Genomic DNA, 288358 nt, shown 5'->3' with positions numbered 1-288358 from the left:
CAACCTTGCATCCCTGGGATGAAACCCACTTGATCATGGTACACTATCTTTTTAATATGTTTTTGTATGCGATTTGCTAAAATTTTGTTGAGAATTTTTGCGTCGATGTTCATTAAGGATATTGGTCTGAAATTTTCTTTCCTTGATGAGTCTCTGTCTGGTTTAGGTATCAGTGTGATATTGGCTTCATAGAATGAGTTTGGGAGGGTTCCCTCCTCTTCTATTTTATGGAATACTTTGAGAAGTATTGGAATGAGCTCTTCCTTAAAGGTTTTGTAGAACTCGGCTGAGAACCCATCTGGTCCCGGACTTTTCTTTGTTGGTAGGCTTTTGATGACTTCTTCTATTTCAGTACTTGAAATTGGTCTATTTAAATTGTTTATGTCCTCCTCATTCAGTTTAGGCAATTCATATGTCTCTAGAAACCTGTTGATGTCTTCGAAATTTTCTATTTTGTTGGAGTATAGATTTTCAAAATAGCTTCTAATTATGTTTTGTATTTCCATCCTGTCTGTAGTGATATTTCCTTGTTCATTCCGAATTTTAGTGATTTGGGTTTTCTCTCGTCTTCTCTTTGTTAGTGTGGCTAAAGGTTTATCAATTTTGTTTATCTTTTCGAAGAACCAACTATTTATTTTGTCAATTTTTTGTATTGTTTCTTTTGTTTCAATTTCATTGATTTCAGCTCTGAGTTTAACAATTTCCTGTCTTCTACTACTTTTGGTGCTGTTCTGTTCTTCTTTTTCTAAGGCTTTGAGCTGTAGTGTTAGGTTGTTTATTTGTTGAGTTTTACTTCTTTTATTAAATGCGCTCCATGAAATAAATTTCCCTCTAAGTACTGCTTTCATAGTGTCCCAGAGGTTTTGATATGATGTTTCTTTGTTCTCATTTACCTCTAAGAATTTTTTAATTTCCTTCCTAATATCTTCTGTTATCCATTCATCATATAATAGCATATTGTTTAATCTCCAGATGTTGGAATAGTTTCTGTGTTTTACTCTTTCATTTATTTCTAACTTCAATCCATTATGATCTGATAGAATACATGCTAGTGTCTCTATCTTCTTGTATTTGCTAACATTAGCTTTGTGGCATAATATATGGTCTATTTTAGAGAAGGATCCATGTGCTGCTGAGAAGAAAGTGTATTCACTCTTGGTTGGATGGAATATTCTATAAATGTCCGTTAAGTCTAAATTATTGATTGTGTTGTTGAGATCTATGGTTTCTTTGCTCAATTTTTGTCTGGAAGATCTGTCCAGTGGTGAGAGCGGCGTGTTAAAATCACCTAGTATTATTGTGTTGTGGTCTATTTGGTTTCTGAAATTGAGAAGGATTTGTTTGACATACATAGATGAGCCACTGTTTGGGGCATAGATGTTTATGATTGTTATATCTTGCTGATTTATGCTTCCCTTAAGCAGTATGAAATGACCTTCTTTATCCCTTCTGACTAACTTTGGCTTGAAGTCCACATTATCGGAAATGAGGATGGATACTCCAGCTTTTTTGCTGAGTCCATGTGCATGGTATGTTTTTCCCCATCCTTTCACCTTTAATCTATGGGTATCTTTTTCTATGAGGTGAGTCTCTTGCAGGCAACATATTGTTGGATCTTTCTTTTTAATCCAGTCTGCCAGTCTATGTCTTTTGATTGATGAATTCAGGCCATTAACGTTCAGGGTTATTATAGAGAAATGATTTGGTTTCCCGGTCATTTGGTTCATTTTTAAAATTTTGTTTATTTATTTGTTTGACACAACTTGTTTCCTCCTTTATTTGACAATTCCTTTAGGATAATTCCTCCCTTTGCTGATTTGCTTCTTTGTTTTTCATCTCTTCCTCATGGAATATTTTGTTGAGAATGTTCTGTAATGCTGGCTTTCTTTTTGTAAATTCTTTTAGCTTTTGTTTATCATGGAAGGATTTTATTTCATCGTCAAATTTGAAGGTAAGTTTTGCTGGGTATAAGATTCTTGGTTGGCATCCATTTTCTTTCAGGGCTTGAAAAATGTTGTTCCAGGCCCTTCTAGCTTTTAGGGTCTGGATTGAAAAATCTGCTGATATGCGTATTGGTTTCCCCCTGAATGTAATTTGGTTCTTTTCTCTCACAGCCTTTAAAATTCTGTCTTTATTTTGTATGTTAGGTATTTTCATTATAATGTGCCTTGGTGTGGGTCTGTTGTAATTTTGTGTATTTGGAGTCCTGTAAGCCTCTTGAACTTGATTTTCCATTTCATTCTTCAGATTTGGGAAATTTTCTGATATTATTTCATTGAATAGGTTGTTCATTCCTTTGGCTTGTTTCTCTAGGCCTTCCTCAATCCCAATAATTCTTAAATTTGGCCTTTTCATGATATCCCATAGTTCTTGTAGATTCTGTTCATGATTTCTTACCATCTTCTCTGTTTGTTCAGCTTTGTTTTCAAGGTTAAATATTTTGTCTTCAATGTCTGAGGTTCTGTCTTCCAGGTGTTCTATCCTATTGGATATGCTTTCTATGGAGTTCTTAATTTGGTTTATTGTTTCCTTCATGTCAAGGATTTCTGTTTGGTTGTTTTTCAATATCTCTAACTCTTTATTGAAATGATCTTTTGCTTCCTGTATTTGCTCTTTTAACTGTCGATTGGTGCGATCAATCAATGCTTGCATTTGCTCTTTCATCTCATCATTCAATGCTTGCATTTGCTCTTTCATCTCCTCGTTTGCTTCTCTGATCATTTTAATTATGTACATTCTGAACTCCTTTTCTGTCATTTCTTCTGCCATGCTGTCATTGGGTTTTATTGATGTAACATCTAGATTTGTTTGCAGCATTTTCTTTCCTTGTTTTCTCATGTTGTTCAGATATCAGTGGACCGCTGAGATATTGCAGATTTCCTCTGTTGATTTACAATGACCCTGAAGATTTCTATATATATCCCCTCTTAGCCTTCAGTAGGCTGAAGTCTTGGAGGAGGTTGATAATGCGGTGCTCCACAAGGAAGCTGCCTCTCTAGGAGTGGTGGCCTTCAGGTGGGGTATATTCCCTGCTAGTGGGCAGAGGTGCCTCCACTTGTTGACCAATGGTCATCCAAAGGGGACCTAGGCTGTGGGCTGAGGCAAGGCCTGTTTGGGCCTGAGCCTCTGGTTTTACCGTCCTTGTGGGAAACCTCACCCAGCAGGGAAGACTCACCCGGTGGGGAGGTCTCGCTGGTCAGTTTCCTCCTAGAGGTTCCCCTCAATTTACATCTACTGCCTGGGCTGGGCTGCCTTCCTCTGCAAAGTTTCCAGGGGCCCGGCCCTACCTCCTGGGCCTGGGAGCCTCACCCTTCGCAGATGAATCTCCTTAGGCTGCCCCTCCTCAGAGAATTTGCCCATAGGCCTGGAACCTTCGCTCCGCCCTAAGCCTGTCTCTGTGCGGCTCTTCCACCCAGAAGCCTCCTAGATCCTGGGACCCTGTTCTGCACCTAATCGCCTGGCTGCGTGGCCCCTCCTCTGAGCAGCCACCTGTGGCCCCGAACAATCGCTCTGAGTCCCAGAGACCCGCCACAGGCCTCTTCCTCCAGACAGCCGCCCAGTATGCCGGTGCGGTCACTAGGAGTCCAAGAAACTCACTTCGTGCCTCCTCCTCCCACCAACCACCCGTAGCCCGGGGCAATCAATCACTCCGAGTCGAAGTGACCCTGCCCGTTCCTCCTCCTTCTCCAGATAACCCCCCGGGTGTTCAGGAGCAGTCCCTCTGAGTGGCTCTGAATCCACGTGACCCGCTGCACGGGTCCTCTGGGCAACCGCCCGGAGCTCTGGTGTGGTCCCTCAAGACCAAGCGTCCCACCACGCTTCTCCTCCAGGCAGCCCCCCTGTGTTCAGGAGCTGTCACTTTAAGACCAAACAACTCACCACTCGCCTTCTCCTCTGAGCAGCCGCCTGGAGCGCTAATGCAGTCACTGCGAGTCCAAAGGACCCGCCGCGCTCCTTCTCCTCCTTCTCCTACTCCTCCGGGCAGGCCCCGGGGTTCAGAAGTGGTCAGGGTCCAAACAGCTCGCCACGCAGCCCCTTCTCTGGCAACCGCCTGTAGTTCCCGTATAGTCACCCGAATCCAAGCGGCTGCTCCTCTTCCTCCTTGTCCTCAGGGCAGGCCCCGGGGTTCAGAAGCGTCGTTCTGATTCCAAACAGCTCGCCGCGCGGCTTCTCCTCTGGCAACCGCCTGCAGCTCTGGCGCAGTCTCTCCGAATCCAAGTGGCCACGCTCCTCTCCTCCTCCTCAGGGCAGGCCCCGGTGTCCTGAGTCCACACAGTTCTCCTCGCCACTCCTCCCCCGGGCAGCCGCCGGAGCCCCAGTGGCTGCTCCGAGTCCCAGCGCTGTGCCGAGCGGCCTCCTCTATGGCGCTCCAGCGGGGGGAGGGGCGTCTCGCCGGCAGTTCTACTTCACAAAGTTTCCTGCGTTCCGGGACCCCCGTCCCATCCGGGATGCCCCCCCAGGGGGTGAGAGTCACCCGGCTACTTTGAGTTGGTCCCAAGCGTCTCAATATCTCCTCTCTTGAATCCTGAGTTCTGGAGCAACACCTAATGCAGCCACCCTCTAGGCCGCCATCTTGAAAAACCCATAATTGATCCTTTAGAATCAACCAACCTGCCAGGCATCATGATTTTTTATGTGACAGAATATTCTTTATTGTTTCCATGCTCTTCAAACATTTTTTGGGATAAGGCATGGATATCAATGAAAATTTTAATTTATATATCATATACAAACACAAATTCTCAAATGTGTTGTGGTGTTACTCTATTACGTGCATCCTACAAATATGCAAAATTATAACATTTAAAGGATGAGGTAAACAGTATAAATTACATTTATGATCTTTTCTTCTTTCCTGCTCTGAGATATACGCTCTCTACTCGGACTCCTCTGCCAAGCACACAATCACAATTAGACCCATCTTTCATAGAGCTGTGGAAATAAAAACAAAACCTGCATCAGCATTCTGGAAGGAACTATTCTGAACCTGCTTGTTCAACTTTTTGTTTTTTAGGCACAATTGGAAGAATGTTTTTAAAGTGAAAATTAATATTAGGTGGTTTTCAGAGTTCTAAATTTTAAAAGAACTTGCCCAATTGTGTGTGGGAGTGTAGTTATGCCAATAACTGGAAAGACACATAATGGGTGATATCACTCTGTGATTCATCCCATTCTGTGTGGCCACCCTCTGACTCTGGAGTCAAATGTTCCTTGAGAACCAGTGCTGTCTGGAACCTGGGAAGAATGTATCCAGTTCCAGGAGCCCTGAGTCACATACACACAAAACCAGGAGTTGGTTAGGGACATACCCAAGACCAAGACCCAAATTGGAACCTACTCACAGGAACAGCTTCACTTAGTTACTCTCTGGCAGCTCCTATACAGCCACTTCTAATCATAACTTGACTGACTTGTTCATGGTAATTTGAAATCAACCTGAGAACAGCTTGTTCAAATGAAGAATGGATAGGACATTTATTTAAATTAACATTGAGAGCCAGAGAGAAATTTGTGCATGCCTAGTATTCCCATCTCCTAATGATTTACCCAGTCCTCCTGACTGTGGCTTTTGAGAGCTTTCACCCAAAGGCCCAGTGGGAGGACAAGGCCCTTTTGGGAATACTTTTTCTGCTTGGAGATGGCTCTTGTTCAGCATCTTTCTGTTCTTCGAGGCTGTCCACTGCTCACTTGATCAGAAACAATTTTTTTCTGTTATTCCACAGGTTTTTAGTGTAACCTGGAAAATTTCAGTGTTTTCATAATTTTTCAAGGTAAATAGAGTAGGTCATTGGTGTCCATATTATATGGGCAAAGAGACAGAGTCAGAGGGTTAAATAACTTCTTATAAGTGGCAGAGCCAGGAGAACAATCATCTTCTGCCTTCTACCCAGAAGAGAGTAAAAAAAAAAAATAAATAAAGGATAACAGAGAGAGTGTGTTATATCACAGTTTCAAGCAAATTCAGATTAATTTGGGTTTATTTTTAATTTCAGCTGGTTTGTTGCAACTCCTCTATTGCTATCCTGGAATTCATTTAATTGGGGTCCCCTGAACCTACTATAAATGTCTCACATCGCAAGCCCTCCATCTCCCCACATATACTAACCCCAGTGCAATTGAACTGATGATAAGAAAATGAAGTATTCCACGCCATCTTACTCTAAGGAGCCCACCCCCTCCATTCAATAAAACCCTTGACTTCATAGTGTTGCTTTGAACTGTGTTCTTCACTATGGAGGCTGTTCAGCTTCTTGTGGAGGGACTTCGGGAACTTCACAATCCCTCTCACCACAGGGTGTCACAAACAGAAAAGTGACAGCTCAAGAGACCAGCCAGTTGAGTGAGATGTGTGAGTTAACAAACAGCTTAGATGCCCTTACGCTATCTTATCAGGCAGTTTTTCCTTGGGGAAGTGAACGATCTCTCTTGCTTCCTCACTCAGGATTTCTGTTTCTGCTTTGATTCGTATTTTGCTTTTTTTCTTTATCTACCTTTTACTCTTCTATTTCTCTCTCCCTTTATTTTCTTTCCTTCCTTCCTTCTTCCTTCCTTCCTTCCTTCCTTCCTTCCTTCCTTCCTTCCTTCCTTCCTTCCTTCCTTCCTTCCTTCCTTCCTTTTTTTGATGTTTGAGGTTCCCTCTTGTTTTCTCTTACATGTGATCTTGATTTTCTATACACACATAACTATCACTAACAAATCTAAAAGCCTTATAAATATTGAGAACATATTGAAACAGTTATTTGGAAACTTTTTGACTTACTCTGCGTGTGTGTGTGTGTGTGTGTGTGTGTGTGTGTGTGTGTGTGTGAATATAAAATTTATTTTTCCTTTGGACACCTTATCTCCTTATTCCTAATCACCAAATGTGTAACTGAAATATTCTTGTGTCTTGTTCACAGCACCTCTCCTGTATAAATGCCCTGAGGCATTTTTTTCCAAATAACTCTGCCATTTTAGATCAGATATATTTGCACAGGTAGTGTTAAAATCTTGTAAAATTGATTCCTTCCTAGGGTGGCTGCACAGGAGAAGATGACCAGCAGATGTCAGTCTCACCCAGTAGAAGGGATGATTATGAGTTCATTGTGTTTTTTTCTTGATGGCAGTTTGCTTTTTTTGAATGAATTTTTTGAAGAAGCTGAGTTAAGTTCTTATGTGTTTGAGTAAACTCCGGGGCTGGTTTAAGAGAAAGAACATCTCAATTCTGTACAACCCCACACCCAGAATTTTATATTAATCATTCTCTTATTAAAAGCACTACTGGATTGGGATATAATTTCTTTATTATCTGAGCATCATTAATAGGTGACTCAAATTTTGCTTTTACTTGCAAGGTGATTGATTCATGATAGAAAATAAAGCTCCAATAGACTGTCCCTTTGGATATGTGCAGCAGCCTCCTGGTACCTGGAATTTTGGAGTTAGTCATCATTTCTATCAATGGCACACCCTCCCACTCCATTTTAGGCTGAGGAAAAAGCTACAGAAAAATTGTTTTTCAAAGACTCACATCTGTAAGGAACAAGGTTAGAATTAGGATTAAAATCGAGAGTCAACAAATCTGGGTCTTCAGTCAACCTCAAGGATAGGCTGCTATTTGAGTCTAGAGGGACTGGTAATTCACTTGACCTTGGCAGTTTTCTAGAATGTATGCTCCATTTTCAGCGTTGCCACGTTCAGATTGAAGGGGCAAAAGCAACAGCAGGCTCTAGCAGGCTTCACAATCTGTACTTGTTCACAAATGATTATCTTCAGTACGATCCCCATAGCAACCTAGCGAAGTGTCTGCTCCTAGTTGGGTGTAAGGGTGATTATACTAGAGAAGGAAAGAAAATCCTAGGACAGCTTGATTGACGGGGGCTTGCTGTGAACATTGGCTCATGGTGCTGCTTCTCCTTAGGCAGCTACAGCAGTAGTGTTTGAGAGAGGCATATGCAGCACGTTGTTTACATAATCAACCATAAAGCACTTATCCATGTTGATCTGTGGTTGGGAACTGACTCCCAAGCCGGGAATCACTCTGGTTTATATTTTTGTTGCTCCTGAAGATTTTTGAAGATGAAGGACTCGTTGCCAGGCAATTCCTGACATTTGCCACGGGAATCACCAACTAGAGCAGGCTACAGAGTCAAAGATCAGAACCTAAGGGTAGTTTTCCCCAAAGGAAAATGCTTGCCAATCTTGGCTGATGGAACTAGGCTGAGAAACATGGGGACAAGCTCAAGGCCAGCTTCCTTATGAGTTACTTTCCCCATGATTGAAAAAATGGTTTATGAATATTAAATGACATGTTTATAAAGCAGAGAATGCAAGTACCTCTGATGGAGGCAACTAGGTAGTACCCTGGTGTAGCTGGTTAACATCAGTGTGGCAGGCATGGAGGCAGTGTGGCTGCCCATATTCTTCTCTAAAATGGGCTCTGCTGGCTAGCTGTGTGGAGTGTGGTAGGCAGCCAGCTGATAGAGCTGTCATTCATATCCTTGCATGTCTGCCTGGGTTGCAGAGAGCACCTTGCCCTACATCTATCTCCCTCTGTGCAGCAACCCAGCTCCACTGACTGTGCTAGAGAGGGGGTAATCATTTCCACACTCTTCAGAGCTCCCAGTAGGGTTGTTGGAGGCTGGTTCAGCCTGCTTCCCATTCCTTTGTTTCCTTTGCTCAATCTGTCTTTGCCCGCAACCCTTTTCAGGTGTTGTTCCCATACCCATCTCAGCATCTGCTCTTGAGAAACCCAACCTGCAACAATCAACCTCTCTCTTCCACTCAGAACACAGTGAGGAAAAAATAAATGGGTCAATTAGGAAATGCCTAAAACTATTTTCCAACGAAAATCTAACTTTTCAATAATTTTTACAAAAAAGAAAAGGATCATTTTTACAAAGTTTCAGAAAGGAAAAACATTGTATTAGTATTAGTACTATAAAATTAATTATAGCAAACTGGCTCACAATATAGCCCACTTAACTATGTTTTACAAAGGGAAGAAAAAGTTCCTGAATTATTGATTTATCAGACTCCAAAAAAATCACATTTGGAGCCAGGCATGGTGGTGCACACCTGTAATCCCAGAAGCTCAGGAGGCTGAGTTAGGAGGATTTCATCAACTCAGTGAGGTCCGTCTCTAAATAAAAAAATTTAAAAAAGGCCTGGGAATGTGGCCCAGTGGTTAAGCAACCCTAGGTTTAATCCTTGGTACAAAAACAAAACAAAACAAAAACAAACACACACACACACACACCACAAAAACTCAAAAGACCCAAAAAACACCCCCTCCCAAAATAATAAAACAAAATAAAAAACACCAAACCATAAACCAAATGAACAAACAAAAAATCATATTCTGAAGGTTTTCATGCCTAGTCCCTTGTTAAAAATTTTCCCAAATGTTTTATACATTTCTATTTGTGTTCATGGTTCCCCCAACCTTCCCTACCTAGTCTCACAGTACCAAGCATCGTTAGGGGTGGGTTAAAGTTTCCTCCCTTGAAATTTTCTGAAGGGGAATCTGCATTGAGCAGCAGGGAGGGTGTTGGGGTTCATCTCCAGCGCACCAGGCTCCACTTGGCTGCCCTGACAACTTTGTTCATAGAACACGTTGAGTCCACACTTGATCTTTTCCATGACCTCATTGGGTAATAGAATCTAATAGACTGGATCAGCACGAAGAAGAAATCTGAAGGAATATATGGTCTTGACTTGAAGGTGCTGCAGAGGTACAGAGCAGAATCAATGAGTGACCAATTCTTGGCATTGGCAAATTTATTTTTGAGTATTGAGGTGGATCACACACTATATGTAGCCTAAAAATAACAAGTATATTCAACAAATGCGATTATATGAAGTCTGAAAAGTGTATAAGTTAAAAGTTACATAGTTATAAAGTAGCAATTCAACCCAGGTCAGATTGAAAACTTTTTTTTTTTTTTAATGTGTTCTAATTAGTTATACATGACAGCAGAATGCATTCAACTCATTATGGAGCACAACTTCTCATTTCTCTGGCTATACACCATGCAGAGTCACATGGTTTGTGCAATCATACATGTACATAGGGTAATAATGTCCATGTCATTCCACCATCCTTCCCACCTCCACACCCACTCCCCTCTGCCCAATCCAAAGTTCCTCCATTCTTCCCTAGCCCCCTCTCCCACATTATGGATCAGCATCCACTTATCAGAGAAAACATTTGACCTTTGGTTTTTTTGGGATTGGCTTATTTGCCTTAGCATGATATTCTCAACTCCATCCATTTACCTATAAATGCCATAAATTCATTCTTCTTTAAGGCTGAGTAATATTCCATTGTGTATATATAGCACATTTTCTTTATCCATTCATCTATTGAAGGGTATCTATGTTGGTTACATAGTTTGGCTATTGTGAATTGAGCTGCTATAAACATTCATGTGACTTGTCACTGTAGTATGCTGATTTTAAGTCCTTTGGGTATAGTCTAAGGAGTGGGATAGCTGGGTCAAAGGTGGTTCCAGTCCAAGTTTTCTAAGGAATCTCCATACTGCTTTCCAGAGTGGTTGCAATGATCAACAGTCCCACCAGCAATGCATGAGTGTACCTTTCCCCCCACATCCTTGCCACTTATTGTTGCTTGTATTCTTGATAATTGCCATTCTGACTGGAGTGAAATGAAATCCTAGAATAGTTTTGATTTGAATTTCTCTCATTGCTAGAGATGTCGAACATTTTTTCCACATATTTGTTGGTTGATTGTACATCTTCTGTGAAGTGTCTATTCAGTTCCTTAGCCCATTTATTGATTGGGTTATTTGTTTTTGGTTGTTAAGTTTTTTGAGTTCTTTATATATTCTGAAGATTAATGCTGTATCTGAGGTGTGTGTGGTAAACATTTTCTCCATTCTGTAGGCTCTCTCTTCATGTTATTGATTGTTTTCTTTGCTGAGAAGCAGTTTTTTAGTTTGAATCCATCCAGTATATTGATTCTTAATTTTATTTCTTGCACTTTAGGACTCTAGTTAATGAAGTCAGATCCTAGGCTGACATGGTGAAGATTTGGTCCTACATTCTTCTATTAGGCACAGGATCTCTGTTCTAGTGCCTAAGTCTCTGATCCACTTTGAGTTGAGTTTTTGTGCAGGGTGAGAGATAGGGGTTTAATTTCATTTTGTTACATGTGTGTTCAATGAGATAAAATGCATTCTGCTGTCACGTATAACTATTTAGAACAAATAAAAATAATAAAATACTTGGGAATCAATCTAACAAAAGAGGTGAAAGACCTCTATAATGAAAAGTATGGAACACTAAAGAAAGACATTGAAGAAGATTTTAGACAATAGAAGGACCTTCCATGTTCTTGGATAGGCAGAATATAGTCAAAATGGTCATACTACCAAAAGGGTTATACAGATTTAATGCGATTCCAATTAAAACCCCAATGATATTCTTCATCGAAATAGAAAAAGCAATCATGAAATTCATTTGGAAAAATGAGAGACACAAAATAGCCAAAGTCATTCTTAGCAAGAAGAGTGAAGCAGGAGGCATCACAATACCAGAACTTAAACTGTACTATGGAGGAATAGTAACAAAAATGGCATGGTATTGGCACCAAAACAGATATGTAGACCTATGATACAGAATAGAAGACAAGAAACAAACCCACAAAATATAGTTACCTCATCCTAGACAAAGGAGCCAAAAACATACATGTGGAGAAAAGATAGCCTCTTTAACAAATGGTACTGAGAAAACTGGAAATCCACATGTATTAAAATGAAATTAAATCCCTATCTTTCACCTTGTACAAAACTCAACTTAAAGTGGACCAAGGACCCAGGAGTTAGACCAGAGATGCTGTGCCTAATAGATGAAAAAGTAGGTCACGTCTTCATCATGTTGACTTAGGACCTGACTTCCTTAACAAGAACTGGTTTTAATATCATACTGAGGAGTGATATCCTGGATCACACAGGGACTGGATTTTGTATGTGAATTAGGGCTAAAATAACATCTTGTTCTTATCTATATTTCAGGAAGCTTTCTTATTAGAACCATCTTTTAGATCAAAGAAAGTTATATTAAAAAAGATTGAAACATGAGTCAGTTTTTTAGTATTGCAAAGTGATGAAAAGCCAAATAGATGAATTCTGGAAAATTTAGTAAGAGGTGAAACCTTAAAACAAGTAAGAAAACATCTCTAAGGAGAATTGATCTTCATTTCTGGGATTAACCAATTTCTATAAGAATATACGGATATAGTTCTGTCACAAAAGTGCTGCTTAGGTTTTACTCAATAAGTTGGTGAAGCCTCTTTGATTGCTCCTGATATGGTTTTTAAAATTTCATCTGATAAGTGAAAAGGAAAAACAAAGTTACAAACTTCTTACAAAATAAAAATGTTCTTTTTCTCAGTGATGATTCAAAACATTAAAAATATTTTTTACGAAACCACCCACGGAATACACTCAGGATATACATTTTTAATTCTGTTTAAACCTCAAATGGATGTGATAGGCTTAAACTAAGTGTTGTCATTTAAGGTATACTTAAATTGGCAATGCAAAGGTTTCCTTAGTTGGACATTAGGTTCTCACAGCATCTCTTAAAATATATTGGCTTTAGAATTAGTGGCTCCCTTCACGCGTTGGCTGGGTTCCTTTGTTAGGTCTCTACTATAAAAATCAGAGAACATTTAGTCCCAGCCGGCCTGTTTTGAACAAATACCCTGCCTTCTCATTTCACTCTCTGACCTTTTAAAGGGTTTCCTCTTTTATTCTGCATTAATGTCCATCTCTTTTGGTCTTCCTTCTTTTGCCCTATCATTTCTGGGTTTTATTTGGGTGGATTTTGTTTTTTTTAATCTACTGGAAGGGGAAAGTTTTTTTATAGTGCTCAGTTAAAAAGTGCTGGTGGCATGTTATAGAGAGTTCTTGATTGGACTTAATCCACATTTCAACTGCCAGTATTTTACTTAAGATAAATGTTATTTTTCAGCTATATCCTCTCTAAAAGTAGACTAGGGAGAAAAAGGACAAAAATTATTTAGAGTTAGCAAATCACAGAAAAATGTTCTTACTAGATTACCTGGGGATATCCAAGGCAGTTTGGAGAAGTTTTTCTTGTCATTGTTTTTCATTTATTTATGCCTTGAGCATCAGTGCTCAGCTTTAAATTCCCATCGAGGATGTTCTCATTTTATCATAAAGCTTCAATCAAGTCTCTTAATTTTTTTCTTAGATGTATGACCCTAATGTCCAGAGCAGTCATTAAGAAAATCGTTAAGAGATTCTAGTCCTCTTGATTTGCCTTTGGAATGTGTTTGTTAGATATTTGTGAGTCTCTTCATAGCATTTAAATTTTGACAGAGAATACGCCCACAGGCACAACCCTATCCTGTGGCTCAGTTGTCAGCAACTGATGTGAGAGAAGAAGCACTGTATGAATGTGATTCTTTGGAAGAGTGATTTTTCCTGGAGAACTGGGTCCTCTGGAGTCTGAACTGAGTTCTGACTGCTTCCAAGATGCTAGTACTTTCTCTTTCCCTTCCTGTGGGTCAGTGGGAGAGCTCGTTGCATTAACTTTCATTTTGCCACCCCTGATACTCTGATTCATCTTCTAATCTAAGGGAACATTTGAAGCTCTTCCTTCTGTTCATTCTACGTGCAGTTTGTCGAGCCAACTGAGAGATCAACATTTTTAATAAGTAAATGTTTATTTTTGCCACACACTATTATTTTGTTTTATACATCCTAAAATTTACCAGTATGGAAGGCATCAAACCATTCTTGAAGTCCTATATTTTTGGACTATTTATTTAGAAGTAATTTCAAAGTCACAGAAATTATTTGAATAAGAATAAGGTAAGAACAACAGCTGACCTTTCACCAGGACTCACATATTGTTAATGCTTTACTCAATTTGTTAGACTGTGTGTGCACTCTCCCCTCTTTCTCCTTTCTCTCTTATGCACATCCATGTGTATAATGTATTTTCACATACAAATGTACAATGTCAATGCAAATTTGATATTTTGTTTGTACTTAAGTATTGAGAGTTAAGTTTCACTTATCATAGCTTTTTACTCCTAAATAGTTTGGTATTTTTTTTACTATATAGATAGTTAATGTTCTCTCTCTCTCTCTCTCTCTCTCTCTCTCTCTCTCTCTCTCTCTCTCTCTCTCTCTCTCTCTCTCGGTAGTGGGGATTGAACTCAGGGGCACTCAACCACTGAGCCACAACCCTAGCCCTATTTTGTATTTTATTTAGAGACACTTTCATCCAATTTGCATTTCAATTTTCCCTTGTATCCAAAATGATCATTACAGTTTCTTTGTCCTCCAGTACAGGATCCTGTCTAGGATCAGGTATTACACTTAATCATCATGCCTCTTTAATTTCTTAAACATTTCCATAGCCCTTTTCGATTTTTTATTACATTGACAGTTTTGAAGACATAGTCCCCCACATTTTAAAAATAGAAATGTCCTCATTTTCAATTTGTCTGATGTTTCCTCATGATTAGATTCAGGCTATGCATTCTGGGACAGAAGACTGCATCTGTGTATTGCATATTTCTCAGTTTGTTTGGAGCAAATGACGCCTGTCCATCCCTCACTGACATTGTCAGTTTTCTTCACACAAAAAATGTTATCCCATTTTTAAAAATTGAAAATAGTTATTTTCTCCTTTGCAAAATATAAGCAGTTTGGGAAGAGACAATTTAAGACCACGCAGATATCCTGCTCTTTGATCAAATTTCCTGTTAGATTTGTATCCAGTAATTCTTGCCTGAACCAATCCTTAATGTGATGCAACAATGAGGAGAACCCACATCGGCACTCCCTCCACTTGTGCCAGTCAGCATGGGACATTCTATCCTGAGAACTGTCCCTTCTCCTATGTGTCCTGGTCTGCTCAGTTGCTATAACAAAATGCCTTAGAATGGGTAATTTCAAAATAGTAGAAATGTTTTGCTCATGTTCTGGAGACTGGGAAGTCCAAGATCAAGGCATCAGCAGAGTCTGTGTCTTATGATCCCTTAGCTCATAGATGGTGCCTTCTCTGTGTCCTTTCATGGTAGAAGGGATGAATAAGCTCCCTTGGGCTCCTTTGTAAGTGCCCTAATACCATTCATTAAAGCAGAGGTCTCAGAACCCAATCACCGCTCAAGAGGCTCACCTCTTAAACCATCATCTTAGGGCGTTTCAACATATTAATTTTGGGAAACATAGACATTCAGATAATAGTAGCATGTATTATCTGCATAGACTCAAGGAGTTCTGCTTTCCTATCCCACTCCAAATGGTATAAAATTATTTCCTCGTTTATTTCAGTGCCTAGATTATCTCAGGTTTGACTTGCAGGAGTCCTTCCAAGCTGGCTCTATGCACTTGGGTCAATCATCTGTTACTAGTTTGAGCACATCCTTATCTTGTGGTCTAACAAAATGTTCTGGGCTGATTTGTAGTTACCCTTCCCAAGCTCTGCTTTTAGCCACTTCTCCAAGGTCCCCTGGTTCCTTTTAGTGAAGAATGATATTAAAGATTAAGATTCATGTACAGGCCATGCTCATTTCTCCTGGAATGGCTTTTTCTAGAACTTTTTAGTGGACAGAGCCAAGAAATGTATACATACAAATACATACATATATACAACACACTTATAAACATGTACATGTACACGTATAACACAGTACATATTTTAGGTATGTGCACATATAAACATGTCCACATATATGTGTGTACACGTACACATTTTAGACACTGTGACTCCACCCCAATACGTCCAATTCATCTTCATTGCCTTCCCCATTCCATTTTTGCCTGTGTCTTCTTTCACAGTGAAAATCCTGATTTCCAAGGACATCAACACATGTATTCTTTTACTCAACCCAGTAATACCTCTAAAATAACTTCAGAATGGCTTCATCCATATTTACTACAAAAAAAAAAAAAGCAAAACAAACATACCTACCAAGAAGTATTCAGGAGTTCCAGTGTCCAGTTCTCTCACCTTCCTACCATGCCCAATGCTGAGGGTCTATAGGGCATGAGGTCAAATCTCTGTTTAAAAGTTACTCCAATTAGGATTTTTTAAAAAGAATTTGTTTGGATTTTGTTTGGATTTTTTTATTTTTGGCCCTCCACTATAATTGTGGTGTTTATTTGGCATGAATTTGGGCTCATTTGTTTCAGTTTCTTCTTATCCTTTTAATTTACCTTCTTTTGGATAGGTGTAAAGTCCATTCAAAGAAGTGTCTCCCTTCTCTGTAGCCTTTGCACTTTCTTAACCCTCCACCCCATGGAGGTGACCAACATGATTGTTTCTGATATTTCTTCTCTGTGCAATCAATTTTGTGAAGATAAGCAAATGTATATGCTTTCTTATTTTCCCTTCTTAGTTTCTTTAACAAGGATAACAGTACTGTATACTATCTTTGGTGCTTTGATTTTCCCCTTTACAAGATCTCTTGGCCAGTATTCTGCCATCAGTTCAAAGAGTTTCCTCATTCTTTTTTACAAGGGCATAGTATCCATTGCATATTCGTTCCAGTTTATCCAACAGTCTCCTATGCCTGAGGCATTTAGATAGTTTCTAATACTTTAAAACTACAAACTAATGGCCAAGAAATAAACTTGTGCAAATATATTTTTTAATTGTTGGGGGAATATTGTTAGGACAGATTTCCAGAATTGGGATTTCTGGGCTTAAGGGTAAATCATGTGTGATTCTATTAGATGTTGCCAAATTTTCTTCCATGGAATTTGTGTCACTTTGCATCTTCAAAAGTAATGTATGAAAGTACCTGGATCCCCACACCTCCAGCAATAAATAATAAATAAATAAAAATTTATTAATAAATAATAATAATTGTGAAGCTTTTGAATTTTTCCTCAATCTGATGGGTGAGAAATACATCTCACTGTCATTTCAGTTGTGTGTATTACTATAGTGAAGCTGAAAGTGAACATCTTTTCATATGCTTAAGGTCGCTATCTTTTTGAAATTTACCTACTCATAGTTTTTGTACATGTATCTATAGAATTTTTGGTATCTTCATTATCCCCAATTTCTAAAAGCTCTTTTATTTCTAATATTAGGAATATTAGTCTTTTACCTGTGAAATATGCAATATTACATACAAATATTTTCTCCTGGTTTGTACTTCATTTTTTGATTTTGGTTATGTTTTCTTTTTTCCTTGCAATGTTTTTAAATTTGCATTGAGTTCAATTTATCAATGTTTTATTCAATTTCACCTAGACTTTTAGTCACAGAAAGTTTTCACCAACATCTAGATTATAGAAGAGTACACTTGCCTTTCTTTTGTCTGGTACTTGCATAATTTTAGTTTTTGCATCTGGAACTTGGCTGTGTCTTGAATTTACTTTTATATATGGTGTGAAGAATTGATCTAATTTTATGCTTTTCCAAATGGTCAATCCACTGTCTAGCACAATTTGTGAAAAGACCATCTTTGCTCCAGTGATTTGAGATACCACCTTTAATATATTTTAGGTTCTTTATATAGGTACACACTATTGTTATCACTTATTGCTTTCTTTATATATAACAATAAAAAGATTAAGTCTTCTACAAAGAAGAAGTTTTAAAGTTAAAATATCATCTAAAATTTTTTTATATTATTATTATTATTGGAGTGTTTGCATTAGGTGTCACAATTACAGCAGTAGAGTGGTCATATGTCTCCAGAACCAGTTCTCAAATTTTTATTGAAATGCAGATTCCTAAGCATTAAAATTCTTCTCTAAAAGCCAAAAGTAGGACTTTGATACAGTGCAACTTGTTAAGAAAGGGGTAGAGGGATACTGAATTCCTTTTTGAAAAGCATGACCTTAAAGGAAAGGAACAGCCTATGTGAGAGAAGTATCTAGTGTAGTGACATGTGTGAAAGGTAAGAATTAAATTGTTTGGAGGATGATAAAAGGAAATTCAAGGTTTTCAAGATGGCGGCCTAGAGGGTGGCTGCATTTCATGTTGCCCAGGACTCAGGATTCAAAAGAGGAGAAATTGTGAGACTTGGGACCAACTCAAATCAGCCGGGTGAGTCTCTCCCGTTGGAGAAGCCTCCCGGATGGGGTGGTAGTCCCGGAACGCAGGGAAATTTGTGAAGTAGAGCGAGACACCCCTCCCCCTGCTGGAGCAGTGAACTTGGACAACTGGAAGCATCATAGAGGAGGCTGCTCAGCACAGCACTGGGACTCGGAGCAACCACTAGGGCTCCGGGTGGCGGCCCAGAGGAGGGGCTGCGAGGAGAGCTGTTTGGACTCAGAACAACCACTCCTGAACACCAGGGACTGCCCGGAGGAGGAGGAGGAGGAGCAGCGCGGCGAGGCACTTGGACGTGGAGCAACTGCACCAGAGCTAGAGGCGGTTGCCAGAGGAGGAGCTGCTCGGTGAGCTGTTTGGACTCAGAGCAACCACTCCTGAATGCCGGGGCCTGCCCAAAGGAGGAGGAGGAGGAGCGTGGCTGCTTGGATTTGGAGTGACTATACCAGAGCTACGGGCGGTTGCCGGAGGAGGAGCTGCGTGGTGAGCTGTTTGGACTCAAAGCGACCGTTCCTGAACACCAGGGCCTGCCCGGAGAAGGAGGAGGAGGAGGAGAAGGAGCGCCGTGGGTCGCTTGGTCTCGAGTGGCTGCACCAGAGCTCCGGGCGGCTGCCCGGAGGAGGCGTGCAGTAGGTCATGTGGTCTCAGAGTGACTCAGAGCGACTCAGAGTGACCGCTCCTGAACACCCGGGGGACTACCTGGAGGAGGAGGCAGAATGGGGCAGGTCACTTGGACTCGGAGTGACTGCCCAGGGCTACGGGTGGTTGGCGGGAGGAGGAGGCACGTAGTGAGTTCCTTGGACTCCTAGTGACCACACCGGAACACCGGGCAGCTGTCTGGAGGAAGAGGTGTGCAGCGGGTCACTGGGACTTGGAGCGATTGTACGGGGCTCCAGGTGGCTGCTCAGAGGAGGGCCGCATAGCCAGGTGATTAGGTGCAGAGCAGGGTCACAGGACCTAGGAGGCTTCTTGGTGGAAGAGCCGCACAGAGATACGCTTAGGGGCAGAGCAAATGTTCCAGGACTGTGGGCAGATTCTCTGAGGAGAGGCAGCCTAAGGAGACTCGTCTGTGAAGGGTGAGGCTCCCAGGCCCAGGAGGTAGGTCCAGGACCCTGGGAACATTGCAGAGGAAGGCAGCCCAGCCCACGCGGTAGCTGTAGATTGAGGAGAACTTCTAGGAGGGGAACTGACCAGCGAGACCTCCCCACCAGGTGAGTCTTCCCTGCCGGGTGAGGTTTTCCCACAAGGATGGTAAAACCAGAGACACAGGCCCAAACAGGCCTTGCCTCAGCCCACACCCTAGTTCCCCTTTGGATGACCATTGGTCAACAAGTGGAGGCACCTCTGCCCACTAGCAGGGAATATACCCCACCTGAAGGCCACCACCCCTAGAGAGGCAGCGTCCTTGTGGAGCACCGTGCTATCAACATCCTCCAACACTTCAGCCTACTGAAGGCTAAGAGGGGATATACTAGAAATCTTCAGGGACAATATAAGTCAATAGAGGAAATCTGCAATATCTCAGTGGTCCACTGATACCTGAACAATATGAGAAAACAAGGGAAGAAAATGCCACAAACAAATCTAGATGTTACATCAATAAAACCCAATGACAGCATGGCAGAAGAAATGACAGAAAAGGAGTTCAGAATGTACATAATTAAAATGATCAGGGGAGCAAACGATGAGATGAAAGAGCAAATGCACGCACTGAATGATGAGATGAAAGAGCAAATGCAGGCATTGAATGATCGCACCAATCGACAGTTAAAAGAGCAAATACAGGAAGCAAAAGATCATTTCAATAAAGAGTTAGAGATATTGAAAAAAAACCAAACAGAAATCCTTGAAATGAAGGAAACAATAAACCAAATTAAGAACTCCATAGAAAGCATATCCAATAGGATAGAACACCTGGAAGACAGAACCTCAGACATTGAAGACAAAATATTTAACCTTGAAAACAAAGTTGAACAAACAGAGAAGATGGTAAGAAATCATGAACAGAATCTACAAGAACTATGGGATATCATGAAAAGGCCAAATTTAAGAATTATTGGGATTGAGGAAGGCTTACAGAAACAAACCAAAGGAATGAACAATCTACTCAATGAAATAATATCAGAAAATTTCCCAAACCTGAAGAATGAAATGGAAAATCAAGTTCAAGAGGCTTACAGGACTCCAAATACACAAAATTACAACAGACCCACGCCAAGGCACATTATAATGAAAATACATAACATACAAAATAAAGACAGAATTTTAAGGGCTGTGAGAAAAAAGAGCCAAATTACATTCAGGGGGAAACCAATACGGATATCAGCAGATTTTTCAATCCAGACCCTAAAAGCTAGAAGGGCCTGTAACAACATTTTTCAAGCTCTGAAAGAAAATGGATGCCAACCAAGAATCTTATACCCAGCAAAACTTACCTTCAAATTTGACGATGAAATAAAATCCTTCCATGATAAACAAAAGGTAAAAGAATTTACAAAAAGAAAGCCAGCATTACACAACATTCTCAGCAAAATATTCCATGAGGAAGAGATGAAAAACAAAGAAGCAAATCAGCAAAGGGAGGAATTATCCTAAAGGAATTGTCAAATAAAGGAGGAACCAAGTTGTCTCATCCAGTGAGTACAATGAAGACTCGGCTCTCAGATGGAGTTTTAAAGTCTTTATTTTTATGGGAGAGCTTCTGAGCCGAGTGCCTGGTTCTTCTCCATCCTCCACCGCTGCCATCTTCTTCTTCTTGCTCTTGTCGCACAGCTCTCTCTCTCTCCTTCTTTTCTCTTGTGCAGCTGCTGCTTCTCTCTTCTTCTTCTCTCCTTGCGCTGCCGCTGCCTCTCTTCTTCTTCTCTCGTCGCGCAGCTGCTGCCTGCCTGCCTCTGCCATACAAAGTACGCAGCTTTATGGGATAGAACAGCCAATCACGGGTCAGGCGTTTGGCTCGTGGAGACTTAATGGTTTGTAATGAGGACATGTACTGATCATGAGCTAAGCACAAACGTAGAGGAGATCAGTCAGCCAATAGAAAGCACTTCCTTAAAGTTGTTTTTCTTTGCGGTTGGGCTTCTTGGTGCCATCTTAGGGCGAGGCCAGCCACCACTGTGGGCCCTACAGGGCAGCGGTCTCCAGCACAAAGTCATGTCAAATAAATAAATAAATAAATAAAATTTTAAAAATGAACCAAATGACCAGGAAACCAAATCATATCTCAATAATAACCCTGAATGTTAATGGCCTGAATTCATCAATCAAAAGACATAGACTGGCAGATTGGATTAAAAAGAAAGATCCAACAATATGTTGCCTGCAAGAGACTCATCTCATAGAAAAAGATACCCATAGACTAAAGGTGAAAGGATGGGGAAAAACATACCATGCACTTGGACTCAGCATAAAAGCTGGAGTATCCATCCTCATTTCAGATAATGTGGACTTCAAGCCAAAGTTAGTCAGAAGGGATAAAGAAGGACATTTCATACTGCTTAAAGGAAGCATAAATCAGCAAGATATAACAATCATAAACATCTATGCCCCAAACAGTGGCTCATCCATGTATGTCAAACAAATCCTTCTCAATTTCAGAAACCAAATAGACCATAACACAATAATACTAGGTGATTTTAACATACCTCTCTCACCACTGGACAGATCTTCCAAACAAAAATTGAACAAAGAAACCATAGATCTCAATAACACAATCAATAATTTAGACTTAACGGACATTTATAGAATATACCATCCAACCAAGAGCGAATACACTTTCTTCTCAGCAGCACATGGATCCTTCTCTAAAATAGACCATATATTATGCCACAAAGCTAATGTTAGCAAATACAAGAAGATAGAGACACTACCATGTATTCTATCAGATCATAATGGATTGAAGTTAGAAATAAATGAAAGAGTAAAAAACAGAAACTACTCCAACACCTGGAGATTAAACAATATGCTATTATATGATGAATGGATAACAGAAGATATTAGGAAGGAAATTAAAAAATTCTTAGAGGTAAATGAGAACAAAGAAATATCATATCAAAATCTCTGGGACACTATGAAAGCAGTACTTAGAGGGAAATTTATTTCATGGAGCGCATTTAATAAAAGAAGTAAAACTCAAATAAACAACCTAACACTACAGCTCAAAGCCCTAGAAAAAGAAGAACAGACCAGAACCAAAAGTAGTAGAAGACAGGAAATAGTTAAACTCAGAGCTGAAATCAACGAAATTGAAAGAAAAGAAACAATACAAAAAATTGACAAAATAAATAGTTGGTTCTTCTAAAAAATAAACAAAATTGATAAACCTTTAGAAACACTAACAAAGAGAAGACGAGAGAAAACCCAAATCACTAAAATTCGGAATGAACAAGGAAATATCACAACAGACACGATTGAAATACAAAACATAATTAGAAGCTATTTTGAAAATCTATACTCCAACAAAATAGAAAATTTCGAAGACATCAACAGGTTTCTAGAGACACATGAATTGCGTAAACTGAATGAGGAGGACATACACAATTTAAATAGACCAATTTCAAGTAATGAAATAGAAGAGGTCATCAAAAGCCTACCAACAAAGAAAAGTCCGGGACCAGATGGGTTCTCAGCTGAGTTCTACAAAACCTTTAAAGAAGAGCTCATTCCAATACTTCTCAAAGTATTCCATGAAATAGAAGAGGAGGGAACCCTCCCAAACTCATTCTATGAAGCCAATATCACCCTGATACCTAAACCAGACAGAGACACATCGAGGAAAGAAAATTTCAGATCAATATCCTTAATGAACATCGACGCAAAAATTCTCAACAAAATTTTAGCAAATCACATACAAAGCATATTAAAAAGATAGTGCACCACGATCAAGTGGGTTTCATCTCAGGGATGCAAGGTTGGTTCAACATCAGGAAATCAATAAATGGTATTCTCCATATCAGTAGACTTAAAGTCAAGAATCACATGATTATTTCAATAGATGCAGAAAAAGCATTTGATAAAATACAGCATTGCTTCATGCTCAAAACACTAGAAAAAATAGGGATAGTGGGAACATTCCTTAGCATTATAAAGGCCATCTACGCTAAGCCCATGGCTAATATCATTCTAAATGGTGGAAAACTGAAAGCATTTCCCCTAAAAACTGGAACAAGGCAGGGATGCCCTCTTTCACCACTTCTATTCAATATTGTCCTTGAAACTCTAGCCAGAACAATTAGACAGACCAAAGAAATTAAAGGGATATGAATAGGAAAATAAGAACTCAAACTATCCCTATTTGCTGATGATATGATTATATACTTAGAGGAACCAGGAAATTCCACCAGAAAACTGTTAGAACTCATAAGTGAATTCAGTAAAGTAGCGGGATATAAGATCAATGCACATAAATCTAATGCATTTTTATACATAAGTGATGAATCTTTGGAAAGAATAATCAGAAAAACTACCCCATTCACAATAGCCTGGAAAAAAATAAAATACTTGGGAATAATTCTCACAAAAGAGGTGAAAGACCTCTACAATGAGAACTACAGTACACTAAAGAAAGAAATTAAAGAAAACCTTAGAAGATGGAAAGATCTCCCATGTTCTTGTATAGGCAGAATTAATATTGTCAAAATGGCCATACTACCTAAAGTGCTATACAGATTCAATGCAATTCCAATTAAAATCCCAATGACGTACCTTACAGAAATAGAGCAAGCAATTATGAAATTCATCTGGAAGAATAAGAAACCCAGAATAGCTAAAGCAATCCTTAGCAGGAAGAGTGAAACAGGGGGTATCGAAATACCAGATCTTCAACTCTACTACACAGCAATAGTAACAAAAATGGCATGGTATTCGTACCAAACTAGAAAAGTAGATCAATGGTATAGAATAGAGGACACGGACACAAACCCAAATAAATACAATTTTCTCATACTAGACAAAGGGGCCAAAAATATGCAATGGAGAAAAGATAGCCTCTTCAACAAATGGTGCTGGGAGAATTGGAAATCCATATGCAATAGAATGAAACTAAACCCATATCTCTCACCATGCACAAAACTAAACTCAAAATGGATTAAGGACCTCAGAATCAGACCAGAGACCCTTCATCTTATAGAAGAAAAAGTAGGTCCAGATCTTCAACATGTCGGCTTAGGACCAGACTTCCTCAACAGGACTCCCATAGCACAAGAAATAAAAGCAAGAATCAATAACTGGGATAGATTCAAACTAAAAAGCTTTCTCTCAGCAAAGGAAACTATCATCAATGCCAAGAAAGAACCTACAGAGTGGGAGAAAATCTTTGCCAATCATACTTCAGATAGAGCACTAATCTCCAGAATCTATAAAGAACTCAAAAAACTCTACACCAAGAATGCAAATAATCCAATGGACAAATGGGTAAGGAAATGAATAGACACTTCACAGAAGAAGATCTACAAGCAATCAACAAACATATGGAAAAATGTTCAACATCTCTAGTAATAAGAGAAATGCAAATCAAAACCACCCTAGGATTCCATCTCACCCCAATTAGAATGGTGATTATCAAGAATACAAGCAACAACTGGTTTGCTGAGGATGTGGGGAAAAAGGTACACTCATACATTGCTGATGGGGCTGCAAATTAGTGCAGCCACTCTGGAAAGCAGTGTGGAGATTCCTTAGAAAACTTGGAATGGAACCACCATTTGACCCAGCTATCCCACTCCTTGGCCTATACCCAAAGGACTTAAAATCAGCATACTACAGAGATACAGCCACATCAATCTTCATAGCTGCTCAATTCACCATAGCCAGATTGTGGAACCAACCTAGATGTCCTTCAATTGATGAATGGATAAAGAAACTGTGGTGTATATATATATATATACACACACATACAGTGGAATATTACTCAGCCATAAAGAATGATAAAATTATGGCATTTGCAGGCAAATGGATGAAATTGGAGAATATCATGCTAAGTGAGATAAGCCAATCTCAAAAAACCAAAGGTGGAATGATAGCGCTAATAAGTGGATGAGGACATATAATGGGGGGAGGGAGTGGTTAGTGTTAGGGTTAGAGTCAGGGTTAGGGAGGGGGGCAAGTATGGAGGAAGGAAGGACTGTGTAGAGGGAAAAGAGGGGTGGGAAGGGTGGGGGGAAGGGTAAAATAACAGAATGAATCAAACAATATTTCCCTATGTAAATATATGATTACACAAATTGTATGCCTTTACGCCATGTACAAACAGAGAAACAACATGTTTCCCATTTGTTTACAATTAAAAAAAAAGGCAAAAAAAGGAAATTCAATTATTTCATGTATTTTCACCACATACAAAATATGAAAATTATTCAAAGAGCCAAAATGAAGTTTACCACTAAGTTTGTTGGAAGTAAATCCACATTTGGTAACTCCATTGCTTTGATGTTATTCTCATTTGTTGTGCATGAGTTTTTTGCCATTCTCAGTCTTCTTAGATTATATATTGCTTAGTAGGCTAAAACTCTTGGTGATTTATTTGTATGACAAAGCCTTATGGAGCTCATAATGTAGGAATGCTGCTCTGATTTTTTGAGGTTAGAAATTAGATTAAATGAGTACATTTGCTATAGTTTAATACTGCACATTTTACGATAGAAACATCAATACTACTTCATGCAATGCTTCCTATCATCAGGAATATCAGTAATCCTGGTATCTTCTTTCAGAACTAAGGGCCTAAATTGTGCATGGGAACAACGATTGAATATTTGACTATGTCCTGTGTTAGAGCGTATAAGAAACACTTGGTTCCATATTTTTAAGCCTGATTTACTGAATTTTCTCAAGCAGTTTTGGTTACACCCATCCTTTGTCTCATAGGCATTTATGATTTTAATCTGTTATACAATTCTATATGAATAAAATTGCAGGTACACAGAACGTCCATGTGCATATTTTACTATGAGATAGTACAGCCTCAGAGTGCAGGGACTGCCTGCCCGGCATGACCCTATGGTTCCCACTCTTTGCAGTTTTAAAATGTTATGCTAACCTGGCATCATGAATGGAGATTTTTCTTTTTACTGGGAGTTCTAGTGGTAGATAGCAGCCATTTGATAGCTAAACTTGAGGAGAATTTTTGGCAAAGATTTAAATATCTGTCCTCTGGCTTTTTCTGGTTCTCATCTGTATTTCATAACATAAAATTAATGAGGATTTTATTTTGGTGAAATCTGCCTACTAAATGATGCTTGCAAATAACACATTCCTCCATTAGCATTTGGGATTTTGATTAAACCATTTTGCAAGTAATTTCACTTTAGTGGCTGTTAAATAGTTTGAAAGAAAAAATGTTTTGGCACTGAGCACTTTGAGATTCCTCTACAGTTTATCAACAAGTTATAATGTGATCTTTTGATGTAAGGGTGAACCCTTTTGATTCCAGTACTTATTACCATGTGATACATAAAATAATGCACATGCTATACATTGCTAATAAAACATTAAAGTTGGAATGACATTCTTAAAGCGTTTAACACTGTTTTGGCTTACTATCCTCTGTTGGAGATATTCTCTTAATTCCCCCATTCTACTGTTTAAAATGTTTTATTTGTACTTGCCTTTGACTACTCAGATTCCTTGGTGATTCCTAGCATTTGGCTCATCTTTTTCCCATTAGCCTCCTTCCTTTTGAAATTCCTCCATCCCATTTGTCAACCACCTCTCATTATCTCAAAGGTACCTCGGATTATCCTGACTGGCCCTTCAGCTTCAGATGAAGACCCAGAGCCAGTTCCTCAAGATCCAGGGGTTTGAGACAGAAGGTGGAGCCAGTGGTGATGTCCTTCCCTATTCTGACTCTTTGAATAAAGCTTTTCACTCACCTTACTACTCTTCTAGAAAAACATTTCAATATTTGTTCCACTTTTGTTTTGCTAATAATGTACATGAATCAACATATTAGTCTTATTACAAGTTATACTGAAGTTATTCTCAACAGAACAGAAAAAATCTAACTCTGTTTGAATTGTCTTTCATTTACAAATTCTAAACTGAAACTCGATCTATATAACTTGGAATGACTCCATATTAATAAAAATGAAGTTGTTGACATTAAAAATGTGCTGTGTTTATGTTCACTTTAAGTATATTTTATTAAAACTTCATAGTCAATGGCACTAAAGTAATCATGCAGATGTTTTGTTCATTATATAATTATATAACTTTTTTCTTATTGTTTTGTGTTCTGCATTATCAATTCTTTGTTTTGTTTACAAATGCCTTGGTTCCTGAAGTTTGCTTATTTTTCAATGAAATAAAATATTCAATCAATTTAATGAGTAACTTTGTATGTATGTACTTTTTTTGTTAAATAATAATAATAATAATAATTTATTACATGCAGTTTTTTCCTCTCAATTTTATCAATTCATACATGGTATTAGAACTTTTATTCAACTTTAGCAGAACAGATCTCTCCTCCTAGAATATACTCTTTCCTCAAGTAAATGTCACCCCTCTTTAAAGTATTTTAACTTACAATAAAAAAAGCAACAGTTCATTTTCTTCAAATAAGAAGTCTAGAAATTGTTGAGTAATAGAATTAGTTCAATGTCAAAGATGTCAGGTCTGACATCGCTGCAATTCTCTTAGCCTTTTGTTCATGGGCGAAGTTGGCTGCATTTAGTGTAGGCATTGTATCTACTTTTAACTCAGGAATAGAGGAAAAGAATTCACTTTTAGCTTATAATTTGAGAAACAGATATAAAATTGTTCTCAGGAGGATCTGTTAACTGAAAATAATATACATCTTTGTTACACTGTAATTTAGCCTACCATTGAAAAATATTGTTCAGTATGTACCACAGTGTTTCAAAAGTCAAGATTGTAAACATTAATGAAACAAACATTTTACCTTTAAGTAGCTTCTGGATGTTTTTAAAGAAATGCAAGAAAATGGACAAATAACACAGTAATGTGCAAGTCTCAACCATGTAGCTTAATGTTGAAAGAGTACAGGATTCGACTGTTGCATCTGCCAGCTAGTACCTGGAACAGAGGAGGCTTGATCTGGCTCTGGAGTTTGAGGAGAAGATGACCGATGCATGCAAGGACAGGTAGGAGGCTCTCTAGGCATGTGGCCAGCAGGCGCAGAGGCCTGGTAGGGATAGCTCGTGGTTTATTCAACAGCTACAAGGATTTCTGCACAGCTGGATCATGGGCATGAGGGATGGGAATTTAGTCAAACATTTCATTTAGCACTTTGGTTTACATACCCTTGGTAATTATGTTATAGACTTCTACTTTCTTTTTTTAGTGGTTTTTATTGGTACATTATAATTATATATAATAGTGAGATTCATTGTGACATATTTATGCATGTGCATAACATAATTTGATCAATCTCAACCTCTAATACCTCCCCTCCTCCCTCCTCCTGATTCCTTTCTTCTACTCTACTGATCTCCCTTTTCTAATTAGTACATGATAATTATACATAGAAGTGGGATTAATTGTGGTATATTCATACAGGGACATAGCATAATTTTGTTGGTTTAATTCCCAAATACCTCTTTTTCCCTCCCTTCTTCCTCCACTCTCTATCCTTTTCCTGTATGCTTCTATTTTCTTGAGATCCATTATTTATTCCTTTTTTCTCTCTAGCTTCCATACATGAAAGAAAACATTTGACCCTTGACTTTCTGAATCTGGCATATTTTACTTAGGATGAACCTTCTACTTTCATCTGCTTCTAATTCCCCAGAACTTTTTCTGGTTCAACTATCCTGTAACCCAGGGACTAATAAATGAAATAATTTTCTTATATTAACTTCTAGTATTTACTAGAATCTGTAAATACAGCTGATGTTTTAATATAACTTATAGACATGGATAGTGGGTTTTTTAAAATCCTGTATAGCATACAAAATTGAATTTACTTCGAATATTTAAAAATCAGAACATTTCACATATGAATCTAATATCTCTAGAAAAATTAGAAGATCTGGAAATACTGGGCCTTCATTCCTATATGGCAAAGATAGGTTAGAGTGAAGTTAGGTAGAAATTTTCCCTGCAATTCTTCTTCCTATTGTTTTACAGCATGCCCACATAAATAATTTAATGTTCTTGGTTGGTCCTTGAAGGCATTTATATTTTTTATCTCTAATGCAGGTCATAGAACAATAGAAACTTGTTTAACTTGTAGTTCTTAGCAAGATATTGTGACATAATTGTGTTTTTATTGACACAAGCTGACCACATTGGCAATAAGTTAATACTGGCTACCAGCTTGCTTGAGGGAACAGCAAACACTGCTGCATTATGGTTCTTCTTCCTAGTTATCTACACAATTTTTGTGCCTCAAAAATGATTGCTCCTCAATAGACATTATAATCTAAAAATATCAGAGCAAATTATAGCAAAGCAAACCTAACACTGAGTCTGGAGGCATGACATCTAGTTACTGACGAACATCCTGATGGTGTTGGCTAACTCATTTAATTCCTGTGGCCCTCAGAATCTTCTTTTAGAAAATATCCAATGTCACCAGCACTGTTGACCCATTGAGTTTATCACTGGCATTCAATTGGAACACTATGTCACAAACAATGTGGATGATTACTGAGGACCTGAAAGGGCTATTACTAGTTATTGTTAGGAGTCCTGGGATCTTGATAAAATGTCTTACCAGGAAGTAGCCAACCTTAAATCTCAGTCACATCTCTTAAATAAAAGGAATGCCAAAGCATGGGATTCCGTGTGTGTGTGTGTGTGAGGATTTTAGAGGCTGTGATTTGTAGACAGACTGGCAGTAGACAAAGATTTAGGGACTTGCATAATGTTTTCCTTGGACAGCATTTATTGAGCCCATTACTGTGTAGGTTATATTAGACTTCCGTGACAAAAATGAAAGAAAAAAGAGAAATTATTTAGATCACTCATTTCAAACTTTACAGATTCTAGAGAGACAAAGTGACTAATTTGTACCAGAGACAAAACAAGAGGCAGTGGATGCCTGAACTTCCAGTCCAAGGATTCTCTGTCACACTTGTGGTATCACTTAGGAGAGAGAGCTTTTGATGCTAACATGGGATTTAACTCAAAAGCTGATGGTTTTTCTGACTCACAAGGAACTAGAGAAGATCCTTTTCATTTGTGTCTTTTAAGATTTATTTACTTTGAAAGAAGCCTCCATATGTGGTCACTTCAGATGATTAGGGGATCAACAGGAATTGGGATATTTGACTTATTGGTGGATGAGCAGGATTACTCTGTTGCCTTAAATATTCTGAAAAGCAACAATTGCAATCACATCTTCCTCTTTTGGCTGTCGGGGTTTTAAGTCTTCAATCCTCACAGTACAAGAATGGTCTCCACCACTGAAAATGTGGCATGATTTTTCACACTGACGAGGAAATATGTTAAAGGAGAGTAAACAAGTATCAATCTGTTGCCACCCGCGGCAACAATTGCGCGGGTATTTATTGGAGGGGCCTGGAAATAACTACTTTTCCTATATTCACTAATTCATAGAGGAAGAGAGACTTTGAGAGAAAGATAGGCTTTGCTTATAGAGAAAGTTTTAGAGAAAGAGAGGCTTCTACGCTTGTCAGGGATCTATTTCTTCTTAAAGTTCTGCTGCTTCTTCTTGAAGGTGCGTCCTCATCCTGGAAACTAAAGGGTGCAACCTAGAGGTGTGTTCTTAGTTCTCTGCTCTACGATGTGCCTTCTGCCGCTGCCTACTGCTTCTTACTGCTAGCTGTTTCTTCTAGCTGCTTCTTCTCTCTGCTAGCTGCTGCTTTTTGCCTTCTGCCTACTGCCTGTTTATATTCCCTCCAGGAGGTGGAGGGCGGGGCCACGCCAGTTGAGATCAGGCGAGGAGCCAGCTGCCCTCTCACCTCAAAGGTTAAAACAAACAGGCCGGAGCAGGAGCACTTGGGAACACCTGTGCACGTGTTGTGTGCGTGGACTTAATTGAATAAGGCCAATGATAAATCACCTGAGTGTGCTTATGTTAATTAACCTCCTCACTGCCCATGTGATCAAAACAACCTCCGACTGGCTGCCAGGCGCCATCCCAGCACAGCCCACATGGCACAGTCCCCAACATTCAATCTAAGAAATTTTCTCAATATGATAAAGTTTTGATAGTGTTTCTATTACAGAGGGTCATGTGACTGCTGGAGGATTCTTGTCTCATGCACCCGAAGAATGAAGTACACAGACCACAGAAGAGGAAAATTCTGTAGAAGTTTATTAGAAGTAAGCAAGAAAAGCTCCTGCAGCATGGAAGGGGTCCCAAAGAGGGTACCATTGGTGACTTTCTGTCTAGGAATTTTTATCCTCTTTTGATGACCAACTGACCTTTCATTGGAAAGTCTCTTTCGATTGTTCTTTTCCTGATTCAGTTAAAGGTATACAATTTTAATTTATTATTCCCATAATGAAATGATTTAATGTATTTATTAACCCAAGTTTGTCCTGTACTTGTTCCTTAAGACAAAAGGATCGCTTGGGTTTAAAACAACTCTTCGGGGTTGACTAATGTTAGGGTAGTCAAGAAAATTTGGGGCAAGAATGTGTGGGCTTCTGAGCATGAGTGAGGCCTTCCTGTCAGCAGCTAAAAATAAAAAAAACAACCTTCAGCCTATTGAATTGTGTGTACTGACAAACTGATAAGTCTTGGAACTACATTCCCCAGAATTCCCTTCTTGTTGAGTTTCCTGTAGAGTTGGCGGAGAGAAGAATTTGCCGGAAATAGCAGTGGTGGAAGTACAATGCACATAGAGGTAAGTCGATGTAGAGGTGGCTGCAGAGGCCAGCTTGTTCTCACTATCCTGCACTCCATGGTCCTCTTGTCTGTTTGACTTCACACCTGCTGGCCAGCTGTGGCCACCCCAGCACCTAATGCTTGATTCCAGGTCCACAGGGAAGTAGCTGCCAGAGGGAGCAGTCCTCCTCAGATCTCCAGGAGCTCCTTTTACAACCCTGCTTTAGAAGCTGGCAGTGCTTGGCCTAGCAGGTCTCCCTGAAAGCTTTGTCTTGTCCCCCCACCTTACCCCCAAGTCACTGCTTCCTAAGAGCAATGACTCTTTTGTCTTCCAAATCCCCTTTTCTGATCATCCCTTCATGGGCTTCTCCCATGGTATGGAAGCACTAATCCCTCCAGCAAATCCCTTATTAACATAATGACTCTGTTTCTCCCACTTAACTCCAGCTGATAGACTCTGACCTCATCCATTGTCTTTCATTTTATTGTGAAGATGGTCAGGTACTGATCTAATCCTTCCCTTTCCCTCCTAATCATTGATCCTTATTATCTCCCTTGCAAAACTCCCACCTCTCAGGATTCAGAGCTCCATCTCCCTGGGTCCTGCATCCTTGGCCACTCACCTGCATACTTTGGAGTGTGAATCTCCTGCTCTGCCCAACTCTCCAACACAGCCGGTTAGGGTTTGGGGTAGAGATGATCTCGATTCACTTTCTCATTCTCCCCTTTCTAGTTGAGCGGTTGGGCATGTTATTAGGTGCAAATTCCTCACCTGTAAACGAGGAGAATAGTGATAACTACCTATGGAAGTGGTGTGAGATGTAGAAAGCAAGCCTTAGAGCATCTAGCTGTGCTGAGCACTCAGGAATGTCTCCACAGTATTGACTTGCTTCCTTTTCGTTCTGCCACCACCAGTTTCCCACTGCCAAAACAGGAGGAGAAAGGTGTGATCTTGTGGTCCAGATGTTTCACTGCCTCTACCGCCACAATCCCCAATGGGAAATATTATTGCATGAACCATGGACTGAAGCACTGAGGATTGGGATAGAGACATCTTGGCTCAAGGGCAAAGGGTTCTGTCTTTAATTGTGGTGATTGTTCCAATTAATAATGACCGTGAAGCCAACATTTAAAAAATCTGACATTGATGCTAATTACAGATATGAAGAAAGGGCAAAATGAGAAGAGAGAAATTAAGAAAATGGACTTGACTGTAGAAGTGACACTGATTATAGATGTTTATATTCCTGACTTGCTATTTACACCTAAATTAGCATGTGGCACAAAAGCAATGATGCAAATTAAATATATCAAACCACTAATTTGTTTCATTCAATTGCAGAATCCATGCTCTCCAGGGACACTTGGCCATTGATGTTGGAATGCATCTGCCTTCAACCTAGCACAAAGGTAATGCTAATGTGTAGTAACCATTTTTTATACTTCATCCCTTAAACAGTACTATGGAAGACTTTTTTTTTTTTTTTTAATTTCTATTTCTCTGATAAGAAATGAAGTCTCAGGGAAAGTCAATAAATGCCCCAAACCATAAAGATATACATTGGACAAATATACTTGTCTTTTCCAAGCTTTTACCTGGCCCTATGTGGAAAAGCTGATCTTTTGGAAGATGTTTAGTTCAACACATAAATACCTTTAATCAATGGTATAAAACTGTGGAGTAGGATGGATTTACATAGACCAGAAATTGCAGGTATAAGCCTAAATTCTTGATTGTGGCACAAGGGTGTGACTGCTTTTGTGTCCCTTGAGTAAGATTTCCTCCGATATTTTTGTGTTTTGATGTCTGCCTGCTTTTTTGAATACATAGGCTTTCTTAAAGTTCCAAAATTTTAAAATGATTCTGTGGTGTCCCTGGTATCTTCTAGTGTCTTTTTTTTTTGGTACTGGGGATTGAATGCAGGGGCATTCAACCACTGAGCCACATCCCCAGCCCTTTTTTGTATTTTATCTAGAGACAGTGTCTCACTGAATTGCTTAGTGCCTCACTAATTTGCTGAGGCTGGCTTTGAACTCACCATCCTCCTGCCTCAGCCTCCCCAACTGCTGGGATTATAGGTGTGCACCTCTGCACCCGGCCTTCTAGTGTCATTGAGGTACCTGAATGGTCTAGCCTTGTCTTTAGTATTTCACCAATACAATATTATGTTCCAAACAAACAATAGTGTGCTTGTGGACAGTGTGGTCCCTGGCCCTGGTGGACATTGAAACCTCACATCTGCCCACTCTTGAAAAGAGGAGACTAGGATTGGTTGACCCCAGCTCTGCAATTTGATCAATAGATAAATTTGTGACTCTGTCAAGGTGGTTTGGAGAGTCATCTGCAAGATGTGGAGGGGAATGAAAGTTGATCTGTCAGAATTGAAGGAAGTGACAGTGGGACAAATGAGACTTGTAAAGTCTTTGAAGTCTTAAGAGAGCTAGGTTGCATCATCCTCTCCCAGGATTTGAGTCACCCTTTCTACAGTGTGAGTTGGCAGTCATTTTATGCCCCCTGAAAACAATGTACCAATTATCCAGTGAACAGTATACCAATTAATTTACAGACATAAAGATTAACATGCAATCTACTAATGTGTTAATGAGTTCATGATTTCATAAATAGGTAGACCAATTTCCAGTTTTATCAACCTCAGTGGTTGAAATTAACATGGAAATAGCAACATTTGTTTTTATTCTTCCTACAAAGCAGCCAATTATTCTCCTCTGGGTAATGATAATTAACAAAATTCCTCTTGTATTCCTGAACAGGGCACAGCTGGTACTCAGATCATTGAAAAGACTTGACTTTATGTGGTGACATTAAACCCCCATCAGACTGGGCAAGTACATTAACTGCATACTATTGCCTGAGATTATCAATTCTAAATTATGCCACAGTGAACTTTGCAAATTGGGAGCAACATTTATATTAATAAGTTGTAGTAAGAGGAGGAGAGAGAGCAACAGACTGAGAGAAATCATAAAAGTCAACTAAGTGCAGGTGTTGTCTGTTTCTAATGTTATAGTAGAATATACAATTTTGCTATGTTTGAACAAGTTCCAAAGGAATATCTCATCCACTCATATTGTTTTTAGGAATTCTCCTTTCAGTTAATCAGGAACAGACATGTACCAAGGTTGACCTGGGTTCTGCGACTGAAAGGTGTTTGGAGTACCTATCACTCTTATTTCTTGGGATTTTATGAAGTACTGGTTTGGAACAGAGCTGGCCTGTTAGGTGTGTGTCACTGAGACAGTTCCAATGTTGTTCAGGGTAGCCCTGAGCGGGATACAGTGATGCTTCTTCAGGTGTCTACTCCCACAAAAATTGTCTTCTTTTACAGCTTTTGTGCAATAGTTAGTTCCTTTAGGGATAATGACCTTTTATCTATAGTATTTAATTTTTGAGTTTCAAACAGTGCTTGACAACTATCAGATGCGCAATCAAGGTTTTCTAGATGAATGAAGGAGGGGAACAAAGGAAGAATAACATGTTTAGTCCTGGGTGCTAAAGGAGGTTTGATGCTAATTGGCTCATGTGTGGCAATTGAACCTCTGCAGTTAAATAAAAGAAACCACGTTTGTACTTCTAGGGCATTAAGAATGCTAGTAAATGTTATTTCCATCTTCAGTTTCCACTGTGGAAATTGTTAAATACAATAATATTTTATGTTAGTGAGGGTCTGTGAAAGGAACATTTATGCAACCCTTTTGGGAACAAATTTTACAAAATCTATCAAGAACTTTGATAACATTTGTTTAATGTAATCTGGCAAAATTCAGTGTCTGGAAATCAATTTTAATTAAATAATTCAAAATACAGAAAGAATTTTCTGCACACAAAGATGCTCATTTCAGATTTATTTGAAATATAGAAAACTAGAAACAATCTAAGTTCCTGAGAGTCATAAGAATGGTTAATAAAATGTGGCACATTTGCTAATTGGTGCTTTGTTTGCTAAATGAAAATTTCACAATTTTATGGTAATCTGAAAAGTTCTTATCTTAAAGTATAAAAGTGATGACACATCATTATCACAACTAAAATGTACTAGATATATAAAAGGCTTGGAAGGAATAATTATTAAATATAAGGATAGAAGAGATTAGAAGAAACTATGAAAATATTAGCATATTTTGGTTGTTTTTTAATGCTTATTTTTATTGTCATTTTCCCAATTTTCAGTGTTCCTATTTATTTATTTATTTTCATGATATTGGGGATTGAACCCAGGGGTGATCTATCACTAAACTTTTTATTTATTGATTTTTTTTTTAATTGAGACAGGGTCTTACCAAGTTGCTCAGTCTGGTCTGGACTTTGTGATCCTCCCTACTCAGCCTCCTGAGTAACTGGGGTTACAGGCATTAAGTAGTCCCTATTAATGATGTCTACTCAACGTCTTTGCATTGAGCATATATGTCCTTGCGGTATCTCTTCCCTTCCTCACTCCCCACTGCCCACAATATATTGGATCATGATGGACACCTCACTCAAGTTAGGCAAGTTGGATTCTTTCTCCTGGCAGTTTAGAATTGATAATTAGAGAGAGCAAACCAGTTTATATGCATGCCTTGGATTGAGGGACATGCAAATTTTGGAGTGGAGATGGAGGAATCTTTCTTCCCTTGCACAAGGATAAATTTTCCTAAAAATAAGAAAAAAGCAGACATATAAAGAAAGAAAAATGTAAGAGCTCATGGGACTCCAAAGAATAACTGGTTTCCGATGACTTCCAGTTTCAGTTCCAGCTCTCATGAGGCCTGGTGAGTACTATGGGATACTCTTGTGCCTTTTAATATATTATTTCTTCTCAAGTCAATTCTGATTACTTTAATCAAGTAAATAAAACAACTGTAGAGTGTTTTGAAAAATATCTGTGATGAGCATGCGTTACTACTTTAATATTATAGGAAATATAACAATATCTTTTAAACAGTATTTTATTAAGCTTTTTAAAACAATCTTACTTTCAACTGTCTTTGCAAATTCTTCCTCATGTATTTTGGTGATATTTTATTATATGATTTTTTCTTACTGATAGTTGACCTTTTTGTCATCTTAAAAAATTCCTCACTATCCCTAATAATTCTATTTTAAAATCTATTTTCTCAGATATAAGTATACCTACTTTAGTATGTCTTTCTTGTGCTATTTGCATGATACATGTATTCATCATTTTTTAACTTTCAAAACATTTGCACATTGGAATCTAAAAGGTGACTCCTGTAGACAGTAAAGTTGGATCTTATTTATTATTTAGGCTTAAGATTTTGAGTTTTTGATAGAATCTTCTAATCAAATGACTTTTAATGTTATTATTGATATAGTAGAATTTTTCTGACATATAATTTTGTTTTCTACTTTTTTAAATTCAAGTATTTTCTCTTCATGGCTTTCTTTTGTAGTAAATATATATATTTTTTATTTTTACAGACTTCATTTTGATTCATTGTACACAAATGGGGGACAACTTTTCATTTCTATGGTTATGCACATTGTAGATTCGTACCTTTCATGTAATCGTAAATGTAAATAGGATAATGATGTCTGTCCCATTCCACCATCTTTCATACCCCTGCCCTCTTCTCCCTCTCATTTCCCTCTATGTAATCTAAAGTTCCTAAATTCTTCTCCTACCCCCCTGACCCCCCATTATGTATCATCATACACTTATCAGAGGAAACATTCGGCCTTTGGTTTTTTGGGCTTGACTTATTTCACTTAGCATGATATTCTCCATTTCCATTCATTTATCTGCAAATTATGATATTATTCTTCTTTATGATTGAATAATATTCCATTGTTATATACCACAGTTTCTTTATCCATTCATCTGTTGAAGGGCATCTAGGCTGGTTCCATAATCTAGCTATTGTGAATTGAGCTGCTATAAACATTGATGTGGCTGCATTACTGTTGTATGCTGATTTTAAGTCTTTGGGTATAAACCGAGGAGTGGGATGGCTGGGTCTATTCGAAGTTTTCTGAGGAATCTCCATACTGCTTTCCAGAGTGGCTGCACCAATTTCCAACTCCACCAACAATAAACAAGTATGCCTTTCCCCCCACATCCCCGCCAACATCTATTATTGCTTGTGTTCTTGATAATAGTAGTCATTCCAATTGCAGTAAGATGAAATCTTAGAGTTGTTTTAATTTGCATTTCTCTAATTACTAGAGATGTTGAACACTTTTTCATATATTTGTTGGTCTTCTTCTGTAAAGTGTCTGTCCAGTTCCTTGGCCCATTTATTGATTGGGTCCTATACTACAGAGCAATAGTAACAAAAACAGCATGGTATTGGCACCAAAATAGACAGGCAGACCACTGGTACAGAATTGAAGACAGAGACAAACCCACATAAATATGGTTATCTCATATTAGACAAAGGTGCCAAAAACATACAATGGAGAAAAGATAGCCTGTTCAACAAACGGTGCTGGGTAAACTGAAATCCAAATGCAGTAAAATGAAATTAAACCTCTATCTCTCACCCTGCACAAAAATCAACTCAAAGTGGATCAAGGATCTAGGAATTATACCAGAGACCTTGCACCAAAAAGAAGAAAAAGTAGACCCGAATCTTCATAATGTTGGCTTAGGACCAGACTTCCTTAACAAGACCCCCAAAGCATAAGAAATCAAAGCAAGAATCAATAAATGAGATGGATTCAAACTAAAAAGCTTTTTCTCAGCAAAGGATACAATCAATGATGTGAAAAAAGAGCCTACAGAGTGGGAGAAAATCTTTTCCACACGCCCTTTAGATAGAGCACTAATCTCCAAAATTTGTAAATATTTTCTAGCAGCATTTTAATATCTTTTTTCTGAGGATTATTATTTTTATTATTGCAGCATAACTTATCCCTACATGTCCTATTCATATTGCACTCTTTTTTCCCTTGTTACTATTACCAACACATATTGATTGTGCAAATTATTGGGATTCACTGTGATATTTCCACATGTGCAAACAGTGTGCACGGATCGTATCCACCCTTCTGCTGCACTCACCTTCCCCTTCAAAGCATTCTGGTCTGTGGAAGTCCCTTCAAGAGCTTTTTTGACACACTATTTACAACAGCTCAGAGGTAGAGGTCACTCAGGAGCACAGAATTACAGTGTTTCATCTAATCTTATTTTTCTCATGTTTAGGAAACTTGATAATTTTATTTTCCTCTATCATGTGATTATTTATTAATTTAAACAAATTAATATAACCAATTTTAATTTTAAAATGATAAAGGGAAGAACCATCCATTAGGATGGGTTGCATCCAACTGTGCTGTTGTTTATCCTCCATCCTCAACTCTTGGCCAGACTAGATAAAAATTAGGTTTGCCACTATCTGACCATTAAAATACTGATGGATAAAAGCATTAATGGCAGAGGAAATTGTTCATGATGGACTCCAATAGAAATGTGGATTACATGACAGCGTACATGGTGTACAATCCTAATGACATTACAAATTATGAATACATGAAAGAAATATGCCTTAGTGTTTACTGAGGTATATATTTGAATTGTGGCTTTACAAGATTTTCCATTTTGTACCTTCTTGTATTTTTCAAAATTTTTACATTGTACATGAATTTAGTTGGTAATAAAATAAAAATCAAGCTCATACTTTTAAAGAAAAAATACCATAGTGACCAAATGAAGAAATACGAGTCCTCTGTCCTAATTCATTCCATCAGGAATTTAAGAGTCAGGGAGAAGTAGAGCACAGGCTTCCTTGGGTGTCCTGCCTGTGGGACTCAGGCCCACTCATTGCTCTCTAGGGAGCATCTGTCAGGATGGGGTCTGTTCCTGATCAACAGCATCCAAGGCTTAGACAGGGTAGGAACTGGGAACATTTACTTGTTTAGGATCCCGGCTCTGCTCCTTTCTGTTTATGTGAACTTGGAAAGTTACTCAATGTCAGTTAGTCTCAGCTTTCTCATTTGTAAAATGATGGAGTTGTTGAGAGCCCAAAATGAGATAGCATTGTATCAATCATTTAGCAGAGACAATGTGTCATAGTAAACTGTCTTAGTGGTTTTTATTATTACTGGTAGGTGACAGACATAAATCTTCCTTATGTACTCCATAATCCTCCTTCTCTCCCTACCATTCCTCAAGCACATGGTGCATATTCTGGCTTTCATTATTTATCTTGACAGCTGATGTGTCCTTCCTTCTATATCTCTATCAATTCTGAATGTAGTTTAATCAGTGATTCTCAAACTTTATTGCTCATAGTACTCACCAGAGGACCTTTCTAAAGTGCAGATTTGAACTGTATAGGTCTGGGTTGTGCCCAAGATTTTGAATTTTTCACAAACTCCCATATGAGGTTAAATGCTGCTGTCCAAAGACCACTTTTAGTAGCAAGGACCAAGAGGACCCAGCTCAAATCCACTATCTGTGTGAAACCATACTCAATGTCCCTAGCCAAAGTGGTTCTCAAAGCACATTATTTATACTTCTAATTTAGCATTTATCACACTTAGCCTGCTTCAGTGTATCACAGTATGTGATTCTGCTTACTCCTAACTAAGCTCCTGACAGTTGACTATGTATTCAATGCTCAAAAACTGTCAGAGCCAATACAGTGATGTGTATGTTTTCCTGACCAATGATGATGAAATTATCAAAGTGGGTGAAAGAGAACAAAAGTAATATCTTGAAATAACCTTTTTAAAACACAAACATTAGGTTGACATTAGAAATTGTCAACCTGAAACTCAACTAGTGGACACCATTCAAGGCAAAAGTGATGGGAATTAGCCCAAATGGCAAATGTATGTTGTGATATTTTTTCCTTTTTAAAATTAGTTATGCATTATGGAATGCAGAGTGGCATGATATATTGGGTGGATGACAAAGTCAATCTGGGAAGATATTTTCCACAGATAAATAAATGGGTAATGATTTGTTTTTCAAATTTGAGTCCATTGGGTCATAGAAAGGGACCTCCAAATGGGCCAGAATCCAAAGTTGGACCCCCTTGCTTAAATTCTGGACATGTAGTTAGTAGTCTTTGGGGTAACATGGTATCAATTCTGTTAAAAGTAGTTAGGGAAGAAAATTTGTGGGTACTGAGGAAGGCAGGTTAGAGGTCTGCCTTTTCTGGACATTTCTTATTGGTCAAATCGCAGACAGTTGACAGGCCTGATTATGAAGTTCAGGCTTGTTATGGCCATATATTTTATAATTCTGATTTTCCTTCTCTGGAGTAATTGGCATTTCATTTCAGGAGAATTTTCCATTTTATTTTAAAAATCCACTCAATATAAACAGAAGAGAAACTCCATTTTCAGTAACCTTTTACTATTCTATCACTTATATCCTTAGGGAAGCTTAAAGAATTTTCATCAGCACACTAAAATGTGAATAGCTGGGTGTGTTGCAAACTTTTTCAACACTTGACTCCAAATCCCCATTAGTGCTAAGACATTCTTATAAAGAAGTCATTTGGGGGAATCTTAGCAACTACTGTTTTTGAGAAATGGACCCAGTAGAGATGAGGTTGATGAAGTCTTTTTTTTTTTTTAATTTAGTTTCTGTCTCTTGTGCTTGGTATCCAGTATTAGTTACAGAGTAAACAGTATTTTCCAAAGACTGACAGGGTCAGCTGCTCTGGGAATGTGGTGGTGACCTCTCTGATGGATTAGCATGGTACAGGCTGCTTCCAAGTCAGTTGAAAGGTAAGCATTCTTTCTGTGTAAGTGCAGGCTGCTTTGGAACATGGTTCCATTTCAACTGATAAAACTGAAAGTGTATCTTTGGTGCACAGTCACAAAGGGCACAGATGTGTTACTTTGGGGATAAAGTGATTTGTCATGTCAACACAACCACGATAGTAAGCTGCTGAGTTTAGGGGAGGGGTAAACTATAGTGTCGAATCTGGTTGCTTTGATTAAACAGTAAAGACAGGAAGTTTTCAATTCAGAATTCCTCTCTGAAGTCAGAAACAGACATTCTAATTCTGTCTGAGAGAGAGAGAAGAGGAAGAGGAGGGGAGGGAAGGGAGGAGGAGAGTTCGAGAGACTGAGTCAGAGATGACTAGTAGGAAGCACATCTACTGTTCAAAGGGGTTAGAAATATATCGAGTTTAAATCCAACAGCAAAAACTTGTTCAGTCAAGCACTTATGTGGATATCACCATGAACAAAAGAAAATATAATGAAGGTCTCCTGAAAATTATACATGCCAAGTATAGAATAGTTGAGAAAAAATGGAGCATGCTGGACTTGGATTCCCAACTGGTTTTAGTTAGAGCTTATCAACTCTGGAGGTATGAATTTAGTTTCAAATCCTAATCACTATTATATAGAAATTATCAAATATTGATAGTATTATGACTATTGAAACCTCACATTTTACTTTTCTATGTGCTTTAAGAATCACATCTTCAGATGTACATATTTTTAAAAAAGATGCTTTTCAATGTTCTTACAGCTCTGACTTGATTAAAATATTTGCTGATGATCCAAACATTCTGCCTCAGAAGTGATTTTATAAAGAACATGCTCCTTCCTTTACATTGACTAAAATTTTCTTTCTGTAGTCACTTAAAAAATAGGCTCAGAATAAGAATAGTGGGAAAGATAATATCAGAGGAAATAAAAACTATCATATTCCAGTGAAAAGGTTTATTTTTTACTGAAGGGTGGTAATTATAAAGGTACAATTTTGTCAAGCTGTCATTATCATAATTATCATATACTGATATTTTGAGGTTTGATTTTGTATCCTTTTGGCAGCTTCAACTTACAAAAAATGTGTATTATATAGTGATAAATTCAACTTTAAGGAATTCCTCTGTGGACATTATCTTTTCACAAGTTGTGGGCATGTACAATTCTTCCTGGACTGCAGGCCTGTAGAAGCCATAAAGGTACCTTACCAACGGTGGTGGCAGGAGGTTAAAAGCCTGCTTGCCTAACTGCTAGACAAAGAGACAAGAAGGTAAGAGTCAGAGGCATCTTCCAGAAGAATTGACAGCTGCTGCTTGAGAATTTGAAGCCACCAAAGCTGACAAGCGGACTCAGATGATGGTGCTAGATAACCAGGAAGAGCTGGAACTGTTCTCTCATTCTTTGTATTTTGTTCTTCACTGCTTCCCCCTGTTTGCCCTGTGCTGTGACCATCAAAAGAACCAGTCTTCTGGAGATGTAGGGGTAAACTGAAGTAAGAGCAACTTTAACAGATCTGAGGTTAGCTGTTTGCTTGAGTTCTCAGCACTGGGTCTGAGCTACATTTGCATTGTGTATCAAAGATGCATTTTCCTGGTTTGGTTCTTCGGACAAGTTATACACTGGCAGGTGAGCACTGTATCGTGGTTCACCTGTAAATGAGTGTGGAGGTTACATATGATTCTAGCTTGACTTACAGAAAGCATATAGGATCTATTTCCTGGATGGATGGTGTGGAGTAATAAGAAACCATGTGAAAGCACTCATGGTTTTGGAAGAGGACCTCTTTCTAAGCAAAATGATATTTATTCTATTAGCATACAATTGAGAAGACCCTGGGTTGTCTATTCAATCATGTAATGTTTTGCAAACTATCATTCTTTCAAAGAAAGTAACAGCACTTGTTTTTCATGTTTGGTAGATATTATGTCTATCTCCTGAGGTTTCAGCAGGAGAGCTTTTATTTGTGCTTTTCGGAGATGAAAATTCTTTAAATGGCAAGAGTGGGAAAATCACTATTAAAATGACCCAGTAGATGAGAAAGCAGTTTTAAAAGCTATAAACTCCGCTTTTCCCTGCATTTTGAATATGGGCACAAAATCACTAACTAAGCACATGGTGGTGATGCAAAGAAACAAAATGAGGTTATAATATCTTAAAGTGAATATCATTTATGGATGGTCATTTTTTTTTTTTTTCACTTTTGAGTGGAGTATTTTGTTTGCCTACTGCAGCATAGATTTTAATTTCCTGTTTGGAGGGACCTATTGTGCACATTATATTCTTGGACAAAATAACAAATTTACATCTGAGAAAGGAATTATGGATATTCCTGCTATTTTTTTAAAATAATGGCTTAATTGAGATGTAATTCACATATCACAAAACTCATCAATTTCAAGTTCACATAGAATTCACCTATTTAGAGTAGGTTCACAGAATCATGCAATCATGAATATCTAATTTCAGAATGTTCAATCATTCCAAAGGGAAATGCTTTGCACATTAGTAATTGCTCACATTCTGCTTCCTTCCCAACCCCTGGAAAGCACACATTATATTTCTGTTTTCATAGATTTGCACATTCTGAACATTTCTTATAAACGAATCATGTTACTGGCCTTTTGTGGCTGATTTCTGTCATTTGTTACGTTTTCAAGGTTCATCTGTGTTGTTGCAGATATCAACACTTCATTCTTTTTTATTACTGAGTAATATTTCCCTGCATGGACATACCACACCTGTTGAACCATTCAGGTGTTCCAGACATTTGTGGTGTTTCTACTTTTGGAATATGAATATTTGGGTAATGAACATTTGCACAGAAATTTTTGTGTGGCTACATTTTTGCTTTTCGCCTGTATATACCTATGATGGAATTGCTGGGTTATGTGAAAATTCCTTATATAATATGTACCACACTGTCTTCTACAGTTACTGTTCCACTTTACAGTTCTTACCACAGATAAAGTATTGGAGTTTCCATTTTTCCTCATTCTTGCCAATGTTTATTATTGTCCATTCTTTTTTGTTTGTTTGTTTAATTATTTATTAAGTTTTTTATTTTTTACAGACTGCGTTTTGATTCATTGTACACAAATGGGGTATATCATTTCGTTTCTATGGTTGTATATGATGTAGATTTATATCATTTGTGTAATCATACATGTACATAGGATAATGATGTCTCAGTCCATGATTTTTCATACCCCCCCATTTCCTTCTACATAATCTAAAGTTCCTCCATTCTTATCTCACTCCCCCACCACCCCCATTATATATTAGGGAAAACATTCCTCCTTTGGTTTTTTGGGATTGGCTTATTTCACTTAGCATGATATTCTCCAATTCTATCCATTTACTTGCAAATGCCATAATATTATTATTCTTTGTGACTGAACAATATTAATTTCAGCCATTCTAGTGGGTGTGAAGTGTCATTTCATGGTTTTGAGTTGGGTTCCCTAATTACTATAATGTTGAACATTTTAAAAGTCCTTGTTAACCATTTCTTCTTCTTTGGAGTAATATCTGTCCAAATCCTTTGCCCATTTTTTAATAGAGTTATTCATCTTTTTATGGTTGAATTTTAAGAGTCTTTTTCCCTTTCCACATTTTTATTTTATTTGTTGTATATACCTCCATACGAGTTACTTATCAGTTAAATGACTTTCAAATTTTTTTGTTAATTTTTGTGCCACATTTGTTAGGATTTTGATACTACTGCCTATTTTTTAAATAAATATCAGGTAGCCCAGGGAAATATTGGCACAAATTCTTACTGACAGCTTACTTGATGTTAGATACTACATTAAGTTGTTTGCATACTTTACCACACTTAGTTTTTGCAAAAACACTATGAGGTTGGTGTCATCCCTTTAAGGGAAAGGAAACTGAAATGTTGAGAATTAAGTAATTTGCTCATAGTAACCCAATTAGAAAGTGGCAGTTTGCAAATGAATCTAAATTCTCCCAACTTCCCCACTCCATTTATTTCTCTTTTCCTCTCATAGTTGTTTGAGTAAGACTGGTTTCTTGAACAATCAATATGGCATTCATTGATAGCATAGTTTGTGTTAGATAAATATGCCTTTAGTGCTCTGTTTCCAACCAGGAGTCTTATAAATAATAACATAGTGAATGTTTTAAGCCTCTTCCATTAGACACATTTCCCTCCTTTCTTCCTTGTTTTCTTTCCATCCTTTCCTTCCTGCTCTCTTTCCTTCATAAATACTTATTTATCTTTACTGTGTTCTAAGTGCTTATATAAAATGATGAAAAAGCACACTTAAGTGCTTGCACTCTGGCAGGTAAGACAACAAATAATTAGATGTGGGTAGAATTAAAATATAAGGTGAAATCATTTAATCCCAAAGGAGATACTGCTTTGAAGAAGGAAACAGCAGGTGAATGGATGCAGAGGAATAGGTTTGCTGTTTTAGACGGAGTCATTGGTGAAGACCTGGATGAGAAGGGAGTCACGTGCCTACCCTGGGGGACAGAATGTCAGGAAGAAAGTCCCCAAGAGGGTGCATGCCCATGGTGACTGATAAACAGGAAGGACATCAGTGTGGCTCAACCTCTTCTCTGTTTGACCAGCAAGTAGAGGAGAGCCAGCCTGTCCTTGGACATAATTTTACCTCAGAAAGTTCCTGTCCCTAAATCATATGAATATATATTTAAGCATATCTCTGAAATAGTAGAATAGGTAGTATTTGCCATACAGTGCTGGAAAAGTTTACCTACTCATTCTGTTATACCTGTGACAAAATTATGTGTTAAGAGGAGGTAAAGTATGTAGTAGCTAGAGAGGGGACTCAAGTACCACTCGGCAGCTGTGTATCGGTGACTTGTGTTTCAGTGCCACAATGGGTGTTTTAGTTTGCTAGGGCTGCCATGACAAATACCACAGACCGAGTAGTTTAGTCAACGGAATCTGATTTCTCCATTCTGGAGGATAGAAGTCCAAGGTCAAGGTGTCTGTAGGACTGGTTTCTTTCAAGGCCTTTCTCCTTGACTTGTAGAAAGCTGTCCACTTGCTGAGTCTTCACATGCTATTCCCTCTCTTCCTTTCTATTCTCCTCATTTTTTAAGAATACTAATCTTATTGAATTAGGGTCCATTTAATGACTTGGTTTACTCTTGATTACCTTTTTAAATAACCTATCTCTCGGTATGGTCATATTCTAGAGTTTTGGGGGGGATTAAGACTATGAATCTGGGGTGAAAAATTGAGCCTGTGACAGTGGGGAAAATATTTTATACCTCCTAGAATTTTAAGAATTAATTGAGATAACATAGAAAAATTTAAAACTATACTTGGGACATGGTGAGTCCCAGGAAGTGTGCCATCTGGTAGTATTATTATCCTACTAATATACAGTCACACCTAAACTGTGAGTTTTCTGAGGACAGAAAGTTTGAGAACATGTATACTTTTTGTGTGTCTGTTTTTGATTTTCTGGTGACTGAACCCAGGGCCTGTGTATGCTAGACAAGCACGCCATCACTGATCTAACCCTAGCCCTAAGGATGATATTTTAAATTGTATTTTCATTTATTATTTTTAAAAAATCTACCTGCAACTAAGATAATCTTCCTCCATTACAGGTACTCAGCAAAATACCTGAAGACGTCTCCTATACCAATATCATCCTTTCATCTCCCAAGCAGCTCCGCACCAAACTCACCATTCCTTTTCCTCTGAACTGGATCCTGGATTTCATCTTCAGGCATTCAACTAGCATGCTGAGCAAGAATTGTGTTTCCTTTTTTGTCCACATCATGACTTTCTCTCTCTCTCTTTTCCCCTAGAGAGATTTTGGAAGTTGCATTCACATGAATTTTCAACAATTGTCTCGCTTTTGAACACACCAATCTTGCATGCTAATAAACCTTTACAACTTTCATTTTCCAACTTGTTAGGGCAACAACTAACACATATAATTCCTTTTCTGGAATTCAGAGTTAAGCCAAAAGTAGAAATCCCTTTTTCCCATGAATCTAATATGAGGTTTCTGAATTCATCTGAAGAAACGCCAGGTTTCTTTCCTACCAGATGCATCCTTTCTCAAGTCCTCAACGCTTCCACAATGAGGCAGAATAAACTCCAGAGCAAGCCTGGTGTCAGAGAATCAGCTGCAATCACTTTTAAGGAGAGTCTCATAACACATTTTTAAAATGTTTTCTTAAGAAACAAAGGAAAAAACTGTTATGTAATCTGATTTAAGGTAAAAAACAGGTGTTACAAGAATGTTTAACATAGGCTGAGGGATTAATCAGGGGTTAAACCATGATTAAGATCACTCTTAGCTTATTCTGGAAGACATTTTTTTTTTTTTTTTTTTTTTTTTTTTTTGCCATTCACATGTTTGGACAAAACACAGGCAGATTTTATTACCATTAGCTGCACAATTAATTTTCTTTCAGGCATGAAACATTTCCTAAAGAACTCTAAAAACATTTGCTCCATTGGAAAAATGAATTTCATCTCCTATATCTCCTTTTCCTAGCAGAAAGGCTAGGAAAATGAAAGGAAAATACCACTTTTATTTCAAGGTATTTCTAAACATCATTTGCCAATTTTCCATGGAATGAAATTGGCAACACCCCTTGAATATATGTGTTTTGTCTTTATAGTTTTAATGTGTCATCCTTTTGATCTTTCCCTATAAGTGACTTTTTTTTCCCCAAAGTAATGCATACATGTTTGCACTACCAGGATACAAATTGGAATTTGGAAGAACTAAACTGGCTGATTACTAAACTGGCTGATTCCTATTTGCTTTATGACTATCACATTTATCCTTTTAAACCTACTCACTAAGTCTCTTCTAGAGTATTTTTATTCAGCAATTAATTAATTCTTTGAGGATGACTTTTTGCCGTGTACATCTTTCTGGATTCAGGCAACCTAACCTGTTGAATTCTCCTGTCGAAGAGTTTGCTTTTATATTTAGTGACATTTATCATTATCTAAGGCCAGCTGCCTGACTTCTCTTCAGTGCTCTGTTTATGGGGTTTGAACATCTATAAATGGAAACACTAGCTAACCAGAAATTATCGCCAGGGCTTTCTGATAGTGTCCTAGGCTCTCACAACTTGGAATGTCCAGCAATATCTAACATGTAAGCAAGTCAAATCATTTTCTAGACAGAATCTGAACCTGTTTCTCTCTCTGACTCTCTCTCTCTTCTTCTCTTTCAACATGGAATTTGAAAAGGATGAAAAACGAAGCTTATTAAACAAGAATTTAGAGGAGAAACTAACGGTAAGATTTGTGAGATTTAGCATCCATAGGTTTATAATGTAATTGATAGAATGAAGAGCAGCTGTCACTGATTGAAAAAGTTGTACTAGCCAGCCTCTATGTCCGTGTTTTGCTGATCAAAACCTTGAAATCAGTAAGTTCCATGACTTTCCTAAAAATTCTTATGTGACAAATTAGTAGAAAGTCAGAAAATTTGATTTAGTTAAATAATGTGGTTTACTTCCATTTAAAAAACTGAAATACGTTAATTTTGAGTCCTTCCTGTGATTGTCTCAGTACTAGAAAATTGCTTTATTTATTGATATGAAGCTTAACAAGTATTCCAAGTCCAATTTCTTATGAAGATACCAAGGAAAAAATATAAATGTAGAATATTTTAATGTTTATTGAAGTAAGTTTAGTGAACTTACTCTTCAGAAATTTTTTTGGTTTGTTTTTGCTACAGAAGTTGTAGAATCAACTTTACCTTGATACAAAGCAATGAACTATCCATGATTAATAGTTGCCACTCATATTTGCTAAACACCATGTATACCATACTCTTGAGTAAAATGTGCTGTCCACAGTTCAGCTAATGTATGTAGCTGGCTAATTATGTTTGTAAATTTGCTGTGGCCACAGAATTAACATTATAACAGGGTATGACTAATTGTAATAACATTGGAATAGCAAAAAGTAAAACTATATAAACTATAATAAAGCTAAATTTGTGGGAATGCACTGCTTTGTATGTCTGAAGTTGAGGTTTATGCACTATTAGTGATGTTAAAATTTGAAAAATGAAAATCCAATGGGGCTAAAAAGGCCTAACATATATTAAAATTTTATGATCTTAAAGAAGTATTTTGGATAAAACATAACCTTTTCTTAAAGGATTCAGGTCATCATTTTGAATATCAGCTTTGGACCTCTGCTCTAGGTGATTGTCCAAATATGCAATGGCCACAGACTATTTTGCTTTTTGACTATATTGAAAGGTCAAGTATTAGAGAACTAACCAGGGATTTTGAATCAGAAGGTCTGGGTGAAAATTCTTGCTGCACAACTTCTGAACAGAAGACTTTGGGATTTTATTTAACCTTTTTGAATTTCAGTTAACTCACTTGTAAGATGAGGAGCAGTAATACCTACTTTGACAGCTTTTGTGAGGATTAAAAACTTATAATTATGTGAAATCTTTAGCCTGAGATTATTTTCAAACTGTTTTTTGGCCTGACTTACTGAAAGAGCCCATATCCCAATGTTATATATAAAGAGAAGTTAAAATGCATTTCAAAGTAAAAGGAATATTCACATATGATAAGTATAAAGCCTTAATGGTCATAAAACCTTTATGAAACCGGATAGGTGTAAATAAATACATGAATAAAGAGTTGCTAGGAACTAGTGTGAAATTTGACCCTGAGATGCCTGGCAATCTTTTACAGGAAGTTTTACAAATAAACATAGTGGACATGGGATAAGTGCACAAAGGGAAAATGATCTCTTATTATTTGAAGTGATTTGATGTATTAATATTTCACTTTCTGGAAGGTCAGACCTTGTTTCTGCATACCCAATTCTACCTTGAACACAGCTATAAATCTTGAAGTGGACAAAAACCTGTACTTAGAGAAAATAGCTGCCACAAAATTCATGAACATAACTCTGTAGCAGAGGCATAAGGCTAGCCTCTGACTAACTTCCAGGAGATTGGAGAAAAATATGGCAGCAGATCAGGGGAGTGAGAACAACCAGCTTGCACCCCGCATGGTTCTTAGGGAGGGAGGGACACAGGAAAGTCCAATATCTGGGAATTGAGTGGATGACCAGGTAGAGCTCATAACTCAGACACCTTTCACATACAGGAATTCTGATGATACTGGGATGTCTAGAAAAGATTAGCTCATGTTCAGAATTTTCTATTTAAGAGATTTGGGAAATACATATCTTTGAAAATTTCTAATAAAAAATAGTTAGGCCTGTTGACTGCTTATGTGGTCAAATATCAAAACAATTCAATTTATGGAACTTTGTTTTCCTTGTTAAAACCAATGTAATAGTATATGACTGGCTAGATTTCTAAAAATAATTTATATGTATTTTTGTGGAGTTCACTATGTACTGAAAATTATTCAGCATATGTTAAAGCATGGTTTTTAAAAGGAGAGAATATTCTATCATGAAATATTTAAAGATGTGTTCATGATAATATTGTTGAGCTATAATGTACATCTTGTTTAAAATTAAAGCTTTATTTCCTATAGGGAGTTTTATCAGGAACAATATCATACAATTATACAATATTATGTTACATGTCATGCAATAAAGCAATATACTTATTGGTTTTATTTGAAAATAATTCCTGAGATATGATCAATAGCAAATAAGTAAAAACATGATAGTCTACAGAATTTAAAAATTCTTCAGTGTTTTTCTACCCCAAGAGATAGATAATAATAAAATGGGATTCTTAGCTGTGTATTTAGTTTAAATCTTAGCATACTCTGGGTGAATAAAAATCTACTTTTAAGTATTGATTTTTTTTTTTTTTAGCTGTGTTCTTTTTTATTTTTTTTTTTCACATTTTTTTTTTATTGTAAACCAATGGGATACATGTTGTTTCTCTGTTTGTACATGCGTAAAGGCATACCATTTGTGTAATCATAAATTTACATAGAATAATGTTGTTTGATTCATTCTGTTATTTTTTTCCCTTCCCCCCACCCCTCCCACCCCTCTTTTCCCTCTATACAGTCCTTCCTTCCTCCATACTTGCCCCCCTCCCTAACCCTAACTCTAACCCTAACACTAACCCTTCCCTCCCCCCCATTATGTGTCATCATCCACTTATTAGCAATATCATTCGTCCTTTGACTTTTTGAGATTGGCTTATCTCACTTAGCATGATATTCTCCAATTTCATCCATTTGCCTGCAAATGCCATAATTTTATCATTCTTTATGGCTGAGTAATATTCCATTGTATATATATATATACCACAGTTTCTTTATCCATTCATCAATTGAAGGACATCTAGGTTGGTTCCACAGTCTGGCTATTGTGAATTGAGCAGCTATGAACATTGATGTGGCTGTATCTCTGTAGTATGCTGATTTTAAGTCCTTTGGGTATAGGCCAAGGAGTGGGATAGCTGGGTCAAATGGTGGTTCCATTCCAAGTTTTCTAAGGAATCTCCACACTGCTTTCCAGAGTAGCTGCACTAATTTGCAGCCCCACCAGCAATGTATGAGTGTACCTTTCTCCCCACATCCTCGCCAACACCTGTTGTTGCTTGTATTCTTGATAATCGCCATTCTAATTGGGGTGAGATGGAATACTAGGGTGGTTTTGATTTGCATTTCTCTTATTACTAGAGATGTTGAACATTTTTCCATATGTTTGTTGATTGCTTGTTGATCTTCTTCTGTGAAGTGTCTATTCATTTCCTTAGCCCATTTGTCGACTGGATTATTTGTATTCTTGGAGTAGAGTTTTTTGAGTTCTTTATAGATTCTGGAGATTAGTGCTGTATCTGAAGTATGATTGGCAAAGATATTCTCCCACTCTGTAGGTTCTTTCTTGGCATTGCTGATAGTTTCCTTTCCTGAGAGAAAGCTTTTTAGTTTGAATCTATCCCAGTTATTGATTCTTGCTTTTATTTCTTGTGCTATGGGAGTCCTGTTGAGGAAGTCTGGTCCTAAGCCGACATGTTGAAGATCTGGACCTACTTTTTCTTCTATAAGATGAAGGGTCTCTGGTCTGATTCCGAGGTCCTTAATTCATTTTGAGTTTAGTTTTGTGCATGGTGAGAGATATGGGTTTAGTTTCATTCTGTTGCATATGGATTTCCAATTCTCCCAGCACCATTTGTTGAAGAGGCTATCTTTTCTCCATTGCATATTTTTGGCCCCTTTGTCTAGTATGAGAAAATTGTATTTATTTGGGTTTGTGTCCGTGTCCTCTATTCTATACCATTGATCTAGCTTTCTATTTTGGTACCAATACCATGCCGTTTTTGTTACTATTGCTTTGTAGTAGAGTTGAAGATCTGGTATTGCAATACCCCGTTTCACTCTTCCTGCTAAGGATTGCTTTAGCTATTCTGGGTTTCTTATTCTTCCAGATGAATTTCATGATGGCTTGCTCTATTTCTGTAAGGTACATCATTGGGATTTTAATTGGAATTGCATTGAATTTGTATAGCACTTTAGGTAGTATGGCCATTTTGACAATATTAATTCTTCCTATCCAAGAACATGGAAGATCTTTCCATCTTGTAAGGTGTTCTTTAATTTCTTTCTTTAGTGTTCTGTAGTTTTCATTGTAGAGGTCTTTCACCTCTTTTGTGAGATTGATTCCCAAGTATTTTATTTTTTTCGAGGCTATTGTGAATGGGGTAGTTTTTCTGATTATTCTTTCCAAAGATTCATCACTTATGTATAAAAATGCGTTGGATTTATGAGCTTTGATCTTGTAACCTGCTACTTTACTGAATTCACTTAGAGTTCTAAGAGTATTCTGGTGGAATTTCCGGGTTCCTCTAAATATATAATCATGTCATCAGCGAACAGGGATAGTTTGAGTTCTTCTTTTCAAATTCCTATCCCTTTAATTTCTTTGGTTTGTCTAATTGCTCTGGCTAGAGTCTCAAGAATGATGTTGAATAGAAGTGGTGAAAGAGGGCATCCCTGCCTTGTTCCAGTTTTTAGGGGGAATGCTTTCAGTTTTTCACCATTTAGAATGATATTAGCCATGGGCTTAGCATAAATGGCCTTTACAATGTTAAGGAATGTTCCCACTATCCCTGTTTTTTCTAGTGTTTTGAGCATGAAGGGGTGCTGTATTTTATCAAATGCTTTTTCTGCATCTATTGAAATAATCATGTGATTCTTAACTTTAAGTCTGTTGGTATGGTGAATTACATTTATTGATTTCCTGATGTTGAACCAACCTTGCATCCCTGGGAGTATTGATTTTTTTTTTTGGCCCCTCAATTTTTTTGATGTTTGGTGATTAACAGTAAAGACTCCTCAGTGCTTACCAATTTAAGGTGTATCTTTTATGCCTATCATTAATAATCAGAAGAAAAAAATTTAAATGTTTTTAAAAATCTATCAATGTCATATGCAATTTTTCACAAATTGGTGTTATCCAAATTTTTCAAACATAAACATAAATCATGGACTGAAGACATTTCTACCTCTTGAAAAACCAGTGATTAAGCCATGTTGTCATTGATTCTGCAAAATCAGATTACACTGAAGCTAAGTTTTGTGGTATATGAAAGGTGTGGAGGGAGGGAGCTATTTTATAACAATGTATTTTAGTTTGGTTAGTTCCACAATAATGGGTGTTGTGGCTGAATGAATTTGTTTTTCTTATATACTTCCCAATAGTGTTCCTAGGAACTCTGATTTTCCAAATGACTCCACAGAAAGTGGTTCTGCTCCATGCTCAAGAACATTCAGAAAACGTTGTGTAGGTAATGAACCATGTGGTATACTTCCTTTTGAAGACTCACATTGTATTTTAACACACTAAAGCCTCTAAGACACTCTGGAGTTTAATCTAGTGTTTCTTAAACTCACCTACCAACGTACTGCATTGTTTTAATTTGGGGAGAATTATTGGGAATTAAACCCAGGGCCTCACACATGCCAGGCAAACAAGCACTCTACCACTGTACATCCCTAGTCCCTTTTAAGTTTTATTCTGAGATAGTCTTACTAAATTGCTCAGGTTGACCTTGAACCTGAGATCTTCCTCCCTTAGTCTCCCAAGTAGCTGGGACTACACGAATATGCACTATGGCCAGCCCAACATAATGCATCTCAATATGTGGGAAATGATATCAAAAGTCTATCTTTATTTTATTTTTCTTTATTTATTTTTATTTTTGCATTACTGGGGAATGGTGGTGAATATTCTGGGGAACTAGAATTTAAGAAATTATGTATAAGCATATGGATTAATAATTTGTTTAATTTATGAGTTGCATTTTCATGAAAATTATACATACAGCAATAAATTCAAGCTAGGTTCCATTTGTTTCTAATATGAAGTAACTTTTGAAATAGTTTTTAAAACAAGTTGCATTTAGTATGTTTAAATAAATAAGAAATACTAAGGCAAAAATCCTGATTACTCCCCATGTTATTAAATACATCAACAAGGAATTTCACTTACATTTATCTTTAATTGAAATTTCATAATGAAAAGAAACTATTCATGTACTAATGTAGCAAAAATTGTCCTGTCCTGGGTCATTCTGACATAATAATGGTTTCTTTCTCTAAGAGATGATAGGAACAAACAGATCCCATGCATAAATCTAATAATTTCTACTTCGTTAATGCGATATGTCTCAAGAGAAAATTTCATTGTCCCAAGCATGATTGTTCAATAGTCTCACAAAAATACAACAAGAAAAGCATGTGCTTCAAATCATTTTATGATAAAACTTAGTAGAAGAAGATCAAGACAGTGGTTAAACTCTGAATGTTTACATATATTGCTTCCTTGAGCAAAAGTAACTCTCTAAGAAAGGAAATATGTCATCTGACGATTAAGATTCTAATAGGGTGTATATGATTTAAAAGGTTGAAAACTTATATTTAAAATAGTTTAACTTTTGCTTTTTACATTTAAAATATTTTGAGTTCTCCTGGATTTGAAGATGAAAGACTTGGCTGCTGCAATGTAAATTTACTTATGTCAACAAAAATGAAACTATTTATCAATTCCAGAAAATTGGGTTCATCCTGCTTATCTTTCAGTGTCATGTAAAGAAAATAATGGTGGGTAAAATGTGCAAATACAATGAACTATATGTTTAAAATTTCTGTGATAATTTATTAAAATGTAACTCCTTAATAAAGTTAAATTCATATCTCCATTAATACAAATAAAATTAATTAATTTCTCAGAAGAAATCTATTAACAAACAAAAAAGCACAGAATTGGTGCTTTGTCTATAATTCCTGATGTCATCTGTTGATAATTCAGAATTTGGGGGGACCATCTTAGAGATACACAAAGTGACTTCTGGGTAGAAATGTCCTCATTAAAAAAACCAACAAAAAATGACTTTCAAATCATGTACATTTCTGAATACCTATTTCAAACATGAGAAGGTTTTAAGGACTGCAGTAAAAACACAAATGATAAAGTTCAATTCCTTAAGGTGATTATCATATTTTTATTATTTTTAAGTAGATTACAAAATAATGGTAAGTTTTAGGAGCTTGGAAATATTCTAAGTGCAAAACACAAACATCCCAATTCCTCACATAGTCTTGTAGTAGCAAGTCTATACTTATTGGAATGTCTTAATGGTGAAAATATTTGTAAAGCACTTTACACAGTAATGTATTTCATTCTGTCATAATACCTACTTATTTGTTTTTCTTTTTGTGTCTAAATAGATTAATTGGTAACAGACTCACCAGTCCCTAAAACAGCTGGAAAAAAAAAAAAAAAGTTTATACTGCTAGTATTTCTGATGGGTTACTCAGATGTTATTTTCAATATGTCTTGAATGTTGTTCCTGATCTGTACAACATTCCTCACAAGGTAACTTTGTATAATAAAACAAGTGATAAATTTAAATTTAGCTTCTATAAGTGGTCAATCTGAAGGTAAGGTACTGGGTTTATATGCTGGGTCTATGTAGCATTATTGATAGCCCTAGATTATTAGTAAGCTAATTTTGGTGATGATCAAATTGAAGGAAAGATGAAAACAAACAAATAATAACATTTCCTTATCTTTGGCATTGGGTCTTTTGTTTTGGAAAACAACTTTCATTTCTCTGCTACTCATAGTAAACCAATGACTTTTGCTATGTTCTGGACTTGACTGACATAGTTGCCTTGTGTGAACATTCTGTCTGAGAATTTTGATGGTAGAGGATGTGAATTAATTTATCCCCAAACCCTAGCTTCCCTGTGCTACTGGCCCATGTTGGTTTTTTTTTTTTTTTCCTTCTGTGACACCACCATAGGGAATGGCACATTCCTGCATGTTTAAGAAGGTGACTGTTAACATTCCAATATGTTTGTGTTGCCTACTCTGTGTTCCACACTTCTACTTGGCACTTCTCCCAGGGTGGCCTGTCCTCAAGATGATTATTATATTTTTATTATTTTCCAAGCTCCTAAAACTTATCAATAGATTCAATATATTTTGAATTTATTATCTGTTTTTCTCCAAAGAGTGCAGGAACTCTAATAAGTTGATGTTCAAAACACTCCATGAAAATAATTATTTTTGAAAAACAGATGGGCAGTAATGAACCAAATTTCTTAGTAAGTTCCTCAATACGTATCCTTCAACTGGAAGGCAAATGGAGAGATTTCAAAGTTTCAAAATGAGGATTCTCTGAATTTCTGAACTCAGTGTCACTTCTGAATTTTTAATAATGAGATTGCTAATTTTACTTATCTTTACTTATTAATTTATTCTTATTTATTCTTATTTCTCAGGGAAATAGGAACTCTCTGAGAAGCCCATAAAGGGATTTTAGAATTGATCCCTTTGCATCAGATATTGGAGAGTTCTCTAATTAAGATGATGTTATCCAAAAACTGAGACATCCCTCATCCCTCATGAGCAATAAGAAATTTCTGGTTTTACTCCAGCTGGAGATATACAGTTGCAATCAATTTGGCAGACTGAAGTAAAAAAACAAACAAACAAACAAACAAAAAAAAACAAAACTATCGAGTTGCTCTTATGTCTCTTTTGCACAAGAAATAATTTCACTCTAACCTCTTCCAGCCTCCTCTCCATAGAGCCAGTAACAAATTAATTTTTAAAAATTCTTGCAGAATCTATAGCATTAAATTAAAAAAAAAGGAGAAGGGAAGTATGTCAAGATGATTGTGGATCATGTACCTAATTTTCAAATAAAGTGAAAATAGGAAAGTGATGAGTGAAGGTAGGTGAGTGTGTGCAGGTGTTCTGAGTTCTGTCCTGACTTATCTTTGAAAGTTCAAATGAAGAACCTGTTGTCTTTGGGCTGCATGTATGTTGATGGGTGATGAGGACTTAGAAGTGCCAGCTAGGTCAGTGAAAAATGTTGGATTTGAGTCCTGGAGACCAGTGTTAGAGAAAGTTTACTTGTGTAGCCTTTGGCAGATCACTTAGACTGGTTTCCTTATCCACCTAGTGAAGGGTTAGGTTGGATTTTCAAAGAATGCTATGCTCTCCAGTATTTTGTAAGTATATGAAAAGTGTCCTCTGGCTATAGATGTATTAAATTCTTTTCATACCAAATGATGCCTGTTTATACAAACATTAGGAACCTTAAAATATTTTATATTTTTATATCTTCACTGCCCAAAAGTAAAACAGATATCATTGTTAAATGAAACCTTTCTCTTAGCACATATAGGAAGTTCACAGTTTAGTATTCATGGTTGAATTGCATATTTGTTTGCTTTCAATGAGAAATAACAAAGATTCAGGACTTAGATCCTGAGTGAAGATTGTGTGGTAAATGAAGAAGGACCTTTTAAGTGCCTTGATATTAGTATAAAAATATCAAAATAAGACATTCTATTTTCTCATAATGTTACATAAAATAAAGCAGATGCAGTGTTTTCATCAGGAATAAAATTCAGAATATATAAGATCTGTGTTTTAACTGTCATTTCTAAAATGACTTGTCTTGTCTTCATTCCCTTTTGTAGCTCTTACCACCCCCTGCAACGCACCTGACACAGATCTCTTAGTCCCTTTGTGACTTTAATTTTAGCCCCTCTGCATTGCCGAAGGTCGAGGAAAAAGTGGATGCATAGGAATGGCAAAACCCTAGCTACCATTTTCGTTTTGTTTCGTCTTCTTAAAAAAAGAAAAAGAAAAAGAAAAAGGGCTGTAACTCTTAGAACCCAGGAAGTGGAGCTGGGAATTGAGAAGTGAAACTGATAAGGATCCAGATTTCTACTTTATGGTTCAAATCAAGTTCTTGAAGCCATCCAGCCCTTTGAAAATCCCTGCTAATTAAAGCTGTGTCTGCTGATAATGTAAGTCTGAGATGCAGTGTCTGAATGGATCTTTTGATACAGCTCTGTGTGATGGTGAATAACAGAAGGGAGATGGATGTATTGCAGGCTTTAACGGAGCCGTGCTTTCATAGTGACATTTATAACACACTGTACTTGTGGTGACATATTTTTTAGGTTCTCATTGTGGGGACTGAAATTACCTATCTAGTTGTTCAGTCCCAAGTATGGCTCCCCTAAGGGAGTGATAGAATGTCGCATTAGTGATGGAAATGCATTAGAGTCATTTTTGCTACATGACCTTCATAAGAATAAGGTGATTTTGAGAAAAAATACAGAGGATATTTTGTGGTTTAATTGCTGCCTTTCACCATTATTTGTAACCTAAACATCTCTCAAGTGTCCTTTATCAATTTTCTTCTCTATTAATGGGCATCTCATCTGTGAAGCCTCTAGGGAAGATGTCATCCCCAACTTGTTCTCCAAAATAGACCTTGTACCCTTGTAGATGTCTGAATGTGGCAATTCAGAGACCACCTCATGATTTTAAATACAAACTTGATAACATTCATCTTAGACATGAACGCCTGTAGAATTGCTTTCTCAAACCTGCTGTAATTTCTCTGGGGATGTCATGTCATGGTGGGAGGCAGGAGGAAGAAAATGTCAGCTTGAATGAATGAGCTTATCACCTAGAGGGGGCTGTTCTTTTATATTGTAGGAAGGAAACAAGGGAAATGCAAACTCTTCTCATTCCTATTTTGGTTTTCTAGTTGAGCTCAGCTTTCAGGAATTCCTGCATGTTCTGTTGTACTTCTGCTTCTTTTGCTCCATGTTTGCATTCATTCATCACCTGGCCAGGAGTCCTCTGCAAGCAGTGTGTGCATTCCTTGAAGGCTGCTGATCTTTGCATGAGGTGGGGAAGAAGATAAACTAGCTGGTCTTACACCTTCAGAGAATTCCCTACTTCTCATTCCTACTTCATAGTGAAGACTTTATGGAATTGCCTTCCTTGATTCTGGCACCATCCAGGGTTTGGAAAGGCATTTTTTCAGGGTCCTTTCCTGATAGCTTGGCTTCATCTGGCAATGCATCTCCAATTCCTTTTCATCTTCCAGATATTTACAGTGCACTGTTTCATAAAGATTCCCCTCCCTTGCCAGACCTCTTATTGCTATAAGTGTATTTTTTTAAATTCCTTTAGTCTCACTCTAAAAGGGGCAAGAGGAGGATATGGGAGAAAGTTCCATCAGCATCTTGAATCAGAAGCCTCTTTATTTATGTTTAAAGCTTTCATTCAATGATTTGATTGTGTTGAAAAAATTTTTTCAGTGGGCGATGACTGTTGTGGAATATCCTTCTTCTTCATTAGAGAGGCTATGCTCCCCCATACTGGTATGTTGAAACTTAAATGCCAGTGTGATAGTAATAAGGGCTGAGGCATTTTAGAGGTGATTAGGTTGTAAGGATAGAGTCCTAGTGGATGGGATTTGGAACCCTTAGAAAGCGTTTGAGGGAGTAGATTTTTTGTTTGCTCTTCTGCTGTGCGTGGACACAGCAATCATCCATTCCATGTGAGAATGCCTAGAAGTCACTGTGTATGATATGTGGATCTTCACCAGACATCAAACTTGGCAGTGCCTTGATTTAGACTCCTAGCTACTAGAACTGTGAGAAAATAAATTTCTGTTCTTATAAAATACCCAGTCTCAGATATTTTGTTATAGTAGCACAAATGGACCTTGGAAAAAGAGAAATGGCACCCCGTTAAACCATTGTATATGCCATGTTACATGGCATGCCAAAAATATTTTGCTCATGTAACTAAAATTATGCCATCTATAGAGGTTTGAAAATTGCAGCTTATATGGCAGTTATATCATAGTGATGACTTTTTTTTTCACTGTAGTAATTTTGGTGATTCCAATGCAAGGGTTTTGGGATCAGGATTCAACTCTAGACTTAATATGCCCAACACAAATGAGCTGCAGTTCTTTTCATTTATAAAATGAGATAGGGCTTGCTTCACAGGGCCATCACACAGATTAAAACTGAAGAATATTTGAAAGCTTCCCCTACTAAATGTTAGCCATTAGAGAAATGAGAATCACAGTGACAAACAGATTACTTTTCATGTATAGAGAAACCCTGGGCCTATAACTGGGGATTGTTCTCTTCAGACAGAATCACCTGTGATTTCATAGTCAGAGCAGAGACTATGCTTACATTCCCACTAGGAACTGTGCTGTCATTAAGACATAATTAAGCTTTAATTATATTTCTGTCCTGTAAAGAGTGACAATGTTCCAAACATAAGAGTGCTTAAAATAAGTTGCCTATTCCTAATGACATTAGAGACCATTTTCAGTGGAGAATAATCATATGGATGCAAATACTATATAAGGAAGAATAAATGGATAAATTGTGAGATGCAAATAATTAAGACCATACCTAATGTGTAGTTCATTAAATTAATTTTAAAAGCACTGAAGCTGAGAGACTTATCAAGTACGATATTTGTAGGAGGGGAAGAATATAGATATGCAGGAGCAGAGTAAGGGAAGCATTTTAGTATATGTGTGCATAGAATGTTCAAAAGAAGAACATAAATACAGTGAAGAGCACTGTCTGATTCAAAGACATTTTAAACCCAGAAACTATCTATTCTGTTGAGAGTATCCTAATTTATGTCTCTTACCTTCATCTGGCATTTTCCTTCCTTGTACAAAAGATATTTTCCAAGCAAAGCAACATTTCTAATATTTTTTATTTAAGAAATTTTCTATAAAATATATAGTCTCATATACCAAGGACTGCAATGATTTAAATTGGTACAACTTTTCTGGGGCATAATATGTATTGAGACCCATCTATTAAACTCCATATCTCCTGGTCAGGTAATTTTACTCTATTGATCCACTGAAACAAAGAAATATAAACATATTTAGTTCAATGTTGCTTATTGCAATACTATTTATAAAATAAAATTAATGTACATAGTAGAAAAATTACTTACCTATGATGACATAGTATAAGGAAATTTAAAGGCATTGGAGTAGTGGACAATATATTCCTATTTTCCTACAAAGTACCAATGATATGCAAAGTCCTTTTATAATCTTCCACGTTGGCAGGATATTAACATGTAAATCAGTAAAGTATCTGTGTAGTGCAACTCGATTTACTAAACCACAGAATCTAAATAACCTTGATAAAGGCAATAATATCATGGAATGAATTTTGTTTTTCAGTTTTACTAAAATTTCAAATAACTCAGAATTTTTTTTTTTTTTTCGGTGTTGATCTCACATTTTTAGGATCATACTGACAGGATGAGATTGTGTCAGAGGGGAATGAGGGGAATGCAAGGCCTCTGATACTGGGTACTTTATTCTTCATCTGACAGCAGGTTGATGGAAACTTATAGTGCTTTCATTATTCTGCCCATAAGGTCCTGGCCACCAGCAGAGTGCCAGCTTGTCAGGGCCAGGAACTTTATATTTTTGGCACCTTATAAGCCTGATATATGGGAAGGAGTACTTTTGAAATCCTGTCTGAACTGCATAGATAAGGCTTCATTTATTTATTTATTTTTGTGGTACTGAATATTTAATTCAGCCCCTCACACATGCTAGGCAAGTGCTCTACCAAGTGCTACACCCCCAGTTCAGACAGGACTTTTATGTGTCTGAGTGTGTGTGCACACACGTGTGTACTGTACCTTTTCCAATTTGAAAAGTGGCAGGGATCCTAAACAAGACCTAAATTGAATTCCCCTTAGAATTGAGACGTATCTACAGAATTGGTTGTTTTCAAGGGACACCAAGATCAGACTCTAGGGAAGAGACTCATCCTAAGGGAAGAGACAGATGGGATACTTCAGGTTTTTGTTCATGGAGAATAATAGACCCTAAGTATGGCAGGCTACCTCCTTCCCTGATTGACCTCCAACTCAACCTCTTCACTCATGATTGTGAGTAAAAATTGTTTCTATAAAATCTTCACAGGATATGAAGGACACTAAATGTTAGCATGGTTGGTGTGGGAAGCTTGGCAGACATGCCAGTGTTCTGACACAACCCTGGACACTCTGGTATGGCCACTGGTAGGCACCTGTGGCACTGGTGGCAGAATTGTAGATTTTGATTAGCAATAACATCACCAGATTGTGTCGGTGAGCTAGAGTGTAATAGGAAAATGGCAGCCTCCACCTGTTAGCCAGTGTGCTAGACACAGAGCAACAGAAGAGGTACACAGCGGGTAAAAGTATAAACACAGATATTATTTTAGATAATATTTTCGATGGCTACTTATTTTTGCCCCAAGAACAAAGCACTATAATCCAACAGTACGTTGTATTTATTAATCCCTTTTGAGAATTAAATAATACAAAAAATGGCTTTTAGTATTAAATAGTTTCAGATGCGTGGAAATTCTTTACCACTGGCAGTTATGGTAATTGAGATGCTTGTGAAATCAGTAAAGTCTAAGTTATCCTTCAAGAGGCCATACTTATTTTGGAGTTCTCAGAGATAGCTTTTACAATGAAAGCTGTAACATGTGGGTGAGGTGAGCAGAGTACTTCAGGATATCTGGAATTTTTATGCATTTGTTATTTATTTATTTAATAATACTTGGAAATTAAAAGGAATGATGCCCCCTTTTTTGGTCCCCTTGGTATTTAAAGTCTCAAAGTTTTAGATTGAAATCTTTCAATAATTGCAGGAAGGAATGAGCTTATCGTTCTAAAGGCATCAGACATACTATCATTTTTCTTATTGCTCTGTTTTTATTGGTGTGTTTACCACTAAAAATAGAGTAACTATTGATGTTTTACTAGTCTATAGATATTTTAGGACATCATCCTTACAAGTGATTTTTAATTCAATTTTTCAGTTCAATTTTAACTGAATTAATGTAGTATCAGAATTGAAAAACAAAGCCTTATTGATTGATAATGTACGATAACCTCAGTAATTTTTCCCAGATGATAATGATATTGATAAGAGACAAAGCATATCCATGTTTCCAGAAGCACACGAAACACTTCACTTGCCATCTTCGTCACAACTCTCAGAGGGAGATAATATTCCCATTTTACAGTTGAAGAAACTAAGTCAGGTCAGTTTCCAGGACCCACAGCAAGTCCTGGAGGAGAGTGGCCTTGGGGAGACTGAGTCCAGATTCACTCTTCCAACTAGCACCTATATTCCTCCTCTCATAACAGACTTAGGACTTCATCCCCGCCCCCCACTGCCATTGCCCCTGCGAGGGTTTCCTGTTTGCCTCAGAGCAAACATGTACTTTGTGTTTGCTCTGATGTATAATAACTAAATTGTCAATCCTAACATTTACCTTGAGTGGCCTTTATTATTCTTTGTTCTTGAAACATTAGACTAATATTTAAACATCATAAAATAAAATAAAATACTACCACTACAGACTCTTAAGTGATAGTACTTTCCCCTAAATCCAGTTATCAGTTAAAACAATTTCCTCTAAATAAGGAAATATATTTGGATAAGATTTTGAAATTTCACTAGAAATACAGATAGGTGGTAACTTTTACATCACCTGTAATGAATTGTCTTTAGCAAGATTGGAGTGAATGTTTTCTAAATAGAGGATTTTTGATAATTTACAAGTCTGAACTTTATTGGAACTTGCATTGAAATTATTTATGACCAATCATTTTGATTTCCTCTATTTTACCATTGGTATTCCTTTATAAGTATCAGAGTTCTTCATATGATAAGCAGATTTATTGTTTTTATTTAACCAGGTAACTTATTATCCAATAGGAACACCTTTGGATGTGAAAGGGGAGACTATTTATAAATGCTGTAGGATAGCTGGCATAAACCAGGACAGACCAGGAGAAGCTGGAGCACAAGGCACCCAGTATTTAATATACTTATAGATGGAAACCAGGAGTCAATGATTCCAGGGATCCTGGTTTCCAGACTCTAGAAACTTAAAAGAATTTTCTGACAGATGAATGACTTTTGTTCCTGTTTTTAGCAAAAGGGATGGAGAATACCAGAAAGGCAATTTTGGTCCACTTTCTAATATTCTTTTTTAAGAGCATAAACTTATCTTTCCTCTGAGTTTGTGTATGTGTGTCTTGGTCAGTTTTGGCTGCCATAACATAATACCGTAGGGTGGGAGGCATATGAATAACAGACGTGTATTTCTCCTAATGCTGGAGGTGGGTAGTCTGAGATAGGGTACCAGCATGGGTCAGGGTTCTGTGAGGTGGAAGGACCCTCTTCTGGGTTACAGACTGCCAACTTCTCATTGTGAGAGAATTCTTTGGGGTTCCTTTTGTAAGGGCACTGATTGTGATCATGTGGGCTCCCCCACCATGACCTAACCTCCTCCTAAATGCCTTACCTCCTAATGCCATCACATTGGGGGTTAGGATTTTAATATAAGAGTTTTGGGGATACACATTCAGTCCATAACCTTATGTTGTTTTTTTTCTGATGGAAAGAATTACTTCAAAGCTATAAGGTCAATAGTATAACCAGTGCCCTTGACCATGAGGAGAGAAGGGAAACATCTTCCTAAATACTGGTTTATTTTGTTTGTTAAGAGAGAATATAGGGAAAGAAAGATAAGGGCCATGGGTGAGTAGCTGATGTTTTATCAGCTTCCCCATGGACAGAACATTGTATTATTTTGTTGAAGTATTATGTTCAAAGTATTTTTTTTTTTTCCCTCAACTGTCAAATTTTATCACAAGGTTACTAGGGAACATCAATGTTCTTATCCTTGGCCTTCCATTGTGGTTGTTCACTGAGTGGCAGTGTGCTATTGTGAGAAGAACAAAGAAGACTTGGAGCCAGCTTACTTACAGCTAAGGCAAATTGCTTAACCTCCCTGCATCTCAATTTCCTTACCACCAAAAGAAAAATACTGAACCAGTTTTAATTAAGGCAGTCTTATAACCCCCTGGAAGGGTGGAACTTACATTCTAGAAAGTTCTGACTCGTGTGACTTCAGGTCTAGACTTCATATTTTATCTATAAAAAGTGACAGATTTAAGATAATTCTGATTTTTTTTTTAAATCAGGGGGCATAATTCTTGTACTGGGTATATTTAAGTATCTTTGAAAACATATATCTGCATATAGTAATTTAACCATATTAAAGAGGCCCCAAATTTGAATTTTATAACAAAGGACAGTACTGACTAAATATTGAGCAAAGATTTAAAAAAAATTTTAAAGGAATAATTTGTTAATTAAAAAAATTTCCAGTTACTTTCTCAAATATTTGAGCTGGCTTAGCACTGCATACCTGGAGATGAAAGTATTACGTAGTGGTGAATCACACTGGCTTGAGAGTTGTGTTGTGTGCAATTCCTGGCTCTGAACATTCCCCAACCATGTAACTAGGGTGTTTATTTGATTCTCTGCATATTAGAATCCTTGTCTATGAAATGAACATAATTATAGTACCTATAGCAAAGGAATATTGTGAGAAATAAAATATTTAAACATCTTCACAGTTTATTTCTCTGCAACTTTAGTCAGCCAGCAAAGTTTAAATGGAAAAATATTGGGCTAATTGAATACTGAGCTTCTCTTTATAGGGTGATCTAAATTGTTGTTATAAATAGATGAAATATATTGAATTAGCTTAGTGAAAATTCATCTTTTCTCTCAAACAGTAGCTCTGGAAGAGGGCAGGAGGGAAGTGGGGTCTTGAATATTTTTACTCAGTAACTTTGAAGCAAAAATCAATACTTTGTTATTGGTGTGTTGGGAATAGGGGAGAAACATATATGACTTCTTGGGAATTCAGGAAAAATACCAGGACTTAAAAAGTGTTGCTTTAATGTTACCATTAGAGAGGCAAAGAATATAGGAGAGTAATATTCATTACTCTTGTCCTTGGTTGAGATGAGAGTATGAATAATCGATGAATTTGGAAGGTCAGAGAAGGATCAGTAATAAGTTGCATTTTTTCCCCACGTCAGATGCTCTTTTGGTCTTTGATAATTCTGTGTGTGCTGTGTAAAGCATTAGTGATAATACCCGCAACGTTTCTGTGATCCTAAGAAACCAGGGGCATGACATATAACTAATTTCACATGCAGAGATTCCAGATTTGGTATCTGGAGTCTTACCAATAATCATCCATGGCCTGGATTAACTCTTTAACCCAGAATGATTAAGTGGCTCTGTATAGGGGATTTCTTCTCAAAGAATATTTGCAGGACAGCAAAACAGAGTGAATGCTTTGAAGTCTCTCTCTATCTGGTGGTGTGTGTGTGTGTGTGTGTGTGTGTGAGAGAGAGAGAGAGAGAGAGAGAGAGAGAGAGAGAGAGAGAGAGAGAGAGAGAGAGAGAGAGAGAGATAACTAAACATGATGAAAGAGACCTTGATAAGTACCCTCCTGTAATAATGGTTTTGGATAAAGCATTGTCATTGTGATGTGGAGATGTCTATCAAAAGGGGAGAGATAAGCCTGGTGTGGAGATACATGTCTTTAGTCTCAGTTACTTGTGGGACTGAGGTAGGAGAATCACTTGAGCACAAGAGTTTGAGACCAGCCCACAGCATAGCAAAACCCACTCTCAACAAAAAAAACCAAACATAACAAAACAAACAACAAACAAAAACTTTAAGAAGTATTGATAAATTTCCAAACATTTATCAGGTGTTTAAAGAAAGCACAGGTCATGGCCTAGGATTACATTGTGGTAGCGGAAAGATTGCCCTAAAAAAGAGAAAGCTGGTCTTCACAGGCGGGGTTTGTGGGTAATGGTCCAAATAAAGTCATCAGTGGTGAATAGTAAAACATCGTGTTGGATTCAGAGGCTAAGATCAAATCCCTTTTCTGATACATTTGAACTGTGGAGATGTTTTTGACAACTGCTATTCAGAGAACCTCAGTTTTGTTATTGTATTGTAACCTCAATATTGTTATTAATATCTACTAACAATATTTTTGTGACTTAATATGAGAGTAAATAATGAAACCAAGGAGATGAATGCACAAGGGATTCAATCACTTCACTCTCCAGTGTCCTAGAGATCTACCAAGGGGCTCTAGCAACTCATCAGAGGACGTCAGACCTCTCATTGGAGTCTAGGTTAAATGGATGCTATCAGTTTCATGGTAGGAGTTTCTCTTCTTTATATTCAGAAGACCTGAAACTCCTGGAACAGAGATCATTTAAGACTAGGAAAGCAGGTCTCAGAAGCACCTCATTTATTCACAGTGTTGTCTAGAAGACTGAATGCCAAAAAATTATTTGTGGATTAGTGTGTTTCTGGTCAAGGTTTTACTCATTCTAGAGTAAATAAGCAAAATAAGAATAATGTAAAATTTTTCATATAAGCATTTATGTTCATTTAATTTATTTAAGGATTATCTTTTTTGAGATTCTACCCTTCCTCAATTATTTGACTTTAAGGTTTTCTATATGTTTATGAAATTATGATGATTCTTTAAAAAAGCAATTATTGATCCATGAAGTCAAAAAGTCTAAAACCTATTGTTTTTGACATTTTGCTCTCTACTTTCAATTGGCCTTAAAAGGTCTGCTGAATTGTTTGTGGGTGTCTTTACCAAATGGACATGTATTTGCATGTATTATATCTCATTTTCTTTTGTTTCTTTTAGAATCTTAATCTACTTACCCAGCAAATAAGTCAGTTTTTATTATATACAAAAAGTCAAATTAAAATTTTTTTCTGTTTTATCATTCTTGTCACCTGTGTAAGTCCATTTATTTTTCACATAAGAAAATCAGATTTAAAACTAACAAAGATTTTTGACACATACCCAACAACAGACCACAGATGAGTTATATGTGTTAATAGAAATAGAGTTTACTGTGAGGAAACTTTGCTGTGGTTGGAGTAGAAGACACACAATTACCTTAAAAATCTATAAAACCAATTTAAATAACTTTTTAAGATTGATATCTTTCAGATCTTATCTTTGGTAAAAGTTTCATTCAATGGTATCAAGAAGACTGCATAAAATCTTTGGAAATTGGTATTTCCAGTAATTTTAGATTAATGTGTGTAAAATGTTTAAATGGGTTAAGTTTGATTTTCATCTTGGTTTCCTGGGTAATTTGTTAGAGAAAGTGGAACTGTGTGATGACATTTTATGAACTTTAAATCATTCTCTTCTGAAAATCATGCTGGGAGCTGCCATTTAAAAACAAACAAACACAAGTAAAATGACTCAAGAGGAATAAATGTGTTGGATTTAAAGTGGTTGAATGTTATTGAAGTGTATTAATGGCCAACACTGGTCTCAAAGCCAGAGCTCACCTGTCTTTCAAAATGAAAGACACCATGCACCTTTGGCATGGGGCAAATGTAGGCAACTGTATCTCTCAGGTTTAATGATTTAATGAAATGAATGTTGGTAAATAAGATACAAATTAGAAAATTCTCTTTGACATGGTGCTGCACTGTGAATTTAGTTTCAGGTGAGGGGATGTGTAGTAGCATCATGAGGGACATTTTAAGGTATTTGGTTACTCACTGACCTAAGCAAGCAAGATAAGAAAATTAAAGATGCTGTAGTTTAATTCTGCTATAAAATCATAAAATCTTAAATCCATAAAATGGTATTGAAAAGAATAGGGGCAGCTGGGTGCAGTGGCACAAGCCTATAGTCCCAGCTACTCAGAGGCAGAGGTGGGAGGATAGCTTGGGCCCATGAATTCTAGATGAGCATGGATAATGTAGTGAGACTTCTATTTCAAAAGAAAAAAGGAAAGAGAAGGAAAAGAAAGAAAAGGGATAATGTAACAGATGCAGCAAGCATCAACTGTGTCCATCTCTTTGTAGTGAGTTGCATGCAGAACTGCTGAGCCATGCTAAAATGTCAGCCATCTTTAAATGAACACTATGTGATAAAGCAGAGGTCTTCATTGCAGGTAGCCCAGTATTTGAAAATATAAAAGTGCCTTTCAACAGACAATGACTACAACTATGCAAACCTAATTCATTTGTTCTGAAAGAGAAATTGAGACCACAGGCATGTTTTAGCAAGTTACCTTTTTGTATTGAAAAATAATAGAATCATAACAATTTAGTACTGCTTTTTATTATTCTTGAGAAATTAATGTGTGTAAGTCTACTCAATTTTATTCACAGGAATTCACTATTTAAACAATATCTTTTGAGCACCTACCATGAATCAGGCATTGTTCTAGATACTGAGGGTACAGGAGTGGGCATGACTAACAAGAAGGAAGCCTTCATAAAACCATCATTAAAGTAGTGAGTGGGGAGAGACTGATGACAATCCATTCAATAAATTAATAAACAAGTAATTTCAGGTAGCAGAAAATAAAATACAACGAAAGAGGTGAGTGTAAGTGGTGACTACCAAGAGTTCAAGAAAGCCTTTTAGGATCCGATGTTTGGTGAGGTTTTTTTTTTTTTTTTCCAGAAAAAGAGATGTGTTGGGCTTTCAGCATGTTACTTTTGTATGTTTCTAATTTTACAACTGAGGAGACAAATTGTGCAAGGTTGACATGCCCAAAGCAATGCAGTGAGCAACTGGCACATTCTTTCCTTGAAGGCACGTTTGATTCAGAGTCTTATGTTTTTTAGCTCCTAAGTTACAGTGCTTTGGGAGTTGGGCCATTGACGACAGCCCTACTTGATCTGGACAAATAAATAATCAAATACACTTTAATTCTATGACCGGATGCCCCACTTGGGTTCCCACCATGGAGAACCATAGCTCCTAACTCAAATTCCAGACCCCAGTTGTTCACACCCAGAGCCTCCAGGAGAGGGAAGTCCTGTTAAGAAATATTCACTTCTCTCCAGTTCACGTAGAAATCAAAAGCAATTGCTTTTTTGAGAATGCTCTATGAATAGAATCATATAGTAAATAACCTTTTTGATAGTGGCTTCTTTCACTTAGCATAATGGCTTTGAGGGATTTGAGATTCAACTGAGTTGTTGCAACTCAATAGATCAATACTTTGTTCCTTTACTGGAGTATTCCATTGTATGGGTGATCAACAGTTTCTTTAATCATTCATTCACTGAAAAATATTCAGTTTTTCATTCAGTCAAGACTGGGACATTTGACTGTTAAGAATAGAGCTATTATAAATACTAATGTACAGGTTTTGGTATGAGTGTAAGTCTTCATTTCTCTAGGGTAGATAGCTAGGGGAGAACTTCTGGGGTCATATAAATGTATTATTCATTTTATAAAAAACTTCCAAACTGTCCAGAGTGGGCAAATTTTTAAAGTTTTCCACCAGTAATGTGAGAATTCCAGTTGCATGGCATTCCTATACACACTTGATGTTTTCATTATTTTTTATTATTGCCATTCTAATTAGCATGTATCATCTTGGTTTGAGGTTGCATTCCTGATAGCTAATGATGCATTTAACTCAACGACTTTCTCAACTATCTGAGAAAAGGTCTACTTACCTTACTAGGCTGTACTCACATCTGTTTTCTTAATGAAGAATGGATGGTACTCTCCCTATGTGTGATGAAGATTTTATGGACTAAGTTTCCCTCATTCCCGGAGGTGTTTCTTGATTTTCTAGGCAGAACAGCTAGAAAAGTATTGTAGCCATTCCTATCTGTCCTTGTTAGTGTTGCTCCCTCTTCTTTCTCCTCCTCTTTCTCTTCCTCCTCTTCTTCTTCTGTTTCAATAAATACGTTTACAGATTTATGGCTGAGCTTTCCACTTGTTTCCCTAGCAACAGATTTTTAGATCCTGAACAAATTATTATTTTTTAAAAAGTCATGACTCTATGACAACAGAAGGTATTAAATTGAAGAGTATAATAACTAAAATTATCACCAGGAAGCCACAGTCTAGTTAAGGATAAAATGGGAAATTATATAAAAAATTTACAAGACATCTGCAAACTGATGTTTTGTGACAGAAACTAAACATGCTGAGGACAGAGTTTCATTAAAGTTTTAGAGTGAAAAAGCAGCAGATCTGGAGTCACATGATTGTCAACATTGGGAACAATTTACCTAATTACTCTTTCCTTTTGGCCACACATTTTGTAGATTAGGAGTAAATTACCTCCTTTTTAATTTGACAGGATCACTGCTGACGTCATTATGGTGATGAATATATACCATGCGAGTGTATTGAAATCAGGAGGGGTAGGAATCTCTCCATCACTACCACCATCAGCAGCCCTTAGTAATAACATTTCTCCTGACTCAGGGGCTAGGAAGGTGATCACGAATGGGAAAGGAGACATGAAAAATAAATGGGTGTAAGGTGACACCTGAGAGGACTTAGATCTGGTTTTGTGTGTTCAATATAAACTGAAAAAAGTCTCCAGACACTCAAAAGTTTTCTACAATTGTGCTCTGAGATTTTAGTGTAGCCCTTCATCAACTCCCCCTTTTTACATCCTGAAGGCTTCCTTAGACCCAAGGCTGCTGCCTTTGAGGTAGTCTTAAGTCAGAGAAGTAGAAACAAATACACACAGAGACGTTGATATAACCTAATGAGATCTTCTCCAGATTGAAACTTTTTAGAAAATGCTCTCATGGTCTTAAAAAGTGAATGTGAATGTGAAATTTGTGTTTTATTCCTTGGTATTTGTATTTGTTTTAAAGTAAAAAGTGGCATTTTAATTTAATAAGAACACTTACCTCTTCTCCCTGGAGTTAGTTAAGATGTAATGAACTAAAATGATTAGTCTTGAAAAACTGAACTGAAATGAAGAAGCTTAACACACCTTGTCATTTAAAAAATGTCTCTTCTTGGTGTTTAAGTTTATTCTAAGTGGTTTTATTCATGCCTACCCCAACTCTTTCCAAGGAAAGCTGCTCCACCCACAGTCTCATGATTTTCTTGTTTTCTGTCAAATATGTTCTCCACCCACCAAGGCAGAGAAACTGGCCCACTCAGAACTAGCTCAGTGATCTGTGTCTGGTACAAAGATGGGTTTACACCCTTGTAAAGTTAGGAATATGATTGATAAATGTTAATGATGGGAGTTATCATCTACAAAGAAGCAGGGAAAGCAGAACTTAAATAGTAGAAACCTACAGTCTTAAGTAAGGAAAACTCAAGTTTGGGACTGCAACAGTTTGAGAAATGAATGAGACTGGAGAGAAACTGGAAGCCCAAGGCAGCACAGTGTTTCTATGTAATAGTCCATTTTTTTATTGTTCTAACAAACAGTGTGAGCCTGGGTATTTTATGAAGAAAAGACTTCTTTTTTTTTTTTAGATCTCAGTTTTAGAAGCAGGAAGTCCAAGATCAGGTGGCTCCATTGGTTCAGCCTCTGGTAAGATCCCCCAGGGTTGTGTCATATCATGGTAGGTGGCATCATGGTGGGAGTGTGTCAAAAAGGGAGAGATGATATGGTGAGATAAGAAGTCAGAGACTGGGGAGGGGCCAGTCATGCTCTTTTGTAATAGCTTGATATCACAATTACTTCCTCCATGAGACCAGCAAGACTCCCTTACAAGGATAATGCCCCTACAAACCTAATTACCTTCTACTAAGCCCTGTCCTCTTTTCTTTGTTTATTTATTTTTTGTCTGTGGGGGCACATTGAAGATGGAATCCAGTGCATAAGCATACACTCTACCACTAAGCTAAACCCCCAGCTTCCAGTCTTACCTCTTAAAAGTTCCACCACCTCTAAAAATGTCTACACTGGGGACCAAGCTTCTAACATGTAAGTCTTTGAAAGATAAGCCACATCCAGACCACAGCACTATGTCAACACAAAAGTGTGAGGTGAAGGTTTCCTGGATTGGGGCATTTACCGTAGAACCAAGATGATTCAGAACTATGGGAAGTTGTGTGTTTTGGTACTTCATCTTATAGAGTCACCAAAAAGATGATAACTTCAGTGTTTCTTTCTTTGAAACTGAAGTCAAAACTAAACTTCTGCTGTGGCCTCATCCTCAGGATAGAAATAGGATTAAGTGTGCATGAAGGATTTTATTGATGGGATTAAAATGTTGTAAAGTCGATTTAAGGTGATGGTTGTGTCACTCACTAAAGTTAGGAAAAATCATTGAATTGTATACTTGAAATGGGTAAATATTAGGTCATGTAAAATAGATGTCAACAAAGATTTTTTTCTTTTAAAGTCAAACTTCTTAGACTTTTTTTAAAAAAAGCACTTATATTATCATTCTGTTCCTAGTGCAGATTAGCAATGCATAGCAAATGCAGTAAACGTCCTGGTTATTTCAGATTTTTTTGTACTTAAATTTGACAAATGTGCCAATTACCTTTGTCTCCGATCCCTGGTTCAAGAATTAAGAGCCACAATCAATTTTAAAAGCTGCCACAGTTCTTTAGAGTGAATGAAAACAGAATGTCAAGAAGCTGCCCTCCACTGACTTGCCTTGAGTGGCTGTCTCTAAAGCATGATAGAGTGAATGCTATGTCTGATGTGAATCCACATCTTTTCCCCTTGTCTGATTGCTCAGTCTTAAATGCAGTACCCTATTTCAGGATTTCTCCAAACTGTTTAAAGAACGCACCTGAGGGTTGTGTGTATGCGTATGGTTTACAAAGATCATTTAGGAAATATTTCCAGCAAATAGGCCCATGCTCATCATTGCTGGAGCACGTATGTAGGTTAACTACTCGTTGCTTCTGCCAAGTTTTTGATGTTCGGAAGAGATCTATTCTATTAATGGCATTGCTTTATTCTAAAGACCTTGAGTTTCATTCTAAAACCATTACTTAATTTAGTGAAATTAGTGCCACATGAGTTGGAGAGTAACAGCAAGGACTGACCAATGGAAAGAGGTCAGGGATCCAAGAATTCCTGCTTGAAAAGTTTCTCTATAAGTTTTTCTCTATGATGAGGTTCGGCTTGCTTCCAATCTGCAATAGGTAAGAGCGGAGTAAAATTTCATATTGAAGTTATGTAACAGGGAATAGTTCATGGGATTACACATGATATTTGACAGGTAGGGAATTTTAGATTTCTATTTAAACATAGCTCTTTTAAATTTGGCTTCAAATTGTCAAATAATCCTTCCCTAATTAGAAATTCATGAGGGATGGTGGTCCAATGTACAAGATCAAATTTTGAGAACTTTAAACTTCTCCAAGAATATGCTAGGGGCAAAAATATGAAATTGATTTCCCTGTGAATCATCATGACCTACTTTATCACGCAGGTAGAGTTGCCATGGATGTTGAGAGAATAACAGTGTATTTGGCAGAAACTTCTAATTTTGCCTTTCTTTAAGGTCAGTTGTTTTTGGTGGCAGGCTCTCTCTATGCAAGATTATTAAGTGGGGAAGCTGGCATTTTTATCTTTCCGTTATTTGACTAGCCCAGTCACTGGTGGCTGTAGTTCACTTAGTGCCAGGTTTTTCAGAAACTTGTATCTTCTCTTTACCAAGAGTTCATCAAAATATACTTTCCACAAATGTCAAATAACCTAATTTATATTAACTTTAAATGTTGACCAATAAAGATGATCCTTGAAGGCATGGGTATTACTTTTGAAGGTTGACTATCATTTTTAATGTTAAGAAAATGTCTTTTAAAAAAACTTCTGTAATTGAATACATTTTTATGAACAGGATATAGAAAACAAAGTTAAACAAAGGAAACAAATTCCCGTACTATTTTCTGTCTGGGAATACCTGCAAATCTTGGTATATATTATTTGTGAACAAAATGGAACCATCTTTTATGCACATTTCAAACTGTTCATTTTCTCTTGATATAGTGATATTTTTATAACCTTTTACATGCTGATAAGCCATACTTAATATTTCCATGGTTTTGTATTATATGATTGCCTTCTAAATGATTTAAACAATCCACTATTATTTGATGGTAATATTTTTGTTCTTATTTCATTATTATAAGTTGTCAGAACTAAAACTCTGGTCAATTTCTTCAAATACAATAGTGACCACAGGGGGAATAAACTTTGATAATGATATCTCATTCCCATGAGCCAGGGACCTAGAAATTTCTTGTTCCTTAAAATTACATCTAGTTATTGAGACATTTTCTCTGCTTGTTCCTGAGGATAGTCTTATTTGTCAGCACTTGAAAATTAACTCACACTGAACTCATTTTGCACTCAGTGTGGAAGTGCTTTTTATTAACTTGTAAACAATAATTAAATTACTAGATCCAAATAACTAATATTTGGAAACACAGTAATCAAATAGAGTTTAAAGCATTTGAAATTAGATGTACAGCCTTTCACATGAAAGTTGTTCATGACAGACACGATTCTTGAATGGTTTCTCTGAATCTGTGATTGAAACCAATCGGTAGTTGAATGAGAAACTGCTTAAGATAGGTACTGGGGAACTGAGCAAAAGAAATGGCCAGTGAATAGAAAGGATAAGGGTGTTTCAGAGGCAAAATTTATGGGTTTTGACACATCACTGGCTACTAGGAGAGAGAGAAATGGATGATATGAACCTGGAGGTAGGAGGATGGTTCTGCCATTCATCAGGGAGGAGCAAGTTGTGTGGATATTGGATGCATTCCATGGCAGGTGTTTAGCTTGAGTTTCTGCCAGTTTAACCACATGGAGATATTAGAGTGAAAAATTGGAGCTAAAAATTAAGTGTGTATAATTAATAGTTTTAAAGAACAATTCCCCTATAGAGAAAGAATATTTAAATTTGAATGCTGAAGTGAAAAACAGGCTGGCAGAGAGTGAGTGGGCAGGATGATGGAGGAGAATGCATGGTCAGGTGGAGCCCAGGAAGAAACTTTGGAGATTGATGAGGATTGAGACCAGCTGACCCATTGACTTGGCGTCAGTGTTGAACTTCCACTAAGCAGTTCCCAATGAATGTGGGTATACAGCCAGGAAATAATGAAAATTAATACCAACAACAAGAAGAAAATGAAACGTGTGAAGAATTTACTATGTGATAGTTATAGTTCTAAAGGCATCGGTCACATCAGATAATTCAATCCTCAAGGCAATGTTGTGAAGTACAGGTATTCATTGCCTCCTATCTTTTCTTTCATGGCACAGGAAAGTGAGCCCAGGGGACTCTATCACTGGGCTATATCCCTGGCTCTTTTTATTTTTTGAGATAGGGTCTCTCTAAATTGCCCAAGCTGGCCTTTAATGCGGAATCCTCTTGTCTCAGCCTGCCAAGTAGCTGGGATTCCAGGTGTGCCACTTTGCCTGGCTTGCTTCCTTTTTAAGTCAACTTTTTCACTGCTGTTGACCAAAGACCTGACAAGAATAATTTGAGAGGAGAAAAAGTTTATTTGGGGTCTCTCATGGTTTCAGAGTTCTCAGTCCATAGATGGCTAACTCTGTTGCTCGGGAATCAAGGTTAGGCAGAACATCAGGGTGGTAGGGTGTAGCAGCGAAAAGTATCTGGGAACATGGCACAAGGAAGCAGAGCGAGAGAGTTCTTGCTGTGGACAAAATATAACCCCCAAAAGCATGGCCCCACTGACCCACCTCCTCCAGCCGTACTGTGTCCCTGCTTACATTTAATCCTTGATAGGTTCAGGTTTTATAACCCAGTCATTTCACTTCTACATTTTCTTGCATTGACTCACACATGATCTCTTTGGGGGCCACCTCATATCAAAATCATAGCACTTTCCTTTTGACAAAGTTGCAAAGATGAAGTATTTTTCCTAAGGTTATGCGGTGTGCCACATGGAGGACCTAAACCCAGGATTATGCTCTTGATTTCTCTATTAACTATCTTAATTAGCTATATGGTCTCCAACTTATTATATTCTAAATTTTGGTGAGAGAGTGGAGACTGTAAATGGGACCACTCTTTGAGGAAGTTGAGCTGTATATTGAAGAAAACCATGACAGAGTCCTGCAGGAGGAAGGGAGGTGGTAATGTAGGACAGGTAATTCTACAGGTAGGCTTGCAAGAGGAGCCATTCCCAGAACCTGAGGTATGTGGTGACCTCTCTCAGTAGCTGGCTGAAGTACAATAGAAACTAAAGTCATTTTTGCTGAAAAGATCAGGTTCTACTTTGAGGTTAGGGTTCTGAAAAGCCTGTCAGCATCAATACCAAAGGGACATAGATGAGAATGAATTGAGAAGTAAAATGCTCAAACCAGCAAGAATTATGGACAATTGTCCTGCATCCAGGTGATGATAGGTAAGAGACTGGGAAGAGGCCTTGCTTGGGGTGAATGTGGATTATGAGAGAACTTAGCCTAGTAAGAGGTGGCAAAGAACAATGACTGGAAAGGGTATCAGTGACTGGGGGTGCCTGCCCTGTTTGGGTTTCCAGTGTGCATGTTCTCACTGTGTAAGAGCCACTGGCTCCTATCCACTCTACCAAAAAAGTGTTCAAGGGAAAGGAGGTCATGAAGGAAGGGCAGACTGTAGTTACTGAGGAGGAGGTAGGAGGGATGATCAAGGCACACACTGAATACATTCCTCCTCAGAGAAGACTGTTTCCACAAGGCACAGAAGAAGGCTCCATACTGAGCCTCAGGTGGCATTACTGCGCGTGAAGTATTTGTGGGTGGGGTGTTGGGAACAGACTGATGACACCCTCAGTGGTGGGGAGATAGCAGGATGGGAAGGAGTCTTGTATTGACTGAGTCTTAGGCCGTGTTCTCTCTTACTGAAATTTCTAAAAAGAGTTAAATTTTTGTTATATGAAATATGTTCATCAAGAGTCAGTTCTTAGTACAGAGAAAGTCAGAGAGTGTGAGGAAGGGTGGGAAATGGAAATTCTGATATTGCTATGGATCATCTGGGTAGTGTAAGATTTTCCTTAAAAATCTGTATAATAAATTGCATTTTTTTCCCTTATAAAAAGAGAATAAGACATAAATGCCACAAGTATGGATACCCATATTCTTAATGCCAAGTCAAAATTCTCAACCTTTGCTGTGGGTCTGAGTCCTCTAGGGATTTTTGGGAAATCCCTAGAATCCACAGAAAATCAACAGAAAGTTAGTGTCTGAGCATGGTCCCTTGTACTAATATTCCAACAGGATTCCTCAGGTGCTCCTGACCCTCAGTCGAGGCTGAAGGCACCTACTTTACATGAGGAACAGAAGGCCAGGAGCATAGAGAACAGCCCTTTTCTACATGTGAACCTACCTGCACTGCTTGATGCTGGGTCAATGGTCTGGGGTCGTTAATAATACTTGGTGTCACTATTGCTGATTCATTATTACACTGGAGAAATCGATATTCATGCAGAGTTAGTGCTGATGGTGTTTGTTTTAGTCTACCCTCCATCTCCTGCAAAAGTAAGCTCTCGGCAAAGGGAAGTAGAGGGGGAACTCCCTATTTGCTTGTGGAGGTAGAGGACCAGGCATGAGGAAGTTATAGACCCAGCATGTGGAACAGCCTCTGACCCTCCAGAATGGGTTTGACTGTGCTCTGCTGGGTGACACCCCCACTTCCAATCCTTTGTACCTTTAATGCATTATTTAAAGCTGTATAAATCAAACTCACCATACGATTAATGATCTAATGTAAAGGATTTGTGGTTTCAGTGAAGCAATCATTAAATAGTTTTGGAGTCTCCTTGTGAGGGAATGTTCAAAGGAATATTAAATTGTGTAGTGGATAGAGAGTTTTTCACATTGGAGCTCTTGCTTCAGGAAAAGAGAGCCTTCATTCATTGATTCATTGATTTTCTTTTTTGAGTAAACTTCTGAAGGCCAGTGTCTAGTTTAAATTCACTTTTCTTCAAGTCAAGAATTAAGCCTTATACATAAATAATTATGTATTTATACATATATATTTTATTTATACATATATACTTTTATTCTACAAGAGTAATACACATTTTCTTCTTTTAACATATTTAAAAAATTTTTTTCATACATATATATAGGGTAATAATGTCTGTCTCATTCTACAGTCCTTCCCATCCCCAAGGTTTCCAGAGAAAACCTTTGACCTTTGGTTTTTTGGGATTGACTTGTTTCACTTAGCATGATATTCTCTGGTTCCATCCATTTACCTGCAAATGCCATAATTTCATTCTTCTTTAAGGCTGACTAATATTCCATTGTGTATGTGTATCACATTTTCTTTATCCATTCATCTGTTGAAGGGCATGTAGGTTGGTACCATAGTTTAGCTATTGTGAATTGAGCTGCTATAAATATTGATGTGGCTGTGTTACTGTAGTATGCTGATCTTAAAGTCCTTTGGGTGTAAACCAAGGAGTAGGATAGCTGGGTCAAATGGTTGTTCCATTCCATGTTTTCTTAGGAATCTCCATACTGCTTTCCATGGAGGTTGCACCAATCTGCAGTTCCATTATCAATGGATGAGTGTACCTGTTTCCCCACATCCTCGTCAACATTTATTGTTACTTGTATTCTTGATAATTGCCATTCTGACTGGAGTGAGATGAAATCTTAAGAGTAGTTTAGATTTGCATTTCTCTAATTGCAAGAGATGATGAACATTTCTTCTGTGGAGTTTCAAAACATAAATGAGCACGGGGAAAAATAAAAACACTTGCAAATTTTTTTTTTTTTTGGGTGCTGGGGATTGAACCCAGGGCCTTGTGCTTGCAAGGCAAGCACTCTACCAACTGAGCTATCTCCCCAGCCCACAGAATTTTTTAACTTGCAATCTAGGCATAATCACTGTTAATATCTTTGAGTATAATGTTGCTTTATAAACACACATACCCACACACACACATAAAATTAATTATGTATATAATGTTTAAGACCCCCCCCCCACTTAACAGCATATTTGAACATTATTGTTTTCAAGAAATACTCTTCTACAATCAAATTTGTCTGGATAACATTTCATAGCTTCGATATTATAATTTATTTGAGAATCTGCTGCTAGGCATTTAGATTGTTTATAATTTGGGATATTTTTGCATGTTTTCACTTTTGATTTTTCCTAATACAAAGAATGCTCAATTGAATATCTTTATAGTCAAAATTTTTAATGCTGAAGCATGGAGCAGTGGAAGAGAAAACTATTTAGCCCCAATTGGTTGCAACAGGAAAAAAAAGTGCATCTTTTTTGTATGTTAGCATGCTGTCTGGGCATTATTGTACAGTTCACCTAGACTGAGATTTTGAGAATTCTGAAAGCATGTTGGAGACAGTAAGACTTTCTCCTGATAGTATCACCTGACACTGTTTTCATATAGGAGTCTTACATGAACTCTTAGGGATCCATGACCTCTGTGTTTACAACACCTGGAATGCCATTGTTTCACCACATGCCCAGCTCAGGCTTTTGAAATCCAGCCCTTCATTAAAACTAGCTCCAAGGTCACTTTTTCAAGAACGTCTCCCCTAGCCAGTCAGGGAGAATTTGTCTCTACCTCCTATGTCCCTGCTCTACTGCCCTCTCTCTCTCATGCTTAGCCTCCTGTGGGACCTTGTGCAGTCTACCTCTTGTACGTATGTGCAGAACTGTGCCTATAGTAAATACATGTTAGTCATCTTTGTTTTATAATACATTATAACACACTACTTGGTTACTTGAGTTTAATTCACATTCTTTGAATTGAATTGCTTAATAATTTAAACTGAAATAAACCATTACAAATATTGAGCTGCTTTCTTTTTGATTATAGGGAATGGATAGTAATACAAAAACAATAACAATAACAACAAAAGGTCCTAAATTGCTGTTATTACCTTAATCTTATTTGAAAAATGTACAAAATCCCAACATATAACAAATCTCCAAACTCAACTGAAAAGCAGGCTGTTCAGTTTTAGCTTTCCTGTGCTGGAACTTCTAATGTCTAATCTAGTCCTTAATTAAATTTTGCAGTATCTGTGCTATAGATAACTTTTAGGGTGCATATAACATGCTGGAGGAAAAAAAAATGGGGGTTTGGATCCCAGATATGCAAATAAAGAGCAATTTTATTGTCAAAAAACTCTATCTTCCCTGTGTCTCACTTTCTCTAGAAAATGAGGGACTAGGAATAGAAGACCTTTATGTTGTTATTAATCACAGTAGCATGTCATTTTAAAATCACAATTGTTGAGCTATATGTATTGCTAAAATTTAGAATACTTAGTATGGACTGGTTTTATGCCAAGCATTTTACGTTTTTTCATTTGCTTGTAACAGAAATACAATTCAAATAGCTTTTAATAAAAAGGCACATTGGTTCATATACCTGGGAAGCCCCAGGGTCTAAGAACTCAAGATGCAACTGAATCCTGGAGCTGTAATGGCATAATCAGCAGTGCTGTCTTTGTCCTGTCTTGGGAGGAGAGGTGTCTCCCAAGAAAGGTCTGAGGAGTTCCCAGAGAGAGGGGGAACTTGACTCAGGGGAAGCAGAGTTCTTGGCATATGTGATGGAAAAGAATTTCAGCTCATGCTAGTCAAAGGCATTGACAGAGGTTTATTAAAGAAAACAGATACACCGGCAAGGCAGAACTGGGAGAGGAGCAATCTCAAGAGAGATACCATTGGGATAAAGCAAGGGATACACATTCGAGGGAGAATGTTAGCTGTCTCCAGAGGTGGAGACAGCAACCCACTGGTGTGGGTGTTAATACTCATGCAGGGAAGGTGCTAGGGGCTGGGCTAGAGGTGGAGCTACAGAATGTTATTTCCTTTGTTTGTGCATTGCCCTGGTGTTGGAGGGCATGGGTGAAGGGTGCAGGCCAAGGCATGTTGCTCCGGAGTTGGAATTATTCTTTGATGCTTTCTGCACTTCAGTAGTTCATGAGTGTTTCCTGCCTTTATGGAGATGTTTTATGGGCACATCCATTGAGACTAGTATCTCTCTCTTTATTCTTAAATTCCGGTCTCTGTCCCATTACTGTTCTTCATTTCTCTCCATGTCCTGGCTTCTCTGTGTTGGCCTCACTCTTAGGGTGGTTCGTGGATATAACGTAAAAGATAGATAGTGATGGATGCATGCTAGAGAATTGTGGTTGAAGTCTCCAACTCGCCTTGTTTAGACACAGGCATAAGCCTTTGCCCAGTTATGGAGAATCACAAATGATGGGAGATGTATCCTCATAGGCTGAGATGAGTGTTTAACCAGGTGGTCATGGGATAAATGTAATGAATAGGACCAGGACCAAAAAAGTGGAGGAGAAGGTGAGGGAACAACATCAGGAAAGCATATTAAGTTCCTATCAAAATCATGGTTTATCGGATGCAGAAGGAAACCAAAAACTCATCTATCTGTTATTTAGCTATCCACTGAGAACTTCTGGGTTCTTGCCACAAGTCAGCCAGGTTTAGGTTATGTTTACCAAAATTAATTTTAGAGAATTAATTAGAATTTTTGTTGTTAACCTAAGTTCTAAAAGGCACAGATACCTATTTTTCTTTGACACAAACTAATTGGAACAGTAAATAATTACATAAATGTGGATAAGCACTGACAGAAATGTTAGTATGATATGCTAGCAATCCTTGAATTGTAATCATTGTCTTACTACACATTCAAGTGTTCATCTCTTGCTATTTCTTTAGAAAGAAACTTCAGGAGAGTGATGGTCTAAGATAGAAATATAAAAAAGGATTGTAACAAATTATAATTATATAGTCTAGAAGAATAGGATAAATTAGAGTACAAAACCAAGTCTTTATTTTTTTTTTAATATGTATATATTTTAATTGTACAGTCTGACTTTCACTTCACAGAAAAGGGGATGGGGGATGGGGACTCATGGTCATATGCTGGTCTTCTTTGACTGGACAGACATTGTGAGCACAGGTTTGTGCATGGGGTTTTTGGTTTGGATTGAGGGTAAATGAATTGTGTAGGGTGGTAATTGCAGAGCATTGATAGCTGACAGTGGGGTAGGTGCTCTTGTCAGTGCCCTGTACCCATCATCTGTCACAAAACAGAGTCGTGGCATTTGATTCATTTTATAATGAAAGGTTCTATGCCTGAGAACAGCAATGACATATCATGGTCACAGATCTAAAAACTGGCAGCAGCAGGGTTTGAACTTAGCTCTGCTGGTTCTGATGCACACAATTTAATCCCTGTGAATCTATATAGTGGATTGAACCAGGTAGAATCCACTAGATATTCCTCTTTGTGTTTCAAAACAGTAAAATATAATTATTTCATAAGGTAAAAAGATATGCACAGCACCAGAATTTTTGAACACTATTAAGAGATGATCCTTATATTTTTTTACCTTTAAAACCTCACGTGAATCTGACAGAGTGGTGCATGCCTGTAACCCTAGAAACTGGGGAGACTGAGGCAGGAGGATAGCAAGTTTGAGGCTAGCCTCAGCAACTTAGTGAGATCCTGTGTCAAAATAAAAATTAAGAAGGGTTGGGGTGTAACTGTGGCAGTAGTGGGTTCAACCCCCAGTACTGAAAAAGAAAAAGAAAACCTCTGAGAACAATGAGCACTCATGATGTCTCTTCATTGATGGTTTAGAGGAATCATCTTTCTTTTCTCCTAATTCTCTTTCTAGGCAACTGCAGTATCAGATTTGAATTAATACTCCTATTTACTATAAGCAGGGACTTGTGCAGGATTTCATTATGAAATTCAAGTGACATGTTATTAATTGTTTTGATATACCATAGCAGGTAGTTGTGAAATTAACAATGGAAAAAAGTAATGCCAAATTGCAAAATGCCATCAGAATGACTACTTTTGTGATCATGGAAGTCACCAAATTTAATTCAGTCTAATCATTGAATATGCCTCATCATGTTATTGGGAATATTAAATTAGAAAAATGCATGGAAAGGGCTTTGCACAGCACTTAGCTGTGTGCGTTTTCCTATTATTTTCTTTGTATTCCCAAATTTTTAAGTGTGCATTTGTGGATTATATCCACTTGGATATTCTGAGACATGGGGATGGTATAAGTGTCCTAGTGAGTAATAAAATGAACAATACAGGAATAGTTTGAAATGAAGAATATACAAACACTCCTGGGCTGTTTAAATCTTGGCTCTTCTGTTTAAGCCTGCCGTGATGTTTACGACCAAAGCTCAATTCAGGATTTAAGTTTTCTGTAATGGAACCCATCCAGCTTTGTTATCAGAGCTGCCTGGAAGAAGCTTACCCATGTGCTACTTGCTGATGCCCAGGAATGTTGCCTATCTACAAGTTCGCTCTTTTTCACAAAAAGTCTAAAGTGGTGGAAGTTCTTAGAAGCCTAGAAACCCATTAAAAGGCCCTCTCTCTTTCCTTGCTGAAAGGCTCCTTCTTTATCAGCGCTCTCACAAGAATGTACATCCCACAGTGAGTCACACAGTAAGTTTAGCGCTTCCCGGCAAGTGACTTAGAGTCAAGTTCTGCAGCTATTCTTAGCTGCTCCACACCCTGTAAAGGATAGAAGATATGGGATGAATTTGCAAATGACACATTGTACTGATGACAAACAGGGCAGACTGTGTCAGATTGAGTTTCGGAGTCTCTGTTGTCAGGAGCTGGGTAAGGGGGAGGACAAAAAGAAATGGTTCTGCTTGAGATTTCAGTACCACAGCAGATGTAGTATCATGTCATGGAATGCACACTGAAAGCAGATATATATTTCCTTGCAATTCACTAGATTTACACATGGATTTCATCCATATTCAGGGTTAGAGTAAAAATATCACAGCAGTAACTCTCTACTTTTCATTTGTAATGTCTCATTGTGATCCTGAATACTCTAGCAGCATTGCTCTTGAATGGTAATTTGAACTTTGTTTCATTATGTACATCAATAAGGTAATGTTTCTCCTCATAGTGAGGCTAGTAAAATCAGCATGTTGATATACTGCACCTTTCCTCTAATGACATAATTGTGGTCAACTTTTCCTAGCCATTTTCTCAAGGCTGATGTCTCCTAAGGCAAAAGGAATATTTATAAATTTGCTACTATGCTTATCAAATTGTGTTATCACTATCTTTTAATATGCCTCTTTCTTGAGCATATTTTTCCTTCTATGTGTACTAGAACATGACATAGTCCCAGGCACATAGCAGGGATTAGGTATTAATATGAATGTGTAAATATATAAATATATGTATGTATGTGTGTATATTATATATAATGGGATTATATCATATATTTTGTAATTTGACTTTCAATTTCCCAAAAAGTTATAGTGGAAATTTTACTTATATACAATTAAACACAAAGATGCACATTTTTAAAGTATTTAACTTACAAAAGTATCTTATTCATTTCTTTAATTTATGGAATTATCTTATTTAGTCTGGCATATATAATTTAGAATTATTAGAAAGATATTACATTGTAATGGGATTTTATTTAATTTATAACATGGAATCAAGTAATCACTTATTATCTGTTACTTCCCTGGCTGTATGTTATACAGGAATAAATACGATTTCTGAAAACATATATATTGTGTTCAAGGGGAATCAGCATTATGAAGACTATTAGATAGGGAGGTATTAGAGGGAAAATTAAAGCAGGGTGATTAGGGGCTGTTTGAAAAGGTGACATTTGAAAAATGACCTGGAAGAGGGTCTCCTCCTGAGCTCCTTGAGGGTAGAGGTTGTAAGAAAACCATGCAGGACACAGGAAATCACATAAGGGAGTTTATTAAGCAAACAGAGTGTCTCCCTGCAGGGTAAGAGAGAAAATGAGAGGAAAAGAAAGAAAGAGAAAGGGCGCGTGCAAGAAAGAGTGTGAAAAGCGAGGAGGACAGGGAAAGCAAGCGAGTAGGAGAGAGAAAGCATGAGAAAAGATGGCGGGGTAGCTACTCTTAAGCAGTTGAATTCCAACGGGCTAACAGGAGACCAATAACGGAGAAGGATACTTGCAAGCTGACTGATGAACCCACAGCTAGCTAGGATGTTCACAGACTGACAGTAGTTGGGAGGTAGGGAAATGACTGCAAGGGAAAGGGTGGGGAGAGCAGCTTTGTACGTTATAGAGGTCATGCTGTTTTGCTAACCCTTATGTGACAGTCCCTGCCCTCATGGAGCTTAGACCCTAAGGTCTAATGTCATCTAGGTTAACTCCAAGTTCTGAGACCTAGTGATTTTTTTAATTTTACATATTCATATATATTAATATTTTAAACTTCTCTCCAATAACCATATGCCATTTTTGTAATAAGAAAAATTAACAACATATATATATTTGGCAAGCACTTCACCACTGAGCTATACCCCAGCTCCATGGCTTATACTAAGGTTTATACTAAACATTTTAGATTTAGTTCTTTTGTTAGACTCATCCTACTGTGAACACATACCACATGTGCTAGCAAACTACCCCTTAGCTTTATTCATGTGAACTGCTGTTTGAACTAAGACTCATCTATCACGCATGTAGGCGAAACTTCTTTTGGCCTAAGCGCTGAACTTTGCATTTGCATCTTTAAACTTTGGCTCTGAGTTGACTAAGTTTGGAAAATTGCAAGATTTCACTGAAAAACTGAAATAGGACACACTGTACAGCAGCTTGAACATGAAAGGTCAAGCAGACCTTTGGGAGCAATTCATAGAGACTTACACTCATCTCTTCTGTCTTCCCTCCCCCATTGTTGGGAAGCCATTACTTTCTCCCTTTGCTGGAGGTCATTGTGATCCCTGCATCTTTGATAGATAGCTCTGGAGAATACTTGCAGAAGGAAACAGTGGGAGACTCAGGAGAAAGAGACCTCTTTTTGCATCTCTGAGGAAGCTTTTATATTTTCGTGTAGCATGATTTTTGTTCATTCTGTGAGACTAAAAAAGCCCTAATCTTCTATATGTAAAAAATGCTAAAATTCATCTATGGAAGATTACCAGCAAGAATGCATCTATTTCTACAGTTATCTCCACTGATAGACAATTCCTAGCTCTTTTTAGTGAAACATTTTTCTTCGAGTGAAGAAAAAAGTTTAAAAATTACTTTCAATTGAGGGAGGAAGAACGGAAATAATTTTCTTAGCAGTTTATAATATTAGTTTTATTCACCCCTGGTATTTGCATGGAAGTTGATATATTCCAAAGCATTTTTACATTTCTCCTGTGATTTTCACAATGCTCTAAGGTAGCAGAGTTATTTTTGTATATGCTTTATAAATGAGAAAATGAAGACACAGAAAAGGCAAGAAAATTGCCTAAAAGCATAGGGCTAACATTTATTGAGTGCTTACTTGTGGCAGAAGTGGTTGTAAGTGCTTTACACTTATCTACTCATTTACAACTTAAAAGTCCCCATGATTTTGATGTTATTTCTATTCCCACTTTTTAGAGCAGGATATTCACAGCTAGTTAGTGCCAGAGATGGCACTTATCTCCACAAACCCCTGGTCTTCACCAGCACACTTAAAGCACTATTATATTTGGCCACTCCACTAGGTAGCTGGGAGACTGAGACTGTATTCGTGGAATCAGCCCTGGAAGATTTCTAAGTTCAGTAGATGCAACCATGATATAAGACAAACTAGAGTGAAGATTTTCATTCCTATTGCAGCAAACTCACACAGAATATACTCCTAGCAATTCTATTATATTCTTTTGTCCGTAATGGATAATAAGTTAATAAAATACCTGCAAATTTGCATTCAGGAGGACAGTAGTTACTTTCTTGGTAGCAGGTTATGCATTCTTAGGAAATAGAGTATAGACATTCTTAAACTTTTCTCCTGCAAGAATCTCATTTTAATATCCTTGATCAATACTAACCCATTTCTGCTTGTCATGGCCAGTAATGGCAATTCCACTAATTTTTTGAGGCATTTTATTCTACTTAAGGATTAATCGATGTTGGGAATTTCTTTTATTTTCTCTCTTAAATATTAGAGTGAAATCTCTTTTTTGAATGTAGTAAAATAATTTGCTTTAAGGATTTCAGGATAGAGCATAAATTCTCAGCACTTAAATAGAGCTCCAGTTTTATCAAGGGATTGCAAGAGACCTTTACAAACTGTTCAGGACAGGGAGGTAAAAATAGAGACTAAATGTTCAACAAATTTATTAATAGTATTTAGCAGGAGAAGAAAATCCAGCCTGTAATAATACACTGTGTTAACTTGTATGGTTTCTTCCACTTTTACCTCTGAAACTTTCATTTCAAGTTTAGGTTACAGTAGTCAGATTCTACAGTAGTTAGACTAAACACATACTTTTGAATGACAGGCTTAGAACAAAAAATAATTTACACTGTTTATAGAGGGTGTGTGTGTGTGTGTGTGTGTGTGTGTGTGTGTGTGTATGTTAAAGGAAACAAAGAGAAAAATGTCGGGAAATGAATTGAGCAAATTAATTGAAAAACCTTATACTTACAATTGTGTCTTTCACATGTTAGAATTTCAAGATCAAAATCTAGTTTGATAATTATTGTTATGGTTTGGACGTGAGGTGTGTACACCAAAAGCTCACATATGAAACAATAGTAGGAAGGTTCAGAGGAGAAATGATTGGGTTGTGAGAGCCTTAATCCAATCAGTGAATTAATCCCAGATGGGACTAATTGAATGGTAGGGTGTGGCTGGAGAAGGTGGGAATTGGGGCATGGCTTTGGGTATATATTTTGTATCTGGAGAGTGGAGGCTCTCTCTCTCTGCTTCCTGATGATGTTTCTCTCTGCCACATTTTTCTGCCATGATTTTCAGCCTCATCTTGAACCCTGAAGAATGGAACTGGCCTTCTATGGACTAGGACCTCTGAAATTGTGAGCCCTCAAATAAACCTTTCCTTCTCTATAATTGTGCTGGTCAGATCATTTAGTCACAGCAGCAAAAAGCTGACTAAAACAATTATTAAACAGTTTTCAGGTGCCAAGTTTGTGCTTGGTGCTGGAGATAAAGTGGTAAGATCAGATATAATCTCTGCTTCCTGGTATTAGGTGTGGTTGTGGGTGTTCCCTGCCATGGTCGGTGACAGGCCTGCTGTAGGCAGGGTTCCTCTTGATGAGCCCAGCACCATGTACAGGTTCCCTCTGCCTAGAGGAAGGAGACTTGTCAACCAGCACTGGTGTGCTGTTTGGGCTTCTAGCCAAATTCCTGCTTTTAGAGGTTACATTCCAATGAAAAGGCAGTCTTTAAATAAAGGACGATGTGATGAGTTTCACAAAAGCGAAGTATAAGTCACAAGACCACTTAATTTAGGTTGAAAGGCCAGAGGAAGCTTCCTTGAGAAGGTGACATTAACATGAGCACTAAAGAATATGACTAGGAACTGAAGTCACATTGTTCTTCGGGAAGAACAAGCTCAGGTCTCCATGCCTCATACAAAACAGTTGTCAGTGAAACTGGACCCTCAAACAAATATTGACTGTTTGCTCAAAAACTATTTGTAATTCATAGTTAGCTGGAGAGATAAAAGGTGGGAATTCAAGAAAGTTATATGTATATTGACCTACCTTCTTCTTCCACTGCTGTGAATTGAAGCTTTAAGCTGAGTAGTTGAAACTGGATAGTTTTTTTTTTTAATTAGTGAATTACAATTATATATAATAATGGAATTCATCATTGCATATTTATACATGCACACAAGATAGCAATATAATTTGGTCAATTTTGTTTCCCATTACCTCCCTTGTTACTCCTCTCTTCCCTTTACTCTTCTATCCCCTGGTCTCCTTCCTCTATCCTACTTGTCTACCTGGATAGCTTTAACAACAACAACAAAGCAGCAACAACAACAAAGTGTTACAAGTCTATGAGGGCAGAACTACTATAATATCTGTCTTAGTCCATTTTCTGCTATAACAATATTACAGACTGGATAAATTATAAACCATAAAAGTTTTTTTGGCTGACAGTTCTGAAAGAGGATGGGGAATCCATGATTAAAGGGCTGTATCTGGTGAGCACCTTGTGCTGTGTGCATGTGCAAGACACAGAGAGGAGGCTGAATTTATGACAAACCCATGCCCTGGATTACTAACCTACTTTCACAGCATTAGTCCATTCATGAGGGCAGAATCACCTCTTAAAGTCCCACCTCTTAATACTGTTACAGTGGTAATTAAATGTCAACAAGAGTTTTGTAGGGGACATAGCACTACCATTTAGAAACTGAGGTATTGGGTTGGGAAGATAGTTTCTTGGCAGAGAGGAAAGGAGAGATTCTAATCGGTGTCTTCAGAAACCTTTCTCTTTGGACCTTGCTTGCTTTCTTCCTATGTTCCTTTCAACCCATGTGTGCTGGTTCTACGTTTTTGATAAAGTAAAAGTTTATGTTTAAGGCCTCAGATGAACTCCATCTTTTAACCACAGTCTTTTACTGGGGAACGTTGATGCTTGAGCGAGATGGTTACCTTGATTTGTCTTTGTGCCCGTGGCACATGGCTGTCTGAGAACTGCTTGTAGTGGAGGTGACTGTCAAACCCAGGTATTCCCATGTGCTTTGTCATAATCCCATTACAAAGCTGCTGCTAGTTACAGTTATGCTTTCTCTTTATTCTCAGAATTGAGAGGGGACAGATAATATATGAGAAGGGAAAATACTTGAATCAATAGGATATGAATTAAAATTTTATGACTTTGAGAGAGAAAATAAAAGCAGTGGAATATTTTAAATCAGAATAACTTTGTTATCTATTAGATTTTTAAATGGAGAAATCAATCTATTGGGAAAATTTAGTTTTGTTTTTGTCAATGGTTGTTTTCTTCCTACTTCTCAAAATATTTTGAAATTTGATTGGAAATGAGATCTTTTCCATTCATAATGGGTGTATATTAATTTTCTCCCAAATTTAGTTGAACTAAAATAGAATGTTGTTTAAATAAAGACATTGTACATTTAATGCTCCTGTATAGTGCTACTACACTCACTTTATAAATATAGAAAGAGTGTTGGGAGAGTGGAAATGACATATTAAATTACTATGTGTCTGGAGAAATCTTATACAGCTTCAAGTATTCTCCTTGAAATGCCTAGATGCCTTCAGAGCTGCTGAAAGCTATAGTTATCTACTCTAGTTCTTAAGGATGACAATATTATGTCTAAAATATATGGCATTCTTGCCAAAATTCTCAAGTGCTTCACACTTGAATGACATTTTCCTGATCACAGTTATTTTAGTAACTCTTTCTTCTTAACAAGTTCAACTGAGATGTAAGAATTCTTTGTAGAGAAGTTATTTACCTGTGCCATAATTTGGGCTCTCACTGTTAAAACCAATATTCCTAAATGTCTTCAAGGGACCAGTTCAGAGAAAACAGGAAGCACACCTCAGCTGGGTCAGAATGTTTGTTGTCTACTGCTCAGTGATTGGGGGGTCAAAGTTGTACAAGTGGCTCCCATTGTGCACTTGAACCTGAACCACAGTTTCATTTACTATCATTTATTATGCTTCCTATCATTTTAGTGAATCATATATCAATAATATTTTTATTATATCTTTAGACGAAAGTGAAAATCTATGAAATGGAGGTGGGAAACAATTTTCCATCAAGGACAATGAGTCAGTCACAGGTTATAGGAATGAATAATAGTTATAATTTCTTAGTTTAGGAATGAAATGACTGAAAAAATGACAACAAAATTATTTAAATAAGGAAAATAAGTTAGCAGGAAAGGAGTTAGAAAAGAACAGAAAGGAGGAAGATCAATTGAAGTATGAAGCTAAAATACAGCACACAGAGAAAAATTAGATACATACATTTGAAAAGACCGATTCTTTCTTTGGCACAATGCCTTAGGGAGAAAATCAGAGAGACAAACAGGGAAGATGGATCTAGGGACTTGATTAAAGGACACCATGGCGGTTTCAACTTTGACTTTTTTTTTTTTTTTTTTGACTAAAGAAATGAAAATTTTCACGTGTCTAGCCATAGTTGAAGCAGATAATGGTGAAACATTCACAAAAGCTCCAAAGGGGTTGAGATGTCTGGGAGGAGTGTCTGGGACACTGGAAGCAGTTGCCAACGCTTTGTTTCTTCCAATAATCAGAGCAATTTTCCTGGCTTGCTTTTGCTTTGCAAATATTTCACCATATAGAAATAAGAAGGAAAGACATGCCAAAAAAAAATGGAGATGGCTAACTTAACAGAATGACTTATCTTCAGGACCAGGACCAGATAAGCTGCAGACGGAACTGAGTCAGGAAAAAGTTCAGTTCTAGACTGTGCTAGTCAGCTGTGTAGTACTGACTCAGTTTCTCAAAGTATAAGCTTGTTTCCTGATCCAGTAATTGAGTGAAACCTTGACTTGTGGATTGCTTTGAGGATCAAGTGTTGTTTTTTTCCTAACTGTAAAATGGACAAGATAAGCAAGTGATCACTGGCCCTCTCATTTCATTCTGCCAGAGCTTTATGTGAGGCACCAGGCTCCAACCTTTGAAAAATGTATATAATTCTAGAGGTAAAACATACAAATTGATTTTAAATAGCACCAAATAAATGGAGGCTATTTTGTGTATTTAAAACTGTGCTATGTCAGGATACAGGAGTGACTGAATTACTCATGCCCAGGAAGTTTACACTGAAGAATTAGTGTAAAAAATGAATGCAAAGTGTGTTATAATAATATTAACAATGCAGAAAGAAGTGATCAGAGTGTTAACAAGGCTAAAGAGGGATATCTTCAAAGGGGTGAGAAGATAAAGCCAAGGTTAGTTCAGAAGTCCCAGTTGGGTTATTGCTCCAGGATTGCCTAAGGATTCATGTCAATCCCATTTTTTCCCTCAAGTTAGTTATATATTTTTTTCCAAACCACTGCCTTTTAAAAATCTTTGCTTTGAAATGTACTTATTTTCACTCCACATTTTAATCGTTTCACTTTAGGAGATTTCTGAAATCTTTTCCGGTTGACCTGATTTTACATTAGAAACCTTGGTGATCAGAAAGGTAATTGCAGACAGAGACGTAAATTCCAGTCCTTCCCTATTTGAGTGACAGAGCCAAAGAACCAAAGCGAAGAACCATTTATTTTCAATATTAGAGCTCAGTAGGGTTTTTTGTGGTGCTCCTTACTTCTGTTTCTCTCCAACAAGTTGTTCTTCCTGACTCTTTCTTTTTCTATTCAGGATACTCTCAAACCAAGGACAGTGGTCACTTTGCCCCCTTTTCTACCTCTCACTTCTCTTGACAAAACTTTCTTTTAATGTTGTCTGAAGTTCAGTTCATCTACGTTCCACAACTAGTATCTCAGGATGTTTTAAAGGCCTTTTAGCATGTGTCTGCCTTCCACCATGAGTAGTGGCTCTCAATCAACCACCTGCCAGTCACCCTTAAAATAAACCAGGCTATTTCTTTATTTTAAAACTTTTTAGGGTCCCCTCCATGATCAAGTCATGACTCTTCCAGATGTTAAGATCATCTACAGTAAAGGCTAGTCTCCAATTACTCACTCTTCTAAACTCTGGTGTAATTTGATTGACTCACCAGAAAGTGGGATCCTTTCACTTCCTGTTCCCAGAAGTGTTGAGGGATGAAGGGCAAAGAGAGGTGAAGGATGGGAAGTTCCAAGGTGATATTTACTCACCACTCAACAGAATTCTGCTCTAAGACTGCTAATTGTGACTCAACCTTAATATCTGTTTTGCAACTTTTTAAAATGAGAAGCAAGGAAATTATCCACGGTCCTTGGAAAGCAAATGGAGATAAGGAAAAAAACCCTGTTTAAGATTGGTTTCTTATGTATGTTTTGAAGAGGGATTGGGTCATGTACCTACTATATAGTAGGAGCTCAAATTATGTTTGTTGGATGAATAAAACAGTGTGCAAGGCTAGAAATAAGCGTCTCAAATAGTGAGAGATTCTGCTTTCCCCCAGATCTCTCAGTTCCCCCATATATAGTAATTAAAGCTTGTTTCAAGTTTTATTTCCCAGGGCAGATATTTGTGCTTAGAAGAATATATTGTATGCTTTTGAAATTCTATGCCAAAATGTCATTGGTATGACCAGTTAGTTAAAAAGGACCTTTATGACTTTAAATAATTTGTTTTATTAAGAACTTCCAATTCATACTCCACTGGAAGCAAGTTTACTCTGCTTGAGCAATTGTTCTCATTTGGACTTCCTTGCTTGAAGTTATAGTATTGATAAGTTTTGATTTTCCAGCTGCTAAAAAGTGTTGGCTTTAGTTTAGAAGTAATTAAGGGATTTGTAGATAATCTTGATAAAAAAGAATAGAAAATCATAAAAACAAGAAATAGAAATAATGGTGGACTATGACTAATTTTGATTCATTCATCTGTTTTGTGTATTTACCTCCAATCAATCCCCAGGGTCAAGAGTTAAGAATATGGCACACATTTATTTATAGTCTATGACATGTGGTTTGACTTGGGAAAGGAGCATTAGAAGTTTGAAGACCTTCAAACTTCATAATATCATCAACTGATCACTGAGGGCTGAAACATAGCAGCTTGGAGGTTTTCTCCCATCCCATTTGCTCCCTAGTACCATCAATGCCCAATATATTATTATATTTATTGCTCAGCATAGTGAGGAAGACAGTGTGATCAAGAATATTGAAACTCATTAATGAGAATGAGGGGGGTATGAAAAATGGTGGAATGAGGCCGACATCATTACCCTATGTACTTGTATGACTACATGAATGGTATGAATCTACATTGTGTACGACTATAGAAATGAATGATGTACCCCATTTGTGTACAATGAATCAAAATGCAGTTTGTAAAAAATAAAAGATAAATAAAAAAATAATAATTAAAAAAAAGAATATTGACATTCCAAGTCTCTTCTTACAAAGCCTTTCAGCTTTTTTAAACTATAAGTTAAGTAAGTCAAGGTAGGTTTGTAGCCTTTTAAAAAAAATCTGTGGAAATAGAGATTTAAACACCTGAGACTGAGACCAGAATGTCAATGTACACTAATTCAAGTGGCTCACCTTTCACAATTGACAACTTTTGAAGCAGTAGGAAGTTCAGCTATATACATATGGTGTTCCATGGTTACTTTTGAGTTCAGGTTTGGGAGAACCTGAAATTAGCAAGCAGCTGCCTAATGGGGAGTGGTTTCCTTACATATGTATATTCAATGTTTCTAAGACTCATGATTTTTTTAATTTTTAAAATTTGTTCTTTTTGTATATACATGAAAGTAGAGTGTATTTTGACATGTTATACTTACATGGAGCACAACTAATTCTAATTTGATTCCTATTCTTGTGTTTATACATGATGTGGCGTTTCACTGGTGGTGTATTCATACATGTACATAAGGAAGTTATGTCTGATTCATTCTACTGTCTTTCTTATTTCCATCCCTCCCTCCCTTTCCTTCATTCCCCTTTGTCTAATCCAATGAACTTATTGTGTGTTAGCATCTGCATATCAGAGAACATTCAGCTTTTGGTTTCGTGGAATTGGCTTATTTCACTTAGTGTAATAGCCTCCAGATCCATCCATTCACTGACAAAAGTCATAAAATCATTCTTTTTTACAACTGAGTAATATTTCATTGTGTATATATGCCATATTTTCTTTATTCATATGGTTGTTTAAGGGCATCTAAGTTGGTTCCATAGTTTAGCTGTTGTGAGTTGAACTGCTATAAACATTGATGTGGCTGTGTCACTGTAGTATGCTGATCCTTTGGCTATAAAACAAGGATTGGGATAACTTAGAACCAAGTTTTCTAAGGATTCCAGGTTTTCTAAGTATTCTCCATACTGCTTTCCAGAGTGTTTGCACCAATTTGCAGCCCCACCAGTAATGTATGAGTGTACCTTTTTCCCTACATCCTCATCAACATTTATTGTCCTTGTATTTTTGATAATTTGCCCTTCTGACTGGAGTGAGATGCAATCTCAGTGTAGTTTAACCTGCATTTCTCTAATTGCTAGAGATGTTGAACATTTTTTCGTGTATTTGTCAACCATTGTATTTCTTCTGTGAAGTGCATGTTCAGTTCCTTTGTCCATTTATTGATTGGGTTATTTGTTATTTTGGTGTTTTTTGATTTTTTTATGTATCCTGGAGATTAATGCTCTATCTGATGTATGTGTGGCAAATATTGTCTGTCTCCCATTCTGTAGGCTCTCTTGTTACTTTTTTGATTGTTTCCTTTGCTGTGAAGATGCTTTTTAATTTGATACCATCCCATTTATTGATTTTTAATTTTTACTTCTTGAACTTTAGGAATCTTGTTGAGGAAGTTGGTTCCTAAGCCAACATGATGGAAAGTTGGGCCTTTTTCTTCTAGTAGGTTCAGGGTCTGTAGTCTAATGCCTAGGTCCTTAATCCACTTTGAGTTGAGTTTTGTGCAGGGTGAGAGAGAGGGGTTAAATTTAATTCTAAAACATATGAATTTCCAGTTTTTCCAGCATCATTTGTTGGAGAGGCTATCTTTCTCCAATGTATGTTTATGGAAGCTTTGTCTGGTATGAGATAACTATATTTATGTGGGTCATGAATATTTTTTTATTTTTCTTTTGTTTAAGCATGAAATTTCCCTTTTATAATCTGGCTTAAGAATAACCAATTAACATACAACAGTGACCACAGAAAACACAAACTGATTTCCTTTCAAGTCATAATTTTATAATTCATCCAGTTTTTTCTCATTCCTATTTCTACTGGAACTGAGTTGTAAAATCTTGAGCAATAAGCTTATTTGTCCCTTGGTTCCCTAAATGAAGAATAAATAATTATTCCTAATCATATGATTGTTGTGCAGCTAAAATAAATTGGTCCATGCTAAACAGCCATAATGGTGTTTAATAAATATTTGTTATGTGTTTGCTGTTGTTATTAAGACTAAATTATAAAGGATCATCATTTCTAATTACATTGAAGCCACCTGTATGTAGTTTAAAAAAATCAGGAATAGGGTTCTTCTACTCTTCAAAAAAGGATTTAGAAGCATATTGAATGATACTACCAAATATATAAAGTATTTTGCACCAAGACGAATGCCCACAAAATCATTTCTTCACAGGGAAAAGCAATCACAAAAGTCTTAACTGCAAAGGGAGTTTGAAAAAAAATTAGAAGGAAGAATATATCAGTGAGACTCATGATTTATTCTCAGTAAGATGAGCTATCCAAACTCTCCCTGGGGCATCAGTCTAGGCCACAGTGACTCACTTAGTCAATGTAAATTTTCATTCACCCTTCTTGGTCCTGTCAAACTTTTTAAAAGATTTATTAGTTTTTACTAATTTAATCATCTTTTTAGTTGTAGTAAATGTGTTTCTGGCTCTGAAAACTTCAATGGCAGCCTTTAAAAAAAACCCTTCCAGTTTTTATGCATATGAAATAATGTGTAGTTGTGAACAAAATGTATACATGATCTTATGTTTTACTTTGTCTATTCAACATCATTCTGTATATCTTTTTTATATTTTTTAGCCATAGAATCCTGCGTCAAATTGTTACATAAATCTTCTTTAACAATTTCCTTAGTATTGACTCTTTGGGGTTTTTTGTTGTTGCTGTTTGTGTTATTTTTTAACGTTATAGATGTCTCTGCTCATTTCTAAATTTCTAAAAATTATCTAGAATGAGTTCCAAAGTTTGGATTATCAAGTAAGGCCTAAACATTTCTGAATTCAAGATAAACATGAGCATGTATGTGCATACATATAGCCTGATGTACTTCTAAAAACAATATGCAAATTCCTATTTCTTTCAGAATTTAATGCATATGGTATAATTGACATGTAAACCCCCATCATTCTAATTCTTGAGGTTTTTAGGACATAAATAATTTGATTAAAGTAACTGAAATTGGCATATGAATGGCTAATAGACTTTCCCTCCCTCATTTTAGAATAAATTCTAAACAATATGTGTATGCATACATATTATTAATATTTGGATCTTAAACATTCTCCAAAGGCTTGTTCACCAGCCTGTAGCCCACTTGGGAGGAGATGGAAACTCTAAGTACTGGGAAGGAAGTTAGGTCATTAGGGTGTGTTCTTCAAGGGGATGTTGGGACTCTGGTCTCTGCACCCCCCTCCACTTCAGCAACCATGTGGGGAACAGGCCTTCCACCCCCACATGATCTGCCATGATGTACTATGCCACCACAGGCCCAAAGAGATAGGACCTAACAACCATGGACTGAAACTCTTGAAATCATGAACCAAAACACACCTTTCTTCTTTTTATGTCGATAATCTCATGTATTTTATCATGGTGATGTGCATAATACACGTAAGCACAAACATCTAAGTATTTGCAACAAGTGAATTTTCTTTAGTGTTTAGATCACACCATGTGAAGAGTTTAGATAATTATTTATTGAAGGAAGGCAACAGATGTATTTTCTATCAACAAGAAATAGATTGCTTTTGCTTATAACTTGTTAATTTTGTAAAAACTCTTCAATGAGTCAGGTGTTGTGGAAGCTATGGAGATGCCTAAACCATAGGCATATCCTTCAATGACTTCACAGTTAAATAAGGGAGATACCATCTAACCACAAATCAACGTAACATTGACTACAAAGTGAGGTTTCATTAAAAAATGTGGGAGTTGTATGGAGAAAGAAGTTATTCTAATGAAGTTGTGGTTTGTCTTAATCTAAATTCAACATGGGTACTATATAGAGGGGAAAAATTCCATTTTCATTTCCATATTAAGCCCATGAGACTTAGTTTCAAACCCAATGACGTATTTCTGTTTTAATCAGTGGCATTAATACATGAGAATATTTGGGAAACTTAAATTCCAACATTCTTGTGGAAAGCAAACACATTGTAATTTACTAAACATATTTATTTTCAAGGCATAATCTATTCTGGGGAACAAGGAGATTGAGATTAATGGGAGAACCAACATGAATTTAAAAATTCATGAGTTGGCATTTGATCTTTAGCATGACACTTAAGATTAATTCAGTATATTGTATGTATTTGTAGCTGAATTAATCATATTATTGAAATTGATAAAAAGAAGAAAGAAATTGCCTTTGATATATAATTTAATAGTTGCCATTAATTAAATGTCCTACAAATTTAAGAAAATACAGTTATCTTACAAATAAAACTTTAATTCTTTCTTTTAAAATGGTTCCTCATTAGCTGTCAACAGCTTCTGCAGAATCCTTAAAGTAGTAGATTTTTTTTTAAATGGATATACAACTTTCACTTTCACTTTTTTAGAATCATCAGCTCATTCCAATTTTCTTTTTTTAGATTTATATTTTATCACTTTCTTCAAGTCAAGGCTAAATTGTACTACTCTCTTCTAAACAGCAATCAGCATGTTGAGCTTCTTTGAGGTTGAAGGGCTTGTCTCCTGAAGCAAAATCTTTATTTTAATATTCAAGACACAAAGGCGGGAAAGTTAAAAGCTGTCCTGTGCATTTCTTGTACCTTGCAGGCAAAACCTGAGGAAATCCAGGATGCCATAAAACCACAGGTATCTACACCGCAGTAATCAGGATAGGGTGTAAAGTGACAGAAATCAAAATATATAGTCTAGACAAAACCTGTATTTACTAACTCACATCCAAGCCAAGTCTGAAAATCCAGATCTCAGCTGAAACAAAAGCACATGCCCTCAAGGACATATGAAGTCAGGATTTATATTGGCCAGGTTATTTCCTGGGCACCTATCTCTTGCTCTTTCTTGACAGTAGCTTCTTTTTTCCCACTGAAGATTAGGGTTGCCATGTGACTGAAACTGACCACCAGGAACTCCTGAACATCTTGCTATCCAAGGAGGATGGGTTTCAACAGTCCACTCCCCAATTTGGAAAAAAAAGCAAAGTTCTCATTGCTTCATTTTTGGTTAGATATTAATATGGGAAAGAGTTTATAGAAATAATGGAGTACTTTTCATCAGACAGAGTCTTAAACACTTCAAAGGTATTTTTCTTTTCTTTCATTTTTCTTTCTTTTTAACCTTTTAAAACCTTGTTTCTCACAACAAATATAGGAAATGGGAGTTATTTTTATTTGATATATGATATAATTGAAGCTTAAAAAGGTAATTTGCTCTGGTTTACCAGTTAATAAATCTCAGAGCCAGGATTTGGACCCAGGATCTGATTTTGGATCTATCTTTTACCAGATTGCTCTCTGTTCTCCACTGAATATCTCTGTGGTTGACTTTGGTCCAGGTGAGCTCCTTCTAGAGCAAGACCAGGAAAAGAGGCAGTGAAGGGATATGCCAACCACCAGAGTAGCCAAGGTGGAAGTGGCAGGGTGGCAGGGAAATATCCTGGAAGAGGGGACAGTGTTATAGATGTCCTCTGAGTTGATACCAACACCCACCGTCATCCTGTGGTCTTCTACCCCAGCTAGCACAGTGATTGCCCTGATGCAGGAACTCACGTGGTAAGTCACTTTGTGTTCAATGGCATTCCAAGTGTCCTAAGAGTCCTCGTTGTGTACCCAGATCTGCAAACTGAGGTCAAAACTTCACTTAAGATGTATTTTTAAAAACATTTTATTTATTTGCTTATTAGAATTAGAAAATATATTTGTTTTCAAAAATGTTACCCTTTCTTTCTTAACTAAGTAGGTTAATATTTATCACTAGAGGTTTATAGGTAACAGAACACAGGCATTCACATACACGTGTTCAGCTGGTGATGTTATGCTTCACGACGAAGATAATGCTTTTTATTTCAAAATTAAAGTACTGAAAAACTTAACAAAATATGTCTTCCAGGAAAAAAAAAAAAAACCAAAAAACAAAAGAAGACTCAAATCAGTTGTATTTTTATTTCTAGTATAACAGACTGAACCACAAGGCAGACTTAAGCTATGTCATATTTTTTTTTTATACCATAAAGTTTTGTCATGAGAAAAAAAAGAAAAAGAAAACCTGGTAAGATGTGGAGTGCTTAAGCTCAGGAGTGATTCCTTTCAGCTTAGTTATCAATCTATTTTGTCACATTATGTCCATTTTTGTAGTTCCTCATTTTGATACAAATTTCCTTTTTCTTACTTTTGAGGGTAAAGTATACCAAGCAATTGTTTGCTCTCTTCAGTGTAAAACTTTGAAGGATGGGCCATTCCTGATGCCTATACATGCCTGCTTTATTATTTATTGGGACAGGTACCCACTTATCTGTAAGTCCATCTCTGCCACACTCATTTTTGTGGTTTCTCCTTCAGTTTTCTCAATAACTGAGTTTCATGCTAGCACAGCTTGATGTAATCAGATTTTTCATTTCTTTTTTCCCCCCACCCCCTGTATAGTGATATCTTGGATAACGGTAAGTTTTCCAAACTAGACTGCTTTAAACATAGATTCTCTGCCAGTCACTGGGGCACACACCTATAATCCCAGTGTTTTGGGAGGTTGAGGCAGGAGGATCCTAAGTTAAAGCCAGCCTCAGAAACTTAGCAAGGCACTCAGCAACTTAGTGAGACCCTATCTCAACATAAAAACTAAAAAGGACCGGAGATGTGGTTCAGTGTTTAGGGGCCCAGGTTCAATCCCCATGTACCGAAAACAACAATAACAACAACAACAACAAAAATCCAAACAGAAAAAAGCATAACATAAATTCTCTGCCCAAGTTTTGGCCACAGAGATATACTAGAAGCATCCAGCTATTGATTCACAACCTGACAGCTTATGTAAAGTGCTTCTAGAACCATTTTGCTATTTTTATTTCTGGAAAAGATGACACATGTCAAATTTACTACAGGCAAAATTTGCCTTTTAACTTTCAGGAACCCTTTCCACATCTATAATGATATCCTGTGATCTTTTGCTACCCTGGTCAAAGAGAAAATAAATTAAAAAATGAACTCAGAGACCAGCACAGGGCGCCAGGGACTTCCCCAAGCAGCCCAGCCCTCTCTGGCGGGAAGCACCTCTCTAGGCTAGCTTCTCGGGCAGACCGCCCAGTGAAAGCCTCTCGACACAGAGCCAGCCACAAGTCCCCAAGCCAGCAGAGACCTCTGACCCGCAAGCAGCTTCTGGGACCAGGACTGGGCAGCCAGAGACCTCTCCAGGCAGCCTTGTCCCCCTCCAGCTGCAGGCTTTTTCCACGGGGCGATCCAAGATGGCGGACTAGAGGGTGACTGCATCTCCAGTCACTCCAGAACCCAGGATTCAAGAAAGGGAGGTATTGAGAGACTCGGACTAAAATAGAACCACGGGGTGAGTCTCCCCCACCCAGTGAAGTTCAGCTGGGCGGCAGGCCCGGATTCGAGTGGCTTATTAGAGTGGGACAGGCAGATAGTGTCTCCCCCAGGCAGCTCTGTGCACTCTGGCGGTGGGCTCCTCCCACAGGGACAGATTCTCCAGCCTCGCAGAGCAGGCCCCCCCAGTGAGAGCCTTTCTGCACAGAAGCAGCATGGCCAGCTCCGGCCCGCCCCGCTGCCAGCTCCTGCCTGCCCGCAGTTTGCTTCAGAGACCAGCACAGGGCGCCAGGGAGTTCCTCAAGCAGCCCAGCCCCCTCCGGCAGGAAGCACCTCTCTAGGCTAGCTTCTTGGGGCAGGCCGCCCAGTGAGAGCCTCTCGGCGCAGAGCCAGCCACAAGTCCTCAAGCCATTGGAGACCTCCGACCTGCAAGCAGCCCCTGGGACCAGAGCTGGGCAGCAAGAGACCTTTCCAGGTCTCTCTCCCTGGAACCAGTAGCAGGCTAGGGGCAGCGTTCTTCGGAAGCACTACATTACCAAGTTAATCCAAGACTTCAGGCTACTGAAGGCTGGTAGGTGATACACTGGAAATCTACAGGGACACTATAAGCCAATAGAGGAAATCTACAATATAACAGAGTCCCACTGACATCTGACCAATATGAGAAAACAACAGAAGAAAATGTCCAAAACAAACCTAGATACTATATCAATAAAACCCAGTGACAGCACAGCAGAAGAAATGTCAGAAAGGGAGTTCAGAATGTACATAATTAAAACAATCAGGGAAGCAAACGAGGAGATGAAAGAACAAATGCAGGCATTAAATGAACGCACCAATCAACAGTTAAAAGAGCAAATAAGAGAAGCAAAAGAGCATTTCAATAAAGAGTTAGAGATACTGAAAAAAAAAAAAAAACAAACAGAAATCCTTGAAATGAAGGAAACAATAAACCAAGTTAAAAACTCCATAGAAAGCATAACCAATAGGATAGATCACCTGGAAGACAGAACCTCAGATATTGAAGATAAAATATTTAATCTTGAAAACAAGGTTGATCAAACAGAAAAGATGGTAAGAAATCAAGAACAGAATCTACAAGAATTATGGGATATCATGAAGAGGCTAAATTTAAGAATTTTTGGGATTGAGGATGGCTTAGAGAAACAAACCAAAGGAATGAACAATCTATTCAATGAAATAATATCAGAAAATTTCCCAAATCTGAAGAATGAAATGAAAATCCAAGTACAAGAGGCTTATAGGACTCCAAATATACAAAATTACAACAGACCTACACCAGGGCACATTATTATGAAAATACCTAACATACAAAATAAAGACAGAATTTTAAAGGCTGCGAGAGAAAAGACTCAGATTACATTCAGGGGGAAACCAATAAGAATATCAGCAGATTTTTCAATCCAGACCCTAAAAGCTAGAAGGGCCTGGAACAACATTTACCAAGGCCTGAAAGAAAATGGATGCCAACGAAGAATTTTATACCCAGCAAAACTTACTTTCAGATTTGACAATGAGATAAGATCCTTCCATAATAAACAAAAGCTAAAGGAATTTACAAAAAGAAAGCCAGCATTACAGAACATTCTCAGCAAAATATTCCATGAGGAAGAGATGAAAAACAATGATGTAAATCAGCAACAGGAGGAACTAGCCTAAAGGAATAGCCAAATAAAGGAGAAACCAAATCATGTCAAAAAACAAAAATGACTCCAATGACTAGGAATACAAATCATATCACAATAATAACCGTGAATTTTAATGGCCTGAACTCATCAATCAAAAGACATAGACTGGCAGATTGGATTAAAAAGAAAAATCCAACAATATGCTGCCTGCAAGAGACTCATCTCATAGAAAGAGATACCCATAGACTAAAAGTGAAAGGATGGGGAAAAACATACCATGCACATGGACTCAGCAAAAAAGCCGGAGTATCCATCCTCATTTCAGATAATGTGGACTTCACCTCATTTCAGATAATGTGGGCTTCAAGCCAAAACTGGTCAGAAGGGATAAAGAAGGACATTACATACTGCTTAAAGGAAGCATAAATCAGCAAGACATAACAATCATAAATATCTATGCCCCGAACATTGGCTCATCCATGTACGTCAAACAAATCCTTCTCAATTCCAGAAATCAAATAGACCACAACACAATAATACTAGGTGATTTTAACACACCTTTCTCACTGCTGGATAGATCGTCCAAACAAAAATTGAATAAAGAAACCATAGATCTCAATAACACAATCAACAATTTAGACTTAACCGACTTATATAGAATATACCAGACAACAGAGAACAAATACACTTTCTTCTCAGCAGCACATGGATCCTTCTCTAAAATAGACCATGTTTTATGCCACAAAGCTACTGTTAGCAAATACAAGAAGATAGAGATACTACCTTGTACTCTATCAGATCATAATGGACTGAAATTAGAAATAAATGACAGAATAAAAAACAGAAACTTCTCCAATACTTGGAGATTAAATAATACACTATTATACGATGAATGGATAACAGAAGACATCAGGAAGGAAATTAAAAGATTCTTAGAAGTAAATGAGAACAAAGACACATCATATCAAAATCTCTGGGACACTATGAAAGCAGTACTTAAAGGAAGATTTATTTCATGGGTGCATTCAAAAAAAGAAGTAGAAATCAACAAATAAACGACTTAACATTACAGCTCAAAGCCCTAGAAAAAGAACACCAAAAGTAGTAGAAGTAGTAGAAGAGAGGAAATAGTTAAATACTTAAGTAGTTAAATAGTTAAATAGTTAAGAGAGGAAATAGTTAAAATAGGAAATAGTTAAAATCAGAGCCAAAATCAACGAAATTGAAACAAAAGAAACAATCGGAAAAATTAACAAAATAAATAGTTGGTTCTTTGAAAAAATAAACAAAATTGATAAACCCTTAGCCACACTAACAAAGAGAAAGAGGGAGAAAACTCAAATTACTAAAATTCGGAATGAACAAGGAAATATCACAGCAGACACAAGTGAAATACAAAACATACTTAGAATCTATTTTGAAAATCTATACTCCAACAAAACAGAAAACCTCAAAGACATCAACAAGTTTCTAGAGACATATGAATTACCTAAACTGAACGAGGAGGACATACACAACTTAAATAAATCAATTTCAAGCAATGAAATAGAAGAGGTCATCAAAAGCCTACCAACAAAGAAAAGTCTGGGAGCAGATGGGTTCTCAGCCGAGTTCTATAAAACCTTTAAAGAAGAGCTCATTCCAATACTTCTCAAAGTATTCCATAAAATAGAAGAGGAGGGAACCCTCCCAAACTCATTCTATGAAGCCAATATCACCCTGATACCTAAACCAGACAGAGACACATCGAGGAAAGAAAATTTCAGACCAATATCCTTAATGAACATCAACGCAAAATTCTCAACAAAATTTTAGCAAATCACATACAAAAATATATTAAAAAGATAGTGCACCATGATCAATTGGGTTTTATCCCAGGGATGCAAGCTTGGTTCAACACCTGGAAATCAATAAATGTCATTCACCATATCAACAGACTAAAAGTTAAGAATCACATGATTATTTCAATAGATGCAGAAAAAGCATTCGATAAAATACAGCATCCCTTCATGCTCAAAACACTAGAAAAAATTGGGGTAGTGGGATCATTCATTAACATTGTAAAGGCCATCTACACTAAGCTCATGGCCAATATCATTCTACATGGTGAAAAACTGAAAGCATTCTCCCTAAAAACTGGAACAAGGCAGGGATGCCCTCTTTCAAACTTCTATTCAACATTGTTCTTGAGACTCTAGCCAGAGCAATTAGACAAACCAAAGAAATTAAAGGGATACGAATTGGAAAAGAGGAACTCAAACTATCCCTGTTCGCTTATGACATGAGTATATATTTAGAGGAACCTGGGAATTCCACCAGAAAACTCTTAGAACTCATAAGTGAATTCAGTAAAGTAGCAGGTTACAAGATTAATGCTCATAAATCCAATGCATTCTTATACGCAAGTGATGAATCTTCAGAAAGAGAAATTAGGAAAACTACCCCATTCACAATAGCATCAAAAAAAAAATAAAATACTTGGGAATCAATCTCACAAAAGAGATGAAAGACCTCTACAATGAGAACTACAGAACACTAAAGAAAGAAATAAAACCTTAGAAGATGGAAAGAGCTCCCATGTTCATGGATAGGAAGAATTAATATTGTCAAAATGGCCATACTACCAAAAGTGCTCTATAGATTCAATGCAATTCCAATTAAAATCCCAATGATGTACCATACAGAAATAGAGCAAGCAATTATGAAATTCATCTGGAAGAATAAGAAACCCAGAATAGCTAAAGGAATCCTCAGTAGAAAGAGCGAAGCAGGGGGTATCCCAATACCAGATCTTCAACTCTATTACAAAGCAGTAGTAACAAAAATGGCATGGTATTGGTACCAAAATAGACAGGTAGATCAATGGTACAGAATAGAGGACACGGACACAAACCCAAATAAATACAATTTTCTCATACTAGACAAAGGTGCCAAAAATATGCAATGGAGAAAAGATAGCCTCTTCAACAAATGGTGCTGGGAAAACTGGAAAACCATATGCAACAGAATGAAATTAAACTCCTATCTCACCCTGCACAAAACTAAACTCAAAATGGATCAAGGACCTTGGAATCAGACCAGAGACCCTGCATCTTATAGAAGAAAAAGTAGGTCCAAACCTTCAACTTGTTGGCTTAGGATCAGACTTCCTTAACAGGACTCCCATAGCACAAGAAATAAAAGCAAGAATCAACCACTGGGATAGATTCAAACTAAAAAGCTTTCTCTCAGCAAAGGAAACTATCAGTAATGTGAAGAGAGAGCCTACAGAGTGGGAGACTATCTTTGGTACTCATAACTTCAGATAGAGCGCTAATATCCCGAATCTATAAAGAACTCAAAAGACTCTACACCAAGAATACAAATAATCCAATCAACAAATGGGCTAAGGAAATGAACAGACACTTCACAGAAGAAGATGTATAAGCAATCAACGGATATATGAAAAAATGTTCAACATCTCTAGTAATAAGAGAAATGCAAATCAAAACTACCCTAAGCTTTCATCTCACCCCAATTAGAATGGCAATTATCAAGAACATAAGCAACAATAGGTGTTGGAGAGGATGTGGGGAAAAAGGTACACTCATACATTGTTGGTGGGGTTGCAAACTAGTGCAGCCTCTCTGGAAAGCAGTATGGAGATTCCTCAGAAAGCTTGGAATGGAACCACCATTTGACCCAGCTATCCCACTCCTTAGCCTATACCCAAAGGACTTAAAATCAGCATACTACAGAGATACAGCCACATCAATGTTCATAGCTGCTCAATTCACTATAGCCAGATTGTGGAACCAACCTAGATACCCTTCAGTTGATGAATGGATAAAGAAACTGTGGCATATATATACAATGGAATATTATTCCGCCATGAAGAATGATAAAATTATGGCATCTGCAGGCAAATGGATGATATTGGAGGATATCATGCTAAGTGAGATAAACCAATCTCAAAAAACTAAAGGATGAATGATCTCGCTGATAAGCGGATGAGGACATATAAGGGGGAGGTAGGAGGGGTTAGCGTTAGGGTTAGGGTTAGGTTTAGGGTTAGGGATAAGGAGGGTGGTAAGAATGGAGGAAGGAAGGACTGTATAGAGGGAAAAGAGTGGTGGGAGGGGTGGGGGAAAGGGAAAAAAATAACCGAATGAATCAAACAACATTGCCCTATGTAAATTTATGATTTTTAATTAAAATAAAAGAAAAAAAAAGGAAAAAAAAATGAAGTCAGTATATAAGGCAGGGATGACTACCCTTTTATGAGCCATGTATTTTGAGCAGTTTGAGGAGCCTGTGACCTTCTTCTTAGTATATTATTTTTTCATGCATAATATAAAATCTATTTAATAAAGAAAATCTCTTATGTTGAAATATAGGTATTAGTAGTTTTATAAAGCATGATATAGACATATAAGCTTCTTAAATTCCTGTGTAATCATTAACAAGATTCAGAGATAGTCTAATGACTATTATAATTTCAAATTAGTGATGAGAACAAGAGATATTTTGCTGAATTTGCAACACTATAATATGATATCAAGTGTCTAGGATTTTTATAGTTTAGATGTGGAATGTCTCCCCAAAGCCATTGTGCTAGAGGCTTAGTGCCCATCTTGGCACTGCTGGGAGGTGGTGAAAATTTGAGGTGGGGCTTCATGGGAGGTCTTCAAATCATTGGGGCTGTGCTCTTGAAGGGCTTAATGGGTCCTAATCCTTTCCTCTTCCTTCCTCATTTTCGTTTCCCAGCAATGAGTTGAGGGCTCTTCTTTGCTACACACAGTGTAGCAGATGATGTACTGCCTTTCACAGGCCCAAAAGCAACAGGGCCACTTGATTATGAACTAAAACTTCCAAAACTGTGAGCCAAAACAAACCTTTTTTTCTCAAGTTTGTCATCACAGGTATTTGTTACAGTAAAAGGAAGTTGACTAACAGGTGCTCATTCTACTCTGGTTGATTTATCATACTTTTGATTAAGGGCATGTTCAATTTGGGTTAGAGATTAGTAAAAACAAAATATAATGTTTTCTCTTTCCTGGTCCTCTTGAATTCGATCCAGGGACCCATTTGATAGATCTAAGTTAAACACTTTGAATAGAGTTGAGAACTATTGCTGTAAAGTATAGGTGACAATGTATTACTTTTTCCTAGATGTTTACATTTTTAAAAACACTTTAAGGCAGAGAGAGACTTATAAAAATGATACATTTTAGTAATGAAATTCCAAGCACTGTATGGTCTTTTATGAGAATGTATCTGCTTTGCAATAATAATGGCATATATTTTAATGAGTATGATGAGCTTGTATATGCATAAATGTTGTCACTCCTAATGTTTTGACCTTTGTTGGCTATAATTATATTTGCACACTTTTATTAGTTCCTGAAACTAATAGTTCAGTCAAACTACATCTCTTTTGAGTTCATAAATCATTGTCAGTAGCTAATTTTATATTTAGAAAGAGTCAAAAATCTTGATGAGTTAACTTGTTTTGACCATAAAAGGAAAAAAAGTGTTACTCTAAAACAATAGAAGCTGTTTTTAAGTGTACATTAATTTTTAAGAGAGAAATTGTAAACATATTTGAGGACAAGTGGCACATTAAATAAACATGCAGACTTCTCATGGTAACTTATTTGTTTTTTTGTGATTGGGATTAAACCCAGGGTCTCTCACCTGTTAGGCAAGCACTCTATCACTGACCTTCATCCCTAGCCCCAAGGAAATTTCTTTGAGGGCAACAATATTCACATGAATATAAGTTTTCTTACTTCATGAACCATAGCTTGTAATTTGCAGGTGGAAGGAACTTGCCACTGAATTTCAAGTCCCAGGATGTAGGCATCTTTCCTCTTTTGGAATAAGGCTGGTTTGGGCTTCTTCGGATTCTGGTGCAACCAGAATGTAGCATGCACTGCTTATGGTCATGTCCGTTGATGTTAGCATAGTGTCCTGGCAGTTCGTGGGATTCTGCTGCTCAGAGCACACTGGTTTACACTGAGATGCTGCTGCGAGACCCTTAGGCAGAATGGAAACAAAGTTTTGCCTGAATCTGTGTGCAAAGTCATCTTGCTCTCCTCCCCTCTGTGAATGGTTTTTGTCAGTATATTTATTGAGTGATTGATGATCAAAAGTTCTTCACATTTCATTCCTCCCTGCTCACAAATGCCTGAGTAACAACAGCCTATTGATGCATTTAGATGCTTCTCGAGCATTCCTTTCTTCCTTCTGGTTTGGAAGCTGATGCTTACTTTGTCAGCCCCTGGTGAAGTCCTAGAGATTTTTGCCATGCCTCCCCAATGTTACCTCACATCATCAGAGGTTCAACAGTGACAATCATTACTGACTTTTTTCCTCTTGCCAGAGGAAGCCTAGTCTCAAACCCTCTCCTGTCACCTTGTCCAACTTCCAAATTCATCCTCTATCAATTGGGGTCAACCTGCAAATGAAGGTAGGAAGGTGGGGATGGGTTACTTGTAGTATCTGTTTGAAGTAACCAGTTGACACTTGCTATTCTACCAGTCCCATGTTATTAGCCTTCAGGTTTCCATAATTACTTGTGTGGCAGAATGTTCCATTGGAATATCTCTTAAATAGCACTTTTAATATGATAGGTCTAATTTCGTAAGGAATTGGCTTTATGGATTTGATTGAGAATTTTAGTGTATTAATTAGAATATTTTTATGGGAAACAAGAATTAGGAAACTTTTAGTTTCTCCAAGTTGAAAATGTAATTCACTTTCCCTTTGATTCGTTCTAAATGCATACAGTTCAACAAATTCTTATAAACCAGGTCGCTGAATTTATGAATCCTAGAACAGATTTTAGGATTTTCAAATTTTCTAAAGGCCTATTAAAACAGACTATTGGCCACCCCATTCCCAGTTAGTAAGTCTGGGGTAGAGTCTGAGAATTTGCATTTCTAATAGTAACTGAAATTACTGTCAATCTCTGAAAATTTTAAAAGAATTTGAACCTCACATTTCCCAAAACGGTTTCAAATTCTTCTAACAAATATACAAATAAGTGGAGATGCATTTGCTCTGTTATATTTACTTGTTTTCAGGATTGTAATTGTCACTGGAGGAGGTCCAATAAGTTACTGGAGAAAGGGGACCTCAACCCAGGATGAATATGGTTCTTGAGAGTTGTCACAGAAAGAAACTTAAGGACACATCAGAGTTACAAATGAGGATTCATTTAGGAAAGCAGAGACACAGTCAAAGGAGAATATGGGCTATCTGGAGAAGAGACACACTTTTGGGATAAAGCAAGAGTGTACATTGAAGGGAGCCTGCAGGGCATCTTGAGAATAAGAGACATTTTTAAGGTTCTCAAACTCTTTTTAAAAGGAAACTTCATGAAGGGCAGGCATGGGAAGGTATATGGGAATGACATCAGTATGGTGATCACAAGATGGTGTATGATGGTTTGGCAATTCTCAAGATCCTTAGGTTGATGTCTCCTCCATTATCTGATCAATAAATAACATTGGGAAAGTACCCTCTATTATAGGTTTCTTAAACCTCTCTTTGCTTAGCCTATTTGCTATAGGCTAATTCCAGTGCCCATAGTAATTTTTATAAGTGAGTGAGTTTATGGTTACTAAGACTGAGTGAAGATTTTTTGTAGATTTCCCAGAAATTTGGGAGTGACAAGCCTGGGAGAGAGAACTAGTTTTGGGAGGAAAGATATGCAGAACTTTAGCATAAGGCTTTCAGATTAAGTCTACCTCTTTCCTTGTCCTTCCTTTTGTCTCCTTTTTACCCATCTTCTAATTTCTTCAATACTAACTGACAATCAGATATTAATTTCACAATTTATAATAAAAGACTTCTACAAACTGGGGATGAATAAATTGGTGTTATGAATTCACATTTTTAATCTGTACTTAACTGAGCTTACTTTTTGTGAATAATTTTTCTTTTTAGTTATTTCTTTTGCTTTTCAGTCATCTTGTGAAATACATTTTAACCATTTTAAAAGCTAAATTTGTTATTTTTTTAAATCTGAAGTTGGTAAGTTTTTCTTTCTTTCTTTCTCTTTTTCTGAAGCACTATTGATAAATGGCTCCCAGTACTTTCCGATTGTAATAAGTGGAAAATGTAATAGATTTTATTGTACTGCCCATGCTCAGCTCTGGAACCTACCTATACTTTGCAGATGTGTGAATTGAATTGGAATGGGAGAATTCTGATGCTAATCACTCAATTCTCCAGACTTTTCTTGGGAGGTGAGTGAGCATAAGATTGCTTTTCCTTTCCTGAGGAAATATGAACATGTTATTTTTTAAAAATTTCTGTTGGCTCCATTCTCAGTTTAAAAAACAAGTACATTTAATTAAAGTGCAGGTAACTTAATTCAGTTGTTCTCCTGAAATATTAAGGATTTTAATATTTGGGGTTGGAAAGGTTTCTACATAAATGAAAATAGTAAGGATTTTTTTTTGTTTTTTACAAATTATTGGAGTGTTTTCCTATTTCAGTGTACATACTGGAAATGTTTGCATAATGTGAGGTATTCACACAACTGGGTAAGCCGTGTGGAATCAAAGAACAATACCAAACCTTAGGGACATGGGTCTTGAGTTCAAGGCCCAACTGTGTCCTCTGGTAGCTCTGCTACCTTGGGCAAGTATTCACTTTCTATTTGTAAAGAAGGGAAAATAATATACAGCCTAAAGGCTTGTGAGGGATTCAAAACACTCATGCAAAACAAACACTTGGTCACAGAAAGCAGTCAATAAATGAAAGTTCTTATTATAGACAAAATTTATTATTGATACCAAATTTTCTAACTTCTTCACTTGCAAAAGTACAGCTATTATATTTGTTTGAGAGAAAAAAAAAAAGAGAGAGTGAGATAGAGAATTCCTAAGTCCCTGAATGATAATCAGGAAATGCCTGTGTGCTTTTTTACTGAATTTTTAGTCAAGGTGACTTATGCTAATTCCTCCTTGCTTTTGTTTTCTGTGCTGAGATGGATTTGTGATTGGTTTGTTAAATTTTAGTAACCACATCAAAACTTTTACCAACTTGATCAAATTCTTCAAAGCAACTTTTAAGTATTAAGTGGAATTGCTATTATGAGTCTGGTAAATGTTGAAAATCTCTATCACATTTGCTTAGCACATACCATTTGCTCAATGAATATTAGTGGTTACATTAGTAACTCTAGTATGACATCACATGTACTTTTAGACTGCAAATGTTTTTTAAAGGTGAATGTATTATTTTTCTGACCACCACAGGTATGAATCTCTCCAGAATGCAAGTTAAGATATCACATCAGAGAGATCTCACAAAGAACTGATAACTCTTTTATTCCATACAGCTTCGTGGTATACCAGATCATAAGGGTAGTTTTCCCAATGACTAAGAGCCCAGCACCAAAGATTCTGCCTCCAAGGAACTTCTCCAGTCTGCCACGTAATACCCCTGAAGTCAGTTCACAAAGCCAGCCCAAGACTTGGTTTTGTAACTCAAGTTTCAATCTACTTGAAAAAGAAGTTTTGAACTATTTATTTTCTTTTTATGGTCGACAAATGGTGCAAAGGGCATTAAAAAGTTGAACTAGATACTGATTAAGACTGTTCTTCAATTTTAAGGTGAATTATTTCACAGGTTTTTAGCCTATTAAAGCCTATTTTTCTGTATTAGAACAATATATTTCTGATCTCTCTAGAGAAATATTTACTGTCTGCATTCACCATCCCTCTCCCCCAGTGAGTTTGTAATCATTGAATATAAAAAGATGTGGGTTTAGGTGAGGAAACCTAAGGTTCCTCACCATAATCTCCATTAATCTTCTCAAAACAACTTCAAAGGAGTATGAATTTAGTTGCAGATCTTGTGCAGACTGTGCAGATATTGGCAATGTGCAGCCATTGTATAAACCCAATTCAAGCCACATCTATATTCTAGCCTATCTAAGCAGAGAGCACTTGATGCCTTCACTGATCCTCCTTCTATATCTACAGTGGGGAAGAGTGGATATTAATGTGAAAGGTTACTGGACCATGTTTCTGGAGCAAAGTGGGTAAGGAGCACTGCAAGTAGGGGTTAATTAACAGAAATGCAATGTGACACACATATTTTCTGAAATTAGTCATGTCTGTAACCAATGTTTGTATGATTTCCTGTTGGAAATGGACAGCAATCCAATAGACGTCTTCTGGGTGGCTTTCCTCAGGCTACAAAGAATGAATTTTGCCGTGTCCTGGAGGCACCACCAAGATGGAAGCCTGAATACAATTCCATCTAAATAGCCTTTGGTGAAATGTGCATCTTCTATATTCTTAAAGTGAGAGTATACCAAGTGATCAGCAGGACTAGTTGGTACTCTTTCTGGGCTTGGTCTAGGTCAGTGTGCTCTAGTGATGTGTGTGATATTTTCCAAAGGCTAGAACTTTAAATGATGTTTAGTGAAAAATAAATAAAAAGAGAGAAGGAAAAAATCAAATTGGATCATTAACTTGATTCTTACAGCAACTAGATAAATATTTCCTAACTCTTCCACTGAGAATGTCTTTTGCATTAGAATACATAAGATTTACTCTACTTGATGCTTTGCCAGACTTTTTATTGGCAGGGGTAGAGGTGCTAGGTATTGAACCCAGGGCCTCCAACTTGCTAGGCAAGCACTCTACCATTGAGCTACATCTGCAGCCCCTTCACCAGAGGTTTTTTTACTGACAGTGCTTCAGGATTTATTTCTCACTGCTATACAAACCCTAAATGATCAAGGCTGCCATCCTTGTTAATCCTAAATATATTCAAACTAGCCCCAGTGGAGTGATCAACATACATTACTCTCAGTACATGACTACTTAGATCAGAGGTTGAAAAATATTTTATCTATAGGACCATATAGTCAATATTTTAGTCTTTGTTGGCTATAATTACTCATATCTGCTTTTGTAGCAAAAGATGATATATATATATATATATATATATATATATATATGAAAGTATACTACTGTGTTCACAAAAAATTCTGCTTTCTAAAATAGGCAATGGTCCAGAATTGGTCTGTGGATCTTAGTTGCAAGATCCCTAATTTAGACCACAACTAACAAATCTATATAAAGCAGATTACCTTATAAGCTTCAATATTCAAATGATTATCAGGTGTGATCTTGCTTGGAAAGCATTCCAAACTCACCTTTTTTCCCTTAAAAAATTAGAAATGGCAGAGACTTTTGAAACCACACCCTCTATAGCAGTCAGAAACTGAGTATCTTATTAACATGGGGAAAAAACAAATGCCATGTGTCATCTTGTACTGGGACAAATAGCTGGATAAACTTACAGACTGATGTTGACATACCATTTATTAAGTTTACAAGCAAGTAACATTTAAGAAGCAGATGACAAAAAGAAAATCAGGGATCATGTTTTCTGTCATATGTGGAAGCTAGAGAGGAAAAAATAAGGGGAGAAAGGCATTTCACGAAAATAAGAGAGACCAGTAGGGTAGAGAAAGATGGAAGGAGGCTAAGAGAAAAAGGAAAGGTACTGGGGAATGAAAGTGATCAAATTATGTTATGTTCATGTTTGAATGTGTCACAATGAATCCCACTACTATGTATAATTATAATGCACCAATAAAAAATTAAAAATAAAAAAGAAGCAGATGATAATGCTCAATCAAGAGGACTTATCTTCAAAATACATGGTTCTGAATGTAGGTTTCTCACCAGACATATAGTTGAGTTATTTAAACTATCATTGAGGATTATGAACCTTTTCTTTTCCATTGAAGAGAAAAATGCTTTGCATGCAGGTCAAAATCAACAGTTTTCTATATCTGGAATCCACTTTGCTGTGGTCCAGGCTGTTCTCATTTTCACTCTGCAATTTAGCAGAGAAATGAAATAATGACCTGAATAGTTTATATGCCCACAAGACTTACTGTCATTTTGGCAGGAATGTTTCAACTGGCCCCATTTACCTCTCCTGACAGGCAGAGGGCTCTTTGTGGTATCAAAACTGCTGTCTTTGAGACATATAGTGCTTCTTACTGTCACTGATTAGGTTAACAGTATTTGAAAATGGATTTATAATTTGTTTTCTCTATTTTTGACCTAAAATTGGTGCTCATAAAATACCACACAAGTAGTAAGCAGTCTAAGTACTTCTCTAGCACTTGTTACTCTCTGAGCAAAAGACACAGAAAACGCACTGTCAGATTTAGCAAATAAAAACGGAGAAGGTCCAGTTCAATTTGAATTTCAGGTAAAGAACAAGTAATTTTTCAGATTATTAAGTATGACATATTTGGGACATACTTATACTGAAATATTTATTCCCAACATTTGATGGGACATAATTATATAAAAACTTATTTGATCTTTATCTGAAATTCAAATTTAATTAGGCATCCTAACATACTGAAGCATGATGTAGTACGTGGCGTTTTCACCAGATTCAATTTCTTATATAGGTACTACTAAAGTTTAAAAATGCAAATGCTTCTGGTAGACATTCTTCACTGGAGAATCCATAGAAAGTAAGTGCCTACTCATATATCATGTTGCTAGCTGGGTGAGATGTGGGTTAAGCTGGCACAGTACCTCTTTTTTTTTTTTTTTTTTTGGTAGTACTAGGGATTGAACCCAGGTTCACTCTATCCCCAGCCCTTTGTTAGTTTTTATTTTGAGACAGAGTCTCATTAAATTGCCCAGACTGGCCTCAGACTTGCAATCTTCCTGCCTCAGGCTCCCACCTGGGATTACAGGTGAGGATTGCCCACACCAGGCTTGCAAACAAAGCATCTCTTTTTTATGAGACTATTATAATTATACATAGTATTTGGATTCATTTTAATAAAAATAATACATTCTAGGGATTTGATTTCAATTCCTATTCTCCCCTTTCTCTTCCTTCTCCCTGTCCCTATTCTCTCTCCTTTCCTCTATTGATCTTCATTTCACTCATTTATGTTTGATTGGTGTTTTCTACATTACATACAGGTGAAATTCTTTATGGTACATTTATATATGTATATAACCTGATGTTGTTAAATTTCTTCCAAATTTTACCCCTTTCCCTTCTTTACCCCTTTCCCTTCTGATAAGGTATATCAGTATAAGGTATACCTTCTTTATGATATCCTATCCCCTTCCCTTCCACCTTCTATGGAAAGTAGTGTGGAGACCTTATAAAAATAGGAATGGAACTACTTTATGATCCAGGTATCTTACTCCTCAGTATTTATCCAAAAGGATTAAAATCACTACAATATAGTGATATAGCCACTCCAATGTTTAGAGTGCAATTCACAGTAGCCAAATTATGAAATCAACCCAGACCCCGTCAATAGATGAATGGATCAAGAAAATGTGATATATATATACACAATGGAGTTTTACTCAGCCATAAAGAAAAAAAAAAATAAAGTAGGGGCATTTGCTGGAAAATGAATGGAAATGGAGAAAACCATGCTAAGTGAAGTAAGCCAGACTCAGAAAATAAGAGCCAAATGTTTTCTCTCACATTTGGAAGCCAGAGCAAAATAAGGCAAGGCATCTCTTCAATGCAAGTATAGGAAGATACTTTCACTATTAGACATTTTTTTTCTTCATGATGGGCAGGAGAAGTTTAAAGTGATGTTTGTGTTTAATGATATATTTGAGTTTTTGTTGTATTCTAAGCGTTATATAATTTGAATATATTTAAAAAAACAAAATAAAGAAAGATACTAATACTAATCCATACCCTCTTTATCTAGTGAAAACCACTGTAAGCATATTGGGTTTATTGGTCCAGCTTTATACATATACACCTATATAACAAATAGAGGGGATCTGATGTCTTAGATAATTGAAAGCATTTCACCTCTGAAATATCATCTTTACTTTTACTATCCAAATAGGTGGCTTGATGCCTTTCCCCCCTCATGACAGGAAGTCCAGTGCTCCCAGAATGTTTAAGAAGATTTGCCAAAAGCAAAAATAACCTCAGTGAAGCATAAACTCTTTCTCCCACCAAATGAATCCTCAACCATCCCTCTAGTTATCCCACTTTAATCTCATATTAATAATTTCCCTCTAACTACATTCCTCCAGATACCCTTAATAGGAAACCGTCTTATGGAGTTGACTTCTGCTGAAGGTCAGGACATTAGTAAAGGTGATTGCAGCATAGTGCTAAAGGAAAGTAACTGCATATTGAGGACAAGACATCCTGTTCTTAAGAGGTTTTCTGGTGTTACCAGCACAGGAGATTTTTCACCTGGAATCTGACCATCTGCCAGGAGCCCAATATGCCTTTCCTAAAATTTCTTCTATTTGGTCCCTCTTCCCGTTTTAGAGCCCTGGCTCTCCTTTCCCCTGCTTGAATTTGCTTCCCTCACCTTCTCTAGACACTAAGCCTGAAATTCACAAGGGCAGACTGCTTGTTTCACTCCACCCACTGACTGAACCTTCCAGGGGTCTCAGCTCTCCACATTCCCAAGAAAATCACAGGAACTCAAACCTTTCCCCATCACAGAAGATGAGATTGCAACTGATCAGACATCTCAATAATTTTAACTATAGTAAGTTCCTTGAATGTGTACATTCTTATTTTTATGGTAATTTCATTTAGCATTCAATGACAATGAGCTGTCAGATTTAAAAAATCATAAGTGGTCATATCTTACAGAGACAGAGTTTTATATTTATATATAAATATACATGCAAGACAAAAATCATATTGAGAAATTTGTATATATGTATATAATTTTATACATGGTATAATTTATATGTATGTACAGTTTTATACATATTTAGACAATTATATATTATATATGTAAGTGTGTGTATACATATATGTGTGTCTGTGTGTTTGTGTATACATGACAGCTACACAAAGACACAAATCTTTGAAAGTACGATTTTTAAACTTGAATCAGATGAATTCTCAGGCAAGACTTTCTCCCTTCCCTCCCACCAGTCACCCCTGTGGCATAAAGAACATTTATTCTTTTTCCTTCATGCTTCCCCCCCCCCTTCTTTTCCAGACCTTATAGAATTTTTAAAAAATGAACTATATCTCATTTCTAGGATTCATGATTTTGTGTTTCTGTCTAAAGTGCCCTTCAAGACCCAAGTCACAGCTTTTTATTGTATTTTGTTTTATTTTTCAGAACAGTTTCCTTACCTCCCCATTCCCTCAGCACTGATGTATTACTCTTTACTATCCTTATTTAATCACTTGTCTCCTCAGGAACTTTCTGCAAATTGTAGATTATATCATATTCATCTCTCTCATTTTGCTCATCCCAGTGCCTGGAATACTATAGGTGCTCAATAAATATTTGCCAACCTCATTGACAAGTCATTGCAGAGAGGAATCAATGGACTAATAAAATCTCTCCCCAGCTCTCTCTTGCCTAGTCACTATGTGATCAAGCACTGCTAATTGCCATAGAAAATATTTTTCCCCTTAAAGAGAGTTGCTGTCAAGTAGTTTCATTTTGAGCAGCCAATCCTGGTAGTGGTGGTGGTGGTGGTGGTGATGGGGTTTGCTACCTTCATAATCTCCAAACAAGCCCAGATCTCCACAGTGGTGGTAGTAAGGGAGCCTTTGCTTTGTGCAGACTACGCAGGGTATTTGATATTAGCAATTATACTCTATCAAGTTTCAGTTGCAAGCAAATGAGCAGAAAAGCAGTGGGACCTAAAAGTCAGTGTTTGAGTCCGCATATTTTTATCAGGAATTCTAAGATATTTTGATTTCTTTCCAGCAGATTTAAAATATTTATAATGTTTGATCATTTTATTTATTTAAATTTTAGTGTTATTTGTTTTAAAACAGAACCAATTGCTTCTTTACCTGTGTTTCTGTAGCATTTTTATTTATTAGTATTTGTTATGGTTTGGATGTGAAGTGTCCCCCAAAAGCTCACATGTGAGATAATGCAAGAAGGTTTGGAGGAGAGATGATTGGGTGATAGTATTAACCTTATCAGTGAACCAATCTCTGATGGGATTAACTGAGTGGTAACTAGAGGCAGATGGGTTGTGGCTGGAGGAAGTGGTTCATTGGGGGCATGGCTATGGGATATATATATTTTTATCTGGTGAGTAGAATCTTTCTCTCTGCTTCCTGATCATCATCTGAGCTGCTTCCCTCTGCCACACTGTTCTGTCATGATGTTCTGCCTCACCTTGAGCCCTAAGGAATGGAGTCTGCTGCCTATGGATTGAGACCTTTGAAACTGTGAGCCCCCAAATAAACTTTTCTTCCTCTATGATAGTGCTGGTTGAGTATTTTAGTTGCAGCAGTGAAAAAGCTGACTGAAACAGTATTTAAAAATATTTCAGATACATGACCAGGAAATTTATTAATTGAAATTTCCCTCTTGCTTTACTTTAACTTATCCAGAGTTCACTATGCCAGATTTAGTTTGTATAATTCTCATGAGTATTTTACATTAATGTTATATATAAAAGCACCTATAAAATTATATATGGTTGTTTTTACATTTTTTGAAACATTATACATATGATATCAGAATGGTTATTATTTTGAAATACTATGTTTCAGAAATGTAGGTATAGTGATTCATATAATTCTGTATAATTCTTTGCTTTGCACATATCTCATTAATGTATTACATATAGTTATCTGTTCTGTTGATTGGCATTTAGATTTCTTTCTTTCTTTCTTTCTTTCTTTCTTTCTTTCTTTCTTTCTTTCTTTTTTTCTTTCTTTCTTTTTCTTCTCCTCTCTTCTTTCTTCTTTTCTCTCTTTCTTTTCTTCTTTCTTTTCTTTCTTTCTTTCCTTTCGTACTGGGGATTGAACGTAGGGGTGTTTTACAACTGAGTTATATCCCCAGCCCTTCATGGTTATTCCCTTGAGACAGATTCTTGCCAAATTGCTAACACTGGCCCCAACTTGTGATTCTCTTGTCTCAGTCTCCTGAGTTTTTAAGATTAAAGGTGTATACCAATGTTCCTGGCATCATATTACTTTTTGTTTTCCTCTAATGCAAAGCATTAATGAAATATTCACGCACATGATTTGGCCCAGATGCAGACATTTATTTAGACTAGATACCTAAGACTGAGATTGCTGGATTATAGGGAGCATTCATGTTCACCTATTCTGTGATATTACCAAACAACTTTCTAAAGAGGATTTACCAATTTATCTTTCCTGTGATTATTGTTCCATGTTCTTGCCAGCATACATTGTTGACAATAGGTGGTTAGGAAATAATATTTTACTATGGTTTTAATTCAAATTTTCCTTTGCCCTAGTAAGATGTAATATTTTTCATCCTTTTTCCCCCATTCATATTTATTTTTCTATGATTTTCCCTCTCATAATATTTTATTTTTAATAAGTAAATTGTAGAGCTCCTAAATAGTTTTCTTTTTTTAAAAAAAAAATGTTCTAATTAGTTATACGTGATAGTAGAATGCATTTTTACACAAATGGAGCACAAGTTCTCACTCCTCTGGCTGTACACAGTGCAGAGTTACACCAGTAGTGTAATCATATATGTACGTAGGGTAATAATGTCCATCTCATTCCACCATCATTACCACCCTCACACACCCTCCCTTCCCCTCACTCCCTTCTGCCCAATCTAAAGTTCCTTCATTTTTCCCTATCCCCCACCCCCGACTATGAATCAGCACCCACTTATTAGAGAAAACATTTGGTCTTTGGTTTTTTGGGATTGGTTTACTTCTCTTAGCATGATATTCTCTAACTCCACTGATTTACCTGAAAATGGCATAATTTCATTCTTTTTTAAGGTGGGTTGATATTCCATTGTGCATATGTATCACATTTTCATTATCCATTCATCTGTTGAAGGGAAACTAGGTTACTTCCATAGTTTAGATATTGTGAATTGAGCTGCTATAAACATTGATGTGGCCGTGTTACTGCAGTGTGCTGATTTTAAGTCCTTTAGATATAAATCAAGGAGGGGGATAGCTGGGTCTAATGGTGGTTCCATTCCATGTTTTCTAAGGACTCTCCATACTGCTTTCCAGAGTGGTTGCAATGATCAGCAGTCCCGCCAGCAATGTATGAGTGAACCTTTTCCTCGACATCCTCACCAACACTTATTATTGCTTGCATTCTTGATAATTGCCTTTCATACTAGAGTGAGATGAAATCTTAAAGCAGTTTTGATTTGCATTTCTCTAATTGCTAAAGATGATGAACATTTTTCATATGTTTGTTGATTGATTGTATATCTTCTGTGAAGTGTCTGCTCAGTTCCTTAGCCCATTTATTAATTGGGTTATTTGTTTTTTGGGTGTTAAGTTTTTTGAGTTCTTTCTATATCCTGGAGATTAGTGCTCTGTTTGAGGTTCATGTGGCAAAGATTTTCTCCCATTCTGTAGGCTCTCTCTTCACATTGTTGATTGTTTCCATTGCTGAGAAGATGCTTTTTAATTTGATACTATCCCAATTATTGATTCTTGATTTTACTTCTTGTACTTTAGGAGTCTTGTTAAGGAAGTCAGTTCCTAAGCTGACATGATGAAGAGTTGGGCCTACTTTTTCTTCTATTAGGTGTAGGGTCTCTGTTCTAGTGCCTAAGTCTTGGATCCACTTTGAGTTGATTTATGTGCAGGGTGAGATATGGAGGTTTCATTTCATTGTGCTACATACGTATTTCCAGTTTTCCCAGCACCCTTGGTTGAAGAGGCTATCTTTTCTTCAATGAATGGTTTTGGTACCTTTGTCTAGTATGGGATAACTGTATTTATGTGGGTTTGTCTCTGTGTCTTCTATTCTGTACCATTGGTCTGCATGTCTATTTTGGTGCCAATAACATGCCATTTTTGTTACTGTTGCTCTGTAGTATAGTTTAAGGCCTGGTATCATCATGCCTCCTGCTTCACTCTTCTTGCTTAGAATGTCTTTGGCTGTTCTGGGTTTCTTATTTTTCCAAATGAATTTCATGATCGCTTTATCTTTTTATTTATTTATTTATATTTATTTATTTATTTTATTCACTGTACACAAATGAGGTATAACTTTTCATTTCTCTGGTTGTACACAAGATAGAGTCACACTGTTTGTGTAATCATTACTTGTACATAGAGTAATGATGTTTGTCTCATTTCATTATCTTTCCTTCCCCCAGCCCTCCCCATCTCTCATTTCCCTCTACAAAACCCAGTGTTCCTCCATTCTTCCCTTACCTTCTCCTGCCTGTTTTATATCACCATCTATTTATCAGAGAAAACATTCAGTCTTTGGTGTTTTGGGATTGACGTATTTCACTTAGCATGATATTCTCCAACTTCATCCATTTACCTGCAAATGTCATAATTTCATTCTTCTTTATGACTGAGTAATATTGTGTGTATATACCATAGTTTCTTTATCCATTCATCTGTTGAAGGGCATCAGTTTGGTTCCACAATCTAGCTATTGTGAATTGAGCTGCTATAAACATTGATGTGGCTACATCATTGTAGTATGCTGATTTTAAGTCCTTTGGGTATATAGGCCAAGAAGTGGGATAGCTGGATCAAATGGTGGTTCCATTCCAAGTTTTCTAAGGAATCTCCATACTGCTTTCCAATGTGGCTGCACCAATTTGCAATCCCAACAGCAATGTATGAGTGTACCTTTTCCCCCACATCCTCACCAACACCTGTTGTTGCTTGTATTCTTGATTATAGCCATTCTAATTGGAATGAGATGGAATCTTAGGGTAGTTTTGATTTGCATTTCTCTTATTACTAGAGATGTTGAACATTTTTTCTTATATCTGTTGATCACTTGTATATCTCCTGTGAAGTGTCTGCTCAGTTCCTTAACCCATTTGTTGATTGGGTTATTTTTATTCTTGGTGTAAAGATTTTGAGTTCTTTATAAATTCTGGGGATTAGTTATCTATCTGAAGTGTGTGTGGCCCAAGTCTTCATCATGTTGGCTTAGGACCAGACTTCCTTAACAAGACTCCCAAAGCACAAGAAATAAAAGCAGGAATGAATAAATAGAATGAATTCAAAATAAAAACCTTTCTCTCAGTAAAAGAAACAATCAACAATGTGAAGAGAGAGCCTACAAAGTGGGAGAAAATCTTTATCATGATTGCTTTTTCTAGTTAAATGAGGAATGTCATTGGGATTTTTTAAAAAAATATTTATTTTCTTATATATTTATTTATATTTTTACAGACTGCATTTTGATTCATTGTACACAAATGGGTTACATCATTTCGTTTCTCTGGTTGTACATTATGTAGATTCATACCATTCCTGTAATCATATAGGTACACAGGGTAATGATGTCTGTCTCAATCCACCATTTTTCATACCCCCCTCATTTCCCTCTAAAGTTCCTCCATTTTTCTCTCACCCCCACCCTTCCCACCCTCATTATATATCATCATCCACTTATCAAGGAAAACATTCAGCCTTTGGTTTTTTGGGATTGGCTTATTTTACTTAGTATGATATTCTCCAATTCCATCCATTTATCTGAAAATGTCATAATATTTTTCTTTATGGCTGAATAATACTCCACAATTTCTTTATCCATTCATCTGTTGAAGGGAATCTAGGTTGGTTCTACAATCTAGCTATTGTGTGAGTTGAGCTGCTGTAAACATTGATGTAGCTGCATCACTGTAGTATGCTAATTTTAAGTCCTTTAGGTATAAGCAAGGGATACAATCAATAATGTGAAAAGAGAGTCTACAGAATGGGAGAAAATCTTTTCCACATGCACTTCAGGTAGAACACTTATCTCCAAAATTTATAAAGAACTTACAAAACTCTATACCAAAAATACAAAGAACCCAATCAATAAATGGGCCAAGGAACTGGACACTTTATAGAAGAAGACATACAGGTGATTAATACATATATGAAAAAGTGTTCAACATCTCTAGTAATTAGAGAAATACAAATTAAAACAACTCTAAGATTTCATCTTACTCCTATTAGAATGGCTATTATCAAGAACACTAATAATAAGAGATGTTGGCGTGGATATGGGGAAAAAGGTATGCTTTTACATTGCTGGTGGAGTTGCAAATTGGTGCAGCCACTATGGAAAGTAATGTGAAGAATCCTCAGAAAACTTGGAATGGACCCACCTTTTGACGCTGTCATTGGAATTTTAATAGGAATCACATTAAATCTGTGTAATATATTTGTTAGTATGGCAATTTTGACAATATTAATTCTGCCTATCCAAAAGCTTGAGAAATCTTTCCATTGTCTAAGGTCTTCAATTTCTTTCTGTAGTGTTCTGTAGTTTTCATCGTAGAGATCTTTCACCTCTTTTGTTAGGTTGAGTCCCAAGTATCTTATTTTATTTTACTTTTTTGTGACTATTGTGAATGAGATAGTTTTCCTATATTTTTCTTGCAGTGGATTCATCACTGATATGTAGAAATGTATTTGATTTATTGGTATTGATTTTGTATCCTACTTTACTAAATTCATTTATTAGTTCTAGAAGATTTCTGATGGAATTTTTTTGTGATCTTCTAAATATAAAATTATGTCATAGGCAAATAGTGATAGTTTGAGTTTTTTTCCTATTCATTCCCTTTAATTTCTTTTGTCTGTCTAATTGCTTTGGCTAGAGTTTCACATCTCAAAGCCCTAGAAAAAGAACAAATCAACACCCAAAGCAGTAGAAGATAGGAAATCATTAAAATCACTGCTGAAAGTAATGAAATTGAAATGAAATAATTCAAAAAATTGACAAAATGAAAAGTTGGTTCTTTGAAAAATAAAATTGATAAACCCTTAGCAACACTAATGAAGAAAAAGAGAAACTCAAATTACTAAAAATTTGTGATGAAAAAGAAAATATCGACAGACACTAATGAAATACAGAAGATAATTAGAAACTATTTTGAAAATTTATACACCAATAAAATAGAAAATCTCAAAAACATTGACAAATTTCTAGAGACATATGACCTACCCAAACTGAATCAGGAGGACATACCATGATTTAAACAGGTCAGTAACAAGTAACAAAATAGAAAATGTCATCAAAATCCCATCACAAGAAAAGCCCAGGACCAGATGGATTCTCAGCTGAGTTCCTCAAGACCTTCAGAGAGCTGGGGATATAGGTCAGTTGGCAGAGTGCTTGCCTTGCAAGCAGTAAGGCCCTGGGTTCAATCCCCGGTACCGCCAACAAACAAACAAACAAACAAACAAACAAACAAAAAACAAATCTTCAAAGAAGAATTAACACCAATACTCCTCAAAGTATTCCATGAAATAAAAAAGATGGGAATCCTTCCAAACTCATTCATGAAGCTAGTACCACCCTGATACCAAAACGAGACAAATATATATCAAAGAGAGAAAACTTCATACCAATATCCCTGATGAACATAGACACAAAAATTCTCAATAAAATTCTGGCAAATCACATACCAAAACATATTAAAAAGAGTGTACCACGATCAAGTGGGGTTCATCCCAGGGATGTGAGGTTGGTTCACAATATGAAAATCAACAAATGCAATTCATCACATCAATAGACTTAAAGACAAGAATCATGTGATCATTTCAATAGATGCAGAAAAAGCATTTGACAAAATAAAGCGTCTCTTCATGTTCAAAACACTAGAAAAACTAGGGATACTAGGAACATACCTCAACATTGTAAAAGCTATCCATGCTAAGCAAGGCCAACACCATTCTAAATGGAGAAAAATTGAAAGCCTTCCCTCTAAACTCTGGAACAAGACAGGGATGCCCTCTTTCACCACTTCTATTGAACATAGTCCTTGAGACTCTAGCCAGAGAAATCAGACAGATAAAAGAAATTAAATATACTTCTGATTTGCAAATCTTTTTTTATTTGTGGCAAATATCTTCACCCATGCATTAATGAAGCATGTTTTCATATAACTCTGGGAACATAGATAATACATTATGTAGTATTCTTGTTTGTCCATCTTTTTCTCATAAGGTTACAAAAGAGGACAAAAACAAACTTCATTTTTATTTCCTCAGTTCCTGGAACATAGATGACATCCAGCAAAATTGCTATATGAACTTGAATGTTATTTAATTTAACATAGAAACTATTGTAAAATTTGAGATTTCTACTTCAAATTTTCAACATAAAGGCATTTCTTTATTTCTTAGTCATATAATAAATGTATATCATATTATGTTATACATATACACATAGTCATATGCATATACACAAACACATACACATGAATATGCACACACTCAGATATCACTAAAAAGAATGACACTTTTGCTGCCAGGTCTGATTAGGCTCTTTCATTAACTTTTAAAATAGAGTTTCCCTCAATTTCCAGGCAGAATTTCTCTTAGAATACGGCAAAGGTCAAGATAGGTTAATATATTCTGATGAGATTGAATTAACAGATGTATTACTATTTCCAGTTAAGAGTTGGGGAAGTAGGGAGGGTGGAGGAGATCATGTGTACAGTGCTTTGTCATCTTTGCAGTTCATCAATATCAGCAGCTGACATGGGCAAGTATTTGTCAATGAGTTCTGTTGGTTGACACTGACCTTGTTGTTACAACCTTGCTTTCTTGACATCTGCTAGTTTGACTTGTACCATTGAGCAGCTGGTACCTTGACTTGAATATACCAAGTTCTGTGGCATCATTAGTTCTTTGAAATTGTCACAATGTCATGTCTTTTACATCAACAGTAACTGTGTACTGTCTTTGTGTATCTTCATTTCATAGTAATTAGGTTTTAGGTGATGTGACTGTTCATAATGGCAGCAGATAGAAGCTAAATTAGCTATCAACTAATGCATGCTCAAGTTTGGAATTGCTCCAGGAAAAGTTGATTTTACTATAACTTTATATAATGAGAAATAATTTCAGTAAATTATGGGTAGGAGTAAGCATTATGAATTTGAAAAATTATTTTGCATTTGAACTGTAACTGTTTTTAAGAGTAAATTTGAGATTATATATTTAAAATTAAATTTTTGGTAGGACATAATTGGATATGTAAAATATATCATGATTTAAATGATTTGATCTTGAAATAGGTTTAAAAATAGAAATTCTGACTTCTTAACATATTCATAGTTATGTATTGTGAATATAAAATACAGAAGCCAGTTCCTATTTGTCCTTGCCTGAACTTTTTTCTGTCTCTTTCTCTCCACCTCTTCCTTCTCCCTTTCCTAACCCAGCATCCAAGTATTCTTATACTCCTCTGATAAAGTTTAGGATGCTATTTATGAAGTTTCATCATCTGTTTGTTTATAGTAGTGTCCCTTAAAACTAAGAATTATTTACAGTAGTAACTGAAGATGACAATGTTGTTCATGGTGCTGTACAAAATTGTATTTAGGGCGTGTCAAGTTGATGATGATGGAATAATAAATGGGTACTGAATGTTCCTGCGGCTTTTATGCAAGGCATTGCTCTTGCAATCAGGGTCACATTACCTAGAGGTAAGCAAAATAAGACAGGGAGAGGAGGATTTATCTAATCCAGCATTCCACAGTGATTTGATTATTTTTCAGTGCCTTCAAGCAAGTGGAGCTGGGTACATGTGCAATGTCTGGGAACATTTTTCCTATTTAGATTAATAAGAGGAGAAAAGTACTCTCTTCTTTGCAAATTCAAATCTTTCTTTCCTTTTTGAATTCCTCACATAGGGGAGATTAATATATTTTCAATATTTTTTTAGCTTGTTTCCCCAGGGTAGCACAGCTTTATCTGTTCCTGATATACTCTGGTTATTTTAAGGAACTTTTAAAATCTCAGAGTCAAGGGAACAGTTGAATAGTGAATAAAAGCTCTCAAGATTTAGCCATTGTGAATTTCTGTAAAATTTTCTGTCTAAAAGTCATGAATGCAAAGACTTGAAGTTTCTTTGAGAGGAAATTTCAAAGAGTCACTCTATAAATGTGTTCAGATTTTGTAGCAAACACCTCTTAGGAGACCCAATAGCATGGAGAGATCTGATTTCACATTCACTGCATTAATTTTGCAGGTAGTTTATCACTAAGAATTGCATCCACGAGACACATTTTTTTATATTTAGCAAATCATGGTCTCCAAATACAAGTTCCTCAAATGGATAACTGAGGCACATGGCCAGGCAAATGACAGTTGCATACCTCTGTCTTACTCCTAGTACCAGCTCAGGGGCACTTCTGAGAGGCGCTATCTCTGAGAAGTATTGCATGGTGATGGTTAAGATCAAGTGCTATGGAGTCAGAGAGACCTCCTGTCTAGTTTTGAGCACTGGATCTGTTCTCTGCTTGAGGTTACTTAACCATTTTTTAGCATTAAAATTTCCACTCCTTAAATAGGGTTGATATTGTATCTTTCATAGAATTTCCTTGAAGACTATTTAATATTTTGCACTCATTAAGCACTGGATACATATTATCTATGAACTTCCTATTTATGATTTTGTGATTATCAACATCATCTTTGCTGGTCATGTCAAAATTCTATGGGGGCTATTTGGAGAGAGCAGTTTTCTCCTTTACAGCCAAAGTGTATGTAAACAAAAAGAATCAATGAGATTAAAGGGTCAAAGCCCAGCCCAGGGAGTCTTAACCGCTTTGTAAGTACAGCTGCAGTGTTCTGTGAGAAGCCTTTAACTTGCCAAGTGCAGCTCCATTCCTTTGAAAAGGTCATTGCAAGAGAAACTGCCTACCCGCGGTTGTCCTCATACAAGCATCTATTCATGCTTGTTTTCTTATTTGTTTCCTTATTCATGCTTCCAGAGTTCTAGCTTCCTCTCAAGGCCTTCATTTTTTCCCCTGGAGCAGTTTCATCAGCTTATGGAGGTTCAGCTTTTTTATGTTGCTGACTCCAAGTCTACAACTTCAGTTCTCACTTCTGAATTCTAAAGGAAAAAAAAAAAAAAAAAAATGTAAGGTTTTATTCCAGAAACTGCATTCCTTCTGAAATGTGCCATGCAACTTGAACTTTCACAGTTGAAATTATGCGTCCTAAGCCCTAGGAAAATCTATGGCCTATTTTCTCTGAGCACTCTGCTGTTCTTCAGCCTTCATTTCCTCACAGATTCTATTTGCTGGTTGGCTCATATGTATTCTATCTGTATTCTCTTTGGTTAGGGATTAGAATTTAATCCAAGGCTTTCAAATGCTCCCCATCTCTTGATAACTTCCACATTTTTATCTTCAGATCTTATATTTGGGCTCTAGACTACTAAGTCCAACTTCATACAGAACATCTTCACTTGGATATCTTAAAGACCTCTCCCACCTGACATGTCCAGAATGGAGCTCATGAACTTTTCCTCCGTACCCCACCCACTTACATGTAACTTTTAGTGTTAAGTGTACTTGAATTCTTGGAATCTACATGGAACCCTGGCTCATTTTAGGGAGTACAGCTTATAGGAATCAAGACTTGGGTGCTCGAGGTGCTCCTTGCTTCTGGAGAGAGAGAAAGCCCAGTAGTTTCCCCTCCTGTGGCTTTGCCCCAGGATTAACCATACCAGCCTCTGTTTCTCAAATTTTCCAGATAGTCTCTCACCTTTGGGTCGTGGTTATGGTTATTCCCTCTAGGTGGAGTATTCTTATCTAGATTATCTGCATGATTTATTTCCTCACTCCCCTAAAGCCTCTTTTTTTTTTTTTTTTTGTATTGGATATTGAACTCAGGGGCTCTTGATCACTGAGCCACATCCCCAGCTCTTTTTGTATTTTATTTAGAGATAGAGTCTCACTGATTTGCTTAGTTCCTTGCTTTTGCTGAGGCTGGCTTTGAACTCGTGATCTTCCTGTCTCAGACTTCCGAGCCTCTGGGATTATAGGCATGTGCCACTGTACCCAACTCTAAAGCCTCTTCTTAAAAGTCACCTTCCGGGGGTCCTTCTCTGACCAAGCTATTTAAATTTATTGCACTTCACTTCTACCTTCTGGCACTCCCCGTTCATATCTTTCACACTTTTTTTTTTTCAGCACCATCACTTCTAATATACCACTTATTTATTTTACTTATTGCCTGTCTTCTCTTTTAGAATAGAGGCTTCATGAGACAGGGGTGTTGTGGGTTTAGTTCAGTGTTGAATCACCAAGATCTAGAATAATGCCTAGCACCTAGCTACTGCTCAGCCTATATTTGCTGAACAAACAATGAGTGAATGAACACTGTCTTTGGAAGGTCCATACTAATATGTCAAAGCCAAAAATACATCCCTCAGCTGTGGCTCATCTGCAGCTCTGAGGGAGGAAGGTGAGGATATGTTATGAGATCTGCCCTAGGTACCTGAGCTGCTGAGAGGGTGAAGTTTCAAATTTATAGAAAATAGCTTTGGGATTTAGCTTGCTTATCTGTTAATAAGAATGAGTCTATTTTATTGAGTCAGTGACTAAATCCAGGTGGGTGGTTTATAGAGTAAAAGTATTTTTTAAAAGAGAAAGTTATTTGATTTAAAAAAGATTATAAGGAAATCACAAAGAGAAGATAAAGGCAAAGAGGAATGAATCTAATCAAAGGGGCCAAGAAATTTCAGATAACTTAGGATGTCCTTGAAAGCTCCTGATGGCTATTCCTTAGTGTTCCATTCTTCCCAAGGGACAACTGCCCTCAGAAGTGCATGAAGCAAGGAAGGAAGAGAACCCAAGCTCTGTCCACTCTGGGTACATTTGTTGTGAGAACATTACTTTGTCTAAATAAAACAGATTTGGACTTGGTGATGCTGCCATTTTTAAATTAAGAAAAATTTTAAAAAAGAAGATATTTTCAGATAATTATGTGAAAAAAAAAATACTCTTTTGCATGCCTCTAGTGGGTGAGATCCTTGCCCTTCACCAGAAAACCTGTCTGCCAGCCTCCAAGTGGACTTTCTGCAGAACTTGAGGCTCTAACTGGGGAATGTGTCCAAAGGGAGCATGCTTAGGAGGACTGAATCTCCTTCTTATGCAACTCAACTTACTGGGTAAGCAGCTCTCTTCAGGAGTCTCCATAAAGGGCCATGGTTGCCATTTTCACTTTAGCTTTTTGTTCCAAAGAGAAAATGTATACATTCTTTTTCCAATGCAGTTTTCATGTTTCACATATTTAGTTTAAGCAAGGTGATTTTAGAATTGAGGTAGAATAATTTGTCTTTTCTGAAGAAAATCCAAGGGAAAGAAAGAAATTTCTGCTAGATCTTTGCAGCACCAGACATCCTGAATTTGTCAAAAGTCATATGATGGAGGTTCATAGAAGGAAGAGGTGAGACTCTAATGTAAGTGGAATCCAAGGGACAGGCAAGGCACACATATTGGTCTCACAAAATTATTGATTTGTCTTACCCTTCTTTGTGTTTCCTGGCTTCTCCCCTCCAAAACTCGTATTCAAATTAATTGTTGTGGTAAAAGTGTTGTGAGGTGGAACCTTTAAGAAGTGATTAGGGGCCTGGGTGATAGAGTGCTTGCCTTGTATAGGTGAGGCACTGGGTTTGATACTCAGCACCACATAAGAATAAATAAATAAAAGATTGGGAAGGAAGAAGTAAACTTTAAAAAAAAAAAAAAAAAGAAGTGATCAGGTCATGAGGTCTTGCCCTTATGAATGGACTGGTGCATTTTTGTGGGAGTGGATTAGTGACTGTAGGAATGGACTTCTGATTAAAGGAAGAGTTTGTCTTTTATTATTTCTGTCTTGAACTTGGTCCCTTGCCCTATTGTCATGCTATGATACAAGTGGGCCCTTGCTAAATGCAATCCCTCCATCTTGGACTTCCCGGTCTCCAGAACCATGAACCAAGAAAGCTTTAATGTTAATGGTAGTCTGGTATAGCAGCAGAAAAAGGACAGAGATATTAAGGTTATGTGGCAACTGAGACAGTCTTGATGCTAGAATTGAAAGAGGTCCCACTCTTCTTCTTCTAGCCCATTATTTTAATGACAGGGTCATCAAAGAATGCTAAAGTGCAACTATCTCTCAAAGGTTAGGGCATTCTGGTTTTTCATCTTTGGACATTGTTTGCCAGTTCCTATTCAGTTTGAAAAACAATATGTAAGCATAAATATCAGCCACTGCCCTTGAATAGCTCAAGTTGCAAGTATTGTATTGGTCTCACAATAGGTGAGCACATTTCAGTAGTTGTGCCAGGTAATCCATTCAGGTCAGGAAATATTTATATTAATCTGATTATTTTTATTTCCACCATTTTTATTTCTCCTTAGGTGTATGTTTTACATTATACGTTCATGCAGAAGTACATGTGCATGATAATAAAGAAACAAATATTAATATAGAGGAAATATATGCTCAAATTATTTTATTGAGGAGTATGTACTCCAGAAACTTTGGAGTCTGTGATCCCAGTATGACCTTTGACTCCTACCTCAACTTAAACATTCCTCATGGGCTCTAAGGTTTCATCTTTTAGTAAGCATTTAATAAACACATAAAGTGCTTCCCGTATCCTCAACATGGTAGAGGATATTGACCTATTGGAAGTGATGTTCCTCATCTTTTTTAATGAGTATGTTCATTCTTCTATTATGAACGATACCTCAATAAGTTAAAAATATTTTTGCTGTGCTGGGGATCAAGCCCAGGGCTCATGCATACTAAGCAATTTTTAAAATTTAGAGTCCCTTTCCACCAACTAAATATTTTTTTAAGCTAATAGCAAAGAACCTTCACTATTTCTAGTGAAACCAGGACACTGCTGGTGGGTGTGTGTGGAGGGTTGCAGAATAACAAATTTAGACTTAAAATTATGGTGGATTTTAAAGAAGAAAATTTGAGTTCCTATATCTAAAGTATGGCATAAACATCTTTTCAAAGAAAACTTTTTCTGTTTGGGTTTCAGTTGCATTAAAAATTGACTCAGGATTTAAAAGACAAGAATTTACAGAGATTCTCTACTTATATATAGAGAGATGTCAAGTTAATGATTAAAAATAAAGGTACCATGAAAATAATAACATTTTAGTAAGGCTAAAATACTTATTTTCAGGATATAAGCACCACTGGGAATTGCCTTAGCTAAGTTTGAATTTTGGGTCATCTGGTATTTTGTATTACCCGATTAGTTTTGTATTCTAAGGCCACAGGATAGATAATTTTACTTCCAGGATTCAAAGCCACACTTTTTCCTTTAATGGTGTACAGAATGTGTTGACTGCATATTTATGTTTACAGTAATGCCAGGCTAGCTGAAGGGCCTGGTTTTAGGACAGTCCTCTTTCTGATGGAGAGCTCAAAGAACTAGCTCTAACTCTGTTGCTGTCTTTATTTCAGAAAGCTTATCTTGACACTGAGTCTTTCAGGAATAAGAATTGGAATCCATTTCAAAAGCAAAATAAAACAAAATAGAACAAAACACTATGTTCCATAACACCAAATAAAGAATTTGCTAAAGCTTGAATTAGGCCCAAATATTGAGTTTATTTTTTTAAACTAAAATCTGTACTGAACATACTCCAGTATGTTTTTAAAATATCTAGTTTGAATTGCTGCCAAACTTGAACACATTCAAAACTGTGGTACTATAAGGAAACTAGGCCATCAATATATTCTTTGAATGAAATTGAATTTGCTCCAGGGCTTTTGTCTTGCTCACAGCAGTAGGGTCTTCATGATGCCCACCACTACAACCCATTTTCTCATTAATCTTTGCTGACAGTAACGTCCCCTTTTTGAACAACCTTGTCCCTCAATAGGAAGCATCATTCTTAGAGAAATTAAAAGGAGTTGCATGACCTATCAGTTTTAATTTATTTTCTCATTATTTCTTTCTTCTGCTGTTGCATATTAAAAGTGCTTCTGCATATGAAGAAACAAACAGTATTTCTCATACTTTTCCTCTCTACCGTCAGAGGAAATCTGATCCTTGCCATCTTTAAATTTCCCCTTCAACTTTTCCATTGGTGATAATCTCACACCATGACTCTTAAAACAAAAAAATACTCAGAAAGCTGTATAAAGTACATCAACTATTTTATAAAAATGCCTCAGATATAAAGTTCTGCACAATAATTAATTTAAAGATACTGATTCTCTGGTAGTCACCTAGGCTTAAAAATTACTCAATGCCTCAGGAAGACATACTTACCTCCATAACTGGTTGGCATATTTGTCAGCTTTTTTCTGTGTTTTCTACTTTAATATATTTTATTTTTGCTTTCTTATCAGGACAACTTCTTTTGGTTATTAGGATATTAATTTCTTTAACTCCAAGACTATTATTTTGGCCCTCTATCACAGCAACTGGTTGGTATGAGAACTGGCCTTCATAACGTGAAGAGTACTGTTTCTGTTCATGGCCTCTCTCTATGTTAAGTACAGGATGTGTGTGTGCAGAGAGAGATGGTCACACACCACCCCTTCTTGACAGTGGATTTGGACATGCCTGACTTTAAAGTTCTCAAGCAAGCTTAAAGTTCCAAATCATGTACTCATGGAGTGATCTGTAATTTTGCCAAACATGAATTTGAATCTCACTTATTAGGGGTTAATGCAGGAGAGCAAGTCACTTTGCTAATGATTAAGCCAGCTGTGCAAAACGAACCACAGCATTATTCAAATCATTTTTTTCCCACACTTTTGCAGAGGAAATATGAGAGTGGGGTTTTTCAACCTCAGTACATTTGGAGCCAGATAGATTTTTGTAATTGGGGACTATTCTGTTTAGTATAGAATGTTTAGAAACATCCCTGTCCTCTACCTACTAGATAACTCTCCCCCTTTTTTTGACAACCTAAAATGTCCCCATACATTGCCAATGTACCCTGGGAGACAAAATCAACCTGAGATTGAAAACCACTTCTGTAGAGGAAACCCCCAGTTCATGAGTAAAAGTTGAGTCACTGTAATAGTACCTTTATTTCCTATAGATATATTGTTATACATTAATTTTTTTCCTGAGAACACATTCTATCCATAAAATTACAAAGCTGATTTTAAAGTTTTTATTTTTTAGAGGCAATTATTAAATATGAAAAACTAAGTAGTATAAAATGTACATTACTTTTAAGGAAGAAATCATAGCTGAGGATCCTTAAAATCTGCTCAGTGAAATTTGAATTGCATACTACTTTCTTTTCTTGTTGATATCAGTGCACATGATATAGGCATTCTTCTTCAACATAGTCTGAGAGAAATTACTTAGCAATTGAATATGGGATGAAGTGGTGAGTGGGAAAATTTTTTTTCAAGGAGACTGACCTGGAGAGTATTTGGATTAACCTTGCATGTAAGAAAGGAGAAAAGAGGAATTTCGAGAACTCATGGAAGAAAAATCAATGATTTCCAGATAAATGATAATATCCCTGCTAGTGAAATCTAATCATCCCCCACCTACAGTGACCTGAACCTTAGTGTCTGGGAACAGCGTGGTGAGCTCATTCGCTGCTCTAAGGATCAACTCTTGTGATGCTCCTAAGTCCCAGGCTCCCAGTCTTAGATCTCTTTTAATCATATTTGCACCTGTTGTTTGAGAACTTGTAAACATTCAGCACATTAAAAAATTCCTATTTGCTGTCTCACTTTTTTGTTTAACTAATTTTATGATTTCTATTTTTAATTCTTCAGTTTTCAGAGTTCTTTCTGTATTCATCATGATTGGTACCAAACTGAGATCGTGTTTCTGAATACTAATCCATGAAGATAGTTTTCAGAAGGGAAATTGCAGCTAAGTGAAGCACTGATAATTTGTCAACCTGGATACTTTTTACAACATGCCTTGACTGGGATCTGGAATTAAATACTCCAGAGGAAAGATTAAAAATAAAATGGGTTTCAGTTTCAGAAAGTGCATTCTTGAAATGTCTTTCCTGTCCTTTTCATCCAATTTATCACACACACACTGGCACCATCATTTCTGCAAATGAGGCAGGGTTTCCTCTAGGGCTTCCAGATTGAAATGGAACCCAAAGGACTCAGTTCTTTTGGCTGGATTTTTCTACATACTGGTGGGATTGCAATTTCAATGCACATCATAATTACTGGCCTAGCAATAGCAAATACTGTATCCTTCAAATGGGAATAAGAACTGGAAAGTTTTGACCATTTTATATATCTGGGTAGAATTCTGAATCATTTCAAAATGGTTCCATATTTAACAGACTGAATATTCTATTTGATCTTATTGTTTTATCTATAGGTAGGCAAGTAGTACCACAAGAGTCAGGTAGGTTTTGCAGAACCTACTGTTTGATAGTATTTTCCAAATCAAAATATATTTGGATATAGGTGTTATTACATATACTATATCAAAAGTGTCATTGCTATTAATATACTATTATAATAGTATTATAGTACTGTAGTAATGATATAAACAGCCATATAATTGAATTCATAGAATAATCATAATTATCTTTTATACAGTTTCACAACAATTACAAGACTTTCGATGCTGAGATTTGTAAGATTTGAAGTTCTATTGACTTTCCATCACTTCTGTGTGTAATTTGAGTGATATTATTGCAGTGAGGATGAGCTATAGAGTTACTGAATCTTAAGAGCTACATAGAACTCTCAGATCATCTGGTCCAGTGACTTTCAAATGTGTGAACCACAAATAGAGTGTGTATGTATGTGTTCCCATGTAAACCTGAAATAGTCTCTGAAATGGTTAGTCAGATATTTTTATTAAGTTTGATTCTGTTCCAGTCTGCTCTTCTCTTTTCTAATTCAATTTTGTGAAAAAGAAAACACTAGTAGTCATGACTCCTGGTCGAAATTCACCCATCTCGGCCAGCAGCTGTGTTTTCTAGATGGGGATCTGGGGGCCTGGCAACTTGAAGTGACTTATCTAAGGTCAAAAGAGCACATTAGCAGCTGAAACAAGTACTCTTTTAAAAACAGATGGAACTTCAAATTCAAGTCATTTGGCATTTAGTGCTTACAAAATGATTTATTTATTTAGTCCTGAAAAGACTTCCAAACTACTCTGATTGAAGTTGGGAGGTGAGCCTGGCTTAGTACCACTGTGTCTGTGCTGAGGACTATATTGGAACGCAGGCTTGCTGGTCTGTTTGCACATTTTCTATGCTGCCTTTACCTTTCAAAGACAGGCTTAATGGTTGTGAGGGACACAGTATGGTTTGCAGAATACTTACTATTTGACCCTTCCCCAAAATCTGATAAAACACTTACAATTTCTGGAACATGGTAAATATCAAAAGACAAGCAGCTATTTTTATTATATAGTAGTCATGATGATTAAGATGGAAAGTTATAATGATAATGTTGGTAATGATAATAACAAATAATAATGCATTATGATGGTATTGATGATGACACCAATAATAATAATAATAATGAAATAGCAATTAATAAATTATTTCTTTGATTACCAGCTTTGAATTCTTTAATCCTACTGTAGAAAACACATCGTATATTGCCCAGAGGTCTAAAACGTATGGCTTTTTCTCACCCCAGGAAATTCACTCTCAAGAAAGGATTCAAAACTTGCTATAAAATCAGTGTAGGAAGCTTCCAGTGTTTAGGTAAAGAGCAGGTATGGGGGTGTCTTGAGAGGATACTCAGGCCTTCTCTTTGTCCATTTCTGGATATGTGGGCTATGATCTATTTATAATTATTTTTTTCAATCTAGACAGCTCTCTCAACAATATCTGTGGAGGAATCACAAAGGACCTCTGTATTTTCCAGAGATCTTATCTTTGGTGTTTCTCAGAGGCCTTTACCTGTGTGGGCCTGGCAGAGAGTCCTGTTGTTTTCCTGGATCCCACTAGTGCCCTGGGAAATATGTTTACTTCATCTCTGGTTTTTTTTTTTTTTTTTTTCCTTAATATTTACAAAGCTCAGAAGAAGGAATAATTTCGGGTTATAGTACGAAGGTTTTCTATTAATCAGATAATTTTCTATGTCTATGCCCTAAAAGAGTATCCCCCATTCCTGCCACCCATACACCCCAAATGTGTCTCAAAGTAAATTAGACTCACTCAGAAACTTAACATCTGTTTCTTCTCTCAGTTATAAATTCACAAATAGGATCTGTTTCTCCTTTTAAAGCAGTTTCCCTAGCAACTAAACCACCCTTACACGATCAGAGCCATTTGTCACTTTTGAAGTTTGACTTTCTGACAAGGCCTCTAGCTCAGGGAGATGAAGAAAACAACATCTAAACACAAACATTTCCAAATACTCAAGTGGAGGATTACAAATGGAAATTACATTTAGATGACTTTTCTGTAGATAGTGTGTCAGGCCCATCACCGCCACCCTCCTCAACCAACCAGCAAAGATAACCATCTCTTCAAGTAGCTATCTTTGTAGCAGAGAACAGATGGGAGTGATTCTTAAAGTGGTTAAATTACCATAAGATATATTCTGGGAAGCAGCGGGTAGATAGAGATGTAGGAAGATTTGCAAAAGGCAGAGGCACAAAGCAAACTCACCCTGGGATTACTTGATCTTGTTTTTTTCTAGATTAAAAAAAACACATGGGTCACAACTCAGATACATCATGGGGACATCCTATGTGGATCTTTGAAGAGTTGGGGCAGGATATAAAGGACATAGTTTATCAGATGAGAAGAGGATTGAGTTAGTTAAAAATCAGAGATAGCTCTATGCAGATCTGAGCCTTTTGTGGTGGGCAGAAGTGAAGGGTGAGAAAGGAAGACAGGAAGAGAAAGCAGACAAAGCAAATAGTGAGACTGTGAGGAAACTGCCCTGGCCATAAAGCAGCCTACGTGTTAAGGGAGAGTTAGAAATTAAATAGTTGTTAAGGTTAGAGAGAAAATCATAAGATGTGGATTTAGCACTCTCTCACATTAAATAAGTTCAGAGGTTGTCAGTCCTGATATTGTTTGGGGTCAATTCCTGTCAATTCATTTATAATTTTGTCATTTCTAGTGTGAATCCCTTATCACCAGGACCTGATATGACTATTAAAGATCCTTCTGTCACATCCACATTCCAGTGAGCAGGATCCAGAGGATGAGATAAAGAAAATCATGTTATGTGCATATATAAATATACCATGGGAAATTTTACCTTTATGCATGATTAAAAAGAACCAATCAGATATAATTAAATGAGTGAAAGGAAGTCCAGTGGAGTAGAGGAAGGAGAATGGGGGAGGAGAAGGAGGGGAGGAGGGAAAAGGTAATAAGAACAGGGATCATAAACTGAAATAGAATTCCACACATGTGAATAAATTTGTCGGGATAAACAATGATATACTCTTTGTATAACTGTAAAACTCTAATTTTTTAAAAAATGGCATGCCACATCACTTTTAAGGAGATTTACTTCTAATCATATCTCACTTCTAATCATAACTCCCTACTAGTTAGGGAGGTTGCAGAATATAACCCTCAAATGAAGTGGAAACATACCCAGCTTAAAACTGTTTTTTTCTTTTTAACTACAATTGAATTATATTATCTATTTTTCAGATGATGGAAGCAGGTGAAACAAAATAATACAATATTAAAATGTGGCATCCTGTAAAAGAAGGTGGCAATAAAATTATTCTACATATTAGAGAGAAGAAGAATTATATGTGTATGAAATGGTAAAAGATTTTGCACATATGCCACTGGTGGTTGATGTTAATAATCACCTAACAGATATGGAGTGTTTTCTATGTACCAGGCACTTTGTCAAATATTTACAGCTGTCGTTTTATTCAGTGGAGCTTATTGGGTAGATTTTATAGATGATCTATTACTGATGAGGATTTTGAGAAATGAAGGAAATGTGTGAATGAAGAGCCTGGCCTCAAATTCACGTCTGAGAGGCCTCCCACTGGTACCTTGGTGGTACCTTAGAGCCAACTGGTGAAGCATCCTAGAGAAGTCAGTCTCTGGGGCAGAAGGGAGTGGACATGGAGGTGGAGGTGGACTCTGAGCACTAGCCAGCTCTCATGAGTGTTGAAACTGGGGAGGAAAGGGTTTGAGCAGGCAGTCAGCAAGGAGAGAAGGTGGCAAGGGAAAGAGGACTGTGCCAAGCGCTAGTTGGGTTGTAGTTGGGTTCTTTCTCTTGGAGGAGGAGGGAAAACAATGGAGTAGCCAGGGCAGGGAGGTGATAGAAAGGACCAGGAAAAGACTCATGAAGATGCAAGGGGCCAAAAATATCCATAACACAGTCCCCCTGCAAAAACAAAAACAAAAACAAAAACAAAAACCCACAAAACAACAGCAAAAAATATAAACAAACAAAAAATGAAAAAAAAAAAAAAGTCAATTACTTGAGCAGTAAGAGGTCCTGCACTGACTCTGAGGGTGGACAGTGGAATAAATGTAGGAATGGACGGGGAAGGCAGAGACAGTGGATGAAATACTGAACATATGATTGAAAATCCGACTGCTAGTTACGACTGACAAGAGCAGTTAATATGTTCTGAATGTTTGTTAAGTGCCAGGTGCTGTTCTAAGGGCTTCTGTGTACCAACACATAGAACCGTACCCCATCCCATAGCTACTCTTGTTATCCCTATCTTACAGATGAGAACACCGAGGCAGCAAGAGGCTAGGTAATCTGTCTGGGGTCACAAGCAGATAAGTGACAAGATTGTGCTTCAATCTCAAGCAGTCTGACTGCTGAACTCTTGCTTAGTAGTCTGGAAAAGCTTAAGTTTTGTTGGGTAGTTTGGTTTGGTCTCTGTTTTTTATTTTGGTGCTGGGGATCAAAGTCAAGGCTTCTTCACTCATGCTAAGCATATGTTCTACTACGGAGCTACACCGCCAGCCAAAGGTTATTTTTAAAAAAGTAATGAATTGGAAAAAGTCCACATATTTTTTTTTTCAAATTATAATCTGAGGTACATTTTCATAGGAAATGTTAAGTGTATTTATTGATTTTTCTATTCTTTTCTTAAAAAATTTGTTTTGAAGTGTGGCTAGTGTTTTTGTATTTTTCCATATTGTTTTATAAAGGAAATAAAATTATTATTTAAAAAAATAATGTATATGAAATTTGAAATTCTAAAAGAAAATTATTGCATTTTTACTAGTAAGGTTATTGAGAGAACTGAAATGATACATTATGGAGCTTGGTAAATATCCTGGGAAAGAAAGAGAGCATTCTGTTTTGGTGGCAAAACATTTTAACAACTCTACACTAAAACAATGATTTTTTTGTGTCTTGAATTCCTTTGTGCCTACAGACTGCTCAATTGAATGTCATTAGAACCTCTAGAACTTATTTTCACATAGCTTGAAGGCTGACCCATCTCCTACACAGTCATGTTGATTTGAAAAGAAAAAAAAAATACATGTATATATAGCTGTGTGACACAGTCGGGCAGCATATTGGAATCTGAGGATTACAGGTTGCCAGTTTTCTCTGCATTCCTAGCCCTTCTCAGGTAACCAGATTTATTAGTACCAATGTGTGCTTTCAGAGGACTGATTAGTGATTCTTAGACTGTTTTCACCAGGAACTTTGCAGATTGGAATAAAATAGTACTGTTATGTTGAAAAACAAAGACTTCCTGAAAAGTTTGTTCAGAATTTGGTGGTTGCTAGAATTGGAAGATTTGAAAGAAATAGGTTTGCTTTCCATGTAGACTTATCAATTAACAAAATCATAAGTGAGAATAGAGTTTGATTAAATAGAGATATAAAGGCGTATATATTAAGACAAGAAAATAAAAATTGATCAGGAAACAAAGAAACTATAGATTTTAAAGAAATACTTTAGAGTATTCAGTAGTAATGTTTAATGAAATTTTAAAATGATGATTATGTAACCACCATGTATTAGTTTTAAATATGTATTTACTGTTAAATATTTATTTGCTTTGGGAAACTCAGGATTATACTATATGGCTACAACAACAATAACTAACCATTTTTTAGAGCTTACTTTACTGCAAGGTGGGCATCATTCTGGGAACATCTCATGTGGAAATGTATTAAATTCTCACAGAACTCCTATGAGTTAACTAATCTAGTTTCTTTATGGAATCGAAGGAGCTACTCTTTCTTGTTATTTTATTTATTTATTTTTTTGCACCAGGGCTTGAACACAGGAGCACTTAACCACTAAGCCACATCCCCAGTCCTTTTTCTATTTTATTTTGAGACAGAGCCTCGCTAAGTTGGTGAGGCTGACTTTGAACTCATGATCCTCCTGCCTCAGTCTCTGGAGTCACTGTGTTGTAAATTTTTAATAATATGTTTTAATCTGTGGGAAAATTGGAAAAGTATGTAAAGTACTTTTATTTTAGGTTAGAGAGTTGCTCTTCCAGTTTCTTTTTATTGCTATACAAAATATCTTTAAATAAGCTGTTATTTTAATAACTTAAAAGTTATTGCATATTACATTTTTATTTCATTACATACTATGAGAAGAAAGTAATTTTTCCCTCATGTTATCTTCTATAATGTTTCTTACTATCTTACCTTTGGAATAGTGTCTATTTCTGACCTAGGAAGCTTTCCATTGCCTAATGTGACTTAGTCAAAGAAGTGCTATGGAGGGTCACCTTACAGTTTTGGCTACTGATTTGCCACCAGCTAGGATGGGTCCTGGGGAGAAATGATTTACCCTTTATTTTCTATTTCTCTACCTTGGACCTAAAGCAACTTGGTTTCTTACCACTTAGTTTTTCAAGAGTAGGCATACACTGTTCATTCACTTATTGAAGTAAATAGACATAGAGCATCTACTCAATATCAAGCAATAGGAAAGCAGTGACGATCCAAAAAGCATCTTCATGTCTTCATGGAAGACTACCTGATGTTGGTGCTCAGGACACCCCCACCCCCAGTGTCAAAGTGTAGCCATCAACCAATTTGAAACATACTGTTTCAAAAAATAAAATAAAAAGACTATCCCAAAATAACTTCATTTACCTGCCAGTGTTTACATTTAATCAATCTTTCACAAACATAGGTATCTTCATTCAAAACAGCCCTTCAGCCTGAGTGGTGATCCATTCCAGAGGACATGGATCTATTAACTTGCTGATTGCTGTGTAACCCCTAATGAGTCAAGTTTTCAGCTATTATGGACAAGAGTGACAGGGCTTATAAAAGGTCTTTTGGATAATGGTAGCCAAGGGTTATGATTATTAAAATCTGCCTGTTTTAATTTGGAGTAAAAACATTAAGGAGAAAAAAAGGAGGAATCATATAAGTAACTATTGTGATACTTATATCAAGTATATATTTTTTTAAATCTTATACATTTTTTTCTAAAAAGAAAGAAAGAAGATAGTATTTATTGGGTGCATACTTACTATATGCAAGGCTATATGCCAGGGTCTTATGTGTCATGTCATTTAATTTTCAAATCTACCTGATGAGGCTTGGATGCCTTTATTATGACCATTTTATAAATTAAGTTCATGGCATTTAATTAACTCACAAGCGTCATCAGTTAATAATATAATGATTTATGATTTGAATCAGATTCTGACCCTGAATGCCATAATTTCCATTGGTAGAATTAATAAGTTGATAGTATCAAACATCAACTTAGAGCTCACACATTACTTCAGATATTTTTGAAGATACATATTTCTTACTAACTACTGTAGTAACCTCACAGTCATTTAACAATATTTTCCTATGCATGTTGGACTACCCATATTGAAAGGTGTGTAGCTTTGGCACTTACATCAGAGACAATGTAATTGTATATTTTGGTTTTATCTCATTTGCATTTTAAAGTTTTGTTCCAAAATAACCCTGCATTGCTTTCATAGCTAGAACTGACATAGAGACAGAATAATAGCTCTAGAAAGTAGAAAAGTGAGTGCATAAAACTATATTTTGAATACTGAAATCTTGAGAAAAGTGTTCATCAAAGCTTAAGTCTCCTGGGTAGCAACCATATTAGAAACAAAATCCTTCTTGGCTACCTCATTGTAATATATCCAGTTCCACCATCTTTCTTATCACATTGCTATAAATGAGTAAGTCTAAGATAAGGCTGGCAGAAGCTAGGAGCAAATAAGAGGCAACACAAACCTGGGTTCTAGCCAAACTGACCTAAATTCAAACCTAATTGCATCATGTGCTGGTTCAGCAAGTTATTTAATCTTCCTGAGACTCATTTTTCTTCCTTGTCTAATAGACATATAACTCTCTTGCTGGCATGTGAGAAATACAAAAGATGATATATTAAGTATCAAGAGCAGTGTCACATAAAACTTATTAAATGGCATTTATATGTACTATGTATAGGATAAAATCTGTTTTCCAGATAAGTAGATAAAGTGTTTGAAGTGGCCAGAGTAGAGACAGTGGCTGCCAGGGGCAGAGGCATGATCTAGACCAGAGACACTTTTCCTATCTTTCTTCATGCACCAAGACTTCACACAACCCTTTGAAGCTGGTTCATTTCATACATTCCTAAAACATCCAAAGCTCTGGTTTTTGGTGTGGGTTGCTGTTTTTATGCCCTGTATATTCACAGTGAAAAACTGTAGACTCTCATTTCACTGTAGATCCTGACATTGAATTTTCAAAAAAATTTGGTCTTTATATATAGTACTTGGGTTCATCCTGACAAACTCAGACATACATGGAGATTGATTTCAGTTCATGATTGCCTTTCTCCCTATCATCCTCCCCTGTTCCCCTATCACTAAACAGCTTGAAACAGACATCCCTCTTGTCCTCTGTAAATGCCCCCAACATCTAGTGTAAATGTGTGCAATCATTCATTTATTTAATACATATGTATTAACGGACCCCAAGTATGCAACAGGCACTATACTGGGGGTACAGAAGAGCATAAAACAGAAATTTCCTGTCACTCTGGTGCTTATATTTCAATTGGGGAGCTAAAGAATTTGTTATCTAGTCATATAATATTAGGATAGCCAATACTATGTGGAAGCATAAGGTGCTGAGTCAGCATACACAGGAGGCCGAACCTAACCTGTGGAGTCAGGGAAGCCTTCCTGAGGTTTTATAAAGCATTGCTGTGTGTCTGAAACTTGTTACCTTCATGATTCAAACCAAACTGTTCACCTCAGAATCTGAATGTCTTAGAGCTCAGGGAAGTGAAGAGGGATTGACTAGGGAGAAGGTTGTGGGAAAGCATTCCAAGCAGAGAAAGTTGAATGTCAATCATCAACTTGCCCCACTTTTTAAAAGATAGCACAATAAGTCCCTCATACCTCCCCATCTGTAACTGGCACTCAATTTCCATAATGAGAAGGGGCAAATAACTGGTATTGAACATGTTTATGTATCAGACTTCTCATATAGCATATTTTATCATGCAGTTTCAACTTCACAACAGTACTGAGTTATTCATTATTGCACATAAGTGGTTGATTATTTCTTGGTTTGCTCAGTATAATCTCATTTCATGCCTGTTATCCCAGGATGATTACTAATAGTGCCCACCTTTCACGCTCAAGAGTATCCCAGCTTGTTATGATAAATTCTGTGGTCATTAATAAGTGAAGCTCAGAGAGACTAAGAATCAGCTTTACGCACAGGGCTCATGAGCACAGAAAGTCATAGTGTGTCAACCCATAGTATTGAATCTGAAGCCCACGTAGTCCACTACACTGTGAGTGGTTTTGGACTCCACTCTTATATTGCTCTATTATTCTTTCCATTAAGACTGAATAGCCAAAGACAAAATTGGCTCCCTAACATCTGTCTCCACTAATTTTGCTGAATGAATGAAAAGCAATAATGAATTAGCATCAAGAACAAAATGTGTGTTAAGTAGTGTTCTGTTCTTGATAAGCTTGTCTTTGCACTTCTATTTAGCCTGTTCCTTCAGGTGTGATTGCTTCTGAAAGTTGATATGTGACTCAAATGACAAACATTGGTGATCTTTGTTCTTTTCTATGACATGCTACTCCGTGAGCTGTGGAGATTATTGACTCATCTTGGTCACCAGAGCCTGAATATAAAGAGCTTAGAGCTATTTTTTTCTGTTCACCATAATTGGGATTGAACACAGGGAGCTCTACCATTGAGCTACATCTCCATCCCTTTTCATTTTTAATTTTGGGTCGCATTAAATTGCCTAGACTGTCTTCAAACCTGCAATCCTACTGCTTGAGCCTCACGAGTTGCTGGGATTAGAGGTGTAAGCCACTAAGGCTAGCTAGAGTTTCTTAAAATAATCAATTAAACTTTTTAATGTTTGAGCCATTTTAGCAACTCTTTTTAATACAGTTTTTGTCATGATTAAACTGGTAATATGGATACAATATTTTTTGTGGAGTACAATGAAAACTTTTTGCAAGCATTCTTCACATGGTACTATATCAGGAATATGAAATAGGATGCTATTGCTTCCTCTTTTATTTTAAATTAAAAAAATCAGATTATACCAAAGTCATATTGAAAATAGATATTGTATCGTCGATTCTTTTCTAGAATGATGGTGCTACCTCAAAAGATTCTGGCTTCATTCTATTCACTTAAAAATAAGATTTCATGAATTATATTGTGTGTCAGAATTTGTTTCCCTTATGATGCATATAGAAATGATTCACTATGGAATCTCTGAGCATTTCCATTAAATGACATGCTTTATTTCAGACCATTTTCCACATACCTTATTTGTCTCTCTTTGAATATATTTCAAGATCATCCAATCAATTCATCATTCATGTATTCAATTCATATTTCTGTGTGCTGACTGTGGTGTGCAAACTACTGCTGGCACAACTGGTTTTATAGTTGAAATAGATGCCACCTCTCTTCACCTTGTTTAAAATGCAGAGAAAATTTGCTGATCTACATCTATCTCACTGTGCACTCCTAACCCAAAACACGTATAGAATTTAATTTAGTTATGTTGTAGAATGTCTCTCTTTGCAACTATCTTCTTTTCCTGCATTCATTAAATATCATGGCAGAAAGAAGACTTTATGGACTGTCTAGTTCAGCAGTTCACACCGTGAGTGGGACAATGGGGTACCATCGTGCAAGCAATGGCTTCTGTTGCTAAATAAATGTAGGAAACTATGGGCTAAGCAAAGCTTAAAAAGTCTCTTTCCTGTGACACTCCTCTAAACATAGGATTTGGAATGTACCAATTCCTACATCAATTTGACCAAGAAAAATTTTCTCACTATTCCTCTAGCAAGACTGGTTTTCTAAGGAGAGCACACTGAATTATAGTGGCCTAGAACCCATTTAATAAACAAATTGCCCTGAGAAATCAAGACTCACTGAAACATCATAGATATTTGGTGGAAAATCTAAAACCAAGACCTATTTTGTCTGCTTCTAACATCCTGTGGTGCTGTCTCTTTCTAGATGCATTTGCATGTAAGAGTGATAGGGTGGGAGCTGATTGCAATCACTTCTTATCGGTTACTTAACCCCTATGCCTTTGGTTCTTAATAAGGATTTGTGGAATATAGTTGTACTGTTCTAGTTGAACTGAGAAATTTGAGATTAGGATGGTTCTGTTTTCTTCTGGATCGTCAATTCAAAGTTTATTCTTTTCATTGGAAGAAAATAAGTTTAAGAAATGTCCACAAATAAAGAAATCACTATTAGTCAAGAAATTAATTGGACAATTATTTATTGAGTGCCTATACATGCCACAAATTATTCTAAGTGGTACAAAAATAGTAGTAACAAAAACCAAATCCTTGACTTCATGAAGCTTAAAATCAGTGAAGGAAATCAGATCATGAATAGATATCTGAGGTCAGTAAGTGCTCTGGAGAAAATATGTGCTAAGAGGTAGAGAGAGGGTTGGCAAGGACATGGGATTGGGGTTGTAACTTAAATAGAGTGGTAAGGGATACTTTATGGTCATCATGACATTTGAGCAGAGACATGAGGAAATGAAGAAATAAGCCAGAGAAGAACATGCCAGCAAGTGGGATTAGCATGTTCTAGGAATGCATAAAGGTCATTGTGGCTGGAAGTGAGGAATTTGGGGGAGAGTGGTAGGAATCAGATCATGTTGGACTGTAGGTCATTATAAAGACTCTGGCTAGTGGAATGAATCTGACATACTTTCCTATGTACATATGTGAATACACCACAGTGAATCTCACCGTTGCGTACAAGATGGGGTCCTAACTAGAATAAATATATTCCACACTTGTATAATTGTATCAAAATGGATTCTACTGTCATGCATAACTAAAAAGAAGAGACAAACAAAAAAGACTTTGGCTGATACTCTGGGTGACAAGGGAAGACACTGAAAGGTTTCGCATAGAGAAGTGACATGTCCTGACTTATGTTTTAAAAGGTTCTATCTTGTGTTCCTGTGGAAGATGTGATATTGCTGATCTGAGATGGAGATTGATAGGCAGGGTGCTTATTAGGGAGTGCTCTTAGGAGCAATACCTATAAGAGATGGGAAGGAGGCAAGATTCAGCAGAGGGAGAAATGGGACTAGCATGTCATCTCAAAGTCCACTGGCCTCATGTGGAACTCTGACCTGGTATTGCCCTTCAGAGTGACTCCAAACTGGAATGAAGGCGCCAGACTTTTCACAGGTGCCTCAGAGAAGGGGAGTGGCTTTTGAGAACCAGTCTGGTTCAGTTGAGAGGAACTCCTGGACATGGCTGGCAGCTGAGCAGTTCAGCCTCCCCAGCAGCTGGGGAGTTAGTCTTTCAGCCAGCAGAGGAAGATAGGGATGGTTTGTCAGAGCATCCACTGTAGGAGGAAGTGCGGAAGCAGGGAGACCACTTAGGGTTTCAGGAGGGAGATAATGATAGGTCCTGGTATTAGGATGTTAGTAGCAAGATACATTCATTTTGATTTATTTGGATTCATTTTGAAGGGAGAGTCAACAGGATGTACTGATATATTGATAGGGGGCTTTAAGAGAATTCAATAAAAATTATATAATAAATATAAACCTATGATTTCTGCCCAAACAACTAGGAATAGTACCTATTTTCAGATAGAAATAGACACTGTGTGCTGAAGTGGGGATGATTTGGGGGGTTATGGAAAAGTTTCAGGAGAAATGCAAATAATTCAGATTTAGACAAGAAGATTTTCAGATGTCTATGAGAAAACCAACTCAAGATGTTAGCTGTATAAGTACCTTATCTAGGGAAACCATCTAGGCTGAGAAATAAATTTGGAACTTATTGGCTTCTCAAAGCTATTTAGAGCCAAGGAACTGGATGGGATTACAACAGGAAGTGATTGCTGGGCTGTTTCAAAGCTTAGGATCTAGGGCTACAAAGCATACAGAACTGTTCAGCAGGTAGGCAGAGGACCAAGAGGAAATGGTGTGCCAGAAGCCAAGCTCAGAAAGTGATTCCACAAGGACAGAGTGAATGACATCTGTGTGGGTAAATGTTTCTTATCGATAGCTATGTTCCTCTTTCAAATTCTACCATATGTAGGGTTTGATCATGTCTTCCAAATATCTAATCATGTCCATTTCTTTTATTTGATTATGTGAAATACTTATGTGTAAGATTAATTAGGAGTTTCTGATTTACTTTAACTGAGAAAGGTTAGGAATGTTGCTTTTAATAAGGTGGTTATTCCCCAAGGAGAATAGAAACTACAAGCAGTAATAACTGAGGCGGAAGTAGTCCAGATGTGCAACCAAGATGAAGCCAAACTAATGCGATGATGGAATCTCACTCACTTTTGATGAGATGTCGGGATTCACTTTAAATATTATGTACTCAGATCTGAGTCTGTGAATTGAGATAAGTCTGATTGGGACCCCTAGAGTCATCCATTACCCAGGAGTCAGGGATCCAAACTCTTGGTGATTCCCATCTCCCAAGGGAAAAAGAGAAAACCACCCAAGGCTGAAAGAGAATGTGTCTTAATGCTACTCACCAGAAGTAGCACCAGGAGTGCTGAAGCTAAGAATGAAATGTCCCTGGGACAGCCTGAGACCCCCTTCCCCACAAGGCTCCCATCCCCTTTTACCCTACTCTCACTTCACTTGCCCCTGGTGTCACTGGTGACAGTGTCTCCTTTGTGAGACAACAAGCCATGCTGTAGGATACTGCCTAACATTCAACAGATGTATGTGCAAGTAAATAAATGAGAATTCTGTTCCTTTCTGTTATCAGACACGGGTCCTTAGAGTAGACAAATGGCTGTATGAATAGCCTTGGAGTCTGGATCTCTTCTATCACATGCTTCTTGATAATCTTATTATTATTATTATTATTATTTAGGTTTAAACTTTTTTTTTTACTTTTACTTTTTATTTTTATTTTTTTATTTTTTATTGTAAACAAATGGGATACATGTTGTTTCTCTATTTGTACATGGAGTCAAGGCATACCATTTATGTAATCATAAATTTACATGGAGTAATGTTGTTTGATTCATTCTGTTATTTTTTTTCCCTTCCCCCCCACCCCTCCCACCCCTCTTTTCCCTCTATACAGTCCTTCCTTCCTCCATTCTTACCACCCTCCTTATCCCAAACCCTAAACCAAACCCAAACCCTAACCCTAACGCTAACCCCTCCTACCCCCGATTATATGTCCTCGTCCGCTTATCAGCTAGATCATTCATCCTTTACTTTTTGAGAGTGGCTTATCTCACTTAGCATGATATTCTCTAATTTCATCCATTTGCCTGCAAATGCCATAATTTTATCATTCTTCATGGCGCAGTAATATTCCATTGTATGTATATGCCACAGTTTCTTTATCCATTCATCAACTGAAGGGCATCTAGGTTGGTTCCACAATCTGGCTATGATGAATTGAGCAGCAATGAACATTGATGTGGCTTTATCTCTGTAGTATGCTGATTTTAAGTCATTTGGATATAGGCCAAGGAGTGGGATAGCTGGGTCAAATGGTGGTTCCATTCCAAGCTTTCTGAGAAATATCCATACTGCTTTCCAGAGTGGTTGCACTAATTTGCAACCCCACCAGCAATGTATAAGTGTACCTTTTTCCCCACATCCTCGCCAACACCTGTTGTTGCTTGTGTTCTTGATAATCGCCACTCTAACTGGGGTGAGATGGAATCTTAGGGTAGTTTTGATTTTCATTTCTCTTATTACTAGAGATGTTGAACATTTTTTCATATATCTGTTGATTGCTTGTACATCTTCTTCTGTGAAGTGTCTGTTCATTTCCTTAGCCCATTTGTTGATTGGATTATTTGTATTCTTGGTGTACAGTTTTTTGAGTTCTTTATAGAGTCTGGAAATTAGTGCTCTATGTGAAGTATGAGTAGCAAAGATAGTCTCCCACTCTGTAGGCTCTCTCTTCACATTACTGATAGTTTCCTTTGCTGAGAGAAAGCTTTTTAGTTTGAATCTATCCCAGTTGTTCATTCTTGCTTTTATTTCTTGTGCTATGGGAGTCCTGTTAAGGAAGTCTGATCCTAAGCCAACAAATTGAAGATTTGGACCTAGTTTTTCTTCTATAAGATGCAGGGTCTCTGGTCTGATTCCGAGGTCCTTGATCCATTTTGAGTTGAGTTTTGTGCAGGGTGAGAGATAGGGGTTTAATTTCATTCTGTTGTATATGGTTTTCCAGTTTTCCCAGCACCATTTGTTGAAGAGGCTATCTTTTCTCCATTGCATATTTTTGGCACCTTTGTCTAGTATGAGAAAATTGTATTTATTTGGGTTTGTGTCCATGTCCTCTATTCTGTACCATTGATCTACCTGTCTATTTTGGTACCAATACCATGCCGTTTTTGTTACTATTGCTTTGTAATAGACTTGAAGATCTGGTATTGGGATACCCCCTGCTTCGCTCTTTCTACTGAGGATTCCTTTAGCTATTCTGGGTTTCTTATTCTTCCAGATGAATTTCATAATTGCTTGCTCTATTTCTGTAAGGTACATCATTGGGATTTTAATTGAAATTGCATTGAATCTGTATAGCACTTTAGGTAGTATGGCCATTTTGACAATATTAATTCTGCCTATCCAAGAACATGGGAGTTCTTTCCATCTTCTAAGGTTTTATTTAATTTCATTCTTTAGTGTTCTGTAGTTCTCATTGTAGAGGTCTTTTACCTCTTTTGTGAGATTGATTCCCAAGTATTTTTTTTTTTTTGATGCTATTGTGAATGAGGTAGTTTTCCTAATTTCTCTTTCTAAAGATTCATCACTTATGTATAAAAATGCATTGGATTTATGAGCATTGATCTTGTAACCTGCTACTTTACTGAATTCACTTATGAGTTCTAAGAGTTTTCTGATGGAATTCCCAGGTTCCTCTAAATATATAATCATGTCATAAGCGAACAGCGATAGTTTGAGTTCTTCTTTTCCAATTCGTATCCCTTTAAATTTCTTTGGTTTGTCTAATTGCTCTGGCTAGAGTCTCAAGGATGATGTTGAATAGAAGTTTTGAAAGAGGGCATCCCTGCCTTGTTCCAGTTTTTAGGGGGAATGCTTTCAGTTTTTCACCATTTAGAATGATATTGGCCATGGGCTTAGCGTAGATGGCCTTTACAATGTTAAGGAATGTTCCCACTACCCCAATTTTTTCTAGTGTTTTGAGCATGAAGGGATACTGTATTTTATTGAATGCTTTTTCTGCATCTATCAAAATAATCATGTGATTCTTAACTTTACGTCTATTGATATGGTGAATGACATTTATTGATTTCCGGATGTTGAACCAACCTTGCATCTCTGGGATAAAACCCACTTGATCGTGGTGCACTATCTTTTTAATATATTTTTGTATGCGATTTGCTAAAATTTTGTTGAAAATTTTTGCGTCAATGTTCATTAAGGATATTGGTCTGAAATTTTCTTTCCTCGATGTGTCTCTGTCTGGTTTAGGTATCAGGGTGATAGTGGCTTCATAGAATGAGTTTGGGAGGGTTCCCTCCTTTTCTATTTCATGGAATACTTTGAGAAGTATTGGAATGAGCTCTCCTTTAAAGATTTTGTAGAACTCAGCTGAGAACCCATCTGGTCCCAGATTTTTCTTTGTTGGTAGGCTTTTGATGACCTCTTCTATTTCATTGCTTGAAATTGATTTATTTAAGTTGTGTATGTCCTCCTTGTTCAGTTTAGGTAATTCATATGTCTCTAGGAACTTGTTGATATCTTTGAGGTTTTCTGTTTTGTTGGAGTATAGATTTTCAAATTACCTTCTAATTATGTTTTGTATTTCACTCGTGTCTGTTGTGATATTTCCTTGTTCATTCTGAATTTTAGTAATTTGAGTTTTCTCCCTCTTTCTCTTTGTTAGTGTGGCTAAGGGTTTATCAATTTTGTTTATTTTCTCAAAGAACCAACTATTATTTTGTTAATTTTTCCGATTGTTTCTTTTGTTTCAATTTCGTTGATTTCGGCTCTGGTTTTAACTATTTCCTCTCTTCTACTACTTGTTTTGTTGGTCTACTCTTCTTTTTCTAGGGCTTTGAGCTGTAGCGTTAAGTCGTTGATTTGTTGATTTCTACTTCTTTTGTTGAATGTGCCCCATGAAATAAATCTTTCTCTAAGTACTGCTTTCATAGTGTTCTAGAGATTTTGTCTTTTTTCTCATTTACTTCTAAGAATTTTTTTATTTCCTTCCTGATGTCTTCTGTTATCCATTCATCATATAATAGTGTATTATTTAATCTCCAGTTATTGGAGAAGTTTCTGTTTTTTATTCTGTTATTTATTTCTAATTTCAATCCATTATGATCTGATAGAGTACAAGGTAGTATCTCTATCTTCTTGTATTTGCTATCAGTAGCTTTGTGGCATAAAACATGGTCCATTTTAGATAAGGATCCTTGTGCTGCTGAGAAGAAAGTGTATTTGTTCTTTGTTGGATGGTATATTCTATATATGTCCGTTAAGTCTAAATTGTTGATTGTGTTATTGAGATCTATGGTTTCTTTATTCAATTTCTGTTTGGAAGGTAAGTTTTGCTGGGTATAAGATTCTTGGTTGGCATCAGTCTTCTTTCAGGGCTTGGTAAATGTTGTTCTAGTCCCTTCTAGCTTTTAGGGTCTGTATTAAAAAATTTTCTGATATTCTTATTGGTTTCCCCCTGAATGTACTTTGATTCTTTTCTCTTGTGGCCTTTAAAATTCTGTCTTTATTTTTTGTGTTAGGTATTTTCATAATAATGTGTCTTGGTGTAGGTCTGTTGTAATTTTGTATATTTGGAGTCCTATAAGCCTCTTGTAGTTGGTTTTCCATTTCATTCTTCAGATTTGGGAAATTTTCTGATATCATTTCATTGAATAGATTGTTCATTCCTTTGGTTTGTTTCTCTAAGCCTTCCTCAATCCCAATAATTCTTAAGTTTGGCCTTTTCATGATATCCCATAATTCTTGTATATTCTGTTCATGTTTTCTTACCATCTTCTCTGTTTGTTCAACTTTGTTTTCAAGGTTAAATATTTTGTCTTCAATATCTGAAGTTCTGTCTTCCAGGTGTTCTATACTATTGGTTATGCTTTCTATGGAGTTTTTAACTTGGTTTATTGTTTCCTTCATTTCAAGGATTTCTGTTTGGTTTTTTTTCAGTATCTCTGAATGTTTATTGAAATGATCTCTTGCTTCCCGTATTTGCTCTTTTAACTGTTGATTGGTGCGATCATTTAATGCCTGCATTTGCTCTTTCCTCTCCTCCTTCAATGCCTGCATTTCCTCTTTCATCTCCTCGTTTGCTTCCCTAATTGTTTTAATTATGTACATTCTGAACTCCCTTTCTGACATTTCTTCTGCTGTGCTGTCATTGGGTTTTATTCATATGGTATCTAGGTTTGTTTGGGACATTTTCTTCCCTTGTTTTCTCATATTGGTCAGATATCAGTGGGACTCTGAGATATTGCAGATTTCCTCTATTGGCTTATAGTGTCCCTGTAGATTTCCAGTGTATCACCTCCCAGCCTTCAGTAGCCAGAAGTCTGGGAGGAACTTGATAATGCAGTGCTTCCGAAGAAAACTGCCCCTAGCCAGCTACTGGTTCCAGGGCTTGGAGCTGGCTCTGTGTGGAAAGGCTCTCACTGGGCGGTCTGCTCCGAGAGGCTAGCCTTGAAAGGCGCCTCCCGCAGGAGGGAGCAGGGCTGCTTGGAGAAGTCCCTGGCTGCCCTGTCCTGGTCCCTGAAGCTGCCTGCGGGCCGGAGCTCGCCTCTGGCTCTGGGACTTGGAGCTGGTTCTGTGCAGAAAGGCTCTCACTGGGTGGCCTGCTCTGAGAAGCTGGCCGTGTGGGAGGAGCCCACTGCCAGAGTTGACAATCTTATTATGATGTTGTCTATTTTTCCCTCAAATTTGTTTCCCTTGTCAGGAAGAGAGATTATTTGTTCTATATTATGTATTTTGAAAGCAATATCTTAAGAGCTTTTTGACTTGAAAGTCTTACAGTAATATTGTTTAGTAAGAAGGGAGAAGGATGCCTACTTCCACCATCAATAATGCCAGACTTTCAAAGGAATTTTGGATTGTATTTGTTTGTTGCAAACTTCAACACATTTTATTTTATCTTGGAAGAGTATTCACCAGAGTAGTGAGAGAGAGACCATTATGATACTGGGTTTATAAAATTCTTGGGGTCTTGAAGATACCCTTGTTGACATCTTTGCATATAACAGTGTTTGTGATTGGCACAGAGACACTACCCTCCTCCCTGCCCCAAGTAAATTATATTCCCTTCATCATCCAAGACCAGGGTTGGTTTCACCAGGTGCCAACACTTTTTACTCAAATGAAAATGGTCCTAAAGAAATTACCCTATATATACATGCTCTCTGAGACTCTATGTAGTTACCAACCAGAGGGCTACACCACGCTGAATGAGGTGTGACCATTATGTTTTTATTTTAAGTAAAAATTAGAACTTCTATAATTATAATAGTCTATAACACCAAAAAATATTAGTTGTGTTTTGAAATGAAAGAAAAAGTTGTCAGAAAGATTGTGAAAAGTAGAAAAAATATTGAAATAAAGAAGTAATTTAATTGGTTCTCATGTGGTAAAGGGATTCAAGGAAGAAATTGAGCAGGGCAGAAAGAAAGACCTGAAGTATTTCTTCTTCTCAATTTGGTTGTGCTAGCTTGGCTAAACATTGCTATATGTTCATGGGAGAAAATGAGAGAAAGAAAACAACAGAGGGGGAAGAGCAGACATACGAGGGAGAAAAGCATCTTTGTTGTTTGAGTCCACTTAAACAGAACCTGTTTTAGTCAACTGTTTTGGCACTATGACTAAAAGACTTGACCAGCACAACTGCAGAGAAGGAAAAGTTTATTTGAGGGCTCATGGTTTCAGAGGTCTTAATCCATAGAAGGCTGTCTCCATTTCTTGGGGCTTGAAGTGAGGCAGGACATCATGGTGGAAGAGTGTGGCAGAGGGAAGAAGTGTGGCTGGAGAAAGTGGGAATTGGGGAGTTGCTTTGGAGTATTTATTTAATATCTGGCAAATGGAGTCAGTATCTGCTTCCTGTTCATCATGTGAGCCACTTCCCTCTACCACACTCTTCCACTGTGATTTTCTGCCCCGCCTTGAACCCTGAGGAATGAAGCTGGCCTTCTGTGGACTAAGACCTCTGTAACTGTGAGCCCTCAAATAAACTTTTCCTCCTCTAGTTGGGTCTTTTATTCACAGGCGAAAAAACTGACTAAAAAAGAACCCTTGAAAAAGAACTACAGCCTCTCCTCAGGACTTCATGATAAGCATGGTTTCTGTGACTTATGTTATTTTACCTATCTGTCTATCTTAGATATCTATCACCTAACTCCATCCCTATTCCTCACTGAGTAAACATCTTAATTCAAGATCTTTGATGATTGGGATCTAGCCTACTCTTCTAGTCTTATTTGTCTTTATTCTCATTCATATTATATTTCAAATTGGAAAACAACAGTACTAAGCAAAGTAACATGTGAAATATTGATCTGATGGGCTTTTCATGCTGGATCTAACTGCAATCCTCACAAGAACCCTGTGAAATAAGTACTTTTCTTATCCACATTTTATAGATGAGGACTGAGCCTTTGAGAGGTTCATAACTTGTCTGAGCTCCCACAGTCAGTGAATGATCTGACCCCAGGCTCCTGTTCTTTACAACTACACCTGCTACTTAGTGCTCTTGCTATCCCGATAGATACTTTCACCGCAGCTTTTTTTTCTCTGCTTGAATGGAGGAAGTGCTATTCCATCCTGCCTTCATCTGTCACCATTTCCCTCATCCTTTTAAGTGCTACCCAAGTGCCACCTTCTCCAGTTATCCCACTCCAGGTGGCTGCTATCTCTTTGCCCTCTGAGATTCCTCCAAATGTCACAAACCAGCTGTAGGGCATCACTTGGGAATTCGTCAAAAACAGCATCTGAGGCACCACCCCCAGTTTCTTCAATTAGAATTTACACTAGTAAGTTCCCAGTTGGGCTCCTAGGTCAGTTTATGCGTGCAATGAAGTTTGAGAACTGTACCATGGGCATTTGTCCCCCACCAATTTATATCTCTGTTATTTGTATTCCTGTTCTTTTTTGATAGGGGAAGTACTAGGATTGAACCCAGGAGCACTCAACCACTGAGCCACATCCCCAGCCCTATTTTGCATTTTATTTAAAGACAGAGTCTCACTGAGTTGCTTAGTGCCTTGCTTTTGCTGAGGGTGTCTTTGAAATCGTGACCCTCCTGACTCATCCTCCCTAGCTGCTGGGATTACAGGTGTACACCACTATGCAAAATCTGTATACTTGTTCTTAATTCTCAATAGGATTATAAGGTTTCTGAGAACAGGAGGACATTATTTATCTTTTGGACATCCATAAATGTACATGACTTAGAAGAAGACACATAGTTTGTTTAGTGATATAACACAGCACTTATATTCAGAAACTTAGGTCATTCGTAGGTCAAGAAGTACTATGTTATTTGGAAGTTTTTCTCATTTGTTAATATAGTTGCTTGAAAATTATTTTATTCAAAAACGTTTGCATAAATCCAGGCCTTTGATAATGGTGAAAATGTTAAAAGAGGCACAGTCTAGCTCTCTAAAGTGTGATCTTCATTCCTCCCAAAGCCTTTGGTCTATACCTAGTCCTTTTGACATCACATTTTTCGCTGTCAAAGCACAATATAGATAGAACAGATTAGGAGAAAAAAATCAATACTTAGAAAATAGAACTACTAAAACCTGATGACTACAATAAATTTCACGTGTGGAATTCTGAGATTTGTTTATCTGCAGTCAAGATACTCACTGTCTTCCAGGAACTTTGGAATGAAATTTTGTTTTGACAACTATTTGATTCCAAGGTTTATTTTAGAGCTAATTTTGTTAACAGTAAAACTTCAGTTACTACAGATGCTCTGTATCATTGCTTGCACTTTATACACCAAGGGCTGATAATTGAAGTTATTGATTCTTTGAAATATCACTGTGCTTTCTAGTTCCTTATTTAGACACAGTGTTTGCACCTATCTGTTCCTCCAAATGTTCTCTGTGAGTCTGACCCAGTGATCACTGAGATTGGCAGGTGTAGAGCCCTTCAGTCAGCTTCTCATTGCCGCACAATCTGGCTTCTCTCTTTCTTCACAGAATGTATAATTGGAAACATGCATGACAAGAAAAGAGGGCAAACACATATAGGTGGTAATTTTTTTCCCCTTCTACTGATCCCATTTCAGCAGTCAGTATGACCTCTCATGAAGTTCCAAATCTAAAGAATGGTCAAAGCATAAATCTAGTCTTTGGATCAGAAAAAAAATTATTCAATTCAGGGAGGATTCTGCTTTACCTCTTTTTAGAATTCCCTTTTTTTCTATGTGAGTGTGTGTTGTTTTAGTAACAGGCTTCCTTCCCACCTCAGTCATTGGTTTGCTCACTCCCTTATGTGATGAATCAATGCTTCCAGAACAGGGGCTTCTGAGTGACTGCGGGAACAATTACTTCCAAATGAACTCGTGCATCTTAGCAGGGAGCATTCAGACCACACCCCAGGTAAAAGGAAGTCTTTGCTTAATGCTTTTAATAACTTTTAAAAGCAGCGCGCTGTGATCCTGGTGTTTGCTGCAAGAGGGTGTGAGGGAGAGCTACCCCGGTGGAGATAGATTTGTCTGTGTGTCAAAATGAAATGCTATCTATAGTTAAAGGATGAACTGATGAAGGTAAAACTGCTCATTGGGCAAAGAAAATCGTCAGGACTGCTTTGGGCATCGTGTTAATGCTAACATACCTTGTAATGCCTCTTCTCAGTAAGGGGCTAGTGGCCATGTCTGAGTGCAGGTGACAATATCGGAAGGATGAGAACTTTCAGGGAAATTTGAGAACGGAGGCATTATAGCCCGAGACCAAGCAAAGGAGCAGTTATCCTGCATGATGGCATTGGTGAAAACAATTTTTCAAATTATAAGGCTGTCTGGTGAGAAGGTGTCAGTCTTAGAGACAGTGAGCTTTTCAAAGCATATTTAGGAAAATATTTTAATCCTTTCAGTACTTGTTTCTGATGCTAAAATAGTTTCCCCATGATAGGAACTAAGATGATTAAACAGCATTGGCAACTGAAAGTGTTAATTGCCAATTAACAAGTGCAGTGCTATTAACTTGCATCTGTTTCTGCTTTGTGAGGAAAATGATTTTTCATCACCATAGCAATTCATTTTGGGGCTCCATTGGAATTTGGCCACACAGTATGCAGTAAATAGCAAATATATATATATTTTTCTTTCCTAAACAAGCGATTCAACAGTCTACTGGCTAACATGTGATTCTTCATCTGATTATTGCATAGCATGGTTAATGTACTTTCAAATATTTTTCCATTTGAAATTACTTACAAGTGAATATTTGATTTTTGTTAAGATGACGGGGTGCCAGGTAAAGGTCCTGGAAAGAACCCCATGCTAATTTTGTACTGTTAGCTTTAAAGTAATAACAAATGATTGCACTTTTTGTGATTATTCTTCTAAGGCTATATGTGCGAATGAGAATTTATCCCTGATCTTTTAATTCGGGAAGATAAAAAAATCTTTAGTTCTATTATATTTTCTATTTTTATGTTTTCTGAAATGACATCATATATTGGTTCAACTAAAGTAGAAAATCATTTTTCTATACTGGCCCAGAAATTATACATAGGACATGGTTGTTTCTGTATGAAAATATAACAATAAGGTACAAGGAAATAATTTTGCTTCCATTCAGTTGCCTTCATCCTCAGCATGTGGTTATGTTTAGAAATTTCTTTGAAGGTATTGTGATAAAAGCACACCTTATTCTTCGAAGCATCAGTTTCCATTCGTATTTCATTCCTATCTTATTCACTCAAATTATAGTCATCAACCTTTAAAAAGTGTACAGTTTGTGATGTATCAATTGTGGTACTCTATTTGTATTTTAAATTCTATGATTATGTAAGCCATTTGGAGAGGTAAATTTTCATCATTGTATATGTTTTAGAAGGTCAAGCTCCTTTTTATGATGGTCATATGTATTTTATAGCCATGGACAGCTCATACGAAAGCCTTTCATATATTGTTATTTAAGTTTCATTTGGATAAATTTAAGACAGACACATGGTCATCATGTGGGATGATGAGGTCTACCTGCAAAACCTCAGAACAAGGTCACGATTTCACCTCCTCTTCCCAAAGGTTTACTTTTATTTCATGCTCAAATGAAATTCTAGGATGGGTTATTTGAGTTAACCTTGGTGATTTACTTACCCAAACCACTCTCCATTCCATCAGGATATTGATAAGATTAGTCATGTGAAGAAATCTTCCCAGAAAATACCATCTAACAAGTATTGTGAATTGCTGATCAGTCTAGGGGGCTCCCTATGCCTCAAGAGGGATCTAATGTTCCTTCTTACCAAGGAAAGCAGTGATTTACTGCTTTTTGATGAGAAGCTGCCATGTGGGAATTGAGATACAACAATAACAATAAAGGCAGAAAAGGCAGAAAAGAATGTTGAAAAATGAAAGTTGGTTCAGAAGGGTTTCTCTGTGTGTCTTATACACTTTGAGGAATATGCATTGTTTCTACAAGGCAAAGGTGTTCTAGTTAGCAGAAAGTTATACCATATAACCAGTGGTCCAGAGTTATTTCACTTGGCCTTTCTAGAACTTGGGAGAAAACTACTAGAAGGATATTCAGTTCTCCTTGCTTGATTTCATGCTCCTGAGGAATATCTCTAATGAATAATCTAGTGTCCATGTATCCTGATTTGGGGACACTTCTGACCCACGTGTCATACTTACTCAAGATTGTGCTGCTGTGCCGTCAGTCTGTCAGTGTATCTCCAACCCACTCTTGCTGTCACCCAGTGCAGCTTTTCTTTGCACAAAGATGGCCTTGTCAAAATTCTTGCCTCACAGTTCCTTGGCCTTCAAAAAGCTCAGTGCCCTTCCTCCCCCATAGTCTTCTCAGGACTGAAACTTAGGCCCTATAATCATCCAGAATCACCATTCCTCTAAGTATTAAATCCTCATCTACCATGTTATAACCCCAGAGCATTCTCTCAAACAGTCACCACACTATCAGGTCTACTTTCTGGGTCAGAGTTCTCTAGTTCTTTGAACTTGGGGTCCTCCTTCCTTATTGATTCAAACTGAACTCCACAGTTGATAATTTTCTCAACTCACATCAATATCCTTAATTTCTTTACACTCACAAAGCCCTTCTGTTGAAACCACCTCCTAATATCAACTCTATAAATGCCATGATTTACTTTCTTTGTTCCTTCCACAGGCAGTTCAGCCTCCCTCCAGAGACTATCCAACAGCTAAGCAACTCACTACAGATTCCTGGATTTAATTTGGGCTGGGTATTCAGTGAAGTCTGTCAATCCCTTTGTTTTGGGGAAGGTCTCTTTCCCACTGCTGGCTGTGATGCTGCAGGCCTTTCATCATCCTTAAAATGTGCATGCCATCTTTACTAGTTCTTTCTCATCTGCTGGAGCATGTAATGGTAGAGTCTATGAGGCTAAACCATGAACATCATTTCCCTCTTGTAATTTATACCCTTGCTGGCCTCATCTAGTCTCCTGATTTTCAATACCATCTATAGTTAATAACACTAATGATTTTACCTCCAGCACGGTATTTCCTCTAAATTTCACTTTCCTACCTACATTTCCAACTTAAATGAATATTGGGAATATCAAATTTGATCTTGATCATAATTCTCAAACAAGTTTTGATGGATAATGTCTCATTTCCTGCAGTTATTCAGGTAAAACATTTTATATTCATCTTTTGTCCATCTCTTATGTGCCACTTCCAACTCTGTTTTTCCTTTAAATTATGGCTAGACTCAAACACTTTTTACCACTATCATTGCAAAATCCAAGTATAAGCCGCCATTTTGTCTCCCATGGGTTATGTCAATAGTCTTATGGCAAGTTTTCATGGCACATATGAAAATACTCTATTTTATTATATATTTTGTGTATGTATTTGTTTACTGGCTGCCTTCCTCTATGAGAAAGTAAACTCCATGAGGTTGGAGATTTTTGTTCAACTATAACTGGAAAAGTGCTCAGCATTTAGTAGACATTTAATAAAACTTTGTGGAATAAACAAAAGTGAATAGGTGGTCATGTGTTCAAATGAAAGTTAACTTGAGTGAGAGAATAGTAGCAAGACTGAAGTCCATGGAAAAGGGCGGAGATTCATATAGATCAGCAGGTGTGGTACTCGATCTTTGAGTGAGAATGGGGAAGATATTAGGGGTTTGAGGAAAGGGGAAAAGGTGTGAAAGAGCTTTCTAGGCCAGTGGAAGAGTGAATGGGCTACAAAAGTGTAGTATGATTGTGGAACAGCATTGAGGAGGCTGTTTGAGACTCCGTTATAAATCTGAAGTGAGATCAGTAAGGATAATTATATGCTTTTCCCTTAGCCATGTGTATCTCCTGACAAGAAATAGAGTAGGTAGGAGCTTTAATTTAGTAAGGATTATGATTTAATGGGATGATGTTGTAAGAGAGGGTATTTGAGGGTACCTGAGGGATTAATTGTGGTCAATTGGTCAATGTACTTTTTTTTTTTTTGAGACTGGTTAGAAAGATATTGTAGGAAAACATGATGTTGGAAAGATCAAGTAGATGTTGGAGTACTAGAGGGAGTGGTTTGGAAAAATAGGAAGTATGGTTGGAGAACAACATAACTGACATTATGAAGGATATGCAGCTATTGATCTAGGCTAGAGACATGAGAAGCAAGGAAGAATAAAGGTCAAAGAAACACAAATTAGAAAATTGCCCTTTGGAACATTATATTGAGGATTTTAAAAAGCCTAGTTTTGGAGAGAGTGGCATTGAACCAGGAAAGAAGGGCAGATGACTACTACTGGGTGATGTATGGATGGAACAGACTGATGACATGATGTTCAAAGCTAGAAGTGTTTAGGTAAGAGAGAGGAAGAATAGTCTGGAAGGGGAAAAAAAAAGGAACAAGGAGGATATTTATCCTCCATCTAGGTAGGCCCAGTGGTACAGAAGTGTGAGAAAAAGCACTACTGTGAGAGCTTCATGGGAGATAGACCTTCAGAGAGAACCATATTTTTGTTAGAATGAGAAGGTAAAGGAAATATAGGGAACTTAAGGACATGGAGGGTTTTATAATGACTGACAGAAATACCAGAAAGTGCACAGTAAGGTAGTTTCAAGAGTTGGAGCAGAGTGCAAGTTGGGAACAAAATCAGGGATGGGCAAAGCACTTAGGAAGTGAGGGATGACCCAGAGCCCTGGGCTTCTCATGGGCGCTGACCTGAAACAGTTTAAAGGGCCTGCCCATACGGACATACAGTCTGAGGGGTCCAAGGCATGTATCTTCTGATGAAGGCATGGAGGTGACATAGGAGAGTGCTGTTCTGACTATGTGGGACTGACTTTATCATGAAAATTAGTTATATCAAAACTGATTCCCATCCACCTTCCTCTCTTCCTATTTCCCCCACCACACTACATTCATGAGCTTTTATACAAAAAAAGTTCACTTTCTCTTGTTTCAAAGGAGATCCTGTTCTTTGGTTTGTTTCCTTAGCTTCTTTTCCTGCTTCCTTCTGGATCTTGCTCCCCTTTCCTTCTCTGCTAGTCTTTCCTTCAGTCTATGGATACATTCAAACTTACTCCACAATAGACCTACAGAAGCACCTCATTGACTTGTTTCCCTCTCTAACTAGGCAGTCTCTGTCTTTACTTCACATTCAAATTGGGAAAAAAAAAAAAAAAAAAAAAAAAAAGTCTACGTTGTCATTTCCTTTGATTCCCTTCCCATTTAGTCCTTAGTTTATGACTTTTGGCTTTTTGTCTTTGTCTCTAGATTTGTGATTTTACACCAGATTCATCTATGTAAACATCTATTATGACTATGTCACTTCTCAATCAATCTTGCTTTAATGGTTCACTCATTAGCTTTTCCCAGCCTGGGATACCCTTAGCTTCCTTTCCCTGAGGCTTACTTCTCAGGTATTGTCTTTCATGACTTCCTATGTTGGGCAGGAACCCTTCATCACTGCTTCCTTAGTATTCAGGGCCTACCTTTTAATTTATTTTTTTTTAATGAGTAGTGTGCCGTTTTATAGTCAGCCTTGTATCCCCTGCTCCTGAGGGCCTGCCATACAGCCAAACTTAATAAAATTATTTTTAATAAATTAAGAATAAGTGGAAAAGAAAGTGTATCCTTCAGAGAAGATGCTGCGGATAGGTAAACTTTCAATAAATCCATACTTTAACATTCTTGAAAGTGATAAAAGTTGGAATTTTCTTGCATGCTTTTTGATCATGAGTCAATCAATTGAACCTGCTAACCTAGGATTAAGGGGATAAAAGTCAATTTTCAAACTGACCCAATACTGTATTTGTGATGCCCTTACTGAGATAGAGATGCCCTGTAAAGTTCCAGCCGATCAGCTTGCCACCTGCTATGTAATTGCCATCCTTGGCAAGAGGATCTTCCTGGGGTTGATTGCTTTCTTTGGCGAATGGGTCTTATAAAAGAGGTTCTGATATACTATGAGTATTTTATGCTTTTTTAACAGCCATACACATGGTTACAGGACAATAGGAAATTTATCAAAATAAATGAGATAAATATGGTATATAGAAAATAGAGTCAAGATAAAACTTTGACAAGGCTGAAAGTCTAATTTATTACATATCTCATAGGTCTCTTCTGGTGATTCTGAAGCTAAACCTCTGATCTTCACGTTTGTCCCCACTGTCAGAAGACTACCAACCCACATTCAGTTGGCTGACACTTCTAAATTCCTTGTTAAAATTCCAGAGGAACCAAGTGATAAGAGTCCAGAAACTGTAAATAGGGTAGGATTATTTTTATTCTTTTTTTTTTAGAAAAACAATTATGTTACATTGTCCATAAGATTGTCTTGAAAATCAATGTTTATTTCTTCTGCTTCAAGTTAGATAACTGAAATCTAAGGTTGACTAAAAATTTAATTATGAGGTCTGGGGTGTAGCTCAGTGGTAGAGTACTTGTTTAGCATGTGCAAGGTCCTGGTTTTTTTCCCCAGCACTGAAAATGGTGTATGTGTATATTATCTATAATACATATATTATATATTTTATATATATAAAATTATATACTAGGAGCCTAAATGTTACCAATCCCATGTTATCTCTAATGCATTATTCTCAACTCTCTTGAGTTGGTATCCTATTGTTTACTATTCTCAGGAACAAATTCCTCATCCTGGCATCTTCTCCCAAATGCATCTTAAGATAGTAAAAAAATAATTTTAAGTGTTTAAATTTATCATGAAAGAAAATGCAAGACAAACCAGTGAGATACTATTATTTAACACATAATAAATTAGCAAGATAAAAATGAGTAACACCTGATGTTGAGGCAGTTGTAGAAATATTGACATGATTGTACTTTGCTGCTAGTTTGGCAAATCTATAAAATTTGGTTGGAAATCTTTATGCACAGTCATAATACTATTCATCACCTTTCCATAATCTACTTTTGGAAATGTATCTGAAGGAAATAGTACAAAAGAAGAAAAGTGCCATGCAATAAAATGATTAGGAAAAAGTAAAACAGCCTAATATATAATAATCAGGGAAACATTAAGAATATGCTGGTGTATGAACTTGACAGCTTGATAATTTTTGTGATTATATAATTCAATAGAAAATGTTAATTAACCTTATAATATTAGGTGATAAAGTAGGCTATGCAATTTTATTTCCTCAAATTTACCTTGATTGTAACTGTCTAAAATAAGTACTAGGGAAGAAATTTTTTAAAATATTAAAATATCAAAATGATTTGTGCTAGAATGATAATGGTTTGGATAATCTTTTTCTCTTTAAAGTGTATTTTAATATTGTCTTATTTACTCTAATAAAATGAGATTATGAAAATTTTGTGTTTTTCTTGAGTCAAGTGGAAGAGGATAAAATAATAAGATTTGTCTGGTATCTATGAAAACATATTATCTATAAAGTAGTAATTTGCCAATGATCCTGAAGTTTTCAATGCTACTATTTTATTTCAAAGAGTATTCTGTAAGGCACTTGTGGGAAGCTTTGCTGGAATAGTTCTCAACTACATATAATATTTTCATTGAATCCTTTGTGAACAGTGTGACTGTAGGTATATGAACTGATCTTAACTGCAAAACTCCGAAACTTTGCAAATATTCATCAGCCAATTGCAATGATATATATGCAATCACATCATTAAAAATGCAAGATTTTTCCCCAATTTTTCAAGCCATTCAACATTAGATATTCAATATTAGAATAGGCTTAAGTAACCTCTCATTCACTTGCATATTTAATGGTTCTTCATTGAACATATACTTTGTCCTTGGTTCTTGTATTCCATGTGAATAAAGACAGCTCACCATGGTTAATTTGTTATTTGGAAGGGATAAAATGAGGACAGAAGAGACAAACAGAAGAATATAACAAAATATTAGGTTGTGCTAAATGCTTTAGAAAAAAATGTAGTTAGAGTAAGGGAACAGAGAAAGCTGGACAGAGAAATCCTAATCAGAGGTAGTTTCTGTTTATCTTGAATATATCAACAATAGCATTTGAATATTGTGGAATGGGTGTATAAAATTAACTTGCCCTATTTGTGTCTAATCCGTGGTTTTCCTTTACATGTGTTGTGCTTCACATGCACAACATATACACATTATCACTTGTTAAACTGCCCACTGTAGTTGAAATTGTTATTTAGTGGTTCAATATTTATTTTGAAATAACTTTAGCCTTATAGAAAAGTTGCAGAGAAAATAAAAAGAGTAATTATGAAATAGTTATGAAAACAAGAAAGTTGATGTGGATCTTTTAAGCACAGTCTTGGTGTGCATGGCTGAAGCAATGTGGCTTGATAAAGCCATATTAATTCTGGTCTTGGAATGCTTCTGTGTATTAAAAGAATATCCAATTGGAAGAGATAGAGAATTACAATTCTAAAATAAAATAACATAGTGAAAAATACTTTGTACTAAAAATGTCCATGCATTTTTTGTATCCTATTCATGAGCTCTTCCCAATTAGCTTGGATTGTTTTGTGTAACTATCTCTGCATTTTGTTCCAATTTTACTTTTCCTTTCAGATTTTGAGAGGGTGTTATATTATTGTAGACACTTTCAGTGGAATTTTTTCCCCTCCTTTCTGGGATTATGAAGGGTATACAGGTTATTTGACCATTAAACTAAGCCTTTGTTAACCCCCATTTGTTTTGTGAATATCTTTTTAGACAACATTGCTTGCTCTCTTTCTCTATATCAAAATCGTACTATGATTTTCTAGAAGGAGTTAGGTTCATTAGTTGATTTTGATTATGGGTCCTAATTAGTTTGGGCTTGGACCATGAAAAACAGGTGGGCTAGTAAATTAAACCATTAACTTCAATCCAATCTCGCTCAAGTCAGCTTGATTTTAAAATACATTTTTAAAGACTTTTGATAAGCAAGTAAAACCATGCAGTGCATGTTAACAAAGAAGAGGCATTTTTCAAGCCATTGTCAATGTTTTTATCTCTGTTTTACAGTCTAATTCCAATGACTACCTGACCTTTAATCCTGAGAGCCAAGAAGAGAGAAACCAAGGGACATTGACTTATCCATCAGAGACCAGTGGAAAGAACATACAAGGAAGCATACTTAAAACAAACCAACCTCAAGGCATGCAGCAAAGTGACCTCTTCAAAGCAGAATATGTCTTTATTGTGGACTCTGATGGGGAAGATGAAGTTACAAGCAGAAAAAGCGAGCAAGGCCCCCCAGGGGGCATGGGCAATACAGCGGCCCGGCCCAAGTCTCTGGCAATCTCCTCCAGTCTGGTCTCTGACGTGGTGCGTCCCAAAATAAGGGGCACTGATGTCAAGGCCTCATCACATCCTGAAATTTCTCATGGGATGACTTCTCAGCAAAAGCTTGGACAGGTAGGTTTTGTCTTCTTGCCCTAAGTAAAAGAAAATTGTTTACATGTCTTTTGTCCAGGGCTGTCTGCAAAAGCCTTCCAGTTTAAGGTATTTGAAACTTTCAAAGAGAGCTGTATTAAAACCCACAAATCTCAAGATCATAAATCACCACAGTATAAGCATTGATAAGATGATGAGATAAAAATGGTATACAATTATACTGTGAATTGGCTGAAAGAATTTGTAACACAAAGTGGATTTGGGAGACTATCACCTTGAATAAAATTCTTGGTGAAAGCTGTGTTGATGGGTGTCAAAAGAGAACACTTGGTGAAATTGGTTGCATTAATAAGTGCATTTTGAACATTAGAAAGATCTAGTGAGGATACATTCAATGACTATTAGAGTTGGACATATTGCTTTTAAACTAATAAAAGAGTAGTGAAAGACTAACCCAGGAAATAAGTGTACCTGAGGACAATAATTTCCCCCATGTGTCTTAAAGAAAATATCTTGTGGTTCTGGAAGCCACCAGGATGGAACTGTCCTCATTGGCATGTATGTGTGTGTGGTGTGTGTGTGGGGGGTATTCCACTCCAAAACTTACAGAAAGACTGGAAACTTCTTTAAGGTGGACACCCTCTACTGGAGGAGGACATCCATGTCTGTGGCAGTAATAGAGAAAGGGGCAGGTAGAAGAAATTTTAAAAGAAAAAAAAAAATAGGAAGATTCAACCATCCACAGATAATTTGGTATATAAAATAGAAGGTGACTTTGTCAAGGTTTAGTTAGAAGGTGGGGATGCAGAGGCTGACTTTGGAGAGTAGGTAGTGGAAGCAGATCCCTGACTCCTGACAAGGGAGCATGAGCTGGTACTGAGATGCCCTCTTGAGGATCTACTAAACCAGCACTTTGCAAGTCTCCCAAAGTAGTTTTGTATGACTTTTTTCCCCCCACTTTATTAGTGAATTGGTCTGTTTGTGCTACATTGTGGAATATTCTTTCCTCCCAAAACCATCTAAATTTTGTCCTTGGCTGCTTGAGACTGTGGTCAGCTCAAGTTGGACCTTCTCTTAGACATTCCCTGTGAGGAGCTATTGCTATTCCTTCTCCATCTTTATGATTTTATTTATTGTTTTATAGCTTTTTCTAAAAAATCTCCATCATAATTCCTGTTCATTTTGTTGTAATAATTGATTTTATTTCTTACTAGACTGGAAACTATTTGAAGTCAAGGAATGTCTCTTACTCATTTCTGTATCCATAGTACTTAGTGTAGTGCTTTGCACATAAATGGGCTTCAATAAGGTATATGAAAAGGATATTTAACCATTTACATTCTGCTCATCTCTGATGTCCTTGCTCAGATATCAATCCTTAACAAAGTTGCTTGGGTTCCCTCAGTGAGAGACCACTCCCTCAGGGTAATTTTGATGACATTTTTATGTACCAATTTTATATTTATCACATTCCAGAATGTATTATAACTATTTAATTATATATATTATTTTCCCTAACACATTGTAAAGACTTTTAAATGTAAAGTTCATGTTTATTTCATTTTTATTAAACATATTCTGCCCTGTAATGCATAGTATGTCTTGAACATAGTGATAAAAATATTGTGGATTGATATGTCTCAAAGACATTCTTTGGGATGGCATATTTAAGCAAAAGTACCTTATGTTAAAAAAAAAAAACCACTAAATAATTTACAAGTGTAAGTGAAACATGAAAATGCCTTATAAAGTAAGTAGTTGAATCAAAATCCTCTTAAATTCAGAAATAGGAGACTTAAGTGTTCATAGAGAAGCCTAAGGATTGTCTTATCTATGGATAGTATTAGAGTTGAAAGAGAGGTGAATATACATAGAACAGACGGAGCACTTAGTCTAAAGGAGCTGTGATAAAGCTTAGTATCAAAACAGTGACAGTAGGAACAAGAAGAAAACCATAAGGGGGTGGAACTAGTTGGACTTGTTCATTGACAGTAAATGGAAAAAAATTAATCATGAATGAAGCTTATAACCAAGTACTTTGAATGAATGCTGACACTATTCATAGAGAAAAGAATAAAGGGTCTCGAAGCGGGGCAGGAGGAGATTGGACGTCTGATGCTGACCCTGAGCAGCTTTGGTGTCATGATACCTAGAAAGCAGCTGCAAATGTGAATCTGGAACACAGGAGAGAGGTGGGAGATGGCAACTTTAGGTATTCAAGTAGAAGTGATGGGAGTGGAGATAGCAACTCAGGAAAAGAATGTAGAAAAGATGATGGCGGATGCAAGTTAGGAAGTCGCAAAATTTAAAAGACTTGTGAAAATAAGAACAGCCAATGAAAAAGATGTAGAAGGAATCAAAGAAATTAGAGGAATTTCATGCAAGAAAAGGTAAAGGGACCAGGTCCGGTGATGTGTACCTGTAGTCTCAGTTGATACTCAGGATGCTCGCCTGAGCCCAGGAATTCCAGGTCAGTCTGGGCAACACAGCAAATATTTATTCAAAAATAAAAAAAATTGATTTCCACAAAAAGAAGAGTCTATAGTGAAAATATAAAACAAGCTCACGAAACAAGTAGCCCCCTCAAGCACATTAAATCTGGAAATTAGAATGTCATTTGATGACCTTAGATGGGAACAGTGTGAGTGTGGTAATAAGGACAGAAATCATATTGAGACATGAGTGGAAGGTGAGGACGAGGAGGTTTGTGGTATGAGAGAGGGTGTAATAGAGGAAAACAACAGCGGTTCAGGAAATTTAGTTGCTATGCTGGTTTGAGCAACTTACTTGAAATCATGAATCTTAGTTTCCCCTTTTGTGAAGTGTTGATATCAACCTTCTTTGAGATGGAGATCATATATGCAAATAAATAAATAAGAATTTTTTAATATAAAATTCAGGGAAACTTGGATATCAGCATATATATTTATTAAATATGGTTTCATGTTACATAACAATGATGGATGGCATATATGATAGTGGTTCCATTAAAATTAACCTAGTATCTGGCTGGGGATACAGCTCAGTTGGTAGAGTGCTTGCCTTGCGTGTACAAGGCCCCGGGTTCAATCCCCAGCACCACACACACACACACACACACACACACACACAAAATATATAATATATATATTATATTATAAAAATATAGTATGCTATAAAAATATAGTATATTAAAATTATATTTAAATATATATGTTTATATATATTTATATATATATCATCAAAAAATTAGCCTAGTGTCATTGTAGCTATCTTAGTTTGCATAAGTACTCTCTATAATGTTTGCACAATGACTTAATCACCCAATGGTGCACTTTTAAGAATTCCTGTCATTAAGTGACATATAACTGTACTTTGACTTCATGGATCCACAGAAAAGAAATAACAACATAGTATTTGTATAAGGCATTAGACATAGAAACCTTCCTGGTATTCCCTAGGCCTCAATTTATAATAGAATATCCAATTCATACCAGCACACTATATTACAGTAGCCTTTATGTGTCTCTCTCACCTAGATTTGTAAACCTCCCAATGATAAAAGTCCTTTTATCATCTCTGGTCTCTGTCATTTAACACAATGCCTGAAACACTGTGGGTGCTTAGAAAATATCTCACGAATGATTGAATAAATTATCCTCCTTTTCACATGATCCTGTGATATAAGACACAGATTTTAGGATATGAACTTTCTTAGTAATTTCACAGCTGAGAGAAAACTATAACAGAGCAGGGAAGGTAGACTAGGACTCTTCTCTCAGTTAGTGATGTGGCTTATTTTGTTCACTAAAACAAATCATCCACTGCTTTTAACCTCAGGGATTCAGAGGGCGAAGACCTTGAAAGAAGTGGTATTCAGCTTCCCTTTGGGATTCTGCTAACTGCAGAAAGAAGTGACTTGGAATGCCATAAGTACTTCCTGAAACATGGCATGTTTATATTAAAGTGCCAGGAAATGATGTGCATATGTTCAGCTGGAAGATTTTGACTGCATGTGGAGCAGAGCCACTAGAGCCTGACAGCAAAACAAACAAACAAACATCAACAACAAAGAAGTTTGACCTTACACAAATAGATGCAAGGTAATTCAAGTAGTTACAGATTTGAGGTAGACCCTCTTGATCATCAAATTGCTCTGAGCAGTAGGAGGGCATAAAGATTTAGAGGCCTCATTCTTTCAATTGAGAGAAAATTCTCTGATCCAGTGCTTTGATTTATTCCAACAACTTTCCTCTAGTGATCTTCCCTCTACCATCGCTCCATTTCCCTTCTTGCTTAGGATGAGTATTCCTTCTTTTTGTCCTTTTTGTCTCCTTCCATGGTGAATGATTCTGGACACACTTAGAAGAATTTTTCTAACTCAATGGGAGGTCCCAGGCTCTGTTCTGATGCTGACAGAACTCCTGGCATTTCTGAATAATGAATAATGTCTTCTTGTTCCCTCTGGGTGGATTAACTCTTACCATTAGCCAAGTGCAAAGGAAGTACTTATGTAAAAAATCAAGTTGCTTTGAGAATTTCAGCAGAAAGGTGAATTCCAGCAGCTTTTAAGAGGAGGCCCTCCTCACTTGCTGATGTCAGAACTTGAGCATGAATCAGATGTCATAGGCACTGTTCTCGCCATCCTCACTGACCAGAGTCCAGAGCAGAATAAAAGGATAAAAGGGACAGTTGCAGTGTTGTATGAGCTGAGACTTGAAGTGTGAACACAAGATTTCTTGGAGAGAGAAATGGAAAGAATCAACCCATGGAGAAATCAGAAAAGATAAGGAATCCAAGTGCCTGCTTTTTTTTTTTTTTTTTTTTTTAAGAAGTTATTGTACACCTTGGTGATAACAGTTTCTATGTAGAGAATGTGAGGGGATTAAGAAGTCAGTGGGAAGTTCATTTGTTTTCTATTGCATAACAGATCACCCACAAATTTAGTGTCTTGAAAAATATTAAAAATATGATCTATTTCTTCTAGTTTCTATAGATCAAGAAATGAACCAGGTTCTTTGCTCAGGTGAAATCAAGGTGTCAGGTTGCATTCTCTCTGGAGTCTCAATCAAGGAAGGATCTACCTCTAAGCTATTTTATGGGGTCTGCAGAATTTATTTCCATGAAGCTGTAGAATTCAGGCAGCTGGCTTCCTAAATTGAGCAACAGAAAAGAGGAATCTGCTTCATTGTTTCTAACCCTTTAATCTCCTTTTGAAGAGCTCACTTGATTAGGTCACACCCACACAAGATTATCTCCCTTTTAATTAACTTACAGTCATCTGTTTAGGGTCCTTAATTACATCTGAAAAATCCCTTCACCAGTGTCAGATTCTATTAGTTAAGAATCAAGTCAGTTTTCTCTCAGGCTCAAGAGGAGGGAATTACACAAGGCTGAAACTCTTAGAGGGGTCATTTTAGGGTACGCTGGCCACAAGAATTAAAGAAATCAATACGGTGATTATATTGTACAGATGTGACCAAGAAGAGCCTGTAACTATGGAAACACACATTTTGGTGTATATGTGTGTGCACTCATTTTGATCAGTTTAATTTTTGCTACTTAACACACCAGGTGAAAATTTAGCATTTTAAAACTAGACCATTTATTTAGCTCAAAAATCTGCAGGTCAAAGATTTGGGCAGTATTCAATTTGGTGATTCCATGGGTGTGCATAAAGCTTGACTGATCTTTGCCTTGGGTTCACCCATGTGTCTGCCATTGGCTTCTGGGTTGGTTGATGGCTGGTGAACTGTCTGGTGGTTGTTTATTTGTCTGCTGAGATGTGGTCTCACATTGTCTAATAGAGTAGCCCAGGCTCATTTATATCATGATGATGTTCTGTATCCAGCAAGCCAGTTAACCCAATGTACAAGTACGTTTCAAGGCATTGTTTCTTGTATTGCATCTGCTAGTGTTCTCCTGACCCAGATTAAGGGGTAAGGCAAAGGACTTTGCTTTTATTATGTAAAGAATAGAATATTGTAGGCATTTTTACTGTCTACCACAATGATCTTTATTATATTTTTAAAAGAGAAAATATTTCTGCTTTAGATTTATGTCAGGATGAGAGAGTTAGTGAATATATACAAAGGTGAGCACCTAGGACATGGGGGATAACTCATAAAATGAGATCCCTAAGAAGATCAGAAATGCTGTGTTTCAAAGTACAAAGGGAGAATATACCTTTTAAAAAGTGAGAGGTCACTATTTCTTCTTAATGAAGAATGGAGAATGAAAGTGAATCTAGAAAATCTGGTTTCTGGGTAATCTCAATTTTCCTTGGAAAGAAGAAATATAGATCTGCTAAGTCAAAGGGGGAAGTGGTGAGTTAAAGTTTGTGGAGACTATTAGTACCTTGGAAGAGCAGGACAGGAGAGGAAACCAAGTTCCGAACAGGAGAAAAGGAAAAGAAATTCCAACAAAAAAGATGAGAGACAAGGGACTCAGGTTGGACTGTAGCCTTTGAGTTTGTGAGGAAACCTTTCGGTTATGCCTCACCTACCCCATGTGTGAATGGAGGAAGGTGACCCTCTACACAGGTACAGAAAAGCCCCACCTATTTTCAGCTGTGTCCTTACACAGAACACAGTTTGTAAGTCATGTGCAGTGATCCAGTTGATTAACAGGATGCTACCAATTTTTTCTCAGAGCAGCTTTAAGTAGAACATGTCCAGGAACATAATGAGAGTTAGTGGGATTGATTTAAGAGTGAGGATTTGCCAAGTGGATTGGCAAGAGGTCCAGATGGCTAGAAGGTTGGTAATACTGGCCAAAAGATTGCGTCTGAACCAAGTACTGCTGAAACCTAAAATGAAAAACAGTAGGAAGTTAGGAGATGAGATTAAATAGCAAAAAACAGCTCTTTCATAAAGAAAAAATATTTAGTTCCTGGTGGAAAAGCATCAACAAAGCCTTGAGCATAGGTGAACATTGATTAGATTTCAAAAGTTCAATCTGGTGCTGAGTTAAATGGGGAAGAACTACAGGTAGAAATGGCAGAAAACGTTATTTAATTTGCTTAGGTAAGAAAGCTGAGAATCTCCCTATAGAATTTTGTGTATTCCAGAGAGTAGAGGACAGATCAATAGGTAGGTCAACCTACCTTAACATAATGGTTAGGAAAAATGGGGAATCTAGGATTTCTTTGTACAGACTCAGGAGGAAGAGTACAGCTATACAGGCACACATTGGGAGCTGTCCAAACCTTGGGACCCTATTCACAGCATCAGATAGCAGATCTAATCATCTCAGTTTTTATTCAGGTACTTTGGAATCTCAAAGATACATTAAAAGTGAATATATATAAAAGCAGTTAATTTTTGATTTAGTAAAATTATAAGGCAGCTTTACAATTATTGGTTACTCAAATAACTTAGGGTTTCTATGATACAAGATTCCAGGGTTGAATTATGATTGAGTTCATTTACACAATGAGAGCAGCACATTGCAAGCATCTTGTCACTGAGGCTATTGAGATTGTATTTTGGAGTTCAAGACAGTCTTTCTAGAAGAGAGTCTTGAGAATGACTTTGGGGTACGTATGAGGTGAATGGGCTCAAGGAACTACTAAAGAATGCTGCGGCAGTCATAGGTGGCTCTATAGTGGTGTTTAAGCAAAGGACTCAACAAAGTTGGGGTAAAAACCAAATGGCAAAGGAGGCAGAGAATAGTCTTGAGGAAGTAATTACAGCATCAGTAACAAACCTGGACAATAGAAGAAAGGGATGGAAATAATTTGTAGATGTTAATTAAGAAGAATATCATCACTGGCAGGAGATATCAGGGAAGAGGTAAAGTGAAGGATGATTCTGAATCATTGAGAATTTGACATATGCCCTTTCCTTCCTTCTATATGATATTGTTCATTCATGTGTGGACCCTTTATTTAAAAGACAAACTTATTAATGAGAGGAAGCCAAGGAAATGAATATTTTCCATTAAAAATGAAACCTCACCCCTAGAAATTTTATAAACCAATGGTGTCACATTTTATATTTGTATAAATTAGAATACATCATTGTGTATTTACAGGCTAGAAATGAATGTATAGTAACTAATTATGAATAAAATATAATGAAATTACATATAGATTAATACAAAATAATAAATATTAGGCTTTTCAGTGTCTCAGAAATTATTCAATAATCAATTATCTTAAAGTATGGTAAATTTCTGAGTAACATGTTAAATATAGTATCGCTTAGTATAGTGGAAAGATTGGTAATTAAAAGTTTAGGAAGTTGGAGGGAACAGCTTTTTCTCTGAATGAGTCCTTCAAAATTATGAACCTAAGATCCTACGTAGTGACATTTTGGCAGATAATCAGGATGAGTAATGAGTTCTCTGGAAACAACATGACTGAAAGGGTTGGGAGTTTTGTGGTTGTTGGTATTAAATTACAAATTTTTTTACCAAACTGTAACTCTAGGCATGCCTCAATGTGCAAAGACAACTGCAGAGACTGGGAAAGGCTCCATTCTTGTGAGGAGAGATCAATAATGGAAACAATTGGACAAAACCTTTCACTCACCATTAAAATAGACAAACAAACAAATAGGCCTTGGATATACTGCTAATTCTAAGAAGATAACTTCTTAAACATTAAATACTAATTCAAGCACAAGTAATTATGTAACTCAAAATAAAATGTTATTCTTGTAGTGACACAAGCATTACTCTGATATTTGGATATAAATGTAGTTCCTAATCACATGAATCAGTCACATAAACACTGGCAAAACAGAGTTGTTTCTAAGTAAAACTTGTGCATATGAATTGTTCCTTTTTCTTTCTCAATTTGGTGGAATTCTGCTTGATTTTCAATTATCAGTGATTTTCTGACATTCTGGGTTATGTCATTTTAATAAAATTTTTATTTGGAAAAATACTGTGTTGCAAATATGCATATTGATTTACACATAAAAGAAAGGAATATCTTGAGTATATGTACTCAAAATAAAAAGTTTGTGATGAAGAGATGTTTTAATTTGTCAGTTTTCAGTGGTTTTAGAGCTCAAAACTATATGTTATAAAAATCTTTGCATTCATTTTGATGGAAACTTTCTTAAAATGTTCTAAAGCAAAATCAAGAAATATCTTTTACTCTATAAATGAAAAGTTTGCTGTTTAATGGTTATATTCATATACATTTTCTTCCTATGTACTCAATGCAATTAGTATTTGAATAACTGATATTCTCCAAATTCTTTATTAGACATGCATATTTATCTTTTATGGAGTGACAGAATTGAATTTATTTTGAAGAGAAGTCTCTGTTTACAAGATTTTTGAGTTATTTATGATTTCAGTACTTGCCTTAATGTATTAGATGACTTTTAAAATAGCACAAGAATATATACAACTGGTTATTTTGCACATTCTCTCTAGCTTCTGTTAGAAAAGCATGAATTGTTTTTTTATTGCATCTTTATTTGATGTGGAATTGGTGGGTTGTTTGTTTCAGATGAATTATAAGTACTCTGGCTTCTTTTGATATCAAAGAGAGCCTCTTCCTTCCAGCACAGTCCAAATCATTTGTTAAATGTTCATTAAATGTTACTGTTAAGTGTTCATTCTGGCAAGTAATTAGGGAGAATAATCTAAAGCTCCCTTTCTATTCTGGACATTGCATTGACTCTTTCAATTTATCATTCTGTGTTGGTGCTGGGCGCTTTGTCATTTGAATTCTGGGCACATTTTCTAGGTTCATGACATGTAAGAGTAAGTTGTCTAAGTGTCTAGAATTTTAAACAGTTTAAGTATGCTAATTGTTTAGAATTGTAGTCATTATTCTCACAGTATGGTTTATATGCATCCAATGGTAGAAAATCTATTTTATTTTCTAAAGTGAAATTTGAAATTTTATATGGATGATGACTTATATCTTTCCAAATCACACAATTCCAGATTAAGATAAATATTTTAGATAGGGTCAATGAATTATTTTCCAAATGGAAATATATCAAAAATTTTATATTGGTTTCAAACCCGGGAATCAGTGATGTGTAGAATACAAATCTTCATAGCTTATTATATCTTATTTTAAATTCAAAGCAGTACCTCATTAGCAAAACACAATTTCCTTCATTTTCATGGAGGCTTAAGGCGTCTCTTTTGTGTAAACTAGTGGAAAGACTGTTTGCTTAGTGACACAGTAACAAGAATATTTTGATAGTTTCATAAATAATGTCCTATTTCAATCTGTCTGTTTTTCTCCTCTAGTTAACTTCTTCTCCCACTACCTCTGAGCAGCTTGCCTGTAAACCACCTGCTTTCTCCTTTGTTTCTCCAACTAATCAGAAAACACCACCTGTCCCAGCTAACCTCGACGGATCCTCTGTCCTAGAGGAGTTCCACACTAGGAGGCTGGATGTCAGTGGGGCCCTGGTAGAAGAAACGGCTACGTATTTTCAAACTACCGCTCACTCTTCACCCTTTTCTGCATCGCAAGGCGCCTCCTGGACATTGCCGTTTCCCCACTCCACTCAACTGCCAGGTTCTAATCTATCCAGTCCAAGTGCAGCAGATCAAAACCCTGGACTGGCACCTGAAGCTCTGAAGAAGACAACGCCTTTAACCTCGCATGTCCTTAGCCCCAAAGAAAGCCTGAAAACCACTTCTCCTTCACCTTCCTCCAGTGCTTCTCTGAAGTCGAATTCAGCCTCGTACCTACCAGTCCGCATTGTCATGCATTCACTCTCTCCAAGTCCGAAACCACTTACCTCCTCTTTCCACGGCTCTTCTTCCACTGTTTGTAGCCAAATGTCATCTAGTGGAAATCTTTCAAAGACAGGGGTAAAATCCCCAGTGCCCTCCCGGCTTTCCCTTCTCACTGCTATCCTCAAGTCCAACCCTTCTCACCAAAGACCTGTGTCCCCTGCATCCTGCCCCACCTTCTCTCTCAACTCCCTGGCCTCTTCCACTCTCGCCCTTGACCAAAAGGTAAAGCAAACCCCACTGACACCTAAAAAGTCTCTCTCAAGTTGCTCCCTGAGGGCCCAGTCTCCAGAGCAAGCAGAACACCTGGTTTCTGAGCTGGCCCAGCAGTCCTTCCGCCCTTTCTTCACTAAGTCTACTCCCACCTTTCAGGTGTCCTCCCTCTCTCCTACTACACCTGTCAATAGCGGCCTCCTTTCTATGAATGTAGAGAAAACACCATCTCCCACATCTTTGAAGAGTGGTACAATGCTCTCTCTGCTACAAACTAATGCATCTAGTTTTGCAGATCTTCCTCCTGTCCCACCAAGCTCTTCTTTTTCTTCTTCAAAGAGCAAACAGGATGGGGATCTCAGAGGCTCAGAGAAGCCCAGAAATATTTGCTCAAACCCTTCTACATTAGACTCCTCTGCATTATCTTCTGTATCTCCTCCTATTAATCATAGCACCATGCCCTCCTCTTCAGAGAAATGTTTCCATCCATCCCCTGCCCTTTCAAACCTGATAGACAGATCCAAAAGAGCATCATATAAACCATCAGGTCAGGGGCTGAATCCCTCAGCTCTTCCTGCACCCGCTATCTCCAGTGCTAGCTGTGCCTCTCTTCCCAACTTGGGGTCCTCCTCACTCCCTCCTGCTGCTCTTCCCACCCCGGCATTCCAGCTCAGTCCCTCAGCACTGCACCCAAATTGTGGCAGTGGTTCATTGCCTTCAAGAATCAGGAAATCTGAAAGCACAAAATCCAACCACATGTCACCTGTTTCAACCACATCACTTCCCACCTCTCTAACAAGAACCAAGGAGCTGATTTCACCTTGTGCATTGTCCTTGCCAACAGGCCCTGAAAACAAGAAACCCAAGGTATTTTTTGCATGGTGCATGCTAATTTTGAAATATGGATTTTCAGGGGAAGATCAATAATTATGACATTTATTCTGCTCCTATGAGGAAGTGGAGAAAGAATGTGGGGAGGTCCTAGAGTTTGGTGTATTTGAATGTAGAGATGAATTATGGTCTGTCTACAATTATATATTTCTGTGAAACCCTTTGATCTGACCTCCTCTTAAGGTAACTTCTTTTATGTATGACTCCAAGGGCATTTTTAATTTTGGCATAATGTGAATTATAGCATTGGTCCCAATGACAGAATAAAAAGCAGCTAGTTGAGATTTTGGATATGATACATTTCTTATTACATAATAATGGGGACCCTATTATCCATCAAAATATCCTGTAATGACAGTACAGTTGACAGAATTAATCTACAGGGGAATAATATCACAGATACGATAACATGGCTAAGCCAGTTCAAAACTTTTCATTCCTCTTGCCCACATTAATTTATAGTTATTAACTTTCTTTTCCTCCTACAATGTTGATTTTCTATTGCTTCTAATACAGCAAGTTAAATCAATATAGAGAAGCTATATACATGTAGGGCTATATTTGATTTGATTTACTATAAACACTACTTCTTAATTATGAATTTTAAAAAGAATGAATAAACTAGGTATAAAGAAATAGAATTAAGGGAAGAGATATGTTGGTTTTTAAATGCTCTGAAGCTGTCCATTGAAAAAGAATGTGAAAAAAGCACTTATTTTAATATGAGAGAGGAACATCTCAAGGAGTGAGGCCATGCTTCAGTTCTCCCGGTGGAAGCCAGTTTACTCTAGGGCATGCCAGCTTCTTGACTATTCTCAAAGAACTAAGAATGCAGGTCATATAAAAGCAGAATTTGATAGTTGTTATGTAAATAAAATAAAATTATGAAATTATGAAATTTTTAGATCAGCACATTGAAATAATGCAGTTTTAGAACTTTGAAGTATCATGGAGAGTGTATTTAATTTTGTCACTAGTCAGATGATTAAAGTAAGGTTGGAGAAATAAAGCAATGCATATGATCTTGTTATGGATGTTGCAATAAAATTCAACTTAAAAATCATGTTAAACACCTACTATATGTCTACCATTTTACACATGATTTTTAAAGGGAAGGAAGAGATAATTATTAAACAATTAAATTTCATTCAGCAGAAAAAAATACATATGCACAATGTAGAGCTATTAATTCTACAATAAAACTAGAAAGTAAGTACAGATATTTCTGCCTGATCTGGTTCTAAGACACCCAGGGATAACCCAAATATGCAGATGCTCAAGTCTCAAATTAAATGACCTGGAATTTGCATGTAACTTAAAAACATCTTCCCATAGACTTTAATCATCTCTGGATTACTTATAATACCTAGTAAAAGGTAAAGACTATGCAAATGACCGTCACACTGTATTTTAAATGGAATAATGACAAGAAAAAGTCTATACATGTTCAGTACAGACATAATGTTTTCCAAATGCATTTAATATTTTGGTTGAATCTTTGGATGCAGAACCCATGGATACAGAGGGCCAGTTGTATGCAACAAAATTAACATTTTGTAATTTAGATTATAAATAAGGTAATTGTTGACTGAGTTTGATAAAACAGGAATATTATTACAGGATATGGTTAGTGGGGGAAGTATTATAAATGTCAGTCTTGTTGGAAATGTTTAGGATTTAGCTTAATGAAGAGGAAAGGAACTGGCATTTTAGAAATGGAAAACAACCTGACCAAATATACAGAAAATAATCCCAGAAGACTGTATGTGGAGACAAGATTTGAATAGTAATAGATTTGAATAATGGTAATGATAATTACAGCTACAGTTATTGAATGCTTTCTGTGAGTCAAGAACTATCTAATAGATAAAATAATTAAAATTAATTGAAATGCATAACTTTTTGCCTATTTTATAACCATAGGAGATTGGTAATGTTTTTAATCCCTATTTGTATACACCAAGAAATGAAGTTCAGTGAATAACTTGTTCAGGTCAAATATCTGATACAGAGCTGACATTTATATTAATTTAAGTCTGCTAATTCTTGAGTACCTATTCTTTATTGCTATGATTTATTGCTACAAAAAGTAACTCATATTAATTATCGTTATCCTACTTTATAATTCTCATGAAGAAAAAAATCATTATTGTGGAATAGTGACCAGAATTCACAATTTGTATAATATTAAAATGTATTTTAGAGACTAAGTCCTTGTATGTTAAACTTTTACCTCAAATGAATTGGATAAAATTAACTTTTTCTATGATTCTAAATTTAAAATTACTATTTATTTGAGGTATAATGACCTTCTTAATGACTTTTCAATACATATGCATGATTATGAAATTCATGGCAGTATATTAAAAATCCTGGCCATCTAATCATTATTATTTTCTGAATTTATTGAAAATCATTTTTTAAGCCTTGCTGCCATATAAATTATTCATTACCTTTGTGAAAAGTGATTTTTACTCATAAGCCTCTTCAGAGTGTTTCTGTTTGTGGTTCACTGTGCTTTGTTCCTGTTTTGTCCTGTTTTGAACACAGAAGATGCTGAATCCAGAAAGGCTTTTGATAAATTAAAGGCCCGTGTGTTCAAGACCTATTTTTCCCCTAACTCCCTTGCTACTCCCAACATGGAAGAATTTTCATCACTAGGTTTTTCTTTCTGTTTTATTTTCTTTATTTCCAAGTTAAGAAAATTTAAGCTTATAGAAATATATGCTAAAGTTGAACATGAAAATAAGAATGAGTACTATCTATCACCAGTAAAAAAAAATCTATTTCTTTGAATAGAAAAGTTTCTTATCATGTGTTAATTTATAATTGCAAAAATAGTTGCTCTCTGAGGCAGACTGTTCCCTTTCACCTTTATTTCCTACTTGATTCTTGACTATATTCTCTCCCTAGATTAAAATCAGAAAATCAGTCTATATTTTTTTGTTACGAACTATTATTTTCAAGAATTATACCTTAAGTTTGAAAATCATTAAAATTGAAGCTGGAAGAGAGAAATCATATCCTAGTTTCTTTTGACATTTGACTTTTGTTTAAATTGGTATGATTATTTTATAGAATGATAGGAAGAAAGAGACAAAAGCTTTGTGATATCAAAGAATTTCTATGCTTTCATAAGTTGTTTCTTGACTTGCTCCTTCCAGGGTGGTGCTAATCCAAGCACAGGGCTCTTTTTGAAGTCAAAGAGCTTCAGATTTAGATCAGCTTCACTCATGCCCAGATCCCTAAAGGATATGTGTCCTAGAATACAGATGGCTGTCAAATTAAAACAGAAATGCTTGAAAGATATTAGTTCAAAGTCTGAGCCCTACTGTCCTTTGATATTAAAATAAAATGGAACAGCCAGAGTATGCTGAGCTAAATTCAGAAAAAGAGCATGTTTGATGTTTTTTTTTTCATTGATAGATCTTATAGTTTGAATGTTTGCATTAATATGAAACAATTGTTATGTTAATTTCAGATGTAGTTTTTTTTTTGGAGCTTGAACCCAGGGTTGTTTTACCACAGAGCTACATCTCTAGTCCTATTTATTTTTATTTTTTATTCTGAGACAGTGTCTTGCTAAGCTACTGAAGTTGTCCTGGAACTTGTGACTCTCCTTGGTCTTCTGAGTTGCTTGGGTTAAAGGTGGGCACCACTGTGCCCAGACATTGGATACTGTTTTAAAATACTATTTTGTTCTAGAGTCATGGCCCTGTGCAGGATAGTCATCTACCTGAATGTTGCTCAGGCCTCAGGCTACTATTTGATCAATATTTATATTGTCTGAGACCTTTTTTTCCCCTTGGGAAAGACTGGTTATCATAAAATTCACCCACAGGATTGTGTTTGGGTTCCAAATATATTTTGCCTTAATTTATACAATAATTTAAATTTTTCTCCTAGTAAGTCATCATGGTATTTCATATAGAAATTGGAGTGACCATTACATCCGAATCTCACTGAAAGAGGTTTGTAAAAGGTCTGAAGATCTCTTCTAATTATGAGGGCCTCCAGTGGTGGGCCTGGCCTTGAAACTATTTGGAAGTGTAGCTTGTTTAGGGAAACTGCTGGGAGCTTTGGATAGTTCATGAGTCTTCATAGCTGGCATTATGTTTATTATATTCTCATTCATTTATCAATTTCTAATTACGTCACACTGATGACTTAGTGGCAGTGGTATGTAACCCTCTCCGTTTCTTCAGAACTGCCTAGCATTTGGGAAATGAGCAATTTGACATGTATCTATGTGACTCAAAATAATCAGTCTGGGTTCAAACGAATCATTCATTCAATAAATAGGTAATAAATACTCAATATACATCTTTCAGAGCTGTAAGGATATCACCACGAACAAAACATGCAAAAATGCCTGCTCAAAGAAAGTCTATATTCCATGATGGAGGAGAAACAATGAATAATAACTTTCCAAATAATAAGTCAACCATCTCTGAGAAAGCACCATCCAAATAGGTGATGCTCCTTAAGAGAGCAGAGCAAGAAGGGGCAGAGGCAGGGGCCAGTGTGGGATTGCAAAGTGAGTGACAGCACTTGGAGGTTGTGAGAAGAAGGCCTAACAGGGAACCAGAGGTCTTGTAGGCCACTCTTCAGTCTCTGATTTTTACTTTGAGGAAAACAGAAAGCTACTGGAGAGTTTTGAATAGACAAGTGACACAATCCTGGCTGTCATGTTAAGAGTAGACTGTAAGAGGATGAGAGGGGAAGTAGAGAGACTTTGGTTATTGTGAACAGCTAGGCAAGAGATGATGGTGTCTTGGGATGTGGTGATTGCAAATATTTAGCAATCATCGGACCCACTGTATGAAATGATAAAACAGCAGCTAGACTTATTTACCTTCTTGTTTCCTTTTTCTCTTTTATCTCACTGTCTTTTATTTCACCCCCTTGTCAAAGGTCTTAGTGCTTTTCTGAGGACTCCTGACTTTCCACAATTCTTCCACATCTGCTGTCTGTGTCACTTGACTTAATACTAACCAGTTCATGTCCTATTCCCTTGGCCTCTCTCCAGCTAGCATCTCTAAGTTGATCTTAGTAATAATTCACACTCAAGTGTCAATGATTTTCAAGTTTTCCTTTTTCCCAGAATAGGGAGTATTTGAATTTTAATTGGGGGACTGTACAATTTAACTCAATTAACAATTTAACTCTTTGAAAAGAGACTTTTCAAAGGAAAAACAAGCTAACAAACATACAAACAAAAAAACCAAAACAGAACAAGGATCCAAGTCCATGAATTCAAACATTCACATCATGAAGAATGATTTCAGAATCATAATGTTAGAAATGCTCTCAGTGCATGCTTGCAGTGGAGAAGAGGTTATCTAATCAGCCAGGTATGTCTAGAGCTGGATCAATAAGTGAACTAAAATTTGTGTCTTTTAATATCCTCTGAATCTTTCTGTAATCTTCCATTAAATATTTCAAGTCAACAAATTCTTGCCCAACATTTTTCCTCTGCCAGGTTTGTTGAAGATAAAAAGAGAAAAAATATAAAATCTCCCCTCTAATAGACTTTACATTTATTTTATTTTTAAACCAAAGAGGGAAACTAATAAAATTGGTTAGCCATCGAATGCTGAAGAAGAAATATGTTCCAAATTAGAATAAAGAACTTCATGTTTGGGTTTAACAATATTGTTGAGAGAACTCAGAGGAAAGATAGTGGGTCCAAAAAGTATCTTTTATAGCAATAAGCAAGATTTTCAGACTGAAAAGGAAGGGATGTATGTGTTCTTAGAGGACTGGTGCATGTCATAGAGTCAATAAATATTTTGTTGAATGAATCCATTGGTTGAACTGCGCATATCCAAATAGATTTTCATGATGGATTAACTCTACCAAATTGGAAAAACCCACGAGTAAGAACTCCCTATCATTAGTATGTGACTTGAATGAAGATAAAAATGACACACCTAGGAACTGTTCATTAAATAACATAAAAATCATTATCTTTACAGTTTACAATGAGAAACCAAATGTAATAAGATGAATTTGGATAGAGATCATACCCAAGTCTTGTACTTGCCTCTGCTTTTCCTAATGAATCTTTAATTATAGGATTTCTATAAAATTAAAAGAGGCCATGCATATAATTTGCTTAATAATAAACAACAGCTCCTGTTGCCCATGAAGAGGTGACATTGAATTTTCAATCCTTATTTAAATACCTTGTTGTCTGGAGACCACAACATTTTGGGGTCCATGTGGAAACTGAGGGTGCAAAGGGACCTGAGATAGCCTCCAGCAATTGCTCTTCTTTGTAGGAGGTGGGAGTGCAGGACTCAGAAGAGTAGAGAGCCCACCAGAAGGTCATGAAACTTTTCATGAGGGAGAGGAGCAATATGAAAGAGAAAATAGAACATACATAAACATTCAGAGTTTATTCCACAGAAAAAGAAGCATGTAGCTTCTGAGATCTTTGCATGCTTTACTGAAGGTGTGTTTGTACATGTGTGATTGTGTATGCGTGTGTGTCTTTATGTAAGTGCATGTGAATTTGGGAATCTGTGCACATATGAAAGAAAATTGCATTTATTTGTGTGTGTGAGTGTATGTAAGTGAGCATGTGTGTGGGTGAATGTGATTATCAGGATAAGGCGATTTTCTGTGTCAAACTAGTGAGCACCCAGGAATCAGATGGTTAAATTCTTTCCATTATATCCAATAGAGTAGACAGAAAATTTAGAAAGTGAACAGAGAGCATGTGTTCTGTTTCTAGTTGAACACTGACATCTTCCTCTAGGTTTGGCACTTTCTTTCTACTTTAGCTTCTTCCTAGGACAGTGAATGTGTCATCCTCTTAGCTTCATCCCACCAGTTTAATGAAGGTTACTTTAATTACGCTCATAAACTCAAGGTTTAATTTTGTTGGACTGCCCTATCTTCTTCATTAGACCCTTTGGTTTCCTTTCCAAGGATCTGAGACAGCCTAGTGCTCTGTGCCAATTTCCTGGTTGGCTCTGAGCCACTAGCTGCCTAAAGCAAGGACATTTGAAGAGATAGGAGCCTTGAACTTAATCAACTTGAGACCCAGAGTAACATCAAATTTGAGCTTTTGATTATTCTTTTTATCCTGCTTCCTACAACTAACTTATGCTTACCTTTCTTCTTTGAATAGTCCAAAAAACTGACCTGCATCACACTGTTTTATTTAAAACTTAGGAAGTTTTATTATTTATTTTATCAACATAATAGTATTAGAAAGTGCAAGAGATGATGATGAGGCAGAAAAAAATGAGCTTAAGATCAGGGGCTTGTACTCATTTTTCCTTTATGAAGTTATTAGGTTATTAATTTTATTAAAATTATTGACTGCCTTGCTTGTTAAAAAACTGTTGTTCAATTTTATGTATTATGATCTTTGTTTTTATTAATGATACAAAAATGTATCAAGAGCTCAATTAAATTTATTGCCATACTATTTGTTAATTATGGCATTATAAAAAAAAAATATTCCTTTGAGGATTAGGTAAAAAAACCTTACTCGTTTATAGTAAAGTACTCCTATGAGGGCATGAAGCTAATGAGAAATTTATATGTAACTTTGTGGATATGGATGTTTTTAAGTTGTGAAACTGTGTAGCATTTAATTGCCTCTGATCTCTAGGCTGATATTTTACTGTAGTATTTCTTTACTTCTTATTCTAATAAAATATTAACATGTGAGCTAATTTTTTTTTGTCAGAAGCAAGTTGTTCAAGTATAATGACTCTTTTCTTCATTTGATAACATATCATTTAACTTGGTATATCTGTCTAAAATTGTCATATTCTTCCCTTTTTCATCTCCACTCTTGCTTTCTGGTTACCCATTCTAGCAATACAAGACCAAGTCAAGTTACAAGGCTTTTGCAGCAATTCCTACAAACACATTACTTTTGGAACAGAAGGTCAGTGTTGGCTCAAAAACAGACTGAATTTTATATTGCTAATGTCAGTTTTATTATGTTTTCTAAAATTTATGCTGGAAAGATTTATATTTTAAAGTTCTACATTTACTAAAAATAAAACTCCTCTTAGTTTAGGATGATGTGATGAAAGCATCTTGGTTAATATAATTGGAGGCATTACTGACTTATCATTAAAAGCTCAATATAAGCTTAGAGATGTCTAGTCCACTGTCAAGCTGATTTGGGAAGCTTGATTCAGACTTGGATAGATATCTGTCTTTTGGAATTTAAAATTACTGTTATATTCAAGAACTTCTATTTCACTAATATTTATCAAAAGAATCAAGGTGAAATGGGGTATGTGGCAACTGGCTACCTTGGTCATTGACTAGTCATGACTTGGTGATTAATGTTGGCTTCCACCACTATATAATGTGGATTCTTAAATACTACAGTTGAGAATCCATATATCCCATCATGAGCTAACTTCTTCATTCATTTTAACTAGTCACTGATCCTACCTCCATGAATATGAGGGAGGATTGAGATCACTATAATGACCCAGCTGCTTTCATTATGGCTCTAGGGTATCTTTGCTTTCCTATTGAGACTATAAAATTACAAGATGTTACTTCAGTAGGTAAATTAATTTAAAGCATCTGGTTTAATAAGCCCACCACATTTGTCTAAATGAAAGTCAAATGAAGTGTTCATATCAGAATCAAAGTGAAATCGGTTACCATGTTTGTCAAATTATATATTTCATATATTGTTTTAATGACAATTTAGTCTATTTATCTCTTAATATGTTAGGCACATTTTTTTTTTTTGCCTGTGTAATTATAGTGTTTCAAGTACTGTTGCTATCATTTTTCAAAATGTTAGTTTGTCAAATAGGTAGTATTTTGATCTCTGGTTTATGAATCAATGTTTTTGTTCTATTAGCATGGTCTACAGAATGAAACCTTTATATGAGATCTTATCTAATAGTAGGAACTGTTAGTGGGAAATGCTGATAGCATATAGGTGAACATCAACTGGACAGCATTTCTTATAGTATATCTCTGGTTATAATTTCCAAGTATTTGCAGATGGTCTGGAATCTATGTTCTATATGCCTAAAATGCCTTGTCCTGAAAAGTCAGTAGTCTTCAGAGTCATCTGCAGGCTTTGCTCTAGATTTCCTGAATATTTACCTTCCATAGCTTGTTAAAAGATGAAATGGTACTAAACCTCAGGAGTATGTAGAAGTGACACTTCCCCAGTTGCCCCTTGACTCACTGTCTAGGGCCATCATGGTGAGTCATGGGACCACAGTTTCTCTGCTGGTTTCAGATGGAGATCTCCAGTCTCTGGTCACCAGTGTCTGCCTTCACAGATATGGGACAATCATTCATAGCAATGGGGCAAAGAGGAGATTAGAAGTCTACATCCTGGTGTCCTCTCTACATACCCCTGCCCTAGCTGAATCTCATTCTCTTACAGTAGTGCTACCAAGTTAATTTTCTATTGAGAAAAGTGGCAGCTAATACTTCCTGAAAGTCTGTGAGATAAGACTGGATGCAGAATCTCTGTCTTCCAGCTTTTTCTCTTTTGATTAACTGGATTAACCTGTTTGTCATTACAAATGAAGAATCATTCGTTTAATTTCTAGTTTCCTCACAAACCCATTTCATAAATATGTATGGTGGTGTTGATGTATATTCAACCCATGCAAGTTTATTTGAGACAGGTTTTGTTTTTAATTTTAAATAAAATATAAAACTGTAGAAAGTTACTATTTTTTTATTTTGGTGCAAATAGATGTAAATATCACAATATCTAATTTAGCACAATGCTATTTTAATGAGGAATAGATTATTGTATGAACTCTAGGGTAGGTAATTGTCTTTTGGCCAAGGTAAATTGTTTTATAATAATAAATATTTAAATTACTCACAGGTCACAAGGTATAATATGAATTTTTTTCTTCTTTAGATCTTTTGTATAAATTTATACATTTTCTACTGTCTTTTCAATGTTATGTATTCTTCAATTAGAAATTTTACTTTGTAAAAATTTTAAAATAACAGACATCCAAAGATTTTATGAGTTTATTTCCTTTTCAATAACACTTCTTTAATGATATTTTGTTGCTCCTTTCAGTGTTGTAATGTTTTAAAAATAAAGCTTGCAATTTAGTCTTCTTTATGCATCTGTTTACACAATAGAATTCATCCTGTGTCATTGAAATCAAAACGATTTATTTCTGAATTGAGTGGGAAAATTAGGACTGTAATCTTCAGAAATTTTTCTATTTTGGAAAGAATCAACATTTTGGAATATTTTCAATCACAGAAGCTTTATTGAGGTCCCTTTGATATTGCACAGAACTCAATTAAGGGGCAGGAAGATGCAGTCTCATTTATAATACTTGGTCCACTCTGTGGAATGCCTTGAAGACAGAGCTTGCATGTATAATTCAAGTCTTAAATATTTCAACAATTAATTCTCTCCTCAGCTGGGTTATGACCATAGTGACTATCTTGTGCAGCATTTTGTTCTAGAGCATATTGTATAATTAACGAGAAACTGGAATTACTTTTTGAAAATAATACTATTCCTATAAGCAAGATTTTCTGTAAATTAAAATACACACATTTCTTGAATGAGACTTTAAGCTATCATCAAATTATTAGCTTGGTTTCAACTCTAATCACTTCTGGATAAAGCCCATTATTTTCAAAAGAGTACATTTTGTTGGCAGGGCACATGAGTTTTCTGGTAGTTCTGTAATTTATTGTCTGCATCAAAACTTAAATTTATGGCTTATTCCATATTCTATCATTTCCCCCTGTGAACATTTGTGAAGGAAGCATTTTTAGCTTAAGTCCTAACTAAGGCTTTATAGAAAGAGATAAACATAAGGCATCCTATTTTAATGTGTTGGCTTCAGAGTCTTTGGCTTAAATTTCCTCCAATAATCATCTAGGACAGACATGAAGATGAAATACAAGTGACTATAAAGTAAACTTGTATTTGTGATTCTCCACAGACTCTACTACAACATGTTGAACAGTAGACCGAGTACTGTGGACAAAATAACTTTGATAGACATTATTTTTGGTCTCAATGCCTGCCCTGTCATCTGTTTTGGTGAATATTGAAAGGGTTCATATTGTCTAATTTTTCTTCTTATGAATTTGAAAGCAACAAGCAAAAAATTAAAATTAAGCCATGGGAACCATCTAATATTTTATGTAAATGGATTATTTTTATTGTGAGATTATTTTAAGGAAAGAACACATGAAAGAAGGACTATTTACATGATGTTCAGAACAATGCATTTTATTGTCATATAAGTGATTAATATTTTTCCAAGAAAGAATAATTATTTTTTTCTTGACAGGAGCTTGAATTTTCTATTTCCTTCATTACACGTATTCATCAGGATAAAATTGGGACTAGGGTGAAGTACAATTTTCCTAATAAATGCCATTACCTTCTGCCCTTTTCAAGATAAATTTAATTTCCATGCTTGTGTGTCTTCAACAGAAGAATTTAGAACACACAATTTTACAGGTATCAAATAAAATCATAGGTTTAGTTATTTAAATAGAGTTACAGGATAAATTCTGTAATTTGATGATAAGATAAATAGTTATTATTAAGACCATAGAGATGACCATTGTATAATACTAGAAAGGCAAAAATTTGGGGTATCATGTCAGTTGTTAAATCAATTTATTCTAAGCTGACTATTGAATTTTTAAAAACATGATTTTCTAAACTCCAATCTGAGTAAACATATGTTCTTGGGTGAGAGTATTTAAAGATCTCTTCCTATCTCAAAAATTTAACGAAATCTGGTTGTTAATTTAGCAATGACCTATACCAGAAAGGCATCACTTAATATAGATTAGTATGGGAGGCCAGTGTGATCCCAATTTCTTTGGCAATGAACACATCTCCAGATTTCAAACCTATCCTTAATTGATTATCCTCAGGTGGTTGTCTGCATGCACCTTCTATATCACATTTAATTATTCATACTTATTGGTTTCTTTCTCCCATCATGAACATTTTGAGTAAATATAGTAGTTTCTTTTTAAAAATGTTCAGTGAATGTATAAATTTATTTTGGGACTGTGTAGGTTTCTTAAATTTCCAATTTTATCCCATAGAATCTTAAGGCAAATTTTCACTCATAGGACTATAAAGGGGCCTAGTATATGATATTTGAAACACTACTACTACCACTACTGCTACTAAAGAGTATTTAGGATAGAGTATGCCTAATCAATTCTATATGCCACTAAAAAACTATAAAAGGCCTTTTGTTAGAAGAGAAGCAAGTTGATTTTCGACTTGATGCATCTGGGCAATTAGATGGTACATTGCAATGGCTGCCTATGGAGTACTCCAGTGATCAGGCACCAAACTACATGCTTTACCTTCTTTACAACTCTGTGAAGGGTTAGTTTATTGCTGAACCTCAAATGAAATCTGATCTTCCAGTGTTACCCTGCTCTCTATGCAGTGGTGACATCAGATTGCTAAATTGAAATATTGAGTAAGAGATGATGATTTTGGAACCCTGTCTACAACATTTTTTTCATTACTTGATGAAATGTATTTAAATCCTCCCTGAATTAGAATGACAAAAGTATTTTCTTTTTATGAGGAACAATTAGAGGGACTTGAAAATAATTTGGCTATGAAAATATTTGAAAGAACTAGGGATTACAAATCAGCCCAATTCCTAAAGCTACTGAAAGAGATAGGGCCAGTTACAGTGAAGGAGATCTTTCCTGGAAATAAAGAACACCTTTCTGGTATCCTTAATTAAATGAACAAAAAGTATGACTACTCCTGTTATTGAGCATTGATGTAATGGGTCTGAAACCTATTGTAATAGTTTGCAAAACAAAACAAAACAACCCCCCCCCCAAAAAAAAAAAAACTCAAAAAAACAAAAACCCCTCTCTCTGTGTGGAAGGAGGAACAGGCATTTAATCCTCTTTCAAAACTCATGGAACTAAAATACTGAGTAACTAAAATACTCAGTAAAAATACTTGAGTTCCTTGGTTCTTGAAAAATTTAAACTAATCACAAGAAAATAATCTATTGGTAAATAGTCTTAGATTTTTAAGGAAACTAATTTTATATATCTGCAAGTTTATTTGGCTCAGAGTGTACTTTCTCCACATTATTGAAGACCTGAATTCCCCAACTAGATAATCAAAGATTTATTTTTCTGAGAAGATCTGCAATCCTACAAATGGTTTTGTATTCCTGAAGCAAGTCTTCTGTAGTTCTCAGGTGATTTAGTCCACCAAATGGTTGGTCAGATTAAGAAATTATGAGGGCATTTAGGCTTAACATAAATCATTTTTAAGGGTTCATTTGATCCTTACTAAAATCAAGTAACTCATCTACAAAAGTTTTGAAATTCAATTCAATAGATGGTTGAGGCATAACAAAAAGTTTACAAGTCCTTTTAGATCATTCTTCCTTTGGAGGCAGTTTGCTGTCTAATTTCATTTCTAGTATGATCAATTCATTCCATCTTTAGATTTTTAGAACTTAATCCCATTTCCTTGGGGAGCAGTTTAGACTGATTCAATGCACTTGACTGAAAAGTAAAGTTCTATCAGATGTGCTACTTTCAGTGGGGAACACCTATTACAGTTTATTGGCATATTTTCTCATAAGGATGAAAATATGATCTGCAATGCTTTTTCATAGCATTTGGCTCTTAATTGTAATGCAGTGCTATGTTCAGAAACTTTTCTGCTGAAAGTCAGATCACTAGTTCTCTTTTTAAAATGTAGGCTCCAAAGTTGGCTGTTCTGTGTAAACTATAAATATTTCTAGTAAGAATATATCTGAAAATTTACATTAGTTAAGAATCTTTAAAAAAGATTCAAACAATATCCCATTTTTGCCTCAATTGCTATAGTGCAATTTGATGAAAAAATGTTTTGAATAACAATATTTTACTGGAGAATATTTTGAGAGACTGACTCACAATGAATAAATTTAAAGAAACCTCAATACAACCCTGCAGGCTAACTTATAAAACAAACAAAACAAGCATATTTATAAATCTATGGTCAGGCTTATTAACAGAGATTTAGAATATTTTATTTTCATAAATTTTTGGATTACAGAAAAAAAGCTATTTTTTATAGCTGTTGGGAGTGAATCAAGATGATATATTTGACATATAACTCCTAAACAATTAAAATATCAGGTCTAGTAAATTTCAAGCCTATCTAACTGAAAATAAACCCCTCCACATACTAAATAGTTTTAGTACAGTCTGACTGTTGCCCCCATTTCAGGTTTTGGCATTTCTGCTTAACACCAGTTATCTTGGCTTAGTTTTCCTGGGGATATAAGCAGATAATTTTGATATTCTTTGAGTGAAATTTAATATTCCCAATAGCCCAACAAAAGTTGTGTTTACCTGCAGAAATTAAAAAAAAAAAAAAAACTTTTTTCATTGCAGATGGACAGAATACCTTTATTTTATTTATTTATTTAATGTGGTTTTGAGGATCAAACCCAGTGCCTCATGTGTGCTAGGCAAGTGCACTACCACTGACCCACAACCCCAGCATAATTTTCCAGGATAACTAAAATAACAACCTCGTTTGGTTTTGGCTGGGAAAAAAGAAATCATTTCATTGTACCAATACTTATCACATGCTAAGATCTTTGATAAGAAACAAATTTAATTGTAATATGGAAAAATAAATTATTTATTAGTTAAAATACAGAGTTTAAACTACTTTTCTAAATCATTTTACTCTGGAGTACTAAAATCATATTTCTATGATACATTCACTCATTTAAATTCATTCATTCCTGAGTTTACTCTTCAGTCCATCCTGGAGATCCTTCCTCAGCCCCTATCATGTTCTCTAATCCTGCTGCTACAAAGATAATACCATAATAGAACAAATGGTCCAGTATAGTAGAGTTACAGTTTCGGAAGAAATTACCATACAGTATGCTTTAGTATATGGTACCCAATCAGGGAATGGCTGACTTTGGTCGGTGGGCCAGAAAGACATTATAAAGGAGTCTGATTTGGGTCTTCAAGATGAAAAGATGATGAACACAAAAAATTGAAAAATAAGTTCTACATTAAAAAGGAAAGCAAAGAAAAAGATGAATAGGAGTTTTCTAAGTGAATTGAGATCTAGGGGAGAGTTGACAACAGGTAGTACAAAAGATCACTGCCAGTTCAAAAAACTCAAGTGGTTCTTTATGGTTCAAGAGCAGCCTGCAATTGAAAAGTGGATGGAAGGCATTGTTGGAAAGGCGAGGAAGGGACACAACAAACTTCTGTCCCAAAGAGTTTGTTCTTAATCTTGATTTTAGTTTCTAGCATTTTTCTTCCTCATAGTTAATACTATAGTAAAGGTCATGCATTGTATAAGGCCTAAATTAAGGGCCCATGCTGTCTCAGTGACTGTTTGGTGAAATTAGGAGAGCCTTGCATGGTCTAACTACAACTTCCCTTCCCACTCAGCTTCTTTGGATGAGGTCCATGGGCTGCATACCTCCTTATCTGAGAGCCAGGTGCAGTTCTTTCTTATGCCTCAGAAACAGCTTTTAGTCTCTGTGGAATTTTTCAAACAAGTCAGTCCTTCAGTGGGGATACCTAACTCTCTTGATACTACGAAGCCTCTCTCCACAGGCCCTGGTTGTTCACTCTGTTCCTTAGTGCAATCCTTGTGTGGCCTGAATGCTATTTGGTGTCCTCCTCGCCTGGGTTGCGGATACCTGTGACAAATATACACCCTATATAAACCATTGTGACTCCATCTGTTCCATATGAGTCATGTATTTGTTTGTACTGATAACACTAGGGAAGGAACCTCTTCCTTACCTGCAGGGAGAATAGGGACTGATGCACACCTCCTATCAGGGAAATATTAAGCCCTCTGAACCCAGCTAGGTGATATTATAAAAGTTTCCATTCCCTATCAACCATACCCATGATTAATCATAATTTTAGCGGAAAAAGGAAAATGCATAAGACTTTTTTTTTTGGTAAAAATATTTCTAATAAGTTAGCATAACAAAGCTTCTAAATTTTTGTTATGTAATAAGGAGAAGTGGATTTTGGGAACAAGAGTTTTCAGACAATATTTTCTTTTATGAGCTATTAAAATAAAGAGATGGTAAGAGCTTATGCTTTAGATATCATTTTTATGAATTCTTAAGAGTATATCCTATGCTCAAGTGATGATTCTAGCATCTGACGTGGGGCCTGTAAGTGAAGGGTAATAGGTGTAGATCTGTTATTTTCCTGGATTGTTAAAAGGAGGAAAATAGATTCTGATGAGCAATGTTCCACAGTTCCAAGGCCTGGTGTGACATGTTTCGTTGAGCATATGACTAAACCAAGATGACATTGAAGAAATGAGAAATGGGAGGCAAATGTAAATAAGAAGACAGTGCAGAATGGTATTCTAAAAAATAGTATAAAACATTATAATAGAGAACTGGTTCTTTTGTTTATAAATTTACCAGAACATATATATTCAAATCATCATTTTTTCCTTGAAAATAACTGCCTCAAAGGACCAGTCACTTATTTTAATTAGTCTGTAATTGCTTATCATATTTTTGCTGACTTCTTTAGTAGCTGCCTTGGAAACTCATGGCACATATTTCTGAATGACCTTAGGGACGATAGATTGTTGAAATTCGAAAGTGAATTCAAACTAGATAACTTGAAAATCTTCCTGTGGTAAAACACTTAGAACGGATGATCAAAATTTTGATGATCAAAATTCTGAAACAAGGTAGAATATGTGAAATTACCACCTTTATAATTCATTTTCAAACACTAACAATTTAGTGTGTCCAATTCAACATAAAGCTGAGCACACAAAAAAGTATGGGAAATTCTAAGGGCCAAATACCAAACCAGACTGAAATTTAGAATTTTCATTGGATGCTGATGTTTTGGTTGTTCTGAAGGTATTTAACTCACTGATTATAAGAATTTGCATTTATTGTTAACTAGGCATGGGGAGAGAAAGACTTGGAGCTGAGCAAGACAGAGAACTGAAATTGCATCATTATAAAGCCAGGATTTGTGAAGGGTTGTTTTCTCAAGTACAAGATGGACAAAAACAAAAACATTTACAAAAGAAAAGACAAGCACATTTTCTTATATTAATCTGGGTTCTGGGTAGGAAAAAATTAACCTTTAACCACAACCCTACTCTCTGAAGCAGGTTTTAAATTTGAATCCACAGAACTCACAACACTGTTTGGAAACTCTGCCCAAATCTGCGGATGATTTTTGGATAATTAATATATGTGCCCATGAAGTCCAGCAAAGCATAAAATGATGGAATAGAGATTTTAGTTGCTGCCTACCATCAACAATTAATTTGATTGGAATCAAATTAATTCCATGTTAAAACTAATTAAAAAAATTCTTCATGAGACTATAACAGAATCTGGAGTCTTTATATCATTCAGTTTCTAATCCATAATATCTAGACAGTCAAAAAAAAAAAAAAAAAAAAAAAAAAACAAAGCCACCAATACTCAAGGGAGGATGTAATGTATAATCAAACTCAAGTTGTTCCAGATGTTTTAATTAGCTGTCAAAGATAGTAAAGATGTTATTGAAAATGTGCTCAAGAATATAAAGTAAAACATGATCATAATGAATTAACATGTAGGAATTCTCAACACAAAAACTGAAACTATAAATCAGAATCAAATGAAAATGCTAGGATTAAAAAACAAAACATTGAAAATAAAAAATTCACTAGATTGGCTTAAGAGAAAATTGGAGATACAGAAGAATCAATAAAATTGAAGATAGACTAATAGAAATTACCTGATTTGAAAAATGGGAGAGACAAATATTGAAGAATTGAATAGAGATGTAGTAATGTGTGGAATATATCAACATATGAACAAAGTCTCAGAAGGAGGATAGGGAGAGAAAATGGAGTGAAAAAAAAATACTTGAGGAACTAATGGCAAAAATTTTCCAGATTTGGTGTAAGACAAAAAATGTATACTTTCAAACATCTCAGATAGTCCAGAGAAGTTTTAATACAGTGAAACCATGCATAGAAACAGGACAAACTGGTAAAATTCAAATATAAAGAGAAAGTCAACAAACTACAGACAGAGCAAAAGAAATATAATGATGACTAACTTGTCAGAAAATAATGGAGGCCAGAACATGCTGGAATAAGACTTTTGAAAAGTTGAGAGAGAAAGAAAACTTAACATTCTACATTCCTTCAAGAATGAAGCAAGATATGGATATTTATAGCTACAAGAAAACTAAGAGAATTCCTTGATAGCAGACTTGCACCCCCCACCCCCCAAAATAAAGCTAAATCAAGATTTTGAAGATTAAGGGAAATAATGGCAAATAGAATCTGAGAACTTCAGTAAGGAATGCAGAGCACAGGGAGTGTTAGATATGTGGCTAACTCTGAAATGTGATTCTATTCAAATTTCTTTGAAATACACATAACTATTAAAAACAAGTTCACAAGATAGTAATGTTTATAGCACACTTAAATGTAATTTTCCTAGCAATTAGAGCACAGAAATAAGAGGATGAACTGAACTGTAATTGCAAACTTCTTATTTATTGTGTGATGTGTTCTGAGATTTTGTATTGCTTGAGTTATACCTCGGTATGAATGGAAAAAGTTTAAGGCTAATCCCCCCCACCCAGAAAAAAAAATAACATAGCCTACAGTGCCTGTATATTTGGAGTATGCAACACCAGCTCCCACAATAGACAAAACCTGACATTTTAGTGACTTGTGACTTGATATAATTGATGTTTGCTACCTTCCCACATTATAGTTTGTTGTTGCTCAGTTTGGCTTTTCTCCACAGTCTCCCTCTAATAGTGACTCAATAATGTTGTCTGCTTTCATCTTGCATCTCAGTTATCTGTAGAATAAGGGGTGGGGAGAGAGAGACACAGAGAGAGAGAGAGAGAGAGAGAGAGAGAGAGAGAGAGAGAGAGAGAGAGAGAGAGAGAGAGAGGAAAAAGTCATATCCATTTCTAACTGCCTTGCACTAGAGGTTACCCATCATTTTTATTGCATTCAGTAAAAATCAACCATAAATCCATACCTAATTTCTTGAGGTCAAGAAGATGTACAGCTATGTTCAAGAAAATAAAAGAAAGTGATGAATACTTGGCATTATCTCTGCCACATGCCCAAATGAGTGAGTAGAAAAAATGAACAAAGAAAAGAACTTTAATTAACTAAAGTGAAAAAATTAAATAAAAAGGTAAATAGAAAAAGGAAGACAAAAACAAAACAAGCAACTTCCTTTCTTTATGGTAGCACTTTATATTAGAGAGATTAATTTCACAGGAGAAATTGGATGACTATGGAAAGTACTTTCATATTAGAGAATAGCTCATCAAATGATTGATTTTTTTTTTTACTTAAAAAAATTAAGATATACAGGGTTTTCTTTACTTTTCTACTACATTGGTATTTGACTAGAAACCTCACATGAGAAATATTTCATTTATCACTAGGCACTAGATGAACCAGTCAAGACTGAAAGTGTCTCCAAGGACAGCACATTAGACCTACCTGTGGAGGTAATGAATTCAGATTACCCTGCTTGTGGTATGCAGCCCTGGAACTCATTGCTAACCCAGTACCTGGTTTCAATTTTTCCAGTTTTGTTACCCTGCACAGCTCAGACAGAAAACTGAAGAGCTCTGTGCTACCATTGATAAGGTCTTGCAGGATTCCTTGTCTATGGTAATGCTGTAGAATAGAATGTGCTATTCAAACATTTGCTTGGCTTCTCTTCATTTCCCTCTACTTTAGTATGGTGCCTCACAGGCCTGTCCTTTTCTTTTCTTTCTTTCTTCTTTCTCTTTCTTCCAGCATTCTTCTGATTCTCCTTCAAGGTCCCCACAGACATTGTTGGGTTCTGAAACAATCAAAGTATGTATATATTTACTATAATTTACTGATTCATAAGATTTACTAGGTCAGTGATTTTTAAACCAAGTCAAGGTCCAACAGTTGACAGTTGGGAAATTGGTAGTTAGTAATCCAGTATATAACAATGCCACCAGCATTTTAAAAATAGTACAATGTCAGGTTCTATTCCAAGTACTGTAGCTATGGTTGACATTTGTTTCTGTTTGCTTACATGTTCACATGTTTATAAATTTGCAAAGTAAGTCTATTTCTAACTTGGGTCAAGTTCAAATTAGTTGGTAAGCATAATGGAGTATGTTATATGTTATATGTTGGTATTTTATAGAACCGGATGTAGAATCTGTGACTTATCTCAACCGATAGTGTCATTATTAATGTAATTACAGCTACTTAGAATTGTTAAGTGGGAAATGAAGTAGGCTAAAATAGTATTATTCTAATAACTTCAACAAAGTTATATTTCTGGATTTTTTTCATTTTATTGACCAAATTTATTTCATTGTTCTTTGGCTAAAAGGGACAGAACACCAGATATTTTAGATTACTAAAGTACTACTAAGTTATTTGTGGTTGTAATTGAATCTATAAGTGTTTCCTTCTTAAAATGTAGTAATTTTCATTTGTTAGAATGAAATATTACATTTCTCCAAATTATTTTTCAAATGCTTAGTATAACTTTACTCATCCAAATTTCAAAATGCATATGGCTTTTCCTTTATTGATAATAATTATGATTGTTTTCTTTTTTGTCCTTATTTTTGGTCTTGAAATTAATATAAGTACTTTCTACATGTATTTTCAAAAAATGGATGTATTCCTGAAATAGGTTTTAAACATGTAGAATTGCTCATAACTATAAGAATTATCCTAATTTTTGACTGGAACATTATTGACAAATATCCATTATTAATAAAAGAACAGTAACTGATTGTTGTCAATATCAATAAACTATATTTTTTAACAGAGAGAACCCACACTTTCTGTATTTGCAATCTATTTCATGTATATTCATTGAATCTTTTAATTCAAAATTTTGTTGCACCAAACATTTTGTTAACATGTTTTATAACATTGTTATAAAAATAATCGTTACTTTAAAACAAATTTTTTAAATTTAATTTTTGAACATTAAAATATGTATTATATTAAATATAGTAATTAGATTTAAGATGTTATGTGTAAATAATAATATATTTTATTGGTTTGTTTAATAAATATCTAATGCTCATTATAAAAAAAAATGGTATTTTAAGCCACTAGATTTCAGGCGATTTTCAGTAAATAATGTTTTGAACTTTTTATTTGACACATTATATTTATACATATTTTTGATGTACAAGGTAATGTTTTGATTTATGTATCAAGGTAATGTTTTGATTTAGTGATCAACTCAGTAAGTACCATGTCTATCACCTTAAGCTTTTATTAATTCTCTATGATGAGAGCATTCAAATTCCTGCTTTCTAATTACTTTCAGGTATAGATAAAGCATTTTATTGATTATATTCACCCTGCTCTGCCATAGAACACCAGAACTTATTCCTCTTGTCGAGCAGTTCTATGGTACCAGTTGATCGACCCCTCCCCTTCATAATCCAGTTTAGTCAACAACCCTGTTCTTCTCTCAACTTCTCCGAGATCAACTTTTTTAGATTCTATTTACAACTGAGATCATGTGATATTTGTGCTTCTGTGCTTGACTTATTTCACTTTTCTCCAGTTCTATTCATGTTTTACAAATGACAGGATTTCAGGTCTTTTAACAGCTAAATAGTATTCCATTGTGTATATTCACAACATTTTCTTTATACATTTATCTGCTAATAGACATTTATGTTGATTCTATATTCTGGATATTGTGAATAGTGCTGCAATAAACCTGGGAGTATAGGTCTTTCTGACATGTTAATTTAATTTCTTCTGTTATATAGCCAGAAATGGGGTTTCCTGGATCATATAAAGGTTCTATTTTAAATTTGAAAGTTTTAGAATAAAAGAAAGGAAATTAAAAAAAAAAATTTAAAAAGTTCTATTTTAGTTATTTGAGAAACCTCTATAGTATATTCCATAATGGTTATATTAATTTATGTTCCCTGTTGGCAGGATTCCTCTTTCCCCACATAACTCATTAACACTTTATTATTATTATTATTTTCTTGTCTTTTTGATAGTAGCCATTCTGGTAAGAGGTACTATCTCATTGTGGTTTTGTTTTGGATACAAAGGATTGAACCCAGGAGTGTTAACCACTAAGCAGCATCCTCAGCCTCTTTATTTTTGAGACAGTTGCTTAGGGCCTCACTAAGATGCTGAGGCTGGCTTTGAACTTGTAATCCTCCTGCCTAAGCCTCCAGAGCCAGTGGGATTACAGGTGTGTACCATCATACCAGGCTCATTTTGGTTCTGATCTACATTTCTGTAAGGATTAGTGATATTGAGTATTTTTTTCATTTGTTTGTTGATCATTTGTGTGCTTTCTTTTGAGAAATGTTTATTAAGGTCTTTAACCCATTTTAAAAATTGAATTATTTGTTTTTTTGCTATTGAGTTAAGTTTCTTATATATTCTGATTATTAACCCTTTGTCAGATGTGTAGTTTGCAAATAATTTTTCCCATTCTGTAGACTGTCTCTTTGCTCTGTTGATTACTTCTTTGCTTTAACAAATATTTATCAAGTGCCTACTGTGGGTCCAGGACTGTGAGGCACTGGGAAGAGACCGACAAGCCAGGCAGAGAAACCTAAGGAGAATACTTGATTGTAGAAACTGAGAAGTAAAATTCAAGTTGAGATCCAAACATGGGCAGAAACCAGTGATAGAAAGACAAGGGATGATTGCTTTCAGGCAGAAGAATAGGCATGTGTAAATTTCTTGAAGCAGGAAAGAACTTGGTTGTGAAAAAATGAAGAAAAAAATCCAGTGCATTTGCAGAGTAGAGAGCCAGGAATAAACAGTATAAAATGAGGTTGAGAAGATAGATTCAGGATAGTACCTTAGGTCTTGGCATGAAATTTGGATTCCATGGAAAACAGAAAGACAAAAACATGCTGGGGAATAATGTGGAGCTGTTGAGAGTAATCACTCTGGCTTCTGTGGGGAGGTATTGCTGTCAGGGATTGCCCTCTGTGCTCGTGGCCTGGAGAGGTGGTTCAGGCAGCCAGAGAAGCACATGGGTTTGAGACTTGCTGTGAAATTGGATGTGAGTAGTGAAGGAGAGAAGAGTCATGAATGAGCCACACACAAGTCTCTGCCTTGAGGATCGCCAACAGTGGAGGAGGCCCAGTGGGGTGGAGGGTAGAGGGCTGCATTAGTTTTGGACAGATTTGTTTGAGTGTCAGAAAGCCTACACTTGTGAGTCTGTAGTTAATGTTAGAGATCTGGAGATCACAAGATAAATGTTGTGAGTGCCCTCGACAGAGCTCCAAGCAACAAAACATCACAGGTTGGTGGTAGAGGAGTCAGTGAAAAAGAATGAAAAAGTTGTTATGGTAAGAGGAACCGAGCTTGTGATGTGTTGTCATGGAAGCTATATGTGAAGTGTTTTAAGAGAACCTCCTGTTGATGCTGTTAGAGGGAGATGCTGTTAGATGAGATAAGCATGTGTGTTACTAGAGTTGTGCATTTCAAACCTGTAGTGCGGGTGCTTATGTGTAGGTGTTTATTCTCATCTCTGACATTTTTTATGACTGTTATTAGTATATGTTTTCATTTTGAACCTAAGGCTTTTCTCTTGAGCATAAAAATAGTTATATTTAACATTTTAAACTTATCCTTTTCTCGATGTTATTTTTTTTTCTATACTTCCATTTTTAATCTTTTAAAACTCCTTTGTCTAATTTTCTGCAGGAAAATGTACTTCTATATTCCATTAGTTTTATATTCAATCTGATATTCTATTTATTTGGGACCTTAAGCCATTTAGAATTATTGCAGTACTTACTATATTAGGGCTAATTGCTGCAATTTTTATTTCAGTTTTTCTATTAAAAATGGTTCTTCCCTTTGGTTTTTTTTTTCTTTCTGCTTTCATTTTTATATTTTGACTCTTACTGATGGAGATTTTGAAATTTTTTGTTACTTTTTTTGTAGTTACATATATATTGCTAAATACAATAACTGTTATTTTCCTATCAATTTTCAAATTTATAAATATCTTTTCAACATTATGCAAATACTATAGCACTTTTCATTTTCTACTTGTTCTTAATCACACTAAACAAACATATAGTTTATTAGTATTTTAAATTTGTTGATATTTATATGTTTATACTTTTTCTTGATCTCTTCTTTATTTAGGTCTTTCATTCTCATTCATAGCTTTCTGCTTTTTTTTTTTAATTGGCATCTTGCTGAAATTTTTATTTTTATTAAATAGGACAGGTCTTTTGGTGCATGTTCGTGTTCTCTCTGCACAAGAGTATCTTTATTTTGCCCTTCCTTTAAATTATAGTTTTACTGAACATAAAATTGTAGGCTCTCTCCAGTTAATATTTTTCTTCCTAGATTCTCTTTTTTGAACAACATACTTATGAATTATTTTGTCAGCATGATATTTGTTCTTCTGCAACAGTGACCATTTACTAAGTGACTCTGTGAGCTTTTAGAATTTTATCTCTACATGTAGAGAGAATATGTCTAGCATAGAATTTTATCTTCTGCTTCTTGATTAGAACTGTCTATAGTCTTTCACCTAAAGTCTTTAATTTTCTCTTCCCCTTAAATTCTGGAAAGTTATTTTGTCATTATTTTTCCAAATGTTTCTTTCTCCTTGGGAAATCTTAATACTGATTTTGTCACTTTTGATTCTGTATTCTGACTCTTCACTTTTATGTTTTTTCTTCTATTTATTGTTTTCTGATTTCCTCAAGAGGATTTCTTAAGCTCATATTCCATTTCAAGAATTGGTTCAGTATCTATTCTTTTTTCAATCCTTATATTAAATTCTTTGTTGTAGTTTATGTAGTTTTTTTCTTTTACAGTCAGGTTTATTGAGGGATAATTTGATCACAACAAAATTCACCATTTTCTCATACAGTCCTATGAGTTTTGATAAAATTGTATATGTGACCACCACCACCACATTCAAGATAGAAAATATTTCTATCATCCTGAAAAGTTCCTTTGCATTCCTGCGTTAGCCCTCTTTGCACCCTAAATATTGAGTACCCACTCGTCTTTTTTGTTTTCCCCATATTTCTGCCTTTTCAAGTATAAGGTACACATGTATGCCTACATATAAGGTATTTGACTTTCATATGCATTATGTATCAGTAGTTCACTTCTTTTTATTGTGAAGTGGTATTACACAATATGGATGTGCCATCTTTATCTCCTCACCAGTTGATTGCATAATATCTTATTTGGACATCTTATTACTAGAGCTGCTAAGAATATTCATAAGCAAGACTTTGTATGCACATATATTTTCATTTCTCTTGAGTAAATACTTAGGAGCAGAATAGCTGAGCAATTGTTTTCCTTTGCAGTATTTACTTTGTTCAAATATCTTATTATTTTTCCATGGAAATTCAAATTTCTCTTGGCTCATCAGCTAACTTGAATGTATGCATGCATGTCTAGTGCCTGGAGTGGCATACACTAGAGCCCAGGTCCTAGGATTTGCCAATTCTGGTAAGGTGTGTACACTTTTGAAGAGTAGGAGAAGCATGTGCCTCAGCATGAAGGTGCTCCCTAATATCTGCCATTTCTCACTACAGCTTCCTCCCCACACTGGTAACCACGACCTTCACCTCTGCTGCCCTGCACCTGTAGGTATAACAATGTCTTCCAATAGTTGAAACTTATTATCACTAGGGTTCAGGGGAGGCACTCAGCAGAACCTGGCCTGTTGTCCCAACCAGGCTGAAGGACCACTGTGATATTATCTTCACAATGACTTCTTTTATCTATTTTGTTTGTACTCTTTTTACTTCATCCCTTTGCTGCCCTTACCTCTGATGTTGCAAAGTATTATGAGAAAGCAGAGACAGAATTTCTAAAAATAATCAAAAACCAAAAACAAGAGAACAAAATTAAAAAATATTTACAAGTTCGTATGTTTGTTTTGGTACTTTCTTTTTTTTGTACTGAGGATTGGTACACAGGGTGCTTGACCACTGAGCACAACCCCTGCCCTTTTAAAAAAATTTACTTTTTTTAGTTGTTGATGAACCTTTATTTATTTATTTACATGCGATGCTGAGAATTGAACCCAATACCTCACATATGCTAGGTAAGCGCTCTACCATTGAGCTACAACCACAGCACTCCCCAGTCCTTTTTTCCCCCTTTCCCCCACCCTACTACCCCTCTTCTCCCTCTATACAGTCCTTCCTTCCTCCATTCTTGCCCCCCTCCCTAACCCTAACCCTAAACCTAACCCTAACCCTAACACTAACCCCTCCCACCCTTCCATTATATGTCATCATCCACTTATCAGCGAGATCATTCCTCCTTTGGTTTTTTGAGATTGGCTTATCTCACTTAGCATGATAAGCCCTTTTAATTTTTTATTTTGAGACAGGGTCTTGCTAAGTTACTTAGGGTCTTGCTAAATTGCTGAGTCTGGCTTTGATCCTCCTGCCTGAGCCTCCCAAATTCCTGGGATTACAGGCATGCACCACCACACCTAGCTCAGAAGCATTGAATTTTTAAAGGGAAAAAGAAATTGAGTCAGTAGTGGGATCAAGGAAGAATGTTTTTGTTTGCCCTTTGAAGTACTATCAAATATCTACTCTAGTGGGGTAGGGACTCCTGATTAAGAAGAATAAAGGGAAATCTGAAGGACAAAGTTCCTAAGAACTAGAGTCTAATTGGAATAAGTATCTGTGATGGCCTGAATTTTTGTGCTCTGCCTCCTCCTCAAATTCACAAGTTGAAGTAATCACCAATGTGATGGTATTAGAAAGTAAGACTTTTAAAAGGTGATTAAGGACAAAGTCTTCTTAAGTGGGATTATAAAAGAGACCTGAAAGAGACCTCTTACTCCTTCCACCAAGTAAGGAAATAGTAAAAAGTGCCATCTACAAATTTGAAAGTTTGACCTTGTTGATTCCAATCTTCAATTCCTTTATCTTGGGATTTTACAGCCTCCAGAACTGTGAGAAATAAATTCTGTTGTATATAAACCACCCAGTTGGTGGCATTTTGCTATAATGGCCCAAATGGACTAATGTCTTTTTTTTTTAATATGAAGGTGGAAATGTCACCACAGGACAGAAAATACAGGACCTAACAGACACAAGTAAAAGAATGTTTATAGGTTGATGGTGTGAAAATGAAGTTTCATAACAGATATCTTAAGTTATTTCATGATTAACACCTTTCAATGAAGAAAATTTAAGATCATAACTGAGATTATGAAGGCAAGGTATGATCTGGAGGAGTCTGAAAAAATTGAAAAAATTATGTATTATTGATTTCAATTTTCTTCTCTTTCTTTTCTTTCAAGCTGCCCCAAACATCTTTTTGAAGTTTCCTAGCAGCCCACCCACTGCTGTAGATAGTCTGGATCTGCACACTCAGTCTGGATCAATACCTTTTCTTTGCTATGTTTTCCTGTAGTCCTCTTAGAGTTCCATGCTACCTCAGTTTTTTTTTTTTTTTTTTTTTTGTTGTTGTTGTTTTGTTTTGTTTTGTTTTTATTTCACTTTTCATTATTGTTTCATTATATACCCTTTTTCTTGGCTTGTTTCCAATTCTGGTCCAGATGGTGTCTTATCTCCTTGATGCAGCGCTCTCGTGACATGTCTCTCTCTCTCTCTCTCTCTCTCTCTTTTTTTTTTTTTTTTGCTGTCCACTAAGGTCTTTATCATTTATTCCTTAGACATCCAAGTCTGCTCCTTTCAGGTAAGCAGGCCATTTGACTCCCATCTCACTTGAACCTCAGCAGTGAGCTAACACAGGATACCACATGACTCAGGTGTTCTCAAAAAGTGGATATCCAACTGTGAGTTCCTGAGGTCAGACATTCCTGGTTAATGGCTAAGACTTGGCCTGGTTCTCATACTAGTCATGGATGGCTTCCCACATTGGAGTATCTAGGCATCTGTCCTTGAACTTCTCATTTCTATCTGTGTTTACTCTTTTGGTATACTCATCCAGTTTCATGTTTTATAATGAGGTGTATGCTGACAATTATCAAATGTGTATCTTTAGCCCAGAATTCTCTTCCAAACTTTATTTCTATTTAGATTTATAATAAATGTCTCAAACTCAGTATGTATAAAAATGAAATCTAGATTTCAGATTTTCTCCTACAAAAATGATTCCATATGCTACCTTCCCAATCTCATTAAAAGAATATCAAGCTTTCATTTGTTCAAAGCCAGAAACATTGCATCAAGTTTTATTCCTCTTGTTCTTTCATATTCTGCTTCTTTATATTACAAATCCTATGTTACAACTTCAAAATATATGTAGAACATGATTATTTTATACCTTCTGCATTACTAAGCCTGATGCTTTGCTAGAGAACACAGTATCCTTGTATCCTTTCCTCACTATACTGCATTCTTTTTTCTTTTTTCCTGTGTTAGGGATTGAACCCAGGGCCTTGGACATGTTATACATCCTTGGACCAAATACATCCCAAGCCCTTTCTGAGACAAGGTCTCACTAAGTTGCCCAGGCTGACCTTGAACTTGTGATCATCCTGCCTCAGCTTCCTGAGTCCCCAGGATTAAGGCCTATCACTACTCTCCATTCTTAATACATAAAACAGAGAGCTCCCTCTAAATTATTTGTCTGATTATGACCCTACCCTCCTGCTATAGTTTGGATGTGAGGTGCCCAAAAAGCTCACTTGTGAGACAATGCAAGAAGGGTCAGAGGAGAAATAATTGGGTTGTGAAAGTCTTAACCCAATCAGTGAATTAATCTCCTGTGGGGATTAACTGAGTGGTAACTGAAGTGTTAGGGTGTGACTGGAGGAGGTGGGAATTCCTCCAGTAAAGTTGTTCTGGACAGATCCTTTCATCACCGTGGTGAAAAATCTAATGAAAACACCTCCTCTATTTAAAACTAGCAATGCTTACATATTCCCTCAGAACATAAGACAAAGTTCTTACAGGTCCCAGAAGGACCTTATTATTAGGCCTCTCAATAGTTCCATGTTCTCCTTTCACTCTCTCTTTACTCCCTTTGCCTTAGCCCTGGTAGCATTCTTGCTGTGCCTTGCATGTGCCAAACATGCTATTACTGTCTTACCAGTACATTTAGTACGTTTTCAAACCAGTCTATTACATTTTACAGTTACCAGTTTGCTATAAAACTTTGAAAGATAAACTTTTATCCTCAAAAACGTGTTAGGTATTGTGGTTGTCAGCTTTCCATCACTATGACCCAAACATCCAATGAATTACTTGGAGGAGGAAAAGTGTACTTCAGCTCACAGTTTCAGAGGTTGAGTCTATGGCTGACTGACACCATTGCTCTGGGCCCAAGATAAGGCAGGGCATCATAGCAGAAGGGCATGGCTGAGATAAACTACTGAACTCATGGCAGCCGGGAAACAGACAAGGGGTGCCATAAGGAAGATGAACCCTCCTAGGGCACTCTCCCAATGACCTGCCTCTAAACACCAGCTACCTGCCCATAGTTACCACCCAGTCAACTCATTGAAACTATGATGGACTGTTTAGGTTACAGCCCTCAAAATCCAATCAGTTACCTGTGAACATTCCAGCAATAACACAGGAGATTTGGGGGGACACCTTATATCCAAACCATATTATTACACACTTGGCTCCCAAAAGATCATGTCCATCCCACAATGCTAAATGCATTTAGTCCATCTTCAAGAGTCCCATAGTCATAACAATTCCAATACTGCCTAAAATTGAAGTCTAAAAAGTCTCCTCTGAGACTCAAGGCAAACATTTGGCTCTGAACTCCTGTAAAAATAAAAAAACTAGTTACATATATTCAATACACAGTGGCACAAAGGAAACATTCCTATTCCAAAAGGGAAGAATCACAGCATAGAAAGAAGAGACGAAGTCAAAACAAGTCTGAAACCCAGGCAGGAAAACAGGTCCCATAACTTCATATACAGCATCTAGGACACATGGTAGCAAGATGTGTTCTCCAAAGGGCCTGGGCAGTCCTTACCTTGTGGCCTTGATGGTAGCAGTAATAAAGGAAATAAGATCTTTCCAGAGTCTACATTGTGTTCTCAACTCTTGTTTTTGCATGAGAGGATATCAAGAAAAATGCTTGACTTAGTAAAAGTATATAAATTGATTAGAAGAGAGAAGATAGAGAGTGTGTACTCTCAGAGAGGAGAGTGACAACTCACGTTTTGATGTCCCAGCTTTTATTGGGATAGGAGCAAGATTATTAGAAGGCCCCACCCAAGCATCACCTCTTACCTCTGAATCAACAGACTGTATTAGCTAACAACCTAAGGAAAACTCTTGGACATCTTGGCCTGGCTGACCTGGCCAGATCCTAATTGGAATTGGTTTTATAGAATTTAAGGTCAATGGGCTCCAGTCTTCACCATTCTGTTTTCCAAGGTTTGGGAATCTCTGGTCTGTGTTATTTGTGTAGGGTCTTGCAGAAGATGTCTTAGCAATTGGGCCCTTCTGAGAAAATATCTTTCCCCGTCCTTGAATTTATCTATCTTTCTCTGACTGTCAGGGAATAATTTATGAAGCTGAAATCATGCAAGGGGCCTGAAATAGCTATCCTGACAGACCTTGTGGTACCATTGAGGCAGTTCTGATTTTCTCTGTACTAAGTATTAAATTCCTGACTGACTGCTCATGTCTAACTGCTGCCTCACCGCAGTGCTCACAGCCTCTCTCTTAGTCTGGCTCTCTCTCTGCAGCCAGTGGCTTTTCTAGGTAGACAGTCTATGTTACTAGTATCTCTTAATTCTTGAGGTCTCCATTCCAGCTTCAGCTTTACTTTCACAACTTCACATGCCACTCTCTCAGGGGTATTTTGTAGGGACTCTAAACCTGCTATACCTTGCCTAGCTTCCCAGATCTTGCTTTGAAAGTTCAGTGGAAGCCTCCATGAACTCTTAACTCTAGCATCCTTTATTCCTCCAGAACCAGCACCATGTGAATGATGCCAAAGTTTGCTACCAGCTTACACAGTAATTGGGTCCCCTGGAAACACACCTGCAGTGGCCTTCAAGTGCCTAAGTGGCTGAGCGAAGTGAAATAGATTCTTAGGCCCCCCTTTGCAAGAAGAATATCTCAAGAATCTTTCCCCAAAAGATATCTCCTTTCTACATCCTTGAGTCTATAATTGATGTGGTCTTGAACATTTCAGAGGTACCATCAAGACATCTTTCCTAGTGTCTCTGAGCAAAGTACTTAGCATCTCTCTAGTTACCATAATCTTTTTTACAATCGCACATTTCTTGGTCCCAGTTTTACACACACTTTTTTGGCCAAACTACATTTTTTAAATCCTTTAGCTCTGGTTTCCATTCCCAATTCTCATAGTAAAACTGGTTAAAAGCCGTCAGCAAAATCCATGTCACTACCTGAATGTGGTGCTGCCTTGAAATTTCCTTTTTTAGATTAATTCATCTATCACCTTTAAATCTGGCCTCAAAATGGGCAGAATGTAAACGAGTTTCTTGCCAGAAGGTATCACTAATGGCCTCTAGTCCAATTTGTAATTGACTCCTTATTTCCCTCTGAAGTCTTATGAGCATAGCTTTTACTGTCTGCATTCTTATTGGCATTCTACATTCTAGTATTCTGAGCTCCCCAGAATTACCCATTAAGTTATGCTTACACATTTTAAGCTTCTACAGCCTGTTTCTCCAAACTTTTCCAAACTCTTCCCGCAAACCAGTTCCAATGACTTCTCAAGTACATGGTCAGGTTAATCACAGTAATACTTCTTGGTACCACTTCTTGGTACCAGTTTCTGCATTAGCTTTTTTTTTTTTTTTTTTTTTTTTTAAACAATATGAATACCCAAGAACAACTTGAAGGAGGAAAAATTTACTTTGACTCACAGTTTCGGAGGTCAAGTCCATGGTTGGCCAACTCCACTGCTCCGAGTTTAAGGTGAGGCAGAACATCATGGCAGAAGGGCATGGCAGACGAAAACTACTGAACTCATGATGGCCAGGAAACAAAGAAAGAGAAAGGGACCCTAGGGAAGAGGCACCATTCAGAACATGCCTCCTCACCTCTTCTATCCTTACTCCACCTGCCTATAGTTACCAGTCAGTCAGTCCTTTCAAACTAGGATGGAATGACTGGGTTACAACTCTCACTATCCAATCATTTCACCTTTTAATATTCCTGCATTAACATAAGAGCTTTTGGAAAATACCTCATATCAAAACCATAATGGGCATGGTTGTTCTTCAGTCTGGTTCTGAGAAAACAAATTTTTGGATTCTCTATTAGTTTTGTTTTTGTTTATTACTACTAAGTCTTGTATATATTTTCTTGCCTCTTGGTGTTCTGGATGTGCTATTTTAAAATTTATTCCTAGAAATGATTTGAGACTTTGGATGGTATTATCTTCCTATAAAGTCTTTGCTTGACTTTTACCAGATACTGGGAACACTAGCAATGAATGATTACCTTAATTTCATGTTTTGAGATCATATTTTATAGACAATCTTACAGATAATTTGATATTGGCTGTAGATCATGTGAAATTTTCTGGATAAGTCCTACTCTTGACAATCTCTTCTTGGCAGATTCTGATCTTTGAATTTTATCTTCCTGTACTTCTCAGATTTCAAAAGTTTGGATAAGCTTCTCAAGCAACTTTTGCAAACACCTTCAGGGCAATAGGGGGTCTTGAACGCTAGCTTTTTTTCTCTTCAGTTATCCTCTTTTTTTCTTTTTTAAAATCTTGCCTACTAATTGCTTAATCCTCTTCTTTAACTCATTGATATCTTTGACATTTTTCCATATTTTGTTCAGTTTTTAAAAAGTTGTCCCTTTTGGAAAAAGTGCTTAGAATTGTCTATCCACCCTTCTGAGAAGTGGAAATCCACTATGAAACTTTGCACTTGTTTCCTCTTATTAGAGTACTGTTAATCTGGATATCCACAGAGTCAATTCCCTCACCTCTTTTCACTCTGTGTGATTATCCTGCATAAAATTGTAATACCCCCACTCTTGTTACTTTCTTAAATTCTTGGTAGTTTAGAAAAATACAAGGTGTTTGAAAGAAGCAAAGAAAATTTCCCCTGGAGGAATATATTATCTTGTTTCAAATTATTTCTACTGTTTTTCATTCATCACCATCTAACATATAATTTATTTATTTATCATTTTACTGTTTACTTTTGCTTCTGCCTTCTGCTAGAATATAAGTTCCTTAAGGGCAGAATAACTTCGTCTCTTTTGTTCATTAATAATTCCCAAGGGTTTATAGCAGTGTCTGTCACATAGTAGGTATGCAATAAATATCTGTTGAATAGATGAATTAATTGAGTAGCCATCTAATTTCAGAAAGTGGACCTATGAAAGAAAAATTGGAGGTTTACCAGGCAGTATGGAATGCACATTTGAAGTTGATAACCATTGTTTTAAAATGAGATCAATTAGTATGATTGAGTTTCCTCAGAGATGTTTTGCTTCTTATGTATAATAGAGAAAAATGGATTCTGAAATCCAGCTAGTTTTATTGTTGTTGTTATGCAAGTGAATTTGTCACAAGAAGAGAGGGATGCAAAAAAAAAAAAAAGGGGGGGGGATTTCAACATGAGAAAATGAAATATATGCAAACCATTTAGGAAATAAAACCAGAATAAGGCTGTTGAGGTTCAGTGATTTGAAAGTTTCAATGAAACAGATGCAGTATCGGGGCATTGGAGGTACCAGACAAATGAAGATGGAGTTCTGAGATGGGCTCATCTGCAATTGCATTCCGTACCATTGGTGGAGGTATGGTCCAGCAATGATTTTGAAAGTGGCTGATTGCAGTGGAATAAGTAAGGTTATCTTTGCATTTGAGCAGCTCAGAGATTTGAGAGACTAGAGATTTCTATGCAAAGTTTGAAAGAGGAAAATTATGAAAGAAACATGATGAAGTAATTATTATGGCTCATGAACTAACATCATCAATAAATAAGGGGAAATCAATAGCAAGCAAATAGATAATAGCAATAAGAATGATTGCTATAGTTCAATGTAGTCCAATATAATTCAATGAAATAATTTTTAAAGGTAAAGGAAATTTAGTATAGGAAAGAGGGAGTAATGGTTAGAAAATCTTAATGGAAAATAAAGGGGAATAATTATCTAGGAATAATGGATCTTTTATTATTTACTCATTATTCAGAAGTAAAATTATTTTTGTTTTCATACAGACTTCTACAACTCTTCCAAAAGCAGCTGGTAGAGAAACCAAATATGTAAGTACCTTTATAACTATACATAGTGCTTTTTAAATGGTTACAGTATATGTTTTGGCAGGAACTCAACTACACAGTCATTTAAGTTCAACTAGTTGGTTTTTCCCTAAGTGGAAAGGGGTAGGATGGTCTGACTAACCCAGGTATGGAAATTGGTTATGTCAGGGACAAAACATCAGATAATTTACTTCTTAAATAAAGACTAGTTTGATTAATTTAGCTAAATAAAACAGAACTGTAACACCTGCTTTCTGTCTTTTTAATTATCAAAGCTTCAGTGACATTTTAATTTTTGTAATAGCTTGTTGTGTTTGTAGAAAATGGTGACTTCATATGCTTGAAGCATCAAGATTTGTCCATTTCCATGAAATTTTCAATTTAATATTCTGATTAGTTTTCTTGCATTTAAATTATGATCTAAATCAATTTCTGTGTATGACCAGATAGTTATGATAGACTGATAGTAGCTATGTACATATGAACTACACACTTAGTTCAAATGACTCTGGCAAGCAGGCTGTGAGTGTTTTGGGTACAGGCCCCCAGGAGCACCCACTGTCCTTGTCCTTCACTCACCAGACAGCTACATATTCATCATGGACCCACTCGTGTGTCTGAACAAGCACATTCTAGTACAAACATGATTGTTTCCCAAGCAAGTGCTGAGTGTTCAGCCTAAAACAAAATAGTAAGCTGTTCCTTTAAATTATACGTTATTTTCCTAATGCATAGTTTTTATCATCCTCCTCCTCAAGAGTAAATAGTTATTAAATGTGTGTTCTGTGCCATGCCATCATTACAGTTTATACATTTGTGCCTTCATTTAAATCTCCCAAAGGCAAATAATGAACTCAGTGAAATTATTAAATATTTTCACATTCAGAAAATTATGTTTACAGGATGTGGGCAGGAACACTGCTCAGAGCATTTCCTGGAAGCTCTCACCATGTCGTTTCATCATTATTGGGAGCCCTTCGGAGTAATTCTTACAAGGAGTGGAGACATTTAGTAGGCTAGACCCAAGTCTAAATCACAGATAACTGCCTGATCCAGGGAGATGGCTTATTTTACACTGCATCTGAAGAGTACATACCTGCTGGGGCTACATGTGCCACTGACTTTGTAAAGATTCATAGGTTAGGTTCAAAAGCAAGGATCGTAGTTTACCGACTCCTGTACCACAGAGGAGGTTGAACCAAAGGAAGAATTAAAGTAGAAACAAGGAAAAATGTCTGTCACACTTGAGAATATCCTCAGCAAATTAGCACTGACCATTCCAAAGCCTTCTTTTTTAAAAATATTTTTTTAGATGTTGATGGACCTTTATTTTATTCATTTATTTATGTGTGGTGCTGAGAATTGAACCCAATGCCTCACACATGCCAGGCAAGTGCTCTACCACTGAGCCACACCCCCACCTGCAAAGCCTTAGTTCTTGAGGCTCATAAAAAGATTCATATATTCATATATAATACATGGATCATTACCAGTAAAAATGGTAGTTGTTATTTTTCTGGCTCCATTATTCAATTTTCCATTTTTGTTCACTGATGCAACAAATATGTTTATTGAGCATCTGCCATTCACCAGTCACTGAGGAGTCACTGGGGTGAAAGGGGCAAACATAATAACAAGGTCCCAATTCTGAAGCATGTTTTCCAGATGGTATGCAATGAAAATAGTAAACTGAACAAGGTACTTTCCTGGTAGAAAGAGAGGAGAACTCTCCAATTGATGTTAAAACAAACGTTCAAAGTTGTTAGTTTTCAATGTATTGGTATGTTTATAGGATTTACAATTTTTCTAGAACTATCTTAATGGTTTAATTAAATAGCAATAAATTGTATAATGGTTCCTCCTTATGGACCTTGGGTAGAAGGATGCTTTCTCTCAAAGCAAGAAAGAAAAACAGAAAGGAAGGAAGAAAAGTAGAAAAAAAGTCAATGCAAAACAATGTTACTTTGTTTCTTTTTTGAACATTTTGTGATATTTCACAGTGTATGTTTTAAGATAAGCCAAGGTCACTAATCCATCAATTCAGATGAAACCCATGCTTTTCTTCAATTCATGATGTGCTTAAATGATGATTTTAAAATAATTTAATTGATAGTCTCCTAAGTGTAATAGAAATAAAATTAGGCTAACAAAACGTGAATAGGTAGTAATTGTTAGGGTACTTGCAGTAGATTAATTTATCATCAACATTTTGCTGGATTCTTTTCAGTGGGTGCTAAATTAATAAATGTTTTGAACTTTTATCTTGCAAATAAATCTCAGTTGTCTCATTTAAACCACACTCTGGTCATGTAAGGTGGTATTATTATAGAATTTCCATTTTACAGAGGGAGAAAACAAGCCTCAGAAGTTACAGAACAGGCAAAATCTAACCGAGGTCTGCTCCATGACAAAATCTTTGCCTTCGATGTTGTTGAGCTTACAGAAGCTGGAAATAGTTTAGGCTTTTAAGAACTTTACCCATTAGTATTATTATTCTAAGTCTAAATTACATCTTAATGCCTAATAACCATTAGTCTAATCTTGGAATGAATACTATTTGGTCATATTAACAATTAAAATGATATTACCTTCATGTATTCAAACTTTTAAATCACTTGCTTATATGTTTGTCAACTCATAATTTATCAGATAATATATGACTATTTCTCATGACACTCAATTTTAAGTAAGTTTATTTGCCCCTATGTAAAGGAAATTATTTTTTGTTAAAATTTATATTTAATTTTATTTTTACTCTCAGTTTTAAAAGGGAATCCCTTTTGGAAGGGATTCTTTTTCTTTGTTTATCCTGGTCATTATTTTTATTCACTGCTACCAGTATAAATTCATTTCATTCAGATAATTCAAAACCATAGTATGCTGTCTTAATAAAGAGCAACCTCAAAAAAGAAAACAAATAGTACTATTTATCAAAATACTGTTGGTTGGAATCACATTCTATTGATAACAACTTATTCCATAAACTCTCTACATTTCATGAATTTCTTTTAAGTGCCAGGGAAATAAATGAAACAGACTTATTGAATATTAGATAGTATACAGGTAAGATCTCATTTTAATGAGCTTGAGGGACAGAAAATGTCATTACAATGAAAGTATATTACTTCCAAAATATCACAATATATTGAAAAATGTGTCAAACTTTATTAAGAATATTTCCCACTATATCTACAGGTATTCAACAAAGGTCATCTTCTCCAATTTAGCCAGCTCACATGCTCCTCTTGTTGCTATGCTTGAAAATGTTGCTATGCTGAAGTGTTTCAGAGGCAATGTGCACTAATGCAGTCATAGATCTTAGATGACTTAAATTCAACTCCATTAGATCTGTTTTCGTAGAATGAGGACAGAGGTTTGATGAGTTACAGGAAGAGCTGTGTACAATTTAAGCAAGAAATTCCAGTCTATGAACCAGTCTCAGTTATTTATGTTTTCATTGCTCAGAAATTTTTCTGAAGTGTTAATGTGTATAAGAGGACTTGCCAGGGGAGTGGAAGAAAATCATCTGGGGTCTGCTAATTGAGGAGGAAGAGCAGAGTTTGCATGAGAAAACAAGGTCTCATCTCCTTTTCATTGTGGTTTTAGACTATCAAAAACGAGTTGCAAGGAAAAGCAACTCAAGAAAATGGTCAAGGAGCTTGGTTGAACTTTATGTGCATCTGACATTATGGGGGATGAAGATGGTTTCACCAAAGCTAGCTTGGTACAGGTGGAGGCTGTGTGTAATAATATATTTTTTAGTGAATTTCAAATCCTTAATGCATTCCTTATTCCTTAACTTTTGTTTCTTATATAACCTTACTCTGTATTTTCTTTGAAGTTAGAAATTTGATTTTCATAATTTTGACTGCTCTTTTAGTAATTCTTAATAAATTGTTTTTCTATTTATTTTTTATTGGCAATAACTATATATTTATGGGGTACAATGTGATGTTTGCTCTATGTATATATTATACAAAGATTCAATCATGCTAACTAGCAAACCTATCTCCTCATCAATTTATCACTTTTCATGATAATAATGTTTAAAATATATATTAGTGATTTTGAAGTGTTATTATTTATTGTGGTCACAATGCAGTGTAATAATTCACTGAACTTTTTCCTTGAGCCTAACTGAAACTCTGTACATCTTCCTTTTTTCTCAAGCACAACATCTTCCTTTCTTTCCCCTTCTGCCCATCACCTCTCCTGTCCCAGCTTCTGTTAACCACCTCCCTTGCCTAGTACACCTTATTACTTAAGGTCATGAAGAAAAATGTTAAACAATAACCAAATGTAAAGACAGAAGATGCTTCAAGTTATGACATTCAGATTGACAGCAGCAACAGATCTGAGCTAAAGTGTCTTCAAAAGGTTGAAAAATACCATTGCTAGAATTCTGTGTTCCGTTGAGTTCTCATGCAAGAATAAGATAAAATAAAAACGTTTTCGGACAAAATGCAAGACAGTAAAATCTGAGAAAAACTACCAAAGAATTTATTTCATTAAGAAGGAAACTAGGGGATAGGAGAAATGGGAGTTAGCAATCAATGAATATCAAGTTTCAGTTGAGCATCTGAAAAAAGTTCTTGTAATTTACTATGCAACAGTGTACCTATAGTCAATAATATTGTATTCTTAAAATTTTATTACAAAGATAGGTCTTAAGTTAAATGTTCTTATTAAAATAGAATATTTTTTAAAGAAGGAAATTAAATTCAGGTGAAAAGAGTAAAATAAAGGAATTAATGATGAAGAAATAATATTTATCTGCTCTTTAAATAGTTTAAAACCAAATCATGAAACTTTAAGTTTCCTTTTTATAAAAAGATAATTTAAGGAAAAACAGTGTTTAAAACATTTGTATAAATGTCAACAATGTTCATATGTTTAAGCAAAATATAGCAAGCAAAAAATGAAATACTTGAAGAATTTTTGTTGACATTTAATAGTACTTACATCAAGAAAGAAAAGCAGAATATCAAATACCTTATTTACTCTTGTGTGAATTGAATAAAATGTATTGAAAAAATATTTAAGAATAAATAAATTCAAAATATTTAACAGAGAGATATATTATTTTACTAAATTATGCCCTGTTTGTTTTGCAGGCAAATCTCTCATCACCGTCCTCTACAGTATCTGAGAGTCAACTGGTATGAATCTTCTTATAAAGTCATAGACCTACTTCTAAAAATTTTGATTTCTCAAGACAAGTATATCTGAGAGAAAGTGAACTGAGAATAAATTTACTACATATGTTTGTTCACTTACTTGTCTATTAAAATTTTTCTGATGCTTTAGTAAAGCTCCATGGTGATTTTTTGGTCAGGTGACAAACATGCACACAGCCATACATGGACCTACTTGCCAGTGATTTACATTCAAGTTTTAGTGTTAGAAGGAATTGGGTTGGAAGAAAAACACTCTTGGAATTTAGGGAAGAAAGTTCACTTCTTGATGAGGGAAATCCATGAAGGACTTGAGGAGAAGCTCACAATTGATAGCATAGGTGTCTTTTGGGTTTGTGGAAATGAGAAAGGAGATTTCACACAAGAGGATTAGCATGTGAATACTCTAGAATAGTGTTGGGAGCAACAGAAATATAATATGATTTGATAAGTGTAAACCACATAGGTAATTTAAACTTTTCTAGTGGTTGCATTAAAAAATAAAAATAAAAAGACAACATTAATTTCAATTACATATTTTATTTATTGAGAGATAAATTTTTGATGGGAGGAGTCTTCCTTTGAAATCTGTGTATTTTACATATATAATGAATGTCCACTAGTCCCATTTCAAGGCCTCCACAGTGGCTGCATCAGGCAGCACAGATCTAAACTCTAGAATCTATTATTTATTATAAAAAATTAGATTGAAGAGGAGAATGACCATTTTTTAGTGTTTTCCTTTTCTTATTCTTACAGTGATGAGCAAATTGAAACTATGAAATAAGTTCCCTAGATATTATTGGTTAAAAATTATATTTTCAAATTTTTTATTGTCTAAAATATATATGTTCTTGAACAATAGATACCCTTCAATAAAATGAATGAAGAGTTCTCATAAAGCAGTTTAATACTGACTTTTTCCCCTTTTAAAACAATTCTTTTGGTGTTCTGCCAAAAATGCAATATTTTTTATGTGTAATATCCAGAAATCATAAAAAGTCTAGACTAATTCTGAAAATAGCATGTGTATGTGCAATCTTAGTGTCTTTGTGGGGTAGAGGGAAACAGTTAGCTATACTTGAAAGAATGATACATTGGTGTCAGAAAACTCAGCTGATGCTACCTGCTCTGACCCTAACTACTGGGCCGACAGTGGTTAAGTCACAGAAATCAGAGTCTGGGTTTCAATTTCCTAAGTGAACACTGAGAGCATTCACTTATGTCCTTTCCAGCCCCTCCAGGACTGTGATGAGAATCTATGGTTACTAACATGGGGAAATGAAGGAGTTGCTATGGCAACAAGCACTGCAATAGCATAATGAAGTTGAATAGTTCCCACTTTAGTATGGAAATATTGCTAATTTTTAAAATAATGACATTTGTTGCCCTAGAGTAATGTATGGGAATCAAAAACATTTTGGACATTTTCATGTGAAATTCTATTCAACACAGTATAATACAGACTTACAAGTTGATTGGTGAAATAAATGTGTGTGTATTAATATATGTAAGTTCTTGGCTTAATATTTTAAGAAACTACTTCAAAGGAGCAAATATGTATATATTTTATATATGCATATGTATACATATGTGTGTATACATAATGATTTTTTAAATTGAGACATCGTAAAAGCAACTCATGTGAATGAAATACAAACTACTTTTTGTTTTTCTAATAAAATAATCCTGCATTTATGTTCTCTGGGAGGTGGGGCAGGGATAAAAAGTTTTTGCTTTGACTGGCTTTAATGATGATTTATTTGCATTTACTTTAAACATTTCTCTAAGGAGTTCTAGGCATTTCTTAACCAAGTTTTAAATTAAGTTTTAATCTCAAAATACCCATGAGATATAGGTAAGTTTGTGAAGGAATTACTATTACCCAATCTTATCACACAAAAATTCACATCTCTTGGATTGATATAATTATTCAATTTCAATCACTTTGATTTTTATATTATGACATAAAACCTGTATTCACACCTTTTTTGGGAATAAGATAAATCAGAGTGGAAATCATTGAATACGATATTGTAATTTACTCTTAAGTAGTATAATTTATGAGCTATAATGTTTTTCATTTTACACGAATGAGTTTTTAATATCTACCATCATGAATGATGTTCGGGATTAAGTTCAAGATAACATAAGTAAAAAAAGATGTCTGAAAAATAAAATTATGGTATACATATATGTGTATTCATTTATATTTATATATGACTGTATTTATAACACACAAATAATATGACAGGCAACTTTGTTAGCTATACATATCTTTTCTATATGTATGTATAGTATGTATATATAGCACATAAGACAAAATTATTAGAAATGTATGATATAGTTACATAAATAAACAATAATTTTGTATAAAACAAGCAATTAATATAAGAATTATTTGGTTTCTATTTTAGGGTAGAAGCACAGTAAATTGGCTGGAATGAGAGTATATGAAATCAACATCATAGCATAAGCTTAATACGTATCTCAAAATTTTTTTTGTGTGTGTGGTGCTGGGGATTTGAACCCAGGGTCTTGTGCTTGTAAGGCAAACACTCTACCAACTGAGTAGTATATCCCCAGCCCCATCAAATTATTTTTGAGATTTGACTTTTTAAAAATACAGTATATCATTTATTTCATGAATTTTTATTTTTCAACTTGGCTTACCTGTTTGCTTGCTTTCATTGCAACTGTGTTAATTCAACATTGGAAGGAAATAGTATCAGGACCCTAACTCTTAAAATATTTTCAATGTGAGTGTGGGGAAGAGCACTTGCCTATCATGTGTGAGGCATGAGTGCAATCTCCCATATGGAAAAAAAAAAAAAATCAGTGTTTGCTCTGGCAACCAAATGATTTAGTATCAGACTCTGGAGACAATTTTAGGGACCATTATGAAACTGGTTCACCAATCTTAATTGTTCTTTTCTTAAACATCAATGCAATAGATCACGACTGGAAAGAAAATTCCCACCTACTATATAGAGATTAAAATTACTACTGTATCAACCTGGATGGGTTATTGTGAGTCTCATACTTCATAGTATGTGAGGTTATCAAAATAGTCCTGTAAACAAGGAGGGCGATATTGCATCCCAAATCTCTGAATTATGAAGAGGTAATATAAGCAGTCATTTGACAAGAAAGAAATGGGGGCTTGCAGAATTTGAACAGATCATCCAGGGTCACAGTGTTAGTGCTCATGCTTGTTCTGTGTGGCTTTCAAAGAGGAATCAATGTTGTTGATTTTAAATAATTCGAGGAGAATAATAAAATACTGATGAAGAAGTTGGAAAACTGGGTCTTTGTGGAAGTATTACTTTTACTGAGCACCTCATGTGTCTAGCTCTGCTGAGTGTTTTTGTATTGCATGAAATATATGATTACTTAATGAAGAGGAAAAGACTGAGGTCTGGCATCTGTGGATAGTCTTTGTTCTAGTATGTTAAAAAGAGTAAGACAAAAGGGAAGATCTAGGCTATAGATAAAGCTTTGCTAATTCCCAAACAGAATCATCAAAGTATTAAGAAAGGTGGTGAGTTCTCTTTTCTCTGCCCAAGAAAACAAGTTAGGCTTGACAAGATGGGTAAGTTCTGGTCTTCCTTAGCACCCGTGGAGCCCAGTTTAGATGGTATTTGGTTTTTGCTTTTGATATTTCGTGCCATTATGAAGTTCATTATTGTGCTGGATAGAAACCTGAATTTAGAGAGTAAACAACAGTAGATTTGAAAAAAAATAAGCTACATGGCTCTATACAGGTAAAAGCAAAATGCAACTTACTGGAACATTATAAACAAGAGTGCTTAAACTCGCAGGGACTTTGTCCCTGGTTCTGAATGCCAGCTGATGTGTCCTGCTGTACTGCAGTATGAGTCATCCTTCTGAGGGCCCTTAAAGTCTCTGTTGTTTAGAAAATTCCACCCTGAAAGCTTTTGTGTAGAGCTGATGTCTTCTTCAAGCTCAAAGGCAGTTTCTCCTTGACCACTTTTTCCCTGACATAACATACTTGAGAGCAACCGCATTTCTCATGTATGCCTCCTCAGGTTTGAGTCATGCCATTGTCTTTTCTTTAACCGCGGAAATATTTCAATTAGGCCAGTCTGTTTTGTGTATATTCCACAAAATGTTTCTTGAGCTTGTAATTATTGAAATTCTATGTACGTTTATTTTTATACAACCACTTTAGTAGTTACAGAACTTTTTTGGAAGAAAGAAACACACCAAGTAGGCAATTTCCTCTAGATTATTTACAGTCAATATTTCATATTTAAAAATGTAATGTATGTGTGTATACATATATATATGCACACATAAATGTTTTGCTCTTTAAATTTCTTTTATGATTTTATTTCTTTATAAAGCTTTGTCATGTATTTTATTTTATTGGATTCTCATAATCACATTGTGTGTTATTATGGCAAAAATTATTTTCATTTTTCTAAAGCAAAACTGAAGTTCAGATGTTTACAGTACTATGTCAATAGTCCCATGAAATAATGGATAGTGTGAAAGCCTTATTTTTTTCAATCTTGGGAACTTTACCCTATACCATAGAATTTTGAGATTTGACGTATTTGTTTGAATGAATAAAAAGCTTAAGTATTTGCTTCAAGCATATACTATTATTAATTTAAAAATAATTTAGAGCCAATAAGTATTTGTTAATTAAATGAGTCAGTGAAATAATTCAGATCATGCTTTTGTCTACAGCCTTGTGTGGTAGACTGCTTTTGAGTTTATAAAAGCTTTTTGCCTCAGAAATTCTAAAGAAAAAAATGACATTGGAGGGTGAAGACAAGACAGAAGCAAAGGGATAAAAGAAACAACTGGGGCACTTTCACAAACTCCTTGGATCCATAAAATGAATACAATTTCTATCCATGCTCATAGAATTTGCTGGATGCAGTTGTGTCACTTCCTTACTATTTGGCTACACATCTTATATTTCCAAAGGAAAACTGAGATAAAAAAAAAAAAAAATCTTGAGTGCTGGCCCTATTTTTTATCTCTTTTTACCCCATCATATCACCTTAGACCTTACCACTGTAGTCATAGACAATTAAGAAACATCAGTCCATTAGTTGAAATTACTAATTTAAGAAAGATGTTGCTCTAAGACGCTATTATTTTAAAATATTGATAGTGAATTTATTAGGTCAGTGCTGGCAGTCAGTCTTCTACTTTGGTCTCCAGTCAGAGGCAGCACCAATTTACCATAATAGAATTATGATTGTAAGTTTCCAAGAATGAGAAAAATATCAACTTTTATAGTTCCCTTAGCAATGTTTAATGTAAGTGTGCACATGATGGATTACGAACTCAAGTGAATAGAAGGCTTACGCTAGCGTCCTTCAGCCCATTAAGCCTGCCCCTGAGCCCCAGGAACTGCACAGACTCTAGCTCTTGGGCTTTTCCTCCCATCTAACAATAGAGTCAGATGAGATCTCTTCAGCCCCACCCCACTCCTCACTCTTGAATTCTCCACAAAAATGACATCATTGTCTTATGGGGCTAAGAGTTTTGTTGCTTATCACCTGTGAACAAAAAGAGGATGACAGAATTTTCTTTTCTTAAATGGGGAAGATTAAAATATTATGAAGTCTGGCCTTTGTCTCTCAGAGATGATAACTTCAGTCTCCCACTCTTATCTCTGAAGGGGAACACACCAACCCACTTCCCTTCTTCTGGTCCTTACTTGTGAAGTGTCATGAGGATCTTCTATATTACCAAGACCTTCTTCCTGGGTTGTACTCTAATCAGAAGGTCATAAATCCGGGAAAGATGATGGGAGACTCCAAGTAGTCAGTCTGCACCTCTTACAGCCTCCTTATTAGATAAGAACCAGCATGCTAGGCTTCTGCCTGTGAATTAAATTTTTATTCTGCAAATATTTATTAAGATCTACTAGGTGCCAAGCATGATTCTAGGTTTTGAGGCTGTAGAGGGAATAAAACTAAGATCTCTGACCTGACAGAGCTTACATTCTACTGGGAAAGGCAAGACAATGAGTACAAAAACATCTGCCAGCTGGTGGCACATGCTCTAGGAAAAAAACAGTCATGTGAAGAGAAGAGGTGGTGGGGATTGCTGTTTTATATGCCTCATTAGTAAAGACCTGCTCAATAAGGCAGACAGAGACTAAAGAGGAGAGAAAAGGAGACCTGGAAATGAATAAAAAAGTTTCAGGCACAGGGAGGAACAAGCACAAAGTCCAGGAGAAGGGAATATCACAGTGTGTGAGCTAGAATGAAGGATGACAGGAAGCTGGTAGGACCTAAGGTTGGAAATGGAGGGGCTGGTTGAGGACAGGAACAATCAGGTCATGTAGCACCTTGTAGGTGTTGTAAGGGTTTTGGACTTCACTCTGAGTGACAAGCAGAAGCCTGGGGGAGTTTGAGAATTAAGGTTACATTATTTGACCTGAAATTAAGTACATCACTTAGGAGTTGAATGAAATGATGTGACCCAGACTATAGTCATTCTGTGATTTATTCAACTAGGTTGAAAGGCCTCTGAGAACAAGAGTTGAATTTTATTCATCTCAGTAGATACTATAGTTTATGACACAGACTACGTTTCAATTGGCAAAATGACTCTGGAGAGCATCTGACAGAGGTGTGCTTCAGAGTTACAAAACAATTCCTTTGTCTTGCAGGCACTTCAAAAAAATGTTTATACCCAGTGTGAATCAGTTCTCAGTAAGTTCATCACAAAAAATTGGTATCTTTCATTTGGAGAATCCTATTGTCCTTTCTGTGCCCTATTTACTATGAGAGTAGATTCTTTAAAAAACAATCCTCTTAGACTAGAAAGAAAATTATGGATCACTTTTCCTGACATGATTTAAAAAACATGTCATGAATCTAGCTCTTCTATGAATGCTAACCAGATGAAAATGAAAGATGGGACTTTTGGGGCTAGTTAAGTTGTAATAATATTGGGCAATGACAATCTTATAGTAACTCACTTTTATAGACTCTTCTAACTTGACCAATCCAATTTCCTTTGCATCTATATGGATACAAATTTAGCAAATTAGATTTGCCAAAATCCAAGTAGCACTTCAAGAGAACTTCTACTAGAAGTTCAAAAATAATAGGTAACTACAAGCAAAAACACAGTGTAGATTAGAAATTAATAAAGGATAGTTTATTCTAAAGCTTTCCCTTCCATCTGGAGGCAGAAGACCAAAAAAAAAAAAAAAAAAAGATGTCTTTGTGATGGTAATCCAAGAAAAATCCATATCTAGGCAAACAGCTCATTTTAATGGGATAAATTCCAGTATAGTGTGTTTTAATTTTTAATGTGCACATGAATCAGGGATTCACTCAAATGCAGATTCTTATTCAGTAGGTCTAATATGAGGCTTGAGATTTGGCACTGCTGACCTACACATCCCATTTTGAGTGGAGAGATAGTAGCAGACAATTCCTTACTTGGAAAGAATCATTAGTTTACTTCGTTTTGCAATTTAGGTTTTAGCAAATATACATTACAAGACCATTTGACATTGAGGAACAAGGTATTAGGAAGAACAGAAAGGAAGCTAATATTCCAAAAAAAGCCTTATGTGTGCCAGCAAATTGAACCAGATTTTTTTGTAGTCCTATTTCATAAACTTTCTAAAATGTGCTTTGAGACTATTATAGATTAAAATATGTAGAAATGAACCATATGCAATAATTCTATATGGTAGGATCCCTGAATAAAATGTGTCACTACCCATTATTAGAGGATAATCATGGAGTTGAATGATAACCCTTTAGCAGAGGTCTAGACATGTTAAATGGCTTTCTTAAAGTCATACAGTCTACTAAGTGCATTTGAAAAACTGACATCTAGGTCTTTGATACTCTCCTCCTACCAATATCATGCTATTTCTTGGGAGTAGATTTTTATCAAATTCAGGGAGACGTCAGTGCAAATTTGATGTCTTGGCCACATATTAACATTTTTTACAAGGTGGAGTAGGGTGTGTGTGTGTATGCGTAAAAGGAGGTGGGTGGATGAATGCATGTATGAATATGTATAGTCGTCAAGACTTAAAAACTTCGGGTCCTGAAGTGCTCTATAAATATTTAGAAAGGCTGCTAAAAAGGATATGGCAGTTGGCAGTGAAACTAAGCAGAAGCAATGAATTTAAAAATGAAATGTATAAAATACTAGGACTTTGCTGTTGATTGAACAGCAGAAGTTTTAGGGAGATGGCTATCTAAAAATAAGTCAAGTTCCTATCTCTGCTGTTCTCCCTCTCTCCTCCTTTGGAATAATTAAAATCAAAAGTTTGACAATCAAACTAGACCTTGTTTTAAACCTCGACTTCACATAAACTTAAGACTTCGACATGTGACTTACTGTCTTTAACCTCTCACACAGTTGGTAAGAATTGATTGTCTTTAACCTCTCACAGAGTTTATAAGGATTGATGAGATAATCCATCTAAAATATTGAGTATAGTTCTTGATCCCATGTAGACAGGTTGGAGAATCTGGGTTCATGGAAGAATGATGGTATATTACTGGCTGAAATGGGTCCTCAGGGGGTTTTAAGCTGGTTTTGAAGCATGTGGAACAAGAGCAAGGTACAGAGGTTTCCATGAGCATGATTTGCTGTGTACTATGCTTCCTGGAATATGCATGTTTTGATTTCTAATTTGACCTACACTAAGAGAGAAAGAGAGAGTTGAGTTTGGTTTTCATGGTTAAAGGTCATGAAAAGGGAAGCATAAACAATATCAAAGGTAATCTATGTCTGATATTCTTTTGTCTTGAGTTGGTTTCCATGACCGTAAGATACTGACTACTGCACCAATGAGTTAAGGTGCAGAAGCAAAACAAGACTAAGAAAAGAGAAAATAATAGAACTTAATAATCAGGGGAACTGTATGAAGACCAACGTAAGATGAGGAAGACTCACAGACTTCAGATAGATCAAATGTGGGGCATGGATTCCAAGAAAAGAGCTTGTGGAAAATCTGGTAGTGGAAATAGGTATTTGCCTAGTAGTTAGACAATCATCAAATCTGGGAAACTCATAGGAACAAAGGAGCATGAAAGCTGAGAAACAAATATAAAATATCCATAACAGGTTCTGATATGGAATATACTTGATATCTAATCAATCCCAATAGTCTCTTTTCTGATCTCATCCCAGAGGGTGTTGACCACAAGTGAGATGATCTGAGCGAAAGGCTCCCAGCCAATATAAATCAAAATATCTGTCTGCTAGCAAGATAGGGACCAGGCAGACATGATGTTTCTCTGACAGGAAGATCCTTTGGCCATGTCAAGGGGTGCTGCTGGCCAGATTTCTTCTCTCTGCACACTGATACTTACCTGAACAACTAGTGTTTTATGTTGGTTTTAGCTCCTTGCAGGCCCTGGGTATAAGAATCATATTGATTTTCAGTATTGATTTCACAAAGGGATAGAAGAGAAGGAGAAGTTGCAGGAGTAGGAGTGGAAGGAAGGAGAAATTAATTAGAAAGTAAAATGAAAAAGGGAGGCGGGAAGTCTGTACAGCTTAGGATCATGGCTCAGACTATATAGTAGGCATCTCCTTCTTACAGATACTTATTTAAATTAGTTATGGCCTGGGCTTTGTTTTTGTGCTGCATTTATTGGAGGAATATTGCTCTCATACATATACTCAACTGTGTGAGTTCATGAATCATTGCATGTTACTTGCTCATTTTTACCCCTTAAGAGAAATCAAAGTTTTTAAAGTAGCAGATATTCCTCAGTCTAGGAAGAAAGACATTTTTCTCAATCTGTATTTCCCCCATCGACATATATCTGAAGACAACTGGGAAAATACCAATTGGAAAAGGTATTGCTGAGCAACATTTATTCAAGAATGACAATGTATTGGGTGATTTATAGAGTAGAGAGATAGATATAGCCCCTTAAGGCTTAACTTGTGAACATCAGAATTGACTGAGAAGAGCTAATTTACTATTTCCCAAAAAAGTGTCTCAACTTTTTATTGAATTCTTGTTTGGGATGCTTTTGGAAACTTATCATTTTGTGACATTTTACAGTATAACAAGGTTTTAGAGTTTGTGAAACATCATTTTGAAATTGCCCCAAACCAGAGCTCTCTTATTTTTTGTCAAATCAACATTGGGAACAGATTATGAATCTTGAGTGATTGACAGAAGCTGAAGCTCTTCTGATTTACAAGTTATAGAAAAACACTTTACCTATAAACAATGAGGATTCTAGTGTACAAGTAAAGGAAAGTTGTAGGGAAACTCAGTATAGGAAATCCAGCTGCATCCTGGGAATGTTTGGGGATTCAGTTCTGGGAGGCCTCAAGGGCCTCTCTGAGCTGCTTCTCCTTGTGCTTTACTCTAATCTTGATTTCAGTAGATCCACATTTTAAGCTGAAGTGAGACTTTTCACAGTTCCCACACTGACATTATAATTTCTATCTCCCAGTGATACAGGGGGTTTTAATTCCTGTATCACATTTTTGGGAGGGAGAATCTATTTGCTAGTCACCCCATGTTTTCATACATGGTTTCTGAAGACCTTGCTCTGTGCATTGGGACACATGGGAAATAGTTTCTGGAAAAAGAAAATTGTTATAGAATTTGTGGATCTTCCAAGGTCACGTATCCTGTCATGCCTGGAATGAAACCTGGAAGAGAAGGATCTCAATAAATATTTATCAAATGAAATGTTGGTTGAACAAATGTACTGCCAAGGAAAGAATAACATGTTTGGCTTGATAAATGAAGAAAATTTGCATTTTGAATGTCATGAGAAACTTACTGGGTGTGTGTATGTAGTGTGTGTGTGTGTGTGTGTGTGTGTGTGTGTGTGTGTGTGTGTGTGTGTTTAGTGCTGGGGATCATACCCAGGACCTCCTACACACTGGACAAATACTGTAGAAGTACTGTAGTGCTGAGCTACAACCCCAGTCTGAGAATAGATCTCTACAATTTGAATGCTATCATAATCAAGCAACTAATTAATTATAATTAGTTAATAATCATGATTAACTTCCAACTAAAGTTACATTAGTTAAAACCTTTTGCTTTCCATATTTGTAAAGTCATTTTTTAAATTAAAAAAATATATATATATATTTGTAACTTTAACAGTGTTTATTTTTCTATTTTTTTAAAAAATTGTCATTCATGAAGACTAAGCCTGGAGTAATACGCCCAGTACCCGTAAAATCCAAAATATTACTGAAAAAAGAAGAGGAAGTCTATGAACCCAACCCTTTCAGTAAATACCTGGAAGATAACAGTGACCTTTTTTCTGAGCAGGTGAGCATACACTTGAGAAAATGTTTGATATTTTGATAAATGATTACATAAAGCATAAATGCCTCTATATCATACTATGTGCAAGATATGTGCATTTAATTAGAGTATTCTTGGTAATAAAAAAGATAATTTTTGAAAAATAAATAGGAATTTTTCTGTAATTCGAGGATATTTTGAAGCATCTCCATTTTTTTTTTCTGTGAAAATTTCTACATAGTGCTGGTATTGTTTGTGAGACCAAAACATTAATATCTGTGAAAACATCAAATCACTGGTTGGATGGGTCATACAGGTGGTGTATTCTTATTTCTAACATATTCCTTCCTTCTGAAGAGAGAAATGCAGTATTTTACATTTGATATATTACAGTAGACAAATGTTCTATTGTTGCATGGTAGAAATGATGCAGTCCCCTATACTGTGTGGAATTAGTTATGGGATGGGGACTTCAGTCATTTTAATGCTTTAATGTCATTTTGTTTGTGTACAAAAATTTTATATTATATTATCATTATATATGTTGTATGTTGGAGAAGAAATAATGAAAAGTTGTCGCTGGGGGCTTTATAAGATATTATGGAAAATATAATAATGCACATATGTGCAATATAAAATTTCATAAATGATATCAAAGAGACTTTACATCATTGTCTTATTAAAATGCAAGAAAAAAGTCATAGGCTCCACCTATTATATCATAAGCATTATTAAATGGATAAACAATGTAAGATGCCCAGAAAAGTTTCTGGACACAATCATGACATGTAAGAATGTCACATTTTAAATTTGTAACAAAATAGATTTATAAAGGAATATAAACTCTAATTTAAAAATAATGACTAACGGTGTTCTTCAAAAACATAAATTACTGCCAGATTTGTGAAATCTAAGGAAGATATTACCTGCTGCATTATTAGCTCTATCACCCTGGGCAAATTGTTTTATTTTTCTGAGCCTCAGTGTCTTAATGTTTAAAAGAAGTGCTCGGATCAGGTACTTTTGAGGATCATTTAAATTCTAAAATTTGGATTATGTTAAATCTATGATTCACCCTGATTGGACCTGAAATTCTATGTAGTCTTGGAGAAGTTCATTATAAATATTTTTTCATGATTCACCATAGGTTTTATTTTTGCAATGGAGATAATGCTGGATGCAGCAGTGGGTGCCTGTAGTCTCAGCAACCTGGTAGTCTGCAGTGGGATGATCACTCGAGTGCAGGAGTTTGAGATCAACCTGTCTCAATAAATAAATAAATAAATAAATAAATAAATAAAATAAAGAAAAGAAAAAAAAAGAAAGGAAAGGAAATATAAAAGAATTTTCCATTTATGTACTTTGTGACACTACTATGATTTTGATGTCTGAATATTTTAGAAGGCACTAATATCATTAAAATGACAATCAGGGCAATTAACTTCTATTCTGTGAAAAAACTATGATTCTCAAATAAATAGAGAAATATTATTTGTATATAAATTATCTTCATAACTTTTACACATAACAGAAATGGAAATTCCTTTTAGGAAAGCATATTTCATCATCAATAAAAATATTTATAAAAAAATCTATTGTTTGCTTGACACTAATATTTTGGAAGCTTAATGCAAAAATTTAGTATGAGATCCTTATAAAAACTTATAAAAGCAATCTAGCACTTATATGAAAAACAAATTGCCAGCAATTCAGTTTCATTTATTATCCATGTAGCTTACATTCCTCAAAATATGATCTAATGTCATAAAATAATGATTTCATTCCTTTGTATAATTTAAATTTTTCTATTTTATTTCAGTCTTCCTGAAGAATATCAAGTTAATCTAACTATAATTTATTCCCATTTACTATCTTCTGAAATGATGAGTTCCATTTTCAAGAGCACGAAATTCTTGTCCCTAGAAAGAATTGCCATTTCTTTTCATTGCTTTTCCTGATTCTATAACAAGTTTAATGCTCTGTTTATGTTGCATCATAAAGCTATTATTTTCAGATAATTTGTTGAAAATGTCACCTCTTTTGCAAATATGAAGAGGCCACAGATGAAATCTTATTTATATTTTCTTTGAACCAATTTATTTTTGTTTGAATTCCTACTTGAGTGGAAATATTGAAAGTAACATGAGACTACAGATTGTAAAAATTGAAATAAGTCTAGCATACTACTTAAGACTTAATTAGAAGAGTCCCCTGATCTTATTTATTGACCTTGTATGAGAGAGAAATGTATGATTGATCCTGGGGCAATAGGAAATTGCATATTAACTATCAACTGGCTTCTTTATATTGAGCTCCAGCTACCATCTCATTGTGCCCAGAACCTATGATTGAAGGAGATACTAAAATGTAGATACTTGGGTCTACTTAAAAAATAAATTGAGTAATAACAAGTTATCATCTCAGCATAGCTACTTCATTAGAACTTCAATAGAAGGAAGTGTACTCAAATTCAGCTGTAGTCACTACTGTGTTCTGCTGCCACAGAATAAATTGAATGGTTCCAAACTTGGTTGATCTCACCCACCCATGTAATAGAAAATTCTTTTGCCAGACATTTGGGCCAAATTGAAGCAGCTCACATTCACTAATCTGCCTTGTACTGGGGACAGTTCCACATGACAGGAGATGTTGGATGGGATTGTTAAGTCAATAAATTTTCCCTAGCAGATTCACTGCCATAAAATATGATTTCAAAACTCTCTGCTACAAAATGTCAGATGCTAAAGATGATGAGACCAGACAGAGATGTATTTATTGCAGCTCAGAAAGGTACAGCTGGGCAGCCTTTTGAACTGATTATGAACTGAAAATTTGCCTGGAAACAGCCTCTCAGTACTAAAAGCAAAGTTTGAAACCAAATGCATAACCAAGTAATTGAGACTTATTATTTAACAACTTTTACATCAAAATGGCATAAGCCAGAAAACTTCCTTCTGTATTAGGTGGATTTTTTAAAAGGTACTCTCATGAATGAAGATTATGCTTTTCTGAAATTATCTTCAAGTTCATTACTGCATCAATTTATGGTCCTTCCGAGTTACTACAAAACGTCTTTACACCTACCCTAAACAGATGAGATTTAAATGATGATGATGTGCTTTGAATCATGTTTCTATTGATTATTGAAGGCAGAGTTTGAAAACAGTTAATAAAATCAGCTGGACAAATAGGCATCAGAGGATATAGTTTCAGAAAATCAATTCACTGATGGGAATGAAGATTCTTGAGAGTCAAATGATTTTTAGTTTTCCATTTGTGAGTGTGTAAAATATATTGATTGCTTTCTGATAATTTAATGTATCTAAGTAGATAAAGGTGATTTCTTCACTGAAGATTTTCAATTCAATATGAAAAGCAGTGGCTAATTTCAGTTATATAAAGAATTATGTAAAATGGTCTCTCTCTATAAATTAGCAACTCACCCATATTAGTGATGCAATTATTTTCTTAAAGCTCTAGAGAACTACATAAGGAAGGTTTGGGGTAGAATTAAATGGAGAATCTTATTTTTCCCAGAAATATTTTCCTCCTTTTTTTTTAATAAGAAAAATATTTCCCAGCACGTATGTCTCTTCCTATTCATTTTCTAATCAGTTTCAGTGAGGTAGTAGACATATTTTTGTATTAAATGACCATTTAGAGAATTTTCTTCACACCACTCTCAGAGAACATAAAAGGATAATTAGAAGGAATTGTATTCCTTGTAGTTTTTCCATTTGTTCTTTTCTTCTGATTTTTCTTAGACATTCAACTTACCTCTCTTCTCTACCTAATTCTCTGTTTGACACTCAGTCTTGATTTTTATGTGAACGCTTTTCATCTAATGATTCATCAAGTTATAGCTGTGACCTTCAACTTCCCATCCTGTTACCTATGTTTTAATATTGTTTACTCTGAATGACACCAACTTTGTCACAAACTACCTCTTTTTCAATGTTTTTTTTTCAATCAAGATGGTTCATCCTCTTTGATCATACCTTATCTTTTATCATTGATAAACCTTTACTAAGGAATATTTTCAGATAAAAGGTTTAAATGAGCTTTGTGGTTTAGAAATAATTAATTAACTTGCTGGATTGTTTTAAGAAGAGAGAAACTAGGACCCAGTGAGGTGGTGCATTCCCGTAATCCCAGCACCTTGGGAGGCTGAGGCAGGAGGATAGTGAGTTCCAAGCCGGTCTTAACAATTTAGCAAGCCCCGAAGCAACTCAGTGAGACCCTGTCTTTAAATAAAATACAAAATGGGGTTCAGGATGTGGCTCAGTGGTTAGGTGCCCCTGTGTTCGATCCCTGGTACCACAAAAAAGAAAAAAAAAAAAAAAAAAAAAAAACAATAAAGAAAGAAAAAGGGAGAAATTAAATTTCTTTTGGAAAGTTTAAGACTAGAGATTTGACTTCTCTAAGTTTTACTATGCTATTTTGTTCATTCAAAAAACGTAGTCCTTGTGAGTTTTCCTACTTTTTTCCTTCCTTCCTTCTTTCCCTCTCTCTCCCTTCCTTTCCTTATATGTGTGAGGTAGTAGACAATTTATCCTGAACAAGTTATATAATATATATAATAGATAATTTATCAATAACACATTAAATAATTTGTTTATTTGTATATTTTTAAAAAATTTTCCTCTTGAAGCAATATTTACTTTTTCTTACAGGATATAACTAGATAAGCTTACTTCTTTATACTTAAAATTTCATCTTTTCTTTCTCTTTTGATGTTAACTTTCCCTTGAACTTGTATACACATCAAAATTGGAAGGTCATAACTAAAGTATTGCACTCTTCCATTGTAGTTGTCCACAATAAGGGAGATCTTTTTTCCTTCCCATCTTCACCTGACTTATGTAGGGGTAAAAGTCTCAGAAGATTTTACTTGCTTTTAAAAAAAGCAAACACACAAAGACCTATTTGCAATTTTTATCATAATGATATCCAAAGAATTAGTTGCTTAACAGATAGTTGGTGGACATGTAGCAACATATCACCTAAAAGTTTGTCAATCCACATGGAAATAATGACAATTTGAAAGTTTCATGCCAGGTGTTTCCTTCTGGGCTTCATAAACTCCAGATGTACCTGCACATCTTTATTTGACCTTGCCATATTTAGGACCTCTCATGTAGAGTAAACTCTAGTTTTGAAATAAGGCCTTGTTAAAATAGAATTAATAAAGGTTGCATTAGCTTTATACTAAAAATATTAAACAGAATTTCAAGAGAGGACAACTCTGTAAAAATAATTTACAGTAATATCCAAAATAAATATTATTGAAAGATTAGAAAAAGAATTTTATTTATTGGTAAGAAAAAAGATGCATTCTATATTTTGCTTCATAGGAGTCTCTGTTTCAAAACTCTGTTGAACTTCAAGTCAAGTTCAGATGGGCAATGGCCGCGTGCCTCTGGAGTGGCTTTGTCTATCAGTATATAAGATGTTTTTGGTGAAACTAATGCTTCCCTTTCACTGTGTGTAACAACCCCCTTCTTCCCTCTACACAGTCTCAGTTTCACAATTTCCTTAATTGTTAGCAAGTATACTTAGGTGACACAATCAGCAAAAGGTCTGTGATTTTCTTTTCTCTACTGTACATTTTCTTTGACACATGAGAAAAAGAATCATGACAATTCAAAAAGGAGGACATAATAAAATTTGGAGGTATTTTTGAATATGAGCTCTAAACTTTATGTGTTTGAAACATATTTTATAATCTCTAAACATTAGAGAGATTGTTACATATTTTAAAATGTCTTTGAGATTAGACAGAGTAATGGAAAGTAAAGGTCATGACAAGACATGTGAGTATGAGGATGTTAGCTATATGAAGAGAGGTAGGGATTTTCTCCTCCTTTTTGTGATATAAGATACATAAAGCAGATACTTTAGGCAGGGAAAATAGCAATTCTGAATAAGAAGAGCCATAAAAAGAATGCATAGAAGTGGGGAACTTTTAAAGCTGATAAATAAACTTTTTGAATACTGTTTAAAAATATGAAAGGCAGCTTGAGAAGTCTAGCCTATGGGGAGTAGAAATTAAGTTAGGGAAGCAGGTAATTTGAAGTAAACATATATATATATATATATATATATATATATATATATATATATATAAAGAAAACAGCATTAAAAAAGAAAGAAATGTATTTTTCTCTGTTTCAAAACTGCATGGAAACTGAGGTTTGGATTAAGTTTCTAAGTTCAAAGTTGGCAATTCTTTAGAGATGGGAGAAACTGGTTGACTTTTAGAGTTTTCAAAAATAGTAATCTAATCTCCAAATATGGGAATCCTAAGTGGAATTTAATCTGTTTTACTTCAGGCATCCAGATATCAACTTGTCTTATGGATCTTGAGATCTTTATTATCATTTTTACCTTATTTTTCCTTGCAAATAGAAAACTCTATTTGATAAGAAAATTAATAAATTATCAAGAAGTAGATTGTCAGTTACCTTTATCTAGTAAAGTCTAGGTAAATAGACTTAGCATATTTTATCTGCTCAAATAAAAGCAAATGCATATGACATTTATCACATTGGGTTTGTTCAGGAAAGCAAAAGTGTGCTTCATCTTTGGAGGCTTAGGTCTCCACGAAAGGCACGTGGTTTAAGACTGGTCCATTGTGGATGCTGAAGTCAGGCTATTTTTATCTTCCCATTTCAGAAACTATGTCCAGACAAACCCTAAAAACCTTCTTCATTTTGATGTGTAATACAACCACAGGGAAACTAGGGAAGCTCAGTTTTGCTGCAAGAACTCTGAAGTGTCTTCTGATCATGTCTGTGAGGTTTCGTTGCTTTGTGTAAAACCTAAACTTCACTGGTGAAACGAAGGGATTGGGCTAGACTATTGGTTCTCAACTGAGGATGATTTTGACTTGGACATTACTGGATGTCACAAAATAGAAGGAACAGTGCTACTGGTGTCTAGTATATAGAAGTTAGAGATGCTGCTAAATATCCCACAGTGCACATGATGGGTGCTCACAACCAAGAATTGTCGGTCTGGAAATAGCAATGGTATTGGTATTGAATCCTGGACAAGAGCATATCTTGGCTCCACTACTATGACTAAGAAAGCTCAGTACTTTATCCTTGTTGGGGAATTTTCAGTTTGCTGATTGGGTGCCTTCATTTTGCTTCCTAAGAACTTTTCCCTATTTGATTTATACAAAAGAGGTAAACCTCCTTATATGGAATTGCCCACATTCCAAATATTGTTCCATGTGGCCTCTTTTTATAATGATAGCCCTATTTGATAAAGGACATACATTTTCATTGATTCTGAATATATTTGTAAAATTATGGCTTCACTTCCTTTTGTAGACATTTTTACCTCCTTTTGTATTTCCTCAGTTACTGGGTTTTGGGATGATCAACTTAGAAAAATTAAAAATTTAGACAATCTGTATAACTCTTAAAATGCATGTTTTTGTATGAAGTCATTCCTGATACTGGACCATATTGTCTTCACCTGCAAAATGAGGGTGTTGCATGAGGTGGTACTAAAGTAAAGGTGCCCTCCTTTCCTGAAATTCTGTTGATGTCTTTAATCATGTTTTTAAATATTATTAGAGCTCTCCTGTATATTTTTCATTTTTCGATGATTCAAATAAGGTGGGAAGTAAGTAGTACTTAGGTCATAGGTTTATAGATGAAAAATCTTCATCTATTGTTAAGTCAATAATGACAAAACCCATCCACACATGGTTTATGGCGTGTGTGTATGCATGTGTGTGTGTGTGTGTGTGTGTGTGTGTGTGTGTACACAGCTTCAGCCCCTGATTTGAATTAACCATTTAGGTAGGAAATCTTTTCCTATTTTGAATTTTTCTTTCTTTAAATATCAATTCCTATTCACTCCCTTTGGTATTGAGAAATCATCAGTATCATTTATTGTCATGATTTCCCCTTGACCAGCTATAATTTTGTTTTTCTTTGCCTTCCAATAAAAATGCTAGGGGAAGAGATAATTTCTTTCCAAATTTGTGTGTGTGTGTGTGTGTGTGTGTGTGTGTGTGTGTGTGTGCACGTGCATGTAAAGGACTGATAAATATATACATAAGCATGTATATTTGTAGCAGTCTTTTTAAGAGTTCTGGTATTTGCTACTCAAGGTACTTCTTTTTCTTTTTATGTTGGCAAACTTTCCAAATATTTCTGGTGCAAATATCTTGAATAGGCAGGCTAAGTAGGCAACCCAAAATTTAAATGAAGAGACTTTTCACAATGAAAGCAAAGATGCCTTTGTGAATCTTTCCTGTTTTAGATTTACTGTCTCTGCATTCTTTTTGTACAGAAAACACTGTACTTTGATTCACTTATTTCATAATCACAAAAAACTCTGGGATAATCCTTGCAATAAACTTTGGACTTTTTGCTTTTTAAAACCTCTCTCTGGAAAGTGATGTGGGACTATGTGACAAGCTCAGTATATAAACTAAAATTTTGCTGCAGAACATCAACCATATCATTTAATTTCCTTGTTAAGATACTAATAGATTTGAAAGAACAAAACTCTAGTATATTAAAAACTGCAAAATCATCTAAAAAGTGTAATACTCTATTAACAAAGACAATATAAATTCTGCATTTAATATGCCTAAATACATAAATGTTGTAACATGAAATATATTGTAATGCTGAAAAATAGTTTGTGCATAATAGGTTTAGAATTTTAAAATAGTAAATTCAAAGATTAGGTAGATGCTTTTAGAATCAATAAGGTAGGAGTTTGTGAAATTTGTGTTTAGAGTGTCTCAGCTTCAAAATGTTTATCACAATAATAAAACCACAGTTTATTCCTGGTTGTCCTAGCCAAGACCAGGCAGTTCCTGAAGTGCTGAATGACACAGGAGTTGAGAAGAACACAAGTTAATCTTTCCATGTGCTTTTACAAAGAACGTCCTATCTCCTTGCTCTAAGTCAGTGATCTGCAGGAACTGGTCAAATAACAAATTGTTAAGCAACTTATCCTACTTATCCACTTAGAATTTGTCTACCATTTCTGTGATATGGAAGAGTTCTAATGCTCAAAAAATCTTTAACATTTAAAAAATCCAGTCAGTTTTTAAAATGTTTTACTCTCAATATTTGTCAGAGCACTGTCCCTCTTTTTTTTTTTTTTTTAAGGTATTTTTCTTAGACACATGAAACAGATTTTCTAGTCTATGATTTCCATAGGAGACTAGGTACAGGGTTGTTTATGAATCCTACCATTCCTTCTAATTTGACTTGGGGATACAGTTTATAGATCTTCCCTACCTCTGATTACCCAAATTTATCAGGGATTATTTTAACTGTCAGGAGCTCCACCTGGGACCCAGTCCAGTTGTGCTACTGGGGTATGGAGACCTTTCTCAGTTACAAACTGGGGCTTCTGATCTCTTTATTTTTCCTCTGCCTTTTCCACCCTCCTCTCCCCTGTCTCCTGTCCTCATCCACGTACTTCACACAGTCTCATTCTAACCAACTACGTACTCTTTCAGAATTTTAATGTTCAAGGTCCTACATTTTTGAAAGCCACAAGTTTTCCTTCTCAAAGTATTACTCTGTTGTAGGTTAGCTAAATCTACTTTAAACCTCAAAATCCAAAAAAAAAAAAAAAGTTATATTCCTCTTTGCCATTCTGCTCTAACCTATCCTGGGACCTTAACATGAAATTAATCCTTAGCTGCTTTGGTTGGTGGAAGCAACACTGAGCACTGGACTGAGGGGAAGAAAGAATTGGGCATTACTCTTCCCTGGTATTTATTTTCTGTCGTGCCACCATGGCTCATGATGGATGGTGCTGCTAACGTGTCTCCACCCTCACTCTATACCCCTCTACCCTTAATATTCAACCTTTGGACATTTGTGCCAGCCCCTGAAATAGGCCCAAGTGATTCCCCAAGCAATGAAGCAGACAACATCTCTGCTCCAATGGAGCTGGGAGTCTACTGAGTTCTGAAAATTCTAAACCTTGATCTGTGTCTCTTTCCTTCAGCCATTACTTAACCCTTTGCACCTTCTATACTTCCTCAATCAAAGCAATGCACTTTACTTTCAGACTGTACTCTCTGTGGCCTCCTACTGGAAAGAGAGGTGGTACACTTGCTTGGTTTTTGTTTCTCTGGTCCATTATGGAAACTTATCTTGGGTGCTACTTACTGCAGCCTTTTACTTTTCTGCTTCCTGAAAAAAGTGAGAAACATGATAGAATTCAGTGGAAAGAATATGGACTCGTGATTTGGGAAAAATCTGTCTCCTCACTGAACTTCAGTTTCATCTTACAAAACTTGGGTTACTAATCACCAGTTCTAATAGCCATTCTAATATACATTTATGATTTTTTAAGAGTAATGTAAGTTGGTTTAATAATTTTCCTGTTTTGTCAGCTTTATTGAAGTACAGTTGACAAAATTATATATGTGTGTGTGCAATGTGATGATTTTATATAACCATGCTTTGAATAATGATCACCACAACAAAATTAATCGACACATCTATCACTAAACACAGTTACTTTGTGTGTATGTGTGTGGAGAGGGAAGTGTGAGAGTGAGATCTACTCTCTTCTCAAGTTTCAAGTACATATTACAGTGTTGTTAACTTGAGTTACCAAGCTGCATATTACATATCCAGGAATCTAGTATCTTTAAAAGAATTCGTTATTGTTCTAGTTAGTTGTACACGACAGAAGGCATTTATACATTTTGATAGATCTTTTAACTGAAAGATTGTGTCCTTTGATGACCATCTTCCCCCAAATACTAGTCCCTGCACACCATCCTGCTCTCTGTTCCTGTGAGTTTGGTTTTTTTAGATTCCATGTGTAACTGAGATCATGCAGTATTTATCCTTCTGCGACTAGTTTGTTTCACTTCAAATAATGTCCTCTGGGTTCACCCCTGTTGTTGAGAATGACAGTATTTTTTTAAGGCTGAATAATATTCCATTGCCTACATACCACATTTTCTTTATGCCTTCATCCATTGATGGGCACTTAGGCTGTCTTGGCTGTTGTTGAATAGGGCTATGATGATTACAGAAATAGCCACTATGAAAGGGCATTGGACACTTTGAAAGGAAAACAATTTAAAATGTTTACTGTTATTTTCTTTAAAATCACCATAATTTTGGAAGAAAGGAGTTGATTCCCAGCTAAAGGGTCACCAATATTCTCCTCCATTTCTTTCCCTTCTATGGAAAATCGCAGAAGCTCCTTTTCCATGTTACATTCTGACTTATTCAGTTTAAATTGCTTTTTTCCCCTAAATATATCCTTGTGGGTAATGTAAGACAGGAATTAAACTTTATGTATAGAAAAATGTAAAACTCAGCACTTAGCACTTTCAATCTCTATTGCTCATGTGTTTGTGACATACTTTCTCTTTCTTTTCTCGAGTTCCTCTTTCAAATATTTTCACATGATCCATGCCATCTGCTCTGTGAAACTTGCTGTCAGACAACCATGTACTCTACACACTACATTATTCAAAGTCTATCTTGAAAATTATGTTGTATAGAGAGTTCAAAATAGCTAAGCATATGCTAACTTTTTCCTGCTTCACAAGCTTAATATTTTTTTAGTTCAAATCAGAATTCAAAATAGATAAGTGATGCTTTAAATATGTCTGTTTTAAAAATACATATGGATTCCTCAAAATCAGGATTTATAAACAAGAATTTGTCATATGTTCAAAATGAAGACAACTAACTTATTGCATTGATCTTAGTGTCATGTAGATAATTAGAATCTATTATTTCTTAGTAATTTGTTTTTTCTTCTGGTGGCATCTGTAAAATATTGATTTATCTTTGAATAAAGGAGTCATTTGTTATGAATACTTTTATAACTATTCTTCATTTCATGGACAGGGTGTTGCTTTAAGTTAAAACTGCAGCTGAATTGCTATGATTCTGATTTTAAATTGTTTTCAGTCCCAGGCAGCACAAGAAAGTTGACAGTAAGTGCTAAAATAAAATAAGCGTTGCTTTACCAAAAAAGTGGGAAGATGAATGTTAGGATGGAGTTAAAGTCTCCGGTAGTTTCACGGAGTAGTGCTCTGAGTCTGTAAAGGCACCATGTCCTCAGTCATATGCATAAACGTACATGGTGGGAAGAGGGGACAGCATGAGCAATGAGAAAGAGGATTTTCATCCTTTACACACCAGGAAAAGAGGTGACTTAAAAATGCTAGGATGGAACAAAAGAATCTCAAATATGCAGACGTTAATGAGAAGAATCCAAAGTGACTTAAAATGCCCTTCAGTGTTGCTTTTGGAAGGAGCGTTTTAAGTTCAACAGTTTGACTTTACAGTGAAGTAGAAAGGGGCCTTTTTCTAGAGTGGCAAATGTATCAGATATGGCTGTAACATTAATTTTCTGATGTCTCTGTCAATTAAGCAGAGCTAAATTAATTTATTCACTGCATATTTTTCTGCTAATTTTTCTCTAATGAACAAAGATATTATTTGCTTCTTAAGTTCTTGTCTTCTTGAAGTTTTACAGGATAGGTATTATATATAGTCAACTAAAATAATTCGTTTTTGAAAATCAAACTCTTAAGTAAAGCTTAAAATTTTGGAAAATTTTGTTGTAAATATTTTTATGTTGAAGAAGATAATTCTCAAGAGAATGAAAAGTGGTTTATAACTATTTATCAGACATAGTTCAGTTTTCTATCTGATAGAACATGTATAAGACTACTTTATGATCCCTGTCCATCCCTCAAAAAGTAAAAAAACATTAAGTATTCATATATTAAATGTGAAAGCAGTGTAGAATGATAAGCCTTTTCAGAAATCATGTAGAATAGCAATTCCTAGTCAGGCAAAGGTGGCACATACCTGCAAACCCAGAGACTCATAAGGCTGAGGCAGGAAGACTGCAAATTCAAGGCCAGTCTTGGCAACTTAATGAGACCCTCTCTCAAAATAAAAATTAAAAAGGCTTGGAAGTACAGCTCAGCAGTAGAGTGCCACTAGGTTAAATCCTCAGTACCCTTACTCAAAAAAGTAATTCCCAAAATATATGTGCTAAGTTCAAGATAATTTATTAGAAGGTGGGGTACAGATCTAATATGATAGACATTTTATTAATGTATTTTTAAAGAAATATTAAAACAGGGGTCACAAACTATGACATGCGGGTAAAATCTTGTCTCCCAGTGTTTTTATAAATATTTATTGGAACACACACATACCCATTGATTTCTGTATTGTCTAAGGCTGCTTTTACACTATCAAAGGAGGATTAGTAATTGCGACAGATGCATTTTTCAAAGCCTATAATATTTATTAGTTTGTTCTTCACGGAAAAACTTTGCCAACCCCTCACCTAAAGCAATAACAAAAGAATTTAAACTTTGTCCATTGATATGGGTTTTTATGGGTGTCCTTTGCAACTCTGAGGCCAGAAAAATTGAAACTTACGTGTATTCATACTAAGATTTCCTGGGAGTGTCAGAACCCTCCATTTTGCTGCAATGAATGGGGAGCCCTTGGAGAGCTGTTTCTTAAGCCTGTTGTGCCTTATTGCAATGCAATTGTACTGTCCAGTTAGCTAGATAAGTTGTTCTTCATTTTAACTATTTTTAACCAAAATCACATAGGCAAACAACTGTAAAAAGGAGAACAAAACTCCTGAAAAACAATCTAGATTGAATAGACCACTACTGATGTAAACACAACCAAGAAAGAGCAGATATGACACAACGCTTATGTAGATAAGTTAATCAGTCATAAATATAAATTGGAAACACTGCAAATCTACTTGAATTTAGCATGAAGTAGGCCAGTTTCTTGAAAATTATTAAAATTGCTTTTATATCTATCTTCATTGTGACTATTTCTAGTCCTGAGTGTATAATTGTGCTTGAACTTTAGTTAATTCATTATAGGGTGATATCATAATTAGTAAGCCATTTACAATGCAAGGCTTTCATGGACATGAAGATACTGTACAATCCTTAGTGTTGTTTAAAGACAGAGTATTCAACATTATGATGTGGAAAGTATCGCCGAGGTAAATGATAAAATTCTCTTCTCAGGAATCTTAATTGAGAATAGTAGTAAAAGTCTAATTTAATTGGGGATACATGTGTTCTCCCTGTCATAGTAAATATAACATATATATAAGGACAACAAATGATGAACAAAAATGTATTCCTTTGGTATGAAATGCTACTAGAAAATGTATAGAAAACACCTCTGAAAATTTGAAATAATCAGTACTGAGGAATTATGGTATTGGGGGGTTTTATTATATGGTTAAATCAAAGTATTAGATTTTAAAATGTTCTCAGTTTATAGCATTCCTGCCTTACATATAAAGTATACAAAAGTTGAGATTTTTAAGCTTTAAGGGAAAAAGAGAAATTTATTCTCTAAAGTAAGTAACTTCTTTAGCAAAAGCACTGTTTTATTGGAAACAGTGGAGGTATAATAGCAATGGAATTAAAAACCAGCTTGTGATATGAGGTTGCAGGTACATTGATATCCATAGGTAAACTATGATGACCAAGAAGATGTGGGTGCGTGCGTGCGCGCGCGCGCACACACACGCACACTCAAAATAGTCTGTACAATAATGAGATGGAGAAGGACCAGGAAAATCTTTTGGATCATTCTCCAGTTATCTTATGGCAAAGCACTTTGTAAAGAGGCCAAATTCAAGATGCACTATGAATATTTGTTTTTACTAATGAGGTTCTTGGTTTGAATACGGTACTTCAAAATTGGCAATTAATTACCATTTATCATTCTGAAATCATTTGAAGGCAAAAGAAGAAACAAAAACATAAATTCCTGTTAAACCACAATTAAGTAACAAGAAAAACTCCAAACCATAGGAAACGTGTGAAGACTGCTAAAAGCAGTGAAGAGAGTGAGAAACTATGTGGTTAGGAGGAAATGGAGTCAGAATATAATAACTGCAGATTCAGCAGTCTTCTCTGAGGATCAGGATGCACCTTAACATGCAAACCTCAAATCCCGGGTCTTCTCATGGGTGTGCGTGTTGGCAACAGAAATTCCCTGTCCTGATTTTCTTTTGAGAAGCAGAGGAGTTGAAGTTGTCTGTACATTGAATTACAGAAAATCATATTTGTCAGGTGCTTTCTTCCCATGGCAGCCTGGACACAGAAACATTACTGTGTAGTGTACCATATGGCACAGCTTTATTACTGGGAAGAAGAGAAGGCTAAACCAACCCACACCCCAAACACTGGGGCACAAAGATAATCCCAGGCAGTGGGCCCTTCTCCATGTGAACCAGTTGTAAAAATTTCTTATGCAGGAAAGATATATTTACTATGGAGATAAATGAGGTAAGAGAGAAAAAAAATAAAGGGATAAAGTTTCACAATCTCCTAGTCTATAGACTTTAAAAACAATGTGCTGAGCATAGTTGAAATGATGAAATATTTCAGATACCACAGTGAAAAAGAGAGAAGTCATAACCTTCATAATGGGTAAAAATCCTTTACGTAAAGGAAGTGAGACTCTATTGAAATGTTAAAGGATACAATTTATAAGAAAAATACAATCACTAGAGTATCTAAAGATCAGAATATAATATTAAGATTCATATAGAAAATGAAAGAGACAGTATTAAAATAAATGAAAATATGTTACTGGTGAAATACTTTATTAATTCATTTTTCAGTTTATAATAGATCAGACAGAAAAAAACAGGTAAAGATGGATTATCTACAGTAAATCTATTAGATATATATTTGGACTCTGTATCCCACAACCAAAGAAAAGCACAAAACTAAAAACTACTCTTTTAATATCTGTTGGATCCTCATAAAAATTGATTGCATATTTGAACAAAAAGGGAACTCCACTAATTTTCAAAGTAGATATGGTATACACAAATTTATCTTACCACAAAATTTATAAATTAATAACAAACTAAAAAAACAAAATTGTTCCTCTCATCTGTAAGTGGAAATTTTTGCTTTTCAATGAAAAAGGAGGAAATTCAAGACAAAAATTCCCTTTTCTTCTCCTTTCCCCCCAACTTTATTGAGATATAATTAAGTTGTGTATATTTAAGGTGTACAACTTGATGTTTTGCTCTGTATGTATTATAAAATGATCACAATCAAACTAACATATTCATTACCTCACATACCTAATATTATAATGATGATTATTATTTTGTGATACCAGCATTTAGAATCCACACTATCAATTCATAGTATACAGGACATTTTTTGTTAATTATGGCAATATTTCTATTCATTGGATATCCAGAACTTATTTATCTTGAGTAACCAAAACTATATAAACTTTGACCAACATTGCCCATCCTCCCAATTCTTGGGGCAGTGGCAACTACTTTTCTAGTCTCTACTTCTACAAATTTGACTGTTTTATTTTAATTTTACTATTCTAAAACCCACATATAAGTGAGATCACACATTATCTGGCTTTCCATGTTTGACTTTTTTCCTTCCAGTTTCTTCCATGTTGGTACAAATGGCAGGATTTCCTTTCTTTGGTAAGGCAGCATGATTTTCCATTGTAGTTTTACTACTTTTTTTAATATGTTGATCCATCACTGGACATTTAACTTGTTTCCATATCTTGTTGTTTGTGAATAATTATGTAGAGAACATGAGAGTGCAAGTATCGCAAGATACTGATTTAATTATATCGAAAAGGGGGATTGCTGGATCATATGGTAGTAATATTTTCAATTTTTCAGGGAATTTCTTTACTGCTTTCTGTAGCGAGTGTTGCAATTACATTCCCAGAAACAGTGTACAAAGGTTTCCTTTCCTTCATAAACTCATCAATATTTTTACCTTATGTGTTTTTATCTACATTTTTTATTTTGTTAATTTGTTTCTAACCGATAAAAAATGTAATAATTGAACATTTTATTGCACTATGTGATGTTTTGTACATGTACAGATTGTATAATGTTAAAATCAGGTAAGCATATTTATTTCCTCAAATGTTTATGATTTCTTTTTTTTATGAAAATTTTCACAATCGTTTCTTCTAGCTTTTTGAAAAGTACAGTATATCATTGTTATCTATAGTCATCCTGCTGTGCAATAGCACACCAGAACTTTTTTGCCCCTAATTAACTATACCTAGTAGTCATTGATCAATCTTTCACCATTCCTTCCTCCTCCCTACTCTCCTCAGCTTCTGATAACCATGGTTCTTTTCTCCACTTCTACAAGATCAATGTTAATATTGTAGGAGTGAGATTATGCAGCACTGTCTTTCTGTACCTGTATTATTTCATTTAACACAATGATCTCTGACCCAATTGATGTTGTCACAAATGAAAAGATTTTATTCTTTTTTAAGGCTGAATAGTTTCCATTGTGTACATGTACCACATTTTCTTTACCCATTCATTGATTGATGGACACTTAAGTCGTTTACATTTCTTGGCTGTTGTGAATAGTGTTGCAATAATATGGTAGTGCAAGTGACTCTTCGACATACTGATTTCACTTCCTTTGCATATGTACCCAGTGGTAGGATTGCTGGAACATTGTTTTAGTTCTAATTTTATGAGGAACTTATTTCATTTTCCATAATGGTTACACTAATTTATATTCCTACCAACAGTATACAAGGGTTCTCATTTCTCCACCTCCTTTCCAATACTTGTAATCTTTGATGTTTTTGACAATATTCATTCTAATGGATGTGAGGTGATATTGCATTGTGGTTTTGCTTGCATTTCCCTGACAATCCAGTAATGCTGAACTTTTTTTCATGTCCCCATTCACCTTTGCACCTACTCATTAACCATAACTTCTTTTGAGAAATGTCAACTTAGGTTCCATTATGGTTTGGATATATGGTGCCAAAAGCTCTTGTGTTAATACAGGAATTGTTCTGTCTCACCTTGGGCTCAGAACAGTGCAGTCAGTCCACTGTGAGCTAAATCTCTGAAACCATGGGCCAAAATAAACTTTTCCTCCTCTGTTTTGTTCTTGTGAGGTATTTTGGCCACAGGAATGCAAAACTGCCTAACACAAATCCCTTGCTTATTTTTAAATCAGAATATGTTTGTGGGGGGGGTATTATTATTCTTATATTGACTTGTTTAAGTTTTATATATACTTTGGATATTAGCCCTTATTGGGTATATAGTATACGGATACTTTCTCCTATTCCATAGATTGCCTTTATTATTTTTTTTCATGCATAAAATTTTAGTTTTTGTTGCCTATGTTTTAGGTGTCATATGCAAAAAACTATTCCCCAAGCCAATGTTAAAATAATTTTTACTTTTTCTGTTTTATTCCCTAGAAGTTTTACAGTTTCAGGCTTTACGTTTAAGTCTTTTATCCATCTTGAGTTGATTTCTTGCATATGGTGTGAGATAGGGTCTAGTTCTATCCTTCTGATGTGGATATCCAGGTTTCCCAACACCATTTATTAAGAAGTCTATTATTTCTCCCTTGTATGGTGTCAAAAATCAGTTTACTGATCATAAAGAATGGATTTATTTTTGCACTGTTTACTCTGTTCCATTTGTTTACATGTCTATTTTTATGCCAGTACCTTACCATTTTGACCTTACCATAGGTTTGTAATACATTCTGAAATCAGGAAGTATGTTGTTCCTTCACTACCCTGAAGAAAGCTATTTGGAATATTGTCTTTGGGTTCATAGGACTAAAAATACTTTTTAATAATGCTGTTTTCGCTTATTTATATCTTCTGATTTTCTATAATGATTATATCTTAATTTGTATAATATTAAAACCAACTTCTTAAAATAATGAAAAAGAGACCCAACTTGCAAAAAATAAGATTTTTATCTGAGGGAAAAAGGTAATATGATCATTGTCCTTATAATTATTATATTTTAGAATATATGTTATAGATAAAATAGTCCTTGGAAGAAAATTTATAGCTTAATGAGTAAATATGGAGGAAACCAAGAAAAAGAAGCTTAGGATATTGGAAACAGGAACACAAGGGCAAAGCAGAGAAAATACCCAGGGTAGTGCTAAAGAGAATGGCAAGATAACAACCTGAAGCAAAGCCCAGGAGATGGCTAGTACAGAGGAGAAGAGGGCGCTTACGTGACATAGATATCAAGAATCTTTTCTCCTTTATCCTGCATTGTTCATCTGGCAGTAGTCACATGAGGTTGGCCCAGGTTCTTCCTTCTCCTTGGCCAGTCCTGGTACTGATAAAATTCTGCTCTCTCCATCTGCCCGGCTGCCTGGGTAAGCTGGGGACACCACGTGATCCTATTAAGTGTTCAAGTTCGACTTCCTCCCATGAGTTGGATACTAGCACAGAGAACTCACAAGTATAAAACACAGAGCTGCACACCCTAGGAAGACATTTTCCTCCTGGCTGCACAGAACTAGACCCTACTGGAGTCCCCATGTGGTGTACCCTTGTTTCCCATGAGTCACTGCAAGCTTGTCCCTTGACATCCTGAGAATGAGTTTTTGAGTCCACCCAGAAAAACAAAACCTAACAATAAACCAGAGAGAGTTCAGTCACATTTTCTCCTAAGCATTTTCAACTACCAAGAGCAATTCACCCTTTTCTTGTACAGCTAGTTTTGTGCTTGCTATTCAGTTTTCATGTTAATCACTTTTCACACTGATTAAGATGTGTAATGAGTTCTTAATAAAACTAAAATATTTGAGAAATAAGACAAAACAGAATATATTTCAATATGAGAAGAATGAGAAGTATTAGTTAATGAAAATAGACAAAAGAAAGAAATGAAAACTGTATTAAGTGACAGAGGAGATAAGCTTATCAGTGTTAGGTGATTTGATTTTAAGAGATACACCTGGAATTTCTAAGGGAATCAACTGAATGACAATAAAAATTAGTAGGATAACTCAATAATGTATATTGGTAGGAAATAATGTGTTTTGCATACTAATAAATATTCCAAAATTGCTAAATGAAAAAAAAACATATGCAATACAGAATATTGTATAAAGGATGCTATCTTTTTTATAGTAAGTGTATGCTTGTTGTGATATGTGAAATTAGAATATATATTTGTGTCTTTGTTAAAGAAATACTTGAAGAACAAATGAAAAACTAGTAGAAATAAAACACAGTCACCCTTTCAAGGTACACAAGGTTAAAACTCATCATTCTGCAAGTTTAATATTTTTAATGTACTTAAAAATTTCCAAATAGTTTTAAAAGTAAATTTTAACCCATTATTTGAAAATATTTAAAAAAATAGGACATCTTCTTGTATAGCAACACACCAAGCATACATTTTTGAAAAAATGAATTCAGGATACACCAGAAAAGTATATACATGTATATGCACATATATATAGTGACTTTTTGCAACTTTTCTTTATAGGCTAAAGACTTCTCATTCTTGTGATTTCCTTGCTCAGCCACATCATTCATAGTCTCATTTAATAGCTCTTACTTTCTACAAGTTTTTTGGGTTCAACCCCTTTCCATGTTAAAGACCCACCTGAGGTAAGGGCTGCTACCTCTCTCTGCAGTTGAACTCATCTATTTGCTGTACTGCTAGGTTCTCTCCAAGAGGACACTGGAATAGAAGTTCTCCTTCCTTCCTCCCAGATTCACTTTTCCCCCATCCGTTTACTCTGCTAAATTCAACTTGATAACTAATTTTTCTGTGAACTAATCCTAGAACTAATCCATCCAGTAGGATGGAGATCCCCCTGCTCAGTTGTTAATATCCTCTGTAATGCTCTATCCTTTCTTCTCCAATTTCTCCCAGAGCAAGTCAGAAGCATCCTTGAATTAGTTTCCACTGCTATTATTTCTTCAAATAACCCCAGCCAGCCTCTTTGGATAGGCTCTTTCCTTTCTTACACATTTTGCTTTCAATACTTCCATAAATAGCAATTTTGCAACCTTCAGGAGACACTGTGCAGGCCCTTGTTTTGCTCTGTGAAGAAGCTGGAGATGAGGACTAGAAGGGAATTATTGAGAGAGACAAATGGTACACTCCAAAGCAGGAGTATTGTGAGTTTTCTTCATACTAGTGATTCTAGAGTAGACCTAAAAGTGTGCTTGACTTTCGTCCACTAACATACTCCTTATGCCTTTCTTCTTCCCAGGATGTGACAGTGCCTCACAAGCCTGTTTCGCTCCATCCTTTATATCAGACTAAACTCTATCCTCCTGCTAAGTCCCTGCTGCAGCCTCAGACCCTCCCACATGCTGACTGTCTTACCCCAGGACCCTTCAGTCATTTGTCCTCCTTCTCACTGAGTGACGAACAGGAGAATTCTCATACTCTCCTTAGTCACAACGCCTATAATAAGGTGAGAATTCTCTGCCCAAACGGGGATTATGCTGTGCTGTGAACCTTCACTATGCCTAACTATTAAAACTTAAATAAAGGAAGAAGCTTATAGATTAAGAATATTTAAAGATTTAACATTTAAGTGTGTTAAGAATACCAAATATTTGTATTAAAGAACATTGTTTATTAGCAGATAATAATTGAACTTGAGAAATAATAAAAAAAATTACTTTTCTTTTTAAAGTCATTTCCTGATTTGTGTTTCTCATTTTCATGTTCTAACACCAATGTGAAGTTGCCAAGAAATGTTCTGAAACTTTACAATATGCCATTACTAATTTATGTTGTAGTTTTAGTTCAAAAACTTCTTTAAATTACAGTAACTTGATGAGGAGGCACTTATAATTGCATTCAATTGGCAAAGAAATACTTAGAATTTCAGCAGGTATCTGCAAAATAATATTAACATTGCATTTTTAAATATGCCTAGCTGTCTCATTAGTGCAGAGTGATGAGATATGTAAAAAGTATGAAGTAGTCAGTACCTGGAAAAAATATATATACATGTATATACACACATATGCATATATATACATTTGTATTATGTGTTCTATTAGAAGTCAGGTCAATACTATAGGGGGCTTATGTATAATCTAGCTTTTTGTCTTGAGTGCTATATTGTAAGGGCAATGTAGTTAGTACAGATTCTCATACCCTGAAAATTTCCTAAAAAATAATTTATGGATTAAACTGGACCTTCAAATAAATTTTCTTATATAATTCAAAATCTTGTTAAGCATTTATCTTCCAAATTCTTTATAACTAATGAAATACATCACTATAGTTGAAAATCAATCAAGGCCATCTTCCAGGAAACAGGTGAACAATACTCCTTGGGCCCTGAGATTTGTTTTTTAGAAATAATGTTCATAAACTCAGTCTAAACACAATCATCTAAAAAGTCAACACTATCATATAAGGAGGAGTGAGCTATTTATATTTTATGCCATCTGTGAAAGCTGAGTGATCAGTCCTGATTAGACGAGGTCTAAAACATCCATTGTCTGCCAACAAAGTTCAAGATGACATTTTTATGACTTTTGGTTGTTTTTACCCTTGATCTTGAAAAAAAAAAAAACTATCAGAGGAGGAAGAATGATATTTAAAAATTATTTGATACTATTTGAAATTCTCTGTGATTTATTCCTGTCAATATCCATGAAATCCATTTAGGTATTGAAGTTAATAATTCTTATAATAATGTAACCTGTTTCCTAGACATTGTCATCTATGATAGGGTTATGATTGTATTTTGTAGACATAAATTACAGGAACTAGCCTATTCTTTTGATTTTTAATTGTGTTTTATGGAACTGTTTAACAAAGAAAGACTCAGCATTTCATTCGTATTTTAGTCTTTGCTTGTTCAGATTGTGAAGAGCAATACATAAAAGTCATGTGAATCCAGCCATGGTGGCTAATACCTATAAATCCTGACTGCTTGGGAGGCTGAAGTGCAAGGATCCTTGAGCCCATGAGTTGGAAACCAGCCTGGGCAAAATAGTGAGATTCTGCCTAAAACAAAGAAACAAACAGAAAATAAAGAAAAAAAGAAGAAGAAGAAAAAAAAAAAGTAAAAGCCAAACCATGTGAGTTTGGACAACCACTTTCAGTTCACATAATAGTTTTTGTCTTTCAGAGCCTGAGATTAATTGATAGGGAATAAGGAAGCATTCATAACCCAAATAATATTATTAATAAAATCACCATCATGGTAATCATCATCTGTAGTAAGACAATATTTTCTAGTGGAAGACTCAATTGCTTAGTGTTGTATATCTACTGCACCTATTAAAATACATGAATCATCCAGTTGGATATGTAGGTTTACCAATCTCGTGTTGTTGACATTGAGCCAATACCATACTAATTTATCAAGAATTCTTTTTACTTGAAGTTGCTTCTTGTCTGGAATTGTAAAATGTAATCTACCACCCAAATTAACTTTTCTCCAACACCCTACCATTACTCCCTTACAACTTTACCCACTGGGCTCATCTCCAAACTCAGATCTTCCACCCTTCCCTCTGAAGGACCACACTGATTTTGACCTGTCAGTCTTTAGGGTCCCTCATCAGCAGGAGCTACAGAAGGTATCCCATAGGTGGGATCCTTGTGTTGAGTCTGCAATGTATTCTTCTAAATTCCAGGAAGTCCTCATGTACTAAGTCCTCACCCATGCTCTTCCTTCCTTTCTTAGTTGCCAGATGGAACTCTCTTCTATGATGTCACACCTCACACAATGGTCTCAGGTGCTTTCATTTTCATTCTGGCATAAACCAGTATATCTATCTTCCTTTCTTTCCTCCAGTCTCATGAAGAAAGTCATTAATTTACTTCCTCTATAATCATTAAAAGTGATATAGCCCAGTGGGTAAGACCATAATGCTTCTAGTCACTTAATCCAAATTCATTCTTGACCCCATGCCTTCCAGATGATGATACTGGGCATGTCACTTGGCTTCCGCATGCCTCCATTTAGTCATCTTTAAAACAGATTATAACAGTACCCAACATTTCAGAGCATTGTAGAAAAAATGGTGTAATATATACATAAACTATGCAGAACAGTGCCTGAAACAAGACAAGATAGGTTAGATCTTCTTATTTCTAAGCCTTCTGGAATTATTCCTATTGCTGTCTTGAATTTTCATTTGTTTTTTCTCCATAGGATGCTTTCCCTTAGTGTGCAGAAACATCAAACATAAAAATGAAACAAAAGGATCTCTTCGCCCTTTGCCTTGATGATGCTGTAAATCTAGAATTTTCATAATTTTATGTGTCTCAAAATGGTCAATAATAATAATTTTTTCCTTCTCTATAAGCTAACTCTTTAACCCATTCTTGAAAGTAGTCCTTTACCTCCACCACTCCACTGACATTGCTCCAACAAGATTAATCTTGTCAGGAAATTCTGCTTCAGGTCCTCGGTCCTCTATCTCTTTTATCCCTGTCTAGTAGTTCATGCAGTTGATCATTTGCTCTTGAATATTGTCCTGACTCTACTCCTGGGATAGATTACATTCCAACTTCCTGATAGCACCTTCTTTGTTTTCTGTTCTTCTACTTCTTATTTCTAATTGCCTCACTTCAGATATTCGCCAGTTACAGGCCTCAGTAATTATCTGAATACTGATAAGTCTCAAATCCACATTTCCAATTTTGCTTCTCCACCGAGATCCAGTTTCTCATCTTTAGCTGCTTGCTTATCACTTCCCTGGATGTCATGTTGTCACCTCACATTCATTTTACCTGAAACTAGTTCTGCATTGGCTTCCCTACTTCTGTCATTAATATCATATTTCTAAATTTCCAAGCTCAAAACTAGATTTGTCTATTATGATTCATGCTTTTCTGCTTTGTCCTCACAGCTAGTCATTCACCAAGTCAAATGCTTTCCTCTTATGCCATGCTTCTCATATTATCTCACACTCTTCTTTATTATTATTCATCTTACTTTAAACTGATCTACTTATTTTCCTCCAGGCATGCCTTGAGCATGTTCAACTCCTCATTCTATCCATATAAAAAACACTTTCCTACTTTCCCCCTTATTGCTTTTCTCTCTCTATCTCTTTCTTTCCTTTTAATATGGGATTTGCTAAATTGTCAAGGCTGGTCTTGAACTTGTGATCCTCCTGCTTCAGTCTTCTGAGGAGCTGGGATTACAGATATATGCCACAGCACCTAGTCTTTTTTCCTTAATGGTGCAAACCATTGTTGTACTTTATGACCTAGTTAAATTATCCCTCCTTTTCAGTGAAGTTTCAGTATCGACATTGAAAGTGGTCTTTTTGTTTTCCACCTTTCAAATACTGTAATACTTGCCAGTGACAAGGCATCTCATGCATTTTATAGGTCATCCTGTAATTTGCTTATTTGTTGCGCATGTTTTGGTGTTCATCTAGGATGTGATACATTTAATAAGGTATTCCCACCTTTTAGACATGGCAATAAATATGTTAATGGCAAATGAATACTAAAATGACAAGGTGCTTTTGGAGCACCTTGATATGAAAGCATAGGTGGGGTCGGGATGTGAAGGCAGGAGGTATCTGAACTGCCTCTGCTATTTATGGACTCTGGTGTCTTCCGGGGAATTCTCATTTGTGTCTGGTGTCTGACCACCAGTTGGATAATACCTGGCTGCATCTTTCTTTCTTCACCTGCATAACATGCCTACATGGGCTATTTCTGTGTCCCTCAGCATTCATAGGAACACATTGTCATTGTATGCTGGAAACAAGTAAACTCTTTGCAGCTATCTCACAACCATCATTTTAGAAGACCTACATATTCTCCTCTCTGTTCCTACTCCCTTTGCCAGAGGGACTCTCCAAAAGGGTCCATATTTATGAGTTCATCTACTACTTAAAATTCATTTATAACCCTGCATCAATACCTTCTGCACTGAATTTGTTCTTCTCGTCATATATGGACATGCACAGAACAGGGAAAAATTTGAGTCACCTATGTACATGTTCCCAGCTGAGGTTAAACAGGGCAATGCTCTGCTTTCTTGTCTCAGCTATTACACTGTAAACAGTAATGCTTTGTGTGATCTACCTAGTACTATTTTTGTTTGTGTGTATTTGCTTACTAATTTTGTTATTTAAAATGAAATTGAAATCGGGGGTTGAAGTGCTGTCTAGAGTTCCTTCAAGCCAAGAGGAGCATGTCAGGTGAGGCTTTTAATTTTTAGGCATGAATTACAGTACCATAGGCTGTGAGTTGTCAATAAAACTGACATTAAAAAACTGTTTTAAAACAGAACCATACATAAAACAAGTTTTATTGATGGGTTGATAAAAATATGAATACTGAGAATAAATTGTATTTTTGTTTGGGCTTCTCTTTATCAAACGAAGAATAGAATTCACCTACATAGTGGTTTCCTTTGGAGGTAGTTCCAAGACAAGACAAGGAGAGGAATCTCATAAAGGGTGTGTTAGCAAGCAAACCACTACTGGGAACTGGAGCTTGATCTTAGGTGGGGGAATTTGAAAAGCCAATGGAGGACACAGTTCAGAACCTTGCTTTCAGAAAAGAGAGGAGGGAAATTCTGATAGTCACTAGTTCAGGGTTGTTCCCTTGTTCCTGGGAGGCAGGCAGCATAAATCTCCAGAAAATGCCCTAAGGCAAGAAAAGCAGAGGCAGGTAGTTTGAAGTTCAGGGACTGGATGGAGATAAACAGATCCAAGATGATATAACTGAATCAATTATTTATATGTGTGTGTGTGTGTGTGTGTTTATATATATACAAATATACATATGTATATTTTCTAATCTCATGTTTATGATTTAAATTTGAAATCCTGGCTCCTGCAAATCAAAATTTTGGCTATCGAAATGTAAGGGTATTTTCTTCATTTTTGGTATGTCAGGCATTGGGCTATGCATACTGCTGAAATGATGAAGAGCACAAAAGAACAATGCATCTGAATGTGTGGGGTTACAATCTTAAAATTGTTTCTCATTTCTAGTCATTTTTCAAATGTTCCCTCTGTCTTGCAATGCATTTAAATTTTTTTATTTTCAAAGATAGTAAAGTATCAGGTGCAATACATGTATTTATGTCTAGATTAAGGCCCTCAGAGTCTTTCCTGTTAGAAAATTCAGTTATTTTAGAAAGATGACTCTTGATAGGTACCATTAATATGTTGTATCAGGCATCTCTACTGCCTTCTTGGCCCTCAGGTGAGAAAAGTTATATGCACATAAAGTAAATAGTTTATCCCTCTCCATAACATTGATACTTTCCTCCATCTATCCTCTAACTCATTTCTCCTGTCTTCTATTCATAATCTTGGAGGTATAGCTGTCTTCTTAAATCAACCCCAAATTCCAATTCTTCTGGCCTGCTTTAAATATTCCAACTTAATTATTCTGTCCTATGCACTGTTTCCTCTTTTCTCATCCTAACTACACACCCCTCTTATTTTTTTTTTTTTTTTTTTTTTTTTTTTTTTTTTTTTTTTTTTTAAGCTCAACTACAGGCCCTGTAGACAGGAAGTTACCTGGAGTCATCTCTTCCTATTTTCTCCCTTGAGTTCCTACTCTGCCAATTTGCATCAGCTACAAGCAAGAAAACACATGACCAGTCTATGTATAGAACCCAGAGGTGTGGGGACTAAGCCTTCACAGTCAGGGTGACTTTTCTGATCTGTTGGCAGGAGGAAGGCTAGGATTTCCGAAGCAGGAAGCCTCTATTTACTGTGAAAGCTTGAGAGGTTTTACAAGCAAGAATAGGATCTTTATAGACAGAGAGACAGCTTTGAAGCCCCAGGAGAAAATTCACAGGCATCCTTAAAGACATCTTCTCTTCAGTTAAAAAAAAAGTTTATTTTGATACCTAGTTTGTGATCATGCAGCCATTTTATTTTACATTCAGTTGTTTAAAAATGCATTATTATTGAGCCTTGTTTGTCACAATACACCATTTCATTTTGAGTCTGCTCATGTCCCATGAAAGAGAAGAATAAGGATAGTGGAGTTCTGTGCAGATATATTATCCCATATGTCCCCCTGCTGTTAAATCCTATAGTACATTTTTAATGCAAGGGATAGCTTTCAATTTGAATACTTCAATGCTTTTCTTTGGAATGGGCTCTAGAAAAATCCCTCCTACTAAAACTTTCACTTCAGGGCCAGAGAGAGTTGTTCAAACCATCTCTGTTCTCCTCACCCAGAACCCCTCAGGACACTGACCATGCCCACTGCCACTTGCTAGACCTCCAAGCTGCTATCATTGCTGAGGTCAGGACAAGACCTTGATGTCTCTTGTATAGACAGGAAAATGCCTATTTTTACGTGAATGATTATATATCTCCGTCGGTCTGAAGTATTTTAAAAATATATACTAATATGTGTTTTCTTTTTTTTTAAAGGAATTTTATTTTTAAAAAGTTTTTTGAAACAACATGTCTACCACTATAATAAAGTATTTCAGTCAATAATTGTTTTAAAAATGATTTGACTTTAAATATTTTTAGTGTCCATTTTCATTTTCAAAAGTGTCATGATTTTATTAGTAACTCTATAAGTCACTTAACTTATAGTGAAATGCAAGTTGAAATTCATCTGCAGGGTCTTTGTAATAAGTCATCATTTGCTGAATTTCTTTTGTTGGATTTAATGTTTTATGCTTGTATTTGAAAAGATAATTCAAACTCTTGCTTTTAGGCTCCTTCCTTATAAAATGGCAACAAAACAAAACCCAGAACAAAGCAAAAACAAAACAAGGGTGGGGGGGAATCCCCTCTATTCTAGAATTTTTGCAAGTAAAACTTGTGGTCTAACTTAAGTACTCAATTTTATACATCTTCAGCATCTGTTTTTATTAGTAGATTTTGGTGCTGGATTGCAGAAAAATCTACCAACATAACTTGTAGGACATTACTCTCATTTTAAGTGCCTTTTCCTTTTTATTACAACATATAATGCTTTCTGATTTATTCACATATGTATTCCCTTTTATTTCCATTTCTCACCCTTCTTTCTGTCCCCAGGGAACTATTCCAAAGCACTTGATGTGTATTTTTTTTTTTTTCTTGCTTTTGTTTGTGAACTTTCTTTCAAAAGTTGCCTTGATATTTTGTATGCATATAACTTAATTTACATAAATGCTTTGTCACATACTTCATTCTTTTTTCAGTGGGTTTCTGTCTCTACTACAGTTGTAGAGCTTTGGATTTATTTAAAAAATTCTGACTCTAGGACCCAAACTGGCCCAACTGCGTTAGAATTATCTGGGAACTTTAGATAAATGCAAATTCCTGACCCCACTTAAAATTTCTAAATTCAGAATGTCAGTGGACTGGGTGACTACAAAGTTTTTTACTTCATAGAAAATTCTATGCTTTCCTTTGAAAAAAAACTTTCCCTTTTTTGCTTTTAAATTCTGTAATGATTCACTAAGGAAATGAACTTTATTATGAAAAATAACTTGAAAAGGAAATTATTTATATTTACAGGTTGATAAGTGCTTGGTTATAATTGACCTTTTTTTTTTTTTTTCCTCTCATAAAACCCCCAGTAAGGGAGGGGTGGACAAAGATGGGCAACAGTTATTAGCTATAGATCAATAGGAGAAATAAGTTCTGGTGTTCTTTTGCACAGTAGGGCAGTTATAGAAAAGGATAATGTAAATTTATCAAATGTACAAAAAGATACTGTACATTTCAAAAAAGTCTAGAAGAAAGGATTTTGAATCCTTTTCCACAAATAAATGATAAATATTTGAGGAGGTAGACATGTTTACCCTGATTTGAACTTTCCACAATGTACACATGCATTGAAACCTCACAGTACGTCACAAATATGTAGAATTTTTATGTCAATTTAAAAAAATTAAATGCTAAAAAAATTAAAACAAACCAGTAAATAAGAGGAAACATAACTGTTAAATAGTGTACTCATTAGCTTAAGTAACAGATTTTTATTAGAGTTTTTTTTTAATTAAGTAAGTTATAAAATGTTGGGTTGAGTTCATAATTGATTTTGTCCACACGTGTGTTTAACATTTACAATTGGACCTAAGTGTTTAGACTTCCATTACCTGTGGACTTATTGAATCAAAGGCATACATATTTTATTTTCCTGTGCACTTCTTCAATTACTAAGTCATTTCTATGAAAAAAATTACCACAGCTTCCCCCTTGTATTTTCAAATGATTTATTCTTTAAGAAATTAAAGTGCTTTTTTCATAAAAATATTTTAAGTTACAACAATCCTTCATATTAGAATTATGTTTTTGCTAGGACAGATGAAGCATTTTACTTGAAATGTATTTTATCTTCATAACAATGGAATATTTACCATCAGTTTCTATGACCCTTTTCTCTGAGCAGTTCTTGAAATTATAGATTACGAATAAAGAGGAAAAAATGAATAGAGAGCAAATACAACTTGTTTGCAGTGAAAAAAATGGAAGAATGAGTAAAATGCAGGGTTTTTTTTCTGTCCAATTCCATCCAGTATTTGTTTTTGCTACCTAAAGGACCACTGCACCACTTATCATAAGCCATGGGTGAGTCATCTATTAGAATAGAGAGGGAACCTACTTAGCAAAATGTAGTATGAATGAGAAGTACACAGTTCAGTGAATAGGGAAGGGAAACAAACCAGTAGCAATGGACAGACAGGCACCTCCCTTTGCTTTCATCATGTGGTATTAGGAGGTGGCACTCCTACTTCCTACTCCAGTGTCTCTGTGAGGTTTTGTGATAGTAAGGTGCTTTGTGAGCAAGGTAAAAGGTCAGAAGGCAGGACATGGTCTTTCATGTCCCAGATGGGTAGGTGGGAAAGGCCCCTTCCCAAGACTTTAGCCTGCTTCCAGGTCATAGGCATCTCCTTTCCTGACACTCTAAATATTTTACCCTGTAAATGTTGATTTCCCTTATTCAATTTCTTTGTCTTCGTCTTTTCCTCAAACTTACTGGTTTTAAAATTTAATACGTTTGTAAAGATTGCACTGTTAACATTATTGAGAACATTGTAACTGGTATTATCATTACATTGCTATTCAGAGAATTGATGCCCTGAACCTATAGAAATTCCAAGAAATGAATTAAAATATTAATATTATAGACATTACTGAGTATGTTTTCTTTTTTTAGTAGCTCTTCTAAATGGAGAATTTTGTTTTCCTCTGAGATTTCTCCTGATACTTTATCAATGATCAATTAACCAAAATAAGACAATTATGATTTATCTAGAGAAGGAAAAAGTCTAGTTACTCCAGCCTTCACCTACTGATTCAAAGGCTGAGGGGGCTCTGAAATAACAATTTGTTTTTCTAATGTAAGCTGTACATGTTTAGATTCAGAGATGTCAAACATTTTTGTAAGTATACTTCAAGAATAAAACAAAGCCAGGCATGGTAGCACATACCTCTAATCCCAGTTACGTGGGAGGCTGAGGCAGGAGGATCACAAGTTCAAGGCCAGCCTGGGCAACTTGTGAGATCCTGTCTCACAAAGAAGCGAAACAACAAAACAAAAATAATATACTGAGGCATCCACTTTACAAAGAAGGTCATCCTAAAATTGGGAGACAAACCTCTTTCTACCTACTTCTTTAATAATGTCTGATGGGCTCTAACTGTAGATACAATTACAAATCATTCTATATGAAAGGGCCAAGGTAATTTATTTGAGATCATCATAAAGATAAACTATCTTGCTCTCAATTATAAAACATTTATGATAATTTTTGGAAGTAATGGGAATTGGATAACTATTAGGATATGTTAGGAGAGGAAACCTTTGAGGTGGGTGGAATAGGAAAGAAAAACTTTATCCAACTCAAAATGGGTTTTTAATGTTTTGAGATTTTCTTTAGGAAACCAAAGTACAAGCAAGAACTATTTGCTGATGCAAAGTTGTTTTCACAATATGAATTTGTTTAGTGTGTTCATTAGGAACGTTCTGTACAAATGGCTAAATGCAAATTAATTGGACTTTAACATTAAACAATGAATATGAGTAGGTTTTTAAGAGAAGCAATTCTGCAAAATGGAATATCAATCCTATTTAGTTAGAGTCTCCACCAGAGGGCTAAAAGAGCATTTCAACACAATATATTTCTCAATAGCTGCCTTAATGGCAGGTTGGCATTTGAAACTGGACATGTTTCATGTTATCTAACTACCAGTCATCATTCTTAAAATGTACTTAATGTAATCACAAAACAGTTGACTTAATTTTGTTCCAGGAAACTGAGAACAATCAATTTCTTATTCATATGTCTCTTTTGCCTGTTTTTGTCTGGCAATGAACACATAGTATCTAAATGAAGGATTTCATTGTGACTTTTTTTTTTTTTTTTTTTGCTGTGCTGGGGATTGAACCCCAGGCCCTGTACTTGCAAAGCAAGCACTTCACCAACTAAACTATCTCCCCAGCCCGCTCATTGTGACATTTTTAATAAAATCATTTTAAAAAATTAAGAGTTTGCTAGTTGGAAAGAGATGTGTGACTGGAGACAGGAAGGATGGCATTTTTGGTGAGGCAGTCTACTTTGAGAAAGATGATTTTTAAAGCTCTTATGCAGGTCCCTTGAAATTTATTAATTTTACGTATATGTTATAGGCATAGGGCAAACTCCTGCCATCAGCCGGCACTTTGTTTAGATGTAGGCACCACAGACAAGTGGACTCCTTGCACTTCATAGCCCACAGCTGCCACTGTCCATTCAGCCTTCATCCCCAGGTTCTTGAGGAGCAGAGCTTGGGACAGTAGTTCAGGTGTTTTTGTTTTACTGAGGGGGTCTTTTTAGAAAAGCATCCTGTGACAGAGGGAGTAATCCTAATTGGAAAGGACAAAGAATGGACAAATGCAGTTTCAGGTTAAGGCCAGCCTTGGCCTGATTCACAGCCAGAGAGGTCTCTGCATAAATTGCAAAGTTATCTACACCTGTGGCAAAGAAACTGCCCTTGAATGCTTGATACCAGTCATCGGCTGTGGCAGTAGTGTGGGAGGGCAGGACACCCTCTCAGCAGAGAGGAAGCCTGGGAGAAGGCATCTGTGATCACTGAAATAGAATAAAAATTATGATGGAGATATTTTATCTTTTCAAATTCAGTCTATGTATATTTTGTTAGTACAGTGGCCTAATGTTATCCAAATGCTATTACTTAGTATTTTTATGTGTTTCATATTAGCCTGTACCATATGAAATTGCCACTGTTTAGTTCTTGACCTACAAAATCTTCAGTTTCATCATTTGGTGTAGCTTAACCTAATAGTTTATTTCAGTGCTTAAATTCGTTTTGTTATACTTTTACTTACCACATGCAAACCAAAGCCATGTATACCATGCTGTCCTGGCAGAACCAAGGAGAATCTTCTTTTGAAATTCCAGGGTCAAGTTTTCCTCTGTTGCTATATCTTGCTTAACATGACCCTGTTTTACTCCTTTCACTAAAATATGAACATAAAATTCTTTTAGATTGTTCAATTAGTTGAAGTTTACCCACATGGTACTGATGAAAGCACAACTCATACATATTATCTACAGTCATCAAATAATGATGGCCATACACTCTATGTGTTCTATGAATCAAATGTAAGTCTTTTTTGGGGGGTAAGAAAGATCTCTGTGGGTCTAGGCCTTTAGGTTAGATAGAGCTATTTATTTAGCTCCAGTTGAACATTAGACCCTTTCTTAGCCACATGAAAGCATTCAAGTGAAGTGTAAGTCTGCTCTATAGACTTAAAGTATTAATCAAACATTGGAACATACAATATTTGGAGGCTATATTTTTAAGAATAAATGTTCACAGTAGTCATATCTTTTGGTTAATTCACTTTTTTTTAATCAGTATATAATGTCTTTTTATCCTTTATAATTTTTCCCTTGAATTCCTATTTTTAAGATAGTGAGATTTCTTTTTATTTTGATGCATATTCAGGTTTTATTTTAATGCATATTAGAAAGATAAATCATTTTCCTCCTTTGACTTTCAGTTACCTATGACTTGTTTTTATGTCTCTTCTTGGCCATTCTTTTCTGAGATTGGTGGTTTTTTTTTTTTTTTTCTTTCTGATATTGACCTTTTAAAAATTGCTTTGGTGCTGGGGATTGAACCCAAGGCCTCATGTATGCTAAACACATGCTCTACCACTAAGCTATGCCCCCAGACCCTGAATTTGTTTTTTTTTTTTTTTTTTTTTTGTCTTGAGAAATTTCTCTTAATTCATAAGAGTATCTCAATATATGGCCTTAATTCTGTCATGTGTTGTTGTTGTTGTTTTGTTTTGTTTTGGTACTGGGAATTGAACCCAGAGGCACATTCCCAGATATTTTTTGTTTTTTATCTATAGGTAGGTTCTCACTAGCTACTTATGACCTTGCTAAGTTGCTGAGCTTGGCTTTGAACTTATGATCCTCCTGCCTCAGCCTCCAGAGCTTCTTTGGATTACTGGTGTGTGCCACCACACTTGGCTGTCATGTGCTTTTACATGCTTCATAACTTTTATTTATCTTTTATTTCCAGTTTTCCATTAGAGAGAATTCACTGGTTTAAAATGTTATTCATCCTATTCTGTTGTTGATTGCCCTTTATTTAAGGTTCATGCTCATGTTTATAAGTTTTAAAATCTGTATTTTCTCTTAATAAGACACTTTAAGTCTCTTTGGTCCTTTCCATTACCTCTCATCATGTTTAGACTGTCTAATTCTAGATATTTATTTCTGGCATGTTACATGGTCACAGATACTTTCTTTATTTTCCATGGTATTTCATTTTGTTTTGTTTTGTTTGATGGCAACAGCACACTTGAAATGTTTCACTATCCTTCCTTCCTATAGTTCTTGGAGAATAATCCTATATTTCTTCTCTTCTTATTCAAGTCCTTGATGCAAGAAAGTTTTTAAAGCAGGCCTTCATTTGGCAAATGTTCTGAGGTTTTGCATTCCTCAAATACATTTTATGCTCTCACATTTGAATGAAAAAATTCTATGTGATATTTTAGACAAATATGATAGTATTATAAACATTTTTATCCTACTTTACAAAAGGTCTCACTCTTTGGAAATGTTGAAACCTGTTGGCAGTGCAGAGTATTTTTTCCATGGGCTTCTCAGAACTACCATGGCTGTTAGTTCATGGCTGTAAAAAGAACATAACTGGAAGACCTCCTTAAGGGAGGACTTAGTCTCCCTCATATCATTCAGGAAGGGCCACAGTCTAAGACCAAGTTAGAGTGCCCGGAAGAATGATTCAGTGGGCAAGGTTTAGAGGCAGAGGGAAAACACGGAGTGCGCTGGTAGTTTAAATGTGTCTGAAGCACATGGTGAAAGTGTTAGGAAGAGTTTACCAATCTTTGAAACAGTTTGAAGCAACGCATGGAGAGATGTGGACTGGCAGGCATCACGGAGGAGGGTGCTCTGGAGGTTATGGTCTGCTCCCATGCCCTTTACCATCCACACCCTTTCCCTCCTCAGCCACTATTGCCCTACCCCACACTTCCCTAGTGATACTGCTGAGGGTTAGGGTTAACAGAGAACAGAGTGGGGTTCAGTATGCAGTCTTTGGGCGGGCGATGGGACATGGCTTCAACATGTCATAGTCATACCTATTCCTCCTCTTAAATACTCTTCCAAATCCTTACTCTGGATCAATTAACAGCTGTTAACACAGTGCTGGTTTATAGTGTGCATTTGGGAGGTAACTCACTGCCAGTGAAAAAGAGCTGGGATGGGAATAAGGCAGAGGCAAGAACGGAAAAATATTTATGAACTTGAGACTCTTAGTATAGAAACATTTACTTTCTCATCATAGGTCACACTGAAATGCAATACAAATACCCCTTGTCTTCCAAAGAAGATAAAGAATAGAAAGAGAAAGAAAACTATTTATTATCCTTTGGGAAGAAATAAAGCTTTGGTTTATGATTGTACTACACCAATATGATATTAGAAACAATTGAACATGATGTTTTGTCTGCAGTAGTAAGCAACTAATTGTGCCCTTAACGGATTGACCAAGAGAACAACTAATATGCTTCCTTGTCAATTTCAATTACAATTTCTGCTACTTATTTTGAGCCCTAAAATCGTATTGGAATATAGATTTTGCTCCATTTTCATTACAATCTGGGAGCCATCCACTGAAAAAAAAGAAGTGAGCGGTGTAGTTGATCCCCCAGGGAAGTGGTTTTCTCACTAAAAAAGAAACAACTCTAGATGAAAAATATGAGTCAAGAAAAGGATATGGTATTTGTTTTTAAACAGGTGGAACATATAGCAGACAGAACAAAATTCCATTATGATGTTTTTTAGAATGTGGTCTTTGGAAAGCAATCCTAATATGTCCTAAATCTCTTGCCTCCTAGCCTAGAAAAGAAAAGGCTAAGAATAAAAATAGAATAATTTGGGAGTTTTCAGTCATATCTCAGGAACTCCATTACAAAAATCACAGCAGAAAATGTACTTATTTCTCACTGGTGTTCTAAGAGTTTAGACCCAATATAATATAATAATAAAATAATAATCAGCACTCAACAATGAGTGTTCTGTCGGCTTATAAAACAAAGAACATGTATACTGACATACTAATTAACATGTATTTTCAATGAGCATATGGTAATACTCAGGGAATACACAAAGGAATGCTGTGAAACTTAACAATGTTTATAAAATTTCAAAGAATAAGTGGCAGAACTGAGGACTGATATTAAGGGCCCCAGGTTATATTATCTAGGGAATTTAACTTGCTGTCCCCATGGGCACAACTTCTACCTCAGTTGTGGCACGGAGCAGGAAACCAAAAAGAGATAATTTTAGTTCTGAGCATCATTTATCAACAAATAGTTTTTTGCTTAAGGATTACAGAACCAATGAATTAGTGAACTAGAAGAGGAACTGGAACACACCTACCTGGGACCAGATATTAAAGATGAGAAAACTGAGGCCCAGGTACAAAGTGATTTTTTTCCAGGTCACACAGGGAGTGTGAGTGGGATAGACATTGTTTTAGTCTGCTTTTTAGCCATGATGACCAAAAGACAAGACTAATTTTAGAGAAGGAAAAGTATATTTGGGGGCTCACCATTTAAGAAGTCTCAGCTCATAAGGAGTTGGTTCCATTTCTGGGGCTCAAGGTGACAGAAAATCATAGTGGAGGGAAGAGCCTCAGGATATGAAGATCACCAAGAAGAGAAAGAGAGAGAAAGAGAGAGAGAGAGAGAGAGAGAGAGAGAGAGAGAGAGAGAGAGAGAGAGAGAGAGAGCTGCCCTCACAACAGACAAAATATATACCCCAAAGGCAGGACCCCCCCCCCCCCATGACCTACCTCCTCCAGCCATATTCTTCCTGCTTTCAGTTACCACTCAGTTAATCCTTATCAGGGGATTAATTCACTGATTGGGTAATGGCTCTCGTAACCCAATCAGACATATTTGTAAATCTTTGGTTATCACCAAAAATAGATTCTGTATTTTTAAATATAAAAATGAATATTCACATTTTTCTGTATTACATTTTAAAAATATTTGGGCTCGTGAAGATTAAATCTTTAAGACATATAGCCAATTTTCTATTATATAGGAGTGGAATGTTTTTGCCTATCACAGAAGCCAGCTTTTCCCTCATAGCAGATAGTAGGAACTGGCCTCATTAAAGAAAGACTCAGCCCATATTTTGTCCAAAGGCATAGAATCATGAGCAATAAAATAAATCAACTAGTGTTTGGTTTACAACAACTAGGATATGATGAACCTTATCAACAAGCAGCTTGCAATCTTTTGGGGAAATGAAAAAAAAAAAACTGATAACAGTGTTCTTTCCTTTAATAAGCATTTTCAAGAGCTCGCTCCTTTGAATTCAAAGCGAAGTTGATGTGTGTAGATACTTGCACAGTAATTCTCTGACTTTCTCTACTTCATTTTGCCCATCCACTCTGAATTTTTTCCCTATTTTCCAATTGCCCTTATTATAATATCTTCTTAGCGATTGATTAACTCTGTATGAACTTGTCATATCCCTTATTCCTCTTAGGTAACTTATCTTTTCAATTTGATCATCTTGGAAAAAATTTCCTTCATCCTTCCCTTCCATATTGGCTCAGATTTATCTCTAACGAATACCTGTAACACTCGGTTCTTTTATTTCCTAAAAAAATATTTTGTTTGTTTTTATATGTTCCTGATTATACAATTAGTATCTGTCCCGCTAGATTGTAGTCTCCAAGGGCAAGGACATGGTCACTGGTCACTGGTATGCTCTGACATCTAGAAAAGTACCTGGCACATGAGCAGGTACATGATAAACAGATCTGTGGTAGAATTTTAACTACACAACTTTTTTAAAGCAAAAGAATTATGAGGATCAAACAGAACTCACTTTGGGGAGTTAAATGGCTTCCAGTTTGCAAAGTCTCGTATAAATGAGGATATGTTTTGGATGCTATAAAAAACTCCTAATTCTTCACTAATTCAGAATTCTTTAATTTTGAGTCAGAAAAATTTGTATCTGTTCTCTAACCATTTCATTCATTCTACCTTTCTTTCAATAATTTATTTTTCTATACTCACACAGTGTCTCCTTTGTGCTTTATGAGCCTCATGCCAGGTACATAAAACCTAAAGATGAATGACACATGATTCAGAACTTCCAGTGTCTGATGGTCTCATCATGACATTATACTTATGAATCAGACAGCATTTTATGTAGGCTTTGCTACAGTAATTTTTTATGTGTACATTTGAGAGATATTCTTAAGAAGGTCACACTTTATCTTGAGTAGTTGGCATTTCTAAGTAGAGAGACAGAGGTAGAAGGTATAGCTTACTTTGACAAATGGTGTGAAGGAGGTTTACAAGTTGTGGCTGAACACAAAAGCAATCCCAAAGAGGTAAATTATGGACAGAATGTGTTCCCTGAATTTTAAAGGTTAAAACTTCCTGCAATCCTTCCTCAACTTTAGAATTTATGGCAGTCAGGAAAACTTGCTTCATCTTCAGATGGAAAGTATCTCACAAATGGTAGAGCCTTGAATTCCATTTCTCATGTACACTGAAGACTTGACTGATTCAAACACATCTCCTCTTCCTCCTCCCCTTCTTCTCAGTCCATCCTTTCTCACCCTGCCCCACCTCCTTTCTTTATTCTTTGTTGTATTCTTGTTTCTCCTATGGTATGAGGGGATTTTGCTTCTTTTTCTCAGCTACAGAAGACCATATTACCACTAGAGAAGCAGTAGCATATGTGAGAAAGTCAACCACTTCACAGAATTTTCTGTGAGTTTGTTGGCAGCTGTGTTCAAGAGTGTAACACAAATCAACTGAACTTTTTATTTGAATACCACTTGTTGATTATCCAGCAGTGAGGAGTGAGCAAAGGTCTAGTTAATCTGTTACACGATATCTAGGACTGAGTTTTCCACCCAGGATGAAAGTATAATTTTCTTCTCATTTTCCTTGAGCTTTTCATTTCATTCATCTTTCTACATTGAATAATGCCCTGATGATAAAATTAGTGGCTTTTCAGTTATGTTTTTATTTTTTCCTTGAGGAAAATAAATATTCATTCTCCAGAACACTTACCACCAAGTATACATGTTTGCCCTGTCCTTCAGCACCATGGACTCTTTTGATAATAAGCCATTTATCTATGTAAAATTTATTTTAATGTTAAATTGTTTTGTTCTGACCTTGGCAGGGTTTTCACACCATGTTTTATTTTCCTTCCCACTTGACATCTCTATTCCTCATGCATTAAAAAATGTCTGCATTCAACATTATTTCTTTCCAACATTTCCCAACTTTTTTGCCCTAATCAGTTTTTATGTTTGCTGCTTTTTCACTCATCTTAGAGAGTAGGAGGGCAAGAGTCATCCAGAAAAACTTGATTCTGTTCTAGTTCCTTGGGCAATATTTTCACTTAAATGTTCTTTTCTTCCCCTTTCTTCCTCACTTCCTACATCCTTCTTTCTCCCTTTCTTCCTACCCTTGTTCTCTCAGTCACAGATTACTTAAAAATCTTTTAATCCGTCATCAATATTTTGCACATAAGTCACAGCACCATTTAAAAAAAAAATAAAAGTCTGATCACATGTGCCCCTTTCTTGCTTATAATACTTCAATGATTTCTCATTGTCAGAGAGAATAAAGATCTGGACCTCCTCTGACCTTGTATCCTGTCTCCTGTGAGACCTTTCAAAGCTGCACCAACCATTCCTGACTGCTTCTGATCTATAAATGGGACACCCTTGACTTAACCACCTGGCTTTCTCTTTTCCAATGGGCTTCACTCCCTCTTGTCTCTCTCCCTTTTTCTATCATCTTCAAAAGATCTCTCTCTCTCTCTCTCAATCTCTCTCTCCCTCCCTCCCTCCCTCCCTCCCTCCTCTCAGTACTGGAGATTGAACTCAGAACTTCCCACATGTTATGCAAGCCCTGCACCACTAAGCTCATCCTCAGTCCTTTTTATTTTTTATTTTGAGACAGGGTCTCAGTAAGTTGCTCATGCAGGCCACAAATCTTCCTGCCTAAGTCTTCTGAGTTCACAGGGAGACTTTTACTATTTCACATTCCCTTCTAGAATAGTCTCTGGAAACTCTCACCCCATATTCCATTCACAGCTCTCCCACTTTCTAGTTCTGGACCTAACTAAATTATTTTTTCTTTTGGTGCTTTGGTTTCCTCATCTGTGAATCAAGGTTATTCTTGTCCTCATCTCCTCAGGTTGTTGTGAAAACTAAATGAACAAATAAAAATAAGTTACCCTGTGAGTACATAATGAATAATGATTAAACCCATAAAAACCTCTAGATGTTAATATTAAATTTCAGTCAACTTACGGATAATTAAAAGGCAAACCTACTATGCTTATAAATAAAATAAAGCATTCTGAAACCAAATATAGATAATGTGGAGCTTAATAATTATTGAAGATCAATCATTTTCTGTTCTCTTTTGATTCTTAGAATAATAAGCACATAGTCGTGTGTGTGTGTGTGTGTGTGTGTGTGTGTGTGTGTGTGTGTGTGATTAAACCCAGGACACTCTACCACTCAACTACTGTGCTGTATCCTCAGTCCTTTTTAAAATGTATTTGAGACAGGGTCTTATAATGTTGCCCAGGCTGGCCTCCAACTTGCATCCTCCTGACTTGGCCTCCTAAGTTGCTGGAATTACAGGTGTGCACCACAATATTAGTTTTTGAATGCAAGATTACAATGCAATGGACTTAAATTAATGAACACCTATAAAGGAAAGTGAATATAAAAGTAAACATCATATAATGACTCAGCTGCTTTTCTAATCTCAGGTAAAAATATTTTGGGGTATATTACCAACACTTAAAGCTTTCAGGATGATTCTATTTTCCTATATTGGGAGATTAGAATGAAAGTTTGACATTGTACAAACTCCCATGATTCATGTAAATACTGTACTGCTTAGTCTAGCTATATTAAAGTCTCTGCTGTGTCTAGGACCAATTACTTGGGTTTGAGGTTTGAAGTAGTACAGAGGGTCAGATCCTTAGCCATGCTTAGGATCTCTAGGGGAATGATAAATGGGAGCACACAGGTGCCTTCAGTCTCTTCCTGGAGTGCTGTTTACATCTCTAGTTGACTCTGCTTCTATTTAAAGCAGTGGTTGTGGGTAGCTAGAAGAAATCTTGATGCTGATACACAAAAGGATTTCATAGTTGGGAACACAGTGTAAAGCCTGGAATTTAGCAAAGCTGTAACTTTAAATAAAAGCAGCTTCCATTCCTGAAAGTGTCTTGGAACAGAGGGAAGTCTGAGGAAATGTCAGGCAGGGACTTCTTGGCCTTCCCCGCAGCCAGGCAGGGCTGGAGTTCTCCTGGGACAAAGTCTAATTATTGACCTCCTTGAAATTGCTCTTGAGGATTTGGAGCTCGTCACTGTCCCATTTATTTATTGCCCAAAGTAGAATTCTGTTGAAAGTGAAAGGGGTCCTGTCATTTCCATATCCCTGATTTTCCCAGGGGAATAGCAGAAATTAGGAATGCTAGCAAACAGGTCTTGTGGTCACCTTAAAGTTAGAGCAAGGAAAGATGGTGAATAACCAAAAAGCAGTAATTGTATTTCATTAAAAATTGTTGCTATGTCCCCCTCTTTGTCTCAGCCTGTCTCTTTCTTGCATATGGCTGGCTTTCTTCTCTTAATAGGTTTAAGTGTAGGTGTTGTGCTCAGTAGACCCATGCAATAATAAAAAATTTCATATAAGAAAAAACCTCCCTTCTGTTAAAGTGTCACTAAGTTGTAAATTACATGATAATAATAACACCATAGTGAGATTGCAATGTTTATGAAGTCTTTATTGAAATTATTAAAATTCACAATAATGTACATTTTATATTCCAAATAAGTATATTCTATTTAAAGATTCATCTACATTAATTGTGGGTTTGAACATGATTTGTTGTTTAAGCTTTTGAACTTTTTTTATAAGAGGCCGATGTGGGAGTGTTGAAACATAGGTTTCACTTAGTTTCCTTTATGTGAAGTCTGTAGTGTGTTTTGACAATTCATTCATTTGATGAATGGTTAATGACAGTCTATGGTATATCCTAAGCCCTGTTAAGAGTTTATGTGTGACATAAATAAGATGTGCACTTAGGTTCAAAATATACACCATCTGATAACATATACTCCATGCTTTTTTTAAAATGACCTTTAAATCTTAATAATTACACTTGGTAGAATGTACTATTATCTGTAATAATATATTTATACCATTACCTATCTATTTAAATGAAATTTAAATATTTATTTCTCCTTACTCCTACTCCTGATCACATCCTGGTCATCTTTTCTGTGAAGCTGAGTCATCCAATGGTGGCTATTCCTGAACATGAAACTCTTGATTCCAAAGAGGTAAATGTAAGACACAATTGGAGATCAAGTTATGCATTTCTGTGTGATCTGGACTGTAGAAATAAGACACTTTTGTTTATTTTTTTAAATACTAGAAAAGAGTCATTTTTTTCTCAAAGAAAATTATAATTCCCTAGTCCACTATGTTGTTTGGACGAATATACTCATTTAATAAGTATATTCTTGCTCTGTATATCACCTTGACCACACACCAGTTTCCTGGCCCCAGTGTCTGTCTTTGTGATTTTCTCTTTGGGTCCATCACTCGGGTCTTCTCTCTCTAGAGGGCCAGGGAGTGTCCCATAAAACTGTGGTGTTTTTGGGGGCAGGGTCGCAGTATTGGTGATGTCTCCATTTCAGTTCATGGGAGGGTGAGGGTTTCAATAAGCACCCCCAACCTCCATTGGGAGAATTGGTACACAGCACATCGCACATAGGCAACATGCAGTTGACTCAATCACATTCTCTAGGTTTAATGCCAGTGTTTGTTCACTTTCCTGTTTGGAACTGACAAACAGGAATAAATTAAAACTCCCTCCTTTTATTTTTACAAATGCTGTACTATACAAAGAAAACAATTTTGTAAAAATACTCTCTGTACGTTTAATTTTGTGTTCAAGAGAAAGGATAATTGAACAGTGTTTTCTTCCACATCCTTTTAGATAAAATGGAAAATGTGAAACCAAAACAAGGTGAACTTTAAAGGACTTCTCTTTAAGAAGGGAGTGAATTCACACATTCATTTTAGGTGCATTCACAAGTGAACTATGCCTAATATTGCAGTTTCCAAATTTAGGAAAAATAAGCATAAAACAAAAAAGAAGTGGAAATAGTGAAATTCCAAATAAAACTTAAATTTGCATTTCTAAGACATATTTTCCACAATTTAGGGTATATTATGCACTTTTCACAAACTGACTTCCTTATTCATAAATATTTTAAATCTTCTATCATACAAGACCAGTGTGGTTTTCTGCTGATACATTGGTAAAATGCAAAGGAGTGCTTTAATAGGTATGCATTAATACTTGACCACATCTCTGACTGTTTTTAAGATATCCTAAAGGCAGGATTATAGGCTTTTTGAGTGTGGAATGTAGCAGACTTTTAACACACAGACACATTACTGTTCCATAAAAGTGTAGCAATTCACCTCACCAGATGTGTATTATATCTGTCTCTGTGTATTATTATTATTATTATTATTATTGGTACTGGGATTGAACCAAAGGGTGCTTAACCACTGAGCCACATCTCCAGTCCTTTTTATTTGTATTTTGAAACAGGGTCTCACTAAGTTAGGGCCTCCCTAAGTTGCTGAGACTAGCTTTGAACTTGTGATCCTCCTGCTTCAGCCTCCTGAACCTCTGTGATTACAGGTGTGTGCCACTGTGCCAGGCTTGTCTCCGTATATTCTTACCATTACTGAAAGTTAATATAATTGCAAGGTTATTGAGAACTTACTATATGTTTGAAATAGTGTTATGCAGTTTATCTTAATCTTCATAAATCTTATTATTCCAAGTTTACAAATGAGGAAACTGAGGCTGAGGGAAACCCCTCTATTGCCTATATGTAATCAAATAGCTAGGAAGTGTTTACACAATCAGGAATTAAATCAAGATCTGACTGGAGCTTGGACTCTTAAGCACTCTGCTGTACATTATCCAGTATCTAAATTAAAGATCTTAATTTAGAAGATCTTTATCTAAATTTCTCTATCTTTATCTAAAAGTCTATCTATACTATCAAGGTCTTTCTAAGTTTTAACATCATATTTACAAATATTTACCAACTTAAAAAGGAAGCTATTTTTCATATTAATTGGCATTTTGAAAATTCTGTATTTTTGCCTTTTTTCTATTTTTCTTTTGCATTATGTTATAAATTTACCTACGAGTATATTAATATTTTTATTGAGTAGTATATCCCTTTACATGTTAAAGATATTGCCTATGTCAAATGTGATAGCCCTTCCAGTGTATAATGGTGGCAAATTATATAAAAGTGAAAAATTGGACAAACTTATATGTCCAAAAAAAAAGGAGACTGGTGGAATAAATTTTGCATTTTTCAGATGAATATAAAAAATCAAATGTCTTTATTTCAAACACAATAATTTTAGAGCAAGTTCATTAGAACATATCTAGGGTAAATTTTCTATAAAATAAGAGAAAATCTGTTGATATTTGAATAACAAAAGTATTCCATTCAGATTATAATCTGAGAACTTTTGGATGTTAGGTAATGTGAAAGACTTTGTGTTGCCAAAGAGAACAGAGTACATGCAGTATTTGAATTCTTTTTTCCCGTCAATTATTACAACCCTGTAGATGAAGCTTATAATTTAGCTAGTTGATAAGATTGCCAAAGAATGATCCTGAATCAGGTTTGGATTATATGAAAAATGCCACAAAGGAAGCTGAAGTTTACTCTTTGTTAGAGACAAAAATTATTAGAGTTAAAAGATATGTAAATCATGAAGCAAACACCCCTTTTATGCTTCCAATGTGCTATGCTATTTCTTAGTAATATTGGCATATTTTGTAGTGATTTAACAGCTTTCTTCAAGTCCTTATGATATACAGTTAGGTTGTAATATCAGTACGTAGATTTACTTGTAAAACAAAACAAGAAAAAAAAAGGCTAGTTCTATAAAGCAATTCTGCTCCTATCACCTATGGTCTAGAAGAGTAACCAACTGGTCCAGTTAGCAATGCAAATAAAGAATTATGGAAGAGGGCTTGACTGGATCTTGGAATTTCCCCCTTGATTTTTCTTTCATTTCCAAAAGACAGTAGTTACTTCTTGAATCCAATCATGTTATTTGTAGATAACCAGCTTTTAAAATTGTCAGTAATTTATTTAAATATATATAGATCTCAGATTTATTTGACTCACTCATTGCTTTTATAACTCACCTTATTTCTAAAGTTTATCTTACAGTAACTAACTCAGAAGTACAATTGCACTCATCTAGCTCAGGGCTTAACTTGTTAAGCTGAACATTAGAATGGCATATAGTGATTTTTCCAACAAACCAATGGCAGGGCTCCACTCTAGTTAAATTGAATTGAGACTCTGGTGGTGGGTAAGGCTTTTGGCTTGTTTTAAAATCTCCCAAGTTGATTCACATGTGCATCACCCTCTTCATTGGTAGTTCAGGAAAGTGAATCAAATTACCTATTTAGCTTTGAAAACATAAAAGGGAAACTAACAGCAATAGATTTTTTAAAAAATCATTACAGTGAATGATTTCAACTACAAAACATAAAGTCACATACTCCTATCCATAAAGTTATAACATATGCTTTAATTAATGGTGGATTAACTTTGAGAGATGTGTTCTGAAATTCACTGTAATTTCCTTAGTAAAATCTGATATTTTCTGTTTTCCTTCACATTCCACACAAGGTTTGGGTGCTGCTTAGGCTGAGGCTGGACAAAGCAGGATGGCAAGCTGAGTCTGGGAACTTAGGACACTTCGAACAATGTGTCATTTTTGCTTTATATGACACATGCACAAAAAATACTTGACTGCTGATGAACCTACATATAAATAAATGGTCCTTCTAAATAGTCAATTTGACTACTATATCAACTTATTTTTGCCTTTTTAAGATTTCCACTGTTTACACCAATACAGCAATCACCAATTGGATGGATATTTAACATCATCCAGCATGTCCTAAATACATTTTTCTGTGTGAAGTTACTTTGAAGAAAACTGAATTGTAGTAGGCAACAATTATAGTATTTATCATATCTTATAATTTCAGCACAAGATACTCCACACCCACTCTTTAACTAAATTCTCTTTCTACATGATTAATTATGAAAGTCATACTGGAGCATACATAACATATCATCAGAACTCCCTCTTCCTGTCACCTGCTTCATGAAACCTCTGAACTATTTCATTTTCATTTTGAGGGTCAACTGATTTTCAAAAACATGGTTAGATGCATTTGATTCTGACCTCTCAGATTCACACAACTAGAGAGCTAATCATTCACTAGCTGCCCATAAAACCCATGCGAGGCAAATTCTTCTTCCATTTTCTTATTCTTTCTTTGCAGATTTTTGATAAAAGGGTGGACTGATTTGCTACTTTGTGGTACATGAGCATCTCCTGTTCTTTTTATTTTGAATTCCAAAACATCTATTTATGTCTATGTTGCTAATTTTATGACTAGCCTCCTGTTATTCTGTCTTTATTCTGTGGATGAGAACATAAAAAAAGAGAAAATGAGTAACTTGTTTATAAAAGCCTCTGGTTTGATAAAGGGTAAAAATGAAAATTTCAAGAGCAACGGGTCCCTCTTCTGTTCTTAGGCAATTTCTCAAAAATATTATTTCTGAAAATTAATCTTTGCTAAATCTTAGATTGCTGAGAGTTTGAGGTATGATCTCAGACAAGAGCTTGGAATCTGGATTATTACCTGCTTGCTAAAAAAGATTCATATACTTTTATAGATAACTTGCCAGAGGACCAGGGTAAAATCGTCTTATACAATAAAGACAAGTAATACAGGCAGCTGAATGGACAGCCACATTGGCCAGGCATCCAGAAGGATATTTTTATTTATTTTTATCGATGCATGTTAATTATATAGCATGGTGTATATTATTGTGTCATATCTGTCTATACATAAAAGCACAATTACTAATCTTTTATAAAACCTTTTTGAATGTTTCATAGCTCCTGCCTTATGGATGCTAAATTCCAATACCAGAGCTTATGTTTTTACATTAACGATAATAGTTACATACATGTGCAAAATACATTTAAAATCTTTCAGAAGAAAGAAAACATAAGCATTTAATAATAGTATGGCTTGCATTTCTTGTGAATGGTTTTTGTTTTGAATGCATGAAGCCCAGTTTTCACCTCTTTAAGAACATACATGTTAATGACTTTGCTTTTGCTTGGCAGGAAAGAATATGCATAGTTGGTTTTGCATTGCAAGGGAATGAAAAATCAATTTACACAGCACATTCTTTTAAAAATATTTTCCATAATATTAGCTTAAAGTTTCACAAGACAACATTCACTTATTAACCAAAGTTAACTTTAACCAAAAAAGATTTTGGAATTTGACTCTCTTCAGAACTATGATTTTTCAAAGTGCCTAAGTTCATTCTTATATTTTCTTAAAGTACAAATAAGTGTGCTGTTCCATTGGTAACAAAATAATGAAACTTTGCTGCCAGAATGCTAGTCTGAAGATGAGGATTTATTTATTGATTTACTTAGAGGTCTTCATTTTTCTGAAATGTCTGCCTTTGTTTCTCTCAAGTTATTTAACTCTTTACTTGTATCAAAATTGGCAAAGAAAGTAAAAACTTAATAAAATGTGTAAAATGATGGCTCTGTCATAATATAATATATCTTTTTCAACCAGATTCTGAATTGTGGAGTCAAGCATTCCTTTGATCTGGGAGTAGATCTGCTTCTTCACCCCAATTTAATTATTCATATTATTTTAAAATATTATATTTGAAAGGGAATGCAGAGGGAAATTAGTCTAGTATTTTCTTTAATATGACAATCCTGCCTACAGCGTATGTCTTTATATACCTTCTGTTTAAACTCTCCTGATGACAGAGAAGTTGCCATCTCAAAAGGCTCAATATATGCTTTAGTGTGACAAGGACAAAATGATGAACTTACAAACAATAAAGACAATAAACTAAGTTTTAATTTGGAATACTGGGGCCTCAGTGTGATAACTAGTCCTCTTGAGCCTCAATTTCATTCTCTGTAAAATGGGATCAAAGGGTCATGGTGAAGATTTGAAGCCATATGTATAAAGTGCTTAGCATATAAAATACATAGCACTTAGTTTTAAACAAAGATTTCTTTAAATCTCTTACCATGTTAACTACTGTATGTCGACATTTCCAGGAAAGTCAAATTAATAGTATTTTTTATTTGTTTGAAAAATGAAGGAGGAGATATACTTTATTCAAAGAAACCTGGATGATGAAAGTTGCATCTTGCTTACTCATGACTTATGATTTTCTGTGGCCAGAACAAATCAGTGCAGTCATGGAGCAACCCTTGTCTTCATGTTTTTCTCTCTTCTCCTAGTCTAAGAAATGCAGTTTTCATAAGTGATGTGAGCACACGCGTGCTTCACAGCTCTGCTTAGCAGCTCTGCCATGACCTTCTCTTGGTTTCCTTTCTGCTTTACTTGCTCCTTGCACATAACCATATCCTCCCCTTTGACACTGCTCAAAGCCACAGGTCCCTCACCACTGCTTCTTCACCCCAGTGATCTGGCCCAGGGCAAAACAGAGAGAGTTACCTCCAGAAAAGCAGGTGAACTCTTTTATTCTTCACCTGCCATTTTGAACTGCTCCATTGCCTGTCATGAGTTGGCACCTGAAAACAGAAAATTTCAGGTCATTTCCTCCAACAGTGACATTCTATCACAGTGTTCCATCAGAGCAATGTTTTAGAAAGAAATTTCTCTACTTGTCTCATCTATGATGCTCTCTTTACACTTTTTTTTTTTTTTATAATCTGACTTCATAGTTGCAAATACCCATCTCCACTTGGTTAAGTTTATCTTATCTGTTCTAGACAGTCTAATCCTGTCAAACAGGAACACACAGAAGCTGAATGAATAGAGAAATTATTGGAATCTCTCCTTTGCCACATAGCAACATGATAAAGCCAAGAAAATCAATATATGAAGAAAAAGCAAGAGTCCTTTGCATTCTCTCTCTCTCTCTCTCTCTCTCTCTCTCTCTCTCTCTCTCTCTCTCTCACACACACACACACACACACACAATGTTCTATTTTGCAAAAGCTGGGACTTAATCCAATATGTATTTACTTCCCCTCCTTGTTTTAGATGTCACATTTTAGGGAATGAGGCAGTCAGTGCTAAGGTAGGTAGGTAGGCAGTAGCCAAGCCATTGCAGGGTGAGGGTTTGGGGTAAAATATGGCAGTGCTGCCCTTATGCCTGTGCCCATCGCTCAATGCCACCCTGACCCTTGGTAGGGAGCTGCTACTGTTCTGATGGTTTCACAAGAGCTCAGAGTCTGATGTGAAGAAGCAGCTCTATGTCTTTATCAATTCTGTTAATCAGGTAACAAGAAAGCAGCTACTGAAGAAATAAAAACAAAATTTTTCCTACAAAACAAAAAAAACCCATTTTTATTTCATGGGATACTGTGCTCAAATATTAGTGTATAATTTTCAGGTTTTTTCTGATGTATTCATATCCACTAACCTATTATTTCCTCTTATTTTCTAGCAATGAAGTTGGAGCAGAAACGAAAACATGGGCTGCTGACGTTTTTTGGAATGCTGGTGCTAACCACTTGCTAGGTTTAACTTTTATTTTTTTCAGAATGATTGCTCCCTTTATGAGCTGCAGTGCAGCAGAGGAACTAAAAAAGTTTGCTGCAGGCATATACCTTCACAGTACTCTACTAAACCCAGCATAGGAGAGATTCACCTGCAGCTTCTCACATTGCTGCCCAAGCCTTTGATGCCTTCTATTAAGCTGCCAGCAATACTAACTTCCCCTATAGTTAGCAGGCAAATAAAGAAGAATCATGAGTAAATAGAATGGCTGTGACTATTTTTTCAATACTAGTTTTATTTAATCCTTGTATTATTAACCAAATCAGGTTTTATTCCTTTTACTTCGGTTTTTATATGTTTAAAAGAAAAAAAGGGACATTTTGAAAGAGTTCCTGCCTACTCTCAGGGGATGCTCATTACAAAGTTTCATTGGGGAAATTGTGAACATGATAAAGTTGTTATTTCACACAGCATGCTGCTTTCCTGTACCTTTGGGGTACCGTGTTGTTGGGATAGACTATGTGCCAGGGACAGCCTTGGGAAGATTATCATGGTGTTGGTGGAGTGTCTCTATTGTCTCTCTGCCTGCTGCCATGGGGTTCTTTTGCAGGTTACCACAGAGTCAGATTATTCTTATACTCTTGGGAACAGCAAAGACCATAGAGCAAACACACACTGTGATTACAGTCATGGGAGCCCCCCAAGCCACACTGAAACCCACCAAATTGGCCATGTTCCATTGCTCCCCAATTGTCATTGTTAGTAGTTGGTCTAGCTGGTCTTAGCCTCCTCTGGTGATTTCCTTCTCCATCCATCTTGGAAGCCTAGGATAACACCCACTAAAGAAGAATCCATAGCAGTTTTGCCCATAGCTTGCGTTCCTTTTGGAGCCAGCTCTGAGCCATTGCTCCTTAGATCACTGCTTTGTCACTCCAATTGTCCTGACAGGAGAGTTTACTGCTCAGAAGCAACTGGCCTTTTTCATTCTCCCATATCCTTTTTAGAACATCTCATTATTGACCATGAGTTAGCACCCAGAGATATGAATCTCCTCTGTTGGTGTTAGAAGGACAAACAAGTCTCAGTAAAACACTCTACTCATCTCTCTTTGCCCAAACAACTACTTCTCCACCAACCTGCTAAAATGCATGAAGCATCACCTTAGGTTACTAATAATTTCTCTAATGTTTATTGGGTGCTTATGCACAAGACATCACACTAAGTGCTGTACATGAATTTAACCTTCACAAAGATCTTGTGAGGGGGGACAATATCATTGTTGATATTTTATATTTATGAGGACAAATACCTCCAAATGTTTATATCAAGCTAATATGTGGCAGAGTCAAAATTCAAATTCAGGTAATATGGTTCCAAGACCAAAACATTTAATCAATCATTAGTTTGTTCATTCATTCATTTTTGGCCCTCATGTGTAAAAGGTGAGTTGAAAACACACACTCCATAGCTCATAGTAGATTATTGTTTGTGTATACTTGATGATTATTATTTGATTATTATTTATAACAATTTTATCTTCCTTTTCTTGCTGTAGGAACACATTCTTATGTGTTTAATGTTATCTTTTGCTTGTATATGGTTTGAAGATGTGTATTATTTTTTTCATATATATTTAATAAATGTAAATGGTATTGCTTTTGCTTATTTATTTATTTTTTCCTCCATTAAGCACTGTTTAAAGCTCTATACAGGGTGCTCTGTGAATGTGTAGTGGATTGCTTCCTCGGAGCTACAAGGTATAGTCACATCACGTTTCACCTATTCACCTGCCCAACTTTGGTCTCTCAGGTGCCTCCCTAGACTACAGACTGGTTTGACGAATACCATTGTGTGTGCCAGTTTGTGGACTTTTGTAAAAATTTCTCTGTAATATATACCTAGGACTAGGCTAGTTTAATATGAAATCATGCAAGAACTTCATTTCACTAAATTCTCCCAGATTGCTGTTTAGAAGTGCATCCAGTCTTGTTCCCACCAGAAATTCATCAGGGCTCCTAGATCCTCAAGTTCCTCTTCACCTTTGAATGACAGGTTTCCAGGGTTAAACTGCACCATCATTGAAAGCAACGCTTAAGATGGGAAGGTTGTTTAAAGGTGGCACTTTTGTCATCCTAAATTTTCAAATTCTCAAATTCTTCTATAACCTTTAAACTAGTTGCAGTTGTCAGGTAAGTATTGTCTCTTTCATTGATGAAATTCTTCAGCCTAAAAAGGTCTTTGAATCAACACATCAGTGGATGATAAACCTAGCATAAGATTTTTGATTTCCCTACTTTGTTAATTCTTTAATAAAGAAAAAAACTGCACCAGAATACTCTGTTCTCATTTATTTTTTCAATTTCTCTTCAAGATCAGAGTCTTAAAAGGATGAAGGGCAAGTACTGGTGATAGGGAGAACTTGGGACATGAAGAATGAAGTGTTTTTGAGTTCCAAGGATTTTGGAGTACAATGGATATTTCTGAGGAAGAAAAGGTGGGAAAATTTAGTGTGGAATAGACAAACATTGAGAACGTGTCTCTATTTGGATTCCCCAGGAAACTTACTCTAAGAAAAGAACTTGGCATAAGCAGTTATTTGGGAGGTGAACACCAGAATACTGCTAAGGTATTGAAGAGGCACACTATTATAAAGCCACTTACTAAAATGGACAACAGGAGCTAATTTCCATTGAGGGATTTTAGGACACAGGTTTATGTGAGCATCTATCAGAGTTAACTCAACTTACAGGAAAGAAAACTGGGGTATTTATTCTAAAGATTGACTATTAACTTTTTCATTGTTATGCCCTTCCTATATGGAAAGTTTTTTAAAATTTATTTATTTAGAAAAAAAATTCATTATTCATGTCCAATGGAAGCTGTTATTTTATTATCGAATTTTAATTTGGGTAAAAAGGATAATCTATTGAATATTGTTCTTTATAATTTTTGAGGTAAAGTGAAGAAGGAAAGAGCTAATTAATAGCTTAGGTAGCAAGGGGGAAATTCTCAGAATGTTATCTATTGGGCAAGCAGACAAAAGTGCAAGTAAGAAAGAGAATAAAAATCTTTCTAATCTGGACTGCTGTGTTTGCCACATTTGAAGCCTTTATCTATTAAAAATTAAACCAACTATGTGAGAGGATAACGTGGTATGTAGGGAATAAACATTGTTTTGCTTAGATGAAGCCCAGAAACCTTCAAATAATCAACTATTAATTAGGAAATATTTCTGAATTTCTTTAAAATATATATTATATTTTGGGTACTTTTTGTTTTCTTGTGGTATGTAGTAAAATAAAACATTAAAATCCCCCCCAGGGCTTTAGAAAGTATTCCCAATTTTTTTGACTAGAAAGCAATTTTTCATTATTTTGTACCCTAATGAACACATTTTAATTTCTTTTTGTAAAGTTTTACCAATGCATTTTTAGTTTTTGAAATTGCTCAGCATCACTTAAGCACCTGAATCCATATTTTTCTTCTAACTCGGAATGTAAATTTAAAAATGAGACTAGACAATAGGCAAAGGAAGCCTTGTAAATAATGGGAAAAAGAAAGAAGAAGACAAAAATTTCCAGGGGTCTACATATTGTAACTCAGAAATATTGAACAGAATCTATAAGGTAAAAGCAATCAGTAGAAGATTCACTAAAAAGAAAAAAAAGAAATCCTTATGCAGTATTTAGCCAAGGGCATGTTTTGTAGAACTTACAGAGAAGCAAAAGCTTCATGTAATCATGTGGGTGGGACTGGAAAATATTCCTCACAAAGCTTAGGAAGTATTTTTAAATTTGAACTGAGCTAAATCATTCAAAGGAGTAGGAATTCCAGAGATTTTTCTAACTTTGCTTTTGGGTGACAGTTGGGACTTTCTTTTTCCTTTTCTTAACATCAGTAATAGATTTAGTAAAAAGTATAAACTATGGGGAAATGGAAGCTAGTAACATTCTTTTTTTTCTGATGAGCAAATGCTCTGAATTTGTGTAAATTTGTCCTCAGTTATAAACACATAAGGTTTAACAAAATTTAGGGAAGTACATCAAGGACTCAAGCTTTTGTCAATTATCCTATGCTAAATTAGTAAACCTGGATGGAAAGTTCCCTTTCCCAGGATTTCCTTTTTCACAAAACTAATGACATTTTCCTAAGAGAATGAAAATTAAAACACATTTGCCTTTTGTTATGGTTTGGATATGAGGTGTTCCCAAAAGCTCATATGTGAGACAATGCAAGAAAGTTTAGAGGAGAAATGATTTGGTTATGAGAGTCTTAACCCAATCAGTGGAATATTAATCCTAATGGGATTAACTGAGTGGTAACTGAAGGCAGGTAGGGTGTGACTGGAGGAGGTAGGTATTGGGGGTATGTCTTTGGGGTATATATTTGGTACCTGGTGAGTGGAGTCTCTCTCTGCCTTCTGATCATCATGTGAGCAACTTCCCTCCACCACACTCTTCCACCATGATGTTCTTCCTCACCTCAAGCTCTGAGGAATGGAGCCTGCTGCCTGTGGACTGAGACCTCTAAAACTGCGAGACCCCTAGATAAATCTTTCCTTCCTTTCCTAGAATTTTTCTTGCTAGGTCTTTTAGTCACAGCAGTGAAAAAGCTGACTAAAACAACTTTGATTTTCCAATCATATCACTACTTACATATTTTTACATAATTGCCCCAAACTATGAAGGGAGATTAAATCCCAGTGTTAGAATGTGTCAGGATTGGATTGAGTTTTGGTCACTATTGCTTCAATGTTCCCTTTTTATCCTATCATGTTTCAAACAGATAACACTCCCATCAAAAGTACATCACTTTCTGTAAAGTTGCATCACTAAGTGCCATGGAATGGAGATCATGAGGGCTTAAAAGCCCACCATTTTGGGCTGCAATTGCATCAAGTTGTTTTTTTCGGGGGGTAGGGTAGTGGAGGTTCAAGACTTTACTTGCCTTTATAAACAGAAAACCTGAATGGCAACATTCTCTGGTTTCCCCTGACCAAAACCTCTGTGCAAAATGAAGGACCCCTTTAGGAACTAAGTTCCTCTTTTCCCAAGCCCAACTTGATGGACACAATACTACCTCAACAATTCTTCTTTAACTATCAAAATATGCTTTGAGAGACTTGTTTCTTGAACTAGGGACAGAGTTCTGTATTTTATTTTCTCTTTTAAATAATTTTGGCCTGACTTGGAGCCCCAGTGTGACAGAGGGGGATTTAGAGTTTATATATATTTCAGTAGTGTGCCAGCTAGCTGTCCTTTACCCATCTCTACCTGCTTGTACTTTGCCACTCTGATATTGAAAATTTCTGCTTCATTGGGTTGTTTTCTAAATAATCAAGAAAAACTAGTGTGATTTCTTTACTGTTTTTTGAGCACACTTGCTAAAAGATTATTGTTTTGGTCAGCTCTTCATCCTTGTGACCAAAAGACCTGATAAGAACAATGTAGAGGAGGAAAAGATGATTTGGGGCTCACAATCCTAGAGGTCTCAGTCCATAGATGGCCAACTCCATAGCTCTGGGCCTAAGAGGAAGCAGAACTCATGGATGATAGTTGTGGAGTAGGAAAGCAGCTCAGGATATGGCAATGGGAAAGCAGAGAGAAAGCTCTGGTACCCAGTGACAAAATATATACCCTCAAGGCACACCCAGAGAAACCTACCTCTTCTACCTGCCTACAGTTATCACCCAGTTAATCCATCTCAGTGGATTAATACTTCATATCTAAACCATAACAATTATCAGTATATGGTAAATGCTGCCTCCAGATTGACTAAAATATATACCTACTTGCTAAGAGAACTACAGTGTACTCTCCAAGATTTCTTTGAATTCCAAAGGACAGATATTTGTTAACTTTGAAAAAAAACTCCCAGTTTCCATGTAACATTCATGTCCTACTTTGCATCTTTGTAAAAATATTTTTTAGACATTGATGGACCTTTATTTTATTCATTGATTTGTATGCGGTGCTGAGAATAGAGCCCAGTTCCTCACAGGTTCTAGGCAAGTTCTCTACCACTGAGCCACAACCCAGTTCCTCTACTTTTCATCTTGTTGCTACATTCTTAAAGTGTCCTCAGTGTTGGTCAAATTCCTTTACTTCATGATCCCTCCTAAAGTCCACTCTAAGAAGATGCAGAATAGACATTTACTAGAGATTTGTGGATAATGGCGAGGACTTGGGAGACAAGGACTTATAGCATAGAATCAAATGGCACACTACTTAAATTGAATTATAGACATCCCTTTTCTTAAAATGGAATGAGCACTCATGACAGAGTGGAGTCTTTGATTTCACCATGGGGCTTGGCTGCTTCTCTGCTTCTATCTTCTCTCCAGTTGCACTCTATCCACAGATTGCTTCTTAATTTTAATGCGACCATTTAAATATCATTCTCAGTTCTTCTCTCTGTATAACCAAGTAGCATATTGACTTTCCTCAATAAGAAGTATCTTTCTTCAAAACCCTACAGAAAGGGTAAAATAAGTTATACCATTAGTTCTCAGAAAATAATGTCCAAAAATATTAGCTAAAAATATATGACATCTTTTCCCCCCCTTTCCTGGATAGAAAGTGAACATTTCACAAAACTTAAGA

General features: G+C 36.0%; 1 protein-coding gene across 21 annotated transcripts; it reads left to right on the top strand.

The window, feature by feature from the left end:
- Window positions 1-48542: 48542 nt before the first annotated feature.
- Window positions 48543-282022, top strand: MLIP (muscular LMNA interacting protein). 21 transcript variants are annotated; one of them, XM_079147617.1, is made up of 14 exons: window positions 48543-48622; window positions 48718-48765; window positions 168930-169322; window positions 179505-181079; window positions 188941-189012; window positions 200562-200627; window positions 200710-200793; window positions 200923-200982; window positions 215288-215332; window positions 220444-220488; window positions 231659-231787; window positions 252834-253040; window positions 274381-274434; window positions 281704-282022. In XM_079147617.1, the coding sequence occupies exons 3-14, from the start codon at window positions 169065-169067 to the stop codon at window positions 281707-281709; spliced, it is 2601 nt and encodes an 866-aa protein (XP_079003743.1). In that variant the 5' UTR covers window positions 48543-48622; window positions 48718-48765; window positions 168930-169064; the 3' UTR covers window positions 281710-282022. The 21 variants fall into 21 exon arrangements, with proteins under 21 accessions (XP_079003743.1, XP_079003754.1, XP_079003750.1 ...); XM_079147628.1 differs by lacking the exon at window positions 48543-48622 and adding an exon at window positions 166063-166218 and having other exon boundaries at window positions 48629-48765; window positions 179583-181079; XM_079147624.1 differs by lacking the exon at window positions 48543-48622 and adding an exon at window positions 166063-166218 and having other exon boundaries at window positions 48629-48765; window positions 200710-200769.
- Window positions 282023-288358: the final 6336 nt, after the last annotated feature.

The sequence above is a fragment of the Sciurus vulgaris genome (genome assembly GCF_902686455.1).
Source record: "Sciurus vulgaris genome assembly, chromosome: 7".
NCBI classification, from domain to species: domain Eukaryota; kingdom Metazoa; phylum Chordata; class Mammalia; order Rodentia; family Sciuridae; genus Sciurus; species Sciurus vulgaris.
This window is presented reverse-complemented; position numbering and strand designations above follow the sequence as displayed.

Coding starts and splice junctions, on each gene's coding strand:
- MLIP (XM_079147613.1), top strand. CDS start 48,703: ATGGAATTTGAAAAGGATGAAAAACGAAGCTTATTAAACAAGAATTTA. Junction 215,333..220,443: donor CTGGTAGAGAAACCAAATAT/GTAAGTACCTTT, acceptor TTTGTTTTGCAG/GCAAATCTCTCATCACCGTC. Junction 231,788..252,833: donor GTGACCTTTTTTCTGAGCAG/GTGAGCATACAC, acceptor TCTTCTTCCCAG/GATGTGACAGTGCCTCACAA.